At 40.9% G+C, this 257,713-nt stretch overlaps 2 protein-coding genes across 4 annotated transcripts; one reads left to right on the top strand and one right to left on the bottom strand.

Moving 5' to 3' along the window:
- Positions 1–14,468: 14,468 nt before the first annotated feature.
- On the top strand, positions 14,469–190,328 carry DAAM2 (dishevelled associated activator of morphogenesis 2). The gene is given in 27 exon segments (XM_030946526.1): positions 14,469–14,701; positions 69,656–69,858; positions 93,060–93,149; positions 112,594–112,668; positions 118,959–119,053; positions 125,308–125,641; positions 133,711–133,821; positions 134,874–134,977; positions 136,180–136,246; positions 137,136–137,253; positions 138,741–138,879; positions 140,310–140,368; positions 140,749–140,933; positions 141,843–141,875; positions 141,877–142,161; positions 148,969–149,076; positions 151,771–151,803; positions 155,024–155,130; positions 163,964–164,048; positions 165,567–165,673; positions 166,375–166,463; positions 167,212–167,380; positions 169,179–169,286; positions 170,696–170,756; positions 174,325–174,456; positions 182,674–182,844; positions 184,219–190,328. Coding segments are annotated over 26 exon segments (3,255 nt in total). The 5' UTR covers positions 14,469–14,701; positions 69,656–69,684; the 3' UTR covers positions 184,435–190,328.
- Positions 190,329–201,525: 11,197 nt separating this feature from the next.
- Positions 201,526–230,372, bottom strand: MOCS1 (molybdenum cofactor synthesis 1). Of its 3 annotated transcripts, none has more exons than XM_030946164.1 (11): positions 230,315–230,372; positions 223,339–223,471; positions 222,539–222,706; positions 217,454–217,618; positions 213,155–213,216; positions 212,803–212,914; positions 212,398–212,510; positions 211,653–211,763; positions 210,725–210,845; positions 209,417–209,464; positions 201,526–205,482 (listed from the first exon to the last, which is right to left on the bottom strand). In XM_030946164.1, exons 2-11 carry the CDS (start codon positions 223,403–223,405, stop codon positions 204,614–204,616), a joined length of 1,836 nt encoding a protein of 611 aa, XP_030802024.1. In that variant the 5' UTR covers positions 223,406–223,471; positions 230,315–230,372; the 3' UTR covers positions 201,526–204,613. The 3 variants fall into 3 exon arrangements, with proteins under 3 accessions (XP_030802024.1, XP_030802025.1, XP_030802026.1); XM_030946166.1 differs by having other exon boundaries at positions 205,005–205,482; positions 209,402–209,464; XM_030946165.1 differs by lacking the exons at positions 223,339–223,471; positions 230,315–230,372 and adding an exon at positions 214,682–214,775 and having other exon boundaries at positions 222,539–222,674.
- Positions 230,373–257,713: the final 27,341 nt, after the last annotated feature.

Genomic DNA, 257,713 nt, shown 5'->3' with positions numbered 1-257,713 from the left:
AAAGCACAACGCTGAAAATGAGAGGGCAATCAATTTAAATGAAACCAGTGAGTTCTAAAGGTTCAGAAAACTTCAGGTTGATGCTGATGCTGAGACTTGGGTATCCTGTCTCTTGACAATTTATGAATACTTTTGTGTCTCCCTTAATGTTGGGCATAACTGTTTGTGTCAACTTCCCTGTGTCCCAGAGTAGAATCTACAGGCCCTTTCCTTTAAAGCTTTTGGAATTTACATAACCCTGCAATTGTAGCAATGCAAAATGTGGCTCTGGTTACAATAACAAGGGTTTAGGGAACGCAGGGAGAGATTGCAGCAGCAAAGGCATAAAAGTAAAACAAAACAAAACTCTACATGCTGTTTTAATTTTCAGCAGCCACGTGAGGACTGTCCTGCAGTTCCTGGCTATAAATAAATCTCTACCATCATAGGAAGACAAAAACCAAAACAGTTCACATTCCTTCCAAATTTTCTTAAGGTTATGAAAAATAAAGGAATGGTAAATATTTCAAAAGTAGAGTGTGTCTTTGCTAAGGAATGTCAAATTATTACTCAAGGGGGTTGATATTTGCATTAAGTAAAGAAATTTGGCTTAAAACCTCTCTTTCCCTGCTCCATCTCTGCCAGCTCTTTTAAGAAAACCACTCAGGACTGCATATAGAAAGTTTGCCAGGGAATGCTTCTTAGAACTCCATGCATTCACTGCCTTAGTGTCAGCTGAGGCAGGAACTTCCTTTGAGATGAATGAGCATTACACAGAAGTATGACTGTTGTTTCTTGTCAGATGTTACATTCCAGTTCTTTTACATGGTGCGTTAGGAAGGTGGAGATGAGGATCACTTCATTGCATAGTGAAATGCTGTGGCACTGATAGATGCAGATGTGAATACAGAATCAAACAATGCTCATACCAAAAGCAATACTATAAGAAGAAGCAGGCCTGCTTGATAAGTAAGATTAGAGTTATTACATGTGGTCAAACAAAGATTTGGTCTCCTGTTCAAATCCAGTTTTTTCATCAGAATGAAAAATTGTTAAAATTGCAAATGTTGTAGGACAAGCTACCTCACTTTTAGACTCAGGGATGAGAAGATGTAATGCCATGCAAATTGTGTGACTAAGGATAGCTCTTCAGGGAATATAAGGACAGATTGAATCATGAAATGTTAACAAGGGCATGAATGGAGATAACCTTTAGCAGAGACCCCTAGAGTAAACAGGCCCACATGAGGGTTTCTGTACATTAATGAGGTGAAAAGATTTTGTTGAAGCTTCTTTCTCAGAAGGTAGTGATGCCTTAAGTTTTAGCCAGTCTAAGGCAACAATAGAGATACAAGTCTACCATGTTTTAGTGTGGTGAAGTCCCAAACAGTAAGACTGGAGACTACGAAAGAAATATCAACACCAGCAAACTGGGAAGCAATTGTGGTATCCAGGGAAACTGATTTAAATTGACTCTGAGCTGTGGTATTGATTTGAATGGGCATGAGGTCTCCCAGAACAGGATATATTTGAATTTCTGAGTGCTCCCTAAAAACATAGGAAGGAAAGCTGCAGCAGAGGAGGAGTCTGATGTTTCTGTGAAATGGTTCTCCAATAACAGGATCTGCATCACACTACCTCATCATAGTGATGGACCACAAGACAGCTGAGAACTTGTGGGAAATAAACCATAACTTTGGTGGATGTCTGTTATAGATCAAAAAAATGAGTAAAGGAGACCTTCTTTGGACAACTGGAAGAGGCTCATGACTACCTCAATGTCTGCTGGAAGACCAATACCACAGAGCACAAGAAATCCGGGAGGTTTTTGGAGTGATGACAATTTCCTAACACAGATAATGGTTGAGCTGAAGAAAAGAGTCACTCCACTGGAGCTGGCATCCACAACCAACAGACTGGGGGTGTGAAAGTTAAGGGTAGCTTAGGCTGCAGTGACCATGGGATGGCAGAGTTAGGATCCTGAGAGAAGGGAGCAATACAAAAACCAGGATAACAACCTTAGAATTCAGGAGAGCAGACTGTGACAGGGACCTCCTTGAAAGAATTCCACCAGACTTGGCCCTGGCAAGAAGAAAGGTCTGTGAGAGCCCAGTGATTTTCAAGGATCACCTCTTTTAAACTTAAGTTCCTCGTAATGAGCAGGGAATGAAACAAAGGTGTCAGGAGGCACATGTAGGTAAGCAAAGAGCTTCTAACTAAATATAAAAGGAATTTTACAAGAGGTGGGAATATGGTCAGGTGACTTGGAAGTAATATAGAGTCACTATCGGAATGTGTGGGGATAGGATAAGGAAAACCAAGGTCTACCTGGCCTTGAGTCTGCTAAGAGACATACAGGACAACAAAAAGGGTGTCTAAAGGGAGAATGACTGCAAAAGAAAGAAGAGGGAAAAAATAGACCCACTCTTAAATAGTCTAGGGAACCTGGTGGCAAAGGACACAAAAATGGATGAGGTGCTCAAGTCTTCTTCACTGTAATCTTTGGAAGAACTCACCTTGAGAAATCCTATGCCTGTCAGACCTGTCAGCTACAATGTATGGAGTAAGGAACATTCACCCTCGATTAATAAGAATTGGATTAGGGAATATTTAACTGAACTGTACAAATAAACAAGTAAATCCCTGGTACCACACAAAAATGCTGAGGGAGATGTTTAATGTCAATGTGAAGCCGCTCTTGATTAGCTTTGAAAGGTTATAGCCACTGGGGGTGATTCCTGAGGACAGGAAGAAAGCAGTTGTTATTTTTATCTTCAAGAGGGACAAGAAAGGTTGTCTGGACAGGGTGGGGAGCCTCATCTCAATCTCTAGAAAGGTGAAGGAATAAACCATCCTAGAAACCAATTCCAAACATACGAAGGACAAGAATATGACCAGAAGTACTCAGCACAAATCCATAAGGAGAAATAATTCCTGACCATCCTAATAGCCTTCTGTGATGAGATAGGGACAGACTGGTAGATGCTGTTTATCTTGACTTTAGTAAGGCTTTTGACACTTTTACATAATGTCCTTAATTGACAAACTGATGAACTATGGGCTAGATAAGTGATTAGTGACAAGGCTTAGTAGCTAGCTGAGCTGCTGGGCTAGAAAGGTTGCGGTCAGCAGCAAACATATCAGCTGCAGGCCACACAAATAGATTATCCCAGATTTAGTTCTGGGATACAAAACTGTTAAACATCTTCATGAATGGCCTGGGTGATGGGACTGACTGTACTTTAAGCAAGTTTGCTGACAACATAAATCTGGGAAGAAAATTGATAGACCAGATGGTTATACTGCTGTTTGGAGGCATCTCAATAGGAATCTCATGGAATTCAACAAAGGAAAATACCAAGTCCTTTTCCTGAGGAGGAAAAGCCTCATCCATCAGTAGAGGTTGAGGCCAGCCAGTTGGAAAACAGCCTTGTGCAGAAGGACCCAGAGTTCATGTAGGCAACAACTTGAACATGAGTCTGAACTGTACCACTGTGGCAGACAACAGCCTTGGACAATATTAAGAAAAATTGCCAGCAAGTCAAAACAAATGATCTTTTTTCTCTGCTCAACATCTGGAGTGTTGTGTTGAGCTCTGGGCTTCTGCAGGGCAAGAAAGATATGGAGAGAGTGCGATAAAGAGCTGCAAAGATGGTTAAAGGACTGGTGTATCTGACATAGGAGGAGAGAATGAGAGACCTGGGACTGCTTATCAATATGTATGAATACTTGTTGATGTGGGGAGTAAAGAAGATGGAGCCTGACACTTCTCTGTGGTGCCCAGTGGCAGTATGAGAGTTGATAGACACAAACTGAAACATAGGCAATTCCATTTAAACATCAGAAAAATAATTTAATGTGTGTGTGATCAAAACACTGAAGCAAGTTGCTCAAAGATATTATGGAGGCTCAATTTGTGGAGATACTCAAAACCTGACTGGATGGGACTCCAGGCAACCTTCTCTAGCTGACTCCTCTTTGAGCCCAAGGTTTGGAGGAGATGATTGCCAGGGGTCTCATCCAGCCTTAACTGTTCTGTGCTCTGTGATACCTATTTTTTTCTCATGGCTGAGCCAAGCAACTCAAGGATTGTGGTCATAGCTGGCACTTATTATTTTGGTCCAAATAGTATTTGTGATGGACCGTCCCACATCTTCTTAAAATAAGTGACACCAGAGCAAAAATCAGGAATTATGGTGGAAGGTTTTTGTGGGATGGGGAATTTCTTCCTGTGCTATATACAGTTTGAGGTTGGGTAGAGGACTTCACTCTTTTGTGATTCTAATGTGGTGTCTTTCACCAGTATCAAACACTTACAGGGGTGTAGGGAAAAGAGAGAGAGACAGAGAGGCCTGAATTTGGCTAATGTTGATAGACCTGTGTTAAAGTTGATACTGTTACTTCATGGGGTTAATGAAGGAAAGCAAAGCCCTGTTTTTCTGTTATCCCCCAAAGACTGCAGTTTCTATGAATAACCTTAATGCACACATGGAGAAATTGACAATTCTAATGATGTTTCTCCTAAAACAGTTTAGTTAAATACCATGTGAAGCAAACAAGGAAAAGGTCGCCTTAATGGTATTTCCTAAAGTGGCGGTACAGCAGCATTTGTGGAATGTCCTGGAGCACACTCATTTGGCTTTAATAAAAACTAATTAAAAAACCCAACAACAAGAAAATTAGCTGAATGATAAAAGCAAATAATTCAAAACAGATTTCCTTATAAATCCTGGAAATCATCTGTTTAGAGCATCTGATAGAAAGAAGACAACACCAATAGTTCTGTACCATCTGAAAAACATCGTTTGTATGTTAATCACACTATGTGCAGAAAAAAGATGCTTCTTTTTCTTTATCGATGATAACTTATGATCCCTATACTCAAAGTTAATGTATTATAGAGTAAGAAATCAATTTGTACGCAGTGCAGTTGCAATCAGTGTTGAAGATATAGTGGCAATTGTGAGATATTCATATTGGATTTGATTGTAGCATATATTAAGAGCACTGCTGAGTGCTTCAGTGAAGAAGACTAGTCCTGCACTGAAAATAAAAGAGACCATATAGGAACCTCTGTACATATTTCTTCTGTAATTTCATTTGAAAGTGAAAAAACATTGGAGATGCCTTTTATATTGAGAGAAAGCTAAAAAGAACTATTTATTTGCAATTGTTTCTCTAGACGACCATCTCTGCAGTCAAAGCAGATGAAGAGGGGCCCTTCCTACACAGTGAGGACCTGAACTGTACAGAGACCTACAGAGAGAGAGAGAAGAGTGAGCCAGAAACGACACAGATCATCCAGGTTAGTACTGATTTGCATATGGGGAATGGAAGAGGAACAGAATATGAGGGAAAAAAATTAGCTATCATTTTGTTTTCTTAAACATGTATGATGTGTCCTACATTCACCAGGCAAGAGGAACCTTCTGCATATTGCAAGGTAGTAAGATGCTGTTTCAACTTTAGAGCAAAGTTACAGCAAACAGGGCCTCACAAGCCCCAATAAAGGAAAAGCAAAGTGTATTTAGAAGCAGAATATATCCCAATGGCATAAGAATTGTAACCTCCAATCCTATCTGTGTTTTTACCTCATCATCATTTCAGCAGAACAGAACTGGTATCTAGGCTGTACTACAAGTGTTAGTCATACCATTACTCTGTCTGAGGGCCAACATATTAACTTGATTTTGATTATAATTATAGTCTAAACTGGAGGCATTTCTTGTAAGTCAGGAAATAGACTTATTGGAAATGGTAGCTTAGTAATGTCCTTCCTTCCTTCCTTCCTTCCTTCCTTCCTTCCTTCCTTCCTTCCTTCCTTCCTTCCTTCCTTCCTTCCTTCCTTCCTTCCTTCCTTCCTTCCTTCCTTCCTTCCTTCCTTCCTTCCTTCCTTCCTTCCTTCCTTCTTCCTTCCTTCCTTCCTTCCTTCCTTCCTTCCTTCCTTCCTTCCTTCCTTCCTTCCTTCCTTCCTTCCTTCCTTCCTCCTCCTTCCTTCTCTTCCTCTCTCTCCCTCCTTCCTTCCTTCCTTCCTTCCTTCCTTCCTTCCTTCCTTCCTTCCTTCCTTCCTTCCTTCCTTCCTTCCTTCCTTCCTTCCTTCCTTCCTTCCTTCCTTCCTTCCCTCCTTCCTTCCTCTTCCTTCCCTCCTTCCTTCCCTCCTTCCTTCCTTCCTTCCCTCCTTCCTTCCCTCCCTCCTTCCTTCCCTCCTTCCCTCCTTCCTTCCCTCCTTCCTCCTTCCCTCCTTCCTTCCCTCCTTCCCTCCTTCCCTCCTTCCCTCCTTCCCTCCCTTAATACTTCAGTGTTCTGGTCTATTAAGAATTTCTGCATCCAGTTTGTCTATGAAGCCTAATTACACCTAGTGTCTCATGATTTTCAGTATAATTTCTAATTTTTTCTTGTAGCCTTGCAACAGTCATTTACAGAGACAAAACAATGTGAAACCTTTTCTTCCCATGGTATTTGCACTTTATGTGAAGCAACGCTGTGAAGTCTCGTGACCCAGTTCCCTACTGACACCAGCTCTGCAGCAGTATTTTCATGAGTGCAGTGTGAGTGTGGCTGAGTTAAGAAGGTGCCTGATGTGAATAAGCAGGGCAGTGGTAAATCAGTGGTCAGGGCTCAAGCTGTGTTCCTCCATCCTGATGATCTGAGCAGTAAGTTTCCTGTGGTTGTCTCCATAGGCATGACACTGTCTCTCTGTCAGTATCCTAAATAGTTTCCACGGCTGTTAGAACCTCACAGACACCAATACAAAAAATACAAGTGCTAAATTCAGATTCTGTCACGTGAAACAAAACATGATGTTTGGCTCACAGCTCCAGTTTTCTATATGTGTATGGTTATGTATTCAAAAGATAGAGATTTGCTCCCCATAATTTTAAAACATTGTTATTTTACATCTTTGAAGTCTTTTGAAAAACTGACTATTTCATTCCTGATTAGCTACATCCCTCTAGGTGACCAGGTTCTTCTCTGGCATGCGCAGTGGTCCAGGAGCAAACAATGGTTTGAGGGGCTCAGTCTCTGTGCATGAACATCTTGCATAGAATCAGGGCCACTACCTAGTTAAATATGTGCTGCTCTCCTGGCATACACCAAGTTTCCCTCCGGCTCAGACTGCCAGGATGGAATTAAAGCTTGCGGAACCTGGGTGTGCCCCTCTTCACTCAACTGCTTCACAGAGAAAGAAATGTATTTTTTGTCTCCAGAGCAACTCTGCCTTCTGGTAAACACGCATGTGCTACTTAACACCTCACCGAAACATGGGTGCTCCACATTCCCTGTAAAATGAACCCTCTTGCCAAGTACAACAAAGACAGTTTTCTTCTCTCTTGCCCTCACCTTCACAGTCAAGCAGATTTCCAAGAAAGCAAGTCAGCATCCTTTGCCTAGAAGTAAGGAGCCACCTTTCCGTAGGAACATTGTCCCATTTCCAGGACTCCAAAGCATACAGGAATTCCTGTAAAGAAGGTCAAGTATCCTTTGGGAAAGTGTGTGTCACAAAGTAGGACAGATTTCATGTGATGAAAATTATGTTTAAGAAAAATCAGGGCAGGTTAAAAGTAGTGTAAGAGAGGAAGGGCAAAAAACCCCAAAGCAAAACAAACCAACAAAAACACAAACCCAAGCTAAACTAAAGCACCAAAGCCCCCAAAGCCAAAATAAAGAGCTTGGCTATCAAATACTGAAACTAAATGTCATTTGCAATTAATTGCTATAATAAGGTCAACTGCCTTCCTAATTGATTTCTGCTTCTTACTAGGGGATCAGTGCTGCTGATTAGTTTGCATGTAAACTTCCAAGAATTTGAGTAATCAGAGTTTAGCAAGACACACCAACTGAAACTAATTCGTCTAGGTCTTCTGCAAAGAATACACAGTAAACAAATGTTGTCCCCTGTGCAGCATCACTGACAGAACCAGGGCTTTTTGCTCCAGCTACTTTTTTTCCAATGAGATGCTACAAAGCACTTAAAAGCATGCAGAACTGGATATATTGAAATAATTTTCAAAGGAAGTGAGTTTTCTTGGTAGAATAGGAGCAGTGGGACAGCTCAGTCACCAGTTCTGCAGAAAGGAGGATATTTAGCTGGGGTTCCCTGCCTGCTGAGCAGCTGTTTCAGGATCCAATAGCAGCCAAGTATCATTTTAAAAATCCCAAGGCTGTTCTATTGGCACTAGGGTCTTAACATGCCTCTGTCAGCTTATAGACCACAGAGTTACAAGGGCAGTTTAAAAACTGACATTTACTGTTTCACTTTGGTTTTGTGTCAACCAGTAGTCAACCAGAGTAAAAGATCTGGCCTCAATCCTGTATCAGAATAAGAAGGGGAAATAGCCTTTCCCTTTTTTCTCTGTTCCTTTGATAGATACCACTTTGATTTTTCCTGGAAATCGCTGAGATCTCTGTCTTCATAGCTGGAGACTGGCTTTACTTCTGATTGTGTTAATGCTCTTTTCTTGGTTGGAACAAGACATGTTGATCTAGATCATTGCTAATTAAATGATGGTCAATACACCATCAGGTATTTCCTAATCACTTCCCAAACTTAAAAAGGCCCCCAAGCCCCTCCCCTCTATGCAGCTAAACAAGTCCATGTGCATATATCAGGGGAATAAAAATGAAAACAACCCTGATCATTCAGAGGCCAAACTCTATTAGTGGAAGTTTATGTTGCAGTGCAGCTTAATCAGCTTGGATTCTTTTTCAAAAAGGCAAAAAAAACCCTTCAAATGAAAAACATTGAAGTATGTCACTAAGCAGACCATTACTGGAACAGCTGCCTAGGGACAAGCTCATGCCAGCCGCCTTAGTTTAAGTATTTAGTAAACTGTAGACAACAACATATTCTTAATAATATTTGTGATACAGGTCATCTGTATGCATACTGCATCTTTCTGTAAGGCGACCATTTGGTAGAACAGAGGTTTTTAAAATAAAAATTTTTCATCTGGAAGATAGGAAAATATATACAGAATAGAAGGAAGCAATCAAAAATGATGGGGAAGGCAGAGGAAGATTGCAATTAGAGGGCACAAATCAGTGCCCTCTAATTTGCTAAATGAAATTCAGCTGAACAACTGTTTTTCTAAAGCTCTGGTCTGTGCAAGATATCATAAAGAAATTCGAAATGGTCATAAGATGTTAGGTGTGAACACAACACAAATTTCTTCAAGGGAGGCAAATGAAGCCATGATGAAGTTGCTGACTACAAATATTTACAGTTGTCAGGGACTGGTAACTACCTTTAATTGCCTACAGATGATCAGAGTTTTAGAGGCAGGAAATTTAATCTAATTCTGACTGATTCTGACTCTTTTGCCTTCAGGGATGTGGGTTTGAGTTGGGCTGTTATCTGAAAATGGAGGTTCACTTTGAGGATGTTTAAGGTATACCAAGCAAAACTACAAGGAGAAAAGAAACAACTTCTGTAAAAGTTTCATTTTTTTTCTTTTTACTTCCAGTTGAGGTAAAGATTACTCACTTTCTAAAAGCTCCTAAGCTTCTTCTTTTTGAAGAGTAAATGCCTTTCCTCTTTCCACAGCTGTTATCCAAAATGCAGCACATACTGATTCTTTCTTCCTTCCTTCCTTCCTTCCTTCCTTCCTTCCTTCCTTCCTTCCTTCCTTCCTTCCTTCCTTCCTTCCTTCCTTCCTTCCTTCCTTCCTTCCTTCCTTCCTTCCTTCCTTCCTTCCTTCCTTCCTTCCTTCCTTCCTTCCTTCCTTCCTTTCTCTCTCTCTCTCTCTCTTCTCCTTCCTTCTCTCTCTCTTCCTTCTTTCCTTCCTTCCTTCCTTCCTTCCTTCCTTCCTTTCTCTCTCTCTCTCTCTTTTCTTTCTCTCTTTTCTTTCTCTCTTTCTTTTTCATGTTCCCCTGCCAGCACACAACTTGTGCAGACCACTCACTACATCTTAACCAATACAGGGGCAAGTATTTAACAGTCTTGAAGCCAATAAAAGACAAGGAGCTGTAAACAACACAGGGAAAAACACAGGGAAATGGGTGAAAATTTGAATGTACTGCCTCCAGAAAGGTCCACCAGCATCTTGCTATGATGGATACAGATTTGAATGCAGTTTTAGTTGACTTAAATTTTGTGGTGTGGGCCATTTTATGAAAGGGAAACCCAATCTTTTCATTTAAGAACAATTAGTAGAACTAGCATCATAACTAGTACATTGATTTCAGGCATTTTCAAGAAATTATCTTCATATTGAATGCCATAACTTCCATTAACTATAAAACTCTTACAGATCTGATAAGGTTTAGTTCATAGGAACAAATTTATTTATATATTCTTAACCATTTTTTAATTGAGCAAATAAACTCACCAAAAAGAAATGCTTCTGCTGGGTTTGCAGTGGCATCTTACAAAACCATATTCTTCCACAGTGTAAAGAATGCTGCAGGAAAACAACATCACCAGAAATAAATCAGATACAAGCTAACCCTGCCACAGTTTCACTCAAACATCTGCCTGAATATACTCATGTGTAAATGCATACATGCATGCACAATTGTGTACATACATTATGGTTCATCAAGTGCAAAAAAAATAAAATCTTGTGGCTTTACAAGTTATAAATTTTAAATAATAACAAATGTTATTTCAGATGAGCTTTGCCCAGATCTTTACTTTTTAAAAGTTCAAGTCAGTTCTCAAAGTGAGGTAGCAACAAGATACTGATGATATCAAGTGACGATAGCAACATTAAAGATGTTGGTTAGGTTAGGATTGAAAAACTTTAATCTAAAAAGCATATATATATATGTACATGTATCCCTGAATTGAAATGTCCTTATTCATCTGGCAGTCAGTGAGGGTGGATTCCAGCCTTTAGATCAGATGGTGTGGTTTCAGTCTAAAGTTAAAATTAATTTTAGTAGGATTATATAAACTAAACAAATGTACATGCATTTCTGTTGTACTGACTATATATGCCTCATTTCAGCCCCTCAGCAACAGGGGACAGAATTTTGTGTCGTTCATTGGTAAGTGACAATAGTGATGGATCCACCACCACCTTACATCCAACGTCAGTGTATAGCAGTAATTCTGCTCTGTATTTCAGCCTCAAAAGTTTGTGTGGAGCTTCAGAGCCTGCAGAGATGATGTGAGGGTAGGAAAGTGCTGCTAGTCCTGTACCCTGTGGTGACTGAGCTGCTGACCCTGTGGCTGCACGGGGTGGTGGTGTCAGGCAAGGCACACAGCCAAGTGCACAGAGCCGTGATGTTTGCTCTCACTGTCAGATGGAGCAGGCAGCCTGGCACTGGGTCCCCTCTCACAATGGACAGTTTTGTTGTTAGATTAATATACCCGTGTCCTTTTGTTTTGATGAGGGATTTAACAAACACTTCATATCTACAGAGGTGGAGCAACATCTCAGAAAATCTTTTGCTTCTGTCTTCTGAAAGGAATACAGTTTTGAGCAGCAAACTATTTGATTTTCTATGTCCCTTTCCTCTTTTCACTCCTAACTATTCTGGGCCATTATACATAAATAATACTACAGCTTTTTTGGTTTTGACCTTGGTCTTCAGAACCTAGATATTATTTTGAAAACAGGTGATTTCTTTAATAGTTTTATTCCTAAATTCAGAGGGAGCTGCCTTTGTAGGTATGTTTGTGCTGCCTTGCAAAGTAGACATTATGTGATTCAATGTTCAGAGAGACAAACACACCTTTTTCTTTTTTGGCACCTTTGGCAGGACTTCTGGTTTTGCTGTACCCTATAAGCTAAGACACCAAAATATCTCCCATTAAATGTCACTTCTTGTGCAAGGGGAATGCTCCACTGAATCAAACATCTCTGCAAACTGCAACACTTTTCAGTTTTCTCTGAGGTTTCTCTAGTTCAGTATTTAATAATAAAAAACTGGATTCACCATAAGCTTCTATTCCAAGTGGTTACTAACGCAAGTATTGAATTATGTAACACCAGAGTTTAATGTACCTCGTTGTAATTGAGCAAACAGAGTCACAGAAAGAATTAGTTGTTACCTAGTTTCATTTACTGGTGACTAAATATTGAAGCATGCAGCAGAATTCAAATTCTATGTCCTTGTTTAATATACCACACATTTCTCCTACAGCCAGTAATAGAAAGCAGGAGTTGTGCTGCAGTCATAAGACAATGCTCTGTCAATGGAACATCCAGATGCTGCGGTGAGAGGGGGCCAGCTTTCACATGGGATTATGAGGAGAGTAAGGAGCAACATATGTAAGGAACTGCAGATATTCCTTTTTTATCTTAACATTGATGGTGATGAGATCATTCTTCCAGTGGCACAAGCCTGTTTCCTGCTGGCACTTTCTGGGGTTTTGCATATTCTTGTTTTGTGCGTGTGGAGCAGCAGAGGATCACTTTAGCTTTGCCCCAGCCCCTAGTTTCTCTCCGTTGGTATCTTTGCCATTCAATTTCCCATCCACTGCAGCACCTTACCCTATTGTCTTGTAGACAGACACTGCCCGCTTTGAACATATCAGAATAACCTTAGCTACAGCACAAAATGGATGACTAGCTTTGTCTTAAAGATGGGTGTTTCATTAACTTTTAACTAATGGGCAAAGGCCATTTATCTTTGCTACATTGTACCATTATAAATGGTTCAGTGTGGACTTGTGAGCAGGGAGATAGCCTTGGTAGTGTGAGCATACCATAACCCCTGTGCCCTGGCCTGCTGCTGCAGGTTAGTTTCTAGGGCTGGATACAGGTCTCTGGCTCCAGAACCTTTGCTGTAGAAAGGAGAGGGATGCAAGAGAAGGAACTGGTTAATCATTCACAGATCTCCTTTCAGGCCTTCTTTCCTCTTCCAATGAGAAACTGAGAAGTTAAGAGGTGAGGAGGGGGGACCAAGGCAGTTAGATGGAGCTCAAAAGGTGGAGATCAGCTACAGAAGTATGTGGCACGCAGAACAGGGAAAGAGGGAGTAAATAGGGAAGGACCTAGAAGAAGAGATGAAAAAAGTGGTAGCTAGAGATGTGAGTGGCAAGTAAGGATTAACAGACCAGTGGGAATGTGTGAACAGATGGGAGGACTGATGGAATTTTAAGATCTGTTCTACCATGCATCACATGTAGTTTGCATATGTAAATAATATAAAACTTTCTCAGGCTTTATGCTGAAAAAGGCAGGAGTATAGTACAGCTCATACTAGAGGAACTCTGATGGATCCCTGTGGTTTCATAGAAGGCTCATAGTGCTGAGTATTGTAATTTAGTCATGTGGCCAAATGGCTACTTTGCTTACAGGCAGAAGGTATGCCAGTAGTTAGTGGGTACCTACTGAGCCTGTTTGTGATTGGCCATTATCATTTAAATGGTTGCATACAATTTTTGGTTTGTACCCATGTTCTCCTCCATAGGACCAAAGGAACAGAAAGACATCACGGCTTGCAAGCAGTTTGTACCTGTTCTGTGCTTATTGTGCATTGGTTTAAGTCAAGACAGAGAGGACAGGACAGTGGTGACTTGGCCTCATCTTGTTTGGTTTGGCCTGCGAGTTTGAAGGCAGCATTTCCCCCCGTAACTTGTTTTCTCTGGATATGTCATTAAAGAGACACATATCTGTGTGTGTATGTATATGACTTTGCCTTGTGATATGTGTTGATTGGTATTGTCATCATGAGAGTTCAGTTATTGCAACAAAAATGAATGTGTTACACATACAAAGAGTAAAAAAAAAAAAAAAAAAGAGAGACTTTGCAGATGGTGTTACTATCTCCGATTTTCAGTGTTTCTATTTAACAGCGAATGCAGTTTCTTTCACTGCAGACAGCAACACACACGAGGCAGACAACTTCCCAGCATTAATCTAGCTATTAAAATCAGATACAGTTAAAAGTGAAGTCAGAAATCAGCAAACATGGTAGAAACAGTGGTTTACACGGGATTAAAGCTATCTGGAGAATGAACAGAGAGGAAAAACTAGGAAATCAGGGCTTTTTATTCAGTTAAATCATATCCTCTCCATTACAGGGAATAAAATCTTTTAAGGTCAGACTGAGCTGAGTGCCAGGGGAAATCCCTGATCCCCCATGGTTTGGGGAGAGTGTGCCGCAGTGGAAGTCAGGGAGCAGGAGGCTGGCGAGGGCTCCCCGCGGAGGTCCCTGCCGCACCCGGACCCTGCTCCCGCTGCCCGGGGACCCGCGGGGCCCGCGCCGCCTCTGCCGCGCCAGCCTTGCGGGGAGCGCCACGGAAGGCAAGGTTAAACCCCGCCACACCTGGAAGCCTCGAGCGCATAGCTGCGGGAAAGAAGAGCGCTCCTGTTCCCCAGGCATGCAGGAAAGCGTGTCTCGGTCCCGGCGGCGCTGAGCCCCCCTGACTGCCGCCCGCAGCGCCCCCGAGCAGCGGCGGCGGCCCCGGGGCCGGGCGCTCCCTCAGGCCGGCGCGGGGCCCTTTAAGAAAGCGCAGCACAGTAGCAGGGGCCGGCCCTGCCTCCCGCAGCCCGCAGCGCTGGAGCGGCGCTGGGGAATGGGAAGCAGTTCCTGGTCCGGCTCCGAGAGAGCGCACGTAGCAGCAGCAGCAGCAGCAGCAGCCGCTGCAGCAGGAGCAGCAGCAGCAGGAGCAGCAGCAGGAGCAGGCACCCCGGCTCCGCTCGCTCAGCAGCATCCAGCGTGGGGATCAGCGCTCTGCCCGGCTCCCTGACACGGGATGGACGTTCCTGAGCACTGAGCTCAGCCGCTGTAAAAAGCAAGTAGGAAAATATACATCTGGATGAAATTGGTAAGTCAAACTAGAGTCACATCCTCTTCCTTGGACTGCAGTTTTCCAGTTTCTTAATTTGTAATGTTCTTTGCAGGCTTTTTTTTTTCTTTTACTTTTAAGCAGAGCAGCTGGGAAAACATGGAGGCAAAATAAAAGTGTCAAAAAACTTTGACGATTTGTCAGCGTTTGTGCTCCTATTTTTGAAATTCTCTTTCCACATAGAAGCTTTGCAGCAGGAGTGAGGAAGGAGAAACAAGCAAGTGCTGTTGCATGTGGGGGGACAGAAAGCTAGTAAGAGTTGTAATTGGCTTTTCCTTAGGACATGATTAAAGATCTCAAAAAAGAAACAAACAAACAAAAAAAGCCAACAAAACAAACCCCAACTTTCAAGAAGCTTGAAATGGCTTGTCATTTACTTTTCCAGAGTAAACACAAGTCTCGTGTTGAAGTCTTAAAGGCACTGAGATTTGTACAGCAAACAGACGCAACTTTTAAGAACTGTGCTGTCAGTGTAAACCTGGATGCCAAAGCATTGCCGGGCAAATGTTGTATATATTTGTTTAAATTTAAGTAACTACATGGTCAGCCCCGGGAGGGCAGAGGCAGGAGGTGCCATTTCCCCCGTGGCGGACAGAGGGCGCTGTTGCTGCGCCCGGCATCAGCCTCCCTGGAACGGGGAGCTGCTGGAAATCCAAGGGAAAATCGAGTGGAGGCGAGATGTTTTAAAACATTAAACCAGCAATTGTTCACACGAGCGCAAAGCATAGTACGTAGCATGCAGCTGGATCACCCAGTGTTTTTAATTTTCATTCCCTTAAGTCTTGAGGATAGTTTTTTTGTTTGATTATTTTGTACATGTTCTGAATTACAAAGAGAAATATATTAGAGCTTGGTTATGAACTTATCTTTTCTGGAGTGTGTTGTGGAGTCATACTGGATCAAGAAGGGAAGGGAAAGTGTGGAATCTCTTGACAGAAATGTTGCTTCGGTAGTGGTGTGGAAGATGAGGAAGAACTGTCACTCAGTGTTGATGAAGTTGCAGGCTGGAATTGGATGTCTGACATGGGAACATATCCTTTGTACCCAGTACAGATGTACAGCAGAGGTTAGAGATCTACAAGTGACGAAGTCAGTAGACCCTAATAACTGAATGGCATATTGTCAAGTAGTTTGGAGAAAGGGGAAGGGTCTTGTCCAGGTGTACGGCTTTCCTCATAGAAATCCCAATACTGCTGCAAGAGGCTGACAATTGTGCCATATTTCACCCATATAAACAAGGAGAAAATGTAGCAATAATCTGTTCACACCTTTGTGTGTGTATACTTGCTTGTGTATCACCTGGAGTGTAAAATATTCTTCTTTGTCGAGTAGGAGTTTGGGTTTACTTAAATCAAAGGCTTTAAAGGAATGAAGATATTATTTTAATTAATGCAGCTCTCTTGTGTGTGGAGAAGGACCAGAACTGTCAATTTTGCCTCTGATCCAGCCTCTGTTAGAACTTGATGTTTCTATTGTGACCCAGGGCTTTGGCTGTGCCTTGAACAAGACTTTTCTGTCTGACTGTATTCCTGTTACTTACAAATCACTTGCAGTGAAGTGGAAAGATTTTCAGGTTTTGAGACCTTAAAGTGAGACATGCTGGGCAAAGCAGATTAAAAGAACTGAATGACCATATGGAACACAGTCATTCTGACTACCAATTATTATGCCTCACTGAAAAATTTAGAGTTCTACTACCTCTTCTGAATCAGTGAAGTATGTGAAGAGAAGACAACTTTCTTACGTGCGAGAGAGAGTAAAACACTTATTGTGCGGCGGTGTATCCATGTGATGTTAGTAGCTTTTCAAGAAAAAAACAGACATTTCTTTATACTCCTTATGCTTTATTAGACATCCAGGTATGAATGATCTGTAAAAATTATTTACTGGATCAGAGGAAAGATCTCCCTCTTTGGTTCCTCTCTGAACTAGCAGGCATTAGTCAGGTGTCTGTCTGACTACTGCCTCAGTAACTTATTGAGGAAACTTTTTCACTTCCCTTCAAGCAGACTGCAAGTTCATTGAGAATGATAGCACTATCAAGACACTCTGAGGCACATCTGAACATAGCAGATGCTTGCCTTTGTAGGAGGCTAATTTATGCGTTCAAAGTGTCTCCTCCACCATTGCTGATGTCAGCTAAGCTCTTAAAAGTTGCATCTCCCCACTGTCTGCATTATGTTTAGTATGATAACTGTAGTTGTTTCAGTATAATTCTCCTAATCGCCTATATTTCAAATTAAAATGTTTTCTTCACAAATGGAGAAGACAGTATGATGTGCCAGATCTGATTTTTACTGTGTTGTTTGGAAATTCACTTTAATATTTGTTTTATTTTGCTCCCAAGTGTTTTGCTTAGAGTTACTTTCTACCTGGGAGTCAACACTGTATGTCTGTCTGTGGCTGATGCTGAGGTCATGCAGTTAACTCCTGCAGAGTTCCAAAAACATTAGCTTAATATGACATATGCATGTGATATTTAAAATGTAAGTGGATCCTCCACCTGTATTTATGCTAAATTAAAGAAATGGATCTTCCTTGAATAGCTTTTCTCATTAGAGACCACTAATCCTTTTACCTGCCAGTCGATACTTAGCAGTGCTATAAATTCTGTGACTGCCATTGGAGCACTTGTCTACTACTTGCTTACACTGACAGTAACTCTGCTAAGGGAGTTCAGCCAGAGCAAGACTCATGATTACTCAACAAATTACTGTGAGCTTGATTTCTAATATAATTTTCATGTCATTGTTTCTCAGAGCTTCAAGTTAATTAATCTTTGAGCAACTTATAATAGTTTACTTGATGAAGCCTACTGCAAAATCCTTTCTCTTAGAATGTTTCCAGCCTTATGAAGTGCTGGATGTTACTACAGGTTATGAAGGCTTGTTGGTGCTCACACAGCTGTGGTGAATCTGGTCTTGTTCTTTGTTGCAGGTAAAGCCTCTTTCTGCTTTACATAACAGAACCAGGAACCCAACTTAAAACCCCAGTTTCATATCAAAGACTGACTGTGCTGGTAACATAGTAGCTTGCTCTTTTCTTCAAGAAGAGATTTTGTAGTTTTTTGTACTGAACAGTGATAGGTGTGGTTTTATGTCTGATTTATTTGTCTGTCTCTACTTTAGCATTTGGAATGCCACATTTTCCATTACACGTGGGACGAGTTTATCTGTGTAAGTGGAGACCTCTCAAGATGTTGTCCTGTGCAAGATCAAAACATGTTAGCTTGCACAGAATATGAAGGAAAGTAAATAAGATTTAATAGCTCTGAAGGTGGATATGGAAAGGAATTAATGCAGGAATGTATTCCCCCAAGAATATTTTCAGTGAAGGAGATACCTCTGTGTACCTAGTCTTGACTATCCCAGGGAGACTACGTCAGATCTGTCAATAATCATGTGGATAAGCATCCTCCAAAGAATTAATTTATTTTCATATATGAACATATGTACAAATTCACAAGTATACATCTGCCATTTCATGTCTGAGACAATTGATGACTGAGATTTTCCTTTTATTATATGTAATTCCAAAGTTCTTTTCTTCTTCACCAGATTCATCGGAATCCGTGAAAATTCCAATCTCTCTTTAATCTAAATCTGTTGTTGAGAGTATTATTTCTTAAATGTAAAAATAATAAACAAGAGGTCTTTAAAATTTTTTAGACACTCTACCACTTTAATTGTGCTTTCAAAAACATGGTAGTGACCGAATGTATCATTAAATTATCACATTTAAATACTGCATTGACCTTGCCAGCCAGTAAATCAAGCAGTGGCGAAATTCCTTTTGTTCTTTATGCTACACCCTGAAACCTGTGAAATAATCCTCTGAGCATTTGGCAAAAGTATGTAGCAAGTTGATGTGTTTTGTTGCATGAAATGAGGAAAAGAGGTAGGAATTTTTAGCTTTCTAGCGACCAAATAAGGTACTGCTGAGATTTCTCCCTCCTCCTTTTTCATAAATTCAAGAGACCATGGATTGTAAAAGTTCCATATGAGAAGAAAAAAACAAGGTGGCAGCTGTCAATGATGTTATTTAGTAAGGGCTGCACTTCTCAGTGCCTTCATTGGAAAGAATACATTTTACACTCAGAGCTGATTTTTACCATCTTGTCAAATGGTCCCTTTGGGGAGGGAATGGGGTGGGGTGTGGCATGGAACTGATTCACAGTGCAGCTTATGACTTTTGGAATGGAGCAGAGATTAAAAGCAGTTCTGAAGTCATCTGCATCACTTTTAGTTTCCTGCTGTCACACATTGTTCCATTTGAGAAATGTGACATGGTGAGAAAGGTGTATGGGCAGATGGAGCATCAAACAATGAAATCTCTTTTATGCCACGTTGTGTATAATGTAATATCCAGGGCAGCAGGAAGGCTGATGGCACTCTTTGCAACTGCCCTTCCCAGTTCTTTTCACTTGGGCTTCGCTTTTTTTCTCACCTGGGTGTTTTGTCATTTAGCGAATAGCATGTGTTGTGCATGTCTAGCTCTGCAGCCTCTTTCTGGGTGTGTATCAAGATGTATCTGCAACTTTACCTACATCTCTTTATTAACTGGCATGACCATATACTTCTGTTTATTTTGAAATCCGTGGAAAGTACATGAAGAAACACTGTAATTTTATTTCTCCACGAGAATCTTTTCCAGGAGCTGATGAAATCCAAGCTCATGCCAGATGAAAAGCTCTTGTGTTATCATTTGCAGTTAATTAAAAAAATAAACGCCAAATCCCTTACAGCAGTGGGTTTATAAATACTGTGTGTGTATGTGTGCATGTATGTGCATGCCCACACCAGTGCTTCACTCTCATGTGCCTTTGACAGGACACTGGAAATTATCATATACTTCGATGTTCAGGACTTGATGCAGGGTTACAGAGGTGGATGGAGGAGTTTGTTTGTTTTAGTACATCTTACAGTAGCTGAAACAGACCCAAAATAAAGCAAAAGCTTTAGTGTTTGCCTTAAGATGGCAACATTTTTGTTGTCTTTTTTTTTTCCTAAGAAAACATGCTAAAGGCTCAGTTTTTATCTTTTGCTAGGCAAGCAAAATATTTTTTCTGGCAATTTGATACTTTATTAAAAGGAACACTTACTTGATTAAATGTGCCAAATTTGTGTGTGCTAAAAGGCAGGAAGCTGGGTTTGCTGGAATAGGAAGGTGCATTGGCAGCTGGGGCTGAACTACCTCTTGGCACCCTATCTGTCTATTAAGTACAGATCCCAGTAAGCTGAAGGATTAGTATCTTCAAAAAATCTTGGACAACTGCGCTGGTGGGTTAGATTTTTTTTTTTTTTTGCTTTGTTTTTAAGAAGGTAAAATTAATTTTTTTTGGGGTGAAAGTTGTTAACTGACAGATTTGGAAGACTGCAGTCTCTTTGTTCATTCACAGAATAAGTGATACCTTGAACCATGGCTGAGTCACCTTCCCCAGTGCTGCTCTCTAGTTGTGTGTTTTGAGTCAGTCAGTGGATCAAACCCAACATTTAACATTTAGCATCTTTCTGTTCAAATTCTTTTTTTTATTTTTTTATTTTTTGTTTTTGGCCAGCATTGTCAGATTCCTGACAATGAGCTGACTATTTAGATTTTGAGATGGCTTCTTTTTGAACCTCATTAGGTTTTGCTGACAGAAGTCCTTGTGGATTGTTTTGTTTCAAGTGACAAATTTGCTTGCTTATCAGGACAGCCTTGATCAATTCATTTCACATGAGCAGTAATCAAATGGGAATGGTTTTTGGTCATCATCCAGAATAGATTCAGCCTAGTGACCTGGTGGAAGGACATATTGTATTCCATTACCAGCCCTGTGAATCATTCAATCTCCCAATTGAATGTGGTTTTTCAGTACTCCACTTGCATTACACAAGCCTTGTGTTTTTAGGCTCTGTGTTCTTTTCCTGATTCAGAGGCCCTTTGGAAAGTTTCGTGTGAGCTTTTGCATTAAGCTCATCTAGAAATCAAAACCTCTGAACTACAGATGGTTTCTTTCAGGGTGGGACAGAGGGACTGTGTGGGACAGTGGCACAGGGTTTGTTGTAATACCTGCAATGATGTGTAGTAACTGAAGTGTAGACTAAACCTTTTGGTAAGATACTGTATTTTTAAAAAAGAGATACTGTTTTAAATATTATGCAAACTTTATGTTTGCATATATGTCTGCTTCCCCTTTTCCCTGAGATTTAAGCAATGACTGTCTTTTAATCATGTTCTCTAGGAAAAAATTAAATTTCTGTCTATGGAGAACTTGATCATAAAAGTATATATTTGTACTGGAAGCTGTTTTTCACTCTTTGTGCTGGTTATTTTTTAATGGCACACTACTCAGGTTATAGAGTGAAACTTGGCCAGGTAGTTCCAACTTCCTGTTTCTTATTCACTTCCCTAACAGTTCTTTCATCGTCTAATACTATAAGCATTTTGGTTGGAAGCCCTTCAGGGATTTATTTATATTGAAAAACCTTTTTGTTTCCTTTTTTTTTTCCTTTTTCCACTTAATACCCCAAAACAAACAAGGACTTCTAGTGATGTTAGGTTTAAGCAATAATGTGATGCTTTTGCCAACCATCCAATGTCGTGTTTAAGGTGGCTGACTTGTAGGTGAAATTAAAATGGAAAAATGAAAACATACTCTAGACAAGCTGTTTTTTCCCAGTTTCATTTACTTTTTCAATGCAACTTAATTAGGTGGAGGGAATGAAACTACTACAGTGCTTCAACTTTGAGCACAATAGGGACAACAAGAAAGTCACTGTGAGAGTTTGGAGACTTATGGTCATGCTTGCAACTTTGACTTCATGTCCCAAGGCCCAGTCAATCAAAAAAGCTCAGAGAGAAATTTTCAGTTTCTCAGCTTGAGAAAAAAATTACATGAATAATCAGGCATCTAATTTCCAAAATTCTTTAGGAAAATATAGCATTTCATACCTCAGAAATATTTGCACTCTCTTGGAAGTCTTGTCTCTCATCTTTATGCAGTGATTAACAGAAATCTTTTCATATTTCAGAAGAATTTGCTAATCTGCACAAGGTGCTGTAAGGTGTTATAATAAAAAACCCCTCATTTTTAATGCTCTTGCATGTTTTAACATGATTTCTTTGGGAACCAGAGGGAAGATCAACAGGAGTAGAGTTCTAGCACACGGTACCTGCAATATGACTGTTTTTCCAGCTCAGTCTTTAAGTTATGGCTTTTTCCCCCCTTCCTTACTTAATTTACAAATCTCTGACACCAAAAATCTGCTAGACCAACAGGGGAACAGTGCATCATTCTCAGCCCTCAGAATTTCTTGTGGGACAGCAGTCATAGGGAGCTGGTGGGTTACCAAATGCATATAGAAGACATTGATCTAGTATAGGGACTCTGCTTCTGAGGACCACTTTGTATGGGACATGAATGAAAAACCAGCAGAACAAACCAGCACCACCAAAAGAACTTCTGCATTAAACATTTCTGTTCTCTGCTTTTTTCAAATGTAAGAGATCAGATAGGGTAAACAGTGTTGATGTGTGTGGACAGGGTTAGATAGCTACTACTGTACAACAGTATGTAATAAATGATGTGTATTTAAGAGTATATATTTTGATGAATAATGGATACACACAGGTATGAGAGTGATCATTACTTTGTAGTTGTATAGTTTGAAAGGCCTGGGGTGGATTTGATTCTACACATGGCTGCATGTGTGGAAGGGATATACATGAAGTTATCATGCTACTGGCTTTATTGAGCTCCTTATCCCAGTGTCTGAAACTGTGATTTGTTATGCTGTGATATGATCCAAAATAGAACCACAACTCACTGTAGCGGGTTCTTTCAATCCCCTGGGAATGTTTGTCTGGCTTAAATGCATGAAACTGAAATGTGTAATACAGAGCTGCAGCTTATCATGAAACTGAAATGGGTAATATTGTGCTGCAGCTTATAGATCAACACTGACTCCATTTGTGGGAATGAATGAATACCTCATGTTTGATGTGCTACAGGAGAGTTCACAGATGATTTCTTATGTTACAGTGCTATATTTTTCATGCTTTTTCAGCTTCATGTGTTTACTGTTTTCCTCTGTGTAGCATAGGGCTGTATTATCCTGGGCTTTTCACTATAGAAAGAGAACGTGAAGAGATTTCTCCCTGCTGACTCTTTTTAATGCTTTCAGAGACTTCTTTCCAGGAAAACTTCGGTAAAGTCTGAAAAGACAGGTGATCATTTCTATACCCATCCACATGTTTCTCAGCTATGAAACTTCTTTGTTTCACTTGGATTCTTCCTGCATGATTTTCTTTGTTAATTTTCTCACTTATTTACCTCTTTTTACAGTTCCTTTGACAGCTTTAACCCCTGGATGCAGGTCAGTGAAGATAATTCTAATATAGTCAACTGATTGCATGGTAGGTGGGAGGGTTCACCTCCATCCTGCTCCTTGCAGGTGATCATAGATATCGTGGAACTTTATTCCTGTTTCCATAATGACCCAAATTTTTACCTGAAAATATGTAAGTACATACAGGTGAATAAACATCACTCAAAAAAACTTCCATAAAATTGCTTAATAAAGAAAGCAGACTCACCCTTATTCTAGCTGCCCTGCCAATATTCCACTTTTAATGTACCTTGTCTCTAGTTTTTATTTATTTATCTATCCTGTCTTGGCTCAGCAGAGGATAATGTGTGCAAGACTGAAAGAGACCTCCTGAGCCACAGAGCACACCATTTCTGTAATTGCAGGAAATTATGTTGCAGGATTTTCTTAGTTAATTTATCGATCTCTGTCTCGAATGGGTTTTGCTCCTGTTGCTTCCTATTAGGAAGCCATTCAAGAACCTCACTCCTCTGATGTTTATAAATCTGCTTATAATTTCCAAACTAAATTTGTTCATAATTTGTTCATGCCCATTTGGTTTTATGCCAACATTACTCTCTAACTTTAATAGTTCTTCCATTTTCTTACAATCCTCCTGTGATCTAATAGGATTCTTATCTTTCTCTCCTTTTTTTCCCTAAGAGGGAAGATAATTAAAATTGTGCATCTCTTCATTATGTTCTTCCTCATCAGTATCGTTGTGTCTTGGTTTGATAAAACCTTTGGACTTGTGAGCTTTTTAGGAAGCTTTTTAGCCTTGTCAGACAATTCTCAGACAGAAGCAGAAAAAGGTGGCTGTTTGTGTTTTCCAAGACAGACAGTATGTGTAACTTTTCATTACCTCTGACTCCAGGAGGGTGAAATGGGAAGAGGGGGAAAGTGGCCTGCATGGTTCTGCATCTGTAAAAAGCTTTAACTGGGGACTTTGTGAAGGATGATTTGGGTTTGAGGTTCTGGTGCCTGGGACAGGCTAAGACATTGATCCATTTCTTTTCATCCAGTCCAGCTCTCCCATTGTTCTATAAAAACCTGCTTGAAATGAGCAGCTGATAAAACTTCTGGAGGGGATGCAGCTCACAAATGAGTTTTGGAGGGCAACTTTCCAGCTGTTTCCTCAGAAGGAATGAGGCAAGCAGCTCCCAGAGCCCCAGACAAATGCTTGGGATCTTTGTTTTCAGAGTGCATGGAGAGTCCCTGAGAAGAACTGAGAGGCCGGAGGCTGATGGAGAGATGAAGCCAAAGGCCTGCAGTGGGAACCTCCTGCTGTCAGAATCCCACGCTAAGCTGCACTTGAGGGCAGGCATGGAGGGGAAAGAGAAAGCTAAGTAAGGTTTGCTGTGACCTCAGTATATTCCCATGCAGCTTCCCTCTCTGGGCAGTCCTTGGTGGCATCATTTACAAGATTCTTCAAATGCCCTTAAACTCAGTAGGAAAAAACCTTACAGTCCATTCAGCATGCTGCTCTACACTGTCCTTACCACGATGCTACTGATCTTTAAGCAGAATGATTTAAGATGAATGTCTCTTACAAGACAGCTTTTTATTTAGCAGAGTGTAACAAAACCAGGAGTTTTTGCAGGGAAGTACCAGTCTCAGGCAAGATGTCTGAAGTTTACTGGGAAATTTTGGTGGACAAAAAGACAAAAGACCGAGAGGAGAGAAAGCCAAAACAAAAGATCTGGCTCCAGTATCACAGCACATGGTAGATAGTAGGTAGGCAGAGCAGAGAATGTGAGGGTAGTGGGACTTCTGTCCAGATCTGTCATCTTAAGGAGACTATAGTGGTTCAGAGCTCTTTTGAAATTTTTGTCTGTATTTTTCTGTGTATGTTGAGATTTTTTTTTTCTTTGATTACCAAATAAATTTTTTCATTGGCATTTTTTCATTAATTTTTCCAAGAGCAAGTTTTCAAATATACCTTCTTTTATTGTCTCTGCTGCTTCTGTAGCTGAGGTATGCACACATAGCTTGCTGTATCCTGCACTCCTTGTATTGCCTCACTTCTGGGATTTTGCCAAGGAAGATAACTCCAGAATCTTCCTGTGTAGGTACACAGTTTGTGGTAATTGGGAGTGGGGCTGCAGCTGAGCCTCATCCCCAATGGGCTACAGCTGTGAGCAGCAGGTGAGCAGCATTGAAGGCAATGAGCCATGGAGTGCCCAGGGGCACTGACCAACCACCAAAGGGAACAGAGGGCACACAGGTGCAATGCATCAACATGAGGGGTATAAAAGGCTGAGCTAAGAAGCAAGAAGGGCAGATGCTTGCAGCCTTCTGATGTGGTGTGATGTTGCTCTGTACAGGTAGGTACTTGAAGCCATGTGATTTGGTATGGTGTTTCTCTGCATGGGTTATGCTAAAGCCTTCTGAAATTGTATGCTGATACTCTGTGTGTTGTGGCCATCTCAGCTGTGACATGTGCTGTGATACTCCTGGAATTAAGTTCTTGGGACTGGTGCAAAAGAATATTTGGGACTTGTTTCCTGATCAGTAATTCAAAATAATTACTGTTCCTCTTTTCCAACAGAATTATTTAAACAGTCTTAATAATTCATCATGTGAGGTGCTTATGCTTTGATGACCATAATTAGATACATTTTTAATTGACTTTGATTGTATTCAAAGAAGCAGAACCAGTGTCTTTCTTTTCTCGTCCATCCTAATGAACTTCAGCAGGAAGAATCTAAATTTACAGGTGAAGAATGTCACTAATCAGTGCCAGCATAGAATGAGTAGAGCTAGCTGGAGATGACCTGTGCCTTTTTCAGAACACAGCATAACCTTTTGTTGTACAAAGAGGCTTGTAGTCACTAATTGGTTCTTTTTTAGTTTATAAATAGGAATGGTAATGATTGGCCCTGTATGTAAGAAATTAGTCTGGTTGAAAGTCTTTCAGTTTTTTAGCTCCTATATCCTTACGCTTTGATTGCATTTTGTGATAGTCTCCCAAGATGAAGAAGTGACATTAATTGTACTATACATACACCTCTATTCTCTCATTGGAAATATGTGACAGAACTGGGGGAGGATGTCTGACTATGGTCTCTGTGTTATCCAGGTACTCCTCCTCCCATGGAGGTAACTCAAGTTTTGCACAGCTCCCGTGGCTCAGTTCAGGAGACTCAGTGAGGGTTCTGAGCCCTGTGTGCAGGCAATAGATGCTGAAGGACTTCTCAGGACACTAAAGAAGAGAAGGTGGTTATGCTGTTGATACTTGGTCAGTACTTATATGGACTTAGGAGGCTGAACTTCAGCCTCCTACCAAAATGTGGCTTCCAGAGGACACTGATCAAATATTAATAAACAATCCCTCACTGTTCTCTCTTTTTGGTTCTTCACTTGTTGCACAGAAACAGAGTCATGAGTCTGTGTTCTGCTGGTAGTTCTTGTTAGAGCTCTTTGGTCAGGATTAGTTGTACTTTCTCAGTCTGTAATCCTGGGGAGAAGGTTCATACAGGACAGGTAGAGGTAGAAATAAATATGCTTTTAAAAGGCCATATAATGTCCATGGAAGGAAACAAATGGTTGCATTCAGTTTATAGGAATGACAAAATACTTTGCTATTACCTTCCACCTGTCAACACCCTCCTGGTAAATGTGATACTGAATACATTTAACAGGTTCAAACTCTGAGGGTCTGATGATGAATATTCCTGCGTGTTTTCTTTAATTTCTTAGTGAACGTATACATTTGTGATACACTGAGCATACTGTGCATGGTACTGTAAGCCTTGCTTGCAAATGCAGCTCAGTTGTTTGTCTAAATCTTGCAGTTGCCATTCAGTCATAAGGCCAAGGCAAATGACCAAAACAATCCATTTCCAGTGGATCATTTTGAGAAAGAAACAGACTGGGCACTGAGCTCTTTTCTGTGGTGGCAGAACCTGAGGGAATGGCCTGAAGTTGTGTCAGGGGAGTTTAGGTTGGATATCAGGGCAAAGTTCTTCACCTGTGGGGTGGTTGGGCACTGTAACAGGCTCCCCAGGGAAGTGGCCACAGCATCAGCCTGACAGAGTTTCAGAAGTATTTGGACAATGCTCTCAGGCACAGGGTGTGACTCTTGGAGTGTCCTGTGCCAGGCCAGGAGTTGGACTCATTGATCCTGGTGGGTCCCTTCCCGCTTGGGATATGATATGATTTTAGGAAAAGATGTGTGAAAGCTTTAGCTTTCAGTATGTGGGCAGTGTGTAAGCATACAGTATCATTAATGCTGCTGAAAGGAGGGTCTGTTTTGAAAAATAATGCAATAACTTTGCTGTGATATGAGGAAGAATGGATAGCATGGTCTTAGCAGAAAATAAATGCTTTTTAATTAAAGAGGTCTTCATATAATGAAAACATTCTGTTATATTTATTTATTTTTTTACTCTCTAGCACTTCATATATAACCTGGATGTAGCCTGAACAGCAACCTGATAGTTTGTTTTAAAAAACAGCATCTCCATTTATCAACTCAAGATATAGTGCTTTAAATTGAAAAGCTAGTTAAAGTGTCAAAAGAGAGTATTATGAAGTTTTCATTACTAAAGAGGCTTTCAGTTACAATAATATTTTTAGTAGCACTGTTTTTAGACTAGTTTGGGGATTTTTAGGCTCTCTGGTATTAGCAACCTGTGATTTCATTTCCAGGTGATTTTTGTCCTGGTGTTCAGTGGGAAATTTTTTCAATCTGAGTAAGGCCCTTCTGCTAAATGTTTTTGTTCATGCCCTTTTTGTTATCTTTCTCCATTGTGTGTTTGAGATCTATTCACAGGAGCTTTGTGCACAGCTGACTTCATGGTCACTTCTGATGTGCTTCCTGGTGACAACACCAAAGGCGTTTAATGTTTGTAAAAGGCCAGGTTGCCCTTGACTTATGGACAGCAGCCAATGCTGAGTATGGAGTCAGAATGGCCACACCTGTTATCAGGTATGGAAGTAGGAAAAATCTCATGGAAGATCTTATACAGGATTATATTTAATGTGCTGTATAAAGATTATGCTTCTGAAGCACAGCTGATTTTCACAGTTACATGGGAAATAGACTGGATCTTTTTATGGTGGCTAAGTAGAGTTGACTGTCAAAGCTGGCCCAAATCTGGTTCTACTGGTGTGGTTTAGAGCTTTGTTCAGACTATTTGTTATGTGAGACAGAAGTTTAGCTGTTTCAAAATTGTTGTCTCCTTGATCAATTATATGAGTTTTTGCTGGGGTGACCCTGGCTGCAGGCCAAGTGCCCACCACATCTGCTTGGTCACGCTCATCAGCTGGCCATGAGAGAGAAAATATAATGAAAGGCTTATGGATTGAGATAAAGTCAGGGACAGATAACTCGCCAATTACCATTATGGGCAAAGCAGACTCAACTTAGAGAAATTAGCTTCATTTATTACAAATCAAATCAGAGTAGGATAATGAGAAATAAAACCAAACCTTAAAAATACCTTCCTCCCATCCCTCTCTTTTTGAGCTTAACTTTACTCCATGTTCCTCTACTTTCTGCCTTCAAGCAGCACAGGGTGATACTCATCACACATTGTCTCTGCTGTTTCTTCCTCCTTAGGGGAAGGACTCCTCACACTTATCCCCTACTCCCATGAAGGGTCTCACACATGGGGAGACAATTCTTCATGAACTTCTCCAGTGTGGGCTCCTGTACTTTGTGAACTGCTCCAGCATGGGTCCTATGCCGTGTCATAGGTCCTGCCAGCAACCTGTTCCAGTGTGTGCTTCTCTCTCTGTGGACCTACAGGTCCTGCCAGGATCCTCTTCCAGCATTGGCTTCCTATGGGGCCACTGTCTCCTCTGGGCAACCACCTGCTCTGGCATGGGGTCTTCCACAGGCTGCAGGCAGGTATTTATTCCACAATAAACCTCCATGGGCTGCCGGTGGATCTCTGCTCCCCCATGGACTGCCATGGGCTACAGAGGCACAGCTGCCTCACCATGGTCTGCGCCACAGGCTGCAGGGGAATCTCTGATCCTACACCTGAAGTACTTCTACCCCTACTGCCTTTGGGGGTCTTCATTGCTGTTTCTTGTGTGTATCCTCATGCCAGCTGAAGTTTCACAGTTTTTATTCTCTTCTCCAGTATGTTACCTGAGAGCCATGACCAGCATGGCTGATGGGCTCAGCCTTGGTCAGTGCTGGGTCTGACTCAGAGCCAGCTGGCATTGGCTCTGTCAGACACAGAGGAAGCTTCTGGCACGTCCTGTGAGAAGCTGCCACTGTCCTGACACACCCCTGCCAGCGCTACCCAAACCCAATAGAGTCTAACATTCAGATCTTGTTTTCGCTTGAAAATATTTATACAAGGAACCTTCCTCTTGCTAGATGTTCTTCATGTAGAAGACAGAGATGAGGAATATATGTAGACAGAACTGTTAGTTTATGAAAATGGCTTTAAGCTGGTCACTGTTCTGATTCTTCTTGTGAAGCAGGAATATTGGTTTTCTGGAAATGAACTTGTCATTTCAAGACTGCAGATGGGTACAATTTCCTTAATTGAGTTTTCTCACAATCAGCATGTAGTTCTGCCTCTGATCTTCTTTTACTCATTACCAAGTCTTAATTTGTAGAGTTTCCTTTTTAAGTGGTTTTAAATGAAGCTCAGCTTTCCTGAGGCAGGCTTCAGTGACACTTTCTGGGCACTGTTTACTGGGTCTTTTCTCTATCAACACTAACTATGCCCTGCCCAACCTGTCTGAACACAGTCTAGTTCCGGTTCTATAACCAGAGAAGTGAAAATTGATGTCACTTTACCCTTTTCTTTTTTTTAATAAGTAAATATCTCTAAGTGGCATCTGTGGACCCAACCTAAACAAAAAAATCTTTCTTATCCCAATTCCTTTGAACAACCCAAAGGCAGGTCTTCTTTCTTCTCTCATTTTTAACTTCAAACATCATTATAATTTAATTAGGAACATGTTCTCTCTTATGCAGACAGAGATAATGGTGAGTAACTGATGGTACTCCAGTCTACCTTTCCAATGGAACTTGCAGAAGGAACTATGCACTACTGCACCCTTTAGTTATTCTTCAAGAGAATAGCAGAGGGCCTTGGGGCTCCTGCCTTGCTGATTCTGTATTTGGCTTTGGGATAAGGTAGGAAGGAATATAGTTCACGGGTAGGTCAGAGGATGGGTTACTTGGATTTCTGGTTCATTAAGTATATCTTTGGGGTTTGTTGGTGTAGTGTGGAATAGTAGTGTTTGATTCTGAAGACTGACTTTTTGCCCAGCTTTGAATCATCTGTCTATTCTGGGTGGGATCCAGACCTCATCAGAGTAGGTGCCTGCACTCTGGCTTCTCTGAAAGTCTTTTCTGTCACAGTCCATGTGATTGATTTCTGTATAATCATCTTTTTGGGGCTAATTTTTTATCATATTTTCCCTGTGTGTTGCAGATGCATGTGGCATTTTCCAAAAATAGACAGTTATCTCTGGGTCTCTTCTTTCTCTCCCTGCAAGCACTGGTAGCCTTAAACTGATTGACTCCATTGAATTAGGGAGTTTTTAGGATGAAAGAAATATAATACAGCAATAAAAGTGGTGAATTAGCTTGAAAGCTCCCTTCCTAATTAAAAGAGATTAAATTCATCTCTCACATTCTTTTGTGTGAATGTAAGATTCTTTGTTTAGGTTACAAGATTGAAAATGTTCCATGAAAGACTTTGACTCCTCACTTTTATCTTGGGTGGCTACACATATGTGCATGCATATATACAGACACAGATACATGGCCTCTGGACAGTCCATGTGCAATTACCTCACCTCTTCAAATCAATGCTGTACAGGAATGTTTTTCTCCTACCTTTTTTTTTAGGTATCAACTGTCAACTTATAACTTAGTTGTCTGAGTTGTCCAAAATGAAAATTTAGGGTATTTAAAATATACTCCTTGTTTTTTGGTACATTTTATTAAAAAAAAAAAATCAGAAAAGCTTCCGTAAACCCCAGATGTCTCAATGTTATTTTTTCCTCCTTCACCTTCTCTCTCCCCCCGCCCCCCACCCTAGTCTGTCAGATTGATGGAATTGGTGCATGGAGTAAGTAAAAGTGACCTAGGCAGACTTTTCACATCTTTGTCATCTTCATATATTCCCATTTCCACGGACTTAAGTTTCATTTGAAGGATCCTCACCTTCTCTGTTGGTTCCAAAAATCTTGAACTAAATTTTTCCCTTGTCATGTTACAGATATTGTCTTGCCTCTATGATATTTTTGTATTGAGCTATGCTCTGCTGAAGCTTCACAGGCATCAGATTCCTTGCCAAGTAGTGAGAGAAGGGTTTTTGAGAGCTCTGGCTCTGAACAGTACCACAGCCTTTCCAGATTACAGGGCCTGGCTGAATTTTACAGCCTTAAAATTCATATTCATCTCCTGTAGTTTTTTTCCCATAGACTGTTACCTCTTGAATTCCATATTTATCTGGGCCTGAATGACTGTCTGTCATTGCCTCATGGTTTTTCTTCTGTCTCATTCTTTGCTTTCAGCTGTTTGTTCTTTTCAGGGGCTGTCTTTCTACTGAACTTGAACAGCTACTCTTTTTGCTTATCCATGTTTAATGTTCTGATTGGGACCTCTTGAAATATTTGTCCTCCCAGAATTTTTGGCTCTGGTTACTCTTCCATTATCACCTTTCTTCCTTTTCTTCTGCATTTGACATTTTTCCCAGATTATGCTTATCTCTGTGCATTCAGGCCTCCTATCTCAACCTTCCATGCAGAGGAATAATAGAAATGGTATAGATTTGCCAGAAGTTTATTCTTCCTCAGGAAGAAAATAACTCCTCACATGTCACCTTTTGAGACAATCTAAGACAGTCTGTGATAAAATAGCTGAGAAATATCACTGCTTTCCTGTCCTACTTCACAGAACATCGTTTGAGTGGATGAATTTACAAAGCTTGATGTTCTAAACAGGTACTTGCTCTAGAGAACATCATCAAAACATATACAGTAAGCTTACTTCTGGCCAATAAGTTTTAATCCTGAAGTACTTACAAACAAGTAGTCGTTTTGGTGACATGGATATCTCTGTGAAATGATAATTACTGTGCAGAGACAACACCAGTTGATTCCATGCCATGACAGGTATGGTACTGAGTGCCTTTTATTCACCTTTTCTTCTGTCTCTAATCATTAGTATGCATGTTATCTGATGCTGAAATGAAGGTATGGAAAGCAACATCAACTTACATGTGTGTTGTTTTGGCATCACAGTTTAGGATGGGAAATGCAGGATGCACACAGACAGATCTGAGCTAACTTTAGTCTGTGGAGCTTAGAGATCAGTGGCAGCAAACCTGTGGTGTCTTGAGCTTGAAAACGTGTTAGCCTCCTTTATAAGTAACCTGACTTCTAAGCTGGCTTACCTTCTGCAAAAGGCTCTGCTGTGATCCCTCAGTGCTGTTTTACCCAAGTAACCTAAATTAAAGTTAGGCAGCCATGACTTAATGCAGCACAATTAGGCCTTTTGTTAAAGCTGGAAATAACCATAGTTTCTCATATACCAAGTGGATTTAAAAATACCTCATTTTCTTATGTCTGTTTTCATATTTCGTTACTTTTCCTCTGCAGGAAAAGTCTCTTGTTCTTCCTATACCTCACTTCCTCTATGTGCCTGTGTCTGTGCAGCTCTTTGTAACTTGAAGTTTCAGAGATGGGATGGTCTATGGCCACGTGTCATAATCCCTTTGCAGCAGCCTCATTAGCCTTCACCAACACTGACCCCTTCATCTAAAGACTCCAGCTGCCTCTGCTTCTTTATAGACAGAGCAGGAGAGGCATGGAGGAGACTTGGAAGTTAGTCTCTAGAGGCTGACAGAGTGAAGGGATGTTCTGTGTAAACTTCAGTGGTCTAGACTTAGACTGGCAACTGGGTCTGTTTGCTTGGCTCCAGATGTACAGTTAAAAATCACAGTAATGTAAATACTGTTGTACTGCAAGCAGAGAATCCAAAATCAATAGTGATGAAGCTGGAAAAGCATGGACATGAACACAGATGTAAATGCCCAACCAGTCCTGTTGTCACTGAGAAGTGTCTTAGCTGTTACCACTGGACAGACGATACATTGAAATTTTAACAATGGTACAAAATCAACTGCATGTGGCTTTTTGGCAATCTTGGTCCGCATAGGTACTTCTTCAGGAAGTAGAATCTATGCACTCAGCTGGATGTTAAACCTCACATGGTTTAACCAAATCCTTGGTTTAGGTCATAGGCTCATGAAAAAGCCCAGGTTGAAAGGGACCTTGAAAAATTATCTGATGCAATGTTTTATGGAAAAGGAAGCCTAGAGGAGAGTATCTAACTCCCTTTCCAGTTGCATCTTGAAAGCCTCTAGTGATGGAGTCCCTAGCATATCCCTGTGGAGGTTGTTCCTGTGATTGACTGTTCTCACTGTAAAAAATATTGTTCTATATAATTCTTACGTCAAGATTAACAGTTTTTTGTTTGTATTTAATCGCTGATTCTGCTTAACTTCAAGGATAATCCTGTGTAGATTTTTCCCTTTCCTAAAGATTCCTTTCCTAAAGACTCCTTTCACCTTTACCAAACTCTTGGATACGGTTTTCCTCCCTTTTCTTCTCTCTCTTCCTTCCTTCTGCTTTCCATTGTAGCAAAGATCACAAACAGCATGGAACTGAACTGAAAGTGGAACGGTTTTGCAGTGCACATTTTTTTTCCTTAAACAGCAAAGGATATTTCTGGAACTGGATGGTTTGAAAACATCCCTTTGATCCTGAAACCTGGTGCTCTTCTGCAGGACTTGAATTTTTTGGATTTTTTTTTTTTGTTTGTCCATGATCCTTTGAGTGCTTAAGAGTAACAGTGAAAATTTTGACCATCACCTTTATATTACACCTCTAAACACAAAGGTCTTAAGAAAAAGCTACAACTTTACACTTTTTACAGTAAGAACATACTTAATACATTTTTTTAATATGGCTTTCATATCTTCTCCACTGAAGCTGTTCCAAAGCTGTCATACTCTGTAGAAGTCACACAGAAGTGATAGCATGGCAGAGAGACAGGCATTGAAAATAGCGTGACCCAGGAATCATTTGCTTTCTTCTGTGGTGTCTGAGCTTGGAAAAATTGTCCAGATTACTTGCAGTCTACAGGCTTGAGAATAAAAGGGACTTGTGCTCTTTAACTGAGCTTTGCTTAGAGGACAAAGCAAATGAAAGTGCTGCTTGTGTGACTGAGACCAATGCGGCAAGTTGGAAAATCTGATAAAGCTGTTCTTCTATTTGGACTTGCTCTCAATCCCTTGATAAAGTGCTCCTTTCCTCTTGGTACCTGTGGTTAAATGTATATAGGAAAGAATATCTGTCCTCAGTTTTGCATTTTGATCTGAACATTTTGGTGTCATTTTAACCCTGCTAATAAATCAGGAGTTTCCAATAGCAGATCTGCAAGATTGGCATAGATATTATTTGGTGCATTTTATTTCTCAGTGTTTTAAGCAATGCATAGTGTTTCTTTGATTCTAAGCCCAAAAAACTCACTAAAAATAACCAATCCACCAGAGCTGTGTGACTGGAAACAGGTTGATGAATAACTATCATCCTGTAACTCTTTTAACAATGAGGCTTTGTAGCTTCAGAGAGCCCTTTCTTCCCAGCTCTGTCAGGCCATTGGGCTTAAGATGTATCAATATTTGGCAGTGGTAGGTTTCTGTAACACTTGATTTCTACTGGGAGTTTCTTGCCTCTTCAGAGTTGACAGAGATGACCAAGTCATTGTGTCTTCCTGCTACAGAGCATTTTTTAGCTGGAGTAATTTCTTGTCACTACAAAGCAAAACCAGCTTTTAATTCTGTGCCTGGAATTCCTATGGTGCCTGCTAAAAACTGCTTTAATGCCTGAGGCTTCTGTTGTTCTGTTAGTGGGTTAGAAGTTGGAGGGATAGGATATCCTGTGGCACAGCTTTGGAAAACTGGAGATTAGGTTCTGTGGTTTTAGGGTCATTGAAAATCTTAGATTGGTAGCAGCAATCAGCAGGCAGTGTATCTGTTCACATTTTCAATCCTTTGCTTCATTAGAATGCTTTAGAAAATAATTAATTTCTGTGAAGGAAGACACATCACTGAAAAGCACTATTTGGGTTCCTGTTGAAGTACCAGTGGCTTAAAAGCGTAGGGAAGCCATCCAAGACCCACAGTGTCACTTTGAAGCCTCGATTGATGCTGACATATACAGTGAAATGTACATAACCCTCCACAGTTTCTATCAGAAATTATTGGATTGCTTTACAAATGTCAGAAATTCCAGGTTATTAATACAGTTGCAGGCAAACTGGTTAAGAGCCTGCAGAAGCCTCTGTCTTCCACATTCATCCACTGACCTCACTGTGGTTTTGACTCTGCTGGTGTTCAGAGGAATGCAGATTGCCAAGTATTCTCTTGGGGGTTGGTTGTCCCACAATTAAAGCATCTACAAATCTTTCAGGGTCTTGGTCTTCGTGGTTTAAGCCAATTTTGGTAAACTTGCTGCTTATGCTTCTAAAAAAAAAAAAAGAAATAGAAAGAAAAAAAAATTAAAAAGGGGAGAAAAAAAAGGCTAGAGCTGTTCCTGGAATATACTATGACTTCATGTCGGCATGAAGTGCCAACATGCATGTGGAATGGAAGAGTAGCAAGAATAATGATTTCTGCAACTTGGGTGGTATTTTCTGCATGAGAAATATCACTCTTTTATGATTGCCAAGCTATTTCACTCAGGCTCTAAATCTGTTTTGTATACAGGGAAGAGCTAAGACTTGCATGTGTGTGAACTTGAGTTTCTGCCTTTGTCCTGCCTGATCACACGTATGTGCCTGAGTGTGTGAATAGGCAGCCAGTCCCTTCTGTCCTGGGATCTATGAACATGTGGTCGTGCTCTTCCTCATGGATCTGCAAACTTCCTACCATGATGCTGTGCATGCACGTCACTGGACAAACCCACAACCACATCCAACTCTCTCTTTCTTTAAACAGTGGGAACAGACAATTTTTATTTTGAGCAGAAATCATGTTTCTGGAACCTTAAACATGCTTTGATGCTGTTGCTGTTTTTAAAAATCCTTACTCAGCTGCTGTGTTGTGAAATGTGGCTCTGTGAGAATCTCCTGACTGTGAAATATGAGGATTTTTTTTTTTTGCTGGTCAGCAGTGGGATTTTGTGACCTCCAGCCTATATCTGTACAGTACATCTTGTGTGTGTTTGTTAGTGAGACAGCACAGTGCCTCCAGGAAATGCATTCTTTTGCAGTGGGCCATATGGGTAGCTTTGCATTTTTATGATGAAGATGGGAAGATAAGGTTTGTTGCTTACTCTTTTTATTTCTTAAAACTCTTACTGTGTTTTGTTACTGCATATAGTTGAGGCATCCTAAAAGATGCCTGAGATAAAGCAGAATTCAGCCCCTTTACAAGCACTTGCAACAGACTATTAGATTTCTCTTTTCAAAGTTTAGAAGGACTACTTTTTAAGTCTTGGCTGTTGATAAAAAAAGGAAACTAATTAATAGCAAATATAGTAGCCTAACATCAACAGGTAAAAAGTTGAAGACTGAAGAAGTTTTCAACCATATCAAGATGGGGCTAAAGGAAATATAAAAGAACCCCAAATAGTCTTTCATCCAAGTGCATGCAGGCACTCATCCTGTCTTTCAGTGCAGTGTTCCTAGGATGCCAACATGAGAATTATAAGCTTCTATTGCTTTAAATATAAAGGAGGAATTTGGGTAGTTACTTCTTCCTACTCAAACACATACAGGTTCTGGAGGGAGTGAAATGTTCACATTCTAAGCCATTATGTTTCAATAGGAAATGGGGAATTTATGTGGAAACTTGGAAAGCCTTCTTCAGTTCAGGGGAAGTAATTACTACTGTAATGGTGCAGAAGGCTGTTTCTGACTTGTATCTTACAGGTATTGCCAAATGTTGCTTAAAGGTAGGCAAAAGGACTACTCTGTGGCAGATGATAGAGAGGATGATGCTATGTGCCAGCATTGAGAGGAAAAGATCTTTATGGCTGTTTTTAAAGTCTCTTGATTTATAACTTTTAAATTGTTGCCCACTTTAAGCATACACCTGTGTAATTATTGGCCACTTCATTCTTTGATCATTGTTTCAACTTTGCTTCATTTTCCTTTCTTCAGATATGTTCTTTATGGAGGAACTGCTGCCCCCAAGCTAACAGTTGGGCTCTCAGTCTCCCGCTTAAATTTGACTGAATAAGAAGCAGATAAACCCCTTTATTTCTGTATCCCTGCACTCCCATCCATGTTCCAAATGGTGTTTTGCTCTCTTTGTCCTTACAGGGGCAGTGCTTAAATCTCTCTCTAGCTACTGGGAAAAATGAGCTTTCTGTGGCTGTGTTCTCTCTCTGCTGCTCCCTCTCTCTGCCACTCTCTCTCTCTCTCTGTAATATTTTCAAACCATGCATAAAGTGAACACAGAAAACCAGAACTCTTAGTTCTCCAGGACATCCCTGTTTTCCTCATTGAGAGAGTTTTATTGCAGTTGATAATCCAGGCCATTTCTCAAGATGTATTCATGAGTTACTTGTACAGCCAAGTACAATGTTCTTCTCTGTGTTTTCTTTAACCCATCCCTGGCTCCATTGTACGTCTTTTTCCTTCTGACTGCGGTGGGGCCCGTATTTCAGGACCTTGTATTGGCAGCAACTGCAACAGAAATCAATATTAAATTTGTGTAGAAACAGTAAGTTTAGAAAGTCCTGTTACAGTAGCAAAATGTAGCATGTTAACAACTGTGCCAAGGGGGACCAAGTAATCATTTTAGCTGGAGTCTTGTTTTTGATGGAAGCCAATGCATATTCCCCTGCATTCCTTGCACATGTTACTTGCCAGTGTCCCTGCTCTCAACTTCTGGTCAACTTAGATCTTGAAGAATAATGATTTTGGCAAGGAAAATAGAAGAGCATTATGCTGAGGAAAAGATGAACTAAACTTCACGGTGTTACATCCTAGTCATCCTATACAAATTACACAGTTTAAGATTGCCATATTTTTTACTCACTGGTAGAGATAATCTTTCTTCTCCATTGTCCTGGAGCCATTTGACATAGTTAGAGTTTAAGGAAAATATCTCCCTTCTTTATTTTTAAATCTTTTAAAATATTTTTTTATAATTAAAAAGGTGGAGAGGACATGTTCTTTCTGACTCCTGTTCAAGGTGCACTTAAATCATGAAGGTTACAAATACAGTTTTTCATATCCTTTTTTTTTTCTAGTTAAAGTGTATATCTTGCATCTCTAGATATTTTTCTTATCCATGGTATACTCATAGTCCATACGGGAATTCTTTGTCCCTGGAAACACTTGTCTTTGGTGAAAATCGCAAACAGTTTGTACCAGGAAGAATGAAGGAGCTTATTTGCTGTTTCTGAGGGAAGAAACTACATCATTATTAAGTAGAACTTAATGGGATTCAGAAGAGTAGATCCAGAGTGCTTTAATTTGTTCAAAAGCAAATTATAGGAAGAGACTATATCTTTCTCAGAACATTTTATCAGCCTAGCAAATGAGAAGAATCAGCTGAACAGGTCAAAAGGAAAGCCACTGAGTTCAAGTAGTATTGATGGGAACAAAATAATGGCATCATAAAAATTTCTGGGAATTGTAACTTGTAGCTGTCTTGAAGAGTAAGCAAATTTGGGTCAAGTTCTTGGCTTGTTTACACCTTGCATCCCATTGGAGACCAAGGGCACCTTTGCAATGTTAAGAAAATCCTACTGAAATCAGACGTGTTTTTCTGTGAGTAAGCAAAGAATTTGGCCAGAGGCAGCAAACTTGTAGCTATTTGCTACAATTAAACCAAACTTTGTAGCTTCCTGGTAGTGTAAAGGTTTTCTGATTGCTTCAGTCACAAATACATACTATACTGGAAAGAAAATTACATTTGAGCAGTATTCCTAAATATTTTGCCTGAAATATCTGAAAGTTAGTGCTATCTATACATCATCAACTACATTTTGGTAATCTACCAGCAAGCTGGATTGACCAGTGGATGTTTGTCAAGCTGCAGAAAGAATTCTTGTAGTGAAACTTGTATTTTGCAGGTTTCGTACTGTGTTACATTCACACAAAGGCGGGAGACGTTTAAAAGCACCGAAGTACAATGAATTTTGTTGTAGTCTGGTGGGGGGGTTTGTTGGAACCTTTTTTGTCTTTTTTTTTTCTTTCAGCTCACTGTTTTCCCCCCCCCAATCCTTTGCCCCTGAAAAAACCCACAAAGAACCAAAATCAACCCTGTCTTGTCTTCTTGGCTTTGTTTCTCCTTTCCCATTTGTAGTCTGTGGTGCCCTACACTAAAAGAATTGCTACTTTCTCTATAACTGAGCAGTCCTGCCGTACCACGATACATACAAAATTCTGTACTGCTTTCATTGATGGAGAAATACTCTATGGGTTTTGGAGAAGGACATGTAAAAGCTCTTGGGGATCAAACTTTCTTTGCTGTTATTCAGTATAGTGGAGGTCACAGGATGTGATTATTATCCCCTCTGGAATCTCTCCTATGCAGGACAAGAAAACAGTGAAAATAAACCCCTAGTTTTCTGCATTACCTGACTACTTTAAAGGAAACTGTTGATCCAAAAATCAAGCTGATCCTGAAAACAGGACACTTAGATTCTGTTTGTGACTCTTCCAATACTGCTTTGCATAGGCGTAGTTTTGTGGTTTCTAATTCTCTTTCCTTATCTGGAGTTAGGAGAAAGAGCACTCCCTTAATCATGATGTGAAACTAAATTCATTGATGTTAGTAAAGGATTTGCTGATCCCTGGTTAGGAGGGTCAAAGAGTACAGTAACTTGAATGGTTAACAAACATGAATTGATGAATATCTTCAGCTGTTGAAACATCTCCTGCCTGTTGTCAGTGAGAGTCAGGAAAAAAACCCCAACATTATACCATGCAGTGACAACTCTGTTTCTACCTCTATGAGAGAGAATGAATAAGAAGTTATTAGGTGAGATTCTGCAGTTTGTGCTCTGCAAGAAGTCATTTTTGATGATTATAATGGGCCATTCTGACCTTCATCTAACAGGAATATCTGTCAGGTGCTGGGTAGTGTGACCTGTACATTTATCCATAAAATTTGAAATTTAGAGCCAAATTTGTGTATGAAATAAATTTGTGTATCACCTGACCACTAAGGAGAACAGTACTTACAGGAGGCTTTTAGTATTGATGTTGGGAGGGAGAATGCTCTTTAGCAAGGGAGACTAATGCAGAAGGGAGAAGTACAGCCATTTTTCTGTACCTGGTTTTTCTCTGCCACCTTTTTGAGTGCTCAGATTCTTGGAATGGATGATCTTATGGCATAAACTCCTGTCTGTATAGATATATTGTAACCAATAAATAGCAGCGCTAATCTGGTGTGGTGAGTTCAGGGCCTCGTATTTTGTATGGTTTGAGATAGTTCACGCCATTATCCTGATACCATTCTGGGTGGTCCAGTATTAGCAGTGTTTTGGGAACGTGTTGCTATGGCTATGTGATTGCAATCAATGGATTCAAAGGCAAACTCACCCCCTCTGAGGTGAATATGGTACAGCAGAGCAAGCGTAGGAGAATGTATTTGGGGTGAGAGAATTTCTGGTGCTTTCTCTGGGCCTCATGCCTGGCCATAGAAGATGTTGCCAATGCAGATTTGACTATTATTCTTTGTAGCTAAGCTCCAGTGAGGAGCTAAAGGAGAAGCTGCCACTGCTGCAAGGAACTTTGAGTATAAACAAACTGAGGATCTGATACAGAGTGTGTGGAAACAGTACTAACAAGAAGTAAAAGCATGACTGGGGTTGGTTTTTATGCATGAGATATTATCACTGTTTTACTGCTTGGAGGGGAAAAGGTCTAGTACTTGGAGCCTTGTCCAAGTGGGAATTCAAGCTTGACAATGCATTATTGGGAGTTCCCCAAACACTCCTCAACTAGTAAGGCTGTCTGGGTGTGTAGCTGTTCCAGTGCACTGCTTTGGTGGGAGGGAGGGTTTAGCTCCAATGTAAACACTTGAGCTTTGTTTCTGGGGAAAAAAGTGTTTCATTCATTACTGAATTGCAATTTACTCCTAAGCTCAGGAGAAAGATGGAAGTGAATACAGTGTCAGTCTCTTTTCTCAGGGCTGAAGGCAGACATGCCACAAATGGATCCCTACCCTATCTCCGCCAACATACAGCCCTCTCTCTGGCTGTAGAAGCCAGGGATGAATGAAGCCTGAGTAATCTGGCTCTGGAATGTGCAACAGAGGAATGGCACACACACATATGCATATCTCCATACAGGAATAACTCAAGATGTAATGTTGCCTCTGCTTTATCTGCATGTTCTTTTGAAAGACTAATGTTCTTCTGTCAGGCAAAGATGGTGGTCAAGGATGACAGGATACAGGTAAACAGTGAGATTTTCTGCTTGTCTTTGAAGCTATGCCTGTTCTGCAGGTGACATTATGCACTTGTTCTGTCCTTGCCTGGTAGTTTTAGGATGTCTGCAAGAATGAGCTTTTGAATTGTCTGTGGACCTGTCAATGGTGGTCAAGCCAGAACTTCAGTGGTTAGCATGAAAGCACATGAAAGGCAGTGAACTGCTGTAATACTTCAACTTGCTCTTGTGCAGAGGAATCTACCAGAGGAGTGTGTGTGGGATGGCTTGCATAGAGTGGCTAGAAAGTAATTAAATAAGGCATGTTCCCATTTGAAGACTTAAATAAATATAAGGAAGGGCACCAGATGTTATTTCTGCTAACACATGCTGAGCAACAGTGAATGCAACTGCAGCTTTGCTAATGCCATCTGCCATTGCATTTTAAGAAATTAAAGGGTCCAGGACTGCCATAGTTCTTCCAGCACATGTAATCTGAGAGGAAAAATAATTCCTGTTTACTCAGTCAGTGCACCTATCTTTGCCTGTGTCTCTACTCTTATACCATTATTTAGCACTGTTTTTTTGGACAGCTTATTCTATTTGCTCTTCTCTGCAAGATATCAGTTCATAAAACAAGCTGAAGAATGTTAACAAGGGATGCTTCTCTGACAGCTGTGTGATATGCTGCTGTCTTGCATGTGAAGAATATGCATGGTATCCTCCAAAGCTTGTGTAGACACAATCCATGTGCCTTGTGAGGACACAAGGGAATCATGTTATAAGCCTCGCTTTCCGTGAAAAGTAGGATCTGAGTCCAGTCACAACTTCTGGTTTGCTGGCTTTATGCTTTTCTCTGAATTACTCTCTCATAATAACTGAAGGACAATCAAACTGGAAGTTTTGATCTAAGCAGTTCTGGTGTACAACTAAATGGACTGTAGACTGAGAAGACATGGAGGCAAATATGTGGTAGTATGGAAAAACACATTTTGGTTTTTAACACACTGAGTTTGTTTTTAAATTTGAAGAAAATATTTGAGACTACCAATAGGTGTGTTCTTGGATGTCCTCTGTTCAGACCCAGACAAACATGGCACTAATCATGCACTGGTAGGTTTTCTGTGTGCTATAAAAAAATGCAGTAGAATAACTCTTCTAGTTACTTTGCATGAACCTGGGAATCACAAGTTTTCTTACAGAAAGTTGGGTTTGGATAGTCCTTGTTTAGGCAGCTGCACAGAAGTGCACGTGGCTTTGGCACATGCATGTACGATGTATCTTATAGTGCTGCTAGCCATGGAAATTTCTGTGGGTAAATAAGATTTCTGTCTCAAGGGCTGTCCATATGGCCCCTTTCATCAGTACTAATTCCACTTAGATTAACTGCACAGCACAAATATGGGTCAAAGCCTGGATTGTTGGGAGAATACGTTCCCGCTTGCAAACTGCTTCCCACAGAAGTACTTGTTGGCAGCTGAGATCATAATGCTCACACTCCTCACAATAACCCACTTTGAAATGTATTTAGAGAGGGGTCTTGGCAGTCTGCTTGCTGCTTTTTCATATGAAGTGCAGGCCTGGGTTTGTAATCCCACTCAGCATGTCAAGGCATTAGCTGTGGGCTGCCGTCTTCTGACTTTATCTAGCATGAGGCAGGGCATCTGTGCTTGGACTAGCAATGCTAACCACTCCAGGTAACATCTTTCCCCTCTGCCTTTAGCAAGAGGAGAGGAACTATCTTGGAAGTACTGCTTTATTGTAGAATTAAGTGTGCTGGGTTGTTCCTGTGAATACTATGTCGTGACTGCAAGTGATGAAAGGAGACCCAAGGGGTAGAAGGAACAGATCTCATGGTGTCCCTGGCTCACACGTCCATGGTTATACTGAAAGTTGCTTCTTGCTTTTCTTTCTCCTTTGTCTACTGTACTGGTGGCAAAGGTGGTGCGTTGCAGACAGTCATTCCTAAGCTGTAGCTAGTTTTGTTGTTTCCCATTGTGCCAGGACACATTATGGGGGAATTATAAAACTTAGCTATAAGTGGCCTGCTTTATAAAGTAAGGATCCAACTTACCATGTGAATAAACTTTGTTTGTTTTTTGCATCTGAAGTGAGCTTCTGCACTAAGTTCTACTGATGCATAATTAAGTTTTTCCCAACTTAAGCCTTTCACCCAGATCTGAAGGTGCATTAAGCACAGGATACCCTAAACAAATATAGGTTAGAGACCAGAACCTGCCCCCACTGGTCTGAGTACAGAAGATTATTTCAGTGCCACTAGCCTTCCCATGTTTGTCACCACTCTCTTTGCTTCTGCTCTGGCTAGGCAGACTATTGAGCAATGATTAGGAAATAAGTCATGACAACATAGAAAACTGTCCCTTAAATGCTGAGGGAGGACTGCAAGGACATGCAGGTAACATAAGCATGGTTTTGATGTCAAGAGACTTAGTTTGATTAGGAGATTTGCATGCCTGTTTCTGGGGCTAATACTGCAGTACAGAACTAGGGGATGCACCGAAACTTTATTCACTGGAGCTAAGGGCCTCATGGATACAGAACCCAAGGCAGGTGTTTGATTCTTGCCTCTGCTATTGACTTGAGTTTTAGACAACTTTTGCAATCACATTCTGTATGTATGTATAGTGCCCCCCTCATCCACCTTTGTAGATTAAATTATTTATCAATTATTTATCAATATCAATTATTTATCAACCTTAAAATTCAAGTGGACAGAGCAAAGGTAGGAGCAGTTTTGAGTAGATGGTGAATCCCTCACCTTTTTCTTGGCCTTATGTTCTTGTGCCAGTATGTGGTGTCCTCCCACCCATTTAGTAAGAAAAGGTAGGGTGTTCACTGTGCAAGTACACAGGCTTCAGTGTGCATCCTGACTTGAAGCAGTACAGGCAGAAATCAACATACCTGAGGAAATTGTGTTTAATTATTTTAAAACATTCATAAATGATGATAGCTACTTGTGCTGCACACAGTCATGCTTGCAAAGGCATTTCTGGCACTTGTAAAAAATTTGGTACAGAGAGTTGTTCTAAAACTCTGAATGGTTTGCACAGCCTGGAAGACGAAGAGTCTTATAAAATGATGTATTTCCTATGCATGGTTGTAAAACACTTTAGGATCATTAAATAACAAATATTTTTGGGCTAGATTGTTTTGCTTTCTTTATGAAAGTGTACTTTTTTGGAAGCCTTTTACTGCTGTTCTGAGACCACCATACTAGGAACTTTCTTTAGTATTTTCCCATTTCTTTCTCTTGTAAATGCAGGGAGCAGAAAATATTCTTCTGGCATTTGAGCTGCAGTTATTTTGAGTGGCTACAAACAGAGGGAAATGTGTTTCTGTGGTAGTTACTGCAGAGAAAGAATTTTGCTGAAATGTCTCTCCCCCACCGCCCTTTGGTGGCTGCAGAAAAGAAGCCAGTGTTTGAGGCCCCAGCTCTGTGCATCTGCTGGATCAGTTTAAGGCCAATTTCCCCCCACCCCCCCTCCGCCCCTCTTTCCATTAGCAAACTAGATATAAAACAGAAGCCATTGGATAAATAGGAAAAATGTGTAGCAGAGGAAGCCCTTGTGATTAGGGAGCTGTTAACCAGTTATTTCATGTCCGGCTTTCAGTGTATTTATAAAAATGATGCTATTCAGTGACACGTTGAATTACTATAAATGGTATTGGCTCAGTTGCTTTCTTATGGAAGCCAACTTGCAATTTATTTTTAACTTGGGCCCACTGATTATTTTTAAAGTTAGTATAGTATTTGTTAAAGATGCTGAAGTGGCAGGCAAAGCGTGGGCAATATACATCAAATTTGCTCACAGCCTGTCTTGCCAGTTCACTCCAGAGTCCTCTGAAACCTCGTTAGGAGAGAGCAGCTCAGTCAGTGCCTGTCCATTTGCTGCCTGGCTGTTCTGGGGAGAGGGCTGATTGATGTGATTTCTGGCAGCTGCAGTGCTTGGTTTTGTGATGTGGAAGCTTGTCCATTAGGAGCTGGCCCAAGACCCAGTAAACCCCTCCTCCCTCTCTTTTTTTTCCATTGATTGCCAGCAGCCGTCACATCATTACATGCATTTATAATGTCCTTGTTGAGACTTCACTATGTGCACATGGTTTAAATCAACAGCTTCCCAAACAGGGGGAGCAAAAGTACCAGAACTCCCTACCTGCCTCCAACAATGTGCTTGTAAACTTCAGGGACAGGGAGAAAGAAAAATACAGCTCGTGGAAAAGTGCCAGGAGGTTCTGAGTCTGCAGTTCACACTATGCTTTGGACAAAGAGGTGAGTCTTGCATCATGGTCTAAATGTGGTGAGGCTTAGCTTCCACACAATTCTCCTGGAACAAATTTCATAGAACAGAAAATCTTTGCAGCAGCAGTGGGACCTGAAGCAAATTCTCAAAGCTGTTGTTGTCATACTAAGGCATCTGCCAGGTCTGGTCCACTTGGTGAATGGTGGCTACTAATTGATACCTAGAGGTGTGGAAGGAGACCATTGCAAGCCCAGAACGTGGGTCTTATATCCACTGCTTTATTTAGGGAATAGATTGCAGTTCTTACCACACTTTCTGGAGTTTCCAAATAGTCTTCAGGGCTATCAGTCTTAGTAAATGAGATATCTGTGGGACTAAGGATTGTACAAAACTGTCTTAAAGACATCTCTGGCCTGGGTTGTGACTTGAAGATGAGAGATCTTAGACAAATGCTAGGGAGCCATTTCAATGCTAATTGAATCCCCAAGAGCAAGCATTCATTCCAAAAGCACAATCATCTATTTTCTAGTTATATTCCCCCTAGAATCAGTACCTACACAGTAACTCTACTCTGCATAAAATGGCAACACTTGAAATCTAGATTGAACTGATGCTTCATTGAAATATTCAATAGGGTTTTTTTACACTGGGACAAAAAAGAGTATGCAAGCTTGGTATATCTTGCCCTTCTTTGTTTTTTCTGATTCTGAGAGATCTGGTGCATCATAGAAAATGTTGCTTCTAAAGCATTCAGCCTGTTCTTGGTAGCCACCCAATTTGTGTGTTTTGAGAGATTCTTCTTCATAATATTTACATTTGATATTCTAATTGGAATGGAGAAGACAGCATTTGTTTGTACATTGCTGGGGTGAGAAGTAGAGAGTTTTTAGTCATATCACAGGACAGCCTTTTTGCTAACAGGCTGTTTTCTGGTCTGGAAATTTTATAACCTACTTAGAAATAATTGTCTCTTGGCTGAGGTTTAATAGCAGATGCATTTGTGATGTCTCCTCTGATTATTCAAGTATTGCTACTTAAGTAGGTGAAATATAATTAAGAATAATTGAAATTAATTAGGTTTGACTCATCTTTGATTTTACGGATACCATAGTTGACAGCAGAATTTAGTGCTTGTAACGATCTAACCAGGAATGGCTTTGTCTTGTCCACGTCTCAGTTTCATCTGGCAGATAGAGGGATGATTATGTTACTTTGAACTTCTGTTTGACAAAACATAAAATAATTCTCAGTGATCCAGTACCCCTTCCCTGCTTGTTGTGTTTATTTCCTTGCTGATTAATTCCTTGTTTAGTAACTTAACAATTGTAAAAAAGACCCTTCCAGTGTGCTCACTGCTTGCAGGGACTGTCTCAGTAGAAGGCATCCTCTGGTAGGTAATAGAAGTATAAGGAAGAGGAAATAAGATAAAGTAAAAAGTCAAACCATACTTGCTTCAGCATCCTAGTCACAGCCCAGCATGGTTGCGCTGGAATCCTGCTGATGGAATGTCCTGACATTATGGTGTTTATTTCTGCCACAGCCCTGAAATGTAAACAGGACATTGTTGGATGCTAATTCAAGGGACTGGAAATGACTGAGAATCCTGGACTATTGGGCTATTGATGGGACACAAGGAAGTGGATTTTAAAGGAGGATTGGCATGTGGCACTATCAGTGCACAGGACCACACGTCAGAGGAGGTGTTTTCAGGAAGGGTATCTGACGTATGTTTGTGGGGAGGAACAAAACACAGCAGTAGTAACAAAAGCAGTGCATCAAAATGTGCAGAAACTTGCAGGACATTTGGTATGTTAGGATGCTCTCTGCATCCCATACTAATGGGCTAAAGGATAGTTTGTCTTCAGTTTGAAATAGATACAGAAGAAATGGCAGGTCATTGTGAGATTTATTTTCCTCTGCACCTTATAACACAATAGTGAATTCGCCTGAGGAACAAGAAAGTAGAAGAAAGGTGGCCAAGTTACATCTCTTGCTCCAGCCCTAGAGCCCAAAGGGCATGGATAGGAGGTAGCACAGTCAGGGAAGTGTTGGTTTAAGTGGTTTAGTGCACGATAAAGTTGGCTGTGCTTCTCTTGGGCAGACTGAAATAAATGAATGGATATTGAACTCCAGTCATGGCTCCCTCCCCCATGAAGTGGAAATGGGCACATGCAACTTGTGTAGGATGGTGCCAGCTGAGCTGTGTTTGGGGAAGAATGAGATGAGCCATGACAAAGCTATCACCATGTGCTGTGAGGCACTTGAGACTCACATTGCTGAAAAGGGGGCTGCACCCCACCTTTATCCTGTCAGAAGGCTGTGACTCTTGCAAGGACCAGCTGCTAATGCCTCCTCTGTAGCATCCCTTGTAGCAGTGAAGACAGAACTGTGTTGTAATGGGTATAAAGGGGGTTCTTTATTGAAGCTGCTAAATGCATACAGACCCTGTAATTCACGCTGGTTCTCTGGCTTCCAGACTGGCTGCCTGATGTTGCCACACAAGGTCTCCCTAAGTCTTGGTCTGGAGTCTGTAGTAACAAAAGAACTGACTAAAGAGAGACTCAAGTTTTCTGTGCTGCCAGTGTTGTTCACTGGGTTTTTTGCAATGACTGTCCACACACTCTGCTGGATGCATTTGAAGCAAGGCATATTTTTGTGTTAGATATCTTCCAACTGTTTTCACAAGCATCTTACTGGCATGGTTGCCAGTGTTGATACCTTTTTAGTGAAGTGCTTGGAGCCTCTGCTCTGCTGCTTGGGCTGGGCTTCCATCCGGATCAGAAATTGGAAATTTATTACTTGGAACTGGTTTTTAAATGTGAAACTGACACCAGTTTCTTATTACTTACCAAGTCCTGAGGGCAGACTAACATTCCTGATGCTGCTGTAGGTGTTAATGGTTTCATCAACTCAAGAAGCAGGGCGCCCTGAACTCTGCTCTTGGCAGCTAGTAAAGAAGGGAAACTGACTTTCAAATATTTTGTTTTTAAGGTTGTTGTGGTTTTTTATGATGTTTACATTAGCAAACTGGAATTTGTGAGATGGCCTTTTTTTTGTTGACTACTTAGTTCCTAGAAATCAAATTGATAGTAAAGCCTCAGTAGGCTGCTGGAGCTGGTCTTGCCAAGCACCTCTGCAGATGCAAGAGAACAAGAATCTGTGAGTGGGCCTACTGTGGGTACAGGCCTATGAGTTTCATTTACTTGGTATGTTTTCTCTGCCTCAGAGTAATCAGGAAGGATATTATTATGCAGATACCAAGATTTTTTCTATATTGCTTTCAGTTGCATGCAAATAGCTCCAAAGCCTTGCTCCAAATCTGGAGAGATTCCAGGATGTGGTTTTTTGTTTTGTTTTTAGAATGGTTTCTGTCTTGTGCTGTGCAGATAAGATAGCATTGTGAGCAAGGATGAAGATTTAAAATCTGAATTAACTGGCATTGCTCTGGGCTCTGCCACGTACTTGCTGAATGGTCTTAAGCAGACCATAATTTTCTTTATACCCGTATTGTGATATCCTTGTATCCTGCCAGGCTGTCATGAGAAGTAACTTCTGTTTTAAACTTGACTGACTCCTTTGATCCAAGAATGAACTGTATTTCAAGTGACCATTGTATATGTGACAGACTGCTGCAGAGGTCATAAATGGAACATTACAGAATTTAACATTGATTAACCCCAGGTATTGATGGATGAGACTCAAAAGCTTATCCTGTAGTTATTTATAGAGGTGCTTAAAAGGTGACTTGTTGATCTCTATTTATAATTAACTATACAGAGAACATTTGGTGTTGATAGTATTTTCTATCTAGAAAAAGTAACTCAGGGCCCACACTCTGGGAATTGAAACTTGGCCGATGAAATAATTTCTAAAGTGAGAGGCAGTATACTGAGAGTTGTGGTAGATTTTCTACTGCTGGAAATCTTTAAATCAAATGAGATGCCTATTGAGAAGTTATATTGTACTTCAGGCAGGAATTAATTTATAGCAATGTTGTGGCTTGTGCTATGTATTAGGTCAGACTAGTTGATTGGTACAACCCTTCCAGCTTTATAGTTCATAAGATTTTTTTATCAGATTAGTCAATGTAAGTCTCATTGAGGCCAGTGGAAGCCAAATAAACCTGAGACCAGGGTTTTACACTGTCGCGTTTCCCATCCTTCATGATTCCAGCCTCTATTCACTTGTTGCCCAGCTAACATACAGAAATATCTTCCCATTTTGCTTTTATCTCCTTAGCACCGCATGGCTATCACTTAGCTTGCTACCAATCTGCACTACTTTCCATGCACATCTTAGAATTGTGGGATGTTTCTTTTTTTGTTTTTCTTGTTTTCTTGAAATGCGATTTGAAAAGTGATAAAGTCTGAGCAGATCTAAAAAGGAGCACATCATGTTGTGGACACAACTGGAAATTCCTGCTCTGCTATCCTTTTGGCAATCATTGATATAAAGCATTAATTTGTATTTGTATTTACATTGTTTTAGTTTTTCTCCCCCAGCACTGTAGTGTACAAAACTGCTCAGCAAAAGAAGGGATTCTTGGCTACTGAGTTGCTCCCCATATTATGTCAGAGAGAGAGATTTGCTTTTAATTTTTCACCTGTGTCTTATGGTACAAGGGAATGAGCCCAGTGAGTTTTATTTATTCTGTCTCCTACTGTGTGCTGTGCTACCTGTTGAGAGTGGAGGACAGAGCTCAGGGGTCGAGGAGAACTTCCATGTCCTTGACCAAGCTAGCAGCTCAGATATTGCTGTTGCTGAAGGACTGTGGCTGGTGGTAGCCTAGGGGTGTTGGAGAGGACTTGATGGTTTGAGTGACTGTTCTCAAAAGACAGACTAGGTCTCAGCAACTGTCCATCTCCCTGACTGATGCTGGTGGTCAGACTTTCAAAAGGGCTCAGTATGTCTCGTGCAGTTTTTTCTATTGAGATTTTCTCATTGAAAAGGTCTGTACTCAGAATTGCCAAATTTTGACGAAAACACAGATTTTTCCAAATGTTTCCACATTCTTATGAAAGCTGGATATTTCAAAATGTGTGATAAATCATTCCAGAAACATGTATTTATTTGTAACTATTTCTTTCTCTGTTTTATGCTGTTGAATGCTGTGCAATGGTGATAGATTTTTCTAAATGCTTTTCTCTATTGTATTAATTTATGTTTTTAGTAGAAGAGGAAAATATTAGTGAGAGGGGAAATGTCTTTGTTGTTACTTTTCTTTAAAAAAAAAACCCTATAGGCATCCCCAGCACTAGAATAGCTTACACTTTCTTTCAAAATAACTTTTTTTTTTCTTTTTCAAGCCAGCTCTTTTTCCTTTTAACCAGGTCTGTTCAGTAAACTGCACTATTTTGGATTTTTGCTTCCTGTTTTTCATTGAAATGGAAGCTGGTTAGTTTTGTGAAAATTTGTTCTTGAGGCAAGAGCCAAAGTCTCTTTAAATTCTAGTTATAGAAATTCAATATATCTTGTGCACACATGGCAAGTGAAGTTTGCAGATTGTATGTATAATTCTTGTTTTGCAAGCAACAGTGGTAAAGAGTACTAGGCTGGAGAGCAGAGTGATAAGTGCATTTAGAGAAGGGATTTCCTGCATGTCCTCTAAATAGTAAAATGTTCCTTTTATGGCATACAGTTGAATGGAAAAAGTATCAACTAATTGAGATGTTCTCTTCAATTAATCCCTGTTTTGAATGAATGCCTTGAAGGGCCACGTGCCTTTAAGAGGTGAGGCTAGCTGTCTTTGCAGGCATCACTGAAAGTCAGCCTTTAGAACTGTATACTAATTTTTTCTTAGTCCTCTAAGAGTAACTCCATGAAACTTGGACGTGGCTGGATAAGCTCAGCTGCCACATGCAATAGGCCTGGCCCCAAAGGAGGTTGGGCGATTTTGCTGGAAGTAATCTCACTCACAGCATCTCCTGGGTGTAGTCTAGCAGGTGAGTGTCCTGAAGAGACCAAGCAGCTGTGGGGTAAAGATTGCCTGAAGAGAGAGAACACCTGGCTCATGGTCCTTGGGGGCTGTGCTGTTTTTCTGGTGTGGGGTCCGCACGCAATTCTAGTTTAGGACAACCTGAAGTGTGAGGGCTGCTTTTGGTTTTCCTCTGTTTTTTTCAGTCTTCTGAGATAAAAACCAACCTGTCTTGAGGGGGAACCCTATGATTTTGAAACAGTGTGAAAAAGACCTCACACAAGGATGGGAGGCTTATCTGATAAGACAATGTGTGCAGTGCAGGGGGGCAGCAAATCAGGGCCAAGTGTACTCCCACTTGGTACATGAAATTTTGGTGAACAGGAGAGTGTGCTTGATTTCAGGGGAGGAGCTTTATCTGTAGCATTGGTGCATTAATGTGGGAGTTAATAACCTTTCCTTCAGACTTGGCTGGGAGGAGGTGTGCAATACTTTGTATGATTTGGGAGGGCTACAGGCAAGAGAATGTAGTTAGAAAGTAGTACAGGATGGGGACTGTGCAAGACTGAAGATGAGCTGCTGGCTGCTGGATAACTCTCAGCATCATGGCTTCTCTAGCCAGGTTTCTGTGGAGACAGTCCCTGGGACATAAACTGTCAGATGTTTGGGGAGCTATATGCTGCAGAGCAGGAAATCATTCAAATTCCTTATCTTCCCCACAACAGGCTCAGCAGAAGTCCTGCCAAGACAGCTTGCACCAAGGCCTCAGGGAACAGGGCTTGACCTCTGAGAAAGGGGTTTTCTGGGGCTTTGCTTGCAAAAATTGAATTCAACTACTTTCTAAGCATTTGCCCTGAAAAAGCTTCTGAAGGGCAAATAATAGGTGGTAGTGGTTAGCAGTCCTGCTGTGGCTAAAAACCCATGTCATTCCCACAGAAATCAGTGGTCAAACATCCGCTGACTTCATTGGAAGCAGCAGAGGCATGCAAAGGGAAAAATTCTGTAAAGGTCTAAACTTCTGGAGAATTCGGATCAAACAGAAGATTTTTGTTCTGCTCTGATTTGTTTTGTTTATCACTAGTTACATCACCAGTTACAAGGACTTATTCTCAAGCAGGGGAGTAATGAGATTGTAGACTAGAATGTGCAGGGAATGTCTTGGAGCAATGCAACAGCAATGGCTATTACCTTAGCTGGAATGGGAATCAGTAGATGTACAAGTCCACTCTGTTTGTCACTGTCACCACTTGTGTTAATGCCACAGCGCCAGGGTCTATGTTGTGGATAGGACTAGAACTGGGAAACAGTGGTTTGATAAGTGTTATCAGTCAAGAGCTTTTCTGTAAGGTTGCTTCTACTGGTATTAAATTGTTTGGGGATTCACAACTTGTAATGTTAATGACAAAATTGTGCTGTCATTAATATTTTATTTTGAAGAAGATTGGGGCAGTGCAGTAACAAGTTGTGAAGACCTTCTACAAATATGAGGAGTCTTTTTTTTGGCTGACTGACGCCCTGTCTGTGAATTTTTGTGCTGTGAGAACACATAATGAGTTTGCCTATGGGAAAATGTACTGGTATTTTTATTTGTAACACATCTCTTCTATGCATGGTTCTTTGTTCTGCAGTTTGTTTGTGTCTGTCGTGAGCAGACAGTGGCACAAGAGAGAATTTCTGCAATATTCTGTTGTCATGCAAGCAGTCTAGATCTGTACACAGGAGTAAATTCCCTGGACAATTACATACAGCTGTAAATGTTGGTAAGAGGACTTACCTGGTAAGAAGCCTTTTGGGTAATTTGACTCTTTGCTTCAGAAAGGTGGACTCTTTTCTGTGGTGCCCAGTGACAGTATGAGGCAGTGAGCATAAAGTGAAGCCCTAGGAACTCCATCTGAACACAAGGAACTTTTTCCTGTGGAGGTGTTTGAACACTGATCCCAAGCAATTTGCCCTGGCTGGCCCTACTTGAGAAAGGATGCTGGATAAGGCACTCCTGAGAGGCTCCTTTCAGCTGCTGAGATCAGTATTGCAGCATTTTCTTAGGAGCTGGCTACCTGCCTGGCCCAGCCTTATGTCGAAAGGAGCAGCAGGAGTCACGAGTATGTGTTCACATCTAGACTGGGAACCACTTCCTAGTGCTTTCCCTTTCTTCAGCTTCACTAGGTGTGTGGTGTGTGTCTCTTGGCTTTTGACCATGTGAAAATATTCAGCATGTGGCTTCTGGGGCCAGGAAGTTGGGTCTTCCTCAAAAGGATTCTTGGTAGTACATACACATTGGTTCTAAATTTCCTCTTTAATCCCTCTTGCAGATGGCAACTCAATCTTTTTCTAAAATGGGATGTTTTGACTGGTTATTTCACATTTTCTGTCTCTTCCTCTCTTTCTTTTTTCCCCTCTACCATTTGTTCAGAACTCATTTATCTGCTTCTGAATCAAAGGTGGGTAATGGCTCACCCAGACACTATCCTGCTCCAAGAGTTGTTTGGTTTGCCTCTTAAAGAAAACCTGCCATCTTAAAGAAAACTTGTCAGATCTTTATTGTTAATTTGGAAGCTGTTTGCACAGAAAAGCTCTTTATAAGTGTGCGAAAGAAGCACTGTCTTAAGAAAGACGGACACATAAATTTCCTTCAGTGAGGCTGAAGGCAATGTTTTATTTTTTTATCTTCTTTTCAACCTTCCCTTTCCCTCCCCCAACCCCATTTCTTCCATGTATTTCCTAGAAATTGGCCTCTACTATCTCGTAAAGAATGTGGATTTGTAAATTTTGATACCTTTCAGACACGGACAGAATAAAATGTGTTGTTTGGGATTTTAATGTCCTGATAATGGGAAAACATGGATTGAAGCATTGTAGCCTTGTGGGATGGGGCTCTGTGGGGGATGTAATACTGGAAATAACCCTGACCTTTGTCTCATCTAACTCAGGCGTTGAGGACTCCAAGATGCTCCAGCTATACTGCTGAGCTTGTTCCAAAACTCTCAAGTTTCCATTCCACCAACTTCTGGATCTTAGGAGCTAAAGCAGTTAGTCACCTTAGCAGCCTTGTACAGATCCCCTCCCCACTTGGGAGTACTTGGGAAGCTGCACTGAAGAAGGAAGGTGGAACCCAGCTGAGCAGGAGAGGATTCACTTCAGAGGGATGTTCATACACATCATTATTCTTTCTGCGTGGGATAAATTCTATTTTCTTTAAGGAGTGTTGAGATGCAGGTGGTATGGAAAGGGAAAAAGAGACCTGAACCTTTGAGATGGACTTGTTTAAGGAAAATTTTAGCACTGTGACCCTAGTGGGGTTGTGCATCCAAAATGCTGGAGGAGAGCCATAAAACAAACCGGCATAAAATAAACTTGCTGTGCATGTTTTCATACTTACATCCCGAGCTACTTTTGGTGTGTTTATCAAAACATTGTGGGCTTTTGGGTCTGCCTGATGGTGGGAACAAGAATAAGGAAGTGAGAGAAATATATATATATATATATATATATGGACTGTAATAAAGCCTTATTTTAAGCCCTCTATCTTTAAATCTCCTCACTGAAGTGCTTGGCTAGAAGAAGATAGGAAAGTGTTGCAAAAACCTGTCTGTGCTCTCAATTCTCTAATAAAACTAGAGGAAGGGAATTTCTTTTATCTGAGTATTTTCAAGCTGGATTGCAAACCCTTTTGCTTTATCTAGAGAGAACAGAGAACTTGAGCTAAGGTGGAATATTTTGCTACAATAGCAGTCAGTGAAGTTTGACAGAGCTGACAGGAGTCTGGTCTGAGGCTGATTCATTGTTTTCAGATAGCAAAGGAAGACTTCCATGGAAGTTGTGTATATTACTCTTTTAGAACTGCATTGGGGTTTTGGGACACATTTACTGTGAAGAATTATCTTGTACTGAAAGCTAGGGGTATGCTACCAAAAGAGTGAAAGAAGCTTAGAATTTTGACTCATATTTCAACAGCTGAAGTTAAAGTATATGTTCCACTGTTCAAAAGTGCTATCCATTTTTAACATGGTTATTCATGAGTTACTTGTGAGACCTCAACTGACCAGCCCAATAGGAGGACATTGTTTTACTATTCACCAGTAGTCTGGCAGTGCCTTGGGATAGGAATGCCTGCTTAATGTTTGTAGATGGCTGATGCTAAACATCTGACATGGCTGTTGAGCAGCTGCTGAATGTTAGTGTGCTGGCATTGTCTTATTTCCATGGGGTTGTCTCAGAAGTTACAGCAGCTGAGAACCAAAACTATAGCTAGTGGAGACAACCTACAAATAGAAGAAGGAGAATAACATAAAATGTTTCTTTGAAGCCATTTAAGAGGCATGCAGAACAGTGACATATCCCAATAACTCTTTTCATCACGGGGGTGGGGGAAAGTCTGCCTTCTCCTTTGTGTGTTGTGTTAGTTATCCCCTCCAGAGCCAGTGCTGCTTACCTACTGCTGCTCTGTGATAACGCTGGAAACCCACATGCAGGTCTTTGCTGGCAGCGGTAATGAGAGTGCAGAATGGAGGGAGCTGAAGGTTGTTGCAGAGCAGTCCATGATGCTCAGCTATGCACTCTGGCATGGGCTGGTCCAGGTGCAGAAGCTCTGCTCAGAGCTGAGTGAGAAAACCTTTTGCTTTGTGCACAGCTCTAGAGCAGCTTCTGCTTAGTGGTATTGGAAGCAGTGACAACTCTGCCCTCCATCTCTTTCTAATTTGAGGCAAACTGGTTGAGCTGTTACACAGAGCATGGAAAAGTACTCCTGCATATGGAAAATTTAAGGGAAAACATGGAAGTACAGATGAAACATATAACTACTACTTACATCTAGAATACATTGCTTTTCTGAATCTGTAGTCAGGAGACTTTCAGAGATAGGACTAAGGTTAAAAACTGGCCCCTACTGAAGTTTGTATATGACTTGGCATGCATGCCCCAGGAGTCAGGAAATGATGATTTAGATGCTCTGGATGCTTTGGATTGACTTTGCTAAATTCAGCTCAAAGGGCTTTGGAGGAAATAAAATATTTTGGGAGGCTAAAAAAAAATAAATCTCAGGTGCCCGTCTGGCACAATTTCAATAAGGGCCATTTCACCAGAAATTAACGGAGTCTGAGGTCTGCTTGGAAGAGTTGATCTCTTGTTCTGTGAGGTTATGTGTTTCCATCAGAGTTAATAGGAGTCTGTTACACCCATGAAGAGGAAATTATATAGGGAGTGTATGTTGTTCACTCATCTGGGGAATGAAAGGCTCTTCTGAAGTCTCTGTAACCTAATTTGAATAGTATGTTCACCCTGAAATTACTGCCTCGATATGATGAACAGATTTTTGAGCATGCTTTCCAAAGTCCATCTGAAGAGAGGAATAAAATGTTTCTCTTTCTTCATTTTTATCTTTTTTCTTTTACCCTTTTCTTTCTTTTTCTGCTGACTTTGCCTACATAAATATGATTTTTGAGGGATTCCTTAGCAAAAAATGTCTGAAATACTTTGCTCTACACTGTATAAACCCCTTAGTATCTGATTAGAAAGAGATTTCCTCTGGAGTAACCTCAGCCTAAATATTTGAAGAGCTGAGTACAAAGACATGGGTTTATTTTCTTGACTGAACTATTGGCTTGTTGATCTGCTGGCATTGCTTCCGCACCAAGGTCCTTCCCCAGCATGCGACTTGCTATAGTACACCCACAAAGCACAGCATCCTTCCAGCTAGAAAACTGATCTTTCCTCTTGCCTTCTGCTCTGTTTCTTGTGATAAGTGGTTTCCCCTCTCTTCAGTTATTTAGTAACTCAAGCTCAAATTTTGGTCCTCAGAGGCACTCCCTCCAACCTAGAGATCTGCTTTCTTTGGTCCGGAGTGGTTGGTTAGACGCAGACAGAACTCATTTCCAAGCTCCTCTAAGTGTTGGTTTCTCTTTATCAAATGAACAAGGCAGAACTCCTTCTCTAGATGACTCCAGTCACAGCATTAAAGTGGGGGTTTGGGATCTTGTTTTGTTTTCATTTGGACATCCTCTTTCACACAGGGATTTCTGAGGTGCTATGAAAATAACTCCTTTTGAGGGCACTTCTACTATGAACAGCTTTCAGGGAAATGAATTGGATGGTTGTATGCTGGGATCTGATGATTGTGAAGTGTTCACCATGTCATCACAATATTGCAATTAAAGCTGAGGTGAACTCTTAAGTGTAGGACTATTCTGGTAGATACAGAAAATGTGTCCTGCAATATTGATATGGATATAAAATGTGCTGTGGGAATTAAGAACAGTTAATTCTGCTATTAGTAGGCCCCGTAGGAGATGAATTGTTTCCTTATCATGCATGACCTCGTAAAAATGTAGAAAATTTTTGCCTGTGTTTGAGATCTCAGCATGAACAGGATAGTGTAAGACCTTGTGCACTCGCTCCTTTCTAAAGAACTGTTTTTTTTCTTGCAAACAAAACAACGTTCCTTAAAATTACTTCCCACACCAACTCCCTTCTCTAGATGTGCATTTCTTAATTTGTTTAATTCTGGGGTTATCCCAGTGGAGCTTTTTATGATTAATAGCTGATGACACTGTAAACCTAGCAGTATGAACATTTCCTGGGCAGTATCCATGCTTCTTACAGGCTATGTTTGACTGTTGTTAGGGTATGGACAGAGCAAGCGCTAGGGAAGAGTTCACCCAGAAGAGTATCTCATTGATATGGACTCAGTGTTTGCTTTATACATCTGCTAGTTTATCTTTTCAGGGGTTTGGAGATGGATACACTTCTCTGTACAATTTTATCTGTTTTAAGCATTCACTACTGTAGTGTGATAGACCCTTTGCTTGTAACATGAATGACTGGGAGAAGGGGAGGAAGTAAAACATGAGGATTCCATGGTATTAATTCCATTTTCATCTCAAATTTGCTGGTACAACAGCCAATAGTTAAAATTTAGTGATAGGATGTCAGCTCCTGTGCAAATCATTATATATAAGTTTTTCTTCTTGAAGTTGCCACCCAGACCAAATACCTAGTTGGTCTTGATTTTTCAGAGCTTCTGACATTTGCAGTTCTGTCTACTGGCAAAGGTTTTATGAAAATTGAGATTGCTTCCTTGTACAAACGGGTTTTTGGGCAGGAAAAGGGGCAAATGCTGCTGCTTGTTGTTACTGAAGAGATTTTGGTACTGGTTGGCTGTGGCTCTTCTTCAGTTAGTAGAAATTGGGAATAACAGCAATTTCAGCCTTTCTTGCAGTGGGACATGTTCTTGCATATGACCAGGGCAGCAGAGCCAAGACCTCAACTTGTACAAGTCAATGTATGACTTCTTACTGTGTTTATTTGTATGTATTCCATTCATAAATTTAAGATATAAAATAGACAAAAATTATTGATTTAACTAAGTTTTAAATACACCCTTTCCAAAGGGTGAGACAAAACAAACTGCAGCAAGTGATGATAAAACCCTGTACAGGCTATCGTATAAGTCAGTGCTATACAAAACTAGAGACAACAAGCAGTGATGTTGGTACATGTTCTGCAAAGACATACATCACTGGACTTAATAATGTTTGCAGCCCTCAGGGGACAAACATGTTCCTTTCTCTGATAGAGAGGGTAGCTTTCTATTTGTATGCAATGGGCCTTCTTTAGAATCATGTCTGAGGACTATGAATCCAGATCAAGTAGTGTTTAGAAGCAGGTTGATTGTTTTGTTGAATTTTTAGAGGTTTTTTCCCAGTTGTGTGCAGCTGTGGCGGGGAGCTGAGGGAATTTTGTATTGCAATCTGGTTTTATGTGGAGTGTGCTCCAAGCTTTGTCAACAAGCTACAAGTAGGTTGGGTTCAGAAGCTGGAAGAACTTGCAGTATTTTCAGGCAGGCTGTTGACTTGCTGTAGACACTTAGAAGTCTGGAGATGACCACCCAAACTTTTGCTGCAGCTTCTCGGCAGTTTTCATTGGTTATCTGCGCATACATTTAAAAATGACCTATCCTTGTGAAAGGACAGTGTGTTAGAGGTCAATTACAGTTCTAGGAAGTCTTCCCTAGATATACTTCAGAACTTAAATGTTTCTTAATCATGAACCTTAAAGGGCCTTGATGTGGACATGACGTCTTACCATGGGAATCTGGGAGACTAGAGCTAGCTATTGGCAGTTCAAAGATGGGAGGAGGGAAGGTTCACAGTTGGCACAGGCACCACACTCCTGTGTTTCGAAAGCTCTAGACCACATGGATAGGCACTGCTTTGTAGATAAGAACCTCACATTTGTGCAATTCAAGGGAGGTCTCTCTGCCCCTCCTTTTACTGCATTATTTTCCACATAATGCTCTTGGCCAGAGCACCCATTGACCATGCAAGGAAGGTGGCTGGTTTTAGGTAGTGTTTCCTTCTCAGATCCTCATAACTGATCAGCGCCTGTGTCGCTCCAACATCAGTTCTATAGATTTTGATTGAAATACAGAGGAAGCCTTGTTCACTTTACTGCAATGAAACACTTGACAGCCCCAAGACCTAAAGCAGTGCATCACGCCTCTGAAACCAGCTTTCAGTGTTGGTGTAAAGTCTCCTCCTGAAAATATTGAAGCAGCCAGAAAATATATTTTATCTGGATGTCACTTAAAAATACACACAGAAGCAACCCAAAATCTTTGAGCAAAGCTCTTTCCAAATATCCATTCTTCATGAAGACATGTTAGGTTAAAAGTTCAGCAGTTTCACCAAGCTTCTGGCTTGGAGTTCAAACCTACTTGCGTAATGTTGAGGTTTCAGGGCATTGAACTCAGAGTATCCCTGGTCAGAATGTTGAAGAAAAATAAAAATGCTGGAATAAAATGCTGTATGTGACCTTTTCTTAACTTGATTTTCTACAGGGAATTTATTTTTGGTGCCAAATTGACAACTCTGCAATCTGAGTAGTTTAAAAAGTAGGTATGTAGAATCAATGACATTTTCACCCTGTCTGTGCCTTGACCTAGGGGAGCCATCTCCAAGATGGAGCAAGCATAAAAACCCTGAGACCCATTCCCTTTGTGAATGCATCAAGTACCTGTTTGTTTCACTTATGGATCACTAAAGAAGGTTTTTAATCATTGTCCACATCAGTGGCTTTTCAGTCTGTGGAATGGAACTGAGAGCCACCATTTTATTTTAGGTACAGGTTTGCAGGGACAGGTAGAAGCACACTGTGCTTTAGTTGGGGCACAGAGCAGGAAGGGCGGCAGCTCTGCAGCCTGGAACCTGGTTTTTCCAGGTGGCATCGATGAACACTACTTTTGAGAAGATTCAGTGCCATCCACAAAAACCAGGTGAAAATCCAAATGGTCTCTGTGTTGAGTTTTCCCCCAGTTATGTCCATTTGCTATAAAGACTGAATTGCTTTTTCCAGTGTGTGGCATTTAGAAAAACTTTACCGGTGCAGGTAATTGATTTACCTGTCAATAGTGAAGTCAGCACTGGTACACCTACATCTGTGGTTAGTTTTCAGTGGTTATAATCAAGGCATATTTCTACTGAAGTTAAGTTTTCAAGTCCCATAGTGGCCCTGATCAGAGTGTTAGAATGCAAATCAATTTTATAATGTTATGATGATATCAGACAGCGGATGAAATTTTGTTCTCCTAATTGTCTGAATAAGAAAACAGCATTTCACATGGAAATAAGGAGTTCGGGAGAATGTAATTGGACCTTTATTATTTGTTTGTTTTTGTTGGAGCACCCTGGCAGTTCTTACAGAGTATTTCTCTCTCAGTAGAGGCACTCTAATGCCCTCAGCTGCTTATTTTGTCTGGAAAATTCAAGCACCCAGGATAATGATGACAACAACGGCAACATTTTGACTCCCAAATCCCTTGGCAAAATAGTTACATCATGTCTGGAAATAATTGGGCAATGACAGAATGGAAAAATTATAATGACTCAAACAAGACAGGGACGCTCTTAGTAATGGGGTTTTGTGCGTTCATTCTTCTGAGCATGGCAGTACTGTTACTGGGAAACTCTGGGTTGACTTCCTTTGTAACTAAATGCCCCCTCTTTCCAATAGAAATATTGGAGAGATTTAAAGTTCCTAGATCAAGCTTTAGTACTAATCTAAAGTGCTAATGTGCTTTACTAGTATTCCTGATCTTATGGAATAGAGGATAGAGTGGGGCACCTTGTTCTACAGATCACTCAATCCTTGGCTTCTTTAACGATCAAAACTGTTGCTCTGGAATGTGGATGTTTGTTCCTTGGGACTTGCTCTTATTAGATAGAACTGACAGACATTACTGATTAGAGTCAGTGTCATACAATGACTTTAAAGGCATTTTATACCATAAGACCTGTAAAAGGTAGAGGAATTAATCTTCCTGTAGAGGAAAAGAGACGTCTTCTGCATTGAATCTGAAGAAGTGATGTGCTGGTCCTGGCTGTCAGTGTGTGTGTCTGCTTAACGGATATCAGCATGATCTATTTAATCTTCAGTCTATGATTTCTTATTTTGAATAAAAGCTTCATTTTGCACTCCAACTTCCATGCCACTTTTTTTTTCTGTGAAATTACATCACTGTGTTGTTCCCATCACCAAAAGAAAGTAAAGAAAATTGAGAGTCTAACTTGGGCTCTGCTGTTTAGGTCTGTATCTTCTAGAAAAGGAAGCTCAGACACACTCTATTGAGTAGCACAGACACAAACTGGAATTATAACCTTCACGGCTCTAGAATTACAGTATAATTTTGTAAAGCCTTAAAAATAATATTTTTAGGATCTGAATTATTTCAAAAGTAAAATCTGTGAATTGTAGAGAGTGTCTAAAAATCCTTGTTGCTTCATGGTCTTATCCTTAGTCAGAATTGTGTCTTGGGATACCATCTGTGGGGTTTTTGGGATTTTTTTCCTATGTTTTCTTTAATGCAGTGTATTTTCCATTGGCTCTTACAGCCACAGCAATTTGATGAACAGGGACATTATAAAACAACCCATCTAGTGAAGCTAATGCTGTGGTAGGGGAAATCACTGCATAAATTCCATTATTTTGTAAAGAATAAATTTATCCATGCTGGATTAGTGGACACTGCTAAATGCTGTCTCTACAGCAGCATCATTACTGGGGGGTGAGCCTGTTTTGGCCTGGCCAGCTTCCAGCCAGGTGATTACCTTTTTGCAGGCCTACTGCTTTTATTTCTGTTTGTTCACAGTCTATTTGACACTGTAAAATAACTGGTTTAAGCAGAAGAGTAAGACCCTACACCGGCGAACCTACAACCTCAGTGCCACAGCTAGGACAATAAAGTAAAATACAACCAAAATAAAACATATATGAAGTGTCATGCAGGCTTTGCAGCTTGTGTCATGCAGTAGGTGTCTCTTTAGAAGTATTTTTATCTTCAATATCTGCTTTAAAAAAAAGTTTTATAGTGTGATCATAGGAAGTGGCTACAGGAAGCCATTTCAGTTCTAACAGTTGTCATGAAAAAAATGAGGATATTGTAATGAAACAGTGAAATAGTAGAGAATAAAACTAAAACTGGTAGAAAAGGAAGGAAGGGAGAACTAAGACTACAAAGGAGCAGCTTTTTTTCTTAATAGAAGGGAATGAGTAATCTTTGGTGAGGTATATGAATGCAACACATGTGGTTCATGGTGAAGAAGACAGGAAAATTGATCTTGGTAGCAGTGACTTTCTGATTGAGAAGGAAGTGGAGGGTATGTGTAAATGTTACTGAAACTGCAGTGCTGCAACACCAGAGAACTTGGAAGTAACATGGGGAGGGGTAAGGAGAGAAGGACAGGACTCCACACTGCTTAATACAAACCAGTAAGGTTGGTTATATTTTTAGACAGTATGCACTCCTGTTTGTTCCACCACATGGTGGTTTGAATTGCTGGCAAGCATGGCTCAGTGAGGAATTGAAAAACTAGGATGTCAATCTGCAGTACAATCAGACACTGAGGAGATGAAGGACATACTTGTCCTGGATAAACAGTTAGGCTGTGAGTTTTACTTGTTGTGTTTGCAGTCTAAGCTGTGGTGATCATATCACCATTCAGAAATGTTAAAGATGCATAGACTTACTTGTATATAAATGAGATGCTAGAATATAATTAAGACTCAGCATTTGGTGTCTAGGCGAACAGATTAGTTTTGACGGTGCACATTTCTGTGTGAAGTCATAGTTATAGGAAACTATGACACAGTGATAGTACTTTTGCAAAAATAAAATAACTCCTTAGCAGGTAAAAAAAATGAATGGCTTTTTTGGTCAGCTCAGTTAAGCATAGAAAATTATTAATTTGTACTTCATTGAAGAGTGAGAAACAAGGTGTAAATAAATACTTAGTTATTACTAACCAGATTCATGACACTGGCTTTTACTGCTTTGTTGCTCGCTTTGCTTTGTGTTTTGAACCTTGGCTGTTCTTTTAAAATAGTTTCCTTATGAATACAATTTGGATAGATTAATGATTAGGAGGAACACAAAGAACCTGCAGGTATATTTTTTCCTGCTTTCTTTTGTTTGGTTTTTTTTTTTAATTTTTCTGTAGAGTTATTTTTTCCCTTATTCTTAGGTGAAGGCGGAGAAAGTGTTGCAAATTAGTATTTCAGAAGAGAAGTTTCTTTCAGTTCTTTAGCTTTCTTTTTTTTTGTTGTTGTTGTGTGTTGATAAGTTGGTATAAGGTGAGATATGGTGGATTTGTGAGTATTAACAGACTAACATTAGTGGTCATTAGTCACCCAGCACATCCTGAGCATCCTTAAAGTATTAAAAATAAAGAGATTTTTGACAGACACGTTGCAGTAAGTAGGTTCATGGATATAGTTACACCTGACAGCCTTCAAATAGTCTGTGCCTTTTCCCTTATCTCAGGACTTATTTCTGAGGTAAATAAATGAATAAACATTAAATAAATAAATAAAAAATAGGAGAAAATCCTTAGGTCTGTGGAGTTCTTTGAAATTATAAACCATTTCAGCTTTAATGGAAAGGTGTGTAAAACAACCAAGCAGTGAGTTTCTGGACTGTCTTGCAAAGTTCTCATAAGCACCAAGAGCTTTGCACTCTTGTTTCAATGTGTTGGGAGAAGGAAAATCCATGAACTGGCTTCAAAATGCACAGCATTATTTGAGCTGTCCTCTCTCCTGTGTTGGCAACTTAAGTGTGGGCCATGGCTGATTGGGATTGAGTAGCCATTGCTGCACAGGACCCTGCTCTTTTCCAGATCACATCCAGTAATCGGTTGATTTGTTTTGGTTCCAGTGCCTTCCTGTCCAACATAGCAAGCAAGTGTCCATGGATCTTCAGGAAGCTTCCCTGAAAAATAAGGTTTTAACTGTGGGGATTTTAAGTGGTCAGGGCTTTTTTTATTGCTGTTTTTTGCCCTGGAGACCAGGAGGCTCCTTAGTAGCATACCAAATCCAAACCAAAGGAGTTGGGTTATTATTACACGTGCAACAAACGGATTGCTTGTCTGCTTCCTTTCCCCATCCCCCCTGCTGCAATTGCCATATTGTGCATCTGACATCTGTCACATTACATGTGACATCCATGGAAAATTCCCATGGTAATTAAATCATGCCATGAAGCTCATCATTTCACCATCTGTGTACTGAAGAAGCAATGTGGTCCAGGGAACTGAGCATGGGATCAGTACGAAGCTCTTTCCCTTTATCCAGTGTCTACATTCAGGCATTTCATCATCAGTAAGTGATGATCTAGGGAGCTCTTTTGATTCCAGGAACTTCTCATGTTTTATTACTTAATGGTTGATAATCTGGAGTTTTAACTTGGATTTGGGGGTTGTGGGTGAGCTGGTTTGTGTTCTAAACAACTCTGACTTAAGATTTCTTTCTACATCAGTGATCACACGTTACATATATATGTTTTATCCTGCTACAGACAAAGATAGATAAATTAGAGGGAAATGAAAATTATTAAGTTTATTTCCTTTTTGTTAGCATAAGCTAGTGTGGGCAGTGATTCTTCATCATATGTTTAGTCCCATGCTCCCCACTTAGGTGAGAGCTATGGCTACATCCACTGGCATCGTGTGTCTGTTGATGATCAGTAGAGATACAGCTCTGAAAGTGTTTACCATTAATGCTTCCTTATGCTGTGAACTATGTGAACTATTTTTTCATGACTGTGTGTGTTTAGTTACCCACTGAGTTCTCTTTCTTCCATTTTTCCAAAGGTAGTGATACAAAGGTGATTTTCCCTGTTTTAGTTACGGTTATGCTCTGGCTGTTAAGTGTGTTGAAGGACAGAACAGTGAGATAAAATCTACAATAATCAGCTGTCTTGCACAGGGGAGCTGCTGGGAGATCAGTTGCTTCAGGTGTCTTTTAGTGGAACATTGCTTATTTAGCATATGTTGGCATGAAAATTACAATCTCTGAGATGAGAATGAAGAGTGAGGCTTATGAAGCAATTCAGAGAGCAATTGAAAGAGGATCCTTGTGTACAGTTAGCATGGATCTGATCCCATGTGGCTAAAACTTCTGATAAGGGTTGGAAAAATTGCATTAGCTAAATTATGTTTGGTTACTGGGCCAAATGGTTTAGAAATGAACACGTACACCCTGTCAGAGGAAGAGGACGTTGTTATAAATAGGCCTTGGGCAGAGTTCCAGGCTGTGACTTCTGACCTGAGCTGAACCACAGATGGGGCTGGGAAGCAGGAGAGGGATTGCTATGAGAAGCGGGTGTGTGGTTAGCTGCTGAAATGACAGCAACTTGTTTGTGTTGTGCAAAAGGGCAAAACAGTAGAACTGAGAAGAGCTGTGGGAGGGAGTTATGTGTAATAGTGGGATTCTCTCCAGAGAGAGATTTCCTATTGATTCTCGCTGGGGGTGTATATATATAGAAATACATAATTGCACATGTTTCATTTTTATTTGCCTGAAGTTGAGGGGCAATAGAACCTTTATTAGAACAAAATTCCCCACTTCTTGTTATTTTCATAAATTTTTATGTCAGCTTTGCTGTCAGTTGCCACTCAGAAAAATGGAAGTTGCTCTTTTCTTAATTTTCTTTGTCTCCCACCCTCCTCATTCTTTGGAAGCACATTTTTCCCGGATTTGATTCTTGAGAAAGGAAAGGCAAAAAAGAGAGAAAGGAAAGGAAAAGTTTATTAACTTGGAGGTAATTAGAAAATGTTTATTTTGTTGATCCCCAACAAAGTTGTAATTAGTTATTAAATAGCGTAAACGGTGCAACTTACAGGATTCTGAAGGACATCTACTTTACTGGCAGGTTTAATTTTAGAGAGACAGTGCTCCAACTTAGAAATTTCTTTCATTCATTCCTTCAGTGATTTGATTCTAAAATACCTGTGCTGGATTCCTCTGTAGTAGTCCTCAATTGTTCGTATTTTGAAAGCATTTGGACACCTCACCTATCCACACAATTACAGTGTGAAAGCAATACACAAGTGTTATTTTACCCCTCTATGTTAGTATGAATTTCATGCCAGCTGGCTATAGATGTACCTGGACAATGCCAGTGTTAAAGAGTATGAGTTGTGCAATGGAATGATGCTTTGCAAAAGTGAGCTTATTGTCCATGTGAGCTCTGCATACTTTTGCAGGGTAGTAAAAATTAAGCAGCCTTGAGTTTCACAAGTGTGGATCCCAAAGAACTGCAGATTCTGTAAAAAAATCACAGTAACAAACATCAGCTTGTGTATTTCTCAGCATTACGGATGAGGAAAGCCTGGAGACTGACAACCTCTTAGATGAACCTGCTTAAGAGTAAAGCCAAGTAATGAAATTCCAGTGCAGGACAACTTGTGGTAGCCAGACCAGGGCTGTACTTACCCTGTAGAAAATGTTGAGCTTCACATCCATTCACATAGTTTTCATTTCCTGCTAAGGTACCTCTTTTGGCAAAGTTTCTACCGGAGTCTTGACCTGAGCTCATGAAGGAGGTCATTATGGTCCTATCATTCCAATGGCTCAGCCAGTTTTTTCAAGGAGGATTCATTGTCCATGCCCCAGAGAATGCTGGTCCTTTGATGGTTGGTGGGGAAGCCTTTAGACAGTGGGCCAGAGCTTGGTTGCAACTGAATTGATGCAAGTATAGTTGTATTGCATGTAAATCAAGTTTGTCTCATTGAATTCAGTTCCTTCCAAAAGAGAGTTTTGTCAAACTAATTGGTTTTAATCTCAGCCATGACCAGGTTGCCATAAAGGGCATTGCACTTGGAATAATAATACTTGAGAAGATGGTCTGTAGTGTACAAGTTTAATTTCTGAGGCTCTATTGTGAAATCTTTTAGCAGCTGAATCTCTCAAGTGTCCACTACTGAGAGGAAACACAAATTGCCATGCACATCATTGTGATAGATTTGAGGGCATTTTGATTTTGCTGACTGAAGCTGTGTCAATGACCAGTTCAGTTTTAAGTTGACCTTTGGCATCTCCTAGTGAGAACCCAATGTTTTTATGAATGGGCTTTTGAAGCCAGCAACATCCTTCTCTAGTGAATCTTGCTGGGACATAACACCCCTTGCAGAGCTGGCATGGACAGCAAAGCGAAGTGGCATGCCAGAAGACAGTACTTTTTACCAGCTTGCTTTTTTTCAGCTGCCTGAGAGTTGCAGCTGATGCCCCTCCAATGCATAAGAGAATGTGCTGGATATACTAATCCCAGCATAGAGTAGGGCAGGTGATTCCTGCCAAGCACACAGTGCCATAAGGATAGACGTTTGGATGCTTTGGACATTTTTTTGGCTGTTGTTCGTTGCTTAGGTTTTGTTTTGTGTTTTTTTTTTTTTTTTTTTTTAAGTGAGCATGCCTATTTCTGCGCAAAACATCCCTGGAGAGCTGGCTGTGCTCTGTATGTTAAGTCCCACTATGCAACTGCTGTCCCGAAGGTGCTTTTCCTTGCACAGCTGCTCAGTCTCTATGAAAGCTCAAAGCAGCCTTGTTCTGGCGAGCAAACAGACCAAAGTATTGTAGGGCAGGTTAGGGCAGCAGCTGCTCTGATGACAAAGCTCAGCTGTGTTGTTGCTGATACAGCATCCAGCATCCTGTGGTTTGGTTCACCTGCCACCTCCCTCCTGCTCCCCTGCCCTGTGCCCAGGGAGACCAGCTTCACAACAAGCTTTAATTATTTACTCTCTAAGGATATGGCTTATTCTGCAGATTAAGTGAAAAAGTGAAGTCCTTAAAAATATAACACAAATAAGCCCCTGAGCTGTCAAACAACAAGTCCCTTAAAAGGGCAAAATATGTGGCTCTCTGTGCACTGCACAGATCCCTCCTTTCAAACTGCTGGCAGGAGACTTCCTGTTTGGATGGGCTGCTCACAAGCGGTGTTGTGTGGTAGTGAAATCAGTCACTTCCCAGCTTCTCCTTCAGCCTCCTTCTGCCTCCCTTTCAAGCCAGGTTCTGTCAAGATGGGATCTGGCAGCTGAAATGTAAATCTAAAGACATGCATTAGCACTGTGCTGTTTCTTCCCTGAATACACAAAGCAGTCCAAAGTACTTACATGTGTTTGAAAATGGGATGGGCAAAATGGTCCTACAGTGATAGTCCTGGCCATGAAGGAATAAGTGAATGTTTGGTGGTCTGGCTCTGCAGTGGGGGGAGATTGATGCCTGCTTCATTTTTTCATTGTTCATTTTATTTTGATCAGATGGGATACTTTTGGAAGGTTCTTCTATGTGTTGTGGGTAAATTCTCCCATACATGCTTTTTTCCTTCTGGTAGTCTCTTTCCTTTATTGTAGTAGTGAGAAAAAGGCCAATATCAGCATTCTGTGGTAGCATTCAGCCTTGGCTACTGAGCATTGCTGACAAATCTACCTGCTGGGAAATTCCACACTGACTTTGTAGAATCTTTTTTTCAGAAAAACTGGGAGAAGCAATTATACACTGCCTTGGAAGAACATGTTAATACCATATGAAAGCCTAGCTACCTTATCTAGCTTGAGTGTTTATTTTGTTCTTTTGGGTATCAGATCCTTCTGTCCTCTTCCATCTGTTACTCCAGTGACAGCCATTGTAACTGCACAGAGCTGCACAGATTCAACTGTCTTTTTTAACATCTAATGTCTATTGTGTTTGTTTGTTTTTTTTTCCCTACAGAACATGATTAGAAGATAGCACCATACACCATGATCATGGCCCCCCGGAAGAGGAATCGTCATGCGTTGGGGTTTCTTTGTTGTTTTGGAGGCAGCGACCTCCCTGAAATCAACCTCAAGGATAATAATCCCCTCCAATTCCTTGAGTTTTCTGTCCCAATCCCACCAGCAGAAGAGCTCAATGCCAGATTTGCCGAACTTGTGGTAAGTTTCTGGTGACAGATTGATATATTTATGAGGTGGATGGACTTTTCCCTTTAAAAGAGTAATAAGAATAAGAGGATTTAAGAGATTTATTAGAGTGCTTCTGTTGAAGTTTTTAAAAAAATCTTTTCATTCTTTTATGACTGGTTATTTGGTAGGAGAAAGATGGCAAGCAACAGGATGGATGATAGTGGCACTGGGTATAAGTACAATAAAATGTTTAAATGTGTTTATTTATTCTCATAGCACTATGTAGGATTGAGCATGTTAGAAGGAACCTCTCAAGTTCTCTGGAGAGAGCTGACAGTCAATTTCTTGTTTACAGCTTTGGGATAAAATCTGCTGTATAGTGTAATGAAGTGGAAAGTCTTAGGGTTTGCAGATCTGTGAAGTGAGGGCTATTTGGTTTTGTTGATGAGTAGCATTCTGCTGGTGAGGTATAAGAATCAGGTGACCATGCTAATTATGTTTCATCACACAGCTGCCTTTGAACCATGAAATGGTGCTGTTGCAGCAACAGCCATAAACAGGAAGAGAAGGAATCATTTCAGATGAACTTTGTTGTTTTCTTTTGTGGTAAATGTTGCAGACTCCAGGAGCCAGACACTTGCTTTTCATGCCTGGCATCAAATGACTTCACTGTCTTTGTCTTCTTGTTCAGCCGGAATGCAAAACACAGGCAGAGGTCATAGGGCTGGGTTGTTTTGCAAACTGTGTCGTAAAGGTGATGCCCATTTGATGCAGCTGATTAGGTTTCTCATTACCATTCTGAGACTGGAGCTTATGTAAAGTGAGATATCTGTAAGTGTGTATATGCCTGAGGAGTGCAACTGAGGTGAGGAATAGAACAAAAAATACTGGATCTCAGCATTGGAGGAATTTGCCAGTAGTCTTCCTATGTTACACTTGTAACATTAGCCCAATAAATTCTTGTCCATGACCATAGCTTTGAAATGCTATAGCAATGAGAAGAACCATGTCATTTGCATATGCAAATGGAGGTTAATATATGGGCAACTATGGTCTGTCATATCAAATACAGGGACAGTTGTTCTTTGTCAGATCAGTGATCTGACATCCTAGCCCAGGCTTCAGGTTCAATATGGGGTCCAAAGCAAATGGCAAGGGAAAAATACAAGGTGTTGGAGACTATAATGTGTGGCCATAGGGTGGTCTTTTCCAGGATGCTCTCCAACCTTCTAACAGTTTTCAGCTCAAGGACTTCCTCAGTCGGAAGTTGCCTTCTGTGTACGTAGTAAATTGGTATGGATTTCTTTTCCATTAACTTTACACTTACCCAGTACCCATTAGGATTTTCAGTATTCTGTGGCAAGGGCACATAAATCAGTCAATAGGATTTACAGCTGTTTCAGGAAGAAGAATGTGTTCAGCAGAAGAGTCTATTTGCTTTGCATTAATTTGCAAATGGAGAATCTCCTCTTATGGAAATATTTCACAAAATTCTGGTCTATATTTAGGTCAGTTTTCTTTTTACGTGTGACAACTTGAGTCCCTCTTAGAAAATGCAGCTGTCTGACTGTGGAGAATTCCTGGTGGTGACAGGTATCTCTCAAGAGTAAGAGTGTAACCTGTAATCTGCTCTGCTGACAATTTATTTCTGGATGCTGCTTAACGGTTGGTTTTCGCATGCAAAGCTTGAACTGCTGTATCAAAGTTCAGCTCTCTCCAGTACCAGGATCCACTGAAGCATTCAATCTAGCCTTGCTGAAGACGTCACCAACAGATGTGCTTTGCTCCTGAACTTGGCTTCTTAAACCTTGAACTTGTTTACCTTTGGGTCATAGTGAAAGACCTGCTTGAGTTGCTGCTGGGCTTTTGCTTACTGAGAAGGGTATCAGTTTTATGAGGAGTTTGAGAGTTTGTGGTGGTATTAATGATGCTTTTAACTTCTAGTTTTATGTCTGGCAAATACTGGTGTTCCATGTGCTTGCTTGTGGCAAAACAGCTCGCAGCTGCCTTATGGAAGTCTATTAAAAAGTATAATTTATAATGTTTCTGGTGCAAAATTTAATGACAAGTATATGTGATGATCTGTAAAAACTTTTGGCCCCAGCACTTTGAGAGTTGTTGGTTTTTGCTGTAACTTATTAAATGTGCTGACAGCTTGTAACTGGCATATGCATTTCAAACAAATGAAGCCATTGAAATGAAAACAGATCATATTTAGTTCTTATATTTAATGATAGCACCCTAGCCATCGTTGCATGAGAAGTGAGATGGGAAAGAAAAGTGCTGTTTTTCAGAAGGGTAATGGTGTACATCACACATTTTTATGAAGCAGACAGATAAGATGTCCATAGGAGTTCCTGATTAGACAGGTAACATGCAAGCAGTTGAGGGCTTTATGTGTGAGAGAACCTGGGCCGGAAACTGGGCTGGCAAAATGCAGACTTTGCCTAGAAGGGCTAGTTTGTCCACAGGCCTGGATTAATGCATGTTCTGTGAGACACTAAAATAAACCAGGCTACATCTGTATTGACAGCTCAGATGAGATTTTAATTGGATTAGAAAGATTCAGTCTGTAAATGCAGCAGGGTAAATCAGCGACCTGGAAGTGCCTGAGAGAGCTCTGTGCTGTGTGCTCGCTCCCTGCTGCTTATCCGTTAGGGTCTAGTCGGGGTGCACTTGTACTATATAAAAACCAGATTTGAGTGTAAAGCCTTTTGACCCAAATCCCCAAGTGAAATGATAACACCAACATCATCTGAGATGTGTAGTGAGAAGACCATTTGTGTTAGCTCCCTAAAGCAGGCCCAGGGGGTATAGCATCATCTTGCCATCTGCTCTGCAAAGGGTATAATGAAACATTGGTGTGGTTGAATGAATTTTTAAAAGCCTTATTTTTTCCCCTTGTTGCAGTTAAAATCTGGGGCATTTTTCCCATGGAAGAGTTAATGACAAGAAAAGCTGAGCATGGCTGTGCTGGAGAAGTCTCCCTTGTGATGAGTTTTCCAATCCAGTAAATATTCAGTATGTTTCTACCTCCCTTTCTGAGGAAAACTGGCATTTTGAGGATCAGGATCAGGAGCATGTCTTCTGTTGTTGTTGTGCTACTTAAACTTAAGTTCCATGAAAAGTGAATTTGGAGATGTCCATATTTCAAGGGGAAGAAATTAGGAATGACCCATTCCAAGCTTTCAAACTTGCTTGTGTAGCCTCCAGACTGAAGCAGATACACGTGTGTGAGCTGCTCTGTTTGGGAGATGTACCATGCAGCTATGTAATGGCAGCTGCCTGACTGGACTCTGACCAAGGCAGTGACTGTGCGATGATAAGCTGATGCTGATTTCAGCTGAAACGCCTGCTCTTGTTGACCCTCAACCAGAAAAACAATTCTAGGCTTATGTATTACTTGAAGCTGGATCCTGTGTTTATGCCTTGTCTGATTAATCAGAAAATTAAAACAGAAAGAGTTACTCCTGATAGGCCCTAAATTCTGACTTGATTTATTGCACTGGGAACGTGTGCATAGAGTAGGTCTGAATGAAGACGATGGCTTATGGTGATTTGGAGTGATTTGGTTTGGGCTAAGACAGGAGGTGATTTACCAGCTCTCAGGCCATCTGCTGGTAGTGACTGCCTTGGGATGAATGCAGCGGTAGCAGTACAGGTAAGTTCTTATCAAAGTCTACATGTACAAAATACAAAGCAAACAAAAATGTTTATGACCACAAGTTTTGTCCTCCAAAGGCGGCTTTTGTGAAAGAGGACAGAACAGCTGGGTTTAGCATATTCCCTTCAATGAACAAGCAGAGAGGGAAGTTGTAGGCAGCAGGGTGTGTGGACTGGTCCTGTACCTTGCAAATTGTAAAACTGGCCCTACCTGACCATCGAGGCTGATGTGACCAGTATCACTTCTGTTTCCATACTGCCATATAGTGGTGAAGTACTGCTGCTGATGGTGGTCTGTTGGTGGTCTCCAAAATGATTTTGTGCCTGCTGGCAAGAATATCTGTGCTAGACACATGTTTTCCCTTCTACAGAAAACTACAGAAGGATCTGGAAAAACTATTGTAAGGCAAAGGAAGTAACTTTTTTTCATGGAACAGATTCTCTATGTCCTTGTTCATACTTCTTAGCACGAGTGTATTTTTGTCACAGTGGATTCTGATACTTTCTCCTGGTTGTTAGAATCCAGGACTCTTCCAGATGGTTTAAGGAGGTGTGCTGTTTGATGCATCTAGATCTCTTATAACAGCAGCCTGATCCCAGATTGCAACTCAGACTGTACCAAGAAGGGTGACTTAAATGCTAGCAATTCAGAAAAAAACAAACAAAAAAAAAAAATTGAAGAATGCTAGCACAGAGGAAAGAGCAATGTGAAAAGCTTGTGCTTTTGTTGTTTCTGTTTTGTTAGTGACTGTGACATGGCCATGATATTTGAGAAGGTGGAGTGCAAGATTCTTTATTTTAAGATGCAAGGTCCTTGGGGCAGAAATGGAATTGTCTTTTGAGTTTACGTTTTCAAAGTTGATAGTATCGTTATATCCTTCAAACTTGAATGAGTTCCTTCGGCACATGAGATTCTTATACTGGGGAAGATTTGAGAAATGCTTACTGCTATACTTTTGTGGTCTTATCTGCCCTTGAAGCATTCTCGCATTTAGCTCAGGTGGGATATTGGACTGGAATTCCCTGTCGTCGTTTATCTTACATTGCATTTGAATCCACTTCATTTTCAGTTTGGGAGTTTCTTCCTCCTTCTTTTTTTCCTTTTTTTTTATAATTTTTTTTCTCTGAGTCCTTAAGGAAGAAGTTTTGTTGGCTTTCTGGGTACTTTTGTCCATATTGACGTTTACCATCTTCACAAGCTTTTCCAGAACAAAACTTAATAGATACTTTTGGCATAAAATCTAAAGGTACATTATTTATAGTTGAGGAGCAGCATAAATACTTAGGAACACTCTCTATTTGAAAAATTTAGAATTATCCATCATCTGTTTTGGCCTGCCTTTAAAATTTCTTCTCATTCATTGAATTGCTGAGAGAGGTAGGTTGGTTCTCAGGTGAGGCAGCCTACACTCTTCTCTCTCTCCCCCTCTAGATCTAGCACTGTGGTCCTATTGCAAACCCCCAGATTTTGTAGAGAAGATGGATGTGGAGCTATTATATATTCCTGAACAATAAGACCACTGAATTCAAACTCATATTTTCCCTGTAAGGTTGCCTGAGTGCAATTAAATGAAGATGGAAGCAAGTGCTGAATCAAGGTTTCTGTCCTTCCTTCAGCCCATTCTGGGAATCATGATTGAAACTGTGACCTTGGTTTCTGTCTGCAGCGCCCTGCCACAGTGACCACAAGAACATGGAAGTATGTCCCTTCTTGACGCAGCCCTAAATTCAACTCAGTCTTTCATCTCATCACCTCTGAGTTCATTATATGGAATATAATGCCTGAGCATTAAAGTTGGCTCACCTTCTGAATTAAAGATGAACTAGAGAAGGTATCTAGCTGGAAAAAAAAAAACAGCAGTGAACAAATCCCTTCCTAAGTAAATCAGTGTCTTCATCTTTTCCTGAAACAGAACTGTGGACGTAGGCTGATGTTTGCTCCTGTTTTTGTGTTACAGTGCTTTCTTGATTTCTCAACACACCAGGCTAGTATTTGTGAGCACTTTAGTGCCAGAATGCTGAAAAGAGTTTATTAGTCTTCTCTAAGTACATGAGCCATCCACATAACTGGTATCTGTGCTAATTCTCTCGGCACAGAGGCAAAGGAACAGTGGGGCATCATAGACATGCTTATATTAGCATTGGATGAAGTGACCAGTAGCATAAAGTTTGGAAAAATTCTGATCTTTGCTTTCTCTGTGAAATCTCTTCACATCTGTTCCTTCTCTGCCTTAAAAGAGAGTAAAACTCTGTGATTATTATCTTGTTTCCCAGAGGAGAGAAAATTGAGAAAAGGAAGGAAAAGAGTTTTATATTGAAAGTAAGGTAAAGCATGGAAATATCTGGGAATTTGTTTATTTATTTCGTCAAAGGAAGCAAAGCAATTTCTGAGCAAGGCATAAGTTTGGCACACACTGGATAACATACCTTCAGCAGCTACAGGGAGATGAGATCCAAACCTAAATAACTGTAGTAGTGGTTTCCACTGCAAACAGCTGACTTTGAAGTAGCAAGTTCCCTTCATGCCTGGTTCTCCCTTGCAGACCATTTAGTGTAATGGATACAACATAAAGCTCAGATGAAAACTAGGCTTCACCACACTGAATAAGCACTCCCATATATCACCAGTCCCACTCAAGCTTGCCAGGTCCTAGCTGTGGCAGTGTTTGTGAGGCCCTGTTTTTGTCTCTGCAGCCTGCAAGAGTATTTATGTGGTAAGAAGTACAATAAATGCTTCCACTGTGATCTTTCATGTGACTATAGGCAATATATGTCAATGTATGTAGGAACAAGAGGACATCAGGTCTGTTTGTATGTGTTTGCTGCTGGGCTTGAAGAAAAAAGTTCCCTATTTCTCCTCCAGCTCTCCTGTAATATTTCTGGGAAGCAGAGATGCAGTGTTACCTATTCTGTCTCAGTATGGAGCAACACCTTTCCAGAAAAGTATCTTCCGTGTGTGAAGCTTATTGAAGTCCTTTGTTTCTCATTGAAAGATTGTGACTTAAAAAGACATGCATCATAGGTCCTTGCTTCAACCCCCAAACACTTGTCATGTGCATTGATAACTGCATTTACTGTCATTTAAGTTCATGTGTGTTACTAAGATCTAAGTGTTTAGTTTCAAATTAATAGTCTTTTGAGTCATTCTGTCCTAATCCTGGACTCATTTGAATACAGGGATTTCCTTTCTGTGTCACTTGCCCTGCATGTAAATCATAATTTCAGACTGTGCCTCTCATTGGCCTGCAGCTTTGAGTTGTTGCTAAATGCAAATTTCTGTGCAACCATAATTTAAAAGTCCCTCTATTCTCTTTTTCCCATAGGAGGAAGTTATTTAATTCCATCTTCCCATCCCTCATCCCTTCTGTGCTTCTCTGTAATTAATTAATCTACCTAATCTGTCAGGAAGTGTAATGCCAAACACGATTGACAGCTGGAGAGGTCCTTCATTTTTATTTGTATTTGATGAGCTCTGACTTCAGCAAACTAGAAGGCTTTGCTGGCCTTGGCTCAGTAGAGACTCCCCACCCCAGTTATTACTTCCTTTCTTGCACTTAATGAGGATGAACCAGTGGCGGTTGTAAGAAAATGCTGCTGGTGAGACCAAGGCAGAAGTTTCCTGAAAAGAGGCTCATATTCAGGAAGAAGCCTTGGCATTGTCCTCTGAGTAGAAGATGCTGTCTCTGAAAGTAGAAAAAAATCCAAAACTTTGAGGCAGCAAATCACTTTCTTCACTGATGGTGGCCAGGCCACAAAAACATCCCTTTCTTTTGGGTTAGTTTATAGTTGGCAGATCAATATTTTTCATGCACTCGGATGCAGTTGTCTTCTATTATAATAATGGCAAAAGAACTGTGTGGTTTAAAATTTCTGAAGCAAAGGGTACTGAGGCTCAGGAGGTAAAAGCTCTTATGGTATCAAAGTCTGTCTAGTTATGCACAAAATTGCTTTATGTCCAGAATAGTCCAAGGTTGTACATACTCAGGATTCCTCTTTTTAATTTTTCCACACGGGATATGTTTCTTCTTCCTGCTCTACAGAAAGAGTTTTTCATAATGTTGGTTCTGCTTTACATGTGTCTCATATGCAAAACACGTGCACATGTCCCTGATTTTAATGCACATAGCACTACAAAAAGCTTTCTGTAGTTGAATTCAAGTCCAAATGCATAAGAGGTGTTGCATTTTAAGCATTGTGGCAGAGACAGCTTCCCTTTTCAGGTGCTCACCTATGTCTGGATTCCTGTGATAGGGACAGGCTTACGGCCTGAGTGCAGCACCAGCTACTTTCTCACTTCAGGCTCCCTTCCAGCCGGTGCAGCTGGTTGGCAGCTCCCAGCTCCCTGACCAGCTGTGTAAGAAGCAGCAGTCGCTATGCAAATGTGTGAGACACAGCTGCTGGGAGAGGAGCTGGAGATGGGAGCCAGGTCTCACACTCCATGTCTGAGAATCAATAGAGCTGTGTAAACAAATGCAAATCCAGACCTGGTCTTATGTGTGAGATGTTGGGTGTGAAGGAGCTGGGGGTGTCACCAAAGCACCTGTGCAGCTTTAAGGATTTTGTACAGGCATACACTGTGTTTTAGATCTTGTTGCTTTACTACAAAGCTTATGGACAAATGAACCCAATGTAAACCAGTTCAGTTTCACTGAAGACAGTAGTGGAGTTACATCATTCTCCATTGACTGAATTTGGCCTGTGTGGTATTTTTTGTGTCTGTGGCGGTTGTTGGCTTCTGAATATCCCAAGAAGAGCATACTGAATGCCTTTCTGAAAAGTGGGAAGGGTCATGGTCATGGTTGGAATACTTGAAGGGAGTGTCTGAGTGTGTTCTGAGAATTATTTACTTACAGTAGACATGACATGCCTGAGGAAGCTCTCAGAGGACTACATACTTTTTAACAGGGCAGTGCTGTTTCATGGGAACACGCAGGGAAATGCATGTCGTTCATCTAGGGCAAAAGAGGAGAAGTACTGGATTTTGGGACCACAATAGATATGTAGCTTGGGATATGGAAGGAGAGGAAAGAACAGATCTACCACTAGAGGATGGAAGTGCTAAGTTGTTAATCTTATGTCTCCCCTATATTGAATGCTCCAGAGCTGTCATGATATCCTAACCCTGAAATCATGGATAGGGTAGATATGCTTAATATTCAGAAATCCTGTGGTTGTGTGTTTCTAACACCTTTAGCACCTGATTTGCTAATACTGTCATGTTTTGGCATAGCTGCAAGTGTTAACATAATATAACAAAGCTCTACTCTGGCCTTTTTCCTTAGTAAGGCATAATTAATATTTGAATGATTTTTGTGTTCCACTATGGCTATAACGAAGTGTCAGCAACTTTCTGGATTGAGCCTGAAGGCTGCTGAAGTGATAAAACACTGAGATGATATTAATAGTAGGAGTCATACATGCTAGCTGGAAGGATCAGATTAATTTATCTCTATTTCAGCTTTCTGGAGCTTTCCCAGCTATACTTGGATGGATACAGAATAGACCATTTTCTACCCTCCTACTAGAATGGCATCAACATTCTTATATATTTCCTGCCATTTTGTCTGATGACTTAGAGAGTGGGTGCTCTTCAGTAGAAATAGCATAAACAGCAGCAGTACAGGAATGTCCTCTTGCCCCAACATTTTGGGATGGCTTCTCTGAGTATGATTCCTGCCCTTCTGTGGTTTCTGTCCTTCAATTCTCTTTATTAGTGTCTTATGTTTTTCAGAGTTCTATTTGATGGCTTAGAAATCTATTATTAAGACCTCATCCTTCACCTTTTGTAGAGAGTATTTGAATCTAGATTTGGTCTGCTAAGGAAAGGTGGGAGATAGATAATATGGGAGGAGAAAATGCCAGCTGGAAATGCATCTATGGGAAAGGACAAGAGGAAAGTACCATGTCTTGCAAAGACCGCATTGACCAGATTGTAACTGGACAGGAGATTGTGATAGGAAGGGAAAGTGTCTTCCACAGTATTGAAGAAAAAGACACAACAAATGAAGTAGCTGTGGTGCTGAAGGGAGAGTGAAGACCGATTGCAAAGATGGAGATGATATGGAATTAGTGCTAGGCCAAGATGATCTTTTGGCTGTGCTGTTGGAGTGAATGAACGGTGATCAAGGGAGGTTGAATGACAGATGTCTATTTCTTCTGCAGCTTATAGAGGAAGGGCCAGACCTGAGATACTGTAGGAAGTATGTTTTGATACTTAGCCTGATGTCAGCAAGAAAGGGGAAGCCAGATCCCTCTGTCAATGGAGACCTTATAAGTTTGTAATAATTTATAATAATTCCTTGCCTGAAGCTGGGGAAGCAGTGAAATTTTCCAGTGAAGAGAAGAGGTTGAGAAATAGGATGGGATGTGTCTTGCCAGATAGTACTTATCTTTAGGGAGGTGGACTGTAGCTGGGGTTTTAGAGGAACTGTTAACAAAATAAGATAATTGAATGGAGAAGATGATAACAATCATGAAGTATCATCTGTTTAATATGTTGACTAAGATTAGTTTCTGTAGTTGCTCACCCAGTAACAATTTATATCAGGTATAATCTTGGCTCTGATAGTGTATCATACAACCTAAGGGGGAGCAGGAGAAAAGGGTTTGTAATTATGTCATGTCTCTGTGCCCTTCTGTAGGTGGATTCTATCTTCAAACAATACTCAAGGTTGTTTATCATTTAGGGGACCTGTTGAGGTGATTTGGGATTGCTCTTTCATTGTTGGAGGGAAATGGCCTCTTCTTTGCCTGGTGTGCAAGACTCCAAGGTGGAGAGCACAAGGTGCTACAGGTGAGGTGGATGGAGTAGCACCTTTTTAGGGCATGAGTTTTTTAGGCCAACAGTTTCCTGGCACCTTGCTCCACACTAGGAGAAGCTTTTGGTGTCACTGAACATAGCAGAGGTCCTTCTGTTCATCCTTCAGCACCAGGTGGGAGCAGCACATGGAAAGTAAGTGTCAGAAGGTGCTTTTTCTGTCACTCATCACACCAGACTGCCACTCTGCTCTGTTTTGATGTTTTTTATTCTTAGGCAGTACAGACAGATGCCTTCCACCTGGCACTGTAACAGCACTGACCCAGGGCTTTTAACATTAGCTACCTTGTCTGTAAGCTTGATGGGAGGAAAGCTTTCCAAAGACATTTCATTTTCCTAGCTACCCCTGCAAATTTACACAACTAAATGCATGCATTTGTGAGGGTTTTTTTTTTCCTTGTGTGAAACAGGGAATAGTAATGCTTTTAAGGCCAGTTTTAATGCATAATTGTAGCCAGATTGAAAAGATGCTGAAAAGATGAAGCATGTGTAGATTATAGGCAGCACAGGAGTCTTCCAATGGCAAATGTCTTGTGTTTGAAGAACTTGGGAGCAAATTTCTATTGCTGCCTCCTGTCATAGACATTGCCCTGCTCTTATCTACCTGTTCTTTTTGTAGGGAGAATCTGATGCAAGACACCACTGCCTTCCTGTAGACCCACTGATGTATGCAAAAAGGCCCTAGTTGATATTTGTGTATTCTATGCACTTTTACATTAAAAACACTTCAGGGTGTCTTTTAATTTTGCAGTTTGCCATCATTTGTTGACCACATAAAGGAAAGGAAAGACTGCCCACACTTAACAACCTTTGGAAAAGGTTAGCAGCATGCACAACAGTGTTATGCAATAGTTTACTAGGTGGAGGCTTGAAGAATAACTTCTCCAAAGGAAATTACAAGGGGAAAGCAGATTGCAGTTTCGCAGTTTGGAAGGTGTCCAGGGAGATCCCTGAGTCATGGAAAATCCATTGGGATTGCTTTAGTGGCTGTGTTTCAGCATTACATCTTGAATAGAGAGGAACAGCTGCACAAGTTTTGTTGGTTGGTGTGAAGCTGTTGGCTTATACATTAATGATGTGGAAGAACTTTGGATTACAAATGCTTAACCAGATACTAAATGCAATTATGATTTGTTGTTAGGAGACAATGCAAGGCACGTGCTCATTGTTCTCTTATTCTTTTTGCTGTGTTTTGTGAAAATTTCTGATAATTTATTTAGTGGCAACAGGGAGAGAAAAGTGTTTTAGGTGGTGTTTTCTTAAGCCCAGTGATGTCAGTGCCGTAGTTTATGTTCTGCTTATCAGAATACTTGAGCAATGAGACAGGACAGGGTGTGAGTGAATAACCAAATATACTGTCATGCCTTCAATTCACTGTTTGACTATGGAAATACACTGTTTATGTGAGGGAAGAGAATTGTGAATTTCCCTCCTCTTCAACCCAAAGGAGCCTTATATGTAGATGATATTCTTGCTGGTCTGGACTGATTAGTAGTAAATACAGATCATCTTTATTTATTGAAGTAAAAGTTAACAATTAGTGAAAAGGAGACTGATAAACTTCTCAGTCTATTCTATGTTGGAAATCCATGCTGTAAATTATAGAGCGAGCCACTGTTAGAGGTGGTTAAGCTCAGAGGTTTAGTCTGTTACAATTTAAAAGAGGTTATTTAATTAATATTTTCCACTGGCGTAAATCCAGAGTAAGTGCACTCAATTTAATGGAGTTTGAGGCATTCTGATTTCTGGTTTGCACTACCAAATTTGAAATAATAACTCAGAGGGCAAGAGAACAACTAAACTAGCTTCTGATTTTGCTTTTGTCTGTGTAAACCTGAACTTCTGCCAGAAAATGATGTTGATTTAGTGGAGTTCCTGTGAGTTTACCCTGTGTATAAGTTTGAGCATGTGCTTCTAAGCTGCACAACCAAAGCTCAACAAGATGTTAATTTTGCTCATTAAATTCTTAACCAGTGTCTCAGTTCCTCCTGCCCTTTTATGTAATATTTTATCAGAGATTTAAAGGTCAGCCAAGCTCTGACTTACCCTTGTTTTCCTCTATAGGGGCATATGGCAAATAGGATGCACACAAGAGGATAAAGCTGTGAGGGGAGGAGTAGGTGGCACTGGCGCCCCTGGAAATTCAGGCTGCCTTTGGCAGAGCAGCAGCAGCAATCCCCAGCCCACATTTTGAAGGTTGAGCCAGCAGGGCTGTGTTTGGGCAGGAAGTGATCAGAGAGGTGTGTGCCTGTGTGCTTTGGCACAGTCTAGACTGTGAATTGCTCCAGCCTAGGAACCTCCTCTGAACTCATTAGTATTAAAACAGAACAGAGGGGACTTTGTAGGGAGGGAGAGGGTGTGGAAGCCGGAAAGGTAGCAGTTTAGATGGCAGTTTCCTAATAACCTTTCCCACAACTGCCTTCCCATACAGGGTCTCACCTAGAGGACCTTGGCACGAAAAACAAACCCGGGCACAGGGAGGGGGAAGGGAGAGAGGAAATTAGGGGAGGGAAAGGAAATAAGGGGTGGAAAATGGGCACTGTGCTGAAACAGCAGATTTTATTTTTATTTAGTGTTATATATGCTGATGCTGGAAGCTCTGTTTGAGAGAGGTATTTGGTACCATGTATATAATCAGAATGTGGAGGTAAATTTGGCACTTGTACCAGAGCACTTGCAACCTGTCACAGTGAAAAAATGTATCAAGGAGAGGTAGAACAGCTTAAGTTCTGTTTGGTGTTTTCATTTAATTGACTGGATGGTGAAATACAGAGCACATCTATTAGGAAATGATCATCAATTTGATCCAGGAATATCCTGGATTGCTTATGCTCTGCTCTGCTGTCCCTCCAGCAGATATGGGAGTGGTTGAAGTCTCCCAGGAGGACCAGGGTTTGTGACTGTGAGGCTGCTCCTGTCTGTCTACGGAAGGGCTTCCTGGCCAGACAGCCTACAGCAGACTCCCCTGTCATGTCACTTGTCCCTGTCCTCCCTTGAACCTGACCCACAAGTTTCTAGTCAGCTCCTCACCCATCCCCAGGTGGAACTCCATGCATTCCTGCTGGTTACTGGCATAGAGGGCACCACTGCCTCTTCATCATCTCTACCTGACCTTTCTAAAGTGTCTTCTATTCCGGCTCAGAGGAGCCACCTCTGTGATGCCAGTGAGATCAAAGCCCTGCAGGTGTGTGCACATCTCAAACTCCTCTTGTTTATTCCCCATGCTACATGATAGATGGAGGCATTTTAGTAGGGTCTCTGATGAATCTTACTTACTGGCAGCAGTGCTTGGAATTCCTTTTTGCTGCTCTCCAGGTGCTCTCCTGCTGACATGTTATCCCTGTCTAGTAGACACTAGACATCTGTTGCTGACACTGACATCAAATTGGTAGGAGTGGATGGACTGAGGCTTCCTTCCCCAGCAACTTTAGTTTAAAGCCTTCTTCACCATCTTCGTGACATGGTAACTGAAGATGCTCTTCCCCTTCTCTGACAGATGGAGCTGTCAGCCCCAGAAGACTAGGTTTATTAAAATGAATCCCATGGTTTAAATAGCTAACACATGGCTGGTGCCACTGGTCCTGTAGCCATTAGTTGATTTAGCAGATTGAACTGGCCCTTTCAAACCCCTTCCCTTTGACCAGGAGAATTGATGGAAAAGATACCTGCCCTCCAGAGTCCCTTACCACAGCCCCCAGAGCTCTGTAATCCCTCTGGATACTCCTCAGACTGCTCCTGCTCATATCACTTGTGCCCACTTGAAACAAAAGCAGTGGATAATAGTCAGCTGACCGTATGAGGCTTGGTAGTCTCTCAGTGATATCCCCAATATGAGCCCTCAGTAAGCAGGACATCTCTCTAGAGTGTGTCACTGGGCACATACCCATACTGCACATATGTTAAAAGATAAGCTTAAAATAAGGTGGGAAAAATGTGTGAAAAAATGATGGCATTCAAGGGGGACAGTTAAAACTCCTTTTAATAGCAAGTCTGGTAATTCAGGACAGAAAGCAGCCAGGAACAGTTTTTTCAGAGAAAAAAATAGGGATTATAGTTGAGCATGAGTGAACATAAGTCATGCAGGTTTGAGGGGTTTTGTCTAAAAAAAAAGGTCATTGACTATGTGGATTATATAACCAGAAGGGCAGTCTGGAAGATGCATGAAATAAACTTTGCACTCAGCTTTGGTAAGGTCTCAGCTGGAGCACTGTCCTCACTTTTGAACAGTGCAATTCAAGAAAGATGTACTTTGCCTGGGTAAAGGCCAGAAGTCAATTAGAAGAGGAGTGAGAGATCCAGAGGACATATCCTCAAAGAAAGACTGAGAGATGGGTTTGTTTAGCCTCAATGAGAAGGGACATTACAACAGTCTTTAACAGCCACAGAAACTGTTATCAAGAGGAAGGAAAAAAATCTGCTCACCACGTTAGTGGTTGATAGGGCCGGAAGTAATAGGCTTAAATTGCAGCAGCAGGGATTTAGATTAGACATGAGCCTGACCATTCAGTTTTCATCCCTGTCCCTCTCATTGGGCTCATTTAAATTCGCTGACATGGACGTGCAGCCCACCTTAACAGAAAGCTGTGATGACAGACAGCTGTTTTACATTACTGTTCTCATATGCCCAGTCATATCCGTGGAATGTCCCTCTTGCTCTACCTGTATTATAGCCCTGCATATGAGAGTGTGTGTCTGAGTCTTGATCTCTTTCTCTTAACACCTGTGTGTATTGTTGCATGAAGTACTGAAGGTGCTGTTTTTCCTCATTCTTTCTCTTTCTGTTTGGCCCAGCAGATTGTTGTCTGAAGCATGTGATTTGCCTGTGAAGGACAGAAAAATGAACAGCAGATGCTGTTTCAAGTGGTCTGTGAGAGGGGGATTGCCACAACAGGCCTTGCTGGTTATGTGTACTTGTGTGCTGTCAAGTCACAGAGAACTTTGAGGAGTAGGAGAAGGACAGGATTTAACTCTTCTCCAGGAAACAAGGAAGCAATTAACCAGTGATTAAGAAGGGGAAAAGAAAGCAGTATAATGAGGGGTGCATTTGGGGATGAGAGGGAGCCATGTTAGTTGACTTTGTGTGTGAAGAATTTCTCCACCAAAAAACTGTGCCTTTCATGGATGCTGCTGCTAAGCCTTATGAATGAGTAACTTCTGTGTTGGCAGGGTAGAGGAGAAATACATCTTTGAGTATGTAAACATCAGGTGCTTTCTGTCTTGTACTGTTATGACTGAGAATCAAGAGATTTGGGCCCCTAGTACTGAAGGGTTTTAAAGCTGCAACTTTTTGAAAAAGCAAGGAGGAAAAGAGTTTAATGAGAATCGCAGCCTTTTGTTTGTCTGCTTCTCTGCTTTACAGTCAGATCCGTGGCAGTAGCTGAAATGTAAACATTGCTTCCTCTGCCAACAGGCTGGGTTAGCAATTCATGTGTGCACAGTGGTTTCCTAATGCACAAATGTGATGATAAAACATTGTGGGTATGGGCCGATGTTATGTGATATGCCTTGTGTGTATAGTTCTTGTGTATGTAAGGTGTGGGAGGCATGCATATCTGCACATACACACACTATGTGTATGCAAATACATGGAACCCAGTGATGTTTCACCATGATGAACCTAATTCTTACCAGTTGTAAAACTGATCAAAATGTTACTCCCATGCCTCTCACAGCGTGCTGCTCGTGTGCTTTACAAAGGCTGCTTTTAATTCAAAGGGTTAGGATGAGAGAGAAGAGCTTGAGGGGAGGGACTGGCTTGTTTTGGGGTTCGTTTTGCTTTTTACTTCATGGGTTGTCTGTGGCTTAGCACATAAACCAGGTGCCCTAGTGACAGTTTTTGACCAATGTGTTTCACCTGGAGATATGCTGGCTGTGTGAGTGGTAATGCTGTTGGCTGATCAAAAACTTTTGCACTGTTCATTGCTCCAGTTTGTACTGGAGTGTAGGTGGTTTGTGCAGTCAAATGAGCCTCATTCACTGACAGTTCAGACAGGCAGTCTTTCACAACGCCACATCGACCTCCTCAGCATTGGAAATGAGCATTCTTCCTGCAGGCTACCTCTTACATGTCAGCCTGGGGAGCTGCAATGAACAAAACAGTGGAAGGAAAACTGTAGGGGAACAAGCTTATGCTGTCCCCTGGAGGTAGACACAGTGATTAAATAGGGAAGGTTTATCTCTCTATTTGAAGGATTTGTAAGTTCTTTGCAAAGAGACTGAGATCTGAGTAAGATTGTTTTGGTTCATTACTCTATTCATTCACTACACTTATCTCTGAAACAGCTTTTTGGACAACCGCCTCTGGACTTATGACAAGAGCATTTCTGCTACTCCCTTTTTGGTGGGCACAGCTTGAATGTGAGCAACCAGACTAACCTGCTTGTTATTTGCCAATGGAATCTGGCATAGGCAGCATGAAACAAAATATAACAGGAATATAAACGTTTCTGGGGCTGTTGTTAATGTGAAACTGCAGCTTTCAATCATGTGTTAGCAATGTGGTCCTACTCGGTCCCTTTTTTAAAGTGGTAGTAGTTATGCTGGATAAGATTCCCTATTCCAAAAGCTTGTAGTGTGCTGCTGACAACCTTGCCCCTGATCTCCTTCCACTGCTTCTTTTTCTTCTGAAGTCCCAGGCATGTCAGTACCCTCTGTTTCATGTTTGCTTGAGTTGCCTTTCAGCATTGATTAACCCACCATCAATGATCCTCTTGAAGTAATTACACATGAACATGAACCTTCTCTGGGGCCTGCCAGTGGATGCTGGATAGGATCCCACAGTGTGTCACAGTCATTGTTTACTTTGTACAAGATTTAAACAAAGTTCTTCAGAGCATAAGGCTGTCAGGTGCTAAGGCACTTGGGAGCATTAGTGGAACTGGAATGTGGCCTCTCTGGGGACATGGTGACAGACATCTATATAAATGACCTTGGGGAACCTGAAGTAACAGATATCATACTGGACAGGGAATTTATACTGGCAGCAGTGCATTATAATTGATTTTGTAACTTGGGTGGATTTGGTGCTGTTAAAAGACTGAGAGAGAATGATTGATGAGGTGGATAAGGGAGAGTGCATTGGTACTTGACAGGTGAAAAAGGTCAAGGGGAATGAGAAAAAGATTAGTGAGGGGAAAAAGAAATGGTAGGTGTGTACAAGAGAAAGAAAAAAAGGAATATGAATATGAACGTGGGAATGAAAGGAATATGGGAATATGGACAGCAAGCAATAAAATAAAATAATATGAAAATGAATGTACCCTTGAAACCTAAATTTTTGAAGTGAGCATTCCAGGCAAGTTATTAAAATAAGTAGTCTTCAAATTGTAAAGCCTGTCCTAGAGTGTGTAAAATCTCAGTTTTCCTTACTGATGACTCACAAAGAATCATTAAAGGTAATGCTGGTGTGATGGAGCAAACTGCACAAAAAATATAGCAAATACCATCGTTATCACCATCTTGAAAGAGACAATAAATCACCTGTAACACAAAATCAGCCAGGCTGTTTGAGGTAGGGAGTTGGAAAATGTTTGACCATCTACAAAGCTGTTTCTGTGGCTTTGTATTTTGCAGGGTTTCACACAGCCTTCTGAAACTTTCAGTGCTGGTCAGAGGTCAAATAACTGCTGCCCTCATCTGTTCTGGAAGTTCTAAAGTTTTCATTTTGAGTTTAACAAAGAAGAGTAGAGTTTCTGGGGAGCTTTTCCAGTTTGTGCCATCTGGTTCCCAAGGAGCCTGTTAATGTCAAGACCTGGCTGTCCTTTTGCTTGAGTACACATCAGCTGTTAAAGAACCAATCAATGCAACAGAGCTGTAATCAGACAGTCAAAATAGGCATCTCTGAGCAGTGGGAGTGTTGAAGCCTGTTTGCCTATGAGTTATTTCTTAGTGTTGGATTCTGTGTTGTAAAATAAAGATTGATTTCATGTCAAAGCTATTTCATTTGAGGATCATAAAAGCATATAATTTTAAAATAATGCTTACATAGTTGCCTGAATATGTTTGTAGGTAGAAATAAAGTTTAAAAAAATCAGAATATGCTTATATATCATTAACATCTCTCAGTCACAAAGATAGCAATTAAATGTGAAACACAGGCCTGGGGAGGATGCTTGTAGACAGACTACTCTCCGAAGAGAGTAAATAAGAGAAACTGTGACCTACAGGTAAAAAAAATTAAAAGTGTAATGCAACTCTCTGTAGCTGAAATTACAAGAAATTGATGAAATAAGACAGTTATCCAACTGAACATAAGAAAATAGGCAAAATGTCCTCTTCCTTCTGGCAAAATATTTGTTATGCCCATATTAATCAAGTTATTGCCTGCAGTAGACATATCATATGAGGAGTCTGGTTTCATAATGCTGGAAATGCTATGCATGACTCATTAAACATTTATGAGGACAAAACAAAACATCATCAACAACAACAAAACAACCCAGTAGCCTGTAAAGGTTTGGTTGGTTGGTTGTTTTGGTTTGTTGATTTTTGTATTTTGCAAAACAAAGCAGCTTTCTGACCTCAAGTCAGTGAGAAACTCCCCATGACTGGAATGTCCAGCAGCCAGTGGACCTGGGACAAGTAGAATGAGAAACTGAAACTGAGGATGTCTCCTCCCATGAGTGTCCAAATATCCCTGGAGAACCAAGTTTGGGGCTCTTGGCCTCTGTGATTCTGACTTCAAATCAGGGGATGCTGAAGACCAGAAACTGTGGTTCTCTGTGTACTTATGGCCTTGAGGTTTCTCCTTTAGAGAGGCAGGCATGTTGGTAGGTGTTAACAGTTCACCTTTAGTGGGTCTCTCTCCAAGTGAACCACTCTTCTACTTTACCAAAATCTTACTGTTTCCCTTTATTAATTTCATTTTGTGTCACTAAACAAAGAACTGCCCAGTCTAGGTTAGAAATGCTTTTCTAGAGCTTTGAATATTGTTACTGAGCTGGTGGCTGCCCAGCATCTAGTCCAGCTTTCACGCTCTGATGAATGTTCCCAAAAACAAGGGACATAATGTGGTTTTAAATCCTGCAAAATACTGGATTTATGTTTCCTATCCATTCCTCCTTCTTGTTCTGTTTCTTTGTCTCTTATTTCCTTGGGTTGCAGCCATTTTGAATGGAGGCCATCTTCTCTTTTGGCCTGAGAACTGGACTGGAAGCATTTGAACCTCAAATCCAGTTCCAGTTCTTTTTAAATGTTTTATCATTGAAATTCAATCTACATGAGTAAAGAAAATGCCCACAAGAAAGTGAAAATTAACTGAATTAACTACCACTAGATAAAATAAAATAGGAAATAAATGAAGGAGAGAAATGTACGCACTATTAACTAGGCATACTTTACGTCTTCCTCAGTCCAGCCTGGCAAATATCCTTTTAATCTCTGTTTCATGCAATTTCAAGCATTTTTAAGAGCCAGGAGGCTGAGTTCTGTTGAGCAGGGTCACGCTGGCATGAATTGCTGGAACCAAGGAGCCCATCCAAGGTGTAGAAGGGGACTACAATGTTTCTATTGGGAAGCTTGCACAGGTGCTGGAGAAGGGAGTTTTCCCTGCTTTGTTCTGACTGACCCTTTTTTCCTTATCCTTTACAATTGCTCCCTGGGCATTCAATCCCATTGGCTTCCTTAGTCTGGCTCCAACCCCAGTCTTGATGGCTGCATTCAGTTTGTCATTCTTCCACTTTCCTGCCGAATTTGGCAACTCCTTTCTCTTTTCAATAGCCACTTGCCATCACTGAGCTAACTCTGCACTCTGAATTTCTGTATGCTGACAGATCTGCTTCTATCATTGGGTCAGAATGACCTGTTCACTAACCAAATTACCCTCCTGAAATTTATTCTTTCTGTTGTTTCTCCTGCTTCCCTCCTAGGCAGCAGGTTTCTGTATGTGCTGTCTATTAGGATCCTGAGTCAGAATAGAAAAACAGCCTGCCTAATTCAGGGTATTTTTTCTTAGCTAAATCCATGGTTTTCCTCTGCAGTCACAGTGATTTTTTATTCATCTTTTATAGAATGGCAGAGGTAATATGATTTGGAGAGTTCCAGAAGAAGGTGTCATGTCTCTATGTCTCTTGTATTTTGCAGGGGTTTCTTGGTTTTTTTTTTAATAGGGTAGGCTTTGATTGACGGTGTAGGTAGATGAGGACATGCAGGCCTCTTCAGTTCTTCCCACTCCTTTCTTCTTCTCAGTGAAGGAGCACACCTTGCTGAACCCTAACTTCAGGAAACGGAGTTGAGGAGCTTGAGTACTGCTTTGTGTTCTGGAGATATTTATTTCCCTGCTGAATATTTGTACTTGCTCCCTGCCCATCTGGCCTGGGTGTTAGAACCCAGCATTTTACCTCCTAACAAAGACATGCACAAACTTTCAAAATTAAGAGTAAGGCGTTTTTCATGTGCTGTTTTCCTGGCAGGTGTGTTTGGGTCCACCTCCGGTGATCCCCTTATGCCTAGAAACCCTGAACAGTTTCCTTGTTACTATGCTATCTGAGCTATTTTGATGACTTCTAAAGTTCTTTTGGCTTCCTCTACCCTCCTGAGTCACAATAATGCAGGATGCACTATTTTCCCTCTGTATCTTCCACCCTTTCAAACTAACTTTCTAGGCTTCTGTCCTGAAAAGCATGTCATGATGCAAAATTATGTGACTGGAAGTTGTATATTATTACTGTCCTATTAAAAGGAGATTTATCTTTATATCCCTGATACTGCCAGTATCCAGGGCAGTGTCTAGAAGCTGCAGTGTTAGAACCCTGTCCTCAGGGTCATTTTAGTCAACAGGTACATTATTTGATGAAATGGTTATTTTGAACTGTATTGATTGAGATCTTCATTTAGTTTAGTGCACAGCCGCTGTGCAGAGCTTCTGCTGCTTGTCTGATCTGCCAGCAGACTCCAGAAAAAGAGCTATGGATTAAAAAACCAAGTTAGCTGCTCTGTATTAAAAAAAAAAAAAAAAAAAAAAGTAAGAGCATTCATTAAGCAGGTCAATAGAACAATCATATTTTTTTCTAAGAATTAAGCTAAGCCCAGACAGCTCATGTATATTCTGGCTTCTATGGTGGTTCTTCCAAACTTGGCATTTCTGATTCTCTATCTGCCCCTCCTTTCCCTTACACATGCTTGACCTCTAGCAGCATTCCTTTGCTTGTCTTAAAGCCTTACATGTAGTTTCACTCTCCCTCTCCCCCCAAGAATGTGATCCTGGCCTGAGTTTTCTAATTGTGTATAGCAAGGATAAAACTCCTTGCCTCGCTTGGCTGCCCCCTTGTTTGGAAACTCACACTAAACATTTCCACATGGTTTGCACTCTTTTTGCACAGCTAATTTTTTTTCCCTTTAAACTTTTTCTTGTTTAAAATAACCCTCCAGCTTCTTCTACCTTGGGCTGCTGGCACTGACCTCGCCTTGTTACTGTTTGCGTTTCTTTTGTACCTTTTTGCAGCTTAAATCTCTGTGGGCTTTTAAATCTGTCAGCAGCCGCTACCAGGCTCAGTGTGTAATTTTGCTCACTGTTTTCACAAGTTTCCCAGCCCTGAAGACTTTCCCAATGAGCCATTGTTGGGCTGAGTTAAAGAGGTATTGTCTCTGCTTGGACAAGGTTAGTGTGGGTGCCAGAATCTGTGTGTGCAGCATTTTAGTGCCACAATGTCATCTTGATATAGGACCCCTGGACACTTCCTTCTCCAAATATTTCAAATACATAGGAAAAAATCTCAAACCCCTGCCAAAACTGATTCCTTGAAACATTACTGGAAGATTTTCTTTATATTCCTGAAACTCTTAATTTAGACATCTTCATCTGTCCTTGCTCATATAGTCTGCCTGCCCTGAAGGCCATTATTTTTTGTTTAGTTCTCTTTATTAGCACCTAAAACTGGCAGCTTTGATTGGAGCCCTGTTCTGGTCAATACTGGATTAACACGGAGGAAGTAGCAATCTCTTATTTGATAGTTTTAGAGACACACATTGGAAAAGAGTCTGCTGTTATTCGCCTTTTACAGAGGAGTAACCAAAGCGGTGGAATTTGGCGCTCAGTTCCAGATCGCAGTATTATCCTTCATTTTACTATTGTAAGCTTGGCTCAGCTCTAAGAGGGTATGTTCTGCTGAACTCACTTTTCTTAACAGAGACTGAATATGCTGCTCTGATCAACCTGATGAGGCACTGTGGAGTTCTGTCCTTTATGTCTGAAATGCTGGGTGCCTTTGATGGGGACTGTGTGGTTTAGAGAACAAACATCTGGAGAAACATTTCAGCCTGTAGGTTGCTGATGACATGACAACTGTCTCATAGCCTTTGCTTGAAAGATAGAAAGAAAATAGTTCAATTTCTCTGCAAGAAGAGCAATTTGGTATTCCCAGCCAGGAAAAAAAAGACATATCAAACTTCCAGCCTTTCTCTAAGGGTCATAACAAATTGTCTGTGTTACATAATCCAGTGCTTTGAGTTTTTCACTTCGTCCTATTCATGTGATCCTTCCCATCCTTCACTCATCATTAGTAATGGAAGTTTGACATGGGAGTTGTTCAGGCTGCCTCTCTTCAAAGGTTGTGCTCTGACAGGGAGAACTCAAGGTAGCAAGGAAATCATCACGAAACCAGTAATCTTTGGAGTGTTTGGGAGCCGCTAAGTCCTCTTGATTGAAGACTAGTCAAACATGCCTGATCCAAAAACCTCTCAACCTATTAGAACTTACCAGTGCAGCTGATGATTGGTTTTTTACTGTTTTTTTTTTTTTTTTCTCAATCTCCAGGATGAATTGGATCTCACAGACAAGAACAGAGAGGCTATGTTTGCACTCCCTCCGGAGAAGAAATGGCAGATTTACTGCAGCAAAAAGAAGGTACTAATGTTGTCCTCATTGGAGTATCTCACCAATTAATTCTGTGTGCATGTTCATAACTGCATCTTGATTTGAGCTATGTGTTTATCTACTGTTTATTCAAGAACATGAGTAAGTGATGGAAGGATTTTTATCAGCATGGATATGGAACAATTTTTTGATTTGTGATTTCTGAAGAGGGTCTTAACATCTTAAAATAGTACACTGTTCCAGTTTGAATCGTTTATGTGTTTGGGGTTTTTTTGTTTTCTTGCTTGTTTGGGGCTTATGGGGGGGATTGGGTTTGTTTGTTTGTTTTTTCTTTGAGCTGAAAAAACAGCTATAATGGAAATGCATTAAGGAATTTTTAAAAACTTTTGTAGGTTGCTTAAAATAGAAAAAGTATTGCTGAAGTCTTTCAGAATGTCTTCAAATATCTGTAAAGTACACAACAATAGTGATGTCTTAAAACTTGGTAGTTCAAGGTCTTCCAGAGTTTGTAGGAAATGTTCCACAGTGCACTGGAAAGCAAGGAGCGCCTGCTCGTAACACTTCTCTCTTCAAGGTCTTCAAATTTCTGACAAACCAGTAAAGGGATGATAAATCAGAGGTTGATCAATCACACTAATCTTTTGTTGCTGGCAGAACAATGGCCAAGTGAATGGATATGTTGGGTCATTGCTGTGAAACTTCTAAAAAAGGAATTTCTGCATTGGAAGAGTTTTGCTGCTCTAGGAAACACAAGGTCAGAAATGCAGATAACCCCAATAGCATGTATTTATTAGCCATACATGTTAGGAGGAAAAAGCTGTGGTGGGTTTGTTGGTTAATTTTATTTCCCAAGTGTGCAACTCATGCTATGATAGCATCAGTCTTTAAACATAAATCTGCATAATAGAAGGTAGAAGAGGAGGTTTAGACTTCAATACTGAACCTGGCAGATTTAAATCCTGCTCATGGTCCTTCTGGAGGCTGTGTTTGCTGCCTTTTTGTCTCCAAGTGGGGGCAGTGAGCTTTTTTACCATGTAATTAAAGAAAACTAGTCCAATCAGGGTGTTTTGCCTTCAGGGTTTTTTTGTTGGTCGGTTGGGGATTTTTTTAACTTCAGACAGGGAGGTTAATAGAAATCAATTAATTACAGTGGCTCTGAGCTAGCAGTAGAGCACAAGAGCAGTCTAGGCTCCATTGTCTTCCGTGCTATCGCCATTCCTTTTTCCTGCTGGTACACAGTGCTTGCAAGTGGAGGGAAGGTGCAGGCTGCTGTGATTAATGTCTGCTTTACATTTTTGCTGGCCAGCTCAGCTGGGTTTTTCAGCTCTGGTAGGAGAGGATCTATTGGTAGCTGTCATAGAGGCATCTTACCTCCCAGACCAGTCAGTCTTGGCAAGAAGATTTGGGCTTTAATGTGTTTAGTATGTTGGTTGGATTCACTCATTATGTTGGGGATTTTGTTTTTGTTGGGGTTTTTTGTTTGTCTGTTTTCCCCTGTGTTCTACAGCAGTGGCTTTGCTGTAAGAATTTTAAAGACTTCAAAGTTAAAGAAGCTGCATACTGGAAAATCTCCATAATGCACTTATAATGCAACTTCAGTTAGCTGAACTCCAGCTATCCAAAATGATGTGCTAACTGGGATGGGATACCATTGCCAGATGTCCATTCATTACATTGTAGATACTTTCAATTACTTGAAACCTTAACTGTCCAGTGTTATTCCTTGTTTCCCTCATAGGCAGCCAGATGATTGGTGATGACATCTCTCTCTAGCCCACTACCTAATCCACCTATCATTGTTGTTTTGCAGTAACAGAGAAGCCTGTGCCAGGCTTCACTTGAAAGCAAAGCCCCCTTTTCCCTGAAGAATTTTCAGTCTAATTTTAGCCACAAAGGGGCCAATTTCTTAGTTGGCAGAACACTTCCAGCTATCCAGGACAAGCCCTCAGAGGTCTCTGTCTTGCTGATGTTGGGTTCTTGGCAAGCAGGGCCCTATGCTTTGAGATATGACAAGTGGAAACAATATCAACTACAAGGTCAAGTGCAGACTGAGCCAACTGTTCTCAATTGTTAATCTCAGGTGCCTTTTCTAGTCTAAAAGTAATGGAAAGTCAAGAGCTTCCTGATTTCTCTAAAGGTGGTGAGATTAGTGGGCTGCCTTAAATAAGCAAATGTCACTTGCAAAAATGAAGATTAGTCATTGTTGTAGACACACATTTATCTTGGCAGTCAGATGTTAGATGTAATCTTCTATGGTATTTGATTCCAATGTTGTGGCAGAAAGTCACTATTGTATTACAAAACTCATTCCACCTGTTCCTAATATCAAGGCTTTCTGAAGAAATGGAGGAAGGCAGGTAGATCTGTGCACTGAAAGTTTTATGCCATGGGCACAGCTCGCCAGCCAACAGCCCACAGTAATCAAAGGTGGCTGAATTCTGAACTGAAATTTCATAATTGTGCGTGATAGCTACAGAGTAGCATTCACACAGTATTTCACAGCCATGCTTGCTTTGGTCACTTTTGGCTATTCTGGGTTCATATTTGAGACCATTAGTATTAAAAACAAATCACTGATTATTTGACCTAAAAGAGTAGCTCTAGCTAGCAGCTCTAGTGGATGCTTAGCTCTCATTGTGGAATAGCTGTTTATAAGGAATGAAGGCTGGTCTGTTGGAAAATGTTAATGTCTTCCCAATCTCAGCTGTTTTCTACCTTGACATTAATCAGTCCAGGATGGACAATGAGAAATGCAGTTGGCTTGATTTGCATCAGAAGAATCATTGGTTAGTCACCACTGATGGCACGCTGACCCTCTACCCAAACCACCGGTACGTGTTTTAGATTGCCTCTTCCTCTGTAGAAGGAGCTTCCACTGATATTGTTAAGTAAGGCCATATGTAGAAAACACAAATTATAGCATCCTCCCTAAGTTCAGGTACTTTATTCTGGTTTTGTTTAGAATAATCCTCATGTCTCACCATAAGCTGAAATTTATACTTAGATAAAACACCTCTGTAACTCCTCTCTCTAGATTTGCTACCAGATATAAGTTTTGCAAGAATTAAATCAAGCACTAGACCAAGATTTCAAATATATTTATTTACAAATTTCCAATGTCATAGTTTAGAAAACCAGTGTTCTTCAGTGCTGTTTTACCAGGAGCTGACACTAACATACATACCCTCATTAAGTAGCAATCAAATAGTTATATGGAACAAAGAAATTGTTAGCTCATTTGTCTCATCTATAAACAAGCTTTTCTGGGATCCCAAAAAGTGTTAAAAGTGCAGGTATTGCACTGCTTCAGCACACGTTGCTTTGGATGCAGCCTGTGTTTCTAAGAACGAGGCCTCATTGTGCAGGCCATAGCTCATTGCCTTCTGAACAGCCCTACAAGCTGTTAGACTTATTGCTATTGGAAAGCAAGTAGTTTTCTTTTTATGGCCTTTCCTGCCTCCAGAGACTAATTTGTATGACTTTGGCTGAGCAGATTTTAGTAGCAAGCACACACATTTTGCACAGTTAAACAGGTTAGGTTTTTTTTCCACTTCTGTCTTTGTGGAAAAAAATTGGTAGCAAAGCTTTTTCCAAAATAGAGTCAGACAGGACTAGCTGTATCATGCAGCTTCTTTCTAATCAAACAAAAAAAAATCCCAACAAAAATCTCAATTCCTCAATTCTGATAATATGTTGAGATCTCCAAAATATCTCGGTGTTATCTTGTACTCTTGTGATTTTAGTGGTATCCTAGAATAGTTGCTTTGAGTTGATTGTGCTTTATCTACTAAAGGGAGATTATTTAAACTCAAGTAGTGAGGTAATAAGGCAGCACACTGAAACTTTCTGGAAGTAGACATTCATGGCATCTGAGAAAAAGTACATACTTGTAATATGTAAATTTATTCTACTTTTTCTATTATGGGAAAGAGATTTTCCACAGTATCAAAATATGATATAAAAATTGAGGAAAATTTACCTGAACCATAGTCTGTAACAGCCAATATGCAGAAAATAAAAGAATATCCTTCATGACATCATCCTCTGCAATTATTTTTTTAAATATCTATTAATTATATTTTTCACCTACCTGATGGCTGTAAAAACTAATGAACTGGATATGAAAGTAGGAGTCGGCAAACTCCTTGGTTCCAAAATGTCTTTGATTTAAATTGTTTTATACTTTCAAAAAACTGTCATTGTTATGTTTATGCATAAATGCATTTCTCTCTACCTGAAGGAAAGATGATTGGTGATGACATAGGTAGTTAGGAAACCTTTTGGAAGCATTTTGGCCATGCCATCGTCTTATACCTTTTCCCTGCACTATTTACACATGCCTTGGATACATACAGCATTCCTTTCTCCTTTCCCCTTTTTTTTCCTAAGATATATGTTGAAATATCTGAATATATTTTCAAATCAAGCACTGTTCATTCTTTTTCTTTACTGCACTTACCTGTCTTCTGTGATGATCTTGTGGTGAAGTTTCTGTGTTTCGGTGAGCCCACTGTAAGGAGTAGGAAGGACAGAGGAGAAGGCACTTTTGTGCATTGCACAATCATTAAGGAGTCCAAGTCCTTTGGGCTGAGGTCACAGATTGGTGCTGAACCATGGAAGCTGCAGTCCAGGTGCAGAATACCCCAGGTGTTCTCCTAAAAAGATTTACACCTCTCTCACAAAGAAGCACCATCACTTTGCATTCAGTTCTTTTTTGCTAACATCAGGGCTGCATCCTCATAGGCTTTGAAATGCTCTTGAGAATCCTAGCCTTAGTGGGACATCTACTTTTAGTAGTTTTACTACCGTCTTTTTATACCATTTGCAGCTCATTTTCACAAACTCCCACTTTGGTCCCATGTTGCCTGTCTAGCATTATTGAAGATAATGTCTACATGTCTGGTTTGGGCTTTTTTTCATTCTTTGAGAGTTTCTGTTTGAGCTTTGCCCTTGAGGTTTGGGTTGTCAGCAAAATGTCGCCATAAAAAGTATGGCTTGATATTGTGCAGCTGGATATAGAGTAAGATACTTTGAAATCTGCTGGAGGGATCTAAGCTGCTTTTGCAGCTTTTTACATAATTACCGTAGCCTACCAGGGATGAAGGACAAGATGGATGCAAATATAAAATCTGGAGTCTTCCTTGCCTTTAGGGAAAGCTTTCAGAAGTGAGTGAAAATTTCTCCACTTATTGTTTGCTCTAGGGCTGCTGTGCATCTGTGGTTTTGCCCTGTGAAGCATAGTTTCAGATTGGTTAAGATGGAGAGACAGTTACTTTTGTGAAAGATTTCTATGCTAAAGTGAACTGACAGGGCTTTTATTCCAAACCCTGAGGTCTTTTCTTTGCATTTAAGTCTTCATGTAGAGGTTCTAAGAGCAGGAGACTGCATTACACTTGATGTATTTAGATAGGAGTTCACTTCTTCAGGTTCCTGCTTTAAAGAAGGAGATACATATTGAGATTACAGAATCATAAAATGGGTAAGGGACCACCAGTGGGATCATCTGTGGCAAGCAGGGTCATTCTAGAGCACATGGCAAAGATTGCATCTGGACCATTATTGAATATCTCTGTTGAGGGAAACTCCACAACCTCTCTGGATTACTTATTCCAGTGCTTGGTCACCCACACAGTAAAGAAGTTCTGCCTCATATTTAGGTGAAACTTTCTGTGCGTCAGTTTCTGCTCATTCCCTCCTGTCCTATTGCTTAGCACCACAAAGAGCCTGGCTCCTCTTGATATCCTTCCTTCAGATACTGTTGCTTCTTGAGGCTGAGCAGGCCCAGCTCCCTCAGCCTTTCCCGGTAAGAGAGATGTTCCAGTCCCTTGATCATCTTTGTTACCCTCACTGGACCCACTCAGGAGCTCCATGTCTCTCTTGTACTGAGGAGCCCAGAACTGGATACAGCACTCCAGATGTGGCCTCACCAGGGCATGAGCCACAGGACACACTGCTGGCTCGTGCTTGGATGGCTTGTTGTCCCCCAGGACCTCCTTCTCCACAGAGCTGCTTTCCAGCAGGTCAGCCACAGCTGTCAGCCGTGTCTGTGGAGTTATTCTGCCTGAGGTGCAGGACCCTGCACTTATGGTTTAATTTCAGACAGTTCCCCTCTGTCCATCTCTCCAGCCTGTAAAGGTCCTTCTGAAGGGCTGTGCAGCACTCTGGGGTATCAGCCACTCCTCCCAGCTTGGGAGGAGTCTGTGAACTTGATGAGGAGGCATCTGCTCCTTCATCCAAGTCACTGATGAACTTGTGAAACAATACTGGACCCAGTATTGAACCTTGGGGAACATCACTAGTGAAAGGCCTCTAACTAGACCCTGGGCCACTAGATCCCTCTGGGATCTGCCATTCAGCCAGTTCTGAGCTATTCAGGAGATGATACATTTTCCCTAAAGAAGAGAGAAAATGGTTCTTCATCTGGTCTTATTTAGTGATATAGTATGCCAGATGAAGATCACACTATTGTGTTGTCTGAGTGTGGGTTTTTGGTTTTGTATTGTCTGTTCTGAGCTACAAAAGCCCTTTGGGGTTCATCCTTTCTGTATGAAGACTGCCAAGCACGTGGTTGTCCCATAATAGATTAAGTGGGTGGTTTGAAGTTGTATTGTTTTCAATTCTATCTTCTTGCATTATTTTTTCCTCTTTGAAATACTCTCAGAGTCTGTTATTGATTTGGACTATTAAACTGTTTTGGTAATGGATTTATAGCTTTAAGGAGCATTTAATGTGTCCCTTATAAGTTCCTTTCTTTAAAGTTGTTGTTCCATATGTGGTATCTGGGAGCAGCAGACGTGAACACACAAGATGGTTTGCTGCAGTATTTGAGAAGCCATTTGTAAGGTCTCACAGTTTGATGAGTCTTGGATGTGACTTCATGAGAGATTTTCTTTCAGCTCTGCAGGAAGTGTTGAAGGGGAGTATGAGTGGATGTGGGGGTGGGTGCTTTTACTCTCTGTTCCCTGGGAAGTTTGGAAAACACAGGGTAACCCTCACAGCATGTGTGATAGCTTAACAGCAGTAGCAGTTCATGGGCAGTAGGAGGCTGAAGAAGCTGTGTGGGATTTTGAGTGCTTAGTGTAAGCAATCTCACAATTAGCAATATTGATGATTAATCGATGAGGGTGTCTCATGGCCACAGGGCAAAGACCAGCAAAGCCACACTGGATATGAAGAATTATACTTTATCTGGAGTCTTTGGTACATCAGAAAATTGTTTTTCTTCTTACCAATGCTTTGGAAGTTTGTGGCTGAAGTTCAGCTTCAGTCAACATTTTAATTTAACTCAATATTCAAACCTTGACAATGAACTGAACGACCTTAACAAACTTTGACATCAGCTCTGAGTGGGTCCCTTCTTCTCAAGGTCTCTTCCATCCTAAATTGATTTGTCATTCTCTACACTGTTCATAAATCAAACTAAGAAAGCAGCTGTATGGCCCTATAAAGAAAGGGAACATCAATAAGGCTTCATGCAACCTGCTTGTATACTGTCTTGTATTACTGCTGTGAGTCCATCTCCTTGAAACAGGTAGTAGCAGATGCTAATTGGTTCCCTCTCACTGCCTGGGATCCATGGTTTCTTTTTGTCTGGGAAGATTGCATGACTTCCTTAGCTTAGAAGGCTGCTGGTGAAACAGTCTGAAATGTAGAATCTCTCAAATTAATTCTCTGAAAATAGACTTGCTTTCAGTTTGCCTAGGGCTCACTGGAAATCTCATAATGCTGGGAAGTCACAGTGGGAGGATGTTGCCCTTTGCAAACCACGGCATTCCTTCAGATTGATGTTTGGAAAATGCCAGCAATTGTGGAGTTAACTTCCTTTTTTCCCACCAGCATCTGTTCCTTTTTCTGCTAGCAGAATGACTTCATGCTCAGACGTTTGGAATGATTTGTTAGCTTGATGCTGACATTGGGTCATTTTGGTATCTTTAGTCTAGGTATGAAGAAAGACACAAGACTTCAAAAATTACTTTGCTATAAATGCAAGTAGGCTTAAGAAAATCAAATTCAGAAACTCTGGCCTATGACAAGTACAGGACTTAAAAGAAAACAATGAAATGCTGCAAGAGTGTCACTAATGCAGCAAAACCACATATTTCCTGATTAGTGGTCTACTTGAGCCTTTTAGTGTGAAAGAGCTGTTTGATTGATGGTACCTGTTAATGTGTGTCATTGGCTGAAGCACTAGCTCCCAGATTTGGGCAGCACCATTAACACAATGTAAAGTAAAGCCGAAAATTATATACATCTCCTTCTACATCTTTTAATGCAGAGAATGTGTTCTCACTGGAAAAATAAAACTGGGGATTCATGTAAGATGCTATCTCATACTTTTATAGTTCCATATGATGAATTTATAAATTTTGTTTCTCATAATTATAATATAAATTTGTTGATGTTGTCCAATTATTTTTTAAGCAGGTCAGCATACTTGAGAAGAATCATTGCCTGTTTTTTATGGTTTCTCTTGAACCCCCTGTAATTGTTTCTTCATGTGTTTTGCTTCTGTAGTAAAGACTTCAAAGTGTGTACTTGAAGAAACACTGTAGTAGGCTTAATGATGTTAGAGACTCCTCTTAACTTTATTTTCCCTGAAGTCACTCTTGTAATGGTTAAAAGTGTAAGTTTAGGATCAAGAAGGCAAAAATGCATGCACAATTCAGGGGATATACGATTATTATGACTTGGAATTGTGACACCTAAAAGACCACATTGTAGTAGACTTAAGAGGAGAAAAGTTTTTCCAAGTTGTCTGCTTTATTTGGTTTATGTTTTCCACATTGCAATGCCAACAGTTGCAGACTCATTTATTTATCCTAGTGTAAGAGGTTACCTTGGGTCAGGGTCTTGAAATTATATATTTATTTATGTATAATTGAAAAGTATTTTCTTCCCTGCCCCCCCATGGGAACAGCATGGGATATTTTTAGTTCCTTCCTCCCTCTCCTCTCCAACAAAAAAAGTTTAGCTGCTCCTTAAAAAAGGCCTTCTACCTCCTTAGTCAGACTGCTGAAAACGTCAATGCATAAACTTGCCTTGGTATTTGCTACAGATATTATGAGTATGCAGAATTTTTGTCCATCTTGCAGGTCTGTGTTTTTCAGGTGAGCTAGTAGTAGAGTTCTAACTTCCACTGAAGTTAGAACTCAACACTAATCAAAAATCAGGCCCAAAATAGTCCTGAGCTTGAAAATTGTCATCATCATGCCTAATGCTGTGTTTTGCATTTGGCTTGCCTTCTGTGGGAGTTTTGGGAGGACTCAGTGGAAGCAGATTTGACCCTAGCATGAAAAAAAAAAGGAAAAAAAAGAGAAACATTTTTCCAGCTGTCGTCCTACTAACATGGTGTAATTCGATGCACTTAAGAAGAAAAATAATGGCGAGCAGTCCAGTTCTGCTGCATGGGAAGTACATGTAAATGTTGACACCACTGGATTATGTTCTGTCCTTGTCTGTCCTCTTGCACAAGTTCTGATTCTTCACAATCCAAGTATGAGCCCATCCTGCTAATGGCATGTAATAATAATGATAATGATAACAACATATACTCTATACAGTGCTGTTCTCACCATTCATATTATTGCTTTGGTGGATATGCAAGAGTAAAGAATGTGTAAATAATAAACATGTTTCTGTGGTGTTTGAGAAGCAAATTTGGCAGAGATGACTCTGAACTTCACTGAGTGTTCATGAGCCTTAAAAAGCTAGTGAATACCGAGCAGGAAGAGTTGCTGAATTCCTGTGTTTTAGTGAGAAGTTTAGAAATTGACACAGTAAAGAGTTGTTGTGAGAATAAAGTGACAGCCATGAAGAGAAAGAAAGGAATTGCCTTCTACTTTCTGGAGAGTTGTTTAGTTTTCATAGCAGTCAGATGTGAGAGTTTCATCGATGTGCCTTAATTGAGGTGAAAGTTACACTGTCTTCCATGATAATTCAGTCATCTGTTGAAAGGTATTGGTACCCCAAACACTTTGAAGATGTACTAAGTGAGAGAAATGAAAGCTGGGAGAAACAGTTTTACCTGATTTTTTGGAAAGGGCGGAGATAAAGCACCTGAGTGATACATGAAATACTGGGCTAGCAGCTTAAGAGCTGTGGGCCTCTCAGACTGTATTTATTTCCTTTTATTCACCTGTCCAACAACTCCTAACTTTTTTTTTTCAATAGTGAAGGGTTAAATGATGGAGAAAAATACATTGGCTGCCCTGGCTGTCTTACTGTCATCATTCTTAAAAAAGGGCCCTGAGCAGAAGAGAACTAAAGCAAGCAATGTCACTGGAAAAACAGACAGTGGATGTGTTATGAACAGCAAAGAGAAACCTTTTAGAACTTGGTATTAAAAAATTCTTTTGTGTGCTTGCAGAAGGACTTGTCCTAAATGTCTCTTATGACTCTATGTAGGTGTGCCCTTGGTAGGAAGTGTCTCCGAGCGCTGTAAGTGACATTTCATTCCCGTCATCCAGCAACATGCAGGGTGTTTGCCGTGAATTGTAGGTGACTTCATTTTATTTGCAGAAGATTTGAAGTCATTGCTTGTTGGAGATAAACAGTAGGACAAAAAGATAAACTTTTAGGCTCAGTTACACAGTCTGGGCTCTTCTGTGGCTTTTTGCATTGCCTGAAGAGTGCAATGCAAAAAGGAGGAGGAGGAAAGGAAGTGAAGAAGGAGACAGTCCAAGTGACAACATTCTAATGTGGTAGGAATACATTTTAAAACAGTGCTGTTGGAAAGGAGACAAGGTAAGCTGGTTGGGTAAGGAAAAAGTCCCTTTCTGTTGTCCATGGAATGTTGACCGTAACCTGAACGGGGTTAGTGGAAATGTACACACAGTACCTGTATAAACACAGAGTAAACAGTAGAAGGGACCATGCAGAGTTTGGTTGTTAACAATGCAATAGAATATGTCCTGCTACTGCTGCTTAGTGCTTGCTGGGATAGTGACAAATTGTTGGCTTCACCTGCCACAGATTGCACACATTGCTGCAGGATGTGACCTCAAGCTTGCTGCAGGTTTGTGGGAGCAGAGCTGCGTTTCAGGAGTGCAGCCTAAATCCACAGCCACACACCCCCTGAGCAGGCCACATCCATGAGAAACGTTTTGTTGTCTTCTGAACACCCTCTGGGCAAAATGATCATGACTCAATCCTCTGACTGGTAGGATCCTCCCTAATGGACATTTTCCTTCACATCCAAAAGGAGTGGATGGGCTGAGGAAAGGTAGGCTCCTGGGTATGTGTTCATTGAAAGTGCAGGGAATTAATGGATCCCCTTATTTGGCAGCTCATTGTTTAGATTATACACTTATCAACAACAAAATATCACACTTGTGAAAAGTAGAGCACGTAAAAGGTGTTAAGCATCAATATGAACTTCAGGTAGTAGTACAGAAGGATCTTTATGCCGCAACAGAGTCAGGAGAACTTACTCAACCAGAGAACAACTTCCATGGCAGAGGCTAAACATTCAGCAGTGGAACAATGTTTAATATTACACTTCAATATTACATTTCAATAATTACACTTCAATTTGGCAAGAAAGCTTTGTCCTGAAGGCAGAAATCACTGAAGAATTCAGTGTGGCCTCAGCTGTACAATTAAGTAGTTCTGTAAATGTAGGGGCGAGTTATCTTCCTGGTCACTTCACACACTATACCCCTAAAATAATGCCTGGTGATGGTGGGATTCCCATCCTATAGCAGGGTTGAATATGTTTGAAGAGGGACAAGCAGGCTTGTATGATCTGTAAGTAACAAAAAGAGGCTGCTGCAATCAGTGCTGGCAGCAAGTTTACATCCATCTGTATTGAGGAGAATGATAAGACACCAAAAGAAGAGCGAAGAGAAGATTGGTTCTTAAAACTGGATGTATACTATACAGTCCTACTAAAATATAAAGTTGCTTAAAAAGGACTCTCTCCATCAATAATCTATTGTTAGTATTATGCCAGATATGCTTATTGTAAACTTAATCTTGGTTTAAACACTACATTTAAATATACATTAAAATCAGTGGTTGAGAATTCTGAGGTTTCAAACAACACTAGTTCTTATCTTCAGCTCAAAACAATGCACTGACCACTTTTCTGCCTGCCAGTTATGCCGCTCTAGTCTATTTTCTGTGAAAAGCTCTCCCTGTGTGTACATGCAATGGATGTCCTGTGTTTTTTAGAGGACCAGAAATAAAAGTATGGCCTTCATCACCCTTAGACTGTTATCAATATCAATAATTGATTTGAAGTGGCTTTGAGTTTTAGAGGAGGTTGGAAATGACACATCATGTGTCGTATATAAGGTACAACTTCAGGAGATTCTGTATCTTTGAGTGCTCAGGAAGCAAAAAAAAAAAAAGTGAGAGATGGCATAATTAGTTCCATAAAAATTATATATTTAACTTGACTAGAAAGTTTTCAGCCCTGGTAGAGCCAACTATCTTTCAAAAATGACTAATAATCCATTTTAATTTCTAAAGGCTGGTGAATTTCTGCAGCACTGAAGCTTCTTTCAGTATTAGGAAATGCTTTCTAAGCAGGAATCCTCATTGTTCATAGATGTATCCCTATTTTACTTTTATACTTTATTTTTTGACAGTGAGTTCCACAGTTTGACAGTATTAGGTATTTTGTAATATAAATAATAATCTGCAACCTTTGATTCTTCCTTTGAAAGAATTGTTAATAAGCAGTATCAGTAGTCGTAATTAGGTTTGTCAAATTACTGACAACAGGGCAGAGCTCAGGCTAAATTAAGCAAAAAAAGAAAAAAAAGAAAAAAACCCACCCTATGATCAGTTAAGGAAAATACCCCTGTGTCATAATTCAGTGAACTGTAAGTATGTATGGATGGATATATCTGACCTTTGTGAGAGGCAATTAGAACTCCTCAGTTGCATGCTCCAACTGGTCATTAATGAATATTCTTCTTTAATAAGTTACACACTAGACTGCTTTTGTGGCAGAAGGGTTATTATCTGCACATCAATAGCTTAATTCCAGAGAGAGAAGTAATGTTTGTTTTTCTCAGTCTGGGTAAATTGTGCTTAAAAGGCTTGGATATAGCTTCCTTCCCAAAACTCTGAGACTATTTGTGTAAATGCTAGTCATGAAGTCTGAGAAATGGAGCAGTGACCACATCTGTCTAGTGAATGGCTCAGTCCTATGATCTGTGCTGTTTCAAAATTGGCATCTCTTGGGACATGGTTGGCTTTTTGGAGGCATAAACTGTCTGACAAGCTTACATGCATTTCAGCTCCACTTCTAAATTAGCATTTTGTCTCACAGCAGATCAAACACATTTTGTGTCTTTTAATGAAAGCACTTTTCATTTGTGATACTTTGGCTGCTCTGAACTGCCACATAGCCAATAGATTGGACAGTGTGTTAATAAACAAGTAGATGTTTCTTTGAAAGCTGAACTTCTTAAAAGTGAAGGAAAGCCAGTAGGTCAGACATGAAAAAAGGGAGAACGGTGATTTGAATGAGTTTGCAGTACAACTTACGTGGATTGATTCTTGGCTGTAATTCAGATTTCCTGTGTAACTGGGTACTGTGTAATTGTCTGCATCCCATTTTTCCTGTTTCTGCTGATCTCACTGATAGAGACACTGTAAAACCCAATACATTAATCTCTTGAAGGACCTTTGTCAGTGTGCAGTGCAAAGTGATGCAAGCCTGATTCAGTGCTAATAGTAGATGTTGTGGTGAGCTGAGTCTTTACATCACTGAAGGGAAAAGAGTTGCACTTGTGGGAAATGAAGAACAGTAATAACCATCTTCCACCCCTCAAGTAAACAAAAACCCCACCTTGTTTTTAGGGCCAAAATATTCATGTGCAAAGCAAGGGTCACACCCTTCACTTTGAAACAGAACATGGACACACGAGTCTGAATCCCACATGCCTCAGATGAACAGTTTAGCAGCTAAGCTGTTATTGTGAAGAGTGTGAGAGGGCTTCAGCTGAGAATTTGAGAATCTTTATCCATCAAAGCTTTCATCTTAATTGATGTAAATTAATGTTAAAATTTCAGTCAACTGTCATTAAAAAAAAATCTAAACATCCCCCAAAAATGCCCAGTTATTTGCAATCAGATTTTCAATTCCTATTGTTTTTCCATAGGAAATTTGAAAAAAATAATCTACAGGGCTATGACAAGTAATACATTTCAGTTTTTCCTAAATTTTCGTAGTTTCTTGTAATGACTTGAACTCCATGATTTATATTTTCTGAGGTGTATGTGATGGTGCTGACCTTTCAGACCAGGTAAAATAACTCATCTTTCAGCTCTGTGATGTACTTGAGAGATGTGTGAAGGCTGTTGAGAGGAGGAACCACACTTACCTTACTGTGGCTTTTGCTAGGAAGTGCCCTTCTTTCTGACCCAAGTATAAACGTGAGCATGCAGTGTCTGGACATGATGCAGTGAACAAGCTTGGACAGGAATTGATATCACAGTGACCTCATTTTATATTCTTCATCTATGTTTGAGCATTGTTTTTATTGATACAGAGGGGAGCTCAGTGAACAGTGTCATGGCATCCTGTCCAAGAAATGTTTTAAACCCACATTTTCTAGCATCAGATGTGTGGCTTATTCCCATCCTGTTGTAAGCAGTGCAAAACAGTAAGGCCAGCTGTCTGCCCTACTGAAGAGACAGGATTGAGAAGGAAGTCATGTTGCTAATGAATAGATGTCATCCCAAGAGTACCCGTGCTTGTCCTCTGACATGTGAAACAGAGGATGCATTTCTTGATGCATCTGTTCAAGGAGGAAGTTTTATGTTATAGTTTGCCTGTTAGGACTTGATGAGTCCTCAGGTAGAAATGATGGTAGAAATAAAGGAGTACTGGGTTTAGTGTCAGTGTGTGCCAGTGTGTTCCTAACTCTGACAATGAATTTTAATTGTCATGTCAGGATATATACCTTTCTGTCTCCTGTAGGAAAGAAACCTTCTAAAGCTGCTAATTCTGTGGATATATTTAGTAATGCTTTGACATGCTCAAAATTTCAGGACATGCTTTGGAGAGCTGCTCAATATTTATGGAGCTGGATTGGTGCAGAGTGAAATAGCAATGTGTCATCACTGGAAACTGAAACCCAGTGCTTGCCCTGAAAGAGCTTCAATGCAGGCAGTTACTGTACAGGCTTTCCTTGTGCTCTTTCTTTCAAGACTGCAGTCATCTTGAAAAACACCATATAAACAATGTCTTTCATGATCCACTCAGCGATGAATATCTGGCATTTCTGCATGATCTTTGTAACACTAGTGTTAGATACTTCTTTTTAGGAAGTTTTGCAACAAAGAGAGTGGTCTACAATGCTTGCTTTGAATATGGTATGGCAGTCTTTGGATTGCAAATGCTTGTCCCACTGACCTGGCATCCTGCAGAAGTGTCTGGTCTCAGAGAACAGCTTACCCAATGGATCAGGTCTCCCAGGATTTGCAGAAAAGGCTTTTGGGATCAGCTGAGCTGTGCACACTTGGCTTTATTTTCTTTCATTTTTGATTGGTTCAGATGATCCAAATATTTGCAGAACTCTATTAAGTCCTAGTTGGGATGAAGTCATAGGTTCCACTTTCCACCAAGTCATGGAGCCTGTCCAAATTAGTGTCAAAGCCTATATAATACCTTGGCTATATTGCAGGCTTGTATAGTATCAAGATCCTGTTTTCACAGCAGTTACATAGTTGTTACTTCGGTGAAGAATGATATGGCCCCTTATAAAGTGCACAAGCTGACGCCTGTTTTTTAATGTAATATTTACACTATTCAAGGAGCTAAAAGAAGGCTTTGCTTTAATAGATTCCTTCAGCTAATATTTTTCCTTATACAGATGGGTTATTGTTTCCAGCTTTTGATACCTATGCAGCTTTATATATTAAAGCTCTTTTTTTCCCCTGTTGGTTGGGGTTTTTTTCCCTACTCAGTGTTCCTGGAGCAAGGGAAAGGTTTTGCCATTATCTTCAAGTTGCTTCGCAGTTTTCTCTAAATATGCTAAAAAAAAAAGCCAACAAAAGAGCAACCCAGCACCCTGTTTTTGCACCCCACACGACAGATTTAATTGCTTTTTATTTTCAATTCATCTTCCCCTTCTTGACAGAAAGCCTGGTGCAACAATCTTTTAGCATGGACAGAACTCACATAATTTAGGCAGTTAAATGTTTGTTTGTTTGGGTTTTTTCCCCAATTGCTCTGATGTTACAGGTGTGAACGTGACTCTTTTAAAAATGTCACTCAGGAGATTTCTGTAAATAAGTCTAATGACTTCATGGGGCGGAAAAAAAATCTACACGCTCGAGTATAAATAGCTTTCTGGGACTTCATATTGAAATAGAATGCCAGGGATTATCCACATTATCATTTATTCTAGCAAAGTAAACCACACATTGACAACCATAAAATTCTGGTGTGAGCAGGGAGTGTGAAGACCACTGAGATTGAATTGACTCTTGCTTAATATGCTTCCAGACCAAAACAACTTCCAAAAGTGAAGATTGTTTAGTGGGGTATCTGTTAAAATTTTTTAACCTCAGCAATGCACATCTTCTGTCTGGGCTTTAATTCAGGAAAAACTCTTACACAATGCGTTCCACTGAAACAATTTTCTTCCCAGTCTTAACTCAAAAAATAAGATTTGTAGACTAACAGTTCAGACTAATTTGTATTGAATGGAGAATAGTCAAAAGCAGGATATACCATGGACCTTGCCTCATTGTCAAGCTAATCATATATACAGATATAATTTAGGCTATCAGAATCTTCCTGTCATAGGTTCTGATTGTGAGATTTCTAGTGGTTTAGGTTCAGGTAGGAAATTGTTCAGAATTCTGATTTTTTCTAGTATATCTAACCTGATGGTTTTCAGTCTGCATGTTTAACAAAGACATCTAGAAATGTTAGTTGCAGCATTCAAGCATTTATACTTATTTTTCCCCCTAAAGAATCTTAAGGACAAAAAGTATTGTAGCTTATTTTGGAATATAAAGGATGAGTTCAGGCATTCCTTAATTTATGTGTGTTTCTTTATTTGGAATTCAGAATGGAGGCAGGAGAAATATAGAGAATACATGTATTGACTGTTCTAACAGTGTTCTTGTCAGGTGTTCTCTGCAAACTATTATAGTTGTCACTAGGACTGTTATAATTCTCTATAGAGAAACATTTCAGAAGGTCACATGAGCACTTGCTGCACTTCAGATGGGTGGCTCAGCCGGGTTCCCTGCAGAATGACCTTACTTCACACTTCTAGATAAGCTCCCTATTCCTGTTGTTCTCCTTGAGGGTGATAAGATTATCATGTAAAAATAATGCTGGATTTATCTTTTGTATGTTTTAATTTACTTTTCCATTGTCAAGGTCACATATTGATTTTTGCAAGGTAGGTTAAGGTCTGCCAAATGTGAAACTGTTGTGTTGTCAGGGTTGTGGCTGCCACTAGATATTATTCTGCACAGAAAAGGGCAGCAAAAGGCAGTCTACCAAAAACATGAGGTGTGGCCATTCCAACTGGCTGTTGGTAGGGAGTTGCATATTTCTGTAATGCTCTAGACATAGACATTTAACATAGATATGGGTCTGTCTGATTCCTGCTTATTGTGGCCAGGAAAGGGAAGTAAAGAAAATCAGCATAACTTCTCAATTAATGTGAGAAACATCACCTTGTTATTAATTGCACTATCTGTTATCATGAGATGGTATGTGGTGTGTGCATAGCATTTGTTGATATAGTTGATATCTCTTGTCGCTTTGCCAGCCTTTCATACTTTTTGGTACAGTGATATTCGTCTGTGTGATGCTTTGTTTAATTCTTCTGCTCTTCTTAGCTGTTCAGCTGGGTGCAAGGGATTAATAAAGACTTGTGACCTGTACTGTGTGACCTGACACTGACCTGAGATGTGTCTGCACTGCAATCCTCCTCTAGATGAGGACAAAGCTGTTTTGTCAGTGTCATGAATGGAGATGCTTCTTCAGTTTACATGTTGAAAATCCAGTGGAAGGAAGAGAGAGGAAGATCCAAATCTCAGTCATGACTTTGTTTTTAATTCAAAATATGAAGATTTTGAGTTGTGCAGAATTGTTGTTGTGTGTTTGTATGTACCCTAGCAGGAAATTGTCAGATACCAAGGTGTTTTCTGAATATGGCTCAAAAACTGTGTTAGAGCTATTTCTCATCTCTAAACCAAATAATGGTGGAATAGCTGAGGTACTCTGATAGACCTACACTTTTAATTTTGTTGTGTGTATCTTCCAGGGTAGCTTTTCTAGTGTAAGCTTTCATACACAGAAAAGATTGGCAAGATCCACAGTATTCATACACCTTTGGTCATTCTTAGGATGAGGCAAGTGGTTCAATCTCTTACCATATGCTAGGAATGTTAGTATTAGTTATTCTTGGTTTATTATGAGAGATGAGGATCTTGGAAAGCAATCCTCATGTTAAGAGTGACTTACACCTATGTAGAAATAAATATATTCATTAGAAGGAAATCTAATTTCCTTTGAGCAGTCAAGGAACAAAAAAGAATTGGTTCCTGAGTTAGTGTAGGTCTTCTTTTAGAAGGTTGATTGAGATTAGCCTACTGAAGACGATTTCAGGTAGATTACATGGGAGGTAAGGAGATAAGGATTAATACTTCTCCTGCTGTAACTGAGGGGATGCTTTTGTGCTCCTTTGGATGTTCTGAGATTTTGCTTGACTTTACATGATATGGTAGGATTAGGACAGGATAGAACAGAATATTTTTCAGTTGCAGGGATGGACAAGTCACCTACTACAACTGCCTGACCAGTTCAGGACTGATCATATTAAAGCAAGTTGTTAAAGACATTGTCCAAATGCTTCTTAAATAATCAACAGTCCTGGGGCATCAGCCACCTCTCTAAGGTGCCTTTTCCAGTGTCTGAACAACCTCTTGGTAAAGCAATGCTTCCTAATGTCCAGGCTGAACCTGTTTTGGTCTATCATATCAGAATGATGCAGTCTTTATCTTCTTTTCAGGTTCCTTTTTTTTTTTTCCTCTCCATAGCAGTTGTTAAACCCCTTTGTTGGTGAATTCCACCTTCACTATAGTGGTAGAGAGACCAAATAATTTATAAGATCTGTCAGTATAAAGATACAAAATATAAACCTGCTATCTGTAAATGGGTTGTTCTTCTACTTGGAAACACAGTATGTTTAAGGGACTGAGGTTTGCTGCTTAGATGCCAAAGATAACTATCTCCATCAAACTTTATTATTCTGTGTTCAATAATCTGAGCTGAAAGGGATTCTTTTTATCTGGCATACCATGGTGACAGTGCTGACTTTACACTTTCAGAAATGTTTGTAATAAATGCCACACGTCCATGTGCTTTGTGCAAAAATACAGGGGAGATAACACAATAAAGAGCACAGCAATGAAGAATCCCAGGTGGTTCTTGAGTGGCTTTCATTCTGTAAAGTCATCTTGTGTAACCTTTCCTAACTTTCTGTTTCAGGAACAAGAAGATCCTAACAAGCTTGCTACCAGCTGGCCAGACTACTACATTGACCGCATCAATTCCATGGCAGCAGTAAGTTACCTCTCCTGCTAAACAGGGAAGATTTCCTACCACAGAGATGTGTTTCTTTAGGAAGAAGTCCTCAAAGGGAAAGAATGTTAGCCCAAAGGCATAACTGATTTAAAATAGGGCTTCCAAAAGAAGAGTGTGAGGATTAAGAAAGAGCCCTGCTCTAGCATTAGAAAGCACTATATTAGAAAGCACTATAAGCATTTTCTTTTTTTATTTCTACAACACTTAGCACTGAAGGCAATCAAATTAGAGTCTGAAATGAAAATTGAAGAGAATATTTGATGAATCAGCAAAAAGCAACTGTTTAAAAACTAGGCGAAGTTTTATTTTGTTGTATGATTTCAAGTTGATTTGTAACCAATCTACAAAATAACACTTGGGTTCTTAGTTTAATAGAAGAATTAAAGAAAAGGTAGTTGTTTATATGAGATAACATCCAGTAATATAAGAGCACATAAATAAAAGCGCATAAAGCTGTAACACCTTAGCCGTAAGATACAAGCCAAGAAGGTATTTGCGGAAAACCTTTTTTAATTGTCCCTGTTCATTTGTTGTATACTGTGTCTCTTCCTCTGAAACAGCAATAAAGCTGGTCACCAGCAGAATCAGAGCATCTGCATATAGTGTTCACTGATCTCCTTTGATTTGGTAGATTTTACATTTTTAAATTTGATTCTTTTACTGAATTTGTAGTCAAATTTTTCCTCCAATTACTCGTGTACAGTGTCTACTCAGCTGTAGTTGATGGTTGTGCAAAAATGATGATAGAGTTCTGTTCCTAGCATCTTAGGTAGTACACCTTGCTTGTTTACTTATGCTTTTATTTTAGATTCCAGAAGTCTTCTCTGCGCCTTTTGCATTGTGTTTATGAGCTACAAAATCATTTCATAAAACGAATGTCTTAATGTATGCTAAATATGGCAGTAATTATGTACTTCTCATGGTAAAATACGTCTTGCCGAGTAAAACAACCTAAGATTTGCAAGCTATAATAACTCACTTAAGAGGATAAAAGAAAAGCTGCTTTCTACTGAGAGTTGTGAACAAACGAAACTATCGCCTTCCTTCATGCTGTATTTTCATGGGGCAGAGTAAGGGAATAGAAAGAATTTGGACTTATTTTTAGAAAAGACATTGAGCTTTAGTGACTGGCATGACACTCTGCTTTGATTTCCTGACTGAACAAATTTACTCTACTAGGGCCATTAAGGGGAAAAAAATTAGTATGAAACCTTGCAGTGTTACTGAGCCAAATACTTCTGGTAGGATTTGATCCAAGGCCTCTTGAATCTACTGAAGTTTTTCCATTGATTTCAGTGACTTTTGGGTTAGTCTTTAAATGATCTTGATGTAAACTTGGAGTGAATATGTATACACCACTGCTGCAAATCTGGAACAGCTCCATGAAATGAGACTATATTTTGGCCCATGTTTCTAATTTTAAACGTGTTTTAAGAGCACCAATAAACACCAGCCCTGGTAATGTTGTTTGCATGCCTGGATGCCAATGCCTGAATGATTGATAACCTTTTATTTGGTTTCAAGACTCGTGATTCACTCTTGTGCTCGAGGTGTTGAGAAGACACACTGGAGTTAAAACCCCTGCTTCTGATTTACCATTTGGTTCCTTCATTTTTCAGCAGGTGAAACCCAGTTGACTTGATTTTGCTGAAATTGTATCAGCGGAAAACTGGAGTAATCCAGCTAAGAACCAGCTCCAAGACATGTTTAAAAGACATGTTCTGTTCATTATTATTTAGACCTCTGAGATTTCTAACTTTCAAACAGTTATTTTTGGGTCCCGTATAATTTCAGTTCTAAATTTAGTGGTGGGTTTTTTAAATATTTTTTTTTAAAACTGCTTCCAAGTGGAGTTGACTTTGAAGCTGTGAAAGAAAAACGTGTTTCATGTTGCTTCCTGACAATTTCTAGTGTATTTCAGTTTGTGTCTCTTGGGCACTATCAGGTATTACAATATTTCAATTGGAAATGTTGCAAGAAATATTGGAGTTGAAGTGGTAGTAATAATCACAGAAGTGTTAGTTTAAAATGCCTTAAATCCTGCTTTTAATGAAATTTTATCTTTGTATCTCCTGTGGATTCGTCATATAATAATCTTTTCATATTTATCTTTCACATCCTTTTTTATGTCCTTTTGTTTAATTATGAAGTCCTTTTTTAATATATACTAGCTTGGCAAGTATGTTCCTCCTACTCCCTGAATGAGTGGAAATGGCACCTTTTTTGTGCTGATATCATTAGGTATCTTTCTGTGGATTTCAGCGGGCCAGGGCTCCTGTGCTCAGGGATCACTTTCTCAGAAGCCCTGCTGTATCTGCCCTTCACAGATTATGTTTGAGAGCAATGTGGTGATTCCTGACATGTTTGACGTTCCCTACTTGTAACCTTAGACCACTATGTTAGGAAGCACTTTAGGTCACAGATTCCTGATCCAGTTCAAAAAAACGTGCATTTTATGCACAGTTCTCTTCCCATAATTGTTTCTGTTGCTATGACTTCTCAGATTTTTACGTATTTTAAACCAAACTCTCACAAGAGCAAATGTCTAAAACTCTATCTCTTTACTAGTGTGCGATTCACAGCATGTGGAGGCCCTGTCCCAGACTCCAGGTAGTCTGACTGGAAGGCAGTAGAACATTGGTACACTGTCTTCTGGACCAGTCATTAAGACAAAGGGACAGCTGCTAATCATGTTTAATTTAGAAAGCGAAGCCTCCAAATTTGTCTAGTCCCCTGATCTCTATGTGCTATAAATGATACTAGGGAGTGGGACAGGGTGCATGCCCACAATAGAAGATTGTTTCCATTATCAATGTTATTGTCATCTGCTGAGTCATCAAAACACAGAAGTTTATTTTCTTAAAAATAGAGCAGCTGCCCTGTTATTATAACATGTAAAGAAATGTCCCTGTGCTCCTCCTGCTCTCCTTGCCCCTGACACTATTTGGTAGCACAAATAAACACAAAGCATGCACTTTCCTGGGGTGGAAAAATTCTGACAGCATTGTGTTGCTTTTATGATCTTGGCTGTGGATGCATTTTCACAGAGAGACTTTCAGGTGAGCAGTAGTTGAAAATCCAGCTTTTCTGGAGAGGTGGCTCAGTCAAGATTGTGAGATGGGTCAAGATTAATAAATACAGCTGTAACCAGGACCTTTTCCTTGACTCAGAAACCATTTATATAAGGCAGAGCAGCTTCACAGGAAGTTAAAAATATATATGTCTTTCAGGAGAATTTAGCAGGTGGATGATAACTTTCTTCTCTAAGTTGGATAACATATATGTTACTTTAAACTTGCATAGAAGTTCAGGATTTTTTAAAATTACATCTACTCATAGTTTATTATTTATAATTTTTTCAAATAAATTTATTCTAATAATAATTTATTCTATTAGTTCAGCCTTAATGTAGTTAGAGATGTGTGGTGCACCTTGAATTTCAACTGACTATAATGAGAAGTCAGAACATCCAGGTTGCTTTTTTGCTCTTCATTCTTTTTGTTTCTTACCTTTTTCATTTCACACGTGTTGAGGCTATGAAGTAAAGTTGGGTCTGTTATAAAGTGTGTTGTTGATGCTGGTTATGCCTTTTCTTTCTTTTCCTCTCTCTCTCTCTCTCTTTCCCCCACATACTGTCATCATGTATTTTCCTTCCTGGTAGTTTTGGGGAATGATTAGCCATTATGGTAAGATGTGGGAAAAATCTATGCTTTTAAAAAAACTAAAATATTTCATTTTATGTGGAGCCAAAATTTCAAAATAATTTCCTATACTACCTGAAGTTTTACATATAAAATTCCACACAAATTATTGCTTTCACAAATTCTTGAATTTTTTTAACTGGCAAATCAAGTAAATAGATGCTATACTTTCCGAGGTGATACACTTGCTCTGGAAAATTTCAAATATACTAAATATGCTTATAAAAAGGGCCCTATGTATACACTATCTTTTAGGCACCAGAAAAGGACCTGGCGCTCTTTTCTTCCCCTTCCTAGTATTCTGGTTAACTGATGGTAGCTATCTGCCTCCTGAGCCCAGCAGACATTAGTCCTTGAGTGCAGTTTGTTCTTCAGGAAAGCAATTCATAAGTCAACCACATGAATGAAATCCAAACTCAAATAATGACAATTTCCTCCCCTCTGTCTCCCAGGAACAGTTATATTTTTTATAACTCTTGCTGAGAAAGCCATTTCACAAGGCAAACCCAGTCTTTTTAGTGAGGGCATGAGGATTTGAATTCCTGGCCATTCACAAGAGTGAGAAATGAAGGGCTCTTGGCTGCCTGCAGCTTTAAAAAAGGGGTTTTCCATAATCATCCTCTGTTGTAAAGGCAGGATTATTTGTATTTGTTTCATTTGGAAATGGGCCTTTTTCGCTCTGAACGAAGTACTGTTGAGTGCCTTCCTACCATCCATTTGCTTTCCCCCAAAATGGCTCAGAGGAGAAATTAAGCCATTGGAGGAACGGGAACTTTTCAAAGGAGCATTTATGGGCCAAAGGAAAGATGACCAGATGGGCTGTCACCCAAGAAAATACAAATCAAACCCCAAATCGCACCTGAGGACTTTGCCATCCATAATGCCTGTTCAGGATTTCTGTTTATTTTTCGAAGAGGGGGGATCATATACGGCTTGGCTTAAGAATTTCAATTTATGTTTCTGGCTGTCGGGGGATGCTGGCAAAAGATAAAACATCATCAGCTCATTTTCCATCAGTAGCGCTCTGTCATTCCATTAGGGCAGGAAATAGCTTGCTCTGTGACTGAGTGAATTTGACTTTAGCATGGATCAGAGAGGAGCCCTAGAGTTAAACACATCTCCCCGTGCCAGCTGTTCAGCATAAGACAGCAACGGCGTGCAGCCAAGTGACCACCCTCAGGATCCGACACACGTGCTGGCATCACATGACTTGCAAAACTGAGCAGTGGGAGCCCTTCCAGGGGAAGTGAGGTGTTGGGATGGTGGAGAGGATGGAGAAGGTTAAAGGAGGTTCTGGTGAGACAAAGGTTTTCTTTGGTGCTTGCTAAACAGTAAAATAAAGACTGAAATATTTTGCTGTGGTGAGCCATAATTGTAGCTCCTCAGATTCCACCACAGAGAGGTACAATATCAGATCCCTGATAGATGATACTAGTTTAATTGGGTTATTCATTTGAGAAGGGGTTCAGAGCTGCTTTCCAGATACCACTGAGTGATATCCACAAGAAATCCTGCCAAAAAGAGAGTCATTTATCCTCTCCTTTTACAGCTTGAGCAACTAAGAAGACATAGCTATAGGCTAAAAATTTCCAGCATTAAGTCTTGACTTCTTCAAAAGACACACATGGGACTTGTGAGCCTGAGTGATGTATGTAAAGGGCACTGCAGAGTCTTGCTTCACATAACAAGGTTGCAGTGGTGCTGAGTGTAGGTCTGGAACCCTAATTTTCCACTGATATACCACTTTTTTGAGGGCTTTGTCTGACTTTGAGAACCATAATTTTTTGTGTGTATTCTACTCATTGTCTCTCACCTTAATTTACACTCTCCCACAGCAACTTCAGTTCCAGCTGACTGCAAGCTCTTGTATTTGCAAGCTGCATATGGAGGGGGGAGATCTAGGCTTCATGTATTTCAGTTTACTTGTTAAAAAAAAAGGGATAGAGATTTTTATGATGCTCCAGCTTTTTCCAGTAAGTGTTCCTAATTAATAAGGACAAAGTGTATAGGTAACACCAGCATCTTAAAACAGGTGATATACTTTGCATGGGGAGGAAAAGTCAAACTTGTATGTACAGAAAATGTAATTCAGGGTACTTGCAGGCTTTCTAGTCACTTGAAGAAGATTTTATGCTTTGAAACCTGACACATAAGTCTGGTTTGGGTTTTTTTTTTCCCCTCCACCCCAAATCCCTCCAGTCATGTCACTCTAATAAAAGATATTGCCTCTCCCTACAAACTTTGCCTCACACATCCATAGATCACCACAGCAGATTGCTGTTCCAAATTAGGTACAGTTTTCTGCGGGCATACTGGCAAATGTGATTTTTGGGGGGTAATCTGAGAACCCTAGTTTAGCCAGTGTGGCGAAGTGATATGCTGCTGCCAGTCCACATGAGCAGCCTCATCTGGATTCAGTTTTGTAGCTGAGGCACTGCTTTCCTGGTGAGAGGTCAGCAGGCACCTCTGCATGTGTTGATGGGATAGTTGTTTTTCATAATTCCTGGCCTGTCTCTTAGCTTCCACGCAGCTCAGGCTTTCCTAATTGCCACCTTCTTTTGTGACCAGATGCAGACTCTGTATGCTTTCGATGAAGAAGAAACAGAAATGAAAAATAAAATAGTTGAAGACTTGAAGACAGCTCTGCGGACGCAGCCCATGAGGTAATGCTGTTTGCCTTTCATCGCGATTCGCTGCCTCCACACGGTCACATGTGACACCGCCAGCAGTGGCAAGGACAGAAACCTCATTGTCCCACCTCACACAAGCCTCTCTGAGGTTTCAGACAATCCTCAGAGAGCCCTACAGTCCCTGGTCTGGGCCTGCTTAGTTGGCAGGCTAACTAATTTCACACTAATGCTGAAACATGTAGTTTCAGGAAAATAAAAGACAAAGTCTACTGTGAAAAATCTGTGGCAGATATTTGCAAACACATGGGATTACTATGAAGATCAGATTTTAGTCTTCACAGCCCCCTCATCTCATGTAATTTGATTCACTTTGGGCAAAGTCTCAGCCTCTACTCTGAACTTTGAATTTAAGCTTCCCCTTATCTTTAGTAATGTGAACTGTTTAGTACAAAGCAGGTAATCCATCTGACATCACCTGGTTTGGCATTCTTCCCGTTCATTCTGTGTTGTAACTGTGGCACAGAAAAATGTAAAGAGACTTTATTGTGTACTGTCTTTGAAGGTAAGGTCATCTTTTTCTGGGAACAAAGCTCTGAACAATAGCAAACTAACTAGCATAGAAACCTTCTCAATTTAACACTTGGAAGAGCAGTGGGGAGAAACAATAACTTTTGTTGATATGATTTCAGGAAACACTCAATCAAAAAAATTCTGAATTATTTTTATATTGGCCAAATACTTTTGTACCCACACCATGCTGAAGTCATAGTTTCAGAGAGCTTCAGTAATGCCTAACCAAATACAGTTCTCTTTTGGGGGGGGGATCCTAACCAAGCAAGTGAAATAAATAAATAAAAGCAATCCAGAAACTAATCTCAAAGAATTTTCATTGCAGTTACTTTGACTTGAAGTGAAGATTTTTTTGGGACTTCTTGCAGAGCTAAGTGCTGATTGTGCTTCTCCCTTTCATAATCTTTAAAAAATTGACTGCATGCAGCTTCTCTAGTTTTTACCTCCTGTTTATTTCCTGGTTTGATGGGCTTTAAGAGAGCACAAAATCATATTCTGGTGCTCTTCAAGCATAAAGATTTATCAGGCTTTGGTAATTTTACATGTCAGTAGAGTGAATGCTTTTAACATGGAAGCAGAGAAGTTGTAGCCTATACTGTGACCTAAGTCAAGAGTGACTGTTTGATGCTGTCTGTCACTGTCCTAAAGCAGAGAACACAGTAAAATGCAGCTGGACTCTGTTAAAATGGAAGCTGAGGCACCTGTCAAGCTTCCAACTCTCTCCAGGCTTTTAAACCAAAGTCCTGTGCAGCTGGGACTTGATATAGCAAAACTGTTACATTAAGGTGGAGCTGGTTTGACGATTGCTCTGTGAAGGTGACAGCTTTCATTGAATGTAGCCACAGCAGCAAGGCCTCTTTGCTTTGTCCAGCTGAAACACTTTGGTGGCCCTATTGGTTGTTCTGCGGTGTCATTTTGAATAGACAGCCCAAACTCCTTGTTGAGGACAAAGCAATAGAGAAGAAGAGCGAGCAATGAGCTTTTGAGCAAATTCTTTTTGTTCAAAGCCTTGCAAGATTTTTCTTCTCCAACCTGTATTGCATCTGCTGGATCCCTTTGATAGCAGCCTGTTGCTTCATCTGTTTGTAATAACCCTAACAAGCACAAGCATCAGTAGAAGCATCTATAGGCTGCCCTATAAAGTCTTCACAATTGCTGGCGATGGTTGTGGGGCTTTAAAAAAAAAAAAAAAACAACAGTTAAACCAAGCCAAATTTTGAGTTAAGTCCTGTGTCTCAACTAATTTCCAGCGTCTCAATTTGTTAGCTGCCAAATGGGCTGCATGCCAGTGCCTGATCAACAAGCCAATTTCTTCTTGATGGAAAGGTTGCAGTAGAGAGGCCCTCAGCTCCACCAAATCCCTCTCATAAGCAGTATGATACCTCAGCCTTCAAAATACTGGTCTTTCTAGTTTAATTTGGATATCAAATCCTGTTTTCTTTGCCACTTCTATTCATCAGGCCTCTGAAGAAAATAGAGACCTAAATTCACACAGGATGAACTGTCTGGAATCCCTTTGTGATAGCAGGTTGCACGTGGGCTCTGACAGCTTACCAATAGGCTCCTCTGCTTGAATTCTCTGATCCAGAGGGATCAAAAGAAGAAAAATACATGCATTTGGCTCTCTGTTTTATTTTATTGTAAACTGTGTGTCTTCTAGTAGATAATGCAGAGTAATTAGTAAGCTCTGTCTCTAGTCCAACCCACCAGTTCTAACAGTTAAAAATAAAGCAGACCTATCCAAACTCAAGTTCCTATCCTCTTTGTAGAAAATGGGATAGGAGTATCCCTGGGGCAGTTTGTGGTCCCCTTTGAGCACATGCACCTTGTTTGGTATCTAGGAGCTGCCGAAAAATAATAAATCCAGGTTGTGTCTTAGTGCAGGGGAATGATCACAGCCACAGAGAACACAAATGCTACATCTGCATCTTGTAAAGAAACACATTTTCTCTCAGATTTGTAAAAACTCAGAACTATAAACAATTGTGATGACAAACTGTTGGACAGAAGCAGTGGGAGAAGAGCTTTCGTTTGGTATTTTAGTGCCCCAAAATGGAGGTTCAGAAGTGCAGCAAAAGCAAAAACTTAAAAGGAACTGGGAAAAAAATTGCTTTTTGGAGTCCTTGAAAAATACCTTCTTTAGTCTGAGTCATCACTCATTCCTTTTACTGTCTGCATTTTTCCTTTTGTTTTATTCAGATTTACCTCCTGCTATTTTTTGTTTGATTTAGCAGTACTGCATCCAGGTGCATAATGAAGAGGATCATTTATGCAACCAGCAAAGAAAATCCATGATGCTGAATTTTTTGGCAGTTCAGTAGTTATCAGGATTATGTGTGCCCTCGGTTCAAAAACTAATGCTGCAGGGAAGTGTAGCTTTGCCTGTTAACAGGGTGGGAACATCCTGCTCTCTGGACACCCACAGCATATGATCTTTTTGTCTTTCCTGAGCTGGATCAGGTCTTACAGGGAAGCTGTACCCCCAACACTTGGAATCCATCACTGGGTCGGTTCCTCTTTGGCCACCACATCTGTATTTGGATGAAAGGTTTATTATTAGAGCTAGCTAACTCATTCTGATCAACGCTCTCTAAAACTTGAAAGGCAAAGAGGTGCCCTGCCTTTTAAAGTGTGCTAAACTGGTCAAGTGAGAGTCTGAGGTGAGGTTATGCTTTAATTTGCTTGTTTAGCACCTATTAAAATACACTCTGCTTTATTTACATTTCAGTATTTGAATGTGTTAGCCAGAATGCGTTGGCGTATATGTTTAACTTTACACTTCCCGGTCTAGAACCAGACCTTACTTTGCAGCACAGAGGTTGGGTAGGACAGGAGTTAGTTACACGTGCTGTGTACTGTGTGCAAGAAGGTTCTTTACTTGTATGAGTTGACTTTGCTTTTGCACATACACACAGATACCTGCATAGAGGCAGACAGATGCACAAACACCAACAGTGTGAGGATTGTGGCTCTCTGGCTGTCAGCTAAACTCCCACTTCTTTTTCTACCTCCTACAGATATTTACTCACACACCTCCCCACACCAAACAAATCCTCTGAGAGTATCTGTTGGGCCAGGAACTGCTTTTGCCATTTCTTTACCTTCCCCTGCATGGTTTCTGCCTTTTCTGGAGAATTAGGGACTAAGTGTTTGGAAAAAGGAAGATGAACATCATAATTTGATTCCTGCTTCTGATTGCAGCTGAAATAGAAGGGTACTTTCTTGCTGTTGAGTAAGACGACTCACTGTTTGCTCTCTGGGCTAGGAATAGTACAGGAAAGTCCCAACATTGTTTTAAATTATGTCATTAATCAAGTTTTGTCACACACACCGCTTTCCAGCGCATGCCTTCTTTTTGCAATGACCTCATCCTAACAGTCCTAGAAAAATTGCGCTGCCAGTGAATTTAGTGAGAGTTTGTACTTTATTGGGACAATGTGACTTTTATGCATTTACCATTTTTTTCACATGGTCATCAGGGCAGGCAAAAATACATGAAAATTGTAGTGCCTTGCTTGTCTTGTCATAAGATCGTGTGTTCTATCCCAAAGTGCATTTAGGAGACCTTTTGCTCTGCTACTTCTTAGGATGTTTCCATCAGTATTGCTCTGTAACTTCAGAAACATTCATCTTAAGTCTTCCCTCAGCCCTGGAAGTTAAAAAAACAGGGGAAAAAATTGTGTCTCACCCCCAACCCCCAAAAGACAGAGGGAACAGATAAAGTATAGAATGGAACTTTGAAGGTAAGGAGGACAATTTAAAGTAGCCCCTCCATAGTAGAGACAACAGTAACTCCACTCTTTATAGGCCCAGGGAATTGATCAGAATTCTTTTGCATTGTTGTTCAGTAACATGCTGAGTTTTGCTTATTTTTTTTCCAAATAAATCCTTTGCAGCAACTCTTCTAGCGATGAATGCACTTGTTTCAGTCTTCTTTGTCAAGCTAGTAGCAAATGCATTGCAGAAACTTAACTAAATCTGAATCTTTCTGTAATCAATTTGAATAACAAACTGCTTTGGCTGACTTCCTGGTGCACAATGTCGATGCTGCTCTTGGGTGTGGAAGGAGAGGGTCTTTTGCTCCTATGATTTGGTAGGGTAGACAAAATGATGCATCCAGAGAATGTGAAGTCAGACCTTGCAAACTTGGCTGGTTGTCTTAGCAGGATTCAGTTAAACCATGTTTTCATTTTTGGTGTGCACATGTTCCTGTGTGTGCCCTTACTCTGACAATCACTTTGAAATTCAGTTTTGAACAAAAGCCAAACATCAGACTGAAACTTTGTTGAAGGCACCAGGCTTTTCCATATTTTTGGTCAAATTGCTGGCTCACATAAACTGAAAGTTGACAAATCTATCAGCATAGTGAGTGTAACTTTCAGGTAGGCTCTGAAAATTCCTTTGTGGTGTGGAGTGTAACCATCAAAAGACTATACTGAATCCATGTTATCCAGAGAAATGTAAGTATGGCTTGGGTTTCTCTTATTGGTACCGGGATATGAACGGAGACCAGTGAAATTTGCTCTTTCAGTATGGTGCTTCCATTATTACTGATTATAAGTAACAGCATCTCATGGAGAGAAAAAGAAAGATGGTACATTAGGGAAGAAGTGGGACTGGGTAAAAGTGCAATGACACAGAATTTTGGTACTTTTAATTTGTTACACAGTTGGCAATTGTTAGCAACCTTTTCAATTGCGTGAAGTGTCTTTCTATATTATGCTGTTCGAAGTGTGGCCATGGACAAATCATGGCTGGTGTACATTTCTATAGACTGAAAATTCAAGTGTGATGCACATGGTTTTGCATTCAGACATTCCAAAAAATGTACCTACCTGAGCAACATGTTAGAGGAAGCAAATGGTGCAGTCTAAGGAAATTATTTGCAACCCTTTCCATGTCTTTGAATCCCCATTTTTAATCCTAGGAACTTCAAGCAAAACATTGCTAGAATGATTGGTTTGAAGTAACTTATCTAATTCTATCCTTTTCCAGTGATTTGTCTAAAGGGCAGTTTGCATGGTCTGAAGTTACCCATCTGGATTTTTTAACCCTGGTTTTCAACAAAAGCAGAGGAGCATTACCATTTACAGAAGAACATGCCCCTTTTAAATACAACATGTTCCTACACATATGTCATGGGATTGGAGTGTGAAGGCAGTATGGCTGATGGACAGAGTGGGAATGAGTTCCCCTTTGTCAGTGTGCCCAAATCCTGGAGGTGAAACCTATAAGCAGCATTGGCTGAAAGTTAGAGCTAAGCCTAAAAATGGTTTTTCAAGGTAATCTGAACTCATAACTAAAAGTGTGGTGACAAGTCTGTGTGTTGGGTGTATTAGCACGTATGTAAGATGGAACAATTCAAAAGAATCCCTTCAGCCTTGAAAAGGCAGCAGCTGTTGAGGTGAACCACAGCAGTGTTTGGTGGTAACTGCAACAAAGAACACAGAGACCAAACAGAAGTGTAAGATGATAGCATATAATTACCCTGAAACTATGTAACACACCATTATTAGCTGGAATGTTTTCTCTCTTGGTTTGTTTGCTTTGTTTTTCTTAAATACCTGGGAATTGTTCTGTGAATTTAGGCTGAAAACTAGCCAGCTTTTAAAGATCTGGGGTTGAATAATATGGTGTCTTTTGAATAAAGTGACTTTGGTCTGCTTTCCTTGTTTTTCCTACTTGTTTTTTGTTTTTTGGTTTTTTTCTCTTTTTAGGTTTGTGACTAGGTTTATTGAGCTGGATGGCCTGAGCTGTTTGCTGAACTTCCTGAAGAGCATGGACTATGAGACCTCGGAGAGTCGCATCCACACATCCGTTATAGGGTGTATCAAGGCACTGATGAACAACTCCCAAGGACGGGCTCATGTCCTGGCCCATCCTGAAAGTATCAACATCATATCCCAGAGCTTACGGACTGAGAACATTAAGACCAAGATTGCTGTGCTGGAGATCCTTGGGGCTGTCTGCTTGGTACCAGATGGTCACAAAAAAGTCCTGCAAGCCATGCTTCACTACCAAGTCTATGCTGCAGAAAGGACAAGATTCCAGGTAAAAGGAGGGTGCTTTCACAGAAATACCCAGAATGAAGAATCTCTGCCGGAAGTGATTTTTGAGTGTATATATTGCAAACTTGCTAAGTGGTAAAAAGGCAATATTTATCATTTTGTTTTAGGAAGGGAAATTCCTCAAATAGGTTATTACTATACGTGTATACTTATATTTATACTTCTATTTCAAGACATATTGCTTGTCATTAATGCTAACTTAAAATTCCATATATTTTGCTTGAAAATGGAGGTTCACTTTCCTAAATGAAAGCTGATTATCTGCTCATACTCTAGCTTGATGGCATTTCTGGGATGGTAATGATTTGTTCTGTCCTAGAAGCTGAAGCCACAGAATTTCAGGACACTCTGCTCTGATCTTAAATCCTTAATTTAATAATAAAAGAATTGCGGATTAAATAGTGGAGATGAAGAAATAAATTATGTATAGTGGAGGCACTTCACTTGCCACTTAGCAATCAACTTGTGAATCGTCATCACTTAGCAATTGTTGGCTCGGATAACTCCCATTCAGACCACAGAAGGGAAATGCATTCTCAGAGACCTTGAAGTAGGTCAGTGACAGGTTTTTATTGTGGAAACTGCTGGCTGCTACTATAACGTTCCTCCTCCCAGTGAACTGAGCACCTTTACAAAAAGATAGTGGAGAATCTGTTGTGGCGTCTGAAGCTGTGACTCCTTAACTTTGGGATAATCTAACCCGTTTACTGTTCTTCCTTAGAAGAAATCATTAGTGTGGTGTTGTGCCAACAGGGATGGGATCCCTGTGCTTGACAGTCGTTATCTCTTACCTCCTCTCAGCTAATGGGTTTTAGGCTAATAAAATAGTAAATGGGGAAACAGTCTGTGCTGGTGGACAGTAGCTGCCAATGAATGTTTGTGTTAGAACCAAAGATACTATGGGATTCACTGACTGTGACTCAGACCTGGGACAGGGATGCAGGAGATCTTGATTTGGTATTAACCTATATTTGGCATTGTCAGGTCCATCCCTTGATGTGCACTGCCTCATTTGCATTGCTTGTTCATTCAGACTTGATGTGTGTCTTCGGTATGCAAGTGTGACACATATGATGGATGGCTCCAGAAGTGGGGGGCTTTCAGCCTCAGTTGGAAGCTCTCAAGGCTACTTCAATAGAGAAAATCATAATTACAGTAAAACTTGGAAGGTGAAGAGATTACAGCTGCAGTCATAAGAATGTGTCACAATTCTTTAGTACAGGAGGAGGATAGGAATGAGTGGTGCAGGTGCAGGAAGTAAGCCATGTACATGAGCTATGATGTGGAGGTTATTGGGTACTGCCTATGGAGGAGAAGGAAAAAAATTAAATTCAGTTTGTTCTCTAGTAATTAGCTGAAATAAAGAAACCTTCCTGAATTAATATGACATTCTTTTATACCTGGGAGACAGGTGGGGATAACTTGAGCTGCTCTAGAAAAAGCAGTAACTCATAAGCCTGACCACACTTGTGGTCCCGTGTTAACTTGCCCTTACTGGACCAATTGGCTCTGCTTAATAAGCCCATATGGGACAGATGCTGTGTTAACCCTAGTTGGGTGTTCTCTCTCTCTCTCTGTTGATTTAAAAGTTACTGAATAACTGAGGTAAGTCACTGCTGGGTAAAATGTGGTAGCTTTTGAGGAATCTGGTGGAATAATTTGCAGGTGCTTACCAGTCTCTTACATTCATGAAAAGTACTTTGCCTAAATGCTGTGCTTGTCAAAAAACTTTTCCATTCAGGAAAAAATGAAAAATAAATGGATACTGTCTTTTATTTCTCAAGTAAAACAAAAAAAACAAAAAAAAAAAAAAAAAAAAAAAAGAAGCTCCACCCAATCCCCAGAATAGTTTAGCAGAAGGAATGTGTTCTTGTTTGCAGTTACCAATACTTGTGTTTAGAGACTGAAATGGAATTTTCCGCTATACTCAGCAATAGCTTGAGTTTAATTTTGAAGAGGTAAGTGTTCATCCAAAGACATTCCTCATCCATCTCCTGTTATTCTTCTAACAGAGAGACTAGGGATTTTTTAAATCTTGAAGAAACAAATGTGGTGATGGTCTTTCTTATGTTTTAGAGGAAGTTTCTCTGCTACTGCAGCTCTTAAAATTAAGAGAGTTCCATCTCTTTGCCTCTTGCACTCCTGCACCTCTGTCTCAGAATAGTCTTGCAGCTTATTGTCAGGAAAAGCATCCACTGTAACTTGAATATGGGAAGCCATTTTAAAAGGATGAGCTGAAAATGCTCGTTCTTTAACTTTCCTGTAAGCTTCAAAGATGTAGTGTACAATGAAAGCCTTTTTCTATCCTCTTTTAATCCTAGTCCTGAATGTAATCTTTGTAACCCAGAGTTTGCAAGTATCTGAAGAGATCCTTTAGGTGTGAAACAGAACCCTTTGGGGGCTGTGTTTCATGCAGCTTGAGCATCTAGCAGCATCGTTCAGTGTATTGAAGCGTCCAGAAATTGTGGAGCTCTGCAGCAAACTTTATACTTGGCAGCTTGACTTTGACCAGCCACACCTAAACACTGTTATGTTGAAAACTATCCACCACAAGTGGGGAATCTGCCAGAACCCACAAACAAGAATTCTTTCTGTGAAAGTAATAAAACTGTGAACTAAACTGTAGGAACAGGAGAAACTCTTCAGGGTAGAAATTTATTCCTTTGCCTGTATGGTCCATCCTTGCAGACTGATTCTAACTGGTGGAGGGAAGGAAAGCTGGAAACTGTAAAGGCACTGCTCAGTCTTTATATCTAGCTCTGCAAGACAATGGCCAAATTAGAGACACAATGCATCAGAGGGAAGTAATCTCAAATTTTGGAAATCAACTCAGTTCTTGTGAAGCAAAAGTGCAGGGCTTTCTGGAAATTGTACTGAGCTCACTTTTACTGGAATTTCCAACAAATAACTTACAGGTGATACTGACCTCTGACAATATCAGTGCTAGTGTTGCTTTTCCTTAAGTTACCTTCCTGACAAGAGTAGTTGAAAATATTTGTCATCCCATTCAGCCATCTTACTGTCAATTTATTTCTCCTCATCTGTGAAAGCTGGCACTTTGTATACTGTCTATTTGGATTTATTTTCAACTCTTGCAGGTAGCAGTAAACCTAGGTGTCCCTCGTGTCACTTGTGGTGACCAGCACTATGTCTGTTGGGGAATCAGGACGTTAATGTAATTAACACTAATATGGATCTACTTTTCCCCAAAACAATTTTTTTTTTCCTCTTGAAGAGAAATATCATTGTGATGAGTAGTAATTTGGGGTACATGCTTCTGCTTCCACTCCTTTTTGCAAGAAGGAAGAGAGGTTCAGAATGATTTACTGGTAACTATCTAAAACTTGAGCTCCTGAATAACTTGCTGCTGACAACTTTAGATGGAAACAGTGGTTATTTCCAGTGTGCACAAGTGTGGTGGAGTGTAGAGATCATGTATTTAACACAGCAACATAAAACATGGTACATTTTGTTGAATGTGAGGAGTTATTGCCAGTCAGTGTTCTAAACACAACTTCTGCTACCTGGTATAGCTGCCAAAAGTTGTCAGAAGACTCAGCAGCTGGTGAATTAGTGGAGAAGGAAAGCTGTGACTTAAGGTATGGTTCTTATGAAACTTACATTAACTCTGTCCTGCAATAGCTCATATTTCTTGAATAGCAAACTTATAGTTTTGTGCTAGGGTATCTCAAGAAAAAATTCAAAGACAGTGAAATTCCTGAGCATTATAAATTCAGCATTTATATTTAGTTCCAATTAAGTCCCTATTAACTTAATTGCACCAAGTAATATCAACTGAAGACCATTAATCAAACATTAAGTACATTCAAAGTACTGAAATGCTTCATAAAGGATGTCTTTGCTTCCTGATGTGTTCTCTCTTTTTAATTTTTTATGAAGTTAATGGAAAATATAAATAGAACTTATATGAATATGAAGGACTATTTCCTTACCAAAAAAACCCCAAAAAACCAACAAACAGATTTTACTCCGAATTGAAATGGACGTAAAATATTATTTCCTTCTAAATTGCCAGCATTTCATCTACTGACTAGGATTGTCAGTCCCTAACTTCAGTCAGGATTCACTTTAAAGCCCTGGGGAGATTCTCCAGAACTTACTCTTTTTTGTTGAGGCTTCAGTCTTAACTCAATTGCCTTTTCTGCAACTTCACCCTGTGTCTTTGATATGCAAGGTGCTAATAGGTGTATCAGGATCATCCTTTCTTGGCACTTGCAACAAGATTCTAGACTTTGTTTGTGTCTCAATTGATATAGTCAATATTCCTATTTTCTCACATTTGCCACATCTTCTTGCCTGAACTTTCCCTTTGCTTACTTTAATTATTGACCCTTCTTTTATAACGCCCTTCTGCCTGGAATGATTCTCACTTTAGTGTCCAATAGAACCTTCTGTAGTTAATGTTAAGATATTCCTTGAAAACTGTCCTCCTCGGAGTAATAATCTTTCTATACTCAAATACCACAATAGTATTAGGGCATGCCTTCAATCTCCTTCCTGAGGCAATCTGGAAAACTCTGTCCTCATCCAATTGTTTGAAACATGCTACTTTGTCTACAAATCCTACTCTGCCCCTTAAAGAACAGAGATGAAAGAAAACACTTGAAATCCAAACAGTAAATCCTCAGAGCAGAAATGTGGAATTAGGAAGATGAGCCCTTGTTTGAGCCCTTGTTGTCCTTGCTGGGATTTTTTTCCATGTATTCAGCATAATTCTGTCACTGGCTCACTGTGTGATCATAAAAACATTACTTTGTCTTTTTTTTTTTTTATTCTTCTGAATATGGAGTTGTATAAAATGCTATGAAAACTGAGAAAGAAGAGTCTCTGATTTTAAAGTCATTCATGTCTGAATTATTGTATTTATGACTGGTTTCCCTTGTGAAAGGGGCACATTCTTTCTCTCCCCTAAGCTGTTGCCTTTATGATTATTTTTATGCTTTCTGCTTCCCCTCCTTCTCTCTGTGTCATGGCATTGTATCACGTTATACTTTTTAACATGCTATTTTATTTTGAGACAAAACTAATATTGCAATCATAATGCTCTGTTGGCCTAAAAAGTTTATCAGGATGTTCCAGTGCTCTTCCAGCATAGCTGGCTATTTAAAACACTCGTCTAGCTGTGGATCCCTGTGTGGAGAAAGACTTTTCCTTTAAGTCTTGAGAGAACATAGGTGTTAGGTACTGTCTGAAAGAAGCTGGTTTCACTTCACAGTGGAAATATTAACTGGGCTGCTTTGGGCAGAAAACTCTTGTTTTCCTCCTTAATGCTGCTAGAAATTTTGAAGCTTGAGGTGAATGAATAAAGTTTGATATTGTCAGTTGAAAAGGTGGAGGCCAGGAGGATTCCTTCCAGAGCCCCCTTGCCTGGTTTATATCAAACACTGTCAGTACAGACCATAATTTGTAAGGAGGAAGCTGATCAATTTGGAATTGTAGTAGAGGATCTTATAAGGAACAAATTAAAAGGCTGTATTCACTCTTGATTTCCTTCTTCCCTTTAGGGCTCAGCCAAAGCCTTTTGAGGTTTGCTGCAGATTGAATGAAACCCTACTGGTTGTCAGTGATGAGGAATAATGGGATTAAGTGAGGAAAGTTTTGCTTAAATACTAGGAAAAACCTTTATAATCATAAGATCAATTGGCCCACAGAAGTAGCTGCCAAGAGGTGTGGTGAAATCTTTTTCACAGGAAATGTTCAAGTGAAGATTTGAACCTCAGCCATTTGCAAAGAGTTGGAGATATTGGAGTTTGGCCACAGTATGTGGGTGTAGAGTCTTGATTTTTAGGAACAGCAAGAACTTCCAGTGTTTCCTTCTCAAGCTGAACAATTACATGAAGATGTGCTGCTCTTCATTTGGATTAGTGCAACACAGAGTTTTGAGTTTTCTTGCCCTGAATTTGATATGCCTCCCATTGCATTCTGCTCCTAGTTCAGCGTTCTGAAATGGGGGACAGAAAACTTTTGTTAGCATCCTTCAACCTGTATGGATGCTGTACCTGACATGCTGCTTCATGGATTCTGTCATGCTCCTACAAGTCTGTGAGAAAGTATGATAGGAATGAAAAGCCTCTGAAGAAAACCAGCAAAACCATCCTTGGTTTTGCTGCTTCTGTAGTGATGGCTAATTCAGTCATTTTAAGAAGGCACATGTGTTTTGTATTTCAGTGTCAAATCTGAAAGTAACAGAATAAAATTCTCTCATTTATTTCACTTCTACTTGTTTGTCAGGTTGAGTAGTTGGTGAATTGAAAGACTTTTCAGATAGTTTCAGATTGTCACTGTTAGAGAGAGGATGGTGGATTTAGCTGACCACCAGTCTGGCTCAGTAGAGCATTTCATGTGCTTTTATGTAAGACTCGTTCCCATTTCTAGCAAAGTATTATTTGGTAGTAACACAGTTACTGAGTTGTTGGATAAGATTGAAACTCAAATGCCTGGAGTAGGGAAATTTGAAAATTCCAGATGGGAAATTTAGAAACAGCAAGAGAAAGGAGTTTATGAAATCGAGCTTGTTTGATAATGAACTTACCATGCTCAGATGTGAAAACAGCTGTCAGTAGCAGTGCATGATAGGTCAAAATATTTTTGCACAAAAATAAGCATGAAGCCAGGAGGTTATTCTTGCCCCTGAAGAACGTACAGGAGGATATTCCTCTTGTTTCTTGAGACATATCTCTGTGGCTTTCTACAGGAAACAAGATAGACCTATGGTGACTAGTAGAGGAAAGATTTTGCTATGAATGAACACTTTCAGTAACCAGGGACAAAAGACTGACTAGAGGAAAATGAACTTCCTTACTCAGCATCATAGCTTCAAAATGTTATTTGGATGGTCTGCTGAGCCAAACACAAACAAGTTATTTTTGTCTTCATTATCCCTTTATGGTCAAAACTTCTTAGGGAGACTAAAAAAGAATTCTTTTTTAGTGTGATACCAAAACAAATATATGAGTGTGAGGCATTTATTATTTATGCTGGAGTGAGACTCATACAGCTGAACTCACAGATCTCAAGTGGAATTTGTTACTCTTTCAGTAAGGAAAATCATCCTTGGAATTATGAACTGATCAGAGAAGATCCTGAAGAGAAATTTAATGGTGATTAGCAGAAAGCTGAAAGAGTTGCTTTCATGGCTAATCAGTTTCTGTATATAACCTCTTTGGTAAATATTCAAGTGGAATTAATCCTGAATAAGGCAAAGGCCACCAATGCTACTTGTCTGGTCTTTTTCTCTTTTGTCTCCTGATATTCACAAGATTATGGTAAAATATCAGTATGTATGCAGAAATCAGACCAAGAGCATTCCTGGGCTGAACACCCCTGTGGGTTGGTTAACAGGGGGACATGCAGCCTCCAGGGAGAACTTCCAGCAGCCTTTCAATAAACAGAGCATATAAGAAAGATGGAGAAAGGCATTTTACCAGGGCCTGTGGTGACAGGTCAAGGGTTAAAGGGTTTAAACTATAAGAAGCTAGACATTGAATGGGTAAAAGGAAGAGAGTTTTTTATGACGAGGGTGAAAAGGCACTGGAGCAGGTTGGCCAGAGAAGTTGTAGGTGCCTCGTCCCTGCAAGTGTTGGAGGCCAGGCTGGATGGAGCTTTGAGGAGAAGCCCAGGTCTGGCAGAAAGATGTTCCTGCCCATGGCAGGAGGGTCAGGACTAGATGATCTTTAAAGGCCATTTTTAACCCAAACCATTCCATGTGTCTGTAACATTGAAAGTGGAGCTTAACTGCACTTCCATTGGAGATGTGTAATTCAACTTTGAGCTTTGGAGCTGTATGCCCAGGGGATATTCCTGTTATTTGAAAATCACTAAAAGGAGCTTACCAAGAGGTGATAATTGTCTGCTTCATGGTAAAGGGTGGTAAGTGAAGGAACAAGGATAAATCTTTCAAGGTTCAGGCATAGGCTTTATTCCTTAAAAGACATCTTCTCTTTACAATTATCTCTCCTGTATACAGAAGTGCAATTTATCCTGCAAGAAATCACCTTATGTCCTCTAACCCAGCTTGCTGTTCTGTTTCAGTCATTGTTAAATGAGCTAGACCGAAGCATGGGGCGATACCGAGATGAAGTAAACCTCAAAACAGCCATCATGTCCTTTATCAATGCTGTTCTGAATGCAGGTGCTGGTGAGGTGAGTCACTGCCCTGGAAATTTTTTCTGAAATGTTATGTTTAAATTAGTTTACCTTGGAAATAGTTAGTAGATTAAGTCACAAATCTTGTGGTAGAGAGTGGATATATTTTATGGCAAATAATGCTTAACAATTAAGATCAGTCTTATAATGTCTTCCATATTATTTCATTTCGAGCTTCTTCAATATAAGAGAGACTACTTACACTGAAGTGATTACTTTGGGTTGTTTTTTGGTTGGTTTTTTTTTTCTGTTTTAGTTGTGGGGGGTTTTTTGTTTGTTTTACAAACTGCAAAGCATTTACCTTTTTATTCTAGCCTTTTTAGAAAATATTTCAGTTTACCTTTAGAAATGTTTTGAAATGTTAAGTTGTTTTGACTCAAAGCCAAAGTCAAAGCATTTTAATTTTAAAATATCAAAGGGAAACATTTCAGAAAAAAAGCTCAGTTGTTTTACTTTTATTAATAAGACTTCCTTTTGAAACTGAAGGATAGTTTAAACTAATTTATTACATTAAAAGTGTTACTTTTGTGACATTGGCTTTTTTTTAAATTATTTTTTGGTTAAACCACAAAAGACAGCAAGCTCATGAGAGCTATCTGACAATGTATTTGTCTCTATCTCTGGGAATCCTCTAACATCCCACTGAATAGATGTCAGAAGGTTTGTCAGAGTATATGGTTTTATGGCAAATAAGCAGAAAAAAATAGGAGGAAGACTGCAGTGTTGTTAATCTGTAACCAAGAGGGGAACCTCCAATGGACTAGCAGGGAAATGCCAGTAGCTCCTGTTCCTCATGGAACAACATGGAGTGTGCTGTCCTTATGACTGCATATGCAAAATTCATAGTACATAAATGTACTTTTAAGTGAAATGGAGGCAAAGGCATTAATTCCTTTTTTACTTACTTTACTGGAATTATTCATCCTCTGAATTTGGTATTGGAATAGAGAATATTAAAAAGTGAAGAACTGAAGTTTTAAGTCAGTGTTTTTAAAATGTGATTGACAGCTTTTCAAAACAAATAACTTGGTTTTCCCTCGTTTTTTAAGGACAATTTGGAGTTCCGATTGCATCTCCGATATGAGTTTCTAATGCTGGGAATTCAACCCGTCATTGACAAGCTCAGAGGACACGAGAATGCCACACTGGACAGGTAAGGCTTATTTTCTGAGAACAGCTACTGATGAACAGAAAGACTTCTCAGAAACTCTTTTCTATTTGAGACAGCTGATTCTATCTCTTCCTGAGACTGACTTCATAAAAAAAAAACAAAAAGAAAATTTAAAAAATATATATCCTAAAATTAACATCAGCAGATGAAGTAGGAAACATGCATGCTAAGTTGGCAGAGGCTGTGGCAAAGGAGTTCCTCAATTGCTTTTTTTCTCAGTGGGAGGTGGCACTCAGAATGAAAAATACAAAAAGTATTCTAATTGTTTTCTCTTGAAGCAAAACTGGAACAAAAGCCTGTCCTGGTAGGAGGCAGGGAAGCCAGCAGTTCATTGACTTCATTGTGACTGAGTATGTGTGGTCTGAGTGCAGGTTCTGAGTTTCCAAGTTGTATGACTACAGTTTGCTGCAGAGCTGGAACCAGGAATGGTGCTTTTGATCTGCAACATTATAAAGAAGAATAAGAAAATCTGTCCTATAGATGATCTGTATTCCTTTGGACAGTAACCAGGAATGTTTAGAAGGGACTTAGTTGGATTTTACAAGTTAGGAGAATAACACAGGTTTGAGAGGATCTCAGATGCCTGGGTTGCAAAGACTCTTGTACCAGATCTGTAGAGGGGAATGTGCCACAGCCTTTCTCCACATCACCTGCTGTGCTCCAGTCTCTGTGTAAGAAAACTCCAGACGGTCAAATGTGTCACTCACCAGGTCACCTAGATCAGACATAGTCATGCTGCTGTGCTTATCAATAGGCATATCTAGTGGCTGTTGAGAACTGATCCACTGGATGCATTTCTGCTTCACTGCTTAAAAGAAACAACTTGTAATGATCCAATACCTCGCTAGCAAGTATGGTGTGGACTTTTTAGAACTGTATTATCACGGCAGGCATCGCATTCATCAAAACCAGAATATCCCTTTCCTATTTTATGTTTATCTTTTGCACCTTACCTCAACACAGAGTTACAGAGTGTGTGCACCTCTGCCAGTCTTTTCTTTTGGCCTGTCACTGACCCCCTTGCCTTGCATACCTGTGACAGCGCTTCATGTGAGAAAGGCTTGCCAATTTCCACATGTTCTTGCTGAACTGGGGTTTTGCTGCTTCTCTGGTGACACACTTAGTTTAAGTCTGAATCATGCCATGAACATTGGCAGTTGTTTTGTTATTCTGTTTCCTCTTAGACATTTAGATTTCTTTGAGATGGTCAGAAATGAAGATGACCTGGAGCTTGCCAAGCGGTTTGACCTGGTAAGTTTTTCTTTGGAGTACTTGAACTGTCCAAAGCTGAACTTGCATCCATTTGGGATGCTTCTTGCACCTTTCCTTTGTGCTCCCTAAAACTAATGTTTGACTTTGATCCTGGGAATGGCTGATGCTCTTGTTTTCACTGTTTCTCATTTAGCAAGCAGGAGGTTTGCACTGTGTGAACAATGAAAACAGTGGTCACACAAAGGGCTTCTGATGAGTATCTTTGATAAAAACTTCTTTTATTTGCCTGAATGTTCAGGAGTGGAGGAGGTTCTTAACCATGCTCTCAGGTTCTCAGTCTTGATAATCTGGATGTCTTCTAGTTTCAGACATCCCCTTTGCAGGACTGTGGGTGAAGTTTGGGCTATTTTCTGATATTCTTCCCAAGATTACATGTAACTTTGCTGACAACTGTTGCCTCAGAGCCTGTGGACAGGATCGGTATTTTAGAATATGTGGATTTTAAAAACTAACATAGAGACAACCTCTAGCATCAATAAAAAGCTGTAGGGTCCTGAATGGTTTAGTCCCCTCTTTCTTTGTGAACAGCTATTGCTGCACATGCAGATACAGAACAACTGAGTCTTTTTCGCTTAGCTTCTACTATTTGTGCCACCAGTTTCTAGGACCCAAATGTTTTGCTTGCTCCAGAACAGTTCTTGGTGGCTTTGAATGGCTCCCACCTTTCTAGCCTTTTACTTTGCGGATCTTTTCCATATTGGATAGGTGTCAAAGACCCTTGTGCCTGTTCCTGGAAGCTGCAACTGGGCGTGACAGGAGACTTTGCAGAGGTCCACTTGCTGGAAATTTGCCTGTCTTTGCATTGATTGGCTCTCTCACAGTTAATCAGGCTTTTACTGTGGATGGTTTTTCTCTTCTCTCACTTCAGATCCACATTGATACAAAAAGTGCCTCTCAGATGTTTGAGCTGATCAAGAAGAGATTGAAGCATACCGATGCCTATCCCTATTTGTTATCCATCCTCCAGCACTGCTTGCAGATGCCATGTGAGTACATTTACAGATTTCCAGAGCAAGGGGTATTGGAGAACTGGGTGAAACTCTGGTGTTCACAGATACCAGGGCACACATTGCCATTGTCTCCCATTCAGAACTTGACTGTGGCTAATGAACTTGCTATCTTACACTGAAAATTTTTTGTTGCAATACTTAGGGCAGCAGTTTGACTTTATTTACAAGTCTCTGCACTTGTAAATAAAATTGAGTAGCTGAGAAATTCCAGTTAGTCACCAACAGAGCTTTATATGATTTTAAATCAGAAGTTTTAAAAAAGAGTCCTTGTGCTATAGATCAGGGAATTCCCAGAAAGAGATAGCATTTGGAATATTAAAAAAAGACACTGAAGATTTTTTTCTGGTGAAATAGTGCAGTACTGAAAACTGCTCTGCCACTGGGAAATTCCACAGTAAGTTGTCAGACTGCTATCTCATGGCAGTGCTTTAATGGAGAGCTCCCAAATGCAAAGTGAAAGATAATGCTGGAATTTGCTTCCAAAGGAAGTGATAAGAATCTTCTTATTAACTGCAAGAAAATAATTCAGTTATGCATCCAGAGTGTAATAGCAGGATCAGTAAAGAACTGCCTGCCTTGATTCTGTTGGGTGTGAGGTGCTGGTCTCCCATGACTTTCATCCACATTTCAGCAGTCAAACTGATAAGGGAACATGAGGGAGATGTACTGGGGTGTGCTTTTCAGCAAGTAATGTCATGTGTGGTATGTTCTCAGGCTCTCCTTAGATTCAAGTACAGCGATGCACAAATTTGAGCAAAACTTTGTCTCAGCGGCCTCTTTGATGTTACTCTTTAGAAGAGAGCTTGAGCTTTATGTATTGACTGGGATTTTTGGTGGCAGAAAGACTAAATCCTGTAAGGCCAGGGCAGGATTGTACAGGACCAGTTTTAAAGAATCTAAAGATCTAGGTTATGTAACTTGAAGAGTTGAGGTGGACTTAATGTTGTTCTGGCTCTTCTGTTTGGATATCCATGGGATCAGTCCCTTTGGTTCAATTTCTGTTCTTTATCTCTGCACTTTCCAGTCATGTTTGTATGAATTTTTCATGCCAGTTGAGTTTCACTGACCTGCAGATAACCAAGCATGCAGATAGAACACCTCATTGTTTCTACAGTGACCTCAGCATTAAGCCCCAGAAAACACTGAGTGTTAGTTATCACAAAGGAATCCTTTTTATAGACGTTTAGCATGCAACTTATAGCTAACCTGTCAGAAGAGTTGGATAGCCTGAATGTGCACATCAGACACAAAGTTTCCTGTGCCTGTTGTGAGCTGTCCCAGTATGCCAGGTGTTTGTAAATAATCTGCTAGCAGCTGTTCAGAGTTAGTCTTTGTGTTCTGTAATTCATTACATACAGGACTGACATGAAAGGTGGGAAGGAAAGAATGCCAATTTGTTGGCAGGTCTGGGCACTTTGGCATGGAATTGGAAGATCTCATGGGTTGGTCTATTTTCAATACAGATAAGAGGAATGGAGGAAACTTCCAGCAGTGGCAGCTGTTGGACAGAATACTGCAACAAATTGTTCTTCAGGATGAACGAGGAGATGATCCAGATATAGCTCCATTGGAAAACTTCAATGTCAAAAATATCATTAAAATGTAAGCTGCTTTATTATTGTTTATTTCTGTTATGCAGCTATAAGGATATGATCAGTATGCAGGTGCTTAAGAAATAAAATATCATATGTGAGGACTTTCCTATTTCAACTTACAGCTTCTCATTGTCCTGTTAAGTAGTTAAGTGTTCTAAGTAGTTTCCTTCTAATGACATCTTAGCTTGGCAGTATTTCCCTGCAAAGTCCTTGTATTTGACTTCTAGTACTGTTATTCTGGTTAGAAGAGCAGAAAAAATGCTCCTGATTTTATAACAAGGCTTCCTCATGTGCCTTTTTAAATTCAGGATGCTCATGAAAGCTTTCCTTGATATTAAAAAGTAAAAATAATATCATATACTCTATGTAGATCCCATTCCTACTAATGAGCACATGGTTTAGAAGGATTGCAAATAGGGGAAAGCAGTCCCCACTTGGCACACAAAACCTCTTACCTCTTCATAAAATGTCTGTTTGCTCTCACCCACAGACTTGGTTGAGGGCATTACCATTATTTTTTCCCATAGGATGCATCATTTGAGAAGTCTAGCTACATGAGCTGGCTCTCTTCTCAACTTCCCTGTTCTCAGTCCTTTTTTAGCCAAACTTTTGGATTCTTCATTTCATCCAACTGCCTCTGCAGGTAATTCATGGCCCATTACCCTTCTGAATTATCCACTGAAAAGAACATTTATAGAACATAAGTCCTATATGAAACCAAATTCTCCTGTACTAAAAATTTTACAGTTCCTTTTGTTATAGGTGTGAGCCAAAATTGAAACTGATTTCTTGTCATGGAAAAATACAGTGGTGTTGGATACCAGACTTCATTGTAGATTTCATGCCTGATCTTCCCTTTCTGCTTTCATAGCTACTCCTCATTCTGCATATCTAATCAATCCCCAGCATGCCCTGCATATTTTCTGTCAGTAATAGGAAATAGCTGTGCCAGTATGAGATACGAGAATTGCCTTGTTACTGATGTATTACCCAATAGAGAAATGTTCTTCCTCCTTGTAAGAAAGAAAAAATAGAACCACAGAGATTAGAAAAAAAACAATGGCAATCGGGTTTTATATTAAGCATGGGGTAATTTGTAGCCCATAGCAGCTGTGATTATTTTAGTGATGACTTCTCTCTTTCAAAATAAGTAGACTTGGCACTTTGAGAGCATTACCTGAAGACAGGAATGTATCAGGAATTTCTTCCACAGCCATTCCTTTATCCCTTTTTATGACATTGAGTAAAAAGGCATCCTTTTCCTATTAACTGTAGGCTAGGGAGCAGAATCTGGATCCAGAAGGGCCACTGGCATGATCCTGTATAAACTTGTACACTTACCAGGTTGCCTTTTGCTGATCACTTTGCAAAATGGCCACTTGCCTTTCAACCTGGGTAGCTCAGGAAAAGTTTAAATGATCTCATTTCATCTTTCAGGCTGGTGAATGAAAATGAGGTCAAGCAGTGGAGGGATCAGGCAGAGAAGTTCCGGAAAGGTGAGTTCATCCTCTTTGCTTGCATAGGCAGAAACTGATCCCAATTAATTCACAGAGCAGTGAGCAGAAGAGCTGGGCACAACTTTTCTTTTTGCAGACATTTTGTGTCGTGGTGAACAGTTTATGTGTTTCACAGGATGGGGGTTCCTTCAGTCCTCACATGAAGTGCTTTTACAGTCTGACTGAAACTTAGGCATTGCTGTCTTGATCACTGAAGGTCATTGTCAAGACAGTCAGACTCTATTTTCTTTTTCTTGCTCTCATTATACATCCCTGCCTGAGCTGACAGAAGTGTCAGCTTTATTTCAGCATAACCTACATCTCCCCAGGGACTGTTCATTAGCTTTGTTTCATCAGTCCCACTTGTGTGTTCCCCCTAGACCATGCAGAGCTGATGAGCAGGCTAGAGAAGAAGGAGCGGGAATGTGAAACAAAGACCCAGGAGAAGGATGAAATGATGAAGACACTGAACAAAATGAAGGACAAGCTGCAGAAGGAATCCTTGGAGCTGCGCCAGACCCGAGACCAGATGAATGATCTGGTGGCTCAGCTTAATGAGTTCTCGGTATGAGACTGGGAGTCTTCCCCATCCTTGTTTAAAGGCTGCTAACTAGTGAATGATGAACAAAAGCATGTTATGGATGAAGCACATCTGTGGTCATAACAGAGAATACTTAGAAGCTGCTCAGCTTTTAGCTGAGACCAAAATCCCTGAGCTGGTGGTATAGAATAGTTCATGCATGGGCTGCTCCATTCCTTCTCCTCAGCCACCTTCCTTGCAGGAGCTGCTGAGGCATGTGTGTCCTCCTCAGCTGTAATTTTCACTGCTGAGTGGGATGGCCCTGGTTATTATTTCAGTGGAATGGAGAGAAACCTCCCTGATACAAAAGTATATAAGAAACAGGATTCCTATCATGCGGCAAGAGCATCTGAACTGTCTCAGAGTTCTGCAAAAGTGGCATTTGTCCCTCCTGTTTGGTGTTCCTTCTATCCCAGCAGTGTGTCTGAGCCACCAGAACACAGCCTTGAGAAGTCAAACACTGCAGAAGGCAGATTCATTCCCTCCTCCCCTCTCCTACTTTACATTACTGAGGCCTAATGACAGGTATTCAGTGTTTCAAACCCTTAGCTTTTAAACCCAGGAGTTCAAAAGTTCATAAGATTGAACTTTTCTCTTTTTTCATACATAAGGAGAAAATAATACATTTTGGCTTCTTTTACTAGCTTTCTGTTTTTCTGAGCCATTTATGGTTCCTTTTTCAAGCTCTTCTCCACTACTCCATGGGCTTGAAACTTTCCCTTAAATGAAAGCTGAGATTCCTCCCTTTATTGCATGGCTTTGAGTGCAGGAGGCTTTAAAGAAAACATCAAATATTTTGAGAGTCGTAATAAAATCACATCAGCTGGCAACATGGAGTTATTGTGCCTTTTAAACTGTTTGCTTTCTTTTTCTCTGTGTTTTTTTATTTTCCAGCAAGGGGGCAGCATTTCCTTCCCACCCCCACCACCCCCCCCCTCCAGGTGGCCCATTAGCTTTGTCCTCTTCTCATATGTCTGAGAATTTGCCACCACTGCCACCTCCTCTGCCTTTCTCCAGCTGTCCCCCGCCTCCTGCTCCACCACCTCCGCCAGGAGGACCTCCTCCTCCACCAGGAGCACCACCTTTCTTCAGCATGGGGGTGCCACCCCCTTCAACAACCACCTTCAGCACCAGTGGCCCCAGTCTGAAGAAAAAATCTATCCCACAGCCTTCACATCCACTGAAATCCTTCAACTGGGCTAAGCTGAGTGAGGTAAGAAACTGCATTACTCAATTGATTTACTTTCTGAGTATACCCCAGTGCTGATTAATGCCATGAAATGCAAGTGGCATAGAAGCAAGTGGCCTTCTGTGGGCTGTGGTCAGTAGGAGTCATTAATTGTATTTAGGGAGTCTCCCCAGTTCTCCAGCAGTGCAGCACATCCCTTGTGATAGATTGAGCTGCATAGGTCTGGGCATGCAAATGATCTGGTCAAGCAAAGCTGTAGTGGGGATGGATACGTGAGAGCTGAACATCTCCAGGACTGGTGTGCTGGAGCTACCCTCACTTGTACACCAAGGAAAAGGGTGACCAGAGCCTTTTGCCAATGTGGGCAAAACATGGTGAGAGCCATCTGGAAAACTAGCCACCTCTACTCTGGCAGGAACCATCACCAAGGAGAGAAAGGTGTCCTGATTCTCCTCGCTGTTTGTTCATGGCCATGAGGGAAGCTGCCTTTCTCCTTGAATGGTTATAACTCTGTCTGTAGGTGATAAAACTCCAGGTTGGCAAAAGAAAACCAAAACCCCAGAGGACTTGGATTCTTCCTGTTGCACTCATTTTTCTTCTGCCTTGGTTGGGTCTCCTTCACTTCTCTCTCCTCCTTCTCTCTCCTCCTTCTCTCTCTTTTTCCTTTCTTCTTTTCCCTCCTCTTCTCTTTAGGTCTTAATTTTTTTAACTGATTTAGAAAGAAAAAAAGTGTCTGTGTTGAGTTTGGATTTCTGCCTAGAAACCCAGGTTCTCTTTTAGACTGAAACTCACCCAGGGCCCAACTCCGGCATTTGGAATGAGTGTCCAGGGACCTCTGGAATGCCACAAGAATTCTCTCTCACCCTCTCCCCTTTTCTTTAAAATAAAGTGAAGTGAAATATTTGCTGCACCGTCTGTGCTTGTCTGTCAAGGCCACGTGGGGGGTGTGGGAGAGAATGTAAGGACGAGGATTTATTTTCCTTTGCAGAACATGGAACTTAGTGCTCTGAAGAAAAGAAATAATAGCTAATACATGTATATATATGAATTTATATGAAAAAGAGAGAGTCACAGGTGTTTCTGTTTAGTGTACAGTAACTGTAGGCTTATCCTGCCCTCTGGATAAGAGTGAAGGCAGCTGTGCTAATAAAATTGAAGACCTGGGTGGTGAGATGGCTAAAAGACACTATTTTGAGGATGGCAAAATAGTTGGGAAAAGGGGCATAAGAGGGTGAGGCCTTCATTTTGGAGTGTCTGCCAGTGTTGGTGTTTTGAGCCTGGTATGCTCTCTGCAAAAGGGCAGAGGTTGTGGTGTCAATACAGGTGCCTCGTGTTGTTACTTAGGTTGCACTTTGTTATAGAATTATTTAATTTCACTGACTGCTGGAAAAGCTGATATATTTTGGTCATCTTCCTCATTTATCCTAGATTTCCTGCTTCGGTACCTTTCTATTCACATGGATATGAATCTTCTGAGCACAAAGTCATGAGTAGGTTGGATGGGCTTTGTCACGTCTTTTGTTACCTTTGCTGCACTTCTGTTCAGGTGTTCTCCTGAACTGAGTTCTCAGAGTAGCCAGACTGGAATGAGTGAGGACTGAAAACAAGCACACTGTCTGGGAGCAGCACATCTTGAGTTTTTGAGCCTGAGAAACTGAGGCTTGGAAGTGTGCACAGTATTTTTGTGGTTTGTGGTAGGGTTTAACTTCTAGTTCACACAAAAACGTTTTGAGGAACAATACATGAAATACAGCAAGGTGAGGGAACACAGCATTGGAAACAGCTGTACATAAAGTTAGGGCTGCAAGTAGATATTCAAATATTCAGCTCTTAGTTATCTCTGCATACTGTTTAGATCACCCTTCTGTAAAGCAATTAGTACAGAGTCTCTCTCAGGAAATTTTTCAGCTAAGTGTGAAGGTGACTGAGGCAGCCCACATGTGAGGAAACACCTCTCTGTCCTTGCAGCCTGCCTCGAGGCAGTGAGGGAAAGCCAACAGAGGCCAACAGGAGTGTGGACAAGGCTGGCTGAGAGGGATTTGTCTGCAATATACTTTCTCAGTAGTGGAATCAAGGCTGTTCTCCAGGGCCATTCATGTGGCAGCTTTTTTTTCTGATGCTGACTTTGTCTTTGGAAGAAAAGAACTGAGCTCTTGGGTGTTGGGAGAAATATCAAATGTAGTCAGGCTCTTAGCAGTTGACAATAACAGATTGTCCACAGTTCCCATGGGCACCACAAAAAACGGTTTGACTGGAAGGGATCTATGCTTCTAACAAGGAAACTCCAACAGCCCACTAATTTCCATTGAGAATTAAGGACTTTGTGCTAGTTTTGATGTAAGCTAATGACCAGTGGCAAAGACATTTAGATGCCTGCATGGTCTGAGTTCTGATGAAGCCCTTCCACACCACAGCTCCATTCATCCAGCACTGTAGCATTGTTTTTGAGTTCCATTCATACAGCACTACAGTAGTGCTGGTGCCAAGGATCTCTGTTTTTTAAGAAAAAGATATTGCAATATAACCACTGTAATATCCTGGAAGGATTCCGTTCTTTGTTTCTGGGCAGCAATGCTCTCTCACTCTGAGTTTTACACAATACCAAAGGTCAATCAGGGACCAAACATTTATGGTTAATCCGAGCAATGGACTGGTTTCAAGAAAATTGGAAGTGTGGACTAATAGTTACCTATTTGATAAATATAAACATTGATTTGAAGCTCTCAGAATAAATCAAGTCAGCCTTCAACTGGTCTGCTTCTTATCTCATGGCTGGAGAAGCAGCTTCCCATCAAGTGTCCTGGTAATGACTCTCATCAGTGAGAAGAGAGGCTTTCTTTAGCCAGCCCTAAATGGACCTGACTGAAATAGATTCATAAGAAAGGTATTTGTTCTACATTCCATATAGGAGTTTTTTAAAAAGCCCAAAACACACACACATAAAAACAAATCAAAACCACCAAACCCAAACTCCCAAAACAGTCAGTCACATAAACAGAAAATGTTCATTTTGACACTAATTTTTAAAAAAAATTTTCTATAATATTATTAATGATTCTGATTTCTGGAACTTTTTTCCTAAAAGCAGACTGAGGTTTATGGCATAAAATGATGAAGGACTGCTGCTAGAGATTCAAAGTTAATGAAAAGAGTTCTCCAAAATTTCATTGTGCAGCTACTCATAATAGCTGTGGTGGTGCCTAGGCCTACAATGAAATAAAAGAGCTGATTAATAAACAGGCAAAAAAATACAGCTTTTGCTTGAAGTGGATTTTTCTCACACTGAAGAAAGGATTTAATATTAAGAGAAAAGTTTGGAAAATGTGCTTTTTTCATATCACTTTTCAGATTCATAATAGAAATCTCAAAACTTTGAGTTGCTTTCACTGTTCTGGTTAATATTCTACAAATATTAACCTACTAATAAGCAGGATTGCCTGTTCCAGTATTCACAGAGCACTCATGGTTTGTCCGAACCTGCCGGTCAAACAAAAGTACTGTAGGTTTTCACTCATGCTGTGAAGTTACTGAGGCATGATGAACTTTAATGCCTTCCAGAATATCATTATTTATCTATCAGGGTAAATGAAATTATCCTTTAGGTGTAGCAGAGGACAGCTTGGTATGATTTGCAGTGCCATGAAACTGTTATTTTCTAATGCTGTTAGGTCTCTCAGCAAACTGGGATTCACGATAAAGGTGGAATGATGCAACTGCTACAGTGAGTGAATTGTTAAATGCAACACACCAAAAACTCAGCTTGATGGAGCAAATGTCTTGTCAGTACTTTTTCTCATCATGAGATCTTTCCTGACCTGGTATGTGTGACTGTTCCATTAGAGGATGCTGGAAGTACAGTTCACAGGATTTGCTTCTCCAAGTGGGCCAAAATTTTCCAAAGCATGGGAACCACAGATCATGGAGGACTTGTAGAATGAATAAATGAATGAATAAATAAATAAATGACGATGGATAGAACAACATTACAGATAAAATGACTGTTCTTTTTTTTTTTTAGTTTCTCTTTTTTTTCTTTCTAGGGCCAGAGAAGAAAAAAAAAAAAAGAAAAGAAGGAATAAAGGATTTATTTTTAAGTTGTTATTTAGAGACCATAAATATTTTTATGGTGCTGAGGGAATCATTTATCACAGCAACCACATTATGCAAGTCTGTTTCTCTTAAAATACTCTGTCTTCTCTGGCTGATGACAAGAAACTATCAGCCAGTTAATCCATAACTGTGTAAACTGTGTATCAAGAGTTCAGCCCAGGAAGTTATCTGGCAACAACATGAAAATTTTCAAGGATGGAGCATATAGTACAAATAGAAGGGACAGGCCCATTGCAAAATGTTAAATTGTTTATACTTCTGCCTGCCTTGGTTTTTCTTTGACTGCATTAGCCCTAAAATTGGATTGCTTTCCTCAAAGTTCTGTTTGTGCACACCATTGCAATGTTTGCTGCTTTGGAATTTGTCTTTCTGCTACAAGTAGCATACAAACCATCCTGTACAGAACCAGATTCAACCAGGCTCTTAAAATGAATCTGAATTGAAGCTGGAATTATTTTCACTGGGTTGTTTTCCTGGGAAAGCAGGGGGAGAACTACTCTCTGCCGTCATTTTCTGAGTTCCAGACCTTCCTGTTTTGGCACCTTTGCAGTTCATTCAGACTAGACTGTTCTGTAGGACATTTTCACTGTTCTTGCCATTAGTGAGGAAACCTCACTCCCGTGAGATTTTTGCAGCTGGACAGGTAGATGGTCAAGGCTCGTGAGGAGCTGTCTTGAGTCACATCCACCCTCTACCAAATACAGCATACAGCTTTTTGGCATCCTCAGGGCTCTATCCCAGTGATGACTCTGAGGACTCCTGTCAAGAAATATTCTGCCATTTCAGTGGTTGATTGGACAGTCTGAAACAGTGAGGCTCTCCGAGAACTGCTCTGCTGTTCAAATACACCCCTCAGGATTTCTAATTCATGGTTTACAAAGCCAGCCTGGAAATTGAATGAGAATGATCACTCTGCCTGGATGCTTCTGGCTAAGATTGGCAGTGGAGTTCAGGGCTAGGATAAAAAGAAAATTAATTTTGTCTCCTATTGCTTTGGCTGCGATGAGCCTCTCAGACTTGTTTGCCGTGTTACAGTCACATGTTCTTCCTGCTATGGAAAGAAGAGCCATGCCGATTGCAAGGGGTGATACAGTGATACTGGTGAGCCTGCTCAGGGATGGGTGCTGCTCCCATCTAGGATATGCCCTCGCTGCAGACAGTAGCACTGCAGACACCCCTCCTTACCTTCAGGCACTCACAGGCTGCCTCTGGAGAAAGGGTGTTGGTTTTCCTCCACAGTGTGTGCCCTGCCAGGAATTTCCTCCAGAACACTTCACACTTTTATTTCCCCCTCATTTTATCCTCCTCCGTTTTTTTTTTTCCTTGCTCCTTGAGCCTTGTGGCTTAGCACATTTCCCTCATTCCTTTTGATGACTCTGAATGGGAAGTAGAGCCTGTTCCTAATTAGTTCTGATAATGAAGTGCTAACACACTTTGCTGTGTAGGTACAAGTCAGATTCTTCAGAGCTGGAAGCTGTGTGAGGGTTTCATTGCTATTGCTTGTGGTCCCTGGCTTTCTCTGCATCAGTGTTCTGCTGGCTCTTTATCTCCTGGGATTTGCTTAGGTCTTTTTATACAAGTTTTTTTGTCCATTTCTTTTTTTCTTTTTATCAGTATTTTCATTATTTTTGCAGTTAATAAGGTACAATAAATATACATGCAGTAAACTAAATGAACTAAGAATAGTGGTGTCAGTAGTGTGACGAGCACCCAAAGCTTGTCCCACACAACATGCACCTTAAGAGTCAGTAGGAAGGAGAAGTAGTTTGGTCTTTGTGTCCTCTGCCAGAAAGGATATCTGTCCTGAGAATGTCAGCACGACACCCAAGACCTTCACTTAGTTTAGGATGATTGCCAATTAGCTAATTTGTGTACTACAGGAGCCTGTTTGTTCTGGGTTTGATGGACAGCAAGTAGGAGTAGAAGTCTCTGCCTGTCTCCCTCCATGCTAATTATCTGCCAAACAGCTAGGATTCCTGGCATTCAGGATAATGTATCATCATGAGGGTTGTGAACATTTCCAGTTACTGTGAATGATGCTGTTTCATGGATCTGGGTATAGTTTGTGTCTATCTGGCTTGACAAAGACCTCATGTAGACAAGGGAGTTCATGTAATAGGAAACAATTAGACTTCAAAGACTCAAAAGCTTAGAAGTAAAATAAAATAATAATTTAAACCACTTTCACAGGCAGACATAATGAAAGCCACACACCCTTTAGGCTTTACAAAAGAACCTGGAAAAATTTGCAACAGGGAAGATGTGTCTGGGGTTTGTCATGCATCAGTGCTTTTCCTAAGCTTTTTCCTCCTAATGGTAACACTCCTTTCAGCATGACTACAATCGTTGTGTTAGACAGATGGCCACTCTTGAAAGGAAATATGCTGTGGGATCATGGATAATGCTTGAGATGTGGTCTGCTAGTCTTGGAATGTGCCTTTTCATTAGAGGCTTGCTATGATGAAAACTACAAAATAGTATTTTGAAACAAACAAGAAAACCCAAACAAACAAACAAACAAAAAACCAAACCAAAACCCCAAAATGAAACACTATTTTTTCTCCTCTGACTCTTGAAACAAAGTGTGTCCTCTAAAATGCCAGTAGCAGTAGATAGCAATGTGACCAGTGAGTAGAAAAGAAAATTATTTATCCAAATGGGATTGGATGGTCGTAGCTAAATACTTTTGCTATCTAGTTAAAATATGTTCTTTCCTTTTAGGAGAGGATCCATGGCACAATCTGGAATGAGATTGATGATTTAAAGGCATTCAAGGTGCTGGATCTAGAAGATTTTGAAAAGATGTTCTCCGCATATCAGAGGCACCAGGTAGGAGTGAACTCTTCCATAACTTTTCTGTCTTGAATTTCTGGAGGAGAAGTGAATACACAACAGTGGTCTGAGCCCTTGGCCACCTGCAGTCAGGCTGCGTCACTTGATGCTCTGCCGCTGTTTAGAAAATCTGAAGATCAAAAGAAGTTGGGATGCCACATGGGGCAGGGTCTAAACTTCTGGTATGGACATACTTCATACTCATGGGCAGCTCTCAGCACCTACCAACAGGTAATGCTTTAGTTAATGTCACTGGCCACTGACTTCCAAAAGCTGCGGAGCTTTACATTTATATTTGCATGTCAAACTTCCTGTTTCTCCCATTCATCCAGAGGAAAAAAGGCTATACTTCCCTGAGTACTGAGCAAGGTGACTGTATTAGCTGTCTTTCATTTTGTCTGTTTTTTCTTAAACAGCCAGCTGCCTGAAGTGGTTAGGTGACAGAAATGGTCTGAATTACAGATTGTAGAACAAACAGCATAGTTTAAAAGTGGCCATTTATTAGAATGTCTTTTTTCCCTCCTCTTTTTCTTGGAAAACAAGTCACTTTCTATCTGTCTATCTCCAGTGAATGAGATTTGGCAGCAGATGGATTGTACTTTCGCTCCTTGAACTCCCCCAGCTTTCCTTTGCTTTTGGACTATTTTCAATAATTTGTATGCTGCAGAACTGGATCATTACTCTGAAGTTTTAGGAAAAGACACAGACCCAACTGCCATAAACAACCTTTCTGATTATTCCTTACAGTGATGATAACTACTTCATTAACTGACTCAGTACCTTAAAATTAACAATCCAACTCCTTGTCTTTGGATTTTCCATCTTCTCCTTTCTCTCTTTTACTTTTCTATCTGATCCAATAAACATAATGAATAACTCTTCTTATTTATGAGCTCACAGCCATATGGATAAGCTGTGAAGAATGTGATGTTAACTGTTGCATGGTGAGATTTCATATCTCATTCTGCTTCTGCAAATAGCTGATGCTGTTTCAGCGGGTCCCTTTCTCTTTCTGTAAATCACATTCCTTGAAAGAAGATCTTAGCTCCCAGAAGGGAAGAAAGGCACACAACACTTCAGTGCTGTTAAGAGATTGGATTTAGACCCTGTCCCAAGAGCTTCCATTCCAATGTTTCAGGTGCGAACCTTGCAGCTTCCTCACTAGAAATGGCCTTGCAAAACCTTGCTTCCTTTTGTCCCCAAAAACCAAAGCCAAAGCTGTCCTGGTCTCAGTTAGAATCATAATATTTATGACTATGTTACCAATCACTGCAAGGCAGCCTGAGCTATTCAGCCATAAACTAACCTGACCCTTACCCCTGCTCCGTGGGTCCCTGAGCAGTACTCTTCCATCCTCATTAAACACGCTTTATGACAGTGGCTCCAGACACTAGAGTAACACTTATGTAAGCTTCTTGTATTTTTGTGCAGTTAGACGTCTTGCTGCCCTTACAGCTTTTGTTGAGGTTTTTACATTATTTTGGTGGGGATTTTCTTTTCTCCTTAAATATTTTGTTGTTTTTACTTTACAAGATACTTTTTCCTATTTCATCCATATTTGCTTCAATGTGAACTGAATTCCAATCAACAAGTCCTCATCAATTTTCTTTTCTTTTTTTTTTTTTTAAGACCAGGCAACCAAAATTGCTTTTGAATTAAAAATTTATGAGAATTTTTTCAGTTCACATTTTGTCTTTTTTCCTTTTACTTTCGGAAGTGTTCCACTCTGACCAAGTATGCGTTTACTCTGGGTTTGTGACTTTTAAACTTCATCCTTGTAAAGAAAATGTCTGTAAAGAAAAATGTCAATGAAAAGCCCTGCTCTTTTGCATCTGAAATGTTGAATAAGTAGAGATAAAGACTTTTCTTTCTTTGCTGTTATTAACGTGACCTTCATGTTTTTTCCAGTTTCATTTACATTAAACAGTTTTTCTATTTTCTAATTTTGTTAATGACAGAGGGTCTCTTCTCCTCTCTCAAGCCCAGTGTGTCCTTTTTGGTGACTAAGAGGGAAAGCAAAACTGTCCAGTGTACAGAATGCTGGACCAAGTATTCTTAGAAGGTCTTTTGACCTTGCCCTAAACTTACTGTGTAATATTGACCTTTTGATTCAGTATAGCTGGTGTTTTCCTGGAATAATGAGTAAGTCATGAAATAGTTGGAATCTGTCTTCCAGAAGTGCTGTACTGCCTCTTTGGAGGTTACCGAGTGCTTTCAAAATGCTTGGCTACAAGTTGTTAAAGGGTATAACATGCCATTGAAACAAGTTGTTGCTTGTTATGCTTGTTAATACCCACAAACTGTGCCTGTGCATCAGGAGAGGAGAACTGACCCTCAAGTTATAACCTTGGCAGTTCTTTCAGTAAGGCTCTGGACTGGATTTGTAAAGGTATTTAAGCATTATCCTAGTTAATATTTAAAGACCTAAAAGATTTATGTTTTGGAGACCAAATTTATTATTTTCATAAAAGACCTAGGGCTCTTAGTACCATGACATCTGCTGATTTAAAATATGCAAAAAATGCTGAAATACCTTTGAACCATCTGGGCCAGTATTACTTGCTAAGCATTATATGCTCTTAGAAAACAGTGTGTGTCTAAATTCAGCTGCCTTGTTAAACTTGGTACCTTTCTCTGTGCTAATTTTTGGCATGTTTCCTTCTTCGTTATTTGTGACTGCTGCCTGCATAGGACCTGCTAACTAACCCCTCCTCCTGTAAGCAGGTGAGTATCATTGTCTGCTTCCTGATCCTCTTGCCATGTGTGTGAAGTTGAAGTCCTGGACCATGCCATTGTGGGGTCACTGCTCATGCTACTCTTTCATATGCTCTTGCACTCTGCTTTCTCAGTGGGGAAGGTGGTACAGATAATTCTTTTAGCTATATTATCTCTGTGATAGGAGGTAGTTCTTGTTCTTTCACTTGCTTATGTCTCACTGCTGGTGTCTGTAGTCCCTTTTTTATGATCCTGAAGAAAAAAGACCAGGGACAAAGAAAAATGCCAGTGTGAACTCTTCCTTAACCAAAGTAATACTCTCTTGAGAGGAGACCAAAAGGGTCTGTCAGGGAGCCTTTTCTCCCACTCTTCCTATTTCTGTTCTGTCTGCTTTGGACAGTACTGAAGTCTTCAGATGCACTTAGTAGCCACAGACATTCTGATTAAGGAAATATTTCTTTGCATAGAACTGGGCACTTTGGCAGAAGGATTTGTGCCATCTGAGGGGCAGAAGAGTTCCAAATGGACAGCTGAAACCCTCAGAAAATTCAGCAAAGGATTAAAATGTTTTTTAGGTAGAGATAATGGGTTATGCACGTCTTTAAACTGGCTACGTCTCAAGCAAAATTCATGGCAAGAGTTTTGGTAAGAGTGATGCTATCAGGAAAGGATTGATCAGATATGATTGTATGATCTCTGGTGGTTTCAGAAAAAATTAGTTCTCACCATGAGTGCTCAGGGAGGTGTATTTGGGAAGTCTAGTCACAACTTTTGCCACATGGGGGAGGCTAACATGGCAGCATATCAAAACAAGTCAATGTGGTAGACAGAGCTCTCTGAAGTATTGATAATTGCCAGAAGCTAGGGTCCTGCCATGGTAGGAGTCCTCAGCTAACCAAAATCAATTTGTATTTGAAGCAAGGCACTAATGTGATGAACACATTCCATATGTATAGTCATTTCAACTCTGAAATTTTAGCTGAGTTTTGAATTTGCAAGTAAAATATCAAATCTGAAATACTCTTTGAAGCACATAACATAGTGTTATCCCAGATGAGAAGTCAGGAAAGGATGATGGCATAAAACTTAGTCATCTTGACTGTCAGGTTGACACCAGCTCCAAGTGTTCTTGCCTTCAGGGCTTGGGCTCTCTCACAAAAACTAATTGCCACTGCCCCCTTGCTCCTCTTTTTCTGTGTCTGAGAAAATATGGATAGTCCATATGCAATCTGTTTTCCTTGAATTAAACTTGGAATCTGGCTTTGGTAAAACCTGAGGCTTCATCTGCTTTTGCTTACGCATGACTCCAAGTAGCTATAAATACCTCTCTCCTCAATATGAGTTGAAGAGGATATATTTTTAGCTGAGTCTAGCCCTTATGACCAAGAAGTGGGCCATGTCTGAATAGTTCAAGTTATTCGTCTGTCTTGAACCCTGTGGGTTGGGGAATTGGAAATGGCATGGACACTATTATATCAATTCCTGCTGGATGGCTTTAAAGAAAGCTGGCTAAACCCCTGCCTCACATACATAGCTAGAGACTGAAACTTTTTTTCCCTTGGGATGAATGCTTGTCACTATCCAAGTGTCCTTGTCTGCACCTGGACAAACATTAGCTAGTGAGGAACAGTGAAGCTTTTAAACCAAGAGCACAGACCAGCAAGTAGCTTTCTTCCTTTCAACAGCTGCCCATCTCCATATTCCCCTGTCTTCCTCCCCACAAACTGAGAAAACTTGGAAATCTCTGCATGCCAGATCATACTGGGGGCACTCCTCTTGTTGGTATTGTTAGATATTCTCTCAGAAATAGTAAACTTACCCAAAGCCAATTTTGCCTTTTTTAGGAAACATTATTTGATTTATTGAGTAATGTTGCAATTTTATTTCTGCCAAGCTAGATGCTTTGGGCACATCTGAAAGAATTTACTAAGTGCATGTCTTCAGCTGGTGTATTGTACCTGTTTAAAAATGACACTTTCTACTGGTGGCGGCTCACTGCAACACTTCTGGATGTGGTGCATGAGTCCTTTGTATATCCAGGAGCAACACAGATTTGTGGTAGCTGACTGTAACAATAACTGAAATGACAACTAGCAGTATGAACTTATGATTTACACTGAACTCTCAAATGCTTGGGTATCAAAATCTCTTTAGAGATTAGTCATGCTGATTAAGTAAGCCTTGAGTTGTAGAACCTTGAGTCCTGAGAGTAAATTTTGGGAAGCACCTATTCTGTGTGCTTGCCATGATCTGACATGTTTCCCTGAGCGTCTGCTATTGGCCACTCCCAGGGTCAGGATGCTGGGATAGATGGACCTTGTGATCTGATTCAGCATACTTGCTGTTATATGCTAAAAAAGAAGTCATGTTGCTTATTCGATGGATGCATTCAAAGCTATATTATGCTGGTAAATCAAAATCTCAAGGTCTGACAATATGGATATGTCACAAAAAGGTATTTCATAAATGGTTCCTGCAGCAGTTAGCTGGGAAAATAAAAACTTGATGGTCAGACTGAGTTTGTAAATATTTTATCTCTGTGTGCTATGACAAATGTTCTGGACTGGATTTTCAAGTGTTTTTCAGGTGATGAGTATGGCAATGGGGTTATACAGACAACTTTGCAAAAGGGTGATTTCTGTATGATTACATGTATTAATTAGTTTTTAAAAAGAAGAGATAGTTTAAATGTAGATTTTTACCATTTAGCAAGATATATTTAGTAAGATAAATGCCATTGTGCGCTACTGTTTGCATCACTCACATAATATGGTTTGGTTAAGTCCAATGGCAGCCATAAGACATAACAGAGGGGGTTTTATTGCTTGTGCTGCAGCCTTTCAAGAATGCTGTGTAACCCCTAGAGGAAGCATCTGCTGAAGGATATGCTGTGACACGAGTGAGCTTCCTCATAGTGTGCCTGATTGTCCTATCATGCCCATTTTTCACGTTAACATAACGTAAATGTTGGTAGAGTGAGTCCAATAGGTCAGAATCAGGTCCAGTATTTGGGATCAAAGATGAGCTTACAGATGTTAATGAATGATTTCTGTTTGTCCAGTAACACAGGATCTACGCCCACGCTTTCTGCCTTTGTCTCCTTTTGTTATCATGTGGGTGGATTTTTCCAGATTGGGGTGGGTTTGTTCATTACACTGAGCTAAGTCTATCAGTCTTGAGTGAGCAACATAATACTGATTGTTTTCCCTCCCTTTTGAAATACATGCAGAAAGAGATGGGCTCAACAGAAGACCTCTACCTCTCCACACGAAAGGTGAAAGAGCTCTCTGTGATTGATGGCCGGAGGGCCCAGAATTGTGTCATTCTGCTTTCCAAGTAAGTATGCTAAGCCTTAGCTCACAGGGTGTGCCATGATCAATGCAGAGGCAAGAGGAGATGAAATTAAACAAATGGATGTGTTTCTTTTCCCTACTAGACCTGCTGTTTAATACCTGCAGAGCCTCAGATAAACCTCTCTTACGGTGTCAAAAAGCACGTTTCTCATACATGTTACCTCACTTAATAAAAATACCCATACACACATTTTGTGTGTCAAACAGGTGGGCATCAGCTTCTATCAGAAGACTCATCATCAGAAAGTGATCAGTACTCATTGATAGATGAAAGCAGCTCTTTGGCAGTGCTTGCACTTCACTCTAAGTAATGTGTCCCCCATGTTCTCTTTCTGTCAATTGTCTCTGTTCTGTGTGTTTCTTTCTAAATATTGCCCTGACCATCTCGCTGGAACACAGCAGAGCTGAGTGTGATGCTAATTTTGGACTTGTGGTGAGAACAGTGGCAAACACTGGCATTCATATTCAAGACCTGAGATGAGCTCAGCTGGTTAGAGCATGGTGCTAATAACATCAAGGTTGTGGTTAAAATGCCTGTATGGGCCATTTACTAAAGAGTTGGACTCAACAATCCTTGTGGGTCCCTTCCAAATCAGAACATTCTATGAAGAATTAAGTCTTCTATTTGTAAATTATGTTTTTGAAGCCAAGAGTTGCCTCTGTGTATTCCTGTAATGACTAATGCATTCAAATGCAGTGACATCAGGACCCTCTATTTTATCATGCCTTTCTACCAACATGAGTGCTGGGTTTGAAGTCTGTCACTATCAGATTTGTGCAGATGCTGATCAAACTGAGAAAGTTGCCTTTCCTACCAGAGGAGGGACAGCAAGTCTGGAGACAAAACCTGACAAAACTGTGGCAGTACTGAGCAGCAAATGTGTCTCATTGGGCAGTAGAAAATATGGGTTCATATGGATGGGAGGCTTGTGTGCTCTAGCAAGCTGATAGTTAAAGCAAGGTTGCAGCCAGACCACCAGGAATGGAGTGAGTTCTTTCCCTTGCTTAGTGAAACCTGTGGAGGCTTTCATTATGCTACTTATGTGGCATTAACCTGCATGTCAGCAGGACCCCTACCATCCAAACCTTCCCTGAGGAAAGGCTTACATTTCTCTCTCTGCAGCAGTTGCCAACACATGTCTATGCTGGTGTTGGCAGCTGGCTGAGGCTGGGGCAGAGGCATGGGGAGGCATAAGGGCACCAGGATTTTCATGCTGTTTGATGGACCTACTGAATTGTGTCTGGAGTTCAGATTAACTCTGTAAGCAGGTGGAACATTTCCTGGAAGTGGTAACATCATGTCTTCAGTTGGCTGGGCTAAGGAGGATCCAGGAAGGTGGTCCATGACTTGGTATGGCACTAGATATTTATTTGTAATAATCTTCTGTCTCCAAAACAAAAGTAATCTGGACAGCAGCAATGCATGTTTTTTAACATTCACCTCCTCTGGTGTGCAAGTCTGGGCAATCTTACCTGAGAAGAATCCTCTCCATACAGAAAGAGAGAGGGGACAGTTTCTGTGTTTTGTCTTTTTGCTGCCTCCAGCAGCAAGGTCATTGAAGCATGAACCTTGCACTTCAAGATACATGGCATGTGTTCACTCCACGTCTGCCATGAAGTTAGTGCAACTTGAACTGCTAGTCTGGACTCAAACCAGAGGTGAAAGTTGTGTTTTGTGACTATCAGCTTCTTCATTAGGAAATATCCTGCTCTTATTGTTAGCATGTCTAACATTGAGGAAAGAGATTTGGAGATGGCGGTGTCCCTATGGAGCCTGCAAGTTTGCACTGTGCTCTGTTAACTTTGCTGCTGTGGTATTGGAAACACTGCCTGCCAGGGCTATCCCACTGGCTTAGATAATATAATGTTTGTAACAGATAGTGTTACACCCAGAATATCAGAAATATTGTTCAGGTTGGCCCAGGATTGGTATTCCTCCCCAAACTTCCCTTTTAAAGGCAACCAGAAAAGCAAAAATCTTTGGGAACTGAAATAGCACCTTTACATTCTTGCCTCTTCTTTTTTGCAGTTTGCTGTTATATGGTTCTGATATTAAAGACAGGAATTGGGAGGAATGGCTGCAGACAATAGTTAAAAGGGCTTTATAACCCCTTTGCAGGTTTTTTCATTGTCCCACATCTTCTTCCTTGAGGTTAGATCCTGAAGAAGAGAGACTCCCAGCAAAATTATCCCTGCACTGCACTGCACTGCTGCCATGCACTTGCTGCTCCTGCAGCACAGCTCCTACATGTGCATGGGGTTGTGCACTCACATGCAGTGAGAGGGGATTTAAAACTGGGGACAAACAAAAGGAGTTTCTGCAACCCGGAGCTGCAGCCCCAGATTTCAGGTTGCCACAGTATCTGCCAACAGCTGTTTCCAATTGACTCGTACTGTGCATATATCCCTGTAGTTTATTCCCCCTTTGTTTACACTAAACCATCATGTCCTTTAAAGTAAAATAGCTGCATGGGTTGGGTTTTCTTTCCCTCCCCTACTCAAATGTTTTTGTTTTACTAACACTGTGTTAGAAGGGGTCAGGCAGAGCTCATATTTCATATGGTCCAACAGGCCAAAACCTATTAAGAGTGAGAAATAGATGTCTCTTTCTTTTGCAGAGAGACTACCACATGGTAGGCTGAAAAAAGATGAAAATGGAATTGCTAGTTGATTTTTGCTGACATCTAACGAATTCATAAACCTTCCTCCCCGATCTCATCTTTACTTCCAAAAAGATATTTCTTTCAACTACTCGGTAGTAGCATCTTTCAGTTTTCCTGCAGAGAAAGGATTAAATTGTCCCTGTTTAATAGAGTCTGATGGATCTAAAACAAAGCTCTGTTCCATAGGCCATCTTCAAAGGCTTAAAAAGCATAAGATGAGTTTCTCTCACAGTACTTCTAGTAGGCCATAGTTCAACCAGAGCATGGAACCATCTGTTTGTAGTCAGTTCAGGCAGCCACCAGCTTCAAATTTAGCTTTCTTAATGGTGTTTCAAACATATAGTTACTTTTGTCACACTGGAAATCTGCTATTTCTCATGAATTTCCTGATGTCTTCAGTTTCCTCCAGGCTGGAGTTTTGTTGACAGACTTGTGTGGTCTGGAAGAGGCATCCCAGATCCCTATGTTTCCTTGCTTTCACCTGGCAGCTGGAAATTTCTCTGACCTCTCTCACCACTATGGCTTCTCCCTGCCTCCATTACTTAAGTACTTGATAATATTTTTGCTGCTCTGTTTTTGTAGTGTCACTTCTTTAAATGTTCCTGAAGAACATGCCCAAGATATGTACTGTTCACTGTCTTGCGCTGTGAAATGCTCTGGAGAGACTGAGTTCTTTGAGACATCTTGCTTGGAAGAAGGCTGAATGTATACTTCCGGAACTTCTTTGTGCACATTATTTTACATAATGTCCAGTGAAATAATTATGGCAGTGTTCTTCTGAATAATGTGATGAGTTTGTTATTTCTGTAGCTCAGTGAGTCAGCAGTAACCTTCCCAAGAGGCTGGAGACAGTAGGCATGCTAGCAAAATGTCATAAGACCAGTAGTAGCAGAAGGCAGAATCTGACTACACAAGAATAGTTTTACATGTGAATGTGACATTAGACAGGTACTAGCAGGCAGGTTTATCAAATGTTTGTGGCTTTGTGAATTCAAACATCAGTAAGGGAGAAGAAAAAAGGCTTGGGCAGAATTTCCAATGAGAATACAAAAGAGATAAACTGTTTTTCTCACATCACTGTACCTCCTCAGTGCTCTTAAACTCTTTCAGTTGAGACATTAAGGGGACGAACTATTCAGCCAATGTCACTGTCTGTGTACCAGCTTTGCACTGCCCCAGTCCCAGTGCCTTTCTGCCATGTGACAATTCAGTGTTCACCCTTGTTTTAAGGTAGATTTGAAGCAGTATGATATTCTGGGGTACAGATCATATATTGATAAAGAAAAAGTTGATTGGACTCAGCATTCCTGTTCCTTAGTGTGCTGTATTGAAAAACACTGGGCGCTAACCAGTGCCTGCTGGGTTCCTGGAGAGACTTTTTGGGTTTAAATAAAGGTCCACAATAAATGGCTTTACCTGCTATGCTGAGTATGATACTCCACAGCAAACTGAACTCGTTAGTCAGTGCCTACATCTCCTGAGATCACAACTAGGAACCTGAAGGTAGGGTTGTGATAAAACATGAACCACTGCTTCATCAATATCTCATGGTAATTTGGGGATTTCCATATTTAGTTCTGCTTTACTCTTCTTGGCTCAGAAGATAGTCATCCCCAGATCTTTCTTGGAAGGTAATTGAGAGTATTTGAATGCAAAGTTGCTTGGTTACTCGTGAGCTTTTGCTGAAGGAGAACAAGAAAAGAAAAGCCAGTTTCTTTCTGTACTTGCCAGAATACTTTCACAGTGATGTTCTGAAAAGGCACTGGTGGATTTTTTTTTCTCAGCATGTTGATATAATGGTGTAAGATGTACCTGGTAAAATGTACCAGCTGTTGTCCCACAAAAGATAAAGCACTGTTGTCTTCACTAATGAGATGAGTGGGCAACTGGGATAAGAGGACGTGGGAAGAATGGCTGCATCTTTCTGTCTTCTGGCTGAATGTGTATTTAGACCAGCCTGCCTCCTGAATGCTGCTGCTGAGAGGAGGCCTATACAGGGTAGTGACAATCAGTATTCCCAAAACGCAGATATTGAAAAGCCTGCACTCTAGGAGCTGTACAGAGCCTTAGGAGAGCTCAGGAGTTAGAGACGGCTTCTGTCTCAGTCACAAAGTTTGGGAATTAATTAACTAGTAGCTTGTATGAAATGACTTTGTGGAGATGGAGTATTCTGCAGTCACTAAAGCTAAGATTTGTGTGAGCTGTACAAACTGGCCTTAGGACATAGCTAAGTATCAATCAGTGCCTGTCACTGTCACAGCTACTGCTACTGGCATCTGTTGGGAGCATCGTAGTTCAGTAGGAGGTATAAAATGTCCTTGATACATGATAATCAGTCCTCTTCTCCAAGGTAAAAGGAACAGTGGGTCTGTGATCCCTGTGGTATGGGAACTTAACATAGCTGAGAAAAATCTTCATTTCTCTGTTAGTGGGAAAGTATGCTTCCTTCTCAAAAGCTAGGAAAGATCCAAGGAACAAGCCCATGATGTAACTCACTTTTTCCTTGGAGGGGGAGATGGTTAATGAGTGACAAGCATTTTGCTTTGATTCATGGGAGGGAGAAAGAGAGGGGGGAGGTTACTGTGAGTTAAATCAATGGGTATATTTAAGGAAAAAAAATGAGCAAGCCCTGAGTGTCTGTAAGGGAAGTTGATGTAAAACTGCAACATGTCTCCCAGGCATGTTCCGAGTCAGGCTGCCAGCGTTCTCCAAGAGGACGAAACAATAAACCACTTGATGTCTGCAAGTGAAGCTGGTGTTAAATCAGTCGAGGTGTCCTGGGGAGATTAGTGATGAATTACTCTGCAGAGTCAATAGAGATTATTTATGACGCCGGAGGGGATAGAGGGAGGCAGGCTAAGTACCATATCAGAAGTTATTTGGTACTTGTTGAGCTTTAACATTGCTTGAAGATGACTCAAGCAGTTGAACTTCCATATACTGCCACCAGATGTATGGGTGAGGGAAGAAGGAGGGAGTATTCTCAGTAAAGATCCTTTTCCTTCCTCATCTGGCCAGTGTCAGGCTCTTGTTGAACAAAAACAGGCAGTATCTCTGCTATGAGTGAATGTGCTGCAGCTGAGCAAAGGGACACTGTATTTTGTTCTGGTCACATTTACTTCCTGTGTCGTGATTCCAGGATACGTGATTTCAAGAAGTGTAAGGCAGAGGGAATACAGCTTGAATTGTATGCTGTTCCAAATTGAGTTACCTCCAGCAGCTGCAGGAACAGTGCCTGGATCTGCAAAGCTTGTAAGAAAGTCATTGCAGCTTTCCAATAGATACCAAAATGTAATTTCTTAGTGTAAATTTTTGGGCTATAATTCAATTTTAATTTTGCTCTCTCATATGAGTTTTAGGCTCTGAGGGATGCCACTTTTCAGTTTTAAATGGAAAGATTTTACGCATCTGCTTTAGATTCTTCTTTAATCAGTTCACCTGCTTCTGTTTAAAAGCAGCACATCTGTTTCACGTTACTGCTGGCCATCTTTAAGATCTGCTACATGGCTGGGCATGAGTTTTGAAAATACAAGAAGAATCACTTGATTAACAATTCTTTGGCTGCTTATTCAGACAGTTCATAAATGGGAAGATCTGTGTTTTGTGTCATTGTTGCTTTTGAAAGGTATCCTGTCCCAGAAGAAGAACAAACCCATTTTGGAAGAGTAAGATTGTTCTGCTGTAAATCCTGCTGTACTAGTAATTAGATTGGTAATAATCTAGGATGCACACCTGCAGGCACTATGACCCTGTTGCAGTCCTGTAAATGACCAAATTAAACTGCTTCTCAGCAGGGGACTGGCAAGCTTTCTGCTTTTCTCTGCTGTGGGCTAAACCATTCAAACCAGATGTTTTCCTGCTGATGGCTGGCGGGGCACAGAATCATCCAAGAAATCAAAGTGTTTGTATAACTCTCTGTCCTTGGGGCTCTCAATTATTTTTGAACAGAAGATGTTTTCAAGTGTATTTAATGCTGATGAATGGCAGCAAACAGAGGAGCTTGGAATCCTTGGGCTTCTGGACAGAACAGCAAGATCAGTGGTAATATATGCAACACCATTGTGTTGCTGTACCTTAAACCTGTTTATTTGGTCCTATTTACTGCATCCCCAAACACAGACAGAGGTGCTTCCACTATGTAATGGGTGGTCAGTGAGTAATTGCTTGAGTTACTTGCATGGAAAACACATGAAAACGCACCCTTATTCTTTGTAAACTCTGTGAAAGTAGCAACAAAACCCCTCCACCCTGCTGTTAATGGGTTGCTTTATTTCATTCCCTCTCACAGACTGTGTGGCTGTATTACAAGTTAAGTCTAATCTGCAGACTGCAGCTTCTGAAAAATGCAAAGGTGCTCTCTAAAGGAAAAATAATCAACAAAATGTAGCACTTTAAAAACTTCAGGCACTGAATTGTTAGGGCATGTGTGTATGTATCTCCTAGAGACCATGCCCACAGCCACCAGTTTTAGCCCTTCTCTGGTCACAGTGTTTGATCAGTTCAGAGTCACATAGCCATGGACTTTACAATTCACTATTTAAGCCAAAAGTGAATTGGCTTAAATAGTGAATTGTAAAGTCCACTTTCTGATTGAGGCTGTAGAGTTTTGTGCAGAACCTCATGTACTGAAGTCTGTTTTTTTCATCCAGTGTCAAACTAATAACCTGAAGTAAAAAGTTTCCAACCTTTCCATTGTAAAACTGTTAATCCTTATATCTCATCTGGCCTAATTATGAAGCTTTTCTGGATATTCAGTTCTTTATCTTGCTTAGCTGGTGTCAGTTTTCCCTCCTTGTGGAAAGATTACATGATGACCACCTTGGAACACAATAAGAGAAGTTAGTTCAGAGATGTAATGCTTACAAGATTTCAAATGTCTGTTGATTCATATTTTAGTTTCCAGCTGTTGGTTATATTGGGCAATATTAAAATATTTTAAGTGCCTTATATTTAGTAATATTTCCTGTCTGTAAAAAAAAAGCTTTTTCTTTTGCTTTTACCATATTTTTCCAAAAATGTGATTCTATCCAATGCCAGTGGCAATATGAAATTTCATCATGGAAGTTCTTAGCACTGAAGACTAAAAGATTTTGCTTCATGCATCAGCCTATCTCTTATTTGTATTTGCATTTTCTCTTTCTACTATTAATTATATTGATAGTAGAAAGTCCATGGAGACTGTAGACTTCACTCTTCAAATATTTTTTTTTTTCATTCTGCTGTTTTAGTCCCAAAATTGAGATTTTCTTGTGGATAGCTTTTCCTTTATGGTTCACTATTTCCTATTCTCCTGAAATGACTGAATATCACGGGTTGGGGTTGGTGCATTTCTTTGTTGACATCTGCTCTGAGAATGACCAAGTTCATTTCAGGTATCCATCAAGCAACATCTTGGTAATGACAAATTTTGACTCCTCCTGATCTGTCCTGGATTTCAAGTGGAGACCTTGAGACTTCTTTTCCTTGCTGATTCTGTGTTCAGTTGTAGCTGGTGGCTCCTACTCATTGTACACAGATTGACAGGAGTAGGTGGTAAGGAGAGTGTGATCTTAGTACCTCAGATAACATTAAAAAGCTCTTGTTTTCAGAGCTTGTTTCATGATATGAAACATGGTTTTGCAGATGCTGTCTGTTCCTATGTCATCTGTCATTGCTGACAGAGTGAATTTACCTGGCACAAGCAGTTTTCTTGCAAGAAAACTCTTTCTCAGTAAGGGAGTTTTCAGTCCCATTATTTGTTACTCTGGGAGATGCTTTAATATTCACAAGTCAGGATGTTACATGAGCTCACAGTCAGAAGTCACATGGACATAAAGGATTTTACTATAGCAAAAGAACTTAATAAGGGAAGTGTCTGGTATGGGGGAGCTTGGAAGTACTTTTGAGCTATGAGGACTTGATTGTTATTAATCACCGTCTGATTTTTGATGTGTGTTTGATTAGCTGAAGAGGATAAAAATATATTATCCATGAAACCTCTGTGTTTAGAACTGATTTATTCCTCTTACTGAATATTCTAGAATAGCGACGTCAGAGTAGAGCTTGCTGTGGTTGCTTCATGCCTGTTTAGTGCAGTGTTTCAGGCTTCCTACTTTCTGAATTGTCAGTCACTTAAGCTTCTCACTAACGGCACAATGCTGATATTTTTGAAAGGTTGAAGCTGTCTAATGAAGAAATCAGACAAGCCATCTTGAAGATGGATGAACAGGAAGACCTAGCAAAAGATATGCTTGAGCAGGTGAGAAAGATTAAAGTTGGGTATAACTTATTTTTAGGTCCTTCACTGCCTTTTCTCAAGTGGATGTGTGTACTGGCACTGCTGTTTTTCTGCCGATGAGAACTTGGCTCTGTCATGTCAGTGGAGCTGCACAGGAGAGCATGAGAAAAGTGTTTTTCCCAGTGTTGTTGTGTATGCCTCTGTCATGTAACCGTTTCTCTTCTTGGTGCAAAGTTTGCATGATTACAGGTGGTATGAGGTTTCTTTTTATGTCCTCTCTTTTCCATAATTTTCCCCATCTCTACTTTTTCCTGCTGATTATTTATTGTTGCTGTTGTTTTCCTTTTCTCTTTTCCTTTTCTTCATCTCCCTTCTTTACCTGCCTTTTCTATTGGGAAGTGTCAGGATCCAGGCCATGTAGGTCAATGATTAGAGCCAGGACTAGAAGGGATCTTACAGGAACATTAGAAGGGGAGCCAGGGACTTCCATCCAGAGCACCTGGTTGACTGTATAACTTGTGAGGAAAAACCCCCCACAATTACACCACCATTGCCCAAATTCCATTTATAGAAGGTGACAGATGATTCTTTGACCAAAGAGACATGTGATAAAGTTCCTTAGGAGTGTGCAAAACATTATAATTATGAACTGTCTCATAAATGTGATTCCTTCTTTCTGGGCAGTCACAGTGTTTAATCATACACAAAAAGTTTTTCCATTTTGGAAAATTTATAGCCTCCTTGTCGTGTTATCTGAATGACCACAGCTGCTCCAGAAGTCACTGCAAGTTCCTGATGCTCCACACCTTTGAATATCACATATTTGCAGAGTGCAATAAAGTACTAACAAGTGGTAAAAGGCAGAGTGCTTCATATGCCCTGTGGCTGGGTTTTGTGGGTGTGAGCTGAGGCTGTGTGCAGGGCAGTGTTTGTAACCATACTGAAGCATAGCTACCACCAGATCTGTCAAAAGTCTGTCCAAGTATGAGCTTTTAAGGTCAGTATATGAATAGCAGCCAGTGTCAGACACATATCCAGTTGTTTGGTTATTGTTTATTGTTTCAGCAGTGTAGGGCATACCCAAGAGAGATAGATGAGGCTTTGTGTGTACGATAGGCACGATGGGTACTTCACTCTGTTTGAGACACATCCTGCTCTTGTTTGCACCAATCTAAACTCCAAGCAGTGCTGTGGGAATCAAGTTCTCTCTGTACTTCCCCCTAGGTAAGTTGCAGTAGCACTTGGCCTTTAGGATTTTGAAATGGGAAATTCCCCATAGAATTAAAAATTAGTCTTAATGGGGTCAGTGAAGGATAAAGACAGAACAGCAAGCAAAGGTTTAGAAGAGGTCAGTTTTGTAGACACAGCTGCACTTTTTTGAAGTTATGGTCACACGGCTGAGTCAATGTAATGCTTCCCAGTGGTAGCAGAGAAATCTGAGGGCTCTCACTCCACCAGGGTTTGTTTGTGCTCCTCTGTCCCCCTCTCATTTTCCTTGGATCTCACATCTCAGTGTTTGGTTTGTGTCTCTCACTCTAGCTACTGAAGTTCGTTCCTGAAAAGAGTGATACTGACCTGTTGGAGGAGCACAAACACGAAATCGAGCGCATGGCCCGGGCGGATCGTTTCCTCTTCGAAATGAGCAGGTCTGTTTGATACATTTCGGGAGAGTGCATGCAGGACTTCTTGGAAGCAGCTGTAATTGTTATTGAAAATGGATCATCTGGCACTGCGGGGGAATGTGCAAGATTGTGGGCCAGCATTCTACCCTGTGTTTGCCAGAAGCCTGTGAATGTTACAAATATTTCTGTTCATGACACAAACTTTATTGACAAGAAGCACTCTCTGTGCATAAGGGCCTGTGCCCTGACAACAAGCAGAAATCTGCCTCCTCTGCCTAAATTTGTTCACGAAAAGGAATGCAGATACAAGTGTCAGATGTAGTGTAGCCAGGGGTCAGGATTTCATATAGATCCCCTTTTCTGTTAAGCTGTCTCATCTCCTCATCCTCTGACCCTCTTTCTTGTTCCAGCTTTGCTATACCCCTGATGAGGATTAACATTTTGTTCTGCTAATTGAGGTGTAGCTGGCATCTCCCGTGACTATATTTTGAATATAGTGGGAATTCTTCCAGCTGCTTTTCAGTTGCGAGCAAAACATGACTTAAGGTCCACCATTTTCATAACGAGGTTGATTATGTAGTGTTATCTGTTTGAACCATGTCCATAATCCCATGCCTTGGCTTCATGGTACTTAACATCCAACCATTAGATTATGTGGGGAGCATACTGGCCCTGAGCTTCAAAAGTTCCAGTTGATTGTTGGCTTTCCTCTGCCCTTCATGCAGGATTGACCACTACCAGCAGCGACTGCAAGCATTATTCTTTAAGAAGAAATTTCCAGAGAGGCTGGCAGAAGCAAAACCAAAAGTGGAAGGTATGGTTAATAAATCTTTTACTAAGAGTTGGGCAGAGGGCTAGGGAAGGTCAAGAGAGGCTTGTCTTCATGCATGCTGTGTTTGTAGAGCCAGTGAGCCCAAGGTGTGTCATATCCTAAGAAATAAGTTCTGTCTGACACTCCTCTTTCTCACCCATTGACTTAATAAAGTCTGTTCCATGATTGTTACACTGTAAATATGACCTGACAAATATGACAGTGTGCTGTCAGGCTGTGCTGAGCTGCCAAAAACTTACATAGTCTTTCTGTGCAGGTCAGCCTTCCCCTCTCACCCTCAGGTCCTTGCACCTTCCCTCTTTAAATGGCACTTGAATAGATACTTCAGGACGCTGATGCTCTGGGAATGTGTAACCTAGAAGCAGGGGAGGTGTGTGGTTTCTGCACCACATCCATGATTATTACACAGTAGAAGTGAGTGTGTTCTACTCTACATTTTCAGAAGAGCTCAAGCCTTCCCTCTGTTCTTACTGGCTATGCTTTTATAATGTGAGGTAACAGGAGAACAGCCTTGGTCCTATGTTGAAAGGAGCTTCCTACAAGTTTGATGTAGTGCATTTTCCTTCCAGTTGTCCTCATTCTGGGGGTGTGTGGGTGCAGGAAGGACAGTACACATACAATATTGCAGCAGTTGTGCAAGTGGTATTCAGGGTATTTCAAATTATGGCCCCAGCATGTTAAAAACAGCCACTGTGCAATAACTTGTTCTTCTTTTTTCTCTCTCTTCAAGCCATTCTTCTGGCATCTAAAGAACTCATTCGAAGCAAGCGTTTGAGGCAACTCTTGGAGGTAGTTCTTGCCTTTGGGAATTACATGAACAAGGGCCAAAGGGGAAGTGCTTATGGCTTCAAAGTCTCCAGCCTGAACAAAATTGCGGACACCAAATCCAGCATAGACAGGTGGGGTGAAAGGCTATAAATACATTGGTAACTGTGCTGCTGCATCTCTTAGCATAGTAGTGAAAATGGGCTTTTGTTTGGTTTTTGCTCTGTAGACAATTGAAAATCATGTCTTATTTGGCATTTAAGTAGTGCTTTTCACTCTTAAAGATTCTTCAGCAATTAAGACCAGCTATTTACACAGCAACCAAATGCTGCTGTTTCTCTGGATTATGCACATCTGATGTTGGAGTGTGTTTCTGCAACCTTACGCATAAATGACAAAATGTATTTCTCAAAAACTGAAATAAGTTTAGGGAGGAGGAAGATTTCTATGGAATTTTCTCTTTCCACCAAAGTTTTATGTCCATGGTTTTGCAATAATAGAAAACCTTAAAAAAAATTTTGAGCACAATTTTTTGTCTCCTGTGAAACATGGTGTGTATTTCTGAGGCAGGACTGTCACAAACATTTTCTCTATGTATACCACTAATGAAACCATAAGGCATAACTCAGAGAGACTGATCCTGGTTGTATCTAGGGCAGATAAGTAAAACAGCTGGTTTTGGAATGTGAAGTTTACTGTTCATTGACATGGACTGCAGGTCTTTATAGTCACTACCTGTTTTGCCCCATGTCCCCATACTGGTTCTGGAAATTAATCAGCTGAGACTGGGTAGAGAATATGACTTTTCAACTGCAGCAGCACTAAGGTTTTCCTTGGAGAAAGGAAACTCCTTGGAGTAAGAACCTTGCACATTCTTACTAACTTGCACCTTCCTTGAATTTTAAGACCTGCTGAGACCATAGTTGTGGTTAAATTACTTCAGACTGTGACAGAATGAATGATGGCAGTAAAATATCATAAGAAATTCATCCCTACCCTCTGTTTGAACTAACAGAGTACTGTTCTGACTACCAAAATGTTATTTTCTATGTTCCAGGGCTAACAGTTGTATAACAAATCTTGAACTCTTTTTTACCTTAATATAGCTTGACTTAATTTTTCCATGATTAGATGTCCTGTGCAGATTCTGTTCCTTCACCAGTTCCCAGCTCCAAGGCTCCAGTCTGAGTGAAGCAGTGGCCATCTGCTATCTTCCCTGTCAGTTAACCACATAACACCCACCCAAAGTAGCTGTTATGGCTGTCTGTTCTCTTTACATGCAGAATTTCTTGTTTACTTTACAAATTTCCTTAAACCCTCTCCTGCATCCTTCATACAACTCAATTCCATCTGCTCCAACTTGGGCTGCCATTGGTTTTATGTTAGTGAGCCTGACCACTACACATAAGCTCAGCTGTTTCATTACTGCAGTAGATTTTTGGCAACTTTTCCAATCTTCAAGAACTTTTTTCTCTTCTTAATCAACTCTGAGAGTTTTTTCCCCCACATTGCCTCTGAGGACAGCTTGCTTCTCCCTTGGAAGTTAATGTCCCTTTAGTACTATTAGTTGTTTATTCTTTGAAGTATCTGGTGACAAATATTATACTGTGTTATGCAATTTTCTTTTCTGTTGCACCATCTACACACATGGATGGAAGCATACTGGTGTTCCCAGAATAAATGAGGATACACTATATGGCTTGAGGTTTTAGGAAGGATGGTTCATAAAGGACTAATCCATTTCAATCCTTTGCACTTTTCTTTCAGTAGCACAGCTGCTAACTGCTGACACATTGTTTATTTTGTTCAAACAAGCACATTTCCTACCCAAATATTTTTCACTGATTTGTCACAATAATTTCACCATCCTTTCCTTCTTGTGACCATCTTCCTTCTCATTTCTACCTTTTGTTTTTATTTTGCTTTCTTTAGGAACATTACACTCTTGCACTACCTAATTATGATCTTTGAAAAGAATTATCCAGATATCCTAGATATCCAGTCTGAGTTGCAGCATCTTCCAGAAGCAGCAAAAGTCAAGTAAGTCCATGCTATTTATTCTCAGAGCTGGAGTTCCCAGCAATTTCTGTTAACTTAGTTATCATGATTTTTCTAACTTCTGTCTTCCAAACCCATGGCCAGCCTTACAGTTGTAATGCCTTTGTTGTACATTACTAAATTGGTAGCTTTACTTAGATTTTCCCGTATTTACTTTATTTCTGAATCAGACTTTCTAACTAGGCGGGCTGTTGCTTGTGATTCACTCACCATATTCTATGCTTGTTCATCTAAGTGTGCTATTTTTTCTGGGTAATTGCAGGTTTGTTTCTAAGATAGGGTCACTTAGGCACAGAGGCTACAGTAAATCTTTTTCAGGAAGATTGTTCAAACTTTTGCACATTTCAGTCTTGCACAGAAATATGGAAAGCATCATACTTTTGCAAAAAAGTCAGTGGTCCGTTTCTGGAAGTGTTTGTGGAAAATGAATACAGAAGCCAGCCCCCAAAATACAAACTGTTTTTTTCTCTTTCCAAAGCACCGCTCAAAAAATATTATGCATAATATTTACCCACACATGATTCTTTGTGTAAGGAACTAGTCCAACTAATGAAAGACAAGTGAAAAATTAATGTATTTTCACACTTAAAAGGCATTCATTAAAGCTTTAGTGGTGTTTTTGAGATGTTAGCTACTGCTCCCCAAATATTTGGAGGGGATGCCTGCTGACTCACAAATAGGTACTCACTAATTATCTGGAAATCAAAGACTTATTTTTCTCACAAGTCCTAGAAAAAAAAAGAACTCACATTTATATATGATGAGCAGACATTCAGTGTAACATTTGTGCCTAGGGAAGCATGTATGAACATTAACAGTACATTTCTATGCTCAGTTACAGTGTAAGCTGGCCCAGACAACCATATGGTAGAAGTGCAGATGGAAAAAACAATGTTTGAACTGTGAGGGAGAAAAAAAGAATCACATGTAAATGTACTGCTAATGGGATTTAGTAGTTATGTGGTGTAAGAATCATATGCCGAGATAATCTGAGGCTGCAGTGATGTGTGTGCTAAAGCTGTGCTCCTTGCTGGTGTCTCAGCTGATCACTGCAAGCTGGCCGTGGGGCGTACACTGCTGGCTGAAGGGTCAGGCACAGCTTGCAGGGCAGCTGTTCTGGGGGCAGATTCCCCCTTCCTTCCCAGGAAAATCCCAGTTTTCAGTGACCGCAGGCAAGCAGGGTCTGACTCCTTTTACATCTTTCATACAAAAAGTAGCACAGAGCATCCACAGATCCCCTTCCCCTCATTTCGAGTCATCTGGCATGGCTGGTGCCAGAGGCTGGATCCCAGACGTGATGGGCCAGTGGTCTGTGCTGCTGCACAGTTCCTGTAGCCCTGAGTAACACTGCTCTTTTTGTTTTATCTGCTCTGCCTCTGTCTCCTGTGCAGCCTGGTAGAGCTGGAGAAGGAAGTCAACAACATAAAGACTGGATTGAAAGCTGTTGAAACTGTAAGTATCTGAAGGTTTCCAAAGTGCCACACTTACAATATCTCTCTCAGAATCAGGGGCAGTATATATTTTATGATAAGATAAAGTGGGCTTTCTTTTTTCATTCCTTTCCATTCCATTCCAGAATGCATTAACCAAGAAAAAACAAATAAAAGCTTCTCATGTGGAGCTCCTGCTGATGATCTTAGCAGAGTTAAGGCTAATGAAAAGCTTGTTTGATCTCAACCTGGAAAGTAAAAGGACAGTTTGAAAAGTGGCATGGACTGAAAGAAGAAATAAAATTCATGCTCTTTCTTAATGAGGGATGGATGGCTGCTGAGCAAGTGTTTCACATGGCTCTTGGAGTAGTAGTAAGCAGTTAGTGCTCTGTTATATGCAACCCTATCTTCTACCCTAAGCACTTCTTGAGAAGGATGGAAACTAGTTAAAAATGAAGCAGCTGAACTGGCAAGCAAAGCAACAGTGGTGGAATTTTTCCTGCTACTAATGAAAGCTAGTTATTGGAAATTGCATTGGGTGATTTCTGTGCAAGGATTACCTACTTACAAGGGACTAACACAGGACCCTCCCGTCCTTCTCATTCACCATGAGACAAGACAGTGATGGGTTCATTTTTCTTTCACATGACCTGAATTTGCTTTTGCCTCTGGGATAGAGGAAGGTATCTTTGTCCTGTCAGTGGCCCCCGGGCTGTCTGGCTGTTGCCAGGAGTTCATTGTGTAATTAACCAGTGATCCTCCTGTGAAGAAAAAACCCCAAACTTTCCCAAGCTTATTTCTGGATTGTTGGGGTGAGGGAGAATGCAGCAATGAGAAGAAATATTGCTCCATATATGAAGTACAGTGTTTGGGAATTAAAAGAACCTGTAAAGGGAAGGCTGACATGGAGTTCATGACTTGGAGAGGCCCAGTTTTTGGCTGGGACAGACAATTCCCCCCCTTCGAAATGTGAGTAGGTAACTCTGTTTTGCCTTCTTTCATCAGATTATTTGTCCTTTTGCCTTGACAGCTGATTTTTCTTCTCTTTTCCATACATGGGTTCCGTGGGCAACCTCTCCTTCCCATACAATGACCATCTTCCTGCCTCAGTCTTCTTCCTGCCATGGTATTTTTCTTCTGAGGCTGCCAGCACCTCCCAGTCTGCTTGCTCAGTCCGTGGTTTTCTGGCGTGTGAAAAGCAGCACTATAGCAACAATAGAAGATCACTGTCAGGTGGAAGGGGAAGGAGGGGAAGGTGTGATTCTTGATTCTCTTCCAGTGTGTTCTCACCACAGCTTTGGCTCCAGTGACTGGTGTTTCTTCAAGGCCCCTTAAGAATAGAAAGCTAAAAATAGTTTCACAGTCAGATGTTCTTAAAGGTACTATGAACCATTTGGCTTCCTGGATTTGCAGCTCACTTCTATGTAAAAATAAGATGCATTCATTTTCAAGACATTCATACAGCTGTTGCCTTTGTGTAGGATGCTCCCAGAAGGACAGATAAGTAATGGAAGGGAACTTTGTCAGCAGAGCCCTTCTCTCACACAGCAAGAAGATCATAACCACCACTTGAGAAATTACTACCATGGCTGAATCATTTCATCCCTCTGGAGAACCAGCAGCCCAGCCCACCAGGGCCAGGTCCAGCCTCTGTTGTGCTACTATGATTAGTAGAGACCATTTCCAGAACATTCAGAGGAATTTATTTTTCTGTAGTGTCACTCTCTGGCTGATTACATAGTCATACTGGTTGCTTGTGTAGGTTTAAAGCTTTCTTGCATTTTGAGGTAATTATTCTGCTGGGAAGAAATGAATTTGAAATTGAAGGGCAGACCACCTAATCTTGATTTTACTTTGAAAAACCCTGCTCTCAAGTAACAGTCCCAAATGCCATAGCTTTCAATGGACAGTAAGACAGAATTGTTATACTCACCTGCCAGAGAAAGGGGGAAGGAGAGAGTGGAGCAACTTTCAGCTAAAATAAGCTTTAAAATTAGAATGGAAGAGAGTGGCTGAAAAAAAAATCTTAGAAGCATGTGACATGATATTTCTTGTATTTGTGAGGTTCATTTAAAAGTGATTGTAACATAGACAAAATTCACAGCAAAGTGATGTACTGAGCAGTGCTCCCAGGACTGTCCCTTGTGATCTGTTAGGAAACCAGGAAAAGAGAATTTAATGCAAAGCAGGGGAAGTAGCACTTCTTTATTGTGGGCTTTCTCTGGCCACCTCCACATTGCCTTTCCTGCCCCTTTTCTCCTTTGCGGTCTTTCCTAGTAGTGGTTGCATTCTTTTTCCAACTCACACCAGACCAAAAGATATATCATGTCAGATTTTAGTTTGTTGATGGCCAAAGTAGTTCTTGGCATTCAGCAGCACTGTGTGAAGCAAATCCCAAGATGTTTCTCAGCATGCGTGCTTACAAACCTACCCATAGGTGCTTATACCCATTGGGCTCTTTGAACTGCTATTTTGATGAGCAGTAACAGAGAGCACCCAACATGCATGGAGCTAGAGCTGCAGCCAGCACAAAAGTATTTTTTTTCCAAAGGGAACAGAGGGTCAGATTGTAACTTGACCTGCTGCTTCATGCTGCTTTCCCTACAGAGAAAGGCTTTATCGTTCCCACTGATTATTCAGCTGAGAATAAAGATGAGGCCCAGATTACAATTTCATTGTCCCCATGAGACTGTCAACAGCACACAAGCCAAGCACAGGCATGAGAGATATCCAGTCTCACTATAAATTAATCAGTTTGAGGAGCTCTGTAGCTCTCTCCATGTTTCAAGCATGATGATTAAAGTAAGGGAAGAGATTGCTATGGGTAATCTTGGCTTAAAACTAAAAAACTTGAGCCAGAAAGAAAGAATCTTGCAATCATATTTTTTCTTTTGGTAGGTAGCAGACAAATAGATCATTGTTTCCTATGATTTTATGTATTCTTTTTACTTTTACCATAACTCTTCTTAGCACAATAGCCCCAGTTTCTAACTCTGTCACTTTTATGACATCCAACATAGTGCTTAGGGTGCTAACAAATGTTGTACCTGGCATCTGTCTACTTGTCCTTCAGTGGAAGAACCAATTCTGATGTCAGTTTTGCTGTTCACCTGCTGCTTTTCAGAGAAATACAGAGCAGATCTAGAACACATTTTCCCAAGTATACAGCATTTTGATTGACCATGGGAAGAGATGATGGAACAAAACTCACTATTAAAAATCCTAAAGTCACTTGCTGCACAAAGCTCTTTGTCATTTTGCATAGGGAAAAAATGCAGCACTTGATGTAGTTGATGCTTAAATTATAAAGTTGCTTTAGAAACTTAGCATGTTGATGGCTTTTTTGGAAGTGGTTGTTATTTGAGGATAAGTGAAACTGTAACCAGGACCTTCCTTCATCTCACCTTGACCTCCCCTCTCTCGCCTAAAAACTTCTGACTTAGTGAGAAAATGCTTTCTAAGTTAGAGCTCTGGATGAGTGTGGGAGCAGAGCATGCTCTGCAGTGAGTGAAACAGATGGACTTTCCTGCTGCCTTCCTCACCACTGAGGAATCTTTGACACTTGCATGTCTCTATCTCTTCTCTTTCAGGAGCTGGATTATCAGAAGAGACGCATGCGAGAATCAGGGGACAGGTTTGTTCCCGTGATGAGCGATTTCATCACTGTGGCCAGTTTCAGCTTCTCAGAGTTAGAAGACCTTCTCAATGAAGCTAGAGACAAGGTAAGACTTCCTTTTGAAGTGATTAGTTTCATCAGCTCAGTCAAAAGCCTGAATTGAAATGGAAACAGTGATTTAAGGTGCTGGGACTGCCATGAAAACTTAATAGACACTGAAAATTGTTTAGGCTGAAGTTTCTTATTTTTCCTAATGTGGTCTATATCCATTTAGAACATATTTTAGGATTAAAAGAAGAATCATGCTCTTACCTACTTCTTTCTAATATTCCTTTGCATTATTCTTGTGTGGCATAGAATTGCAGTGGCAGTATCCTGCACAACAGGATACCACACCTTGCCATAGGGTGGAAGGGAATGCCCTTTAAGCCATTGCTAAGGGGTCCTTTGTTAGTGATGGTGACTTCACATCTTTTTACCTTCTCCTTCTGACTGCATTCCACTTTACTCATTCATCTGGGGACATCTGTGCTTTGTCTCTTTCCTTTCAAAATGTACCTGGTAGTTTGGTGTCCTGGTTTTAGCTGGAATAGAGTTAATTTTCTTCTCAGCGGCTGGTACAGTGCTACACCAGCTATGCTTGATCTTTTCCACTTCTCTGTTACTGGGTGTATTTCAGTACCAAGATAGAAATCCCAAACATGTGTGGTTTGTCTGAAGTTTTTAGTTTCTTCTTACACACCCAGAACCATGTGCGTGTTTATTCTTCAGGTGCTGCTGCAATCATTTTGTCTTTTCACTGTCTGCACCTCCATTACCAGATTGGTACACCTAAGGAGGTGCTTGTTCTTTGCTGATGGCTGGAATCTGGCAGTAATCCCTCTGTCTCTCAGCTGAATGAGGAAGAATTTATGTGAAAAGATCATAAGCATATGAAAATGTTTAGAGAAGAGCAAGTTTTAAAGTAAATTATATGTAATGGCAAATCTGCCCTTGTTGGCTGGCATGTTAAAAGTGCTTGGCTATATGAAGCGAAGGGGTTATTTCTTTTGGATTGAATTGTTTCCACTCTGGTGTCAGTCCTTTCAGTGTTAAAGAACCTATTGCATTACTAATGAAAGCTGTGCTGTTGGATCAGAAGACCTTAGATTTTGAAAATATAGGCTGAGGATCTTGACAGTAAGACTCCTCATTCATCCAGTTCCTCTGCAGTTATTTTGTGATTGAAAAACATTTCCTTACTGTGGAGATGAACTTGGTAACAGTGAATTGCAGCTGCAAATGCCGGAGCCACCGGCTGTCAGTGAGGGCTGCCCTGGCAAGCCCAAGTGGGACAGTAGCTATTGCAACACTCAGAGGGCAAAGCTAGGCAGTCCAACACCACTAAAAACATTATTGGGAGAATAACATGACTAATTTTTTCGTAGTATCATAGAAGGGTTTGGATTGGAAGGGACCTTAAAGATCATCTAGTTCCAACCTCCTCCCCCCAGCCCTGGGCAGGGACACCTCCCACTAGGCTGGGTTGCTCAGAGCCCCCTCCAGCCTGGCTCTCAACACTTCAATTTTTCATTGTTGTCATGTTGCTCGAGAATATTCAAACTACTTCCAGTATAATAATGTTCACACCATACTGGCTCTCTAAGCACAAAAAAATACTTTACATTCTGTGACCCCACAAAATTTACTGAGAAGAACTTGGTTTGCTATGGTCTGGGGGCTTTTGTATTATGACTGGGTAAATTTTTCAACTTCATTATATTTAGGCACACATTTCTGGAAAGATATTCACTCTGTCCATGTCTTAGACTGCAGACTTTTGAGTTGATGTTAAAGATGGTGGTGCTCCTTTCGTTTTGGCACACCAGGACAAAAACCCAATTCAGATTCTTTATAAGTTCAGTTGGGGGTTAAAAACCAGCAAGTGGTACATGTCCAGCACAGCAATGCAAGTTTCCTTGATCAGACACTTTCAGGGAAAATGCTATTCTTTTGCTTTAAAAATAACCAGAGAAACTCCCTGCAGACAGAGCAGTATGTCTGGAAGTTGTTTTATGCTTTTTTAGACATAGCCAACATAAAGCACTCAACATAAAGAGATGTTTTATTTTAATGACTATAACATGCTTAGGAAACGTTACTCTACCTTCTCCTCACACACCCTTGCTATGTTTGAACACACACCATTCCAACTTTTGCTCAACCTATGGCTTTGGTTCTTCCACTGGCAAAAAGCTGCTTTTGGACTCCAGTAAGGGAACTGTCTGTCCTTACCAGTGTTGAGCTATTTCTCATGTTTGCTTCATATTATTTTGGCCCTCTCTTCTTCCTCTTTTTCCTCTTTTCTTTCTTAAAAAAGGAAAAAAAAAAAGAAAAAAGCTGGAAATTTTCAACAAACCAGATGTGCTTCGCAAAGCTTATAACATCTTCCAACCTCAGTGGGCTCTCTGTGCTTGTTGAATCACAAGCTTTTTTCTTACCATGGAAACATAATGGAACTAGCCAATTAAAGTAAGAGAAGGACCAAGACATCTGATTATCCTGTTCTTTTTTTGATTTCTCAAAGCAAAGAAAATTGAGCAAAAAAGGTAGTGAGGCAGGGAGGACTTTGAACAATATCCAAATGAACCTAGGAAGAGCTCGTCTGACTCACAGATTTATTAATAATAATGAAGCCCTAGTTTTAACAGCTGGAGTTGGATATCCTAAATTTAGATGTGGTTAATTGATTACCATGAGTTAATCAGAGCCATGTTTCCTCAGCTGGGATTTAAAACAATATAACTTATCTTCTCAAACTGTGGAAGTTTTATATTTTTAAAAACTTTTTCAATATTAGCAAAAGTAATTTCTTTAGGGATGGAAACAATCCATTACCAAGGTGTGGTGCTGACCTTCTCAGCAGACAATATTCTTCACAATCCCATTGCAGTACCTTTTTGGCCTTTTTGCTTGAACAAAACCATTCAAAGTCAGTGGCCACAGGGAGGAAGTGATATTTTAAATTTAAAGGGCCAGGTTGTCAGATGCAGGCATCCATGTTTGCAGAGGAAGCCTTGTCACTGTACTTATCTTCATGCAGTAAACAGATGGCTTGGTTAAGAACTGAACCTAGACCAACTCTCTAAACAGGCTTTCTAGCACAGCTGGTTCTTGTTCTTTTTGTGTTTTTCTCACTTTCAATACCACTTTATAAGGAAGTATATAGATTAGATCAAGGGATAATGTTTTCTGCCATTTCCCATAAACTGGAAGGTGGGGGCAGGAGAAAGTGAAACTCTGCCCTGGAATCCTTCACCAGTTTTTATGTGTTTGAACATATGAAAAATTGATTTTCTTTTTTAACATAAGAAAGAAGAGGTTGAATTTTATTCATGAAATTTTTTTCTCTGTTTCCTGTGGGAAAGCAATGAAAATGCCCAAGCAGAGGAAGAGTAACCTCCTATGGTATTAATTTTATTTTTCTACTTGAAAAAGGTGACATTTGTCCTATATGAATCTTTACTATGTACTTAAATATTGTCAGGTATGAACTTAGATTGCTAGACTTCCTCAGAATTGTTCTGCTTTGTGCTTGGTTTATAACAAACCTGTTTTTAAGACACTTTGGATCTTGTTAGGAGTACAAAGTCTGCTTGGTCAGATATTGCCATTACTGTGCTAAATGTCAAACTTAAGCCTCTCTATAGAGACACTGTGGAGACTACTGTAAGGGGAAAGTGGGTAGGAAAAGTGTCCATTTCCAGTCTTTCTGATGACAGTTCCTCTCAAGCAAGGTATGATGGAGAAAGGAGTTCAGACTCTGCACTCTGCATACTTTTAATAAGCTTAGCACCTACAGTAACTGTTTTGAAGAACAGAAAGGCAGTGAGAGCTTTCTGAGTGAAAACCATTTAAGAAAATAGTCATTAATAGCAGAATGCTATGAAGCACAAAGGAATGCTATAGTCCAAGTGCTAGTTATAGGCTGTACACTTCAGTTATGCATTTTGGGGACTGGTGTTTTCTGTCAGCCCCTGGGGAAATGAATAAGGAATGTATAAGGACAGAGGCTGAGGAAGATGAAGTATTCTACAAAAGACACCATCAGCCATTTGGTAAATAAATCACACAGCTGTTGTACAGTAACTTAGAACTTCAGATGCTGCAGTGCAGATTGGCATCTTACGTATGAAAAAAGTTTAAAGCACCTGTAGCTCAATGTAACTGTTAAACTCCTGGGAGAATCCTTTAAGAGCATTTGGGCGGAAGAAGAGCTAGGCCCAGCCCTGCCTGAAATTGGCAGGCCTCCTTCCATTAACTGATCTGAATTTGTCCCATAAAGAGAAAAGGCATTTATTTTACCTGCCTCAGTACTGAGTTGATGTCTTCATAAGAGCACACTCAAGAGTACTGGTCTGAGGAATACAGTTCATGTTCCATGGCTGCATGGTATAATTCAGTTGTGTATTGGCTCTTCCCACAACAGCAGACAGCACAGACAGCAGGAAATTTTTATCATGGCTGTTTTTCCTTCTCCTCGTAGAGCCCCATTCCTGCCGTTTCCAGAGGTCTTCTGCCACTGTTTAACATTTCATTGGCAAGCACAGCAGAGTTTGTGTGTGCTGCTGTCCCGCTTTCCTTCTCCTTGCTAAAATGGCTTTTTAAAATAAACAACTGTCTAAACGATTTGCTTTGGCAAGAGGATAAATTCAGTGGAAAGTTTGGCAGAGGAAGCAGAACTGGCACTGAGCTCGTGGACCTGTTATATCATGGAGCTTGGGGGCCCTTATGGTGCAGAAATGAATTTTGTAATAAAAAAAGATATACCATTCTGTGTTACAGTGGAAAACCTGCTGAAACACAGTTTTCCATTTTTGCTTTTGCCCATGTCATCTGTCCCCAAATGACTCGGGAATAAGCAAGTTTCAGCCCTTGTTCCACAATATTAGAGCACATCGCAAAATTCTGGGAAGCATTTTTCATGCATGAGGACTTAGCTACAGATTTCACAACTGTGCACAAGAGCTGGTGTTGTTTGGCAGGGAACCTGCCCGTGGAACAGTTAAACAATCTGTACCTGGTGACACAAATCCCATGACAGAGAGCAAAGGAGAGGGCTGGGATCCAGAGCACCTTGGCCTGTGCCAGTCTGCCTCTTAATGCCCTGAGTGAGGCAGGCAGTGTGATTTTAGCCGCTGTGGGCAGGTAGAAGCCTGGGCTTTGTGACAGCATTGTGGGGGCTGTCTGTGGCAGCTCACTGCCCCTCATCCCAGCACCGGTGTTTGGAAAAGCACATGTGGTCACAGAACCAGAACTGCAGAGAAGTAGAAGAAGTAATAAAGCCATAGGGGTCTGTTGTAGTTTAAGCAGTGAAAAGATAGCATGTGTCTCTTTACAATAGTGCATTACATTAGTGCAGTTGTTGTACAGATGTGAACTGCTTTTGCCATTTGCTATATCAGATCAGTGGGGCAACACTTTCTGTTCTGTAATCAGTGGAGAACACAAGGCTCAGAAAGGAAGCATGAATTCCCAAGCCACATCATGGGCAGAGCTGGCAGCAGAAGCTGGATCTCCTGACTTGCCTTCCTCTGCTCAGTCAGCTTTTTTTCCAGAGAGGGTAGAGAAAGAAGGAGAATGTTTATTTCAGTGAAGTCCAGATTTTCCCTTTTGTAGTTGTTTTAGGTCATCCAGCTCACAAAGTTTTTGCTTTTCCTCTTTCGCTGCTTTACAGTAAGTGATTGTGACCTCCTAAACTCTGTATTACACGGCACCAAAGACAGGCTGTTCTCAACCTCTTTGCTGCTGCTTAGAGACTGCAACACCTTAGAGTCATGAGTGTGTCTGGAAGGCTCCCAGGCTGCTGAGACTTTCCAGCGCAGCAACACTGTTCCTCCTCGGGGAGGCAGTGGCAAAAGCCCCTCTTGCCAGTGTGACACGAACTAGCTGAACTAGCTGGTCCTGGTAGTTGGGTGACAGGCCTCGTGCAGAACATTTGCAGACAACACCACCCTCTAAAGGAGACTTCCATGTATGTAGGAACCAAGAGCCCCAGGCAACGAACCTCTGCCTTTTCAACCTCCAGCTTCCTTAAGTGACTAGGAAACCCCTGTGGACATTCATGGACTCAACCAGCTCATTTCTGTGTGCCCTCTCATTCACCTTGCTGAGCACAGGAGGAACATGAGATGGAGGAGCGCATTGCAAGGTGCAACAGCTGTTTCCTGTGAGCTGCCCCTGACTTCAGGCTTTGCAGCAGTTGGACAAGCCTTCCTTCTAGCTGGCAGCTCTGGTCACTGCTCTTAATTTATACTTTACTTTCAATTTTCACAGGACTTAATGACAAATTAGGTGGGAAGAGATTCTAGGTAGCATATCCCCTGTGAGCAATGAGCTTCAGGTGCTCTGTGTGTTCAGGCAGTGGTGGCAATGCCTGTGCTGAAGTCTTTCTCTGGCACTTTTCTGCCTTCCTGGCTGATTGTCATACTGAAGCAAGCAAGATGAGAAAATAGAGCATATGGAGATGCTTTATCTCCTTCCCTGGTATTTACAGCCTGTGTGCTCTCTGCCAAAGAGCTGGTGCTGGTTCAGTGTGGGTTACTGTAGACTGCTGCACTTCCCTAATATTCAGAAAGCCTGTGTATGTATTATATACAGATAAAATTACAGAGAGGAGTGGGGAGAGGGTGTAGGTGTGCATACTTTGGGTATGTCTTCAGAGGCTTCAGAGAAAAGGAGTTAAACAGAGAAGTATTCTGTTGCTGTTTCTATGTGGCGTTTCCTTCAACTCCTGCCATGTTTGGTAGCTCAAAGCAATTTGCATTTCTTCCAACACTTTTTTTCCAAGATTCTTTGGATTTCTTTGTTTGTTTCTGGCTGAAAACACAGCCTTTTTAAAGAAAGAAAAAAGAATCTATTGCTTCAAACTGCTTTGTGGGCCTGGCAGGGATAGCAGAGAAGGGGAGATGCTGAATCTCTCAGGCTGTGCCAGAAGGAAGTTGCTTTCTTTGGAGATTTCTTCCCCCTGCAGTTGACTGGGAGACACTGTTTATGCTTTACCTGGTACAGGGCCAGAGGGGTTTATAAGACCTGCTTCCAAACTCATTTTGTGCTGGGATCAGAGCCTGAACTGTTCTTACTGTCTTTTCCATTCTGCAAGAGCATTCACATAAGGAAAGGGAAACTGGCCTGTGTTAGTATGGGCTGAAAACATGTATCAGAGAGCTTGAGGACAGTCCATAGGCTGGTTGGTAAATGTTGAGGTTTGTAAGGTTGCTCTGTGGTTGTGTGCTAAAGTGCAAGCAGGGAATGCTGGGGAAGCTGTGCCTCAGGGCACAAGTCCTATCAGGAGTGTGTTCCTGGGGCTGCCTGCTGCAGCACAGACGAGTGTGAGGGAGCATGGCTGGGCAGTGGGTGGATGTGTGTCCTTACACAGCACTTACCATACGTGTGTTCATGCTGCTGACAGACTGTATGTGCTTGCATTTGGGTGCATTTTGGTGAGCAATGAGACCTGCTTGGGAGTGTGAGAGTGCAAAGGAGAGACTACAACTGCTGCAGGATTCATGTCCAAGAGCCAGGGGTTGCTGTGAATTTACCATATCCCCATCAGGACTGCCCTGTGACTGAAGTCCTGCCAGTTGGCTGCCTCCATATGTGTCCTGCAGCCTCAACATTAGCCTTTTAAAATAAAAACCACTTGTGATGTATTCACTCTCTTTTAATTCTGCCTGGGAGCCCTGGATGCTTTCCTTGCCCCTCTTTCATGCCTTGTCTGTCTATAGTCTCCTCTCTCCCACGCAACACCCTGACTCAGAGGACTCTAGAGAGATGGATGACATGGCAGAAGGCTTCTGAGAGGACAGACTGTAGCTTTATTGCAAAAAACTTTTACTTTCAGGCATTTTAAAAGTGGATTTGAAGGGAAGATGGAAGGGAAAAGTATGGACTAAAACTACTTCTTTCCCCAGCTAGCTCACTGTCTTCCATGCCTTGGCTATCCTGCAGCTGCAGCCAAGATGTGGCCACAGTGTCATCCTCTGAAATTACTCTATTGCCCTCAGGAACTAAAGATCCCTTTTTGTATCAGTGGACAGTTAGTGCTCTCCAGCACTATTGCTGCATGTTGCCCAAAGGATATCCAAGAGAGCAGACTCTTCAGGGATGGAGGCACCTGCCTTAAGGAGAAGCACTTCTGTTGCTGGGGGTAGTTTCTACTCTTGCCACATGAATGCTCAGAGGGTATTGAATTACTTGGTGTGGTTACTCATAAGCTATCCTTGCTGTCTTCACCAAACTGCCTCCCTAATTATGGCTCTTGTGTTTTCTGCCCCCTTGACAGTATGCCAAGGCACTGAAGCATTTTGGAGAGACCGAGGGCAAGATGCAGCCAGATGAATTTTTTGGCATCTTCGACACTTTCTTACAGTCATTTGCAGAGGCCAAGCAAGATCTGGAGAATATGAGGAAGAAAAAGGAAGAGGAGGAGCGCAGGGCACGCATGGAGGCCATGGTGAGGATCTGGGGACAGGAAGATGTTTCCTTCCCTCACCTTTTCCTGCCTTGAGAGTAATTCCAATGTTCAAGTCCTGTCACTGTTTTATGTTCTTCTCCCTGGCACCTCTCTTTGGCATAATTCTGTTCTCACATATAACATTTTCCTTGCTGTCTGTCTTATCAGCTCTCAAGAATGTACTGTTTGACTCCCAAATTACCTCCTTTCGGATTCAGATACCAAATCTAGGCCAGTCATTTTTGCCCTGGCACTTTGCAGGATGGGGTTGCCACCACTCCATGCCAGACTATCCTGCTTTTGGGCAGCAAGCAAAGAAGCCAGATTTCCTTCAGTCCTGCCAAGCTGGTCAGCTTCCAGTCAGACTCCATCATCATCTGCTGTGTGCCTGTCATCTGGCAGTGACACAGCAAATGCCCTGGCACCTGCTGCAGCCCACTCTGGCAGTATTTGTCTCTGGCCAGCCTTAATGCCTTCATTACTGGGGCCGTGTCTGGCCTTGGCGTGGCAGGAGAGCTTTCTGTGGGTTTTGCTGCTGGGAGACAGACGTGTATGTCCCCAGGGGTTTGTGTGAACCAGCCTCCCCCTCTAACCCCAGCCTCTGTGCTGCCTGAGAACTCAGTCCCTCGCCTCCTTCCCCCCTGCTGCTGCCTTAGCCCTTGCTGCTGCCATGGCCCCAGGCCACGCTGCGGGGAGTTGCTGATTTAAATGTTTGCTGAGCCAAAAGCAGTGGGGTTTGCCTTTCAGAAGAGGAGAGAGGTAAAACACCGAGATTCCAGCAGCCTTACCATTGGACTCAGGGATAAAATGCCAGGACATAGGCTCAAGTTTCCTCTCAGCCAGCCTGGAAAGTTCAGGGCCCACTGTTAAAGCACTGTAGGATGGTTTCATAGGTCTAATATGCCATGAGGGGGGCCTTATGGAAAGGGTCTTCCTGCAATGTGGGGCCAGCATTTACAGAGTGAGTGACCTGCTTCCCGATAGCCACCACCATCCCTTGCCAGTTCTACTGATTCTGGAGCTGAGCAGTGGAAAGAGAGAGCTGAGCTGGCACTGTCCTGCTGTAAAATTAGTGCAAAACAGTAGCAGCATGGAGAGATCCCGTGTGTCCTCTTGCTGCAGGCTGATTGTGCTTTGTGAGGCAGATGTGCTGCTACTCGTTCCTCATTTCTCCTGCTTTCTTCTCGCCTGTGTAGAAGAGAAGCCCAGTATGGCTTCTTGTTGCTCTTGGCACAGGTGATGGCCTTGTGGATAAGCTCCTACTCTTTTTTTCCCCTAATCTATGCTGATGCATTTTAGCTACTTCTTGGCAGTGTACCTAGTGATCTGGCATCTTGGTTAGCTAATCCTAAAACTCTGTGTCCTTCTCCACAGTTAAAAGAACAGAGGGAGAAAGAGAGGCGACAAAAGAAAGCAAAAGCTGGAAGCATCTCTGAAGAGAGCGGGGAGTTTGATGACCTGGTGTCAGCATTAAGGTCGGGTGAAGTCTTTGACAAAGACTTATCCAAGCTCAAGCGTAACCGCAAACGTTCGGGGAACCAAGGCTTAGAGACAAGCCGTGAGCGGGTGGTGACAAAGCTAAATTATTAACTACAAGAGGAAGAGAAATAATCAATCAAAAGAACGTGTTGAAAAAGTGCAAAACAAGGAAGATGAATGTGTGTGATGGCGCCTGGCTGACAGCTGCCCCAAAGGCTTTGGTCTGTAGCTAGAGACGTTACCTTTCCATGATCAGCTTTCCTCTCACCCCTCTTCTGTGCTCCTAATTTGACCCATTATAAAAGTGCCTCTGTGGATCCAGCAGGGCCTGTGACTGGGCCATGCAGAGCTGACAGATTTGCTTCTGGGAGTTTGTTGTGTCATCAAAGGCCTCATGGTGATGACAGAAAGTACTTGGGCCTTGCAGGCGGCCTCACAGCTGGAACAAGATAATTTTCTGTGTGCCAAAGTAGAAACTAGTCATGATCTCCATCTTGCTGATAACAAGGAAGACTAATTTCAGACCAATTCTGTAAACAACTATCACTTCTTCAGGATCTAGACTGGCCTTCAGGGGTTTATTGGGATGTGGTTCTCAAGTTTCCAATTCCCTTCAAGAACTGGATTTTATAAGCCATTGATTAGCACCTGAAAAATGCATTTTAGCTCATGTCCTGTATAGTATTTTTGTGTGGCCTACACTGTCTAAAGGAAGCAAAGCTTAGAAAGAAGTCTTCAGTTTCAGTTACAAAATGAAAATCAAGAATCAGGATCAACGTACAATAATTTGCAAAACTCTTTTGGATTCTGCTTTGCTAGAAGGAGTTTTCTGGAATTTCTTGGTGGTTGAGTCTCCAGGCTATGAAATGGATCTTCTTGGAAAGAAACTCTGGCTTTCCTTTAGAAAACTAAGCCACTGCCAGGTTGGGATTACAAGTGGATGACTGTAGAGTCTGTTGTCATTGCTGGAGGCTGGCAGAGAATCAGTGGAAAATTTCTTATCTTTTTGTGCAAGATTGGAAATTGGGAGCTCCCTAGTATCATCCACAGGTCTCCAGTAGCAAACAGTGAACAGGTTCACTGCCTGCCAGAAGTGAGATTTCTTTTCCACTTGATGCTAGCTGTGATTGCTGTTGGCATGAACTGGTCTTTCTGTTTAACAACCTGGCCACCACTGCACACACCCTACTCCTGCTGAGGGGAACCACGTCACTCAGAAAGGTATGAATGGTGTCAAAGGAGAGCCTTGGAGCACGCTGACTTTTCCATTTTGAAGAAATAACTTGGGATGAACTAAGGCAGAGCTCCATAATTATAACTGAGAGTTTTTCAAGGAGGACACAGAATTGTGTAAGCCATCAGGCTTTGGAATTAATTCAGAAGAAACAAATAAATTTGTAGTTAAGTTACATGAATTAAATATATAAGCAGAAAAGCAAAGACCCAAGAAGAGGCTTGAATTCTGTGTGTCTTCATGGTTCTAGGAAAGGGATTGGATTGTGTGGGCTGTCCTGGCCTTTTTTTTAACCTTTTTTTTTCAAACTTGTCTTCTTTTTTTTATTATCTTCCCTGGAGAAGGAAAAGAGGAAAAAAAGAATGGTGATGGATTCTTCCTCCTAGACAGGAAGAAAAGAGAACATTTGAGAAGAGGGACCCACCATCTACAAATTGCTGCATTAGTTGATAGCACAAAATGTCAAGGAATCCCAGGGAAGTTTAATCATTTGGTTTGATTTTTCTCTGAATGTCACTTAACCTCAGGCTCTGCACTGAGTCTGCAGAACAGAACTTCCTCTGCAATGCACGCTGCCTGATCAGTATTACACACTACAACGTTGGAGAAGCAAACTGTGGTGGTTTTCTGAACACTTTGAGAGTTAAATAATTATGTAAACTATTAAAAGCAAAAAAGAGAATTGAGAGAAGAGAAGCAAAAAAGTCAGAATTGTTAAACTCTGATGTTTCATTGTTTACTGGATTTTGAGTCTCCCACCCCAGAATTTCCCTATATAGGACATTCCAGACTGCCGCGCCTCTGTATAATACTCATCGTAAAGAGCTGGTATCTTACAAGAGCTGGGTGCATTCTCCTCCCTTACTATCCCACTCCCCTTCTGGGATTAGCTATTAACAGCAATGCCTATTGCAGTGGACACAAGCACCTTGTAGAAGAAAGACTATTTCATAAAGGTTTTTGAAAGTTTAAGAAAAAAATCTCACTTTTTTAAGCATTTTTATTTTAAATTACAAATGGATTTTTAGAAATGTCTCTTGTAAATTATATTAACAAGCTCCTTGCTGCTCCCTGAAGTAGACTTGCTATATATCCCAGCCTTTTTGTTTGTCTTGTTTTAAAGCATGCCGTGTAACCTATGCCATGTAAGCCATATGAGAGGTGGTAATATGTGCCAAATTGGTATACGCTTGAATTTAGATTTGAATAATCCCTGAATTCCAAAGATTATGCTTTTAGGCATTAGAACATTGTAGGGGTTTTTTCCTCCCTCTTTGTTCTCCCTGGGTTTAGGACACACCCAGAACTTCATGTGTAGTGCCAAGGTCAGTCCTAGTGCAAGATGATGTGCAAGTACAGCTGCTTGCCTGCTCCCCAGGTACTTGTTTGATAAGGCAGACTGTCAGCATGGCAGCTGCCAGAGAAGAAACACCTCAGGGCAAACCCTTTGAATATAAATACAGCATTTCCCCTGCCCCGGTATTTGTCAAACCAGGTTTGTGCTGTGCTTTCTGAAACTGAAGTCACTTTGCCAGGCACAAATGTAGCAAAAGCAGAGAGAGTGATAAATCCTCTGTCCCTTTGTGTACACAGTTCAGCCCTGATTTTTTAAAGAGGTCCTGCATGATGGTACGCAACAACACTCCAGCCACACTGGGGGTCAAAGAAAGCTGCTGTAGTTTTGCCACCTCTTTAACTCATACATTAATAATGAGAGATTGTGCAACTCCTGTAAACCAGCTGTGGGATCATTAAGGGGATGGACAGAAAGCTCAGAGTCATGCCCTCATTCAATACAGCTCAACTTTCTCAGCACTCCAGTGCCCCAGGCTCCCCGTTTTAAATCAAAAAAGCTTCGTTCAGTGTGCTGGACAGTCCCCCAGGCTCTTGACTCCATGGTGAAAGTTCATAAAGAAGGTTTTGGAAAAGCTCAGTTTCACACTGAGGCAAGCAGTGTTTTCATACAAGTGGTGACAAGGAGAGTGGCCCATTAAATTATCAACTGTATGAGATGAGGTTACCCACACCGAAGATAAGGAAAAAATTGGCTCTGCTGTAGGGCCTGGCATCAGATTCTTGCTGAAGCCAAGTTTGTCCATGTTTCTCATCTCTTGGGCACTATGAGTGCATATAATGCTCTCTTCTTCAGCAGTTGTAGTTGAGTTGCCAAGTGCTGAAGGAGAAAGGAAAATCTTATTCCTGGGTAGGTTTAGGAAGTGGTCTGAGGTCTAACATCACTGAAGAAGCTGGAGAAGAGCTAGGGTCTGCTGTTGTCCTTGCACCTGTGCATAGAACCAGCATTTTAAGAGAAGTCACTCTGTGGTTGGAAATGAGTGGAGAAGGAGGAGATGTGAGAAAAAAAGGCATAATTCAGGGCTTGTTCTGCTTCCTGCAGAAATACAGTAGTTGCTGACTTTATTATGAAGTTCCTTACACCTAGAAGAGCTACTTCCGAACTCTCCAGAATGTATCCCTAGAGGTCTAGTGCTCACTCACCTCTGTGTCTCTGCACTGTTGCTGTGCAGGTTGCATGAGAATGAGCCCAGAAAAGACTGAAGAAGACTCCCTCCCCCTTCCACTTGCTTTGAACTGAGTCACTCTTCTCAGTCTATTTTGTCTCTAGAAATGCTACAAGGTAAAGTGACTTCAAGGAACAAGACTCTTCCATGCTCTGTAGCACAGCTGTTGTCCAGGCACCAGTTCCCTACGAGAGCAGAAGTAGGACTAGTGTTCAGGGCCGAGAGACTTCCCCACTGGGGAAAAAACCTGGATGTCCTTCAGAAGCATTTCTGTAATGTGTTCACAATGTCTGAGGAAGGGAAAGGAGTTGCAAAGGATCCTGGTGGGAGACTGTGGGGCAGGTATTTCCATAATGATCAGCCCCACTGGCTAAATCTTTCCTTTTCTTTAGGAAAGATCACACTTTGAGCTGGGTTGCACGGGAGAAGCTTGTGTCAGGAGTTTCCGTGAGGGGAAATGAGATCCGTTGTACAGTAGATGATGTACATGATATATGCAGTTTTGTTTCTAGGTTGGTTGTTTTGGGTTTTGTTTGTCTGTTTGTTTGGGGGTTAAATGATTTTTAAAAAAAAAGGTTTTAGGAATCTCTAAGGGGAACCTGTAAATCTGACACCTCTATTTATTTTGCCTTATTTTAGTTTGCTATGTTTGTATGTATGTATACGCTGCATTACAGCAAAGACTATTGAGACTGTGCCAGGGCATTACACCAGCTGGAGACCTGGCTTGGCTTCTGTGCCAGCTGAGCCGGGCCAGGGGATGCAGGTGAGCAGTCTTGGTGTGGGGAGGGAGGGAGGAAAAAAAAACTTCTTGGCTTTTGTCATAATTACTCTGCCCCTGATTATCCTGGTTCTTGGAAAGCTCTCATTTTAAAGCTTGTGGTGATCTGATGGAGGCTGGTTATTTTAGACCACTTTCTACAAAAGATGTTTGGTTTTTATTATGTGTCATGGTGAGAAGATTGAAAAGAGTAAAGTGCATAGCTGCGCACCTAAACTTCACCCTTCCACACAAATTTGGTCCATAATTCCAGAGAAGCTTGACTAGATGGCTAGAAGTGGTTCATGCCCCCTAACTTCTCAACATATTTAACCCACTAATGAGTGAGAAAAACTGGGACAGTTCTCCTTTCTCAGAGCTAATATTCCTCCCTATCTTTATGGCCAAAGAATGATTTAATCTACTTTACCTCTTTCCTCCTCCAGCCCACCTCCCTAGGTTACCTCAGGTAAGAAAAATCTTTCTACTGATTGGTTTGTAACCCATGGAGCCTCTGGCAATCAGAAGGTGTTTGGCCATGGCTCCTTGGCTTCTGTGCTTGACACAGGAGATTTCTGATTGCCTGCCATGCAAAGAGGTAGTCTCCATTGGCCACCCTTGTTTCTCTTATAAAGGTAGAAGGGGCCAACCTGGATAACACAATTTTGCCAACTGAAAATATAGAATTTATATATTTATTTGCATAATGCATTAAAAAGCTAATCTAAGTAGTAGTTGTGATGACCAGTATTCTCTGAAACTGCCCAGATTTGCTCACTGTGCCTGCTGAGAAGGATGCCAGTCTAGTGTGGTGTTTTGGGAACTCATTTAATGAAAGAGCCTGGATGGTTACAAACTGGAGTCTTCTGTTATGGGTAGTAATGTAGAATTGATCCACAGTAACTGGTTCATGTTGCTCTGGTTTTACATCAGCATAATTAAAAGTAGGATCTGGACTAAAACTCTGCTTTAGACAGTTTTGTAAGAAAGTAAAATGTTCTACCACAGCTCATGTAGGGCATGGTCCTTTTAGCCTCCCCCACTGGGAGCTCTGAGCCAAGTAATCTGGAAAAGCCTCTCTGACAAGCCATTTGCCCCCTTCCTGCTTGCCTTCAAACAGGCTCTTTAACGCTCTTTGCAGTTTTTAGAATTGTGAGGGAATGTTTGGTACCTGAGCTGCTCCGTGCTCAACGCCTCCCTTCCAAGTTATCCCCACCTGCAGCCATTCTGCTCCCCTGCAAGCCTGCTCAGCTTGAAACTCGCAGGTCACTTTGGGAGGTGGCCCTGCCTGCCAAGCTAGAAAGTACAGTGCTGCTTACTGAAGTGGGAGGTTGTGTGCTGCTGTAATGCCTTGGCCTATCCTCATTTCTTAGTCAGTTGAAGACTATAGGTGAATTAAATGTACAAATCCTGTAGTGTCCTTTTTATCTGTATCTTTTATAAGAATATACTGTAATACTAAAAACAAAGGAAAAAAAATTAAATATATATTGCCCCCACTGTGTCTTTGTACATTTCTTGGTAGTTTCATTTTCTGTGCATTCTGCCACAAAGTCCAATAGGTGAGTTGGGGTCTGAGTGCAGTTTTTTTGTTAAGCTCTGGCTTTTTAGGTGACACTGTCACTGCAGAGCCAGTGAGAAGCTCCACAGGTTGTTCTGGAGGCACAAGCAACACCGTGGAACACAAGCACATTCTCTCCATGCTGTGCAATGGTGAAGAGCTCATTACAGAGCCAGTGGGTTACCATATCCAAGGGTCCCCTTAAAAAGCTCTCTTTTGTTCATATTCCAGAACTATGTATGGTACACAGGAGTTCACTTAAAGAAAAAGAAGAAAGTAAGATGGTCCTGATATCTAGGAGTTCATAATCTATGGCTGGACATGACTATTCCAAACGTGGAAGGGAATGCGGGGCAGCAGCACTGATCCTGAGCTCACTTATGTAACTGAGCAACATCCCGACAGCAAGAGCGTCGGCTCGGGGGAGGAGGGGGCAGGAGAGCGTTGCTGCCAAGGAAGGAGTTAAATAAGGCCAGCTGAAAAGAAAGCAGGAAAGCCAACATCAGGAATGAAGGCTTCAGAAAACCAGGGTGGGGAGTCTGGAGAGAAGTTAGACACAGAACAGCCAGGTGAGCAAGATGCACACAAGGGTTAGGGCTAATTTGTGGCTGAATTGAAGGGTGTGCTGAGGAATTCCTTGGAGTTCAGGGGTAGAACCTTGTCCTCATCACAGAGGCAATGTGTGAACCAGCTATTTCATTCAAGCACAGATCTCCCCATTTCTCTTAATGGAAAGAACACACTGACAAAATTATCCTTAAGCCACAACATTTAATACTTATCTTCAACCCATTAAAGGGCAATGCTTCAACCTTGAGCACCTGAGATCATGCCTGGCTTCCAGTGGGAGCCTTGCTGGCTACACAGCGCAGCACATTCCTGCAGCAATTAAGTTCCCAGGGACCCCAGACAAAGCTCAGCCATTGGCTCTGGCTCTCAGGTGGGAAGAACTGTGGAAATCAGCAAAAGCAATCAGGGTGTAACTGCTTGCACAGGCTGAGGATCAACAAGCAGCAAATGGGAGTCTGAGTGCTTCGTGGGAAGGTAGTTGGTTTTTAGTCGTTAGAAAGGCTTTCAGTGTCTCTGTTTTGATCCATTTGGTTCACACATTGCTAAATTTCTTTTTAAGTTCTTGTACAAATGGAAGGGCAGAGGCAAAGGGATGTTTCTGTATCACATGATTTCCTTCTGTAAAGGAAATACCTGTATCATGTGAGTGTTAGAGGCAGGATGAAAATGCAGGGGCCTCTCTGAGTTGTCTACCCTTGGCAGCTGGGGTTTGGTAGAGGAAGTCAAACCATTGCTTTTTCTCTTATTAGAGGTGAAACCCAGTGGCATTTGAATTATTTGCAGTGAACAAGGCAGAGATCCTGCCTGGATTGTAAGAAGACTTTTCTTTAATATTTTCTTTGGGGTTGGAGCACACAGTGAGGAACTGGTGTTCTGCCCTGCAGCATGGGTCCACCACAGAAGCCTCATTCAATCTTCCTGGTTGATACCTTTCCCATGATTGTGGACTTCCCTGTCCTTGTCATTGCTGCACAAAGCCAGGTAAGTGCCTCATGGCTTTTTCTGAGCAAATCTAGGGCTGGGGTTTAGCTGCCCTGAATGACTGGGAGTGAAGAGGAGTGTGAAGGGAGCTCTCTTCTCCTGCTGGGAAGGGGTGAATCTATAATTTATCAGTTTTCCCTTTTTATAACTTTTGGCTTCTGCTTAAACAAAGCTTTTATCTCTGCCATGGTGGACATGGAGCTTTCTGGGAGAAATCTGCTTGGCCCTGGATTTGTACCACTAGGAAATAAAATAATCAAAGTTCAGGAGTTTTTCCCCCCTCTCAAAGCCCAGAAGTTTTGGTTTTCAACATTGTTGTGATGGAGTTTGTTTGTTTGATGTTCCTGCAGTTAATGGGCTTCTTGCTGTTTTCTCTGAGGCATAGTTGCTATTTATCTCTACTTTGCTTAGGCTCACCAGGAGGTAAGGTCCTTTTTTTCCTTTTTGTCTTTACCCCTCTTCTGCTGTTTTTTCATCTCTTATGCCTTTTTTTCCTCTCCCTTTTGATTTTTTTTGCCATTTTTTCCCTAATCTTCCCCATGTCAGACACAGCAGTGAGGTGGGTGCTTGCTTTGAGTGAGCTGCTGCATTTTTGCTACCATGTGACAGCATTGAACCCTAGGTGTCCAGAAGGGTCTGGAATGCTGTGATAGGTTAACATGGGAATCCAGGAATTGTTCTTTGCCCAGCATGTTTTAGATGTGGGGCACAATTGTGTTGAGCCAATTTCTCAAGTGCTCGTGGAAGGAGAACACATCTCTAATTGCATTAATTAAAAAAAAGAAACAGAAAATGGAAGGGGGAAGATAAGTTCAGTTGGTCAGAGTGTGGTGCTAAAACCACCAAGATTGTGGGTTCAATCCCTGTAAAGGCCATTCACGTAGGAGTTGGATTTTATGATTCTTGTGGGTCCCTTCCAACTCAGAATATTCTGTGATGTGGGAAAAGACTTTGATAATTTATGGCTGTGAGATGTGGAAAAAGGCTTTTGTTTGCCAGAAGTGTCTGTGACCAGTAGTGGTTGGATCTGTCATGTTACAGCAGGACCTTTGCCATACTCTCCCTTCGTGGAAGGGCTATTCAGAGCACTTCCAGCAAGGAAAGCACAACAGCCACTCAGAGGCTGCAGGGACCTGGGGATCAGGGCTGACATCAGCCCTGGACACCCCTTCCTATGGGGCAGACAGGGAGGTGGATGTGTTGGACACTGTGTGATGTTGCTTCCTGCCCCTGCAGAGAGGAGGGCTTCTGTCTCTACATGTTCCTTGTAGAGGTTTTAAAAGATTGGTGGGGATGGGGGAGAACTGTGATTGTCTCAAGAAATCTGATAAATACTTGTTATTTGTCTGTTTGTTTAAGTAAAGACTCTGCCTTACCAGTAGGTCTGCAGAGGCAAAGCTCCTGTTTTATCATCCCCTAAAATATCACAAGTGATGTAAGAATTGGCCTAGATGCCCCATGAGAGACTACCAAGAACTTGCCTCGAGTCTGGTGAATCCATAGCTCATGCACTGATTATCAAACTCAGCCACTGTTTTGCCAGTGGTGTTTCCTGGAAAGCCAGTGGTCTGTAAAGGTATCAGAAGGTGCTTTGTGCACTGTGTCTGAGGAACACAAAAAAGTATCAAAAGTTTGTGCATGCTCTGTTGCCCACAGAAGGAAGCAAACAAAATAGGAGGAAAATTAATGTTCATCTGCTTTAGGCTTAAGCTATTTTTCATTTGGTTGTAGCAACACTGTAAAAGAACAAAGATGGATTCCCCCCCACCTCCCCCAACAAGGTTGGATGGTTCCTGGATTTGAGAGGTAAGAAATGGTGTTCTCCAGCGTCTCACTGGATATTCGTGTGATCAGGCTCTGCCTGGCTGAGTGCTGTCTGGGTGTGACAGCCTTTGGGGGCAATGGTAACTGTTATCTTAGCCCCTGCACAGTCAGGAGGTGTTTACAAGGACAGAAGCCTGAATCAGCCCAGTACTCGCCTACCCATGGGCTCACAGAAATGTGGTGTGACTGGGCAAGGGTTTCCTTGGGTTACACACAGTGTGTTTTTGCTGCTGAACAAGTTTAGAAGAAGCTGGGTAACCCCAAAGTGCAGATTTTCTCCAGGGTTGTCCAATCCAGTGTTTTCTTTCCTTTTGGGCTCCCAAGCAGAAAACTCTTCAGAGCCATACCCCATTCTGCTGTAAAGTACCCCTTGCTTCTGTTCCTGATTTCCTTCAATATCTGAGCCCTGTTCACATCTCTCTTGTACCCTCACAATTCCTTTCTGTTGCCATGACCCTTTGCTTGCCCACCTTGGGAGGATCTGCTGCCCTTTCTCTGTGGTATTATCAGCTGCAGGAGCTTGGGCATCTCAGTCTCCAGGTGAAGCCCCTGGCAGAGGACTGACCCTGGCACAAATGCTGTTGCTCTGCACTCAGCTTGGCTTTGCATGGGGCAGGAGTTGGCAGGGTGCTGTGTCCTACCTTCCCATTGTCCTCCTTGTGGTGCAGCTGGACCAAATGTTCATCCAGGGACCAAATGTTAAAGATGTTGTGTTGCTCTTTGGGAATGGCGGTAACACCTTCCCTTGCTCTGGTCCCTGAAATGAGAGCTTCTCTGTAAGTGGAGAGGAGGCCTTTTCTGCAGCTGGAGAGCTGGAGCTGCCTCTGGAGTCACAGGGATGGGCAGCCTTTCACCACAGAAGCATCTCCAGCACTGAGGCAATGTGACATCGGGACCAGAGCTAGCTGTGGTCTTGGGGGTGCTGATCTTGTGCCAACTCCTGGGGTGTCAGTGCTGGGATGCCTGAGCAAGCATGTCTTGGACTTGTACTAGGGTCAAAGCAAGAGATTCTAAATTGCAGCTTGTCCCATAGCCATGGTCTTGCCCTTGTCAGGCAGCTGCCAGCTCTCCGTCTGTTCCTGATTAATCCTCTCCCTGGGGGATGCTGACCAGTACATCCCAAATCAAGATGGAAGGAAGAAAGGGAGAAAATCAGATACTGAGGCAAGCTTACTCTCTAATTTTTAACCCATGCTGGCGCCCTAATACAAACAGTAAGGCAGCAGGAGTTTGGACAGGGATCAGTAGACCTGACTTAGTGCTGTGCAGAGCAGAACCAGTGTAATTGTGGGAAAATGGGCATAGTCGCAGAAATAACTGAGCTTTGATGGGAGGCAGGCTCTTTCTTGAGATCTTCTCTGGTGGCTAGCTCACTTCTCTTCCTGCTCCTTCTCCCCCTTTCCCTCAGCTCTGCAATGAACCCTGGAGGTCTGCGGCTCTCACTCTCTTTAGAAAAGGGTCTGGGCTGTCACCAACACATGTGTAGCTTTTCCCTTGGGAGGCAGCAAGGTGAAATCTTCCTCTAATATTTAGGAGAAATAAAGGGACAAAAGCCCATCTGCTAAAAAGAGACTTGTCAATCTGGTAGCAAACATCATTTTCTCCAATTGCACATCAGGCATGAGGAGTGCTCAGGCTCTGAAATCTGTCTCCAGGTGCTCACTGTAGAGTGCACAGATCAATGTGCCAGGTTAGTGTCCCCATCTGCAAACAATAATTTGAGTGATTTACCAAGCATGACGTGTTGGTCTGGCCCACATACATGTGGTCAGGTTCTCTTGGATCACAGTCCAGGCCAGTAGTGGTGGGACTCTCCTTTCTGCCGAGGTTGAAACAAGCTTCATGTGATGCCAGGGACTGTCTCTTTGCTCATAGGTGAAGGAGCAGCAGCTCCTGCCTGTACTCTAGACAGAACATGGTCCTGAGGCCCTGGAAGAGCTGGCACATGAGCCTGGAGGCAGCAGCTGCATGGGCACCGTGACCTTGCCACTGTTTTCACCATTTTTCCTGTTGCTCAGCCATTCCCATCAGCCATTCTTGTTTCTTTTCCTGTTCATTCTGGGACTGGCTCAGATTTCTTTGCCACCTTTTCTTGTCCCACATTTGTGTGAACCTTCTGGTGCAGAGAAGCAAGGTCTGGAGCTGTACTTCACTCTCCTTCCTGTGGTCCTTGCAGAGCCACCTCTGCCCTTGGTGGAGCTTTGCTTCCCTACAGCCTCCAAGGCACTCCCAGCCCTGCTGGGTGCAGGGGGCTCCACCAGTGCCCAACCTGTCCTTTAGAAAGCTTCAGCTGTGTGTGTGAGGAGACATTTTGTCTGAGGGATGAGGCTAAATGCAGGCCATGGTAAAGCCCCTGAGCAGCAGCTCTGGCACAGCTGCTCTGATGAGCTGATGTGCTCATTTCTGAGCAGAGCCACTTGTGGACAGAGAGGCAGCCCCTGTGCTCATGTGGACAGGGAAACAGGTGCTGAGAGTGTGTCTGGAAGGGATTTCTTGCTGGTGCCATGTGAGGTTGGAGGAATATTAGGGTTTTTCCCTTCTATAAATGGCTTTGTGAGAACAGGTTTCTTAACTTGGGTTACAACAGCAAGGGCTAATTGAGCTTTACTATGAGCAGGATGCTATCAGTGGCACATAAACTAGACAAAAATGTTGGCTAGGTTAGGTGAGAGGTGAGCCTCATGAATGCAGTCTTCCTCACAAATTCTCTTAAAGGACTTCTGGCCACACTCAACCTGTGTCAGGCACATGGTGAGGTGTCTGCTGTCCTGCAGCAGGGTGGAGGCTTTGCAGAGCTGCTGGGGCAGGAAGGGTTATCACTGCCCTCAAACCCTGGTCCCCTGACATGGGAAGAACCGGCACTCCTGCTGTTGAGTAAAGCACTTGGTCTGACTTCCCAGAGAGCTGCCTCCCTCATGGCTGAGGACACGGGAGGCATTTTGCCAGGCTCTCCTGCTGCTCAGTGAGGGTGGGGGAGTCCGGGACATGGGGGAACCCTGTTCCCGCTGCTGTTGGGAGCACAGGAGTGCTCACTTGGTTGCTCACCGCTCCATCCAGCTGGGTTTAATTTTAGAAACACAGTGCTATCTTGGGGCATCTTTTTCCATGGAATGCAAGTCTTTAAGTAAATAAATAACAGCTTTGTGGAGGCGGAACGACAGCCCATAACCGCACTGCAAAACACGCACTGAGTGAGTTGAGCCCCACTTCACTTGCATGTGGAAATACTTTGTACAGAAACAGTGGCTGCACTGCCTCCCTCTCTTGGTTCAGCCCCCTCTGGAGCTGGCCATGTGCATTGATTAAAAAGAAATAAAAACACCTTGAAATACCAGCCTTGGAGAAGTGGAAATGAAAACCCCTCCAGCTGCTGGGGTTCAGCTGGAGTTCTCTGGCACAGGTTTGCTAAAGCTATGGTTTCCTGGTGATGGGCTATTACTGACTGTGCCTCTGCTGCATCTGGGATATCCCAGAGGGATGTGCTCTGGGGCATCCTTAGCAACCCAGGAGAGAAATAGCAGCCTATAAAAGATGGCAGGCAAGAAACTTGTGTTTAAATGCCCCTCCCAGTCTGGCTGGCCAAGAGCCTTCTGCATGCAGACATGTTGCTGATGGCTGAAGGTCCTGGGTGTGTCCCTCAAAGCATGTTTGCTGGCTGGAAAATCCCATTAAAGCCATTTTACCAGAGCAAGAGCCCATTTTCATTGCTCAGATCCAGCAGCTCTGACATGGCATCTGCTGCATGAGCTGCTGCTTTGTTCCCCTGAGTCAGCAAGGGAGGCTCTTCTAAAGCTCCCAGTCTGAGTAAGACTTGCCACGGTGGCCTTCCTCTGATGTAGGGACTTGGACATGCATCTAAATACGCAAGGTGGAACAAATGATGTAAAAATAACCTAGGCTGACACCTACTTGCTCCACTCCACTCCTGTACGTTGCTGCTGCTGGGACAAGACAGTGCTGAGATGACAGGATTCTGTGCTCATAATGAAACTGGGTCAGGAGCACCCATCTTGGGTGCATTAGGAGTTGGCAGTGTTGATTCTGGTTGCCTCCACAAAGCCAAAAGGGTGGCTAGACTGTGCCTAATCATGGAGGTATGAGTGAGCTCTGCCAGGGTCTTTGAAACAAGTGGGCTTGAAGTCAGCAGCTGTGGCTTGGAAAAAGCATCATGCAGCATCCTGGTACCATGTGCAGATGGCATGCCTGAAGACGTTTTGCTCTAGTCTTTCTCTTCTAAGATGAAAAACTTACCTTGTCCTTCTTCCTGTAGCTCTTGGCAAGAGCACTTCTGGGCATGACTGTGATAGTTTTGTGTGTTTGTTTAGAGATGGATATAGTATTTTAATTCACTGCAGGACCCGAGGATTACTAACTGTACCTCAGCTTTTGCTGGTGGCTTCTCTTCCCAGCAGGCTACAGGGACAGGAGGATTTTCTATGCGATGTGGTTCTGCCTCCTCTTCCTCTCCAAACTACCCAGCTAAGCCATGTCCTCTCCTTGGCCTCCTCCTGCTGCTTCCACTGATACTCCGAAGGGAATTTTATTTTTTGTAAACCCTTGTGAAGGCCTTCTCTTGTGGGGCTGGGCAAGCTCTGCCCATGTTCTCTGTGAGCCCAGGATCAGGGCGGCCCTGGCAGCAGCTTGTCTTTTCCACTGATCCCAATTAAGATTCAGTCTTGGCAGGATGGAGCCTTTTGAGCTGCCAGCTGCAATAGGAGAGATGAGGCTTCAGGGGCAGCAGAAATTATTCCCTTCCCTCAGCTCAGCTCATTTCTTGGATCTGAGCTGAGGATGGCCCCAAGGGTTGATCTGCAGAAGCCAAATGAGCCACACAGAGCTAAAACATTTCCATTCAGCGTCAGGCCCAGGGCAGGGAAGTGCAGCTCTCTGAGGCGCTGAGACTGTGGGTGGCAGCTGGGGAGGGGATGGAGGGAGCAAGGGATGGATGGGTGGTGTAATTCCAGGCACTGCCTCACACAACAGCAATTCCAGCCTTGCTGCAACCGTGCATGTGGGGAGCCTTGAGTGCCCAAATCACCCCGATAATGAAACCTAAGTTCATTAAGGCTGCAGTAGTGGCAGGTCAGGGCTGTGCAGCTGAACCCCTCTCTCCCAGCAGCAGATGCTGCCTGGTGTGACACTGCACAGCTCTGCTGGTGTTGACAGAGCTTTGCCACAACCTGCACCAGCAGGTAACTGGCCTAGGGCACTACCTATGGAGCAGCCATGTATCTGATAGCCTGTGTTGTCTTCCAAGCATAATATTAACACAACTTTACAGCTGCCTGGCCCTCCTGCTATCTCCTCCTTTTCCTCCCCTACCTCCTGTCCCACTGCAGCCAAGCTGCCCTTGACTTTGCAAACACAAACTGCTTTTGCTGGCCTCACATCCTTTCAGCTGTGCACCCTGAAAGTATCAGGGGTAGAGAGTGTTTCTGTTGAACTTAATTTTAAATTCATGCAGGAAGAGCTTAGTAGTACTAAGAGTTCCTGGTTTTGAGAGGACTGGCCAGAATTTGAGATCATGCCCACTCTGTTGGAGTCATTGACAGAGTAATTGTCTCTGCTGCTAATTTGGAGTTCTGGAAGCAAACCTTAAGAAATCATGAAGTGTGAAACTTTTTTCTGTGGAGCAAGGGTTATGTGGATGGCATCTCAGAGAGCCAAGGGCAGTAGGCAGCTTGCCTGATGGCCACGGCCGTGCCATTGCTGTTGGGTTGTGCACACACAGCTGAGCAATGCCTGGTTTGTTGTGCTCTGCTTGGAGGAAAGCTCAGCAGTGTGTCAGGGCATCCATCCCATCCCTTCCTGTGGACTTGCATTCAGCTGTACTTTACTGCTACTATTTTGGGTACCCTTTACTCTCCAAAGGAGCAAACAGGGTAAGTACAAAGATAGAGATGCTAACTGGAAGCTTTCTAAACGTGGCACTGGCAGGGAGCATGGAGGGACAGGGGAAGGTAGAGACAGCTGGATTTGTGTCTCAGCCACCCACTGTTTAAGCTTGCTGTTACCCAAAGTGAGAATCTGCTCTTATAACAGAGTGCACTGAGTTCACCCACAGCCCTTCAGGCACAGCCTGTGACAAAGGATTCAGCTCTTCATCCTGTGCCTTTCTGGCACCATGCCAGGCATGTCAGGGTGTTGCCTGCCATCATCATGACTTTGGAGAGCTCCTCACATCCACTGGTTTTGAGACATAAGTTGAGGCTTTTACTTGACATCTCAAAAACCTGAAAACCTGGCCAGCCCACTGCAACCAGCAATTGAATCCTCCAACTGATTTCAGATTCCCTGAAATGCTGAGCTTCTCTTGGAGCAAGGCTCTGGTGCGTGGAGGGAGGTGAACTAACTGTGTTTCCGTTTAACTAATTAGCAGCTGTGTCTTGGCCAATGCACGCACCATGCACCAGCCATTTTTCAGCTGTTCCAAGCCTGCCTGACTCTGCTGAGGCAGCCAGAGGGAGACGAGAAACAGCGAAGCGCGAAGGAAGAGGCGGGACCAAGGGCCAGATTCTGCTCAGTCAAATACCATGTAAAGCTGAGTAACAGGGAATTTACAGGGAATCACTGCAGGGGCTGAAAATGGCTAACAAAATTCATTGCTCTTTTTATTGTTCAGCTGTTGCTGCTTTTAGCATCTAGTTTTGAGCAGTTCCTATTCAGAAAAAAAAAGTCCCTCCCTGAGGTATTTCAAGCTGTCTTCCCCCCATGGCCCATTCTCCTTCCTGAAAGCACAGCTCTTTTGACATAGATTGAATCTCTTTAAAGCTTCTGCCAGCTTCTCCTTATATGTTGCATCCAGTTTTTAATAGGACAGTGTGAGGGTGGAGTAACTAGTGTCAGGATGTGGGCATGAAGGAAAGCCAGGCTGAGATGCCCCAAAGGGTTCAGCCTGGATTAGCAGTGAACAGACTGTAACAAATGGGCCATGAGCTGGGACAGTTGAGTTTCCAGCAGGCAAAAGCTCTACTGTGTGTGCATTTTGAGGGTTGCCAAGATCTGCAGTATTCGTATTTTGAGCTGCGTTTGACATGCACAAAAGTGCAACTTGAACTCTTATGGCACCCTTCAAGAGAAGGAGGTGGTGGGCTTGGTGCTTTACTCTGTTTCTGCTCCTAGAAAAATGATGTGCTTATTTTAGGATTGACAGCATTTGGAATCTTAAAATCATTTAGGTTGGAAAAGACCTCTAAGGTCATTGATGCCTTCTTGCTAGCAGGAGACCTGAGAGTTTTCCAAGTTCAGATGGATGAGAAGGGGAATTTCTCTTAAGGCTTATGTGTGATACAAAAGGGATGGACTTTTATACAGGCACTTCTCTGAACCTCGGTTTCTCAGACTAGGAAGAAGAGCTCTGAAGGTCCCAGTTCTGCAACAAAAAGCGGTATGTTATATACAGCCACTGGCTCAGAACAGGCATGTGGGAGAAGCTGGAATAATGACAAGAGATGATGAATTATGATGTTAAACCCACAGGATTACACATTTTAAGAACAGCCAGATTAAAATGAGTTTCTTTCAACAACAGCAAAAAAAAAAAAAAAGTTCTTTATAGTAATAAGTTATTATGACTGATCCCTTGCTAATTGCTGACTAATCATGAAACTTGCAAAGCCTGCCTTGTTGCTTGTCCCAAGTAACTATTCATAGAAGCTTTTGGGTTAAAACATAAAGATAAATAAAAAGGATATTCAAAGTAAGGCAAACCACACTCCATTGCAACTAGTATTTATTAAAAATACAGTGGAAAAAAAAGCAAGCCTCCAAAAAGTAGTCATCAACATCATCAACTTACACCATGGCCCACCCAGCACCACGGAAACACAGAGTGCTCTCAACCCATTTCTCTCGCAAAATGTTGACTCATGTTTGGTTCATTACCTATAAATGTGCATAGTTTAAAGACTTGATAATGTAACATGAGCATAAAATGGCACCAAAGTCAGTTTTCCCTGCACTTCCAGCCACTCTCAAACCAAGGAAGTAGTGAAATGTGCGTAAGTAGCGAGATGTGCATGGTGGTCATGCGTATGCTCAGTAGTCCCTGGTATGGCCCTGAGTCCTTTGTGTGAGCTTTGCAGCATGACAGCAAACTTGAATCATATGCCCAAAGCATTGTTTTATTGCTACTGAGTACACAGAGTTTCTTTTTCATTTTCAAAATTAGCTAGAGCCTGGGGCAGGCCAGGAGGGCAGGGTGTGTTGTGCGTGGTGAGGGGAGGGAAGTGCTTGTATCAGTCAGTAGACTTAGCAGGTTACATGTGTGCTTCCTTTTCCTGGCACTTTCTTTCCAAGCTGAGCTAAGGAAACTTTCCGTGAGCATAGCAGTTCACAGATGTGTTCAGATGAATACAATCTCTTGTATGTGCAGGATTGGGTGGGACTGTTGGTGTCAGTATGGCAGTGCTGGCTACACTCCTGGGAATGACAGGGAGTCAAGACTGTAACAATGGATGTAGATTGTCCTAGTTCTGACCAGGACATGGGTAATTTTTGCAGGCGCCAAGAGAGGGCATGGCTAACAGCATGGGTGGTTATTATGGGGACCAGGAAAGGGGTCTTTCCAGTAAGGGAGCGGTCACTTAGTGCCTGTTCTCTCTATTATAGTGCCTGTTCTCTCTATTATTGAAGGTGTTACTGCTTGTTTCCTTATTCTATTGCTGCTTCCAGTAAATTGTTCTTATCTGAACCCATGATCTTAACCTACTGTGCCTCCAAATTCTCCTCTCCAGCCTGGCATAGGGAGGGAAGAGCGAGAGAAAATGGAATGCTAAACTGGGCAATACCATTCCTAAACCACATCATTAATGTACAAATGCTTATGGATTTTGGGCACCAAGATTTCCAGATTTCTTTCCCTTTCAGCTACAGCTGCTATATCTGTCCCTCTCTGCACCTTATCTCACAATGACAACAAACAATAATCAGATCAATTCACCCGCAATGGAAAGAGTGCCTTTTGTTGTAGCTGGTGTAGGAGATTTGTGAAGCATCTGTAGCAAAACCTATTGCCTCCTCATCTGAGACCTGTGCTTACTTTACATGAGCAGGATGTGCATGGCAGTGTGGTGTGCTTATAGTACTTTAACCACTTAAGATGATTTTTTGGTAGTGTCTTTGACCTTACTAGAATTGTCTTGAACCCTGTGTGTATGGAGGGAGCACCCCGAATAATGTGCAGCTTCACATTAGCCATAAGCAACCAGTAACACCCTGTTTAGAGCACTGAAATTAACATTCAAAAAGCAGCCATTAATATTAACAAGAATGTTGAGTAATTTCTTCTCTAGGACAGTTAATTACCAAGGCTAATTAATGCTACATGACTGTGGCCACTGCTACATTTATGGGAACACTTAAGTGCTCCACAGCCAGAAGACTTCATGAAAAGCAAATTAGAGAAACATGCAGGAAAACACTCTGGCAGAGGCAATAGTAACTACCTTCATTTTCCAAGTGGCCGGTAGTATTAAAGTCTTTTTTATCTGTCAGAACTACACAGGTTGCTGGTTACTAGGAGCTGCACTGTGGCATTAAAAATTTGGAGTCTTCTAGGGCTTGGTACAACATCTCCTTCTAAAGTCAGGGAGAGCTTAATACTTCTGTGCATGGCAAAATTAATCCCTTAAGCATGCAAACAAGGCATCCGTGTATTTCAGTGCTAAGGTCAAAATGCTGGAACATGCTTCTAACACTGTAAAACATATCTTTCAGATCAGAAAAATAATTCTTCCACACCCAGAAATCCTCTTTCTGCATCATGTTTTACAGAGCACAAGGCAGAAAACTGGGCAGCTGCCTTTTTTTTTCCTTTTGAAACAGATTATGGGGGTATTTTCCACTTACATGTGTCTATTATGAGGAAAGGCTGAGGGAGCTGGGTCTGTTCAGCATCCAGAAGAGATGACTGATGTCTCAATGTATATCAGTGTCTAAGAGGGAGATGCCAAGATTATGGAGCCAGGCTCTTCTTGGTGGTGCTGAACAATAGGACAAGAGGCAATGGACAGAAATTGATGCACAGGAAGTTCCACCTGAACTTTTTTACTCTGTAAGTGAATTAGCACTGAAACAGATTGCAGAGAGAAGTTATGGAGGCTCCCTCAAGGGAGATATTCCAGTCTGGACACAACACTGTGCCATGTGCTCTGGGTGCTTGAGCAGGGAGGTTGGACCAGGTGACCCACTGCTGTCCTTTCCAACCTTAGCCATCCATTCTGGGATTCTTTGATTCTGTGAAGGGAAGCAGTAGCACTGCAAAGGGATGGGAGCTGCCCATGGAACTCTAACTGTTCCATGTTTATAATCTTTGCTGTATGGTGAAGTTCCCCAGCTGTGTTCTTCTCACTGTCACCCTCTAAATTCAATGAAGAAGGTCAGGGGAAAGACAGACAAACACAATTCTGAAATCTTAATCCTTGATTTAAAAATAGTTTCCAAATAACAGCACTTTCAGCAGTGGCTTAATTCCCAGAGCTCACAGTTGCATGGTGTGATGACAGCAGGTGTATTTCACAGCACAAAGGAAAAAAAAAAACCAAAAAACCAAACAGCTCTGTGGTATAAGCAGGAATCTTTTCTCAATCTGATCATGAGGACACTGAAATGGAGGTACTGGCAGAGTGGAGAAGTCTGTCCGCTAGAAAATACACATGGTTTTCAACAGGGATAAGTGGCTCCACTGTTCAAGTGAGCTGACAGAGTAAGGCAATGCTGGAGGCATGGTACTGAACACACCTGCTGAGGTCTCCAAGCCCACCAGCTGAGTAAAAGGACTTCTGTAAGAGGCTGAACAGAAATAGTGTTCACTTGGAGGGCTGGAGGTATCTGAATATTATCTAGACCCTTGAGAAGTCTCCCCTCTGCCCACCTGTCTTACTAATCAACTTGAGCTCTTGGATGACAATGTCATGAGTGACTGCTTTGCACATGTCATACACGGTCAGCGCAGCCAGGCTGGCAGCTGTGAGAGCCTCCATCTCCACGCCTGTCCTCCCCCAGGTGTGACAGGAGCTGCGAATCACCACTGCATGCCTGGCTTCATCCAGGCTCAGAGACACCTCAACGTGGTACAGAGGGATATTGTGACACAATGGGATCAACTGGCTGGTCAGCTTGGCTCCCTGAATTCCTGCAATTTGGGCTACTGCCAGCACATCCCCTTTCTTCACCTGGTTTTGCTTCACCATCCCGAATGCCTTCTCACCCAGGAGAACCACGGCACCAGCAACAGCACTTCTTCTGGAATCTGGCTTCCCACCAACATCAACCATTGTGGCCCGTCCTTCCTCATCAGTGTGAGTCAAGTTGTCAGAGGCATGAAGTACCCTGGTGCAAGATCCTGAATCCCTGGTATGGAATTCAGATCCTGAACATGCCTCTTTGGACTGACAATCCACAGGAACTTGGCCAACAGAAGCATCAAGGCACTTTGAATCAAATGTGGAGCTTGGGTCCTTCTGGAAGACACAGTAGCCTTGGAGCTGGGTTTGTAGAATTCCTGTTGCTATGTGCCACTGTTTCTCTGGGTGAGAGCCCGGTAGGAAAACTTGTCCTGTGAATTTATTTTTCACTGATGCTTTTCCATTTTGTTTGGGTAAACTTGCTCTCAAAGTCAGCCAGTGGCTAAATGTGTGGCCCCACTGTTTTGAATTTGGGGGATTCTGTAGGGCATCTTGGCATAGTGGGAATGACATCAGTGCAGGCTCTGGGGAAAAAAACAAAAAGTAAGATGAGAAGAACATCTTACTAACTGGAAAGCTAAACTGCCTGTAGCAGCTGAGAACCCTGTCAGCGAACTGCTTGGGACTTCCTGTGTTGCAAAAACCTCAATAAGCATGCAAACACCCACTTTTTTCCTCTACCTCCTTTTCTTCTCTCTCATCAGTTACCCACATTTCCTGGTTTGCTATTAAAAATGACAAGACTCAGACTCATTTCAAGGTCCCTGACAAAACGAAGCAACTTACTTTCTAAAAGTATCAACACCTTTTGAGAAACAGCAGCCAAGAAAGCTTACAGGAGCATCAGTTCTGAAGAAAAGTGAATCAGGGCATCTCAGCATCCATTTGGGACCATCCCAGCACCGGCCTTCTTTCAAAAGCTTGGCAGGGTTAATAGGAAATTCTTACACTCAGATTCTCAGCTCTGCCTTTTCAAACACCTCCCTCCCAGCACAGGCAGCTGCACTTCCTCCTCTCATCTCCTTCTGCAGGGAAGGGTCATGCCAGCACTTGAGGACAGCAGGGACCAGAAGCACTGCAACTGTACTGCCTACAATCTCAGAGGGTGATGGGAACCTCTCATATTATTGCCAGCTCTTAACACGTTAATGACAGCTGAAGTTTAAGCACTGGAAAAACCACAGTCCCCTCACTGACAGATAGAGTTTAAATCTACTCAGAAGCATGTTCCAAGTTGAGCTGGCAGAGCTCCCAGCTGGCAGAGAGGTAGTAAGCCCTCCTGCCCCTTTTCGCCATTTAATGCTTTGGTTTTGGCATTTGCACTGGGCTAAAAGCCAAGGGTGAAGACAGAAGGAGTCTCTTTCACATAAAAGTGAATAAAATGTTTTGTAAGTAAAGAAAGCAGTATAGAGGTGAGTGGCTAAGCCCTGGTTTAACAGCACCACTGATAAGCATGCTTCTCTTTTTCTGAAGAAATGTGGCATTAGGCTGTGTTCAATAACCTCCTTTGGTAGCTCTGGTATTCAAGGACTTCCTTTTCAATCTATCCACAGGTGCATCAAAGCAGCTTCCTGCCCCTCTGCACATTGCTGAGCTACCTCTGCTGCCCAGGGACTGTCCACATTGACAGTAACAGACACAGTGTACACAAAGGTCTAATTGTTCTCCTCCATCTTTTTTAAAAAGAAACTCACCAAACTCTTCCTTGTTAGTCCTAGCCTCTGCTAAAAGAAGACTGATGCACTTAGCACCATTTTCATCCAGAGTACCTCCAAACATTGGTCTGAAAGTACCATTCCTGAAGCTTAAATTAACCACAGATTTCACTATTACAATCACTGCAATAACTTAAATTCAGGCAAAGGCCTTTTCTCATCTACAGCTGATGGTCTGTAAGTAAGATTCCTGCAAGTTTGAAGGCATGTGTTTACCTCAGAAGAATGGGATTAAATGGACATAAATATACCGAGCACAACATTTCTCTGCTTCAGAAGAGCACAGAAGATTATTTTCTTATTCCTCATCTCTTGCTCTCTCTTTCCATAGTGGGGCCTAACCTGAATACTCCTTTCAAAATCCAGGAACTCAAAGCACTCTGTTCTTCTAGATTCCTTGATAAGCTTTAAAGCTGATGCTAAACCCCTGTGAAAGTGTCTTGTTTTCAGGAGAAGCCAGACTGCAAAGGCAGAGAAGTACTTCCTTCCACAGGGTAAACACACATGGGTGGGAGCAGGGAGAAAAGTTTGCTCAAGTAAAGTGAGAAGTAAACAGACTGCAAGAGACAGTAATGAGTGCAAAGCATCTTTGCTTTTCTGAGCAACCTACACTTCCTGAAGTTCTATATCTAGTCATCTCTATTTGCAACCAAATTGCTCATATAGCTACCAAAAAAAAAGTAATAGTTTTCTAGTTTTTGAAACCATCTGATTAATTCCATCTCCTTATATCCTATTACTGCATCTCAAGTTTAATTGTGTCAGCTTCCAACTAGCACAATCTCAGGGGGGAGAAAGAAGGCAGAGATACTTAAACTAATGAGGAAATTCCCATAACTGAAGTGAACCCAGGAGAAAAAGAACCTGCTGAAAGGAATATTTTGATTAAGGGAAATAAGATACAAACCATATAGCAAAAGATTAGACAACAGCAGTGCAGAGAAGACGCCAGGTTTGGCTTACTGAATCTAGCAAAACCAATTAGTGATTTCCACAGCAGTCATTAAATTTCATTAATTCCATACACACACTCCCCCACTGACTGCTTGCACGCCAGCATTATTTGAAGTTTGTAACTAATTCAAAACACAATTAGGAAATCTCCTAATGATTCCCCATGTGACACAGTGGGATACTCTCCACTCATCTCCAGTCTCTCCACTGATGCGGTGACTGCCAGCAGTCAGTCTCAAAGGGAGATGGAACAGCTGAAGGAGGAGGACCTGGACAGGCTGCCTCTTTCACTGCATGTAAGACAATGTTAAAGCACTTTTCAAAAGGAAGTTGGATTGCTCAGATCTGTAGACATCCAAACATTGCTATGAATGCTAACTCTGGAGTGTGGGAATTCTTTCAAAGAGAACTTGAAAAATTATGTAGGTCCCAGTGAGCTGTCAAGAGTTTAATATAGTATTTTTCATCTTAAAAAAAACAAACCCACAGTTTTTCCTCATGCAGCAAGTCAATACACACTTTAAACAAAGGGTCCTCCTTACCCTTTTTCTAGAACACAATGCAGCAGTGCCCAAATACGAGCAAGCAACGGCACAATCTTGCACCAGCCAACATGGAAAATTATGTCTCATTAAAGTGAGGCACCAAGTGAAAAACATTCCCAGTGAAGATCTATGCCAAAGACCTATGTAGATCCTATATCCTAATAATGGCAACATAAGTACAAGCCCTGGGGGCTTGGTTTAAAAATACAGCAGTTGTTACTATAATATCACCTGTTGCAAAGACTTGCAAATTAACGCATGCTCCCCTCCCACAGAGTACCTGTTTTAAAACCTGTGTTTTAAGCTGCCCAGCAGCTAACCTGCTCTGAAACGTCAATGAAAGGATGAGAGTTTGGATTTGAAACAATGTTCATGTCTTTCATCCTTGTTTTTTTTCCACACCTTGTTGATAAGGAGAAATGAAACATCTTGCAATTAACCGCACAAAGCCAACTATTATAACCATTTCTTAAGGTTTCTTGAAAGACAGCTATCTTACAGAATAGATAAACATAGACATGGACAAGGTAAAATCACACTGAAGGAGATGTTAAAAATCAGTAAGAGAACCACAGCAGCGCTACATCACTCATGAACATAGCTTCAGGCAGAAGGAGTGTTAGCAAACAGCTTCAGTGGACACTAGAAGGAAAAGAAAGGCTGTTGGTTCATAGGTCTTTCATGATTATGCTCTGAGACTTTGCAGCAATAAGAGGCAATTTTAAAAGAATAAAGCCCCTCATGTCAGATTCTGAAGTAGCAGTGATGTAGGAACACTTGCATTTCTGTCAGCTTGATGGCTCTATGTATGTTATAAACAAAGCTGAATTTCTTAATCCATGGATAAACTTCATTCTGCACCCTTTATATTTATATGGCAATACAGTCAAAACTCACCTCAAACTGTCTTATAAGTAACTATACTGTTTTACTTGAGTACAAAGGAAGATGGTGGGAAGGTCGATTACCCCTTTGGAAAATGTAATGAAGTGTCTTAATTAGAGCAGACAAAACCAGGGCTGTCAATTGGAAAACTGGGTAAGGCTCGGTAGGGACACTAAACCTTTCCTCCTCCTCCACTTCAGCATGTTAACTATAACTGGCTAATTAAGAAGCCCTTTTCTTTGCCTAAACCTAGAGCAGAACCACAAGCTAGATTTAGAAGCCAAATCTACTCTGTTCCCCCAAAGACAGAAACCGAACAAAATCATTGTATGTTTTTTACGTACTGATTTGTCACCCACCAATCAGGACCATTGGCCGGTTTTTCATCCGGGAAATGTTAAACATGCCTAGAAATAAAATAAGGAACACATAAGAATCCCAGCTTTTTAGGCTTTAAGTCATGCATCTGGTTTACACGTTTAGTTTTCTGCTCTTCAGAGTGCAACCTGCACACTAGGAAAAACAAAGCTCAGTAAAGGGAACCAGAGGAGGGGGAATCCAGCACGTATAATTTAAAACTATTATCTGCCTGAGTCTCCAGGCATCCAGCTGCTGTGGGTCTAACACACTGCAGAACTCTTTCCAAGAAAGCTTGCCATAATATGAATTACAGCCTACCTACTATAGAATTCAATCTATTTGAGACTATCTTGTCTCTAACAATGGCATTTGACTGTTCTAGTTCTATAGATAAGCTGTTAATAAGTCTTCCAGTTCAAAGAAGTTCAATCACAGAAAGCCCCAGGGACAATAATGAGATTAACACAAACTGAGAGAAGATAATGTCAGGTAAATGCTGATGATGGTAAAATGACTTTAATAGACTCTTCCCCATCCACTCCCTCCTTTCCCAAACCAGAATTCACAAATAAAGGGTCTACAAATAAAGGAACTAATGCCTCCCCACCTTCCCTTGGGTTTATAAGGCACTATTTTATCTGGGTCAGACCAATGTCCCTTGGTAGTTAGTCTACACTTAAGATTTAAAAGCTACCGTTAAATTTGTTTCACACATTAGGAGAAAAGGGAAAAACCTACTGCTATTAATCTGTCAGAATCTGCAAGAAAACAAAAGGGCCAAAGCGTATTTTTAGTGTACAGGGGACTAATCCATGATTATAAAAACCAGTTCATGTACAAGAGGTCAGCATTCCCAGCTGGAGCCAGATTACAAAAATTCAGGTTCAGATGTTAATGTTTATATTAATATAAATTCAGAAAAGACAAATGCAGCCTGAGAATGTGACATCATGGACCTTGTGTCACAACCTTATGCAGAGCACTAGATGAGTACCCAAAAAGTCCTGAATGGTGGTAAAGAGATTTGTCACTTCTAGAAACATGTTAATGCAGTATTTGGATTGACAGCTCAATTTAGTCCTTCTTTTACAGTAAACTAATAAAAAAAAGGATCCAACACAACTACTCAGCTTTACATTTCGCTGTTGTTGTTATGAGCAGTGGTATTTGCATCTATTTGAGAGCGGAAGTCAGTCCAAAAATCTTTCAGACAGTTTGGATTCTAACTCTCATGGAAGGTTACAAGTACCAGGGCATTGTTTTCCCTATCACTGCTGTTATTTCTCAACAAAGTACAAAAAACATACCAGCATGCTGTTTCTTTTTTCTGCTCACTGCTGCTCCAATAATTTGAATCAACTCCTCCTCTGAAGCACCTGACCGTAGGTGATCCCTCAAGGACACTTCTGAATTCCCAAAAAGGCACACCTGTATCCAACCCGGGGAAGGAGACGAGGAGAAATGAGAAATAATAAAATAAATTACTTTTACGAGTATTTTGTACTAACCCCAGAGTGAAGAGCTTTGAAGAGACCTACCCTATTGAAGGGAACATTTATGGAGATTGTTTTCTTTATCTCTCCTCATTTACATGCAGACAGCCTGGGATGTTTATGCAGCCTAAGCACATTGGACCTTCACGCTGCCTCAGTCAACTGATGTTAGGCAGCAGCACAGCTGTTGTCAATATCAGGTGACAATGCCTAAGTGCCAATTTTTAATTGAAAACTTTAATTTTCCCCCAGAAACTGCCAGTTTCAACGTGGCAGGAAATGGTTATCCCTCCTTGTTCTACAGCCATTGAGCAAATGTACAGGCTGCTCTTGAAGGAGAAGAGCTACAAGTTGTTTGGGAAACAAGACAAGATCCTTGTGGAATGCAAAAGCCAAGCCCTCACAGCTGCTTGGACCCTTTTTTAATGAGAAATCATCTGCTTGTCACATGTTTGATTCAAAATCATCTTAAAGATTAGAATAAATGTTTATATTTACTGGCTTTGCAACCATGTTTTACAACTAAAGTTAACTATGTTAGCAAAACAGAGAAACCAAAAAAAAGGTGATGTAACATCTCCCTAACAGCCTGACAAGATGGAACAAGAGTTCATACAGAATAAATAAACAGGCGCTAGCTGGTAATAATTATGCATCTTTACATCCCAGCTACTTTTAAGGCACAAATTTCAAAACTATTTTCACTGCATGAAATGGAAAGGAATCCTGCTTCACTACCAACCTTTAGGTTCCCATCTGCTGTTATCCTCAGCCGATTGCAGGATCCACAGAAGTGCTCTGACATGGAGGTGATAAAGCTGATTTGTCCCTGGAAATGTGGCACCTTGTAACTCTAAAGAAATGCAGAAGAGGAAAAAAAAAAAAGAGTCAAATACAGACTCCTAGCTTTTATAGCTCCACTTGCCTAAAGATCAGAAAATCTTTTTTAACATAGAGTTTCTTCAGCCCTAAGATCATATCAAAGAAAAAATAAAAGCAAAGTCAGCTTCAGGTGTCCCAGTCTATTCTGCCCCATTCCTAGAAATCTCAAAGTTGTTAACTGCTTGCTCCTGTAGTTATCAACTAACAGGTGATGCCTGTAGGAACATGAGCTGGAAATTCCCCATTTGGCACTGTACACTCTAAAACAACAGTTTTTTCACTGAACAACTCTTCCATCAGGATTGTTAATGTGGAGACATAGACTGACAAAAGTTTCAAAAGCTGCAAATACAGGATACAGGCCTGGCATTCTTTATATCTGACTGAAAATACATCTAGAAAACACATTGTATTTATAAAGGTACAGACTATGACTAGGACTTCATAAGCATCAAGTCTTCCACAGGCAGCTTGACCAAAACCCAAGAGTTACCACACTGAGTATTTATTACTTTGGTTGTCAAATATCAATGCTGAAGTTGGGATAATTTGGGGGGCAGGGAAGGAACAGGGGCATATTTTACACATTCTCTGTCCAACCCCACCTTGGCTGTGCTGGAAGTCTCACAGGGTAATTTCTCCAATTCTGGCCATCGCTGTTTAATTGTATCAAGCATTTCTTTGTAGCTCACCATCTTCTTGAAGTTCCATTTATTGCCTAGAATTAACAAAACCAGCTTAACCTTAGACTGTGGATTTTATTTTCTTAATTAGCAGAGAACCACCTTCACATTCTCTGTAAGTATCACTTAAGGAGCCACCGAAGTGTCCCAGCCCCAACGAGTCCTTCTATACCTTATGGAGAGAAGAAGATAACCTGCAAAAAACTTCAGGCAATTCCTAATTCCCTTGAAGAGCTTACCAAAACTTTCAGAGACAAATCTATGGGGTGAACATCCACCAGCCAGCTCACTTCTGTCCAAGACGAATCTCAAAGCAGCAGTACCTACCATCAAAGGGCATGTATTCTATGAACCGCACGTCAAGGGGCAGATCCTTTGTGAAATCCACAAAGTCCAGCACTTCATCCTCATTGAAGCCTCGCATCACCACACAGTTTACCTGCAGGTAAAGCAGACACCTGAAATCAGCGAGCAGAGTGTGACCTGCACCCCCAGCTGCACAAGGAGATGATATGAATTCTCCTTGTTACTTCTTCATGAGATCTTCAAGTTTTTCTCCAGTTTTAATAAAAATTATTCACGGGGTGGGAGGTGAGATGGAATATAATAAATTCCTCATCAGGTGATCTGTATGTATGGTAAAACAAAACAGTTTCAGAGTAAATAACATTGGCCTTACCTTAACAGGATGGTAGCCAAGTTCAGTGGCTTTGTGGATTCCTTCCATTACCTTGTGAAAGCCTAAGATACAAGAAGAGTGAAAAATAATTTTTATTGTTTCAAAGCAGAATGCAAAAGGTGGTTATTTAGTACAAGATAAAGAGATGACAAATAAAAACCAATCTGATTCAGTAGACAGGGCTGCAAGTAAGAACAGCTGCAAAAAAAGACTTCAATTATACCCCCCCTCACAACCCTCAAAGACTACCAAGTTACTATACTCAAGTCATTGAGATCAATATTTAACTGATACTTGAGTAATCAACAATACTGGCATGATTTTTTAATATCTTTGGATATCCACATATTAATAGCATAAGATTCTGCACTCCCCTGTAAGACAGCTTTCCTTGTGTTACATTCTTCTTAAAGGGAGTGGAAAGAACTTATGAACTGCCTCCAGATGCACTGAAGAAGGAATAATAAATTAATGTTTATTTTATAGTAATGGCTTGTGTCTTTTCTGCAATGACAGAATTTCTCTGTTCTGAATCAGACAGCAATGTTGCTAAGTGAATTTTAAAAGGATTTTTCTAAAGTACATTTGGGGTGCAATGGGTTTAGGAACAACAAAAAGCCCCTTGATTCCCTGTTCAACCCTGGCCACAGATGTAATTGGCTTCCTAAAGCTACTGACTTCTCCATTAGTCAGAAGATCAGAGGCAGCATTTTTCAGGATCATGATTTTTATGACTAAACACAGGAAATTAGTGAACAAAATGTGGCAGGGATTAGAGCATTTAGGAAAGCAATTCAATTGGCCTTTGACCCTTGAAAACAAAGATAAAAAACTACAGTAACTTCAAGGAATGAAGTGCCCAGTTTCATCCTACCATTTGGTGTGGCCTACACCTGCCAGCTGCTGTCAAACAGAAATATATAGGTAATTAAGGGCAAGTGTCTTTGTCCCTACATATACCTCTTAAAGCTGGAAGAAACTAACAATGCAGTTTTAGAATTTCAAGGTCATTTAGGAAAGCCTCTTAATGATCTCATTCAAACCCCCTCTTCTGTCTACTTTCTTTAAAGTTAAGACCTTTCATCAGGACATCCATTCCATATTTTGTGTATTATTCCCTCCCTGCCAGCAGCTGGCAAAGAATAGAGGTGAGAAGAATGAGACAGCAAATTCCCAAGCTCTGGGCACACATTTCTGGTGAGTGGGGGTGCTCAGCTGCTCGCCCCATGTTTGTGAACGCCTCTTCTACCCTGGCAGGTTCTAGACTAAGTTTCATTCCTATTCTGCACATGAAACTCAGGTATGAGAGACTAAACAGTGTATGAGACTGAGCTCCTTCTTCCAAAGCTGTCATCTTCAACAGCAAATACTTTATATGTGCTAATAAAAGGGCAGTATGTCTCAGAAGTTTTGATGACAATCCCCATGCTGCTCCTAGTAATATGTTTTTCTACACAGGTCCATCACCCTCCCTTTCCTTATCTATGATCTACTGGAAACTCAGATTCTCTAGTGAACAGATCATACCTTCATTACTCTGTAGATGCTTTAGCAGATACAAGCAGTCACTCAGTAATATTCTGTGCATATTTACTATGGGATGCATCAGTAAAAAAGAAAACTAAAGAGACAAAAAAAAAATCACTTCACTGCTCTCTGGCTAGTAAAGGCATCATAAAACATGGACATAGGAAAGCAGAAAGATACAATTATTTAATAAACCAGTTCTAATCCTAATCCTGGCTGCAAAAAGTGGTGAAGAGCAATGTTATTTCACACAGTGAAATAACTCTTGCAAACAACTGTTTGCAGTTATGGCCTGTCACACTTCTCAATCACCACCTACTTGTGCATGTGCCCAGGAAGTTTCCAGCACCTGTGGTAGATCTCATTCCAATTAAGCAATTGCAGGCAGATTATGGCAATAGAGATAACAATACACTGCTGTAAACACAACTCAGAGCCATAAATGGGATAAAAAATCTCTGTTACTGCTCTGAAAATCTAATCTGTGACCACAGGATTATAGAAAGGAGAAACTCAATGTAACTAAAAAGGCCAGGAAGAAACCACTTCTCCTCTTTTACCCAATGAAAAATTTCAATACTTTCATCATATTTGATTTCTTCTGAAGTCAGAACTTTAGCCAGCTTTATAGTATAGAGAACCTTAGAGCCACCCAGAAAACTCCTATATGGAATAAAACCTCCCATCAGTTAATCCTTACAGGAAAAAAGGCTTCAGGCCTACATTTATAGATACAATACAGCAGTACTTTCCTTGTATGAAACACACATAAAAAAAAAAGGACAGGCCATGAAACAGGTTAGACTGGCTACCTGCATGAAAGCATTCTTCATTTGTTCATCCCTTAGAATGTGGTAGATTGGAAAAAGTAGAAATATTACAGTACTCTAAAATGCTTTCACACGTCACTGAAATCTCTGATGATCTCACAGTCATTATGTCTATCCCAACCATCTGCAAGTAGGAGCAGATGTGATGCAGGGCACCTGCAACAAAGATACACATTTTCTGCATCTTCTTAAAACCCTACATCAACTTTCCAGAAAAAGAGAGAAATTATTCCAAGTTTCTCAAGTTCCTGGTAAGCTCCATAATCAGATGCCAGCTTTACTTTCCAGAGAAGTTATCAGCCAAGACCAGGGATCCCTCTCACCCTAACAGAGCTAAATATTGTTGCAAGTGGAACTGCCATAGGAGACAGGGTAACTCAGTAGGGCAGGCACTCTATTCTGTGCTCACTCCATACTTGGAAATCTCCTATTAAATAAAAGCCCTCAAAAAAAAAAAAGGCATTTTACGTAATTTCAGCCTTTAACCTTAACAAAAGAAAAAAAAAAGGGAAAAAAACCCCAAAGCAATAGAACTCAAGGTTACTATTTTTACCTGATCTCTGCTTGGAAAAAATATCTATGATTTAGAGACTTTTTCTCCTTTTCAAAAATATTCACTAACGGAAATTTCCCTGTTCATTGTCCATGCTGTTCAGTTGAGCAATTTCTCTCTTTGCTGGTAAAAGACCTGTTTCTCTTTAAAAGTGGAAGAGAGCATTTATATAAATAAAAATTACCTTCATCCCCTAATAACTTTTAGTTTACTTTATAGGCAGCACATTCCTAACAGCTTCTAATCAGATATGAAGATCTCTGGCCTTTAATTCAGGAAGCTGGAGGCTCAGGTTTGCCCCTTCAGTGGCAAAAGAAGGGCTTGTTCCTAATGAATGTCACAAACCATGTAATACTCAAACACAGAGAGCAGAAGGAAAGAGCACAGTCAATATCTGTTTGTTATTAGTTACTCCCAGATACCACTCTGGGAGCCATCTGTGCCATGACACAACCAGATCAATGAAACAGCCTACACTGGAAGGATAATGCTCCAGTCAGCTTTATGACAGGAACTGATTTCTGCACCATGACACAGAAAACTGAAGCAGTGCTCCCACAGAGACTGTTGACAAGGACACCTTCCTGCACCTGCCAGCAGAACTTCGGTTTGCTAGCAGTGATTCAAATGCTGACATTACTTCCCACAGCATTCCAGATTTCTACAATCCTTTCCCACATGTACCTGAGGCTGTTGCACCATCTGGTGGCTACTTAGAGGTTTTGTCAGAATTAGAAGTTCACACACTGCTGAAGTTACAGTGCTGGACAGGAAGAGAATGATACAACATCAAATCCGTTTTAGTTTGGAAGGAAGCCCAACCATGAAGCTGAGCTCCATCAGCTTTAGGATTCAATTAAACCAGAATCTGTAAGACTGGGCATATCCAAGTGTTTCTCAAATTTTACTTGCAATTACTTGCTCAGTAGGAGAGAAGTTACAAAGCCAACAGCCCTCCTCAAATTACCTCAGGCATGGTTTATGTTTATTCCTATTAAAAAGTAGTGGATATGGAACATCACTAACCACAAGTGAGACCACTGCTAGCACACCCCAAATATAACTTCCAGAAACAAAAGACTAGGAGAGTCCTCTTGAGATCTATGACTAACCAATTATAGATTATATGACTAACCACATGACTAACTGTGGTAAGCTGAGCATCTTCCATTTCACCAGCTCCAGCGAAAAAGGCTCGACCTGCTAAGCATTACAGAAAGGAGGAAAAACAATCACTACTGAATAATCTAGTATAGACTAATTTTCCTACCCTAAGAAGGATAGCAATTCACTTCCCCCCCAAAAGTAACTGACTCTGAAAGATATAGTAAGCAACTCAGGACATTCCTGCCAGTATTAGCACAGTTGCCTTAGAAGACAAGTTTGTACCTTTCCTTCGGACAATGAACTCAAATTTAGCTGGCACCAAAGTATCCAGGCTAATGTTAATGGCATTCAGTCCTGCTTCCTTCAGCCGCGGCAGCAGTCTGGTTAAGTTGATCCCATTGGTTGTGACAGCAATGGTTTTCAGCCCTTCTAGCTTGTCCAGTTCACCTAGGGAAGAAAAGTAAAAAGAACACTTTAAAAAGTAGTTAAACTAAAAGGTTTAAAGGTTACACAGAAAACCCAAAAGATTTGTGAAACAAAGAAAAATGTATCATTGAGTGTGTGAAGAAAATGCGGACACTTCAGTGCTTTGGCCTTCTTCCAGTTGTATTGGTTTAAGAGACCAATTTTAGCACATATCCATTTCAAAAGATATGAGAGAACAGTTTATTGCAAGCAAAATTGGTGGTAAAGTTTTGTTTTATTAAAATGCACACTAGTTTTGTTCCTAATTTCTTAAATACCTACTTTATTGTTGAAAGACAGCCCCTGATTCTGTGTACTTTCTTTTCCTCATCCACCTTTGCAAACTGAATTTTATGTCCTGCAATAATAATAAGCAGCAAGCCATCCCTTTCACAACTGACACCTGATCTGTTTATTTAGCAACTTCTATCCTACAATGCTTTACCAAAAAACAGCTCTAACCCAGAGGTAGCTGCCAGCAGAAGTTTAAACTTATGAAAGAAATACCACATGCAGTCCTAACTAAACAGAAAAAGGTCAACATACTAGACTATTACAGAGAATCCAAGGCAACAACATCCAAAGGGACAAAACATTTGCACTTGACAACTGAAATATTTCCATTACCAGTGGTAGCCTGGCCGACTGGAGAGTGCTTACGCAAGACACTAAAAAATGGCTAACAAAAGAAAACAGCATAAGAAACAGCTAATATCATGAGATTAAGATTTAGAAAAGAGATGCCTCCTCATAAGACAAATGCAGAAATCCTCAGCACACCAGATCTCCAGAGATCAAGCTTTCAAACCTCCAGTTATCAGTACAATAACAAACAAGAAAAAAAAACCCTCATAAACAACTCGCAGAAGCAGAGCCACAGCAAAATAATTTACTTTGGTTTTCCCTCCCTCCCTCCCTCATAACCTCCACCCTAATTATTTAAGAAATATTTGAAGAACCCTTACTCTTGAGGCAGCTGTAATTACAGCACAAATACTTCATAGTCCCTTCGTCCCTTACTATTTTACCTCTATTTATTTAAGTTGATAAGGGCTTTATTTCTGCTTTATCTCATGGCCTAGCTCTTTTCAAAATATTCACCCTAAGCCAAGTCCAGAACAATGGTTGGAATGGGTCAAGCTAGGTCACAGCAAAGATGCTGAAGTTTACAGCAGCAGCATTTTGGAACATGATTAGGAGCTCCATAAAGACATGAGGTTGTAGGGAAAGAGCAATCTTTACTAAGAGAGATTTTTTCCTGGCCTTCAGCTCTCAAAGTCCTCCCAAATGACCAAGAATAACCTCTTCCTAGAGGATAAGTGCTAGTGGCTCAATTTTGCCGAAGATTATTCAATATTAGCTATCACTAGCAGCCTAATCTTTGTGAGAGTAAAGGATACATGCTACAGCCAGAGGATAGTTTGGGAACATCACTACTTTTATTTATAGCCTCAGAACGGCTCAACCTCAGAACGACTGAGAAAAAAAGTCTAGGTGCCATAGAGGTTTCATTGCTAGAAATGTAAAAGATATATTTATAAATATTTATATCTAAATATTTATTGTAAATAAATAAAATATACAAAATAAATGCATAAAGGTATTGAATAAAACTAATGTCATTCTGCAGCCTAAAATGGAAAAAAATTAAGAAGCAACACCAGTTGATTAGATCACCACAGGCAGCAGCTGATGTCCATGCATCTTTTTCCTCATCAGACAGGGTGAGATACAGGATGAGGCACTGGAAATACACTAATACGTGGAATCAGCTGTAGGAACAAGCTGGACAGTAGACAACTGTGGGAAGTTAGAGATGGAGGCTTAACACTAACACGTTAAAAAGGACCAGTGAGAAAATTCTACCAGATGTAACCTTCACAGTGTCTTGGCTTCTTGACCTCTAAAATTAAAAGGGATTAAAGAGACTTCATAACTTTGTAACTCTCTTCATACTTGTATTAAACCTGTTTGGTGACCTTTAGTCACTGCTTTAGCACCAATCAGCACAAGCAAAGGCAACTGACAAAAACTAACAAGTAGAAAAGGAAACAGAACAGGTGCTGTAAGTCCACAGTATGAAGCTAAACCATGTCAAGCTTGAGCCATGAAATAAACCACTTTACATTTATGTCTTCCTTTAGGATATGGAGCCTCTTCTTAAATAGACAATTTTCTTACATATTCTCCTCCAATCATTTCCTTAATTGCACTTCTCCTGATGGACTCCAGAAAAGGTGTGTATGCTTCCTAACAGATGAATTAAGTCTATCCGACACCACTTCTCTATTGAAATGGGTATAAAAAGTTGCTATGAAAAGGCATCCAATATGCCACCCTCCACCCCATGGAAAATGATTTCATCAGTGCAGATGTGTACTCGTCAGACTACAAATAACAAACAACAATCAGAGAGTTCATATCCGGTGCTTATTTAAACTTTGAGTATCTCAAAGGGGATAGATTCTATATTCCCCTATCAGTTGCTTCAGAAAAGTCTCGAACATATGTTTTTAGCAGTCCCCAGGACATAATTTAGCTTTCAGCAAGTGTTGGATGCTGACTCACAGTTTATATACATGCATCTGTTAAAAGATTTTAAATAATCTAAAGAACTGTAGCAGGTCTCTGAATAGCATGGTCTACTACAGTAGCTTCAAATTACATCTGTTCATTGAAACAACTAAAAAACTTGAATTTATGTATTAAAAAATTTGGTAACAGAATCCAGCATTAACATTTTTGACCTTTACTCAAAAGAGTAAAGGTATTTCACAGATCATTTGTAGTTTGGAGAAAGACTTGCTGAAAGTAAACCTAACTTAAACGTCAACCCAATTCAGCACCAGAGATATTGTAGGCAGCTTCTCCAAAACCATTTAGAAAACCAGACTGACTCTATCCCAGACCAAACCAGTACATTGTGCTAAGAAGGCTTCAATAAAGATGCTTTACTCAAATTCTGCAGAAGACATTTTTGGGCTTGATTTTCCCTCAATGAGTTTTCCCATAGTTATTACATTGATATATTTACTTTTGAGTCTGATCTTGATCCTGGACTGAGGCACCATAGAGTAACACCAAAGTCTGAGAAAACAGAAAGTGCTTGTAGACCTAATTCAACAATTTTCAACAGCCTTAAAAAAAACCCAGCCAGACTAATACAAATCCACAACAGAATGAACTAATACAACATGACAAACATCTTGACATCCCTTACCTTCACCCCAAGAGCACTATTGTTATCCACTAAAATGATCACTATGAATCTGTCAAAATTCAGCTGTGAACAGGAACACAGGCAGAATAATGAAAATCCAGTGGTTCAAAAAGATCCATTTCTTCCTTTCAGGCACAAAAATAAACCTTTGAGAATTCTATCACTGGAGTAAACCAAAACAAAAAGATGTCTATCCTTCCAGTACCAATACTTCTGGATTGCAGCAATACAATAATGATTTTGCAGTGACCTGACTATTCCACTTAGACTATCAACATCGTAAGAGCTGTGTTAAGTCATCAGCTAACACTGATAAATAAAAAGGGCACCTACAATACACTAAGAAAGAAAGCTCTGCACTGAACTGATGACATGGTTGGTTTCAACTTGTTTTCATGCCAGTATTATGTGCTGAACTGCAAAGCTTTATTGTATTTTAAATTGCAACCTAATTTATAAATCTACTTCCCTTTTACAGGAGCCAATAATTATACTTATTATCATTGCAAAGAATCTATTATCTTGAAAGAAACATGTCTCTTGAAAGGCATATGGCTTCCTCAGGACTAAACCACCACAAACCCAACATGCATGGGCAAAATGTTCTAGACAATGATATTTCAGAATTCTAAAAAGTTAGTGCAATTTCAGAATTCACAATCAAAGTTCAAGAAGACACAACCCAGCTCACTCCAGTCACATCTTTTCCAGCTATGAACAGGTCAGTTCTACAAACTACAATAGCTTTTCTGCTTCCTTTAGAATGTCATCTTCTTTGGAAAAGGTCTTCCATTAAATCCCAAACAAAGCTGAGCAGAGGCAGGGAACATTTTCTGCATAAAACCTCACTGCATTGGTAGGCAATTTTTCTTCTTTCAAGACCTTCTTCTTCCACATAAGAAGGTCTTGAAAGAAGACCTTTTCTTATCTTCAGTACTTAGAAGAGTGTATGCTCAGAAATAGACAAGTTCAGTTGTCTACAATACACCAAAGTGCACCCACCTACACAGCCTTAATCTAATTCATTGCCACTACACAAATCTACTTCAAGATATGAGACTTTGGACAGAGCAAAAAGCACCTGACTCAAGAAAAAATATCCAGGCAGTGTCATTTAACACAACACCAATCAAAGCAAACAGACTTCTAAAATTTACCCAGTAATTTACCCTCCATTGAAGTAACAATCTTCATCAGTAAGTTTAAAAACAGGTTTTTCCACCATTCGTTATTAAACACAAACAAGTGACATCTGTTTTCAAGGTAGCAAAACAAAACCACCAAAAAAACATGCTCCTAAAAAATCTAAGAGAAAGCTTGTTTTGTTTGTAAGCACCTAATCACTTGTTCCTCCTCACTGAGGACCTGATCATATAAGTTCTTGATTTTTCACCATCAGGCTGCATTACTGCAATCTACTGTAGTAGATGTTGAATATAAAAACAATGTTAAGTTCAGCTGGTATAATACAAAGACACATAAGCTCCATCCAAGCAACAGAGCAGAACTGGAAATTTTCTGAAAGACACCTTGCATTTCATGATGTTGGGAAAAAACACCACAGTAAATGTGTAATTATTCTTCCAGTTGCCAGACTGTGTCAGTGGATAGCTGTAAGAGCAATCCTTGCATCAATGTGTACCAAGTCACTCTGGAACACTCTGTACTGATTTGGGACTCACCCACAATATCCACCACATCAGGACGGATAAGTGGCTCTCCACCTGTCAGTCGGATCTTGTCAACACCTTCTTTCACAAACAGTCTGGCCAAGGTGATTATCTCCTGGGTAGTTAGGAGCTCTGATTTCGGAGTCAGCTGAACACCTTCCTCAGGCATACAGTACTGACCTGTAACAAAGGTTACAGAAATACATGAGACAAAAAATAACCTGCAACAATTAATCTAATATTGATGGGCAAAATGCACCAAGGGCAGCTGTCTTTAATGGATGCCAAATGACACCAGCTGTGCAAAAATTTTACAATCTTCCAACAATTTCCTGGCTTACTTCAGAGGAAAACCCAAGACTAATTTGATGTGCCTGAAAATTACAATGGACTCACTCTGAAGAAAAAGATGACCTCACTTCTATCTAAACTGCATTCAAGCAGAGACACAAAGTTCAAGGCGCAAGCACTGGGACATCACCAGACTTTGCAGACATAATTGTGGGAATGCCTAGGTATGAGCTCTCCTGCTTTTGGAGATTTTGGACACACAAACATCATTATGTAAACCACACCAAGTCTGATAAAAGATCTGTCACTTCCACCTGTCTCTAGTAGATCCCTAGGCTTGCTCCAGGTTTCCCACCCCACCAGTAGCTCAGCCCCAATTAGTCTCTATCTGTCATTTATTGTTGCTTTGTGAAGACAAGAAACAGCACAGGGCCAACACAGCAATAATACCCTAACCCAAATCTTGGCTTTTGTACAATATGTGCAGAGGAGTTTTGTGCAAGGAAAGAGCAGACACTTACACCTGAGGTTGCATTTCTCAGTCAACGAAATTCGCAAGTAATTGTGCTGCCGCCCAAAGCTGTCCATCAAAAAAGCAGAGAATGGAGCAGCATGTTCTAGCACAAAGCGTTCTCTTCCCGAGCTTTGTAATTCCTGCAACAAAAACAAGCAAGTGTTAAATATTTGAATAGTTACCCTGTCAACTTGCTGTATAAATATCAACTTTGAACTCAACTGATAATTATTATTCCATTCTTCCCCATACAGACAGCTGCCCAAGCAAAACCATTGTCAAAAGTGTCCATTTATTAAGTTTCACACCTAACCTTAATCCATTTCTACAATTTTCCCTGTCTTTGCCACAGGTGCTTCAGGCTTTTTTGTGCAGAATAGAAGGTAGTTTTGTTCAACTGCCTGTCTCTTCCCAGAATCAATGATCCAGGATCACCTATGCTCACTACAGCCCTTGGGTAAATGAAATTATTGAGTAGAGCCCCTTCCTGCACTTCAGCACAAGAGAACCTGAAGTTGATGAAACACTGCATCTCTGCTTGTGTTCATACCATATCCCATGTGCAATATTAGTATCTTTTTAACAGCAAAACTGAATTATCGCTATATACAATTATGTTTCATGACATCTGTCTTAATTTCCAACAAAGGCTTCCTGCCTTAACCCATATAACAGAATACCTCCAAAAGGCTTGTCTCAGTTAAAAGATTACATATAATGCAGGGCAATGTGGAACTGGAAGAGAAGTGTGTGATTCTGAACACCTGTTCAAGCTGAATAAAAAAGATCAGAATTTTAAAAATTTCTTTATTCAGTGTCATGAAGTGAATATTACAAGTGATTTCTACTTAAAATTTTGGGGTTTTTTTTAAGCACAATGTAATACATTCTAGAGCAGTACGATTTTTAGGAAGTATGAGTATTTGCCCTCTAGAATGAGGGTGTAAGAAGGATGAGGAGCTGCTGGAGCAAGACAAGATGAGGCTACAAGGCTGCTCAGATGGCTGAAGCTCCTAAGAAAACAGGCTGAGAGAACTGGATCTGTTCAGCCAGGGGAGGAGATGGCTTTGGGGAGACATTATCACTTTCCTGTACCTAAAGGGAACTACAGGAGAGCTGGTGAGGGACTTACAAGGGTCTGTAGTGATAGGGCAAAGGGGAATGGTTTTAATGGATTGGAACTAGATGATCTTAAAGGCCCCTTCCAACCCAAACCACTCTAGGCTTTTATGGCCACATTAGGTATCAAATATCCCAAACAGTAGCTGCAAACAAATACAGTTCAGTTTATACCCAGTAACTTCAAAATATCAGTACCATCAATGGCAGAAAGGTTAATTATAGCAAGGTCTAAATGCAGGGAGTCTTGTTGTCTTTAGCCCATGACTTTCCAATTACAATGTTATAGCTCTCTTTTTCTATACCTGTAAAGCACAGCTGAAACCACTCTGCTACTTTCAGAAAATATTTTGGTACCTCAAGTGAAACTTACAGTAACTGAATAAACTCTTATCACAGTACTGCAGAAAAGCAAGAGTTTACCAACATACTTTTATCAGCAGGTGGATACTTGCTTCAGGCACTATACAAACATCCAAAACCAACTCTATTAAGTATTTTCATCTACTACATCAGAGTTAAATTAACATTTTATAGGAGGTCAATTTGTTAAGTCATGAATGAGGCCAGATGCCTAGCATCACTAAATAAACCAGAGAAAACAAAACAATTAAGGGAACCGCCTTCACTGGGTCCTCGTTAGTTAACCAAATACAGACATTTAACAGTCAGTGAATTTCATATCTAGTGAAAAGGCACATGTCAGTGAATTTCACATCTAGTGAAAAGGCACATATAAAACCATTTCCTGTATAGATGGTGTTCACAAAGTTTGTGCCTGTGTGCATGTGTGAATCAGCTGCAGAATTGTGTCTCAAGTTAAAATTGTGCTGGCTAGTCTCAATAGGCTGCAGCAGGCAAAGGATTAAATAAAGTTTTGACATGAATTTAAGATGCAGAATTAGGAACCAAACAAAATGACACATTAGTGGCTATTTAAACTGCTTATCTAAGCTAAAGTCATTACCCACATCCAGTGAAAAACAGACATGAAATCTCCAGACATACCAAAATCAGAATGTATGGGATGATGCCAAGGGACCGGGCACGAACACACACAGCCACAGCCATCAGTTCCCTGGCTATGGTTATCACTAGTAACCAAAGGAGCTAATCCTGCACAGGATTTCCCTACAGTCCTTGCAAGAAATCTAGAAATGGCCAGCAAAAATGTTGAACCACCCAGGTATGCCTCCTCAAAACATTTTATTGTGAAAACATTTGTAAGAAACATTTGTGGGTGAGTGGAAGCCATAGAGGACCCTCAGTGATCAAATCAGCCAGACAGCAAAGGTTATCTGGGGAGAGACCCAACTTCAGCCACCAGCAGCAGGAGCAGCAATTTTGTTTCCAGCTGTGCTAACACCAGGCTCCTGCTAAACTTACAAGCAGGAGCAGTCATTCTTGGCAGCACAATCTTTTCCCTAACCTTTAAACAATCCACTATACTTGATCCAAACAGCTTTGTGGTAAGATAAGACCTTACTCTAAGAATATCCATAGCAGTGAGGAGCTAGAGGAGACAAGGGAGATACAAAGTGGCTGTTTCAAAGCCCAGAAAACATCTGTTTACCCCTGATAAAACTGCAGTAGTAGTTTCCAAGAAATTGCTTTTCTGCCGGAAGAAAGCAATGCCTTTCAGTTTCAGGGGCTGCAACAGCAGAGGCGTATGGGGTGCAAGGCCAGCCCTGCCAAGACTTGGCCTTCCCTTCCTGGCAGCATTAGAAGTGTAATTGGCAACCACTCTGCAGCCACACCCACTGCTCACACACTTCACCTCCCCTTCCTGCAGCATTCTGAACAACACATCTGGTTTTTAAACTCCTCAGGAAAATGCTCCAGCCTAGGGTGTATGGGTAGCCATAGAGCTCTGCATAGCTTTAGGTTACCAAAAAAATCCTAAGTTGGGAATCCCTTGTTTTAATAGAAATGCTGGCTCTGTTCTGCTTATTGTAAGTAAGTTTTTCTCCAAATACAAGCCATATTAACTCAAAGAGCCCAGGTAAATATCCAGACTTCACTTCTTCATCTTCCCCAGTCAGAAAATTCAACCCTGAACAGACTAAATCTAAGGATATTTTAAATCTGCCAAACTCAAAAAAAAAACCCCACAACACAAAAAAGCGTTTTTTTCTTGAAAACTATGCTGCTTTCTGGCCTGGCTGCTTATGTGATGTTCTCCTCTTATTTTGGAAAGGTGTTCACATTTGAGAGGGAAAGCACTCCCAGGTTTATTAAAATTATCTGAGCCCCTCTTGTGGGAGCTCTCCTCTCCTGTTTCTTTTCCAACAATGCTTTTTTGAATCTTTTTCAGGATTTGGCTTCCTTACCACTCCATTTGAAGACAGAACAGTACAAACCTCCCAGTTTTAGAGTGGGCATTACAGGGAGGGAAAGAAGGGAAAAGTTGTCCTCCCTGGAAGAAAGGCAGGGGCAAATGAAGGACACTTTAATGCTTTTATGCATACTTTCAAAGACAGTAAAATGCTTAAAATAATTTCCTGTTTTCAGGAAAGAGCCCCCACTGGAATGGGACACAGGAGACCAGTTGTGTTGCTGGTCATCCATCTGCATGGCTGCTATAGGTAAAGGTAGCTAAAGTAAGGGGAATAACACTGCCCTTTATTAATTACTCGAAAGTGAACTGTAAAGAAGCAGCATTAAAAGAACAGGCACTCAGCAAAGACTGGTCTCAAGAAACTTAAAAGTTTCTATTGGAAATAACTAACTCTTGCTGCAAAGTAGTGGGTTTTAGAACAGGGGAAAGAAAAATGCTTTACACAGCTACTAGAACTTACTTCCATCATTTTCTCGTTGTGTATAGAAATGGGTTAGTCTGGGAGGGAAGAATGACAGGAGGTGGAATTTTTAAGCTGTTCAGTTTCTGACCAATTAGATTTCAACACAGAGGAATTAGGAGATACCCATAAGCCATAATAGCTGATACCCATCAGCTTGAACTTCAGCAGAGGTGGATCCTGTACTACCAAAACTGCTACTGCACCCAGCACCAGCTCATATTTTTATCAATACCACAGAAAAGGCCAATTATCAGAGTTGAAAACTCAGCTGCCTTCCTGGTAACTCAGGACAAGGATGAAGAATTCCCTCAGGTTGTTGTGTAGGTAGGATTCTCCGAAGGGGAAGAATAGGTTGAGGTTGAACCTTGTCACTTGCAGCCTTTGTGAGAGCTATTGGAACAGGAAGAAAGCAAAAGCCTGCTACAGTTCCCAGGCTACAGGAAAAAGGTTACTCAGTTTCCTGAAGTAGGAAAAGGTAGATGGCTGCTGGTATTTTAACATATCAATGCCCAATTAGATAACTTTTTCACTCAAAAGGGATGTCTATAACCTACAAATCCCCACTCCCCTCCCTCCATAGTTGACAGGAGACACTTCTGCACATGGGAGGAATATGCCCTGTCACACCGTGTGCTTTATGAAAAAAACAGGTTCATTCTCTGGGCTGTCAATCACATGTTCTATACTAGTACTGAAAGAATGAGAGTTTAGATGACTGCACCTAGCAGCTATATTTTGACAACCTGTCAACCCTTCAGACCTGACAAGTCACCTGTGATTTCCAGGAGAACTATTTTAACAATGCAGCAAAATTGGAAGCTGTCAGCAGAGGTATCAATAACTACCAGGAACACCACACACCGAGAGAAGCTAGAAAGGCTCAGTTAAACACAAGGGGGCAGACAACAGAATTCTTACCTACTACTGAAGATCAAGTACTATCCTTGCTCTACTCTTCCACCTTCACTTCATCCCCAGTGATATTTGCACACCATAAAGCTTGCAAAGACTTCTGCAGAGGCCTCAGGGACTACCCCAACCTGTGTACCCATGGCACTGTTAGTGCTGTTTCCGCATCCACTGGCTCTTCAAGCTCCTGCAATCCTGCTGGGTTTGTGCTGCTGTCCCAGTGTAGCACCTAACACTGCTGCAGTGTCACAGACACAGCTCAGCAAGAGCTCTTCTCTTTCATACCTCACCTTTAGCATCTTAGTCTGTAGGGAAGTGGTGACATAATGTCCTTGGTTCAACCTGGAAATCAGACAACCGCAGAGGCTGAAATGGGTCTAAGTAGGCCAAGTGCCAGAATGATGTCTGAGCTGAGAAGTCCAAGACAAATGTTTTTGTGAGGGCTCAGCAGCTGCTGCCCAACAGCTGACCCTAAACAGCTACACTTGTGGGTACTGGCACGGAGAGCACTGCCCAGGGACTGCCACTGGCTGCCCACAAAACAGAGCAACAGCACACAGAGCGTTTCAGATATGACTGGCCGAGAATCAGGGCCATGTGAGGTCTTTCTGGGCAAGCTGAACTCTCCACTTTATCCCAGCATTGAAGGCTTCATTGTGGCCACAGAAATTTTCAGGTGGTTATGTCTGGACTACAGGCTCTACAAGAGCAGATGAAGAAAGATTAAGTGAAACTTAATATTCTCTCATTTGAAAGCACATTTCACTGTCCCCTATGGCTGTAATGCTAATTACTTCTCTCTACAGATGAATCCCAGGAGAAACTGAGAACAGAAAGGAGCAATGAGTGTATTATCACTGTATAGTTGCTAAGTCTGCAGCGCCTTTGTTTTTTACACTAGCCTGTTTCTCAAGCCCTGCAGGATATGAGCCAGTGCCCTGGCACACTTCTAATATTTACTGTAACACAAACACGTATCCCCCAGCCCATTCTTCCAGCTACCCTGGCTTTTTGCCCCTAAGGGAGGTAGGGCTTTCAGATGGATGTTGTAAACAAGCTCCCTCAAAACTACTCCTGAATGTTTGGTACAGCTACCCGACGTAAAGAAAGTAGTGAAAAGTAATTCTGATCCGAATTTATAAAAATGTTTATGGCCTAGGAAAACAACCAAACAAAACAAATTCAATAACCTTTCTAGTTTTCAGAGTCAAGTAAGCATTCAATAAAGCAATGCACGAATCCATTTGGCTTCCTGTAAATAAGTAAGTGGCAGTGAATGCATTCAATCCTGGCGACACAGAGTATGTCACTAGTAGCTTTAGCTTATTTTCTGTTTGTTGAAGCCAGCCATGCAATTGCAAGTAACTCAATAAATCATGTTCCAGCTGGGATTGCTCTGTGTGCCATACCCTATTTCTGCTAGCCAGTTACTGAACTTTGCCTTTCCGTGTAGCTTTTTCTTCTGAAAAACAAGACACCAAGAGACCGAATCCACCCGAGGGACCAAAAGTTAAACCGGGAGATGTATCGGGGTAACTCCTGAGTTGACTTCACACCAGTACCAGAACAAACAGGTTCAGTGCGAAGTTCGCACGACCATCGGAGCACAACCACCGAAAGCTGCCAGACCACTCGGGTTTTGACCCAGGCTGATCAAAGAGTGTTGTGTAATCATTCCTTCGGCTGGGCAGGAGCACAGGACAGGCTCGGTCCATGAGACCGGGCGTCCCACGTACTTCCAAAGTAAGGGTGACATTTCAACAAACGAAGCATACACAGCATTATGTATTACTACATGTTTTGTTGACTCTTCCCTCCGCCCTATACACAATCAGGTCATGTTCACCGCACAAACCACCGGTCGGTCCGGGATACCTTGCAAAATTCTATGGACAGGTTGCATTTCCCGGGAACGCGCCGGCACCCCCTGCCCGCGGTGCCCGAGACCCCTGGTCACCCCCCGGGCGCTGCCACGGTCACCAGAGCACCCCTCCACGAAACACATCTTCCTAGGGACAAGGCACCGGCCCGCCACTCAAACTCCCAGACGTGATCTCCCACTGCACGGCACGGCACGGCACGGCACGGCAAAGCTCACCTCCCCCGCACCCCCGCCCGCACCGCGGCTCCGCCGGACCCCCGGGCCCGCCTCACCTGCGCGGCGGCCGAGGCGGCCCCTGGCGCGCGCCCCGCTGCTGCTGCAGGCGCGCCGCGAGGCCGCCCCGCGCGCCCCCGCAGGAGCCGCCCCCACCGCGCCGCCGCCGCCGCCGCCACCGCCGCCATGCGGTTCCCCTGCCCCAGCGCGCGGGGGGCGCCGCCACCGCCGCCAGCCCCGCGCCGTCACGCGGAGAGGGCGAGGGGAGCAGCCAATCGGAGCGGCGGCCGGCGGCCGGTGCCGTGCTGCACGCCGGGAGTTGTAGTTCGCTCCCCTCAGGCGAGCTGGCCGAGGGAAGTGGGGGAGGTTTCCCGCAAGGTCCCTCAGCACCGCTGTGTAATCCCGGGGCAGCGGTGTCGGGCAGTTCAGAGAATCACGGAATATCCTGAGTTGAAAGCGACCCACAAGGATCATCGAGTCTAATTGTTAGCCCTGCATAGGATCATCCCCAGTAGTCACCCCATGCGCCCAAGAGTATTGCCTCTAGAATTCAGACAGGCTTGGTGCCATGACCGCTTCCCTGAGGAGCCTGTTCCAGGGCCCAGCCACCCTCTGGGTGAAAAACCTTTTCCTAATATCCGGCCTAAACCTCCCCTGACACAGTTTAATGCCATTCCCTCAAGGTCTGTCGCTGGTCACCAGAGAAGAGATCAGTGTCTGCCCTGCTTTCCTGCCTCCCATCACGAGGAAGGTGATAAGGTCTCCCCTCAGTCTCTTCCAGGCTGATTGGACCAAGTGGCCCCAGCCACTTGTCATACAGTTTCCCGTCAAAGGCCTGTCACCATCTGTGGCGGTTTCACTTCCCTAAATTCCTCCAGGAATGCAAAACCAGGACACCGTCTTTGTTGGTGACCCAAGCCCCATGTCCCTCAGCAGCAAGGGCAAAACCTGCACTGACAGCCTTTGCTCCCTGCCTTTCCCCACCTCACCTCAGCCCTCCAAAAGCCAGGTGTGCAGCCTGAGCTCTGACTGCTGGCTGCCTCCAAGGGAAACACGAGCATTGAGGGACATGCACGCAAGATAGGTATCCCAGCAAGGCTGCCAGGGGACTGGAAATCATGAATATCATTAGTTTGGGAACATCTGTGGCGGAAACAACTCCTCTAGTCAGCACCAGTCTCAAGTAAAATCTGTACAGCCTTGTCAGAAGATAGGCATAGTGACTAAATGAGGCATAATGGATCTTACAGAGCATAAGAAAGCAATATTTCAGTTTTCCTGCCTTATATAGTTTTTCCCACGGTCTCAGTGTTTCACAGACAAGGGGCTCATGATGAAAAGTCCTGTACCCTGATGTCCATCTCCAGGCGAGGGTCTGCAATGGTCGCCCATTGCCAAGCTGAGCTGGAGCCACTTGTTCTGAACATACCTTACACCTGAAAGGAGTGGTTGGCAGGGTGCCCAAATTTTCCCTGGATCACCTTCACTGAATCAAGTCAGCTATTCTTCTAAAAGACATGTGATCTCCTGAATGACTTTTATTGCTCTCAGACTTGGAACTGTGCAGCTGTTAAGTGTTAAACTCACAATTTTACACATCATGCTACTGCATGATCACACTTCCATTCTAAAAGAATTTTGTTTTCCATGACAAAATTGCTGTGTCAGGGGAATTTAATTTGCAGCTACTGATTAAAAACACATTAGCAATTCTCTGCACAGTCTTAATCCTTTAGTGTTTGACCTGTGCATTACTTGTTGATGTTTGAGTAACTATTGCTTGTGTCAGCTATTATTTCCAGACAAAATTATGTGTGCTGGTACAGGTTCCATTGTTTAGTCAGGTTATACTTAAATCTTTGCTCTGTATCAAAACCCCTTCTGCTGTCCAATTCACTCTAGACTTTAGACTTTATTCAGTATTTAGACTGGTTACAGACTCACAGGAAAACTTAATACTGTATTGCTATTTTCCCCCCCCAAAACTTAAGCCGTTTGAAAAGAAATACAGACTTGACTGATCTACAATGTGGCTAAATATCCAGTCTGAAGCCATGTCCACTAGTGTGATGTCAAGGTAACATATACACAGACCAAAACAGTAGAAAAAATATTTGTTCAAATTGCAATTTTCAAAAGGTGCAGAAACCAGTTTGATGTTGACATTTACAGTAGCTTTGTGAAGCGTCACTTCTCCCTGTTGAACTAGAATAACTGTAATTAAAGGATTTTCTGGATTTATTTGAAGAGCAAGTGATAATGACAGTTGAAATACAGAAGGCACTTTAGCTTCATATTAAATGTAATAATTGTTCAATTCAGTGAACTTCTCAGTTGCAAAAGAGGTTTAATTAGATGTGCAATGAATAAAGATGAAAATTTGTTATAAACTCATCAAGAGAAAAAAAAATATTGCTTGCTTCATCAGAATCTGCAGTCTAGTTGAATATGGCGATGCTCAGCATATCTGGAAAGTTAAGAAATTAATTGTCTTTGCATACTTGAAGCCTTATGTTTTTTTTCAGTTTTCAGGTTGTACAAATATAGACACATTTCATTAAACCAGCATAAAATTAGCTTTTATACCTCCAAGGGCAAACTTTTACTCTCAGTAATATCTACTGCTGGTTTTCAGAAACACTTGCCCAGCAATAAAAGAAGCCATGAAATAAGTGTAATGAAATAAAAGCATCTGCATAAGAGATGATTTTGTTTCACTCCACTGGGGCACTGTCATGTCATGTCATGTCATGTCATGTCATGTCATGTCATGTCATGTCATGTCGTGTCGTGTCATGTAATGTTGTGTCATGCCATGTCACAGGTCACGAAGAGTAAGCACGGGAGACAGCAGCTGCAGGTTTGTTTTCTTTGCTTTTTTCAACAGCTCTCCAAAGGATTAGTAGCCAGAAAATAATGAAGGGTTTGAGGTTTGTGTATCTACTACAAGATGCTGTGTGGTGTCACACCCTTGCGTTGTAACCAAAGTTGGGTGTGACATTCTATCCTGGCAAGATAACGCCTGTCTGCTTCTAACTGCAGAGACCACTCTAGTGAGGCTTGAGACATTTAGGCAAAGCAAACTCTTGCCTCTGGTGTTTCAGTTGTCTTCTAGACATCATGAAGACATTCACTTGTCTTTGGCACAAGGTAAATACTTAGTCTAAATTCCAAAGAAAGACATTTCCTGCTCTTCCTGCTGCTGCCTTCCTTTCTGACTTCCAGGGATCCTCGATTAGTCCTGTCTTTTTTACCTGCTTATCTGTTTCAAGATTTTGCTGAATTCACACTTAATACCTTAGGGGTGTTTCTCTCTCGGCCCTCGTACACATCCAGGGATTAGTTAACTTTCCCCAAAAGGCTCTGCATTGTGCTGTTTGTAAAGGTCTGCGTGCCTGCCAAGGGGTGTTAAACCCACGTGGGCAATTGAAGGGCAGAGTCCTGTCCATATCCTCTGGGAGTGTATACCAAAAGAATATAAAAATCCAAAGTACTGGACTACTTCCAGTGTTATTCATGCTTCAAATAAGCACTGAACAAAGTTTTAGAGGTATGTTACTAATAAAATAATAATGACTTAAAAGTCTCAAGAGAGAGTTCAAGCTGTGAGCTGGATGCATCTGCCACACTGAATCACAACCGCCTCATTGTAGAAACAAGGCATCCATCAAGAGTTACTCAACACTTTCTGAAACTTTGGGCCACATGCCTGAACAGAAACCAGGGCAAAGTGGAAGACCTGATCCTGTCCTCACGTGGAGCTGGAACACAGTCAGGACTCATGCTGCAACTGCTGTTAGGAAAGATTGTATGAGTGTAAGCCAAGGGAAAGCCTCCGTATCCATCTTCCTGCAAACTGAGCGTGAAATAACAAAACTTGCAACACATATTCACTGTTTTGTCTATCTCTTGCAAGAGCAGAACAGCAGAACATATCCCTCTCCACATTTGTTTCTTGTGAACAGCATAGGCCCTTCTTAAAAGAAACTATTACAAAGAGATTCACTGTCAAACTTCAGGGCACATGTGAGGTACCTTAGACTACCTTAGAATGTCTCACTGTTGCTCAGGATCATCATGGCATTTTATAGTTCAAAGCAGACCACTGCATAATTCTTGTCTACGTTTAGAAATCCTAGGGAGATGATACAGCAGAGGCTTCTGTTTGCTTTCCTCATTACATGCAAAGGAGGAGTGAGAACGTTCCTAGTGTTTCCTCCTGGTAGCTGACACAAAATAACATCTGCAGTTCTCTAGAACATGCTGCTTCCATGGAATTAAAAAGCATGTGTTGCAAAGCACACAGACTTACAAACAGAGATTTGGTAAATACCACTGCCGAGGCTGCCACAAAAACAGATGTACTCGCACAGAGCAGAAGAAATCAGAACAAATTGGTCTGAAAATAATTTGTATGGAACCAGCCATGCTGGTTAGCAAATATGTGTCAATACTGTCTTCTCCTTTTCCTCCTTACTTTCCATGTGCTGGAGAAACCCTCTCTTCCCTCATCTTATTACCCTCCTCCTTTGCTGCATTTCTTTTGATATCATTAGTCTTTTCTGCTCACAATCATGAGAAAAGAAAAATTGGAAATTTGATATTGCTAAACCTAGTGTTGAAATTGTTTGCATTCTGTTTCAGCAGTATCTAGCGGTGTCCAGAGTAAATGTCTGTATAACACTGAGAAATCCAACTGATCCCACACATTAAAGCAAAGAATATGTTTACTCTTCCATGCTTTTGCAAAGCCACACAACAAGGGGATTAAGGGAATTAAGAAAAGTATAAAAAGCAGAGGCTGATATAATTAGAGAAGGGGAAAGAAGGAAGGAAGAAAAGAAGGGCACAAAGAGAGAAAAGGAAAGAGGAAGAAAGAGGAAGAGAGAGGAAGGGAGGGAGGGAGGGAGGGAGGAAGGGAGGGAGGGAGGGAGGGAGGGAGGGAAAGATTTTTGAGGGGGGGAAGAAAGGGAGGGAGGGAAGGATTTTTGAGAGAGAGAGAGGGAAGGAGGGAGGGAGGGAGAGGGAGAGAGAGAGGAAAGGAGGAAGGAAAGGATTTTTGATGTGAGTTTGACCTTATCATTTATGCATGGCCATAATATCAACATCCCGCCTTCATTATTACACAATTTAGCATCTCGTTTGCTTTTTTTTTAATCTGGGAGTTGTGTGCAGGACAGCTGCAAAACTTCTGTTTATCTGGAGCAGGATTACATAGTTCCACCCTTACTCAACATTCCTTGTAAACAGGCTGTTCATGGGCTGATAACACTTTTGCTGGTCTAACTGTGTGCTTATGCCTGAGTACTGTGAGAAGAATGAATGTAGGGTCACAGGACAACCCCATCCAATCAGATTGACATAGACATAATCAAAGGAAAATTTTGACTTGTACATTGTACATTGTCTTAACCTGACTCTTGGTGGGCTTCTTCTGCCCAGGCAGCTCCAGGTGTAGGATTGTGTTTAATCTGTCAGCATGCCTACATTTTCTTGTATTTGACAGAATTTAAGGGCATGGTAAAAGGAGGTACCTGAGTTAGAAAACACCAGGAGACCCTTCTTCCTTTTCTACAGATGACCTCTACTTCTGATGCTCTACCCTCTCATCACATGAGTAGGTCCCATTGCTTCCTTCCATGTTAAAGAAATCCTGCTTGACTTAATGGACTGAAGTTAACTGTACTGGTTGTATGTGATGGTCCTCTATGTAGCAGCATAAGTGACACTCCAGTAGTCAGGCACAGGGTCAGAAAGATGATTCTCAATACTGAGAATTCTGTGGTATTTTGAACCAAAAAAAATCATGGTCCTCCATTTTCCTCGAAGTGCAGATCCAGCTTTTGGTCTTCATCTACTCTAAGAGAAGGAATTATGCCTTCACTGCTCCAAGAGAAACATTTAATCATTATGTAAAAAAGGAAAAAAAATATTTTCCAATACTGTTATTGTCTTGCTCTCTTGAGGCTGCTCCTGTATTTGGAACAGCAATTAATTTAGATAAACAGCTGGACATATGACCTGATGAAATGTGATTAGCTTTTCTCATTTAATTTGCCTCAAAGCAAGAAGTTTTATCAATAACAACAAAAAACCTTCTCCAAATCCCAACAAAACAATAAGCAAGATCACAGACATTCAAGACTTTCTTGTGATGGAAGAGTTTTATGTGACTTGGAAATCAATTAAGTTCCATTGAGGCTCTGCAGTATACCTGCCTTGCATTGTGCCTCTCACAACTAGGTGGTAGTGTTTATGGCCAGATTTTTAGTTTACCTAGGAGACAACTTTTTTTCTTCTTGTTTCTTGGCTTAATTTGCTGTAAAAAACCCCTTGATTTCCAGTCTGGTAAGCATCTAATCAAGGTAAGTGAATCTGTAACAAAAATCACTCTGACAAAGTTTGTTTTTTATCCAAATAGATTTACCATGTTAAAAAATCAGAAGGCAGAAAACTGGAACAAAACAAAATTTTAACAACTAAGAAAACAAAACAAACAAACAAACAAAAAAAAACCCCAACCAATCAACCAAAACAAAAACTCCAAACAACAAAAGAAAAAATATCACAACATCTTTTTGGTCTGTTGGCATTTTTTTTCTTAATGCTTATATCAAAGACTTTTCCAGACACTGTTAAGTCACTTCCAGATTTAGCATCATGCTTTAATTTCTCTTTGTCATTTCAGATTCCTTAAGCACTTCAGTTCTTTTGAGTTCTTGCAAATCACAATAAAGAATTGTGATTCTATAAACCAAATCTCACTGTTTGCCTCTTTTACATCTTTGGTTATGATATTGTAGAAGAAAATAGAAAGGAGTTGTTTGCATATTCACTCTGTTCTCTCATCTCCTCTTCCCAGTGTTTTCAGTATTGCCAGATTCTAAGCTGTGTTTCCAAAAACAAAGGTGAAAATATGACAATACTTTGGAAGAATTTAATTTGAGTTTTTGGAGAGAGGATTGTTATTTTGCTATGCACTGTTTAGTCACTTACATGGTGGAAAAGTGGGCCTAGAGAAGAAGATAAGTCTTCTCTCCCGATTCCTGCCACTCACTTTCATATCAGTGATTACAAATAACCTCTTAAGATAACAGAAAATCAAGCCCTTGAGAGGTATCTGTAGTGTCTGAATAATGACATCCAAACTATCCTCAGAGAAGCCATCAGACAGGAGGTTCAAAGGTTATGACAGTTATGCCCCATTGCATTGGAGAGGGCTACGCTTTTTTGTCAGAGTTTTCTTTTCTTTTTTTTTAAGCCTTTCCCTTACTACAGTGGTAGCTGCTCAGACCTTGTGGCTGGCTGACCACTGGGCCTCTGAAATACTCTCTTGTGGGGAAATGAGAATGGGAAAAAGGCACACAGGACACTCTACTGGCCTTTTATTTCCACATGGATAGTGAAGTATTCATTGCAATCCCAGCTGTGGAAATCTGGTCTCCTGACCCAGTTATTTCAACTTTAAACGCTGTGTGCATAAAGAAAATTAATTATAAAACAAAGCACAATAGTGGAACAGGCTGATTTGCTGCTGACCTGAATGAGCTCTTTTTTTTGAAAAGTCTTTCCATCTTAGCCAGTGGAACACATTTACTTTTTTTTTAACCTTGACACTTTGAGTCAAGGGGTTTTATGTTGCTGGTCTTTGCAAGTTTGTTTTTTCCTCTAAAAGAAGAAAATAGCTTTGTCTTGATGAAATCTTTCTGTTCCAAAAAGCATCCAACAAAGTTTGGGAGAACTGGCCTGACATTCTGCATCTTGCAGTTGTGCAAGTCCTTAATCTCCGTATGCAACACTCATGAGATATCCATGAAGAAAGCGGAGCACTCTGAACACAGAATGGCAGAAAATGAAGAAAAAAAGGAGAGAACAAGGCTAAGGCAGAGAAGTGGGACTGAGATATCTGATTTTCATATTTACTTAAATTTCAGATATATGCTGAAAAAGACAACTGCAATCAAGAAACCTGGAGCCAAACACTCCTAAACCTGACCTTGAAGTTTCTAAAATGATTTTGCATGTTTTCAATTAATTGTAATTGTTCTGTTAAACTTCCAGTGTGTTTTGACAAGAAATTGATTTCTCTACCTAACTTCAACTGTCTCTGCAATGCAACTTAGTACCTTCTGAAAAACAGTGAGGGTACTTAAGAAACAAAGGAAACAGGTACAAGAAAGACCATCTGTCTTTCAGGTACAGAGGGAAATAGCTGAAATTCCCAACATTGGACATCTAAATGTATCCTCTTGGATAATAATATTCCATTTTATTTTATTTTATTTTATTTTATTTTATTTTATTTTATTTTATTTTATTTTATTTTATTTTAATAACAGAGTTATAGGGTATTCCCCTAAACAGCCAATCCCTATGTTAAAGTTGCAAAACCAAGTACTTTGAGACAAAACAAATAGTACCAGTTTTGGCATCCATCTCTGCACACTCTTAAATCATTCCCTTACATACATGTCTTTCTCAACGTGTATGTGTCTTATCTTTTCTATTCTCCTAAATTCCTCTCAGGACTTCTTGCTCACTTGTCCTGCTGTCCACTTCCTTTTCTAGCCTCCTTATTTCTAATTTTCTATTTCTCTCCTTTAAATTCCTTCCCTCGCATCTATTTGCTTTGCATCTGAGATGGGGGAATGAGATATGTGTTATCATGTGGGGATCTATTAGTGAGCAGAAACAGATAGTCGTAGTTACAGAAAAAATTAAAACTCACTGCAAATGTCTGCAGGACAGATAGCTTTCAGCCTTGCTGTCTGAAAGATTCATGCATTTCGCTGGTTAGGAATTCTAGTTGCAATCCTGTCATGTCCCACTACTGTCACCTGAAAAAGTGATATATCTTCTAACTGGATTCTTCCCTTGTGTGCAGCCCTACCTCTGGTAAAAGGGATTGTTTATAACCTCATTACCTGTAATTTCAGAAGAGCGTGGTTAGAACATTAATTCCAGTCTGGAAATTTGACTTTCCCTGTCATATCTTTTGTTATAATATGTACACCAGTCTCAATGACAGTTAGTAACAGCAAAAAGGACTGTTACTAAACAAAATATCTCCCTTACTGGCTCCCTTCTTTACGCTAAATTTTCTAAGGTATCATGATTTAAACAGTCTGATCAAATTCTCACATTTCATTATAATAACCGAATTTCTTTTATATTCATTCACTTCTATAAGTTTCATTTACTTATATGTACTCATTCATATACTTTTTTTAATATTGGACAAAGTAATGAAGAATATGAAATCACCTTAGTTCAGATTACTCCTTCAGTACTGAATTTTGAAAAATATGTCTTTTTGAGACAAAAAAAAAGTAACTCTATGTATCATTTCTCAGCAGTCCAGAGGAACTCCTTTTTCAGTTTACACATCTTAAGAAAGATAACTGGCTTGAAAAGCAGCTTGTGGCATCGGCAGGGTTTCCAAGGAGAATCCCTACTCTTTACAAGCTAGAAAGCTATCTATACTGCACAACACAGCAGGGCCAGGACCCTGCTAAGCTGAAGCTAATGGAGCAGATACAATCATAGGGTACACTGCCTGGATCTGCAGAGCTGCCAGATCAGATCACATCAGATCAGATCAAGACAAGCACAGACATAATGCCACAGTACCTGCATCCTAGCAAAGATAATTTGTGTGCATGCAGCTATACTCTTATTAAATTGTTCTGCTTCTGGAGCTACCACTTGACTGCTAACCCAGGAATTGTTGAATTGTGCTTATGTGCTGCTAGCATAGTTTTGGAAGGAGTGACAAAATAGCTGTAAAATGATCCTCATTAAGGATGTGAACTAGGAATACTTGCTTAATTTTACTGCAGTGCTTGCTGCTGCCTGCTCTCATCATTATGACCTGACATGTGGGATCCCCCCAGCCCCTGGCCCACTTGTCAAGCGTGTCATTCATTTATTTAGCTCCTAGGGATGATGAATAAGTAATGTTGAAGAGAAACTGCCAAAGCACTACCACAGAGCCAAGGTGTATCCTAATGCTTCACTGCTCTAACAGCTATATGTGAGAGTCCAGGGCAGGGAACAGAATGTCACTGTCTGCATCCTTTGCTTCCTGCATTGGTAATGTGATCTAATGACCTTGCAGTCTAGACCTACTATAGCACATCAGCCTTCAGGACCTTAATCTGTGGGCTTGTACTTGGAGTAGCTATCTGGACATATTCTGAGGAGGCAGAAAGATACTGACCTCTTGGTTGGTGGTAGCAGCACACAGAACTCCCACAGAGATGAAAGATCCAAGCAAGAGCAGAACAAGTCCTGCTAAAATCCTATTACAGGGAAAGTCATACTGAAGTTTTTGTGCTATAGCACTCTATGCCCATATCAGAGAATTCAGTACTTATCAAGAAGAATGTAGTTGTGATTTAGCAAAATGCAGGATGAAAAAAGGGCAAGGGAAGTGGGGGGATGTAATGGAAAAAAAAAAAAAGAAGAGTGACCTCCAAACCTGCAGGATCTGGTGATAATTGCTGTATTTCCACCCAACTGGAGTGGCACCACCTTCTGTAATCACAAACTAATAGTGAGTCATGACTGTTACTTCTATGTAGTGTGTTTGTGCTATCAAAACTCTTGACTGGCACAGAAAATTCTAATCTAGAACAAATCCTTAATAAACCACTCCCTTTAAGGTAATTAATAGGTGAGAAAAATCAAAACCAAACAAAGCCTCTGTTACTTTAAAAGGATAAAACAGAGCTGTAGGGTTGAATGAAACATTCTCACCTTTGTCTCATTTGAATATGTTATCTTTGGACTATAAAGCTGGATGCCTTGAGAGAGTATTTGGTTTGGTCATGTCTGCAGTGATAATTTGAATGTTGTGAGTGTTTGCAGTTTTTCCTGCAACATATTTCCTCCTCTATTTTTTTTTTTTTTTTACTACTGTTGACAGTGAGTCCTGGAGGCTCAGCTGCCCAATAGGGCTGTAAACTCTCAATGCTGTTAGACATGGAACATATTTTCATCAACTTTCTACATGACCCAGTAATTTCCTTGCACATTATCTAGTATTAAGAGAGAAGAAAATCCTCCTCTGCACCTTGGTAACTGGTTAGAGATTAATTCTAAGATACGTCCTTACAAAAACTTAAGTCCAAACTTTGCCTTATATATTAAAAAAACATTCATTCTCAATACATTGACTACTGGAAATATCTTTTCTGATATAATCCCAAAAAGTATTTTTTCCTTTTGAAGATCATATCATGTTGGTAGTATTAGACAGGCTATGACTAACTAGTTAACACAAGATTTTCTGTCATTTCATCACTAAAGAAATGATGTATGTGTGATGATGTATGATATAAAAGTATGACCTGCTGTTTTCTGTGATTTAATTTAATCACATTTCTAGTGCTTAGGGCCACATGCTAATCCAGTTTTTCCTTCTTCTTATCTATTATTCAATATCTCCTATGGCTTTTTAATCACTGCAAAGTGTATGCAACAAATTTCATCAGAGCACCAGATTACAGAGCCAATATTATTGGTGAAAATTTTTAACCAGGGAAGTTAGAAGACAGATCAAGGAAAACTCCACTAGCCATCTCTTTCTATGCCTTTTCCTTCAGCAAGACGTTGTTTGTTGTTTTTACATAGTGCTTAATGAGCTGAGATCAAACTAACAGATCTGTTGTCTGAATCACACCACTACTTCCTTTTTATATAGAAAATATAAATAACCTATTCTCAATCATCAAATCTCATGGAACCATTTAAGATTAGAATGGATAGCATTTGAAATAACTTTGCCACCAGCCTGGGATCAACTATTTTCCTGTTGAATATGCAGTTTTTATATCTATTCTTTAATATTAATAGTCTTAGCCTTACCGTACTTTCCATAAGAATGTGTACATAGAACAGAGAGCAACATATTACTGATGGTTTGCTCATATATCAGTTATCTTTAGTCCATACTATCCTTATATATAGCAGCACCACTTGTTTCATGTGTTAGTTTTTATTTATACAAATAAGCAACATTTTTCCATTTATTTTTGTAAACACTGCACATTAATATTTTCCAACTAATTTTCTACTTTCATTTTTTTGGATTTCCAAAGCATAACTTTCTTTTCTGGTCAAAGCTATCCTACTAAAAATTCTTATTCCCAATATTTTTGCACATCTTATCTTCAAAGGTCATTCTTATGGATTTGTCCCCTTTATTGGGATGTGAATGACCCAGTTTGGATAAGGGCTATCCAAACTCATCAGAAACAATTGTGTCAGGTAAGGTACTGCAGGAGTAGGTACAGAAGGGAAATAACAATTGTCTTACTTCCATGAGTAAATCATGTTTCATTTTTTAAATAGGAAAAAATCCTTTATATTCAGTGTATTATATGCCTGTGCTTCAGCAAATTTATCTCTCAAAATCTGCCCTATTAAACTAAAAAATTAAGGACTTTAATTTTAAATAATTGCACTAATGATCAGTATAAGCAGTTATTTGATTATTTTTATAGTATCCATATAAAAACAAACTCTAACTAGAAGCAATTGTTATTGTTTTAGGGACTTGTGGCAAAAAAAAAAAAACTCTTGTTCATCAGATTAAGAATTCTAGAACAAACTGATATTTAGGTCCTGTTGCTCTTTTCAATGGGGAGTGTATTCTGACATTTTGGTCAGCGTCTGCCTCTAACCAAGATTCAAAATTACAGAATCTCTTCCCAACTCTCATGGCCAAATATATTTTTTTGTAAGATTTTACTTTGTTTTTTGGGTTTTTTTTTCTTGGTTGGTTGGTTTGTTTGTTTGTTTTCTTTTGTTTTCTTTTTGTTTTGTTTTGTTTTTTTGTTTCTTTGGATTTTTTTTTAATTAAAGGAGATTCTGGTAAAGCAGTGTGGAGGAAATGAAATACCAAAGTACTTTCTGACAACACAGAGTGCGAAAAAAAAGAGGTGGGGGACAGGATACATTTCCCCTTACCCTTTTCCTCAACTATACTGTTTTTTAGGGTGCTCTGGCACATTGCTTCTCTGGCCTGAGGAGGCAGGAGTCCAGAGCTTCCCAGAGCTATCAGGATGTAATATTTCAATAAGAAGGATGCAGTAACTTCCCTAAGCTTTAGAAAAGCCTTTGTGTACAGTGCCGTTAAGGGAAATCAGCACCTAAGTTTCCAATTCATTGGAAACATTGAAATGCAGAGTAGTGTTACTTCTCTGGTTCAAACAGCTCACCTTGCCATACTGCAAAAACATCAGTGTGCTTAGTAAAAATTTCATAGCACTCAGGTTAATTGCTAATATAAAACTTTCTGGGGGAGAAAGTTTGCATCTTGCTCATGTCTGTGGTAGCATTCTTTGAGGCATGGAGAATAAGATTGAAGGTGCTGGTACTATGATCTCCTTTTCACCTGCTTTTCCTTCCCTCAGCTTCTAAAATAAATCTTCTGAAGTACAAACCTGAGGACATGTGAAGGAGATAGCTGCATGCTGAGAAAGCATGGCTGACTGTGCTATATCTGTCATTTTGACTTTTCTACAAGACTTGATAATAGTACAGAAAGAAGCATCTGTACAGTTTATAAGGCTAAGTAATTCTGGGCAATGGCATAAGCGAATCTTCTGTGCATATTGCAAAGAGACAAGGAATTTGATATATCTAAAATGCCGTCTCTAAGGAAAAGAACACACACAAGGTATTCTCTGTTCTCTAAAGCATGTACTGCATTTTTCTCAAAGGCATTTTTCTAAACTCTGCCTGAGATGAACAGCAACAAAGAAAAACATCAGCCTGCTGTTCTTTCACCAAATATAACTAATAATGGTATAATGATCACTCAGTCATGAAGACTTTTCCATTACAACACAAGCATCTTTTCTGAATGTAAGTGTATAAAAGGCCATCAAGTGCACAAAAGACTCATTTTGTAAATGTCAAATTCCACTTCTTTTATGTCAAGGTTTCTGGGAAACATATAAAGAAATGAAGATATTAATGCATTTAGTGTGTCTCCAGACTGTTCTGTGGAGCTGACCAAATGACAAGGTATTTGATTTTTGTTCAATGGCTGTGACAAACATCCTAGGAAGCAGAATGAAGACATTTTGGCTTAGATTAACATAGAAATTACTATATTTTTAAAGAAAACAGACAAAACACCCTTTTGCATAGAGCAAGAATGTTCCTTTTGACACCTATATTGAGGATATTGTGTAATTTCTTGTTTCATTTTTCATATAAACTTGAAAAAAAGTGTTTGTTTTTATAGAAGAATATATTTTTCATGTTTTTTAAGAAGCTGCAGAAAAGAAGAGACAGTTTGGTACACTAATTTGTCAACTTTTTTTTTCCCCAAAGTGTATCTGTAATTCCTATTGTAATTCCTGTAGATTCCTGTAATTTCTGTAATTCCTGTAAAAGAAATATATTTTCTTGGTGCTTACTTTTAGATTCCTAGTTTTTTTTGTGGTTTTTTTTTTCTGTTTAGGGTGATAACATAATTTTATGAAATAACTTCAGGAAGTGTTCTAGTTCAGAAGGAGGAAATACAGTTAGGATCTCAGCTCAAACTTGTACTTTGACATGAGCCTGAGACAGTTGAGTTCTTCCCAACAACTCCAAGTTTTCCATGTTCTTTCCAAATCAGTGCCTGTAGATCAGCACTAAGGCACCATCCTATTACAAACCAGTGAGATAAACCAGAACATGCAGAAGACTTGGAGCAGGTCTGGGGAACCATAGATCAGATGATAAGTACATTTGTAGTAAATAGATATCCTCCTTCTTAATTAAGTGCTAGGGAAATTAAAATGGTGCGTTTGAAGTGAAAAAATAATAAACCCCAAATGTTTGCAGCTAGGTGGTGCCATAGGCTTATGCAATCCCAGTCAAATTAGGGATGCTTTATAAGAGGACTTCCATTCTACACATGGTGGTCTATGAAAGCCGGCTGTGATCTAGGAGTCAGAAACTGCTTCAGAGGATGGGTGTTGCTGTCTCTAGTACTGCAGGAAAAGTAGTCGCTTCAGAATTTTCTCCTGTCTCTGGACACCCTTAAATCAAATAGAAATTACGAGATCCTATGTGGAGCACCAGAATTTAGGTAGTAATGTATTCCTTACATATAATGAAATTCTGTATGAGCTTTTCATCAAACTCGTGCATACAGGTGCTAAATGTGAAATAAGATCTGCCAAAACCATATGACACATAGACTGGAGTTGAACCATACAAACTTCTTGGAGAAATTAAAGACATTGATAATTCAATTTAATGCTTGGTGTCTTCAGCTGGTAGTGGTAGTACATACTCTATTGATAACCTCCTGAATACTATATTCAAATTTTATAATTTACCCTTAAATAGTAATCCACTTGTTTCCTTTACTTTTCCTTGACTCCCCTAAACATCTGAAAAATAGCAAGTATTTTGTTATGAAACTCACACAGAAATCTTACATAGCTGGGGGAAATGACAAGTTAAGTACATTTATAAGACTTATTTTCCAGATGGCATACTTTCAGACCACTCTTGAGCTTCTCAGAACTAATTTAGATTAATCTCTCCTGTGCTTCCTAACAATGTAGATTTTGAGGTCAATTTCTATTTTTTACATTCCTGTGTGGCACAGTATAAATGGTACAGATTACAAATGCATTATCACTACATGAATGCATTTGACAGAGCATCAGAACTGTATGCTCACTAGCTTGAACCCAATAGCACACAATTAGTGCAATGTAGTGTTCAGCTGAAGTAGGCAATGTGGTTTTCTTGAATCTCTTTCCATAACACATGCATCTGTCTAGAAGTCTGGTTCATTTTAGCTGTTGCTCCAGTGCTTACTGCAGTTCACATGGTCACAGTGCCTTTGGAAGTTGTGCATTAACAGACTAGGAAAGGGGACTCCATCTGAACTGAGACTTGTCTGCAATTTAGGTGCCAAAAGATTCAGTGAGCTATTGAGACCATCTGACTTCAAGTGCTACCTGAAAATTATGCCCCTGTTTTGTGCCACAAGAAGGACCTTTATAGTGTCTAACCTTGAAATCACTGAATGGATTAAAATCTTTGAGTTCCCCCTGCACTTGAAGAAGGGAACCATCACTCATTATTGACTTTCTTAGCTGATTTGCCTTTCCTCTAGTTTATGCATTTCCTTCTCTTGGAGAGTTGTGTTCTTTCCTCCTCTTTCTACTTCTTTTACTGTCCTCTTCCCTTTGAATCACCACACCATGTGGAACTGTGTCGCCAGCAGAAAAACAATTTAGCTTACTGCAGGCGATCCGTTCTTTAGCGTTCAGTACATTCTTTGCAGTTCAATAAGTACAAGTTGTATAAGTTACAGTAAGAGGGCTGTTCTATTTATTCTGCTCTTGGCTTATTTGTGCCTTGATTATACAGTTCTTACAGTGACATTTTCAGTGAAAATATGTACAGAGCAATTGTATGGAAAATTGTTACCTACTGCTTATCTGTATTGTGTCTTGTTTATTTTTATGCCTTTACCAGTCAAAACTCACCAAATGTAAAGAAATTACTAATGCCATGAGAAACTCCAGTATTATTATCATCACAGGGGACCTTAGCCAGACAGGTTAGCAGTAGGAATGAGGAAGGTTTCCATTAATATTTCTCATAATCACATTTGCAAGCTAATGTGTGACAATCAGGTCCCCTGATGCCTTACTCTGAGAATGCTCAATCCAGTGGCTTTTACCTCTGGAGGTGTGGTGCATACAAACCTGGGAATGCAGCCCTTCATGTGTCTCAGTAGGGTGGGATATGCCTCTGTGAGCTGTGACAGGCTGCCCTGCCCCTCTTTTCTGTAGCAACTCTGCAAAAATGCTTTCAGCCACAGCCAGAACACACAGTTCAGTGCTGTGCTAGCATCCTGCTGGGCACTCTTATAAAAACATCCATCTTTGAGGTGTCAGGCTGATGAAGCATCAAGCAGAGCATGTATTGAGCCCTTCTCGGAGACTCTTCGTCACCGTGTAGCCACCGGAGGATGATGCTCTTTTTCTCAGCAGGACTATTTTTCACTGTCATCACACAGCCAGGCTAGTCAGATGGCTGGGTCATTGGTTATGCCAGGTCTTTCATAAGACTGTGCTTTCCATGAGCTTTTGCCAGCTGATTTGAAGGAGTTAATTGTACATGTAAGGCTGTCAGTACAAAGTCAGTTCAATGTGCTCAAGAAAAAATGGACAAAGAGGACTATGTTCTTTTGTTTTTTCTTGCAAAGAAAAGAACCATCAGGGAAGTCTGATGGTTGGCAATGTGCCCTGTAAATGAACTTCCTTGCTTCTCTAAATATGATATTAGATTAATTTTAACTCATTTTAATGGACCTGGCCAAACGCATTGAGCCATTTTGGCATTAAAGTAGTCAATTTCCCTGTAGTGCAAATGTCTGGGATATCTGTGAATATTAGTAAGCCTTTAGAGCAAACTTGAAGATACCCAATAGTACATACACTGTTGCTATAAATAATGATACAAAGACTGATTGGAAAGTACATACCTTAAATAAATCAAAAGCAGTCCATATGTCTGAATGACAGGTACTGTTTTTCTCCAGCATTAAAATTTCAAGGAATGACAAACATAGCTTGCCTCACTCTATCCAGCATTTGGGATTATCACACTCTGCACAGCATAAGCAGAATTGAGACTCGAGAGTTCCTTTGTATCACACCTTGCCCACAACACAGAAGTGTCTGCCAAGATGACCAAGGCACTTCTATGAAAAAGTAAATGAACTGAAGGCAGAATTCCTCAGCCTGTATTTCTAGGCAGCAGGAATACAGTAATAGGCAGCAACAAGGTGTTGCACATGAGGTCATACCTGTTGTATCCTCCTTGGCCCACAAGGACAAATATTTGAAGTCAGCAGTAATGGAGTCATTGAAAGACTTTCAGGGAATGACTGCTAAGAAGGTAGAATCAATTTCACATCTATGGTGTTTCAGAAGACCAACAAAACCCTGCCAAAGGCAGTTCTTGCTTGAAGGAGGGTATATAAACCCACAAAAACAAACCAGAAAAACTACCCCAAAAAACAGGTATGGAAAAGCTAAGAGTTGCTTACATGATCGGATTTGTAAAAAAAGTGACAACTGTTTAAGTTTTTCTGCCTCCTCTAAAATATTTCTGGAGCAGCAGCAAACATTCTTTTGTCTTTCTGGCACACATATTGAGAGTCTATGAAGTTATTTCTCTTAAAAAATCTTTTGTATTTTTCCTTCTACTAAAGCTCTGGGTTTCCAATGGACTGTCCAAAAACATCAGGGAATTTTAAACACACATTTTATGTGGCATTTACATTTTCTGGAAAAATCCCTTCGCCCAGGATTTTTCTCCTGGAAAGCTGAGAAGCCTCAGAGATAAAGGAAAACAAATTCTTATCTCATTTGCTTCTCCTATGTTGTGCTCACATGTGGAATGTGTTTGGAGATTGTTTATCCAACAGGTGATTGTTTCATTAGTTTCTGCTGTGGGTTGTTTTCACTCTTGGGCCAATCAGAGTCGAGCTGTATTGAGGCTCTGGAAAGTGTCACGAGTTTTCACTATTATCTTTGTAGCCTTCTGTAAGTATCCTTTCTGTATTCTTTAGAATAGTTTAGTTTAGTATTCTTTTATATAATATAGTATCATAAAATAATAAATTAGCCTTCTGAGAACTTGGAGTCAGATTCATCATTCCTTCCTGCCATGAGGCGCCCCACAAATACAATAATTTTATAAACACATTTAGAAGTTCCCTCCATATATATTTTATTAATTTTTACTTTATCTCTGTTACCTCAGTGCAAAAATTTTCTCTACCATCATGTGAGAGCTGAAAATTGGTTTTTATCTTTCCATCTCATCAGGTGAAAAAAAATTCTCCTTATCTCCTTGCCTCCCTGGCTTTTAGTTTCTCCATCCTTCTACCCAATTTAAATTCCATAAAGCACTTGAAATCACATTTACATCAAAGACACTCTACAGGATACCTCTGTATTGTGTTCATGTTCTGATCATTCATCAAATACTCACCCACTCCATTTGGAACATACACTATTGAGTTTCTCCTTCCTTTCAAAACATTAGGAGTTAAAGACAGAGAACCTGCTTTTTAAAGTCCAAATGTTTGTATGTTTTCAACAAGACACTTCACATTACTTGGATGGTTTATCCTGTTTACCAGGAAGGTTTGCATCAACTGGAAATGAATAGAATATCATGCTCCAATGGATTGAGATGGTGACAAAAGCTGAAAGATATATAGAAACAGTAATAAATGGACCCTTCTACCTCTATAATTCGAACAACTCTGTTAGAAGGCTAAAGTATTTTCTGTACCCAAGCCCTGATTAGAATTTTGTTTTAAAGGGAAAAACAATAATCATGTTTGAATGGTCCTTGATCCTTTTTTTTTTCCTTTCCTCCCCTACAGACTCCAGGAAAGTAATTTTCAGCATCACATATTTGTATATGGCCTTCTCTTCTGCCCCCACATTTGCATCATGCTATGTTAAATTCCCTGGGATCTGTACACCCTAAAAGTGCAATAATAAGTCAATGTTTTATTTATAAGCGTGGCAAGTGCATATACCATTCTATTATCTCAGCTGGGCTAGTTCATTTCATTTTACCTCATTTCCTATGTAACTCTGAAGTTTTGTTTCCATCTACCCTCCAATTTTAGCAGCTGCCTCTAATCACATTCTCTTTTGCTCTAAATTTCCTGTGGATACATCAGAGTCCATAAGAAGCTTATCAGAAGCAGCTGTTTGTGTTCCTATTAACATTCATCTTATGGCAGAATTTTACTTTTAAAAAAGAGGACTGGTCAGTGGGGCTTCAGCTTTGTACTGCATGGAAGTTTTCAAGTTACCTTATAGTGCATCTTCCATCCTTGTCTTGCAGTGCTTTATTTTTCAAGTCCAGGGATTTCTCTTTGCCTCGGTTATGATTTGCATTTTTCTGTTATTTCTGCAGTAAAAGTAACTCCTGTCATCTGACTGAAACAATCCATAAACTGTTTTAACCTTCCCCTCCTGTAGACTACAATTTTTATCTCCATTTTAGAGGTGGAGAATATCAGCAGAGTGGAGAGCAGAGGATTGCCCCTATAAACCCTTGAGAGGAGGCTCATGTGACCAAATGCATTGATCATGATCATGGTCCATTCTTCATAATGGACCATGGAAACATGGACCATCAAGAAGACAGTACACAGATTTTGCTGACTTTTTAAGAAAAGATTTTCAGTGAGATGTGGTCAGTAATGAGATGATCAACAAAAGAGGCAGCAGAAATGAGAAGTGCAAGTAAGGGAAAGGAAAAGCTTGCTGATAGCTGGGCTTAGTTTATTAGAAGAATGGCACAAGAAATGACTAAATGACCTGACACAATATGATGAGAGTATTGCAGATTCAGACGAAAACAAGAAGTACAAAACAGAGTACAATAATTTAAATATATAAAAGCAATCTGTAAGTCAATAATCAGAAGGAAGAGGAAAATATTCATCTTTGGTTGTCAGAAATAGGATATACGATAGCATCATACATAAATTTGTAAATTTTGAATATTTCCTTATTTCTATGTTAATATACCTGATATTTTCCTTATGGTTTGTCTCTAGATAAATGGCTGACACTTGTGAAGACAGACAAGAGAGAATGTATTTGACTGTCCAGTATTCTAGGAGTCACCATTAGCTGACTTCAAATTCCCCTGTCAAAGCAGATCCTCACCCAACTCAACTTAAAATGAGTCTCTGTAGAGTCACTTGTTGCATATTTAACTTATGCTGTTATGTGTTAACACAATATTCAGGCTGCAAATGTATGATGAAATATTTCAGCCTGGTTTCCCTAATCCATGTAATTCAAAGAAAAAATAATTTGAAAGAATGGAGCAGGGAAAAATATTTTTAGCTGAGTACCATTTATTCTGTTCTGTACTAATCGCTCCCTGCCTTTGTTAAGTGACTCATTTTTAACACTGTGCTGTTACAGTCATGCTGCTTCATGCTGTATGTGGCTAGGATCCCGCTTCTGTTAGTCATGGAATCCCAGAGAGTGGAAGTGACTAAAATCTAGCAATGTTCTGCCTGTAAAATAAACATTTATTAATGTATCCAAATATGCAATAAGAGGGGACAAGCTTGATTCTGATGCAAATTCAATGAAATCAAGAAATTGCTCCTGTGCAAAATCAGCATGCAGACAGAACAGGAGCTCTGAGCACTAACTGATTATTTCCTCATCAGATCGAAGTTCCAGAGTACACTGCACTCCTATTTGGTCACCTCTTGGGTCAGATTCCACTCCAGGGTAAGTTTAGGGGTGTCAGTAGGATTTCACACAAGTTGAGATGATAGGAATGCAAATTTGCTGACTAATACACAATCTGCATCAGGTTGTGCTGCTTATTGATGTTGAAAAGAGACCATAGGACTCTTTTTAATCTAGCACGTGTGTGTGTGTGTGTGTGGGTGTGTATGTAACAAACTAAACACATTCCAACCACCAACTCTCATACAAGTCTAACTAGCTGAGAATCATCCTAAGATTGTTTGGCTTCTCCTTTAAACTACTGATGAAGCAGATTTCACATTTCTAGACTGCCCAATGTAGCATATCATTAGTCCATATCGTAGTATGCAACTCCTTATATTCAATCTAAATCTCTGCTAAAATTAAAGAAATCTTTTCTCATTTTCCTGTTGTATAAAGAGAGAATATTTTATTCATTATCAAGCTAATATCCCCCTTTATTTTTTTCTAAAGGATGAAAACAAATACACATTTTTTAAATATTTCCTCATAGTTATTTTCTCAGCCTGAAATAGTTTTATTTTGCCTTCTTTCTTCTCTTCATCACAACTACCTTATTTATCAGTATTTTTGTGATTGCATGTTGAATATCATATTTGTTATGAACAACAACAAAAATTACTTGATTCACTTCCTCTGCCTGTGGTTGGCAGGATTGCAAACAGATAGGTGTAATTTTTGTAAGAAAGAAAGAAGGCAGCAGAAGAATTAGAACAGGAATGAAAACACTTTGCTATACTTAAAAGCTGTATTCCAAAAATATCTATTATGAAGAGTCACAAAACACATGAAAAGGATAACCTGATTTTAATCTCAGTTGCTTTCACTTCCCTCAAAATATGGGGAATGCATATATTGGTGTGGTCTGACAATGCAGTATCCATCTCTTTTTGCAGCTGAGTGATCTGATGTGTGCTGAAGACCTTGGCTGTGCTATTTACATATTTGACCTGCTAGATGATCTCCATTACACACTGTAGAGATTTTATGAAGGAAGGCCTCTCCTTCACAGACAAACCTGCTACAAAACAAGTAAAAAACTAGAATTAAACCTTTTCCCCATTATCTCGAAAGTGTACAGGCCCTTGCTGTTAGAACTAAGAGATAACTTTCAGCTTTGGCTATTAAAGTTATCCTGGTGCCAGGGACTAGGAGAGGGCATCACTTGTAGTTAGAAGAATTGACATCCTTCCACAGCCATGGGGATAAAGTCTGATAGAGTTTTTTCTTTCTTAGCTTGTTCACTTCATGAAGGAAAAACACATATTTGTTCTGGATTCTGACCAGGATATGCCTTTTCCCAACACCTATCGTGGAATTCTGAAAATCCATGGATTTGTGTCATAGGTACCAGTTACCCTTACACGCACAGGGACTTTCAGGCTAATATATAAGCAGATGATATTGAAGACAGGATGATATTATTACATGCACAGGCAAGCCAGCTGGCTTTGCTTTGTCTGAATTATGATGATGTATCTACCCTCACAGTTTGTTGTCTCTCACATAAAGCAGGATTGGCCTTGAGAAATTGGCCTGTTTATCCCACAAGATAACAATGCTTTGAATTTCCATACAGACCCTCATCTGAGGCTTTCAAAGAGCTTTACAAATGTTAATCCATTAAGTATCAATGTAAGGCATTCCCTGAGGCAGGTGTTAATTACCTCCATTTCACAGAGCTCAAGCAAGAGAGGCAAGGAGAGATCCAACCACCTTATTTGTAAGGTAACACAGCAAATCAGAGCACGATCAGAGAGAGAATAAAACAGTTTTTACACTGAGGTCTGCTGCACAGCTCTCTCCCTTTCACCAGTTCCGATGATTTTTGTCTTAAAGAAGATGAAGGGGATGAACTGGTTAGATTTTTGGCATGAGGTTACAGAAAGGAACTAGACAGAGTCTTGCATAATGGATTTAGTCAGACTGCTACCCTGAATGTCATTAAGGCTGTGGGGTTAAAAGAAAAAGAAAAAGGGAAAAAGAAAAAAAAAGGAAAAAAAATTTAAAAAAATTATTTACATGATTTCCCTAATAGATGATGTAGGACACCATTCTTCACCTGAAGCAAGTAGGACATATGTTTGGGGTCAGTCCATTCACCTGACAAGACTGTCATCAAGAAACACTGGCATCCATTTAACCTCTGCTGTGAAGGCCTTCTAAAGCAATCTCTTTCGATGCTGTTGTACAACATTATGATCCCTTTCCTACAATTCCACTTTCCCGTGCTACTATCAGGAGTTTCATATACTCCAGAAAAAAAAAATACCAGAAGCTGACACATAATACAGTTTATGTTTTTACAAGAGAGAAAACAACACAGTTTTAATAAAGAAATGGGTCTTGCTTACCTTTCCTAATAGAACCATTGTGAGGCTCTCTTTCTCCAGTGTCTGCTTCCATAATCTTGTGGAAAAGTAGATACACCCGTGTGCAAACAACTTTCTTTTTTCATCCAAGGACAAAGAAATTGCCCTACAGAGCACCTATTCAAACCTTCACAGACATATTTTTCAGAACTCCTCAAACAGCTCTGTTGGGGATAAAAAGATGCTGCTTCTTATCTAAAATTATTGGAAACTGATTAGGAGAGTATTCAAGTTGGAGTTACAAGATGAGGACACTAAAATATATCAATATTAAGGATATGTACAAGCCTTCCTCAGATAAATGCTAAAATAGGCCTGAATAGTTGTGGGTAGGATAGGTAGGAGTACTCATACATGAGTAAAGTATTCTTGTTCAGTTATCTTATAAGGGCTTTTTTTAAAAACAATTTTGTAAGTATTTTGGAGCAAGGACACAAACCTTTTTCTCTGTTTTCATCCTGGCAGGAACATTCAGCATTAAAACACGCCTCTTAATAGTGTTATTCTTCATAATAATTCTGAATGATCTCATTCTATATTACATCTGTCACTATTTTAAATCTCTGTTTTCCTCAAGTAGTTTTCCTGTGATTGAATTACTAAACACTGCACAGCTAGAATAACTTTCTTTCTTTTAGGTCAATGTTTGGATTCATTTTTCTTCATCCTTTTAAGCATTCTTAATGCCCTGAATACTTTCACTTTGAAATTAACTCAAGCATTCTGGTTCACACAGCATTGTGTCTCTTTGAGGTATTTGCCATCAACCTGGGCTCTGTAGCCTGAATGAGATAGATATGTTCCATCTCTCATGTGCTGGTTTTTAACATGGCAGAGAGCAATCTTCTGAGAGAGACATTTAGACTGGAATAACATTTGTTAAAATTACCTACTGAAAATGCAAATCTGCCATCACCTTGGGAATTCAAGGACATCTGTCTTGTTGTGTATTATTTCAAAGAAAAATCACATCACTTACTTATCTGCTCCAAGAACAAATTGCTCTTGAGAAAAGTTGTACTAATTGCTTTTAATAAAGTGGCTCTGGCAGAATTAGCCATCACTACTCATCTTTAATCTGCTTACCTTTTCCAGGCTATTCATCTATGATATACCTTGTCCCAGAACCACCATTTGGATATTTTTACTTTGGCAACTACCAAATAGCAGAGTATTTGTATGCTGCTGGAAAGCAATGGCCAGCAGCATTCCATGTGGTAGCTGGAACCCAGTGTACACCAGTCATGACTTCCTTTACATGGAAATGTGTTCTGCCACTGCATGATGCATTTGCTGAGGGCCTCCAAACATATTTACATATTAAGCTGTTCACTGTCTGATAAGCACATTGATCATGCACTTGTCTTTCCTGTTAGTTTTAGAGGACTTCTGACACACAAATGCAATTTTGGAAAATTCTGCATATACATGGATCGGAACTCTAACCTTGTTCAGGTGAACTACAGGCATCTTATTTTTGCTGGTGTTACTGTATTTGTTGTAAATTTCTCCAGTATCTGACAGCTTCCCTGCTAGTTGCTATGCATTATTTGGATGATCAGTTCAACCCAGGCCTGCAATATATGTCAGGGGGTTGCTGAGAAAAATAGCATATAATCAAGAAACTGAAGTGTGGTGTAATAGAGACACAAGAGGACTGAACCAAGATTCTGCGTACCTCAACTATTTTGCCACTTTCTAATTTCGCACTTTGAAGTTACAACTCTAATAAAATGTTTTTCACTTCTTATAGTGTAGAGATCTAATTTACAATCAAGGGAGAAATGTAGTTGTTGCTTTCTCAGTTGTGGCATTTAAATCAGAGAGCCTGTGCTTTATTTTGTACTACATTAAAACACAAGGCAACACTTCAAGGCTGGGGGGAGACCTTAGGATGATGGACGTAGAAGCGACAATTGGTTTCCATTTACTTGTCCTCCCTTCTCATCTCTGTTCTATTTCCTTGCACTAAAATGTCTGTTTCTACACACGAACTGCCTTTCCTTTCACCTCAGTTTCTCTCAGAATTTTAATTTTTACCCAGGGCTCTCCTTCATATATTTATTCAATGCTTGGCACAAAGCTCTGATCTCAGCTGGGCCCTCTGGAAATTTAAATTTTAACTGTTGCCTGCAAGATGCAGAGTTTAGAAAGAAGCCCCTTGTAGTCTAGCTTTAGGCCAAAAATTACCCTTAAAAATGGATAATAGCCTGCAAAATGATCACGGTTAGCCAAGCTATTTACACTTATATTGACAAAAATAAGGGTTTAAATGATATGTGTGTGACTGTGATAGCTACACTTAATATCCTGTGCTGCTGTACTGAGAGGGACAGCTCTTGTGGGAGTGAGCAGCATTTCCATATTGTAAACACTCAATTTTTAATATGTGCCATTAATACAAGGAAAATAGAGGCATGTTTTTGTATCCCATTCTTGGCTTTGTATTCCATTAATCACAAGGGTAGTCCTCATTTTTGCTGCTCCATTAGGAAAGATCCGATTTGTCACTGTTTGTGAATGGATGAAGAGAGCAAACAATCACATCCCTGCCTTCCCTAGCCTGCCTGGTTCCTATCAGCGTCATCTAAAGGTGATAATGAGGGTTGGGCAGCGATGCATGCAGAGACACTGAACTTGTGTGCCTGAGTCCCAAGGGCTTGCCGGGCTCGAACAGATGGCAGCGTTTCTCTGCAGCATTCCTCATCTTCTCCCCTGTTCTCAGTTCATCCCCGAGCCTCTGGCATGCAGATGCAGTTTTCCCGGTGAACCACTAGATGCCCGGAGATCTCTTTGATTCAACATTTGTATCAACAACCAAAGCTGTTACTAGGGCAAAGAAAGGAACAGTATCTCAGCTAAGCCATCAGAACAATAGCATGTTCACTGGTGGGGAATATTTTCCAGATTAAAGTAATATCTGCCTTATAAATCTATTCAGTTCAAGCACTGAAAAGGAAAGCTGTATACGTCTTAGGGAATTTATCAATATCTCTGTTCAAAGAAGTTAGATGGCTCCCTAGGGCCATGCTGAAAGAAGACAAGAAATTAATATTACAGAGATGGAAATCTCTCAATTGCCCCAAATAATAGACAGTTCAGCAGAAATATAGAATTTCTGGCAAAGGTATACTCAGAAGAGCCGAGCACAGTAAGAAAGAGTTAATACAGTCAAATTCTGGTATTATTGCACAGTGGTATAAGCTAAAGTAATGCCACTAATCTCAGTGAAGTTATTCATGCTTACATCAGTGTTAAATGAAAGCAGAATATGACTCTTGAAGTACTAGACTTGTGCTGGATAAGAGCTTAAACCCTCAAGGCATGGAGCACTTAAGTACATGCTGGCCTTTAATTCTGTGCAGGGAGACCCTTGCTGACTAAGGCAGGACACCCTCCTACTTTAACAAGGATAAGCTTCTCTGCGGCATGGCCAAGCTCCTCATCACACAGCAGTGCAGAGGGTGGAGGGGCTGTGATTCACTGAGCCTGCCCTGCCAGCAGAGGTGATCAGTAGCTACCATACAGCATGCTTGTCCTGCTGCTGAGACAGAACTGAGTTATATATCTACTTTTTTTTAAGTATTAATCATCCTCAGTCTACACAATGGCCACTTTTTGGATAGATTTTAGTGAGGTAGGGATCTGAAGTTGGCAATTTCTCGAGTTTTAAAGATGGTAGATGAGTATTTTTCATTTGTATTTTTCATATGTCCTAGGTTAGAGGATTCTGTCTGAAGTAGTGTGAGCTGACAGAGTTCCC

The sequence above is a fragment of the Camarhynchus parvulus genome, chromosome 3, assembly GCF_901933205.1.
Source record: "Camarhynchus parvulus chromosome 3, STF_HiC, whole genome shotgun sequence".
In the NCBI taxonomy this organism is placed as follows: Eukaryota; Metazoa; Chordata; class Aves; order Passeriformes; family Thraupidae; genus Camarhynchus; species Camarhynchus parvulus.
Note: the sequence above shows the minus strand (reverse complement) of the source record. Positions and strands in the feature narration are given on the sequence as shown.

What these genes read in the sequence shown, in the direction of transcription:
- MOCS1 (XM_030946164.1), bottom strand. Translation starts at nt 223,405, where the DNA reads ATGGACAGCTTTGGGCGGCAGCACAATTACTTGCGAATTTCGTTGACT. An exon ending in TGAGAAATGCAACCTCAGGT is followed by an intron (nt 222,707 to 223,338) that starts GTAAGTGTCTGC and finishes CCTTTGTTACAG; the next exon opens with GTCAGTACTGTATGCCTGAG. An exon ending in CAGCAGATGGGAACCTAAAG is followed by an intron (nt 210,846 to 211,652) that starts GTTGGTAGTGAA and finishes GGTTGGATACAG; the next exon opens with GTGTGCCTTTTTGGGAATTC.